This window comes from Anser brachyrhynchus (genome assembly GCF_964034855.1).
Source record: "Anser brachyrhynchus genome assembly, chromosome: 1".
Taxonomy (NCBI): domain Eukaryota; kingdom Metazoa; phylum Chordata; class Aves; order Anseriformes; family Anatidae; genus Anser; species Anser brachyrhynchus.
In genome coordinates this window covers 45,831,956-46,120,313 of record NC_137694.1, presented here as the reverse complement: position 1 = coordinate 46,120,313, position 288,358 = coordinate 45,831,956, and the positions used below count along the sequence as shown (strand labels likewise).

At 38.3% G+C, this 288,358-nt stretch overlaps 7 protein-coding genes across 20 annotated transcripts in view; 5 read left to right on the top strand and 2 right to left on the bottom strand.

Moving 5' to 3' along the window:
* Positions 1-46,712, bottom strand: part of ANKS1B (ankyrin repeat and sterile alpha motif domain containing 1B) — a 441,985-nt gene extending 395,273 nt beyond the window's left edge. For all 5 annotated transcript variants that reach the window (XM_080595951.1, XM_080595956.1, XM_080595957.1 and 2 more), the window contains exon 1: positions 46,256-46,712. In XM_080595951.1, the coding sequence (XP_080452077.1) occupies positions 46,256-46,389 (134 nt within the window). In that variant the 5' untranslated portion in view covers positions 46,390-46,712. The remainder of the gene's footprint in view (positions 1-46,255) is intronic.
* Positions 46,713-61,774: 15,062 nt separating this feature from the next.
* BLTP3B (bridge-like lipid transfer protein family member 3B) lies at positions 61,775-118,734 on the bottom strand. 4 transcript variants are annotated; one of them, XM_080595883.1, is made up of 21 exons: positions 118,402-118,649; positions 101,235-101,397; positions 100,149-100,187; positions 97,006-97,097; positions 95,317-95,506; positions 92,983-93,123; positions 92,281-92,451; positions 90,793-90,973; positions 89,341-89,424; positions 83,831-84,013; positions 83,613-83,731; positions 81,650-81,791; positions 80,336-80,529; positions 77,847-79,336; positions 77,239-77,414; positions 75,684-75,820; positions 74,058-74,208; positions 70,600-70,856; positions 68,352-68,460; positions 65,640-65,809; positions 61,775-63,840 (listed from the first exon to the last, which is right to left on the bottom strand). In XM_080595883.1, exons 1-21 carry the CDS (start codon positions 118,443-118,445, stop codon positions 63,715-63,717), a joined length of 4,359 nt encoding a protein of 1,452 aa, XP_080452009.1. In that variant the 5' UTR covers positions 118,446-118,649; the 3' UTR covers positions 61,775-63,714. The 4 variants fall into 4 exon arrangements, 3 of the variants coding, with proteins under 3 accessions (XP_080452009.1, XP_080452010.1, XP_080452011.1); XM_080595884.1 differs by lacking the exon at positions 118,402-118,649 and adding an exon at positions 111,014-111,146; XM_080595885.1 differs by lacking the exon at positions 118,402-118,649 and adding an exon at positions 108,891-110,961.
* Positions 118,735-123,557: 4,823 nt separating this feature from the next.
* Positions 123,558-134,365, top strand: ACTR6 (actin related protein 6). The gene is made up of 11 exons (XM_080595920.1): positions 123,558-123,805; positions 124,112-124,229; positions 127,006-127,074; positions 128,464-128,587; positions 129,333-129,468; positions 129,556-129,612; positions 130,335-130,433; positions 130,617-130,695; positions 132,038-132,209; positions 133,116-133,254; positions 134,072-134,365. The coding sequence occupies exons 1-11, from the start codon at positions 123,738-123,740 to the stop codon at positions 134,199-134,201; spliced, it is 1,191 nt and encodes a 396-aa protein (XP_080452046.1). The 5' UTR covers positions 123,558-123,737; the 3' UTR covers positions 134,202-134,365.
* A 1,642-nt stretch (positions 134,366-136,007) lies between these two features.
* On the top strand, positions 136,008-174,878 carry SCYL2 (SCY1 like pseudokinase 2). Its single transcript, XM_080595907.1, has 18 exons — positions 136,008-136,308; positions 141,053-141,250; positions 150,282-150,439; positions 152,748-152,892; positions 153,453-153,602; positions 154,246-154,467; positions 155,328-155,444; positions 157,030-157,155; positions 158,535-158,711; positions 161,383-161,505; positions 162,622-162,735; positions 163,210-163,342; positions 165,164-165,282; positions 165,960-166,060; positions 166,741-166,807; positions 166,935-167,024; positions 168,208-168,327; positions 168,955-174,878. Exons 2-18 carry the CDS (start codon positions 141,074-141,076, stop codon positions 169,606-169,608), a joined length of 2,793 nt encoding a protein of 930 aa, XP_080452033.1. The 5' UTR covers positions 136,008-136,308; positions 141,053-141,073; the 3' UTR covers positions 169,609-174,878.
* An 8,633-nt stretch (positions 174,879-183,511) lies between these two features.
* Positions 183,512-212,291, top strand: SLC17A8 (solute carrier family 17 member 8). The gene is made up of 12 exons (XM_080565347.1): positions 183,512-184,200; positions 190,836-191,088; positions 193,429-193,547; positions 199,765-199,879; positions 200,342-200,429; positions 203,087-203,173; positions 203,939-204,078; positions 205,703-205,852; positions 206,669-206,801; positions 208,145-208,255; positions 209,634-209,761; positions 210,413-212,291. Exons 1-12 carry the CDS (start codon positions 184,100-184,102, stop codon positions 210,749-210,751), a joined length of 1,764 nt encoding a protein of 587 aa, XP_080421473.1. The 5' UTR covers positions 183,512-184,099; the 3' UTR covers positions 210,752-212,291.
* Positions 212,292-223,961: 11,670 nt separating this feature from the next.
* Positions 223,962-268,455, top strand: NR1H4 (nuclear receptor subfamily 1 group H member 4). Of its 5 annotated transcripts, none has more exons than XM_080593817.1 (10): positions 223,962-224,046; positions 235,178-235,314; positions 244,698-245,060; positions 250,498-250,650; positions 254,018-254,151; positions 254,663-254,761; positions 255,810-255,909; positions 257,427-257,573; positions 265,946-266,059; positions 267,498-268,455. In XM_080593817.1, exons 2-10 carry the CDS (start codon positions 235,230-235,232, stop codon positions 267,734-267,736), a joined length of 1,434 nt encoding a protein of 477 aa, XP_080449943.1. In that variant the 5' UTR covers positions 223,962-224,046; positions 235,178-235,229; the 3' UTR covers positions 267,737-268,455. The 5 variants fall into 5 exon arrangements, with proteins under 5 accessions (XP_080449943.1, XP_080449942.1, XP_080449941.1 ...); XM_080593816.1 differs by lacking the exon at positions 223,962-224,046 and adding an exon at positions 227,269-227,854; XM_080593815.1 differs by lacking the exon at positions 223,962-224,046 and adding an exon at positions 228,459-228,688.
* Positions 268,456-268,715: 260 nt separating this feature from the next.
* On the top strand, positions 268,716-287,808 carry GAS2L3 (growth arrest specific 2 like 3). 3 transcript variants are annotated; one of them, XM_080590190.1, is made up of 9 exons: positions 268,716-268,772; positions 273,322-273,369; positions 274,359-274,527; positions 275,183-275,301; positions 276,745-276,886; positions 280,563-280,626; positions 281,353-281,491; positions 282,447-282,554; positions 283,265-287,808. In XM_080590190.1, exons 2-9 carry the CDS (start codon positions 273,340-273,342, stop codon positions 284,678-284,680), a joined length of 2,187 nt encoding a protein of 728 aa, XP_080446316.1. In that variant the 5' UTR covers positions 268,716-268,772; positions 273,322-273,339; the 3' UTR covers positions 284,681-287,808. The 3 variants fall into 3 exon arrangements, with proteins under 3 accessions (XP_080446316.1, XP_080446317.1, XP_080446315.1); XM_080590191.1 differs by lacking the exon at positions 268,716-268,772 and adding an exon at positions 268,791-269,366; XM_080590189.1 differs by lacking the exon at positions 268,716-268,772 and adding an exon at positions 268,792-272,038.
* The last annotated feature ends 550 nt before the right edge of the window (positions 287,809-288,358 follow it).

Here is a 288,358-nt window from a genome sequence, read left to right as displayed (position 1 = left end):
GTCAGTTCTAGTGACGGGAAATACTAAGCTTCACCCTGTTCCCATTGATATCAGTGGTAAACACCAAGCAGCTCATGTAAGTCCAGATTCCTTATTTTTCATGTGTTCCATAGAATAAACATGGAATTATATATATGCGTATATATATAGGTATTTGTGTTACTCTGAGTCAAAATCTTCCAAAATTTGCATGTCTATTGTTGCATAATCTGACATAAATACATTGCCAAAAGATATACATTGCCAAAAGAGCATATAGCCAGGTTCCTGTACTAATTATTGCTCTGCCTACATTCAGATATATTTTCAGTCATGTAAACTGAGCTTATTCAATATATATGGACAATTTAAAGAGCAATTCTGAAAATGCAAATTTTTTACACAATATTATATATATCATCAGTTATTCAGACATAATTGCATTTTTACTTGCTATGAATCACAGCAAAATACTTCCCATTCTCTACTGTATGCACAAATAAATCAAATTGACAACCATGTTGCTCTAACCTCTTTAAAGTAATAATGTTATTTATCAAACACAGAAGTGCTTCTTTTTAGTAAATGTAATATTTTTTTCTTCCCACAGATTCTTCTTTGATGGGATCCAGTGTAATATAAGGTATATTAGCCTGTATAAAGAATATGTGTTCTTTTCTTGTATGGTTTTAACTATTGTTTACACTGCTTTGCTGTCTTTGAAGTACACTTTCAAATTACTTTGGCTTTCAAATTACCAATTGGCTTTAGTGACACTGAGCAAAACCCCTTTTAGAAATTCACACTTTAAAGCATAATAAATACAATAAGGTAGTCAGAAGCAGAGCCAAAACCAACCTCCCAAATGCATTCTAGGATTATTTATGGGCAAGCACAATTATTGGTGTAAACTGACAACAATAGATGATATCTTGAACATCTTAGATATTTTCAGTATTGAAAACTGCTTTTGCATGTATGAACTGAGAGTTAAAAAGATCAAAATGAAAATAATCAAAATGAGAAAATAAAAAAATAGTTTGAAAATAACTTTTACTTATTTCTACTTATTTAAAATTAATATTATTAACTAAATAAAAAGAGACTGGGTGAACCATTCTTTGAAACACTAATTTAACTTTTATAAGAAATTGTTCAAAATTTACTTTTGAAATGTAAACTGAAGTAGTTCTTAATTTATGGCTTTCATTTTAAAAAAAATCATTATAGAAATGAAATTCTGCCATAAGTAGAACAATTATTTTGGAAAAAAAAAAAAAAGTCATACTCGTGATAAGAAACCCAAAATAAAGCTGAAAGCCTGGCAAAGTAGTAATCTCTATTCCTTCAGTACAGAGAATTTTTCTTTTAGGCATATTGTAGTACATGAGAAGTCAGTACAATTGAGTAGCTACAATTTCTGTGAAAGTGTCAAATCAAATTTGTTGGAACACAATTAAAATACACATGGAGAGGTAATGTTTCTTGCATATAGAGGAAGGATAACTGTGAAAGTCAGGATGAAAGGGAGCTATATTCCTAATAACGTAACAAGGAATAGTGTGATTTCTTCCTGGGTAGGGATTAAGAGTAACCACACTTCAGACCAGGTCAGAATTTACTTATTGCTTGGTATATTAGAAGGAAACCTCCAACAACTGTATTTCATAAACCCTCTGAATCTCTCTCTCTTAATATTTCAGAATGGAAAGGGCAGAGAGACTATCCACTCAATTAACTTTTTTCTTTTTTTCTTTTTTTTTTTTAAGTTTATTATATATAATTCTGATTGTTTCACTGTGAAATGCATCTCAAACACATTTCATTTTTGAATGTGTGCATGTGCTTATCTTGTTTTGATTACTGATGTCTAGTTGTGTCAGTGTAAAAAATAAAGCAAAAATTTGTGGTCAAATAATTTATGGGATCAAGTATGTTATTCAAGTTGAGGCTCTGAAACAAATTATTGCATTTGTTTTCTTTAACTTTGATCTATTTACAGTTTGGGCCATAAATAGTTTAAGCCTGGAAAAACATGGAACTTCACTGAACCATGTTATTTCCATACTGATTCTGTTCAATTGATGTGATTTCTATTTAGTACCATAGAATCATTTAAGTTGACAAAGACCTTCAAGTCCAACTGTCAACCTGACCTAATGAGTCCCGCCACTAAACCATGTCCCTTAGTGCCACATCCACGTGTCTCTTAAATATTTCCACTAATGGGGACTCCATCACCACTCCCCTGGGCAGCCTGTTCCAATGTTTGAACACCCTCTGTGTGAATAAATTCTTCCTAATATCCAATCTAAAGCTCCCCTGGTGCCACTTAAGACCATTTCCTTGAGTCCTATCACTCGTCACCTAAGAAAAGAGACCAACACCCTCCTCTCTACAACCACCTTTCAAGTAGTTGTAGACAGTGATGAGGTCTCCCCTCAGACTCCTTTACTCCAAACTAAACAACCCTAGTTCCCTCAGTTGCTCCTCACATCTTTCTCAGTCCCTCCAACAGCTTCATTCTTTTCAGCACATCTACCTGTTTCTAACTATGATGAGTTCTATTACATTTTGTAACACATTTACATATTAGTATGATATTAAATATCATAGAGGTTGGATATCCTATTTCTATTGACTATCATAAGTAATTAGATGGGTTAAGAATCATACCTGGAGTGGCTCCTGTACAAGCAGGTCTCAATCCACCACAGTGGTGTGATAATGAGGTAAAGTTATGTCCAATAAATGACTTCCTCCTTCAATAGCTTACGTGAAAATCTATCTACCCATTTAGAAACTGTGAATCCATACACCTAGGCACCTCTACCTTGAAGTGTTCTAAATAGATGGATATCGTGCCTGAATTTTACTGCAAGCGTATATTGACTGTGATCAAGACAGAAAGGATGACAAAGAAACTCTAGGTTGTCCTTCCTCTTTATAGGTATATGGCCAAGTTAATCCAACAAACCTTATTTCAGTGAAAGGCCAGGCGTCTTACAAGATGTTTACCTGTACAAGATATACAGGTATGGCCTACATTCCATAAATTTCATAGTAATATTAAATTATGATTGGAATGGCATGCAGACAGTAATTTAAGGCAAATCCAGCCTCCACCTTTCTTTGGCAATGATTTCCAGAAGTAAAGGAAATTCCACCATGCAGCAAATGGGTAAGATACAAAGATTCTGTTCAAGTATCTCCACTCCTTTCCTACCAAGGAGTTATACACTTCAAGATGGAAACCTGAAGAGCAAGTAGAGATAAGCTAAGAAGGGAGCATTTAGAAAGCCATTTGATTTCTCATTATGGAGATATACAGACATTCACAAAAAATAATGCTGGGATGCTTCAGTAGCGTCTATTTGTGACTCTATGTCTCTCTGAATGGCAGAGAAGGGTTTCTTCCATCTGTTGTAGAAGCCTCCAGTGTATATACAACTCCTTTTGGATGTTAACTGGGAGCTGACAAGTAAAGATAAATTAGAGTCATTCTACCCTATCTAAGGCACGCACCAATAACAACCTAATACTGTTCATCTTTACAGAGCATTCCTGCTATATACACTGTGCTTGAGTTCAGAATTTGGTTTTGAAAGTCTGTCAAAAGAATTATATGTACAGTAGTAGTTCCACAAAGATGATTATCAAGCAGTACAAAAAGAGGGAAAAAAATTATGAATTTAGCACTACTGACATATTTATCTTCCATGGATCATGCTTCTTTCCTCCATGGAGAGCTATAACAACAGTTGGTTAGATGATGATCTTTTTCAAAACCTGAAAAAAGCAAGATCAGCAGTTAAAGTAATAACATATGCATGAAAGAAAAAAGAGTAATTAAAACAAATCATATAGAACAAAAGCATCATATCCAGCAATCTAAGACTCAAGAAATAGTACCTTATTTGTAATTATTGTTTTTCAAGTTTTGCCAAATACCACTGCTAAATGAACACTGACAAACTTAACAGGCCACATATACCCAGACTAAAATTTGGAGTAAGGTGGCAGTATTTAGAAATATACAAATAACCTGAATTTCAAATAGAAAACCTAGTATACTTGCCCATTACCATTCTTGCTATTGCCAACTATATTTCTGATTGGTACAAGGCTAGTACAGTCAGGAATCCCATTGGCCATCCACACTTTCTCCCATGGAATGAGCTGAGAGAAGGCCAATTATAAATGACAAAAGTGTGTGTGCCTGAGGAGAGGCAGAATCCCAGACACATACAAAGAGACACAAAAGTCCTCAACATCCAAAATACCCTTAGCCATGAGTCTTGGACAGTCAGTGTGACACTGCCGTGCCTTATCATTTGAATAATCTTAGGGCAACAGAAGAATTACAATTGAGGGAAGTAGATATGGTCTTATAAAAGCATATTTTGACACAGTTAGGACCTAACGAGCAACTGTAAAGGATCTTCTTAGGCAAGACATTGTAGAACCTGCATATGAGGACATACAGATTGGCCAAAGAAGAGGCCAGCACAGTACTGTGATAGATGACAGTAATTATACAAAGTATCATACATGTGAGTGTTAATGATAAAAAGCTCATCTGCACATCCGCAAAGGAACACAGAGACTGTGTCAGGTGAGGGAGGCCAAATAATACCCCACTCCACCTACTCCCAAGCTCATCACAGGAGAGCCATCAGGCCATGACTTTGCTGACTGAGCCAGCAAAGCACAGAGGCACAATGGCAGGTGAGAACCCAAATTATGGACTCAGAGTAAGTGATAGCCTGTTGGGGCCTCTCCCAGGGCTGTCCTGCAAGAGTCTACCCCCATTGTCCAGGGGTGATAGCCATCAAGATAAGGCCATGCTGGAGCACCTTTCAGACTAAGGGCAGTTACTGCCCAGGAGTAGGGACACATTATGGGATTGCACAATATGTCCTATGGGATTGTTTGGGGAGGAACCAAAGGCATGGAAATGGATGGATTTAGGTGATTTGGGGAGGAACAAGTGTAGGAAAATAGAGTGATAAGGGAACAAAAAGGGCCAGTCACACGTAGATAGTTGTCTGGTCAGTACAATTGTCTGGCCATGTCCTGCACCCAACCTTATTAAATTCCATTCCTGTTTTCCTGGATGAGGGACTCTATTCTGTGCCTGTGTGTGTATGAAAGTCCAGCTGCCAGCAACTGGGTCAGACACAGTTGCATGGTTGAAGGACCCACGTGTCTGGGAGTCAGCAAGTTGAATGGGACCATAGGTCTGAAGGCCCATGCGTCCACAGAGCTTGCAACTGTAGGGAGTTCATGTGTGCAGGATTGTGTGATTGCTAGCAAAGGTCAAACTACTTAGCCAAAAAGTAGGTGCATAGCAGACTTCGGCCACTAGGAAATGCGTTCTGGGAGTCTGCAGATCAGGCAGCCTGTGTGTGTGTGTACATACATGCATATTGACACACACTTTGTTTGGTAAAGAGTCTAGCTGGAAGAAAAATAAAAAATGTTGACGAGTACTCAGTCTTCCACTAGAGTAGTTCATGCAGTACTAAACCCAAACAAAATTCACACAGCCTAGCTTCACTGAACTGGAATTCAGTTTACTTGAATTGGTAATCAGTTTCATTTAAAGGTATGTTATGTTATTTTGATAGAGTTAATAGTTGTATCAGTGTAACCGTTATCTTTTTGCATATTATCTGATTTTTTATAAAGGAGAAACACTTTGTCTTTTTGATGATGTCATGCAAAGGAACAGTTGATAAATTAGTCATTCTTTATTAAAGGAATCTGTCATATATGAGGTTGCTTTGCATTTGACCTTTTTCTAACCAGCAAGGCTTCATCATTCTTTATGGAATATTCATCTCGAAGTACACTGCCTGGATATACTGCATAATACTGTGGCTATATTCAGAGAGCAATATGTTCCTGACTAATGTTCGTAAGCTTTGCCTTATCCTAACAGTCAAGACCAATTTGCCTTGAGTTGTTAAAAGGGAGAAAGCTTTCATCAGTTATGACAGCAGGGTTCCTCTGTATTCCAGTTGTCTACAGGGACAAACTGGGGTTTTGCTTAGTTCATAGCGAACCTTGGTATCTCCAGCTTGGCAATGATGAGTCAGACAGATCCTTGGATCCATTCCAGAGTTCTGTCCTTAAGAATCCACTCATCCAGATAGGAAAAAATGTTAACTCTCATTCTGCATCATCCTGCACAAGAACACTGTGGGAACAGCTATTAACTAAATTATGAAAATACCTACTCCAAAGCTAGATCAGCAGGCAATACCTTTAATAAGTGGAATCATTGATGTTTAAGCAATCTGAGCCATGTTTTTAAATTGTTGTTGATGATATCTGCAGGTATGCTCTTATGCGATCTGAGCAATCTGCAGGGATGCCATACAGCTAATGCTGAAGATCAGTGCATCAGATTAGCTGCTCCCATGGAGAGAAACTCCACATGCTATGTTTCATGGATTTGGGCTCCCTACATATACAAGTTAGAAGAGTTCTACATGTTTGTTATGAATCAGACCTATAGGCTTTGTGTAAGATCTCTACATTTGTCAAGATCAACAAGGGCTCCGCTGTATCAGGTAATATTAGCCTATACAATAGAGAGAGAAAAGCAATAAGACATACTTGACTGTATATTTTTCAGTATATATTTACACATATATTGAACTCCAATTAGAAGTAAAAACTCTTCCCAGACAACTGCTCCTTAGTGAAATTATATAAACAATTATTTTCTTTCTGTAACCACAGCAATGGAAATGGATCTTCTGAAAGGTTTTAAAAGCCCCTGCATATCTCATGATTGTAAGATATACTTACATGAATACATCTATGAACACTGAAATGTAGTACATACTACCAGTATTTTCTTTGGAAAAACTGAATGTGTTCTGAGACAGACCACTCCAAATTTTTTCTTTTGTGAAAAGGAATTGAGATCTAAAATACCCACATCAGCATAATATTTCTCAAAGCAGAAACGAACTGAAACAAAGTCACATTTCTCTTTCTCTCAAGAACACAGATATGATGACATATTTTGTTAGAAGATATATTCCTTTAACTGTTCTTTTTTCTTCATTCAAATGTCTGTGAGCTTTCAGGAAGAAGAGCTATAGAGAGCTTTTCCAGAATACATTTTTGGATGCCCAACATAGTATTCACATTCATCATAGATTCATGGAGTTTGCAACTTTAAACTTATTCTTATCATGGACAGGCAAAGTCAATATTTGCTATAAAAGCAGATTTTTAAAAATCTAAATGATTAATTATGCTTCTTGGAACAGTTACTGCCACTTGGTCATATGTAATAAAAATTCCTGAATTTTTGACACTTGAAGGAGCATCGGGAAATCTAACTATATATTTCAACATTTTTTGAGTTATGGATGCTGTTAGAATCATGACCTCATTCCAGAATTAAGCGTTGTTCATCCTAGAAGCCAACCTGGGATTAGATTCTTTTTTCTGGCTCTAGGACACACAGAACAGAACTCTCTATCTGGTATGCCTTTAGTATGTTGCCTTTCCAATCTGTTTTTCCTCAAACATAGAGTAATTCCACCAAACAACAGGAAAAAAAAATAAGATTCCTTTTCCCCCTAGATTCTAAAAGGCCATTCTATACCTCATTTTCAGTTTACGCTGAGATTTGCAAAAGAGATTCACAAATCACCCTATATATAGCAGAGTCTTAATCTCTGCATCAGTGAAATCCATCAATAGCTATTGTGACATATAAGGATGTAACATGCCTAATCATCTCACGTTTTTCTGTTTATATCCACGTGGTATTAGCTCAACTCTCCAGGCAGTTTGCCATTTTCTCAGTTCAAAGCTTTCATATCTTCATGCCATAACAGCAGCAACAATATCCAACTCTTTCCGACAACCTAACAAAAAATTAAGCTAAACTCAGAACAGTAAAAGAGTGCAGCTTCAGCAACTAAATTCCAAAATACAAACACTGTGATATTAAGGCTGTTAAATTCTATCAAGAGTCTATAACATACAGACAACATATAGATAACACTTGTGCTTTCTGGTAGTGTACTTCCTCAATTACTCAAGACTCTTTAGCCCTAAACAGACAGTGAGCAAGATGGAGACTATCTGATGCCTACAACAGTATGTCTTTGCAAGATATAAAGTAATTGAAAGGAACCTCAGTAAAAAGGAATTCAAAATAGTCATAAAAACCCTTCTTATCCATAACATAAAATATTAAACAATTCAAGTCTCTTCTCTAGAGTAGCATAGTTTCAAAACAGAGGTGCACTTAATGTCTTCTCTAGAATGTTAACACAGTTTATCTGTATGTTACCTAGCCTCATTAAAGTGCTAACACTCTCTCTTTCCATCAGTGTAATATCAATTTTGTTATCAAAAACAAAAACTAGGAAAGACATCTGAAAAATAAATATGAAAAAAAAAATAAGTTAGAAACGATAGATTGCGCAAATGAGAAATGATGTTATGCAGAGCAAAAAAACTAGCACCTGTTTAGATTACATCAATCTAATATTCATTTTCTTTATTTCTTTTAAGTGGATTAACATATTAAATAAGGTTGATTAGTGTGAAATTAGCTATTGCAATATGTACAACCGAGCAAAGCCAATCCGCTGATCATGTTTTATAAGAGGCTTAAACATTCTATTCCAGAATGGTTGTTGCATAACCTAAAATGGAGTCTTTGTGACATCCGATCTTTAACACATAGGGCTATTATAATGTGACATTGTCAAATGTCATTGGCATAATATAGAAAATACAGATAAGAAAGACACTGGGATATGTTTTCTGGGACAAAAATAAAATACTAAAACAGAAAATTTTATTCATTTGGAACAATTTGGGCATAAATCCTCTACCCTATGCTCAATCTAATCAGAATGGTTGGAGGAAAAAAGAAAGAAAAAAGAAAAAGAAAACAAAGGAGCTTTCCAATAAGAAAAACATAGAATTAATCATGTCTGAAATAAACAGTATCAAAACAAATGTGTGTTACAGAGCACGCATTTCATTTGCTCTGCTTTGCCAACAGAGGTCAGAATTACCTCAGGAGCATCCAAAGCATTACTATGATCATGATTAGAATTACTTTATCAGCACAAAATTACTACTTTCATAAAGACAAATAACATACTTTAACTAAAAAGGCTAAAGTTTCACAACTTTACATATTTTAAAGAACTTCCAAAGCTTTTGGGTATCTAACAAGAATGTCACCACTTTAAAATGTCATGAACACTGTTACTGAAATAATCAAAGGTCAATATCCATCATGTCACCAATAAAATATTTTATAGGATGTACTAATAATCACTTGGATTAGTCAGAAAAAATAAATTCAGCCTACATAATGTCTTTTATTGAACAAAATCATTTATGATACATAGCTTAGAAGGCAAAATATAATTACTGAAAAAATATTCAGTAAATCTAAGTCTATTTATATTAGAATTCCCTATTCAAATCCATTCAATGTTATTATATCTATTATTTCTATGAAAATATAAAAAATATAAAAACATTGTTTCTATTGTTTCTGTAAAAAACCTTATTGAATGCAGAAATTAAATCCAAGTCTAAGAGGTTTAAATGACTCAGAAGCTTCTACTATAAAGGAAGACCTCACTGATGTAGAGCATCAAATAACCTAAAAGAGAAAAAAAAAATCTCAACGTATCTAAAGTGAACACTAGGCTTTTGAGTTCTACAAAAACAATGAAATACTAACAAATAAGCTAAACGTTCTTTGTACCTCAAATAGTTCTACTGAAGCATGCTTTCCAGAAAACAAAACAGCTACCTACACTAAGTATTCTAAGTGCTCTGTTCAGTTGCAACTTCAGATCATAAACTTATCAGCAATCCTAAAATGCAAATGCGAAATTTGGGGAAAACTACTTAGAGAATGTTAACCAAATAACTTTCTTCTCCTTAAAATAGAACTGATAGGATACTCCAAAAAATCTCTTTTGGCAGATACCTTCATGTAAAAAGCGTTACAGAAATAAATTAATGCTCTTTCTGAACTTACTCATTTGTGAGAGATATTTGGAGAACCCAAATTTGCATGCAAATATTTCTCCCAGTACAACAGGTTTGGAGAAACATTGGAGAAGAGAACCCAGTTCCACAGTGAAAGACTATGCAAAATAATTCATCTGAACTCTCCCTATACACTACTATTAGCAACATGGTACATGCAGGACTCATGAAAAAAATACTATCAATTGTTCAGTTGTATTTAATACCAATAGTGTTCCTAGCTCTTTATAATAATACAACAAAAAATGAACAATCCATGACTAAAGAGGTACTTAAGTAACCATTACATATAAGAATAGATTGGCATACAATATAAAAAGGGGAAGTGATACACACAAAAAAATATGGATTTCAGAGATGGCAGATTTTGTCTTTTTTTTCTTTATTATATGTATAAATCATAGTTATTTTTTTGTTTTATGTTAAAGTTCATTAAACATAAATCATTTGCTCAGAGAAAGGGTTCCTTGTTTTTGTAATCACTAGAAAGGTTTAAATTTTTAGAGAATGATGGAAGGCCCATGACAGATGTATGGGCCAGACTCTCTGGAAGCTACTTAATAGTAACTTTTGAGAGAATCCAGATCCAAAATCCCCTGAAAAGAAAAAAAAAAAAAAAAAAAAAAAAAAAAAGAAGTCCCTGTTGAATTTACATTAAGTTTTTATTATCTTTAATCTGGGGAACAAAAAGATCCTGTCTACATCTCATTTTAAGAGCTCTTTCAACAGGCAGATTTGACTGCAAGTTCAATCTTGACAGCATAATTATTCTTTTAAAACAAGAAATAATTGTTTCACCAGAGGGCACACAATCTGATTTGGGGTAGTAGTAAGAGGGAGGTTTTTTCTATATTTGGAGTCATATCAGAAAAAATTATTTATTTATTTATTTATTTATTCTAGCAGAAAGCAATTTATAACCTGGTGGAGGCTCCACCCAGAAGAGGCTATTAAATTGAATCTGGACTTTTTTTAGATCAGCTTTCCTGAGTAGCCGGATACCCAGCACCCAAGAAGAACTATAGAAAAAGAGATTCAATCCTTGAACTGTGTATGCTCGTGTAAGGTGTGACTGGTTCTTGGCTGGTCTTTGTTGGCCCCACTATCCAGGCAGAGAACCTCATACAGGTGTGTCTGACAGAGCTCGAGCTACAAACAACTCTATTCTAGTGTGGGGTGCTGTAGCAAGTAAAAAGTAAATGTTTAATCACCTACTGATTAGCTGGTTCATCTCTTTTGTATTTTCAAGAAGTCAACTGAAAAGAACACAAAGTGATTTGAAGGTGTTTGGCACCTCAAAAGGCACAACAGCTCATCCCAGATTTATATGAAATACCTGCACTGATAAAAAGATTGTCCCATAGTGATACAACGTTAATGTTTATAACTGAGACACTGAATTAACTGGGGATACTTTACTAGCAAAAAGAATTACCAGCCATGATCAGAATAATTCCACAGTTTTTGATCATGCCAGTTCCTGGCTCTGTATGGACAGACAATCTGTAAAAAGTTTTAAGTAAGAGAGTAGTCAAAGTTGAAACATTGCTTTCTCCTTGAAAACAAAAACATAACAGGATGCAGTCCTGAGCAGTTTAAGATTGTAGAAATTTTAAATCTGCACCAAACAAAAACAGAAACAAAACTTCTTACCTTTCTGAAAAACAGAAAATATTAGCAGTTCAATAGCCAGTGTAGCAATAGATTCTCATTAAAGTGAAATATGAATTTTAACCTAGTACACCATATAGTTCTGCCACCTAGGAGACAAAAAATTAGTAACAAATTTGGGACATGAAATCATTTGAGAATGTCTTTGGAGGCTTATTTTAAATGTCAAGATGAAATTTACAGCTTCAGTTTTGATAACACCCTGGTTATAAAACCTTTGCCTAAAGTTAAAAAGATACTAGACTGTCTCTTTAAGTTTGCAAACAGAAACTACTTCTCTGATAGGTTTTCATGTACTTCCCAGTCACTCTGAGCCATCTGAAATTTAACAAATTTTCTGGACAATCGTGTTGAGGTAGTGGAGTTTTGTTTACTTGTCCTCCATGTAAAATAAGCAGAACTGGTGTAGTTCTCATTGAGTATTTTGATTTATAAAATGGCAGTGGGCAATTTGAGATCTAGAATGCTTATGTACTGTTGAGTTTGAAGTACAATCTGCATCATCAAAACCATCTGCATCTGCTTAGCTTCCAGAAGTTACACCATGGGTTATATACAGGTTAGGACCCTCCATTCTGCCATACTGTGAAGGCTATGTCAGTTCCCTTGCCACTTCCAGTCTGAACCATCTAGGAACTCAGTAAATTAAACCTGTTTGGGATCATTCACTGGCATTGAGATTATATTGGCATAGAATGCTCCACACCTATATTATTCAAACCTTCCAAACAAGATAGCTGCATCCAAACTGTCTATCAGGCACATACTAATTCGTAGCTGTGTCTGGTAACTCACTCTTTGGGAGAAGGCCACATGGCACATGCCAGTACCCAGAAATGTTCCTTGGCAGGTTTAAGTTGTTGCCTCACATTCCTGTCATAAATTTGTCAGAAACCAGTCTCCTAACAACAGCACTTCTCAGCTTAGAGGATAGAACAGCAATATCGTCTGGGTTTGGGTCCAGATAGGCTGGATGAACATCGCTCTGCTGTTCATGTTTCTGCTTTATGTGCTTGAGCCTCCAGCAGATGGCACAGAAAGGGACAAATGGTAAACCTACTCCACCCTCTTTTTCAGCCCTTTGCCATACTCTGGGATAAAGGGTAAGAGTGAGGAAAGTTTTTGTGTATGTGAATATCCCGAAGTAACTTCTTTTTGTCCTTCTTCACATGCATACTCATATTGATCAAAACTCAAGCAGTACGTCCACAATTGAACAGTTTATCTGCAAAGTGGTCTAGCAGACTAGTTCTCTGGTCTCAAGCTAAGAAAGGAATCCACAATGGACTCAGAGAGTGGTCTTATTCCAATAAAAGATTAATAGCTATAGCATCATGTGTCTCCTCAGCCTCTTAGTAGAAAGAATATTTAAAATAATTTAAAAAAAAAAAAAAGTTTTTAAAAAAATGGTTCTGAAATGACAAGCTGGGCACAGACCTGAAAAATTCCCACGCGAAAAACACACAAATGTAGTTTCTATAGAGGAACAGGAGCTCTTGGAAAAAACTCACAACCAAATAGTATGGAAGGAACCTAGAAGTGACTGGGTGGGAGAAGAGAATTCCTCCCACCAGGAGGTAAAGAGTTGAAATGAAGGCCAGCCAAAGCCTTTACTAAATTGACAGATTTCTCACTTCTTCACAAATCAAAGAGAAAGAAGCCTTCTTAGGTGAGAGAGACCTAGTTGTGTGTTGGAAATTTGGCCTACTTATCAGGAATAGTATTTCATATAACTAATTAAATGGTCTCTCCAGAAAGAAGAACACGTCTGCGCCTTGTGAGAACATGTCTAGGATGAAAGTGAGAGTTGGACACCTACACCTATGATGAAGGACGTCCTGGAACTAGGTATTTCCATAGTACCAGACTGTCATACTTCCTTTTAGAATCTCTAAAAAAAAAAAAAAAAAAAAAGGGAAATGAAAGGAGGGTATACACCAGGAAATTTAATCAGAGGACAGAGGACGGACAAATAAAAGAGATTCCAGGGCATGACTACACTTGAAACAGGACAGGGGATGCCTTCTATTATCTCTGAGACAAAAAGATAAGATTCTGAAAGGATCAGATCATAAAATTAAATTTTAGTAAGTTGTCTTAAACCACCCACTTATATTTCACAAGCCTAAAATAGGTCAAATTGTTGGATAGTGTATACAGAGCTTTTTGGAATTCATATGGCAAATCTTACATTAAATGCACCAGTCTGAAAGATTAACCAGTTCCTAATACAGAAGAAAGAATTTCCTATCTTTGTTTACATATCTCATTGTGGCTGTGCCACATGTAATCTCTGGTATCTTTTGATTTGGTAAAGAAATATATGACATTTACTTTGAATGGCATATTTTCACTGAGAGGAGTGTACCATGAAGGCCAGTGATTCTTTGCACCAAGGCTTACCGGTATCTCCAGGGGAGGAAAAAGGCATATGCAAGAAGTTGGAATAAAAGAGCATCCTTTTAGAACCACTGAATGGGATGGTCCATTATTATGGAAAATTTTAAATTTGCAGGCAAAATTACAGTCTAAATAGTCTTAAAGTGCTTTTCTGTTCAATAAGCAACCAAGAATCAAGTTTATAATGTTAGTGGATTCCGTGAGGAAAGGTCATTAAAGTAAATGACACCAGGTGGTCCCACACAACCTGACAGATGTTTGAAGAGCTGTTGGAAGTGATATTTCTGCATAGAAACTCTTGTCCAACAAAGTAGAGGAGATGAAAATGAAAACTTAATACCTGTTCAAGAAAGCTACTTTTCTATACCAAAATATGGTGAGGATAAAAAGGCATTCTAGTCTACCAAATAATGGAAACTGTCCTGAGGACACTTGGAGCCATGGAAAATCCAAACTGCAGGATCCTATATTGGAAGTGATAGTGACCAGCTGTAAATAGAAGATAATTCCCAGACAGATAAATAACACTATGGAAAGAAGACTTTTACAAACCAAGAGATACAACTCCTGATGATATAAACATAAAATAGCATTGTATTTTGTCATTTGAATTCTTCTCTAAGTTCAAAGTAGATCTCTGCTTCCCTTCGAACTCGAAAGTAGCTGGTATCCTATTAAAAAAAAAAAAAAAAAAGGAATTGATTTCTTGGCCACTTTTGTTCAAAGCTATAAGAAAATTGGAATGGTTCTGTGCAATAATGGGGTTGGAAGGAGAGAAGTAAGTGGATGTTTTAGCTAGTGCCAGTGATGTCCAGTATGACACACATGTATATGCAACAAAAGTAGAGGCACCTTATTCTAAACATAACTTCAACGAATTAAAAGTGAATTATATTATTATTTCTCCCTGTTTCTAGAAAAAAAAAAAAGTGTAGCACTCTCATAGTGTATTAGACATATAGCAGTATTTTGTGCTTCAAATGTTGTTAGCAGTTTGTCTGCGCAGAACAACATGGAAATCATATTCTCCAGTGTGCTTCTTCAAGTAGCCAAGTCTGTAGCACAGAACAGTACAGAACAATATTTTCCTGAGGAGGTGACACAGAATCCTGACCACATGCACTAAAAAGCAATGCTACAGAGATCTGAGATCTGCTTGATATGGCATTTTCCTTGTGCTGATAGTCTTTAGGTGGTAGACTTTGTAATTAATGAGGCAAGTCATCGTTCATGGTACATTTAACCTAGGGGATTGGATATTTAATCTTATAATTCCATGAAAAACTTCAATGTTAAATTTTCTGGCATCAATAACTAGAAAATGGAAGTACCTCTTTTTTGGGCACAGCTGTGACAACACTATCAGCCTTGGCACTAAGACTATTTTAAGTCCAGGATTCTTAACACATTTCTCCAGTATCCTCTGCATGCTGGAACAACTCGAAGTATCTGATAAAAGATGAAATCACTGTCCTGACCACAATGCACATTGGAAATGCATTCCTAAAGACTCTTGATTTCTTCAGGAGCTGTCTTGGGCAGAATGACCACGAAATGGTAGAGTTCTCTATTCTTGGCGAAGTCAGGAAGGGGATCAGTAAAACTGCTGTCTTGGACTTCCGGAGGGCTGACTTTGAGCTGTTCAGGACACTGGTTGGCAGAGTCCCTTGGGAGGTGGTTCTGAAGGGCAGAGGAGTCCAGGAAGGCTGGGCACTCTTCAAGAAGGAAATCTTAATGGCTCAGGAGCGGTCTGTCCCCACATGCCCAAAGATGAGCCGGCGCGGAAGAAGACTGGCCTGGCTGAACAGAGAATTATGGCTTGAGCTTAGGAGAAAAAAGAGGGTTTATAATCTTTGGAAAAGAGGGCAGGCCACTCAGGAGGACTATAAGGGTGTTGCAAGGCTGTGCAGGGACAAAATTAGAAAGGCCAAAACTCATCTGGAGCTCAATCTGGCTACTGCTGTTAAAGATAACAAAAAATGTTTTTATAAATACATCAACACAAAAAGGAGGACTAAGGAGAATCTCCATCCTTTACTGGATGTGGGGGGAAACTTAGTTACAAGAGATGAGGAAAAGGCTGGGGTGCTTAATGCCTTCTTTGCCTCAGTCTTTAGCGGCAAAACCAGGGTACCCAGTACCCTAAGCTGGTGGAAGGGGATGGGGAGCAGGATGTGGCCCTCATAATCCACGAGGAAATGGTTGGCAACCTGCTACAGCACTTGGATGTACACATGTTGATGGGACCAGATGGGATCCACCCGAGGGTACTGAGAGAACTAGCGTAGGAGCTGGCCAAGCCGCTTTCCATCATTTATCGGCAGTCCTGGCTATCAGGGGAGGTCCCAGTCGACTGGCGGCTAGCAAACGTGACGCCCATCTACAAGAAGGGCCGCAGGGTAGACCCGGGGAACTATAGGCCTGTTAGTTTGACCTCAGTGCCAGGGAAGCTCATGGAGCAGATTATCTTGAGTGTCATCACACGGCACTTAGAGGGCAACCAGGCGATCAGGCCCAGTCAGCATGGGTTTATGAAAGGCAGGTCCTGCTTGATGAACCTGAACTCCTTCTATGACAAAGTGACACGCTTAGTGGATGAGGGAAAGGCTGTGAATGTGGTCTACCTTGATTTCAGTAAGGCTTTTGACACCGTTTCCCACAGCATTCTCCTCAAGAAACTGGCTGCTCATGGCTTGGACTGGCGTACGCTTCATTGGGTTGAAAACTGGCTGGATGGCCGGGCCCAAAGAGTTGTGGTGAATGGAGTCAAATCCAGTTGGAGGCTGGTCACTAGTGGTGTCCCCCAGGGCTCAGTACTGTGGTCAGTCCTCTTTAATATCTTTACCGATGATCTGGATGAGGGGATCGAGTGCACCCTCAGTAAGTTTGCAGACGACACCAAGTTAGGTGCATGTGTCAATCTGCTCGAGGGTAGGAAGGCTCTGCAGGAGGATCTGGATAGGCTGGACCGATGGGCTGAGGCCAACTGTATGAAGTACAACAAGGCCAAGTGCCGGGTCCTGCACCTGGGGCACAACAACCCCAAGCAGAGCTACAGGCTGGGAGATGAATGGTTGGAAAGCTGCCTGGCAGAGAAGGACCTGGGAGTATTGGTTGATAGTCAGCTGAATATGACCCAGCAGTGTGCTCAGGTGGCCAAGAAGGCCAACAGCATCCTGGCTTGTATAAGCAGCAGTGTGGCCAGCAGGTCTAGGGAAGTGATTGCCCCCGTACTCGGCTCTGGTGAGGCCGCACCTTGAGTACTGTGTTCAATTTTGGGCCCCTCGCTACAAGAAGGACATGGAGGTGTTCGAGAGGGTCCACAGAAGGGCAACGAAGCTGGTGAGGGGTCTGGAGAACAAGTCTTATGAGGAGCGGCTGAGGGAGCTGGGACTGTTCAGCCTGCAGAAGAGGAGGCTCAGGGGCAACCTTATCTCTCTCTACAGGTACTTTAAAGGAGGCTGTAGAGAGGTGGGGGTTGGTCTATTCTCCCATGTGCCTGGTGACAGGACGAGGGGGAATGGGCTAAAGTTGCGCCATGGGAGGTTTAGATTAGATATTAGGAAAAAATTCTTTACTGAAAGGGTCGTTAGGCATTGGAATGGACTGCGCAGGGAGGTGGTTGAGTCACCATCCCTGGAGGTCTTTAAAAGATGTTTAGATGTTGAGCTTAGTGATATGGTTTAGTGGAGGACTTGTTAGTGTTAGGTCAGAGGTTGGACTAGGTGATCTTGGAGGTCTCTTCCAACCTAGACGATTCTGTGATTCTTCCCTGGCTGTGAAGATTTCACAGAAGTGTCACTACTTGGTTCCAAAGAAAGTGATCTAGTAGACAGAAAGGGCTGAAGCTTTTACAGTTCTCCCTTCTCTTCTGATGACTTGAAGCCCTAATAAGTACATAATGGTCATAAGCTAAAATACCTATAAAAAGATATCTGCAATGTATTGTGTATTAAAAATCAACTAGAAAATAAATGTCAAACATTGTTTTGCTTGACAAAACAACAAAAAGAAATAAGTAAATCAGAAATTTAAAGTATGTGAATTGAGCTCCTATGAGTTCAATCTTGTAATTACTGGCATGAAAAGGACCTGAAGATTTGTTAATTGGCTGTACCATCTTCTTTATGCATGTACATAGTGGCTGTTGTGAATTACAGACACAGCTGGTTGAAGAGTTCTGGTTTCAGCTGCACAAACTTATGTGTGCAGAAGTCAAGCATGGAGCAACATTTAGGAACAATAAAATTTTCAAGTGCTTGAGGAATGAGAAAACAATATACGTCAAGCCCTTCTAGATTGGCTTGGGTGTTGTTTGTGTAATGAGAAAAGAAGAAGAAAAAGGATGATAATGAGAAGAATATTGATACAGAAGAAGGGAAGGGAAAGAAGAGAAAAAAATTGTAGTGGTCCTACTCAATTGCGCAGAGTATCTGTCAATCACAAGATTACAGATAATAATAACTAAAGTTAGTTATAATACAGAAGTCATATTCTTTTGTTAATCTTTGTTTACACTTTATAGTGATGTGGTTCACTGTGAAATAAAAGAAATATATAATCCTAAACTTAGACTCCAACTCACGGACCTCAATTAAAATATAAATGAACAATAATCCATACGCATACAATCCACAGTTAGAAACTACTACTATCTCCTCACACACTGCATAACATAACCTTATTTTAAATTTAAAATATTTTAGAGATAGTTATTGCTATAAGCAAAGACACACATCTACAAACACAGGATAATTTTCTAAATGCTACGTGCTGTGGAAGATTTTGTAAGTAGGAGATATATGTATATAGTATGATTATTCACTTCTTCCTAAGGCAAATATCCTTTTTTGGAAATCATTTCCATACCTAGATACTGAGAAATATCAAGTATAATTCATATTTTTAATATTTCTGAGGGAAAAAGTTTCATATTCTCCAAAAGAAAATTTGTGGATTTTATCTGCATAAAAGCACCCACTTAAAGTCTCACTACACTGAACTCAACATAAGCTTTAAATGAATAAAAACTATAAAAAAGACAACAAAGTTACTATAGAAATTGTCATCAATATTTCAGCATTGTAAAGACAGCAATACAAAATTACTTTTTACTACAACATCTGGTACTATCCTATTATATATAAATTATACATAAAATATTTTGAAGTTGAATGAGCGAAGTTGCTTTGTCAATAATTCAGGCAATACAAGAACAACAATTCCCCATACAACAGTCCTTCTAACAATATTTCTTTCTACTTTTATAGGTTCTGTTATGGGTTTTTTTGTTGTTGTTTTCTTTTTGTACTTGATGAAAATATAAAATGAGGATAAGCTATAGCTGTTTAGTACTTACATAAAATAATGTTTTCCTGATAATTCTTTCTATGTGAAGGGAAAAAAAATCTTTAAATAAAGCTACATTTTCAGGATAAGAGAAATTAAAACAACAAGATTTTACAAATCCTAGTCCAAATCATCAGCATAGTTACTTACAATTACTACTGAGATAAACATATTATTTGTTTGACTTCCAAAACTAAGAGACTGAAGCATCTTTCCTAAGAGTAGAGACTGAGAGAGCTGGGATCATTTAGACTGGAGAAAGCTTAGGGAGGATCTTGCCAAGAAATATCGGGGGGGAGGGGAGCTGTAAAGAAGACAGGCTCTCAGTGGTACCCCATGACAAGACAAGAGGCAATGGGCACAGACTGAAAAACATAAAATTTCACCTGATAGAATAAATATACTCAGTCATTTGAAACCAGGGAGTTGGTGTGTTTGTTTTTTTTTTTTCCCCTTTATAAAATGTGTAAGGAATCTCACCAAAGGAAAATTAGACCATCTCAGTTTTGCCTATAGTAGCCGTCAGAAGATTTTCTGAAACGCACTATATCTTCATGACTAACCCATTTCTTGTATTTACGAGTGGTAGATTACAACATATCAAAAAGGATAAAATAAATGTTGTCCTTAACTCCATAGGATCTAAAATTGTTCAAGACCCAAAAACTAACTAATTCCAGGTTCTCTTACTGCTGGTCATCCTTGCAGGAAAGTCAAAAGGATGAGCATTTCTCAGGACCATCTCAGAAGGTAAGAGAGTATAACAGCCAAAGAATCCAGAATACTTCATCATTAAGGAGGTCTACTACATACCAAGTGAGTAGAAAAAATTGAATGAAGGTGAACTTTCTTTTTCTGTGTAGATTTCTTCCAAGAAGAGCAATTAGAGAAGCAGTAAGCATCTCTCAGAAGGAAAGAAGCTTAAGAGAAGAACAAGACTGTGCTGTCTTATACATATGACCTATGTCTTATAGCATGTGAGAGGAAGCTGGGAAAAGGTATGGGAGCTGTGTTAATTTAGAGTTCTAAGGACAAAGACACTTGTCTTGGGGATTAAAGGGTTAAAGCAACAGATACTCTCATTGCTGTCAGCCTGGTCTGTCAGAGTTCAAATTTACCAATTATCCTGAAGCCAGCTGTCCATACAATTCCGTTCTAAATTTAATAGCCTTGGGAAAATGTTTTCTTTCTAAATTAAAATGATTTGCCAAAGACAGGGTAAACCACTGCCAAGTAAGATACTCACTTAGCCACACACACATACACACACTTTCACTCTCACTGAACACACCCTTCCTGATTTTATTGTCTCACACTGGTTCCTGAAAAACATCTACAATTTCAAGGAAGATACTTGAGTGTTTTTATCCTTTTTACCTTTATTCTCTTCCTCCCACTTTATTTCTCCCCATGATAATTCATTTTTGATAGAAGCTTCCATTTTCCAGAACTTTGAGTTCTATGAACTTGGATGCCTACAGAAATCTGAAATTTGTTCAGATTTAAATTCTTGCTTTCCTAGTTTATCTTGAATTCTGCAATTGACAATCAACTAATACATTTTTAATGTATGCTCAAATTAATGGATAGTAAGTCTTACATTTTCTTCTTGATGACTGACTAATATTGAAGTTCAATTGAAAACTGCCATTAAAAGCATGTTGTTAGAGTAAAAGATCAAGATAAATAGAGAATAACTTGATAATAAGACTTGGTATAATATTGTATTAATAACAAACTAGAAGACAAACATTAACAATAATTACTATCCTTATAGGAACTACTCAGAACTTATTAGGACTCATTTCTAAACAAAAAAAAAATATATATATATATTTATATATATATATAAAGTTTATCTATTTATAAGTCAGAAATTAATGACAATTTCAAACTGTCTTCTGACTTTTTTCAATGTTAAGCCTGACAAACAATGAGAGCTATGTTTTATTTTGAGGACAGCTATCACAAAATCACTTTAGAAGGCAAACTATGTGTGTGGAAGACTTTGGGAGATGGATGATGCTAGATCTGTTTAAATTAAGCCTTAATGGATTTGATTAATCTGGTATCAGTCAACTGCATGATGTTTCACTGACATTGCTCCTTGTCATTTCCAATTCACCGTCTATTACGCTTTCCATGAATTTTCAGTCATGCACTTCACTAAACATGTTCATGAACACCTTCATAGGAAATAATCTAATGCAACTGAAATAGAATAATGTAACAAAAAACTCATACATAATGGGCCTGTTTCAACTGTTTAAATGCAGTACTCTTCTCAGAATGTCAGTGCAACTATCTGAATATGTGTTTAGAATCCTGTTGGCTTCAGTTGCCTTGGTGATCTACTGAAAGTGAAACTGATACCTCTTGAGGTTCATAGAACCTTTTCAGTTCTCAGATTCAGCCTCAAACACCTCCAGCTGAAGGTGGGTTTGTAACTTCACTGCGAACCACATCTTGAGTGGTGAAGGACAGAGAGGACAATCACCACAGATCCAGTAAAAATTTAAGGATCTATTTTCAAAATATAGGCACTTAGACGTCAAGCTTAAATTATAAGTAAACATTTTAGGTACTGCCTATAGTAGCAGTGAAATTCACTTTACCATTAGGTTTGATATAGCTTCTGAAAACAAAATGGCAAACCTATAGATGCAACATGTCAGTTTATCAAGTTACACTAGCACAGATTTTATCAGCAGGCAAGAGAAAACTTTCAGAAATCTGAGGATCTGCTTTTACCTCAAATCATTTAAGAAATTATTGAAAAGAAATCACAACTCATTCATAGTGATAATATGCTAGCCTTAATACACCACTTGAGTCAAAAATGTTAATTGTTTGAGATGTCAAGAACAGATCTCGATATTTTCGTATAGACCAAATTTCAGCTCCATAGCTAAATAACAGCTTTTGCCCCATCTCCCTGCAGGTAGTGCCACATATGAATTCCTCTGAGTGTTTCATCAAAAAATGAGCCAGGCACCAGAATGTCTCCCAGGCACCAACACTATTTTTATTAGAGACATCAAAAAGGAGGAAAACAAATACCAAGATGCAACAACTGCTACAAAAGAGCTGGAAAAAGAAGAAGAAAAAATAATAAGACAAAGTAAACGAGATAAAGTTGAAAGGAACTGAATACCAAAATGCAGACATCTGAGGATCTCTACACAGACTGTGAAACAACAAGAACCAGTCACCCATACAAAATAATGTGAAAAGAAATCCCAGCTGTGGCACTCCCTTTTTTGGAAAAAAAAAAATGAGATGAAGTGTTACTTCTTTCTATGACTTTTGTTTGCTTTGTCATTGTATTGTAAACTATTTGGGATTAGGAATATTACTGTATGTTGCCAGAAAATTTAGGTGCACTGAGCTTACTTGAGATCTCTGTTCTTTTGGTAGTGTGAACAAAAGTATCTGTATAGAATGGCTATTTAAAGTACCTGATATCAAATTCTGCATACTCAGTATTCTTTCTATATTCTGTTATTATCAATTTATTTATATTCTTATAAATATTATTTAATTATCACAGTATTTTATTGGTTTCAACCCATTTCTGTAGATTATCAAGGTTTTAGTTGATAGTCCAATCCTGTCCTATAAGGTATTTTGTAGTCTTTTCAAATTTTTGAGCATCTGCCAATTTAAGTAATTTAACTTTGGTTTCTTCCTCCAAAATGAATATACTGAGCAGAATCAAACTTTGGCATTTCCTCAAGTGACAACTCATCTCAAGACACTGCTCAAAGCAAACAAATAGGTTGAAGGAACATGACACCCTTCATACCAGACTTTCTTGAGGTTAGCTTGGAAGTAAGCCACATTTAAATGCACCTTCCTTTTTGTTTTTCAGTTAGAGTAACCTTCTAGTTACTAAGTTTAGAATCTTTATTATTATTATTATTATTATATCTTTTTTATTTTTATTCTGTTTTTATCACCAATTTTGTAGTCTGTTATCTAGCAAAACTTTAATCCATTAAATCATTTATATTCAAGCAAATGTTTTTTTCTCCATAATTATGGTTTTAAAAATCAGTGTCATTTGGTTTACTTAAATGTAATTATGTATTTAAAATAAAAATGTTGCATATTCTGTATTCCCTTCATTATCCAATTTTATAATTGTATTTTAAATGGAAGTGAGTTTTTCATAAATTGTGATTCATGAATAATTAATGTTTTCTGTCCAGGTTCTAGATAATTAACAATTTTTTTTCTTATTATTCAGAGTAAACTTACAGGAAAATATGATATTAAATTTATGGGAAATAATCTTTGGTATAATATTTTTCCTTTCAAAAACTATCAACAATATTGTCAGATGATTTCAGTTCTTCACAGCTTTCTTTAACACAAAGTCCCAAACATGTATTAGATTTTTCTTCAAATAAAATAGATAATGTCTTCAATAAAATAAACCACCCATGCAATATAACAAAAAAGTACTTAAGTATCAAATACTCAAAAATTTGAGTATTTTATTGAAGAAATTTTGCAAGGTCTTCCCCCATTATATATCAGCTAAATACTTTGAAAATGTACTGTTCTCAGTCAAGACTGATTTATAAAGGTTAAGTACTCATTGTACAATATATTGGAGCTACTTCTCCACTTGGAACATCTCATATATACAGTGGTAATAGTGTAACACTGAGTACCTTTAACATGCATATATGGTGGATTCCAGAAAAATATGCTTAATGCCACAAAGGATTCTCACATTTGCTTTCCAGAGTAACTACACAAATCAATAAAATTAACTTCATTTACTGAGAGATGTTTCTTTTGTATATATATACATGTGTGTATAAACACACACATAAATATCTCATGGAATAGGATTAGACTGCATGTGTGCATGTATTCCCTTTCCTACCCTTTGAACACATTTCATGGCATCTTTCTAGTCCTGTTTGCCATGAAAATCATGTTTAACATTTTTTTGCTGCTCCTAACTCTTCTCTGTAAATCTCATGGAACTGAATATTTTTCTGTACATTTAATATTCCTTTTTTTTCTTAAAAAAGTAGGTTTTTAATCTGCAGATTTTCATGCACTCTTATGGATGATTTTTTGAAAACTTTCATAAATTATATTATTTTATGATTTCTCAAACTATTTCTACAGTACTTGATTACAGTATTCCCTTCATTTTACTAAAAACATCAGATTGTTTTTCATAAACACTAAAGTTCACGCACTAATGCATTCTGTGAATCTGTTCATCCTACCACGCAGAATTAAATAAATCATGGTCTTCTGTACTAACTACACTAAAATGTTACTGCCAATTAAAAAAAAAACAAAAGATCCGTGGATGTTCTTTCTCTGGCTAACTTTCTTCTTTATGGATGGTAAATTTAGAAGGTGCCCTAGCAACACTGCCTATTATTAATGATTACCTCCAATCCCCAGTGTAAAATCACATTTTATTTTGCTTATGACTACAACTGCTTCATTTGGGTTGGGATTTCATATGTCAAATATCTACCCCAGACTGAAGACTTCTAAGAAAGGAGATCGAGAGTCTAAGGAGAAAATATGGGACTTCTGAGGACAGGGAATGTGAATGAGCAGATGAATGGAAATTCGCAAGAAATTAAAATAAAATTAAATGGGAAGATAGAAAAAGAGGAGTCAACTGGTACAGGCAAGACCAGAAATTTGGTTAGGAGGAGTTGAAGGAATGGAAATAATTGAGTGAAAAGACTGGATGTGTCAGCCTCCAGGGTAAGGCCAAGACTTGTGAAAGGACACAAAGACTGTAACAAGAAGAGTGAGATGTTTGGAATAAAGGCTAAGTCTAAGACGACAGCTGGACAGATTACAAGCACTGAACTTCCACAGAGTGAGCAGAAACATTTGTAAGACACTCTCCCAGAACACATTTTCCTAAAGTGAGTCCCATAATAACTGAGAAAATGTCAGCAACCCTTCTGGCAAAATAATAATGTATATGACCACTGTCTGCTCCGACCAAGCATTCAACTAAGGTACACAGAATTCTCTGCAGCATATCTTAAAATGCCATCTCTGCTGTTGAGCTATATCAGGTCCATTTTGTTAGTGGCTTGCAAGCTTGATCTGGCCTGAAAGATGACTTTGGCCACATGTGCTCATGTTCTTTTATAAGCTGTTACTAGGCAGCCAGCCAGCTGTGATGCAAAAATTGTGCAGGCCTAATGTACATGAGTACACCACAACATTTTAATTTCTAATCTATCGGTTGGTTTGTTTGTTTGTTTTCAAAAAAAGAAAAAAAAAAGAAATTACATAGATACAATTACTTCAAAAGAACATAAGTCACACGCTGAAAAGTTACTAGCACAAATAGGACTTTATAATACTTATTCAACTCCTCCTTATGAATGCATAATATTTGATACCATGATCTACTAATTGTACGGTGGTTTTTTGTTTTTTTTTTTTGTTTTTTTTTTTTTTTTGGGGGGGGGGGGGTTGGGGGTTGGGGGAATGGTGGGATGTTGACAGTAGGAAAGTCTCCTAAATCTCATTTAGAAAAAATGGTCATTAAGCATGTGACTTTCAGGGTACCCAACTTCATATCCTGAGATATGACTGTAAAAGCACTGACTATTTGCAGTTGCTCTGGCAGTTAGGGCTGTGCTTTGCACTTTTAAATGGTATGTAAAACAAATATTCTGCAAAATCAGAAATAATGTTTTAGATGCTTTGAACTACACATCTAAAATTATCCAGTAACATAGAACTTAATGTCTCAAAGCTTCGCATATCCATTTGTAAAATGGAGTAATAATACCCTGTCATCAAACAGAGTTGTTTTGAAAATAAATGCAGTATGTTTGCAAAACTCTACTGAGAAGCATGTGAGGAAAATAATTCTCTTTACAGAAATACCTGCATAATGTGCACTAAAGGCATAAGACCACATTAACAGTGAGGAAATGAAATACTAAATAGCAACTTACTAAGTGAACATCATCCATCTTGTGCCCTGAAAGAGGAGAAAATTTTATCTGAAAAATACCATGCAATAATGTCCAACATTCAGTGGTACATACAACATACGCTCAGCATACAGTCCACATGCCACATTTCATGGGCAGACTCTCTGGAGACAAACATGAGGACAGAGGCATAGTATCTGCCTTCATAAAGGTAGTTTGGATCTGTCCATGCTCCTTAGCCAGCCACCTGCACTTATAATGCTTCCAAAGCCAGCTAAGGTCTGGAAGAACTGTAGCCACATTGTCATGCCACTGAATCTGAGCTGTTAAGTCCTGCTAGACCCAAGCTTGCACTGGGTAGATTTAAGCTGAGTGTCATCCCTCCATGTATGTGAATCTAACCAGAGCAATTTATAGATTATTATCTGGCTGTAAGCACTTCCTAGTGCTTTTGGGTTTAAGAGACTTTAAATGTGCTCTATTGCCTTCAATGGATCCATGCCTAAACTTAAGATCTTTCTGAAACAAGACAGGCTTAGAAAGCGGAGTAGAGACATTTCTGAACATGATACCCATCCAACACAATCTAGTAATATCACCAAAGTCAATCAAATGCTTTTGAATCCAAAATTTTTTCCTCTTTAGTGCCAGTAATCCCTAGTTACATTCTATTTTTCTTTTTGCTTATAGCTGTCATCTACATTACCTCTGAAAATATATCAGACATTCTGATCTAAAGCTCTTTTCTTAGATGTCTGAAGTACTTCATGTTCCTATCAGATATTTCTCTACAGGCTTTTATTCCCTTATGAACTTAAGTATAATCAATTAAATATTCCAGCAACTCTTTAGGATGTTTGCTATTAGTATAACAGCCTCAGTCCCAAGTAAAGAGCATACAACACAAGCATATTTCCATAGTCTAAGTAAGCATGTCTTTTCCTCTATTATTTCATTCTTTTTCTTTTCAATGTTAGATGGGATTACGGGTGACTTTGGCCTATTTTAGTCTGATCATACTTGTCATTAGCTCATCCTCAGGGAGGAATACCTTTTTTTTTTTTTTCCTAAACAAATACATTAACTTCTCTTTTCAAAAGAGACTACTACTATTTGTAACTACATCATTACATCTAACTATTTCCAGCTCAACAAACAAAGTTTCCTGATTTGTTTTCTTGTATTATATTGTTTCAGGTGATTCTCTTTGTGATGTTAACTGGTAGAAAGAGAGAAAAATAGAGGCTGAGAGAGATGGATGGGGAGAGAGAGGAAGAGAGATGCATTGTGGAGGGAGAGCTGGAGAGTGAGACATTGGTAGGGTGTTGGATGGATGGATAGATAGATGGAAAGAGAGAGAAATTAATGGAGGGAGACACACACCAGGAGGGAGGGTATAAGGAGATAGTGTGAGAGACTGGGGGAGAGAGAGAGAAAGAGAGAGAGAATGTGTGGGGGAAAGGGAGAGAAAGAATATAAAGACACTTGAGAGACCTCTCTGCTCTAAATCATCATATTTCAATAATTCTATACTTCAGTAAACATATTTTCATCCCCAAACAGTTCAGCTAGAAACCATATATGAACAGGGATTATTTCAGCTGATGAAAGTAACTACAGAAGTACAAAACTTTACCATGGACAAGAATGGACTGGCAATATACATGTGGAAAGAGAATAGTTTTAAATTTTGTTCAGTGTTTAAACAAATAAAACCTATGACTGATACAGGTATAATTGTGAAGTTCTTGCTAAGTCTATAAAAATACAGACAGTCTACTTTGAGAAGTTCAGTTCTGTATTCTGTACTTCTTTGAAGTCCAAGCAACAACGAAAAGAAAACTACAAGTCCATTTCAAACACTGCTAACATTTCTGAAACTACCACGAATGCTCTGACACATTTCTTAGTCATTCAAAAAAGTTTTCACTAAAAAATAATGCAGTTTAGAAGTGTTGTTGGAAGAGGATTCAATGCAGTACAAACAGAACACTCCCTTACTTTGTGACATATTGCCTTTACAGTTCAGTTTGACTTCCCCTTCTTGATTTTTTGATAATTCCACTTTTTTATGTGGTTTTTTAGTTTTTTATCACTACAAGTTCCATAAAAGCTAGTGCAGTTCAGTGCAAAAAGCTGGTATTTCTCCACTAAACTAGCTTATTTAAAAAAAAAAAAAAGTTATCCATTTTAATTTTACTACCCGTTTCAGTAGGATTAGCTGCCCTTCATGGCTATGTCATACATTCATGCACACCTGTATGTGACAGTCAGACCAACACTTCTACTGTCTTGAAAATAGATGGGGAGGGGGTATGGAAGAGGTCACAGCTTCAGTGTCATTGTATCATTTGAGGAATGCATGCCACTAAGGAAAAAAGCTTCCTCTTTTCACTGAAGTTTAAATCTACAAAAAGGACATATGGCTACCTGTGACTGCACTCACTTCCAGAATTTATTTCCTTGATAGGCAGGACACTACTCAGAATAACTTACTAAATTTCTTCAGCATGCTTTCTCTTGCTTGTATTATTTTCTGTAGGATGGAAATACCAAGTCCTGTCTCATTAGCATTTAAGTAACATCCATAAACAGAAAAGTGTGTGAAGATAAACTGAGCAATGCAATTATTTACAGAAGATATTTAAGCTGTAGTGGAAAATCCTGATCTGATTGAGAAATTGATAGGCTAGCTCAGTACTGATTAACAGTGAAACACACAAAAGCAACCTGATACCATTTCAAATGGAAAAGAGAATCTAAGAATTTGATATGTGTAATATTTAGCACAAATGTGAGCAGCAACACTCAGTTACACAGTATCATTAATATGCTCAGTGTCTAGTTACTGAATACAATTCTGTTAGCCAAACTGCATTTTGTTAACTTGAAACAAAAACCTATTACTTTTAAGAGAAATTGGATTTAGTATGTGGTCCTAAAAAATTAAAAAAAAAATAAATCACCCAACAACAACAACAACAAAGCAGAAAGTAAATACAACTGAAATGCGATTTAATGTTTATGTGTGCAAGTCTTCAACATTAAATGAAAGAAACAAATATTTTAATCATTCATATCACTGTCAAGTTCTGTATGCTTAGATGCACAAGAATGAGCCTTAATAGTGTTGTAAAGGGAAAGAGATCTGTCATCAAAACTATAGCGCATCTGTCTGCAATGATCTGAATGTTAGGGTGCGTGACTAAAGTTGCATTTGATTAGAGGAATGCACTGAGCAGTGCTAACAGGGACAGGACAGCCCCCTTTGCTGCTCTGATAAATCTGCACTCATTTAAATGGTTCCTGACAACTCCCTATGTGAGTGTCAATCCAGCTGCTTTGAAAGGTAGCATTTGATTTTTAGTTACAGTAAAAATTAAGCAATCCTTTGCAGAGTGCTTTATGCTTTATATGCTTTATGCTTTATAGAAGCCTCATCTGATGCCCAACAAGTGTGGCAGTGCAATTAGCTGGTTCTCTGGAAGGAATCTAAAGGAATATATAGATTGCTTTCTATAGAACTGGGAAAGGAAATACCTAAAGACCCAAATATAACTCGATTCTTTTCAGGAATGTAATGAATTGCCATTTTTACCAAAAAGTTCATTCCACTCAGGAAGATCTCAGCTGTATTCCAGACTTTTCTAAGAATCCCAGAAGACAGCAGCACTGCATGGTGATTGCTGATACTACTGAAAATGCCACAGCATCTCACAGGTCAGGGAAAACTTGGAGAGAGACGTCTACCATGAGCTGACCTTCTGGATAATTGTTCTTAATTCCTCTTTAGAGTATATTGGGAACTTACCCAGAAATGATGACATCTTGTGGCATTTAAGAAAGTCCTATTTTCAAAGGAGATTTGGGTAATGAGGTACTATGAATTGAAGACTAGCCAAGATATTATACTTCCGTCCAAAGAGGTCTAGACACTCTGGCTCCAACCTTTAAAGAGTAATCCTGAGGCCTGCTGTCTCATTCTCTCTTGAGTTTTTGTTGTTGTTGTTTTACCAAGAATACATTTAAACAGAAACACCACAAAAGGATTCAGTTCCTTTCCTCTGCCTTTTTTCAGAGCTGGTGGTTTTTGGTTTTGGCATTTGCCCAAGTAGCTAGGCAGATTCATTCACATATGCTATAAGTCTGCTGGGCAAAGACAAGACAACATCCAACCACTTGTGTCTTTTCTTGTCACTTTAAATACATTTATTTGACATTTCATAGTGTTCATCAGTCTTTGAGGAAGGTGCTGCTGAAAGTGGATCTCTACCTCTCACTCCAACAAGTTACTGTGCCCCATATCCCAAAACAATCCTATCTCCCTGTTCCTCTTACTCTCACCCAGTTTTCTATCTGTCCTTTCAGGCTTCCCAATGAATGTTGTTGTTTTTATGTGCCTTTCTCAAATGTAGTTCCTTCTACATTCTCCAAAAGTATGAACTTAAATCTTCAATTTTTCTTACAGGTCTCCCTGACCTTGGGGTGGGTATCAGCAGCAAAGTCCTCTTTTTCAAGATTGGCATAAGGAACTTCAGGATTCTTAACTTCCTAATTTTGTCCCCTCCCGTTGTTCAAGCCATGTGTCATAGTAAGAAAAAGGAATGGGAGACAAATAGTGGGGAAAGAAGGAATGAGGAGAAAAAATACTATGAAAACAACACTTTGTTGCTGAGGGAAGGGAAAGAAAGCTCTGCTTGTCTCTAACAACTATGGTAGTTAGCTGATTTGTTCCCTGGAGGTTACCTACTGAGGTAGGCAGCCTCTCAGAAAAGATGTTCCCTCATCTGTTTAGCAAAGAGACATTTCTTAGCAACCTCGCTTGTTTTTTTCAAAATTTATTTCCTGATTCTGTGCCCTATTACAGCCAGGTGAGCTTTAAAGCAAGAAGAGGAGAAGCAAATGCTGCAGTGGTTCATTCAGTGGCAAAACAAAAAACAAACAAACAAAAACCACATTTATGCATTGGAAACAAAAAAAATTGGAAAGATTTATGCTGCTGTTCCTTCTTTTCTGACATTTATACGCGTACAACTCTTACACAGTTCTGTAGCACTTAAATGATTCCTGTGGTAAGGATACATTGTCTTAACTGCTACTGGGTCTATGTCTCTGAGTTTTTTTTATACCCTCAGGTTTGATCAAAAGAGTGACAAGACCGTATGATTAAAGTCAACTCCAAGTATGTCTTGGAAACTACCAACAAATACTACACAACGTTCACAGAGAGAAAAGACTTAGTGTCTATCATTACCAATATAGTCACACTGTATTTTAAAATTGGTTCAATTTTGTTTAGGCATGAGACAAGTATCTAGTATCGTGTGAAACAGTATTAAAAAGTACAATAACAACCAAAAAAAAAAAAAAAGCAACCACCTGGAATTTATTCCTAAACACGTCCTAAACACAAACTCAAACTTAAGAAGTCACACTGGTCTAGTTTGAGCAATACTAGCCAAAGAGTCTTCTGAGGGTATCAGGCACATTCAACAAGGGAAAATACAAGATAAAAAGAAAGTGTTCCCATTTCAGCATAGTTGAGTCTTTTTTTTTTTTTCACAAGTTAATGCCTTAGAAGTATTTTGGAAATCTAACAATCGTCTGTGTGTTTTTGCTTTTGTTTTCCTGACAGCCCTTTAGTTATATAAATTCCCAGATCTTTTATTTCAGCAAAAATTTAATTGTTTTAAACTATTATCTTATACTACATTAGACTTAATAGGAAATATCTATAAAAATATACAAAAATGCATTCCCATTGTTTTAAATGTCAGCATAAATCATATTGTTCATATATTAATAGCTTGAAATATCAAATGGTCATTTAGCAGGATTTTTTTTATTTATTTATTTCAATGAAAGGTAAAGTTATGGAATATGCAGAGTTAACTGGCTTTCTTGAGATGACTGCCCCATTTTAACAATAGTAGTATATTTAAAAAATCAAAAAACAAAAGACTGCAGTGTCTTCATATCTAGTGCAATGTATTTCCATCTCAATATGAAGATTTTGGCACCCCCAAAATAAACTAACATTCTTTAGCAGGTGTAAAAGCAGGTTTAAAATATACATACAGGTCACTTGACTAAACATCCAGAACTTTAACCCTTTGAAACATTTGCCATTTGTACTTAATCCTTGAAGTGAAGAAAGCGTTTAGACAGGTGCCCTTTAAGTACATACTTGTACCTCTTCAAGGTAAATTTCTCTTTCTAGCGGTGTTTCTTGTTTGTTTGTTTTAAATGATAGATGTGATCTAGATCATAATGAGTGTTGAGTAAAGGAACCTTAGCCTGTAAGGCTCCAGATCTCACTGCATTCCTCATCATCCCATCTCTGCCTCAGCAGACCACCTTTAAATCCTCCTGATATCCAAACCTGAACCTGCTCCCCCAAATCAGTTTCTTAGGATTTAGAAAAGGTCAAATCATAGCATCACACTGAGGCTCTCATTGTTTTCCAGATTTTCTGCAAAATCTGCATCTGGATCTAAATCCTCTTTCTTGATTGCATTTCTGATAATCTTCATAAGACCAGTGTCACAATAACATCATAATCAAGTATTAAGGTTTTCAGACTGCTCTAGGCAGTTCCAAATCTATCACATACATTCTTCAGATAACACTGGATGGGTATGCCCTCAAATACTGGTATTATCTCAGAATCCTTGGACCTGTAAATGTATAAACTTCTCATTTTACCTTTCTTTCACTTATTCCTGCCTGAATAAAAAAATAAAAAATAAAAAAAAAAAGAGAGAGAGAGAGAGAGACTGAAAGTTGAAGTTTTTCTCATTTTGGTTAAGCAGTGCCAACATGGCAAGTACTGGTGACCAGAACTAACTTCATCTATTGTAAAGCTGATACTCTTAAAGTAATTCATTAACTCTGATTAGCCAGCATAAATGGAGAAATGATACACATCCCACTTATGCCTCAAACTATCTGTCTAGGGCACAATATATAGGAGGAAATATTTCATCACTGATGAATGACCTTGCTGTTTCCTCAATAATTGTTTCCCTCTCAAGAAGAGAGGACAGACCACCCTTTTCCTGTATGCCAATTTTCATTACCATCTTCACAAATTACTTTCAGTAATTAAAGCTTGATTTTCCTCACCTCACCTTTGCTGTTTCAGGCAATATGAAAAAATAAATAAATAAAAAAAAAATCTTCAGGGCCCTGAATCCCACATTACTCTTCATAAGGACATGAAATACACATCAGCAGTTATACTCTTTGTGAATTAATGGAGGCATCCTCCAAATCCTCTGTTCACCACCACAAAGATAGTCTACACCTACATTGTCAACAGATACGTACATTAGACTGCAATGTGTATTTAAAAAATAAAAATAAAATATTGAGGTTGTAAAGGCAAGGATGAAAGTACTGCTGCTAAGTCATCCCACTTATGCATATGTATTAGCCTTAAAAATTACATTATTCCAGATTATTTTTCCCTGTGCAATGAAAACTGGTCTTGGGATGATTTGAGGCTGTATAATAGATGATATAAGAACTGTTTTATTTTTGTAAATCAAAGGTATTAAAAGGTGTGCTGGAATTTACTAAATCAATAAAACAAGCAAAGAAAAGGAACAGCAGTTTAATTCTGCACAGAAATGGATTCTATCCGTGTCTGTACTCCAGGAACAAACCACTGAACATCTGAACATATCTTTATACATTTGAACACATAAAATGCTACATAATTTATAGGGAATGTTCTTCACATAATACTTCATTAAGATGTGAAACCCTTGCTGTGGGATAGTATGAATGCTAAAAATTTGCATTTTTTCAAAGACCATTTGAACAAATGCATGGAAGAAAAATCCACTGGAGCTATTAAATACAAAGACAATACGTCTGTCTTGGAAAGCTGCTGTAAATTGCTGGAAGCTGTAGGACTACATTCAAGAATATATTACTTACTATATGTTTGCTTTGATGTTTAATCTTACCAAGACCAGCTTTTAGCCTTTAACTTCCAGACCCTGCTGGAGAAGAATACTGGGCTAGAGGGACATTCATTCTGGCCCAGAAGAGGTGTTCCTATTTTTTCAGATGAACTATATAAATACAGTGAGAAATGAACTCCTTACAGTCTCCTGTTGGAAACACCAATTCAGTGGACACTTCTCACCATAACCTAACTGTGCTTCAGTTAGCATTTGTGAACCGATATTAACACCCTTCCTCAGTTACAGAAGTCCTGTGAAAATATACTCATTAACGTTGTGAAGCAGTCAAATACTATAGTGACAAACAGCACTGAAAAGCCCAGGAGAAAAATGAATCATTCTTTTTCTAGAGAAGTGTTTGAATAGCGTGCAGTAAATAAGACTCATAGCTAAACATTGAATAGTAAGGATAAAAAACATTGAATTAACTATTCATTCAATGAGCATTGTCTATCCTGGGCTGCAACTGAGGTAAGGACCTTGTGGAAGAAAAGAGTACATGGCTGTCATTAAATGTATGTAATGCCCCCATTCAGAGGGACAAATAAAAACTGCACAGACAACCTTATTTTTACAATTAACAACATCAGAATGATTGATTTTCTACATGCTTTTAGGCACGTAGAATTTTCTTGACTCTAAAAAAGCAGACTAAAACTCCTGAAATTCCACCATGTGGTGTCACCTTGACAAAGCTTTAATAGATGATTTAAGATCTCTATATCCAACAATTTCTTCCACTTAAACTAAGGGAGTGACTGATGGCAGTTTGTTAGCTTCTACTTATTTTAACGTTAAAAGAGAATGAGACAGTTTGCAAATACATTTCACAATTATTTGTAATAGCAGGGAAATATGGAAGTATCAGGCTTTGAGTGAAAACTATATTTCACTGGATATACATTGTCTCTTTATCCTGCTGAATATAACTCCTCTTTGCTCTGTTCCTTGTATCTTGACTCCTAAATTTGCCTCTTTCACTTCTCACCAGTGCTAATCTCCACAGTCAACCAGTCTCAATTCTTATACCCATTTCTTTTATGAAACATATCTAGCATTTGAACCCCCCCCTTTATTTTTTTTTTTTTTTTAAATACAACCTACTTGCCCAAACACTCCAAATCAAGTCTGTCTTTCTCCCTGCCTATCTGCTAGGCACATCTCCACCCAGAACACATGCCTATTCCATGCTTTTGCAGGCTCCATTTTCTACTTACGTCATGACTATTAGGCTTTCCAAATCAAGACTTACATAGTCTACATGAAAATAAAAACAGAAGGAATAGATTTCACCACTGTGACAGCCAAACAACAGATTTGTAACATACACATATACTATAAAACACATGCTTTATTTCTGTATTCGACATATTTGGTCCTGCGAAAATGTACTTGTGCACATTACGTGAGAAGAGCCCTAACAGATCATTAGACCACTTGGTTATGCAAGATACTGCTCTGCAATAAATGTGCACAAAACAGGAAGAAGAGTGATTGCAAATTACTTATGAGCATAATCTGACAAATTAGCTATACAGATGACAAGGAGGATATGGAAGTGGATAAATAATTACTTGAGAAAATTGAAAACTAAAAATAAGTGTAAATTATGTGTGTTTTTTTTTAGGAAACCTTACCAACGACTTAATTGAGATTCTGGGGTCAAACTGCTAATACTAATATGCTGGGGTTTTTAATCTGCAAAAATAACCTAGATACACAGATTCACTACTTGTATCTAGTGGCATCTAAAAATGACCTGGATAAGTCAGTAAGTAAACATGGAAGACCTTAAACTCACAGTTAAGTCTCAGAACTGTCAGTAACAAACACACTGGAAAGTTACTTCACAAAGGTTTGAAATTCAGGCAACATGTAGATGGAAAATAGCTATTCAAGCAGATATTCCCAATTCTCATTTATAAGATTTATTTTTATTATTATTTTACCTTCTCTAAAAGGCATGTCTTTACAGGATATTTATACTGGGACACTATAAACACTGTACAACTTAAAACTGTTTCAGCATTTCTCTAAGATACGAAGGGTTCGGAAAGAAACAATCTCACACCAATCACACCATTCTTACAAGAGAAAAAAAAGTTATTAACGAGCAAACTCAAAGACTAAATACAATACAGATGTTTTTTGTAGTGACTAATGTCATGGGAGAAAAAAAATTAAAAAAAATGTCCAGCTCAAGCATAAGAGAGTAAGTAGAAAAGGAATAATTTAGACAAAGCAAAATTGGGCCCACACTAGGAAAGAGATTCTAAATGATCCCCTAGTGAACTCAAAATCCTTCCACCAAATCACTGAATGCAGCCAGTGAGGAAATTCATTCTTCCTAATACACCACCTTTCTAACTCCAGTCTCCTTTCTCTCAACAGTGTAGGAAGAATACAGAAGACAATTCTTAAAAGAATTAAAGATGCAGTGGGATGGTGTTGTAAATTTCACTGCCATCGAGTATTCAGACTCCAAAAGTAAAGAAAAGGGCTTACAGCAACAGGGTGCAAGGGTAATTTAAGGTCAACAAATCATGATACTTTGGAGCTGGTATGTTACACAGGCTGTGATATGATACGACAGAAAAAGTAAGGCTCGCAAGGACCATTCACTCTCTCAAAGTAAGGCCAACGAGGTAAGGCTGCCCCAGAACTTCTTGAGCTTAGATTTCTCCAGGGACAGAGATTCCACAAAAGTCTATGAACAACCTTCCCCAGGATTTGACCACCCACTTATTTAAAAAATTAGTCCTACTGTCTAACTAGAATTTCGTATGTGGCAGCTGCTGTCTGTTGCTTCTTGTCCTGCCACTACACACATCCAAGAATTCCAGCCCATCTTCTCACCCTTCTACTTGGTAGGTGAAGGCAGCACTAAGATCAACCACTAGCCTTCCCATCTTCACACAGGACAACTGGAATTCTCTCAGCCTCTCATTGTGCATCATGTGCACCAGCCCACAGTAATGTTGCCAGTCTTCTGCTGTTTATCTTTCTCATCTGGAGAATCCACATACTCCACCACCTATGGGACTATACCTGAATATGGGGGATAATAACTTCCTTCATCTCGCCACCTACACCCTTCCTAGCACAGCCTATATGTGTTTGGCTGACCTTGGCTGTGAAGGCTCACTGCTGACTCATGTTCAACTTCTTGTTCACTATCACCTACAGATCCTTTCCTGTAATGTTGTTTTCTGTCCACTTGGTCCCTGGCCTATAGGGGAGCAAGATGTTATTCACTTCTAGCTGCAGGACTTCACACTGGCTTTAGCTGAACTTCATGAGGCTCCAATCAGCCCATTTCTCTAACCTGACCAAGTCCCTCAGTAGCAGGTCATCTCATGATGCCCCCAAGTTTGGTAGTATCTACAAAACTGGTGTACCTCCATTGTAATCAATTTCTGGCCCTTAAATCCTGAGGAAAATCTGTAGTAGACACCAGCAGTGAGAGTTTGCACTGTTGATCACAACCCTGCAAGCCATGAAGTCCAGCCAACTTTCCAACCATCTTATTATCCTCTTATTCAATCCATAGCTCACCATTTGGTCTGAAAGAGACTGCTCTAAAGTCAAGTTAAACAACATTCATGGTGTTTCCCTCATCTACAAAGGCAGTCAGCTCATTGTAGAGAGCAATTAAGGTTGATCAGGCACAATCTGAGTTTGGTAAATCCATGCTGGCTGTTTCCAATCACCTTGTCCTTCACGTGCCTGGAAATGGTTTCCATGATGTTAGTTATGCTCTATAATTTTCTGTAGAAGAGAGATTAGGCTGATGTGCCCAGAGTCTCTTTCTTGCCCTTTTTGAAGAAGGCCATGACATTTTCCTTTTCCAGTTTTCAGAAATTTCATATGTTTGACCTTTCAGTAGCCTCACAGCAACATTGGTTAACACCCTCGGACATAACACATCTGGGACAACACATTCCATTGAATTTAAGTGTTATTCTGGCCTTCCTCTTCCATGTTTCTTTGCCATACAAATTTTGCTGCTAAGCTCAAGAACTTGGAAAGTTAAACTTTACCACCAAAAAACATGGCAGAAAAGGGAGTGAGTGCTTTGCCTTTTCTTTGTCCTTTGTCATTATGTCTCCTGCCCTACTGAGCAGTTGGTCCACTTTTCTTTTGCTGCCAGTGTATTTGATTTTGCCCTTCCCATCCCTCACTAGTTTCAACTCTTGCTAAGCTTTTTCTAGTTCCATCCCTACACACATGGTGCATCTGTAACAAACCTTTTTAAGTATCTTTCATGTATGTCTAACTTCAACCATCTAGCACTTGATTCTGACCCTAGATCACATAATCTTTTGATTTTCTCTACATTACTTAATGCCTACTACTATGTACAAATTTAACAAAATCAGCTATAAAATATGGAGAGAAATTCTGTGTTGTTTGTTTTAAAACTTAGCTATTTAAGTGGTCATTTATACATACATTCCACATAAACCTTCTAATAGAATTGCCCTTTTTCTGTTCTTCACTGAAATATTTTACCCACGAAAAATATTTAAATCAGGGATGCGGCCCAGTTTGAAATAAAATCACTCTATGTCTACTTCAGGGTGAAGTAAATCATTCTGCTCCCTAACTATATTGACTAGATCTCCATTAGCTGTAACTGGAACTTGGACACCTACCACAGACATCAGCACCTATAGAAACATATCTACCACTGGGTGTTTTAAACAGGAATTATATTGCACTCAAGATGTCATTTCTTCTTTCCTTAGAAAATGTACGTGCACTAGATCGGAAACTGTAAAATTATTTTAATAAAAGCACAACCTCATGGAATTAAATCTCTCAGAACCTCTTATATTAGATAGATATACATTATTAGAAATTCAAAGATGTTAAATTAGGTACAGAAGAGTTGTTATATCACTTCTTAAATGCAAAATGAACATATTGAAAATACTGTCATCAGGAAAAAGTAATTAAAAAGTAATAAAAGTCTTCACATAAAGGCTATGAAGTTCAAACAAAATGTATTCCCTACTTCCCAAAAGGATCTATGTACATGAAAATGTCATATCAGTAGGCAGGAATTAACACCACTCATTATGTCTTACGCATTTAACATAAGAAGCTGTCAAAATATTTTATCTTGAAGTAATAAAAATGATTAGGATGTGTACTCTGATTGGAAGTGGCCAACAGAAAAATCCCATAGCAGAAGGGAATTCTGCAGCTGTGGAACTTGTGTATATGCCATTTCCCCAGCCAAGCAGGCTAAGCTTGCTGGAGGAAAGGGAGTGAAATTGTACTCTGAACAATATTGTCTCTTAAGGATTATATACCAGTAGCGTGAATTAAAGCAGTTTATAGGATGCTTCAACTAGTGCTATTGTCAGGGCAATAAAAATGGCCTATAGAGCTATAAGAAGAGAATTTAGCTGTAGAATTTTAAAAACATGGATATGTTCTTCTCGGTCACCAGTGCAGTTACTGTAAAAATGATTGTCCTAAAAGCATCTGCATTTGCTCATCATAACATTTCCAACCTTGACAAGTCACAAGATAGCAGACCTTTCAGATTACATCATTCTTCATTGTTCTATTTCATTTATTTCCCCTCTTAGTTCTCGTAACACACCACCACTTAAAATTAGTAAAGTCATTTAAAAATGTATAATGCAGCATTAATTCTATTGAATCACCAAACTACTAACATCATCGATGTCAGACAAAAGGGAAAACAAGATGGTGGGCAAAATACATTTTTATGGTCCACTGAAGATTTAGACATTCACCACCTCCTAAAGAATTGTTTTAGTAGTATTCTTTTTAGATACTTCAGCTTTTCTTCCTCCTTCCCACTCCCCACTTTCTCCTTAAACTGTTTGTAAATTTTTTCTTATTAGTCTTCCCTGACCCCATCATAATCTCCATCGGTCCTCCCAGCACTACTACATCCCATATCATTCTCTCTATGGGCAGATATGACCACAGTAGATTTTACAGTGGATCTGCAGTTCTCATTTATTTATTTATTTATGTATTTATTTTACATTTGGTCCAACGTTTTTTAGAAAATTAGTAGAATGCAAAATTTAACAGCACTCAGAAAATAAGATGTGAAATGAAAAGTGAGAAATTTATGGACAGAGATTGACTACAGAGCTGTGAATGCAGGGTCATGTTGAGCTCTTAGTGAAAATTCATTACACAAACTTTGTGAATTGACTTGCCCTTAACAATAAGATTTCTACCAGATGTCCTGAAAACTGTCCATATTGCTATCTTTACTTATTGTAAATATTTCAAACTTATGAAGAAATTTAAGGAACTTTATAGATAAAGTCTAGTCTAAACATTGATTGAAAACATTTATCAGATATAAGAATAAAAATAAGTCTAAGAAAGATAGAAAATAACAAAATTAAGGTTACATTGTAGCAGAAGCCCATACATTTGAAAGGGCATACATGCAGAATCAAGGCAGCAATCAACTATCATTGAACACCGTATACTGAACACCATAAATTAAGCGCTGTAGTGGTTATTAATTTGCATTTCATACTGAAAGACAAAAGGAAGAAAAAATGAAATCTGTTACAAAGAAGGTAATTTGGGAATCTGGAAATGCTGGTTTGTGCTTGGGACACCACTACAAAAACTAGTATGTATTAATTAAAAAAAGTGTAACTAAAATTAGAAATAAGCATAGACTAAATGAATGCCCCATTGACCTATATGTAACAAATACTTGCCAGTTTGCTATCAGCACTGATTATCTGGAATAAATACCTTTTAACTTAGAAGCAAGACTAAAACTGAACTCAGAAGTATGTGAGCCCAGGAACCTGCTGCAGCAAGCCTCATATAATAGAATCTCTATAAAAATCAACCAAAGAATTTTTTTTCTCTTCCTTCAAACAATGTTATTTGCAATGAAGAACAGAACTAGTGCCTCTATTTTTGTTGATAAGGGATCCTTTTGTTATTTAAATTAAAATGTGAAAAAAGGCTGTTAATCTTTTAACCAAAGCTTTGTAAAATATTTTAATTTTAACATACTTTTTGCTCTACAAGCTGTTCTTAAGTGTGATCTGATTTGTCACAGGAAGTTGAGTGAATCGCAGGGCTCTGCATAAGGATAGAAGTAGATTTGTGTGGTTCTCAGCATGCACCAGGGCCATCAGGCTAAACTGTGGCTTTGCTGCGAGCAAGACACTGCTCTGAGAAACAGATGAGGAAACAGATTGTGACTCGCAGACTGACAATCTGCTTGCTGGGTTTCTTATACTTTAGAGAAGAAATATCTTGGGCCAGGCATATATGTGGCGTATTTGCACTAAGTAAGGATGAGCAAAGAATGGAGCCATTCCCCACCACCTCCTGCCAAGTGGAGAAGGGGAAAAAACAGCTCCATGCAGGCTGCTCCGCCCGCCCATGCTGTGTAATGGCAGGAGCCAACAAAGAGCAAAAATGGGCCAACTCACCCTTCCCTACTGCTCCATGCCAGTTCACATAGTAATTCATAATCTACCCCTTAGTCCTGCAAAAAATCCAAAGCTCCTTTAAAATGCAGAGTTTAAAAAGACTACGGATTAGTATTTAATCAAGAACTAACCATTTTATTTAGGCTATAACATACTAGTTGGGCAAAAAGGGTTGTACGTGACTGCATATGGCAAAATGATATAAGGTCTCTGAGATCTATGAAAACTTTAAAGTTGTTTTTTTGTTTGTTTGTTTGTTTTTTACTAAAACACTTTGAAAGAAACTAAGCCTGTCTCTACCTAGTAATGAAAAACCTGTTGGTCAATAAAACAATGTTATGTGTACGTGTATAATCAAACAAAGATATGGAAAAAAATACTAGTTTATTTAGAAACACTTTAATACTTTTACTTAATGTGTTAAGTCAATTAATGTACATTTAAGGGCTTGGGATACTGAATGATAGATTGTTAGAGGGACAGCAGGATTTCATTCAAATTTTTAGGTTTATACTGGAGTAACATTAAAGACAATGAAATAATTTTTAAAAAAAGTGAAAATTCCTCCTATTTATTTCCAATCAAATCCCTAAAAAACTTTTTTGAAGAAGAAGAATTTTGAAACATAGTTAATACATTAATGCATGACAATTCCAGGAAGTGGAATCTCAGAGGAAAGAGAGAAAAGAAAATTACCTTACTTTTTGGCCTTCTAAACTCTGAACAGTTTTTGAGGTGTCTCAAAATATTCTTGTTTCATAGGTAAAGAACAGATCCCAGCCCTGCACTATTGAGCTGGGTTGGAAACTGTAGCCCACACAGAGGTGTGCAATTCAGCCTCAGATGTCCTAGAGTCTAGCTGCATCTCCAAAGGGCACGAGTCTTCGTTAAGTCCATCAGTCCTTGCAGATGACTCAGAAACCCACGCGTATCTAAAGTACAACTAAATAGGTAGGTTTAAGCAACTAAATTATTCTCTGTCATCTGTTCCCTGAGGATTATACTTGAAGTAGTATGTTACCATGCCTTATGTGAGGAATTCACCCTCACTGTGCAATCTTTACATTCCAGAGCAAAGAACGAAGATTGAGGTAAGGGGCCACAAACTGACCTGGGGCCTTGCAGCACATCTCCTGAAGTGCTATACCGTCCACACAGTCAAACACAACAGGTTTGTTGTCATTCCTTCAGATAAACCAATTAGGGCATGAAGTCTTACACAGCAGCCATTATAGATATCTGGGTGCCTATGACCTCTTAATTAAGCATATACCGTTTTTATGCACTTTGCACATACTGTGATTTAAGCATGTGTTAAGTCCTCACAGGAACTCATTCTTATATCTGTTTGTGTGCTTAACTAGCCTTGCTGAACTGTGTTGTTTCCTGAACTGCCATAATTTAGTATAATGATTTTTAAGTTAGAAGCCTGCCCTTTAAACAACAGATAATTTACTACACAATTAGCATCAATGAATATGTTCAACTAGAAAATAACCATGCAGAGGCTTGCCCTGTTTTTTCCCTCAAGTGCCATAAAAGGTGCTGAGTCAGAAAAAAAGTTATAAAAATGTAAATAGAAGATCAGAGTTCAGGTAGTTTGTTCCTCGTTTCAGATAACAATCAATGTGCATCTGTCAATTCATGAATATTAAATTTCATTCACAAGGTACATAATTCCTGCAAAGCAAATTTCCACAAAGAAACGCACCAGGCCGTGGAAGGTTCAGCCACATCAACTGAGTTTTGTTCTTAGAAGAAAGGGAAGATGAACTGCTACTTAGACCAATACATCAGGCACAGTATTAGTCCACCTGCATGCTGAAAGATTTGAACTCTCCCAGTCTAATGCTAGGAACAGCATTGCCAGAAGGAGAAACAAACAACTTGTGCCTTTCTGGGGTACCATTTCAGGAACTCAATGACAACTATAGTGAAACGCTAGAAGACACTATCAAACACAATATCTCCTAAAGAGCGTACAAAAAGAAGAAAAATATGTCCCCATATTTTTTTCTTATCACTTTCTCTTCATCATAACTTTCAAAAGCACTTCTGGAAAACCAATTTTCAGTCTAATAAACTGTATGCAAAAAACACAAGCATAGCTATTTGTAAAGCTACTGCAATCATTTTTCTATTAAGAAATCTTCAGATTCCCCCCCGTCCTCAAGTTCAAACTTTTATATTATGCTCCTCTAAAACTTGTTATTTTCAGTGAGTGTTGTTCTCCTAAAGAGGGTCTAGATGTTAGTACGACTCCCTTTCAATACCTCCTATTGTTTCCATGTGTCCTGTACCAAGACACAATCCTACCTCTTTGACTTAATCTTGCATGTCATTATGGACCTAACCTATGGTTACTGGCATCTGCTCAGTCACATAACTTCTCCAATAAAGGTAAACTAAAATACCTAGCACATATACCTCTTTCTGGAAAGCATGTTCTATAGCTACATAGTAGCTGCTTCTTTGAGCATTTCTGGTGAAGTCAATGAAATTGTTAAGATTCCCTCTAAACAGCATTATGTTCAATAGCATGTTACATTGTGAAATGTTTACACATCTAACCACTACTGACTTCTTTTTAAATGTATTGAATCAACTTCTTTAAAATAGGAAACATTTTAGCAACTGTGTGCTAAATATTTGCTTTTGATTTTTGAAGCTACGTTTACAGAAGCCATAAAAATCCTTTATACCACTAGAAAGAAACAGCATAAATAAAACAATGTGAGTTTTACTTTACTTCGTTTTAAGTTGAGTGCCCTTCCAGAAGAAAAAAAAAAAAAAAAAAAAAACAGTTGAGTTTACAATGTGAAATACTTCGATTCTGAGTGGCCAACAATTACTACCACCACACATCTGTATATACAAAACATGTGGTTAATGGGTTCTGTATACACAAAGTATAACACTTGTTTAATAAAAAAGAGAAAAACACAAGCAAAGACATTCCCTCTGGATATACAGAACTTGTGATATACAACATGAAAGTAATAGTGCAAGAACATAGCACAGGTGCTAGCCCTGAAGAAACTCACTACACAAATCACGCGGTAGAACCAGATTATAAATGGCTAATCACTGTACTAAAGTGAACTTCACTCTATTACCAAAAATGGTCATCACTTTTTTAAAAAGCCTTATATTTTAAATTAAACCAATTATCTGGCATATCCCCTGCTAAGCAACACATGCAAGTGCAGCACAAAAAGCAATTGCACGCTGTGTTTTGATTTTGGTCAATGGGCTAGTAATTAAACAATAGTTCAATAAGTAATTGAATTGGAGCACCACAGAAGTTTGGTAAACTATGCATATGTGGACTGATGTTGTTTACAGCACTAAAAACATCCTCAAAATAAAAAGACTTTATAATAGAATTTACACAACTAAAATTTGGACAGTTACATGAAATATCCTCTGATAGGGAATACTGAAATAATATAAATATAGTGACTAGGATGTACTGGCAATAGAATCAAAAATACATTTTCATTTAAGCGGTTTCCATTTCTCCAGGCCTTTTCCTTCTTTCACAAATAAATAAATAAATAGACTTAACAATCGATTCAAGTTCTAGGTCAACAGTGTGTCTGTTCATTTTGTCATCTCCTGCTACGGCTAGTGTAGTATTCACCACTAGCACTTGGCTGCGTGCTGCAGACCTTCTCTCTGAACACTGCCAAATGTCATAAATGCCTGAGATCATGCTCTTGGGAGTATGATGAAACTTCACACCAGAGCCGTGCTGTAGATTGTCTGAGACATGACATGGTTCAAGTTAAGTCCTTCCACCAGCACGGCCAGTAACCCAGTTTCACTCCGCTAAATCCAGGTACCTTGAAAGTAATCCTGCTATTACCTAACCTGCTCCCTAAGTTTTACGCCTCTGCCTGGCTCGATGATCTCTCAGAGGAAAGATTCCCCGTCTTTGTTGTGTAGGCTCATTACTATGGCATGCCTAATTTCTTCTGCAAGTGAGGGTAGCAACTATGGGTGAGGGGGGAAGCTACGGCTTTCCACACCAAATTCTCCACATGCAACGCCTTTTCTGTGATTAACCCGTGATTAAAAGTAGTAATTTGGAGATGAGATACCAAAGGTGAGCGGTTAATATATCGTGCATGTTAGCCCGGCCATAGACATACAAGTTCTGCACCGCCGCTAGTAACAGAATGAACAAGTACCTCACTGACGCATTGAAGGCAAGAAATTCAGAACCGCCGTGTTAATAAAATGCCTGCCTGCGACTTTAAACACAGACACTCTCGTACTCGGCTAGAGAGTGAACCATTTATTGTCACTACCAGGATACAGGGGTGGGAATGGAGATGAGAGGGGCGATGGTGATGGTGAGGAAGAGGAGGTGAATACACCAGCGCCTGACGGGGAATGGTGCCCCTACCTCAGCAAGCTGGATAAGGGAATAGCTCCAGATCCACTGCCCAGGATCCCTCCTTTCCTCCCAGACAGGAGTTTCTCCACCAGAGCCACATTCCCCGTGCGAGCAGCCTCCAGCAGCTCCTGGTCCTTGCCCATGGCCAGGGACCGGGGGCGGCCCCCGCTCTCCACAGCGCGGCTCCGCTCGCCCCACAGCCCTGCCTCGGCGCGGCGCGGAGATTCCTGCAGTCCCCTCCACACCAGCGGGAGCAGCGGCGGGAGGGAGGGAGGGAAGGAGAAGGAGAAGGAGGAGGAGAATCACCTCCTCCTGCTTTCACTGGATCGCTCCTGGGTGGAGTGCGGGAGGGAAGGAGGGAGGAGGGCGGCTCTTCATCGGCCTCGCTCCCTCCCCGGGCACCCCGGCCTGCAGGGACAGCCTCGGCCCCCCGCGCCTGAGGCGGGCCGGGGTGCGGTGGGGCGGGTGGGGGGGGCAGCGCCCTTACGGGGGGCGGCGGGGCGGGCCGGGGGGGCGGTTGCTGGGGAGACGCGGCCGGCGCGCTCCCGGTGGCTGCTCCCTCCCGTCCCTCCCTCCGCCCGCCCCGCCCAACGGCAGGCTCCGGCCGTTGGCGGCCGTTAGGGCTGCGCCGCCATCGGGCCCGTGAGGGGAGGGAGGGAGCGGGGAAAGGACCGGGGTCTGTCAGCCGCAGGGGTGCCCCCGGGGAGCTCCGGGGAGGTGGCGCCGCCTGGCGCTGCGCAAGGGGAAAGGGAGGGCGGGCGGGGCGGGCCGCCGCCAGGGCGGGGGGCGAGGCGGCGCTGAGGGGACGTGAGGGGAGGCGGCCGGCATCGCGGGGCTAACCCGGAGCGGCTTCGTTCCGTAGGGTGAGCAGAAAGGCAGAGCCGGGCCCCGTCGGGGTGAGGTGTCGGCTCGGCGAGCGGGGCAGGCGGGGCTGCCGACGGGGGTCAGTCAGGTGCGGGACCGCAGCGCTGTGGTGGTGCGAGGGGTGAGCCCCGCACCACCCGGTGTCCCGGTATCCGAGGTGTCCTGTCAGCCTGCCCCTCGTTCTGGGACGGGTTTCAGACCCGCAGCCTCGTCAATTGCATGGCTTTCTGGCAACAAAATGAATCACACTCACAGCTTTCGGTTGTTACAAGCTAAGCTGGCCAACCCATAAGCACATCCTTGTTTATGCACAGCTTGATGCTGTGCGTACACAAAAAGTCCCATTACAGCCCCATGGCCCTGTTTAAGTTTAGCACTTTGTGTAGGTAGCACCAGAGGTACAACAGGCAAAGAAGTTAAGACCCCATGCCGTTCCCCCACTGATTTCAATAGCATTCTCCCATTAACTGTACTCGCAAGATGTAAAACACAGCAATGGCAAAATAGCATTGTGGCAGGCAGGATTTTAATGTTATGTTTTCAGAGTGAGTGTTAATTACTTCAGTTCTATAGTACCTTCAAGTCAATAGAAAGATCCATGTTGATTTCACAAATAATTGGTTTTAGTCCTTGTCAGCAAAAGTTGAACAGATGTTTTCATGCTTTTTACCTAATGAAACTATTTTAATCTTTCAAATAGAAAAAAATATATATATACATATATATATCATCACAGAGACCTATCTTTCCAATATAGTTGTCCACAGCAACAAAACAACATAAAATATCTTTTACCTAGTTTGGCGTTTTCAGAATGTGAAACTGTCTTCTGCAATGTTGTCAACAGGACACGTAATTGAGCACTGACATAAAATTATTAGGTACAGAGACTCTATAACTATGGCCTTTCTGATTGAAACAGTCTGATATAAATAGCAATTGTAAGGTCTGATTCTGTGATCACAAGTGTTTCATTAAAGTTTGTTTTTGAATAAATAAATGCATAATCACATGAGTTTGGATTTACGGCTTAAGTCCTTAGTCACAGCAGAGTCCCAGTGGAAAACCAATGTAAAGCTGAAATAAAAAGTTCTGTATCTTGTTATCAGCCACTTGAGTTCATTAGTTAGCTCCAAAAAGGCTGGCCATAAACTAAGAATACTCCAGCTTTCTGTTCTGAAGGTTCGCGATGTCTTGTTGGAGTAGCCATAATTTCCCTTTATTTCTGCCTTGCATTTGATTTTGTATACAGTCTCATTCATCACCTGATAAATACCTTCTCACGTGTTTCTTCTGTATATGTGGCTTGGATAAGCTTCTTGATGTTTGCTGAGAGCCTGAAGAGGTGCCAGTATTCTGTGAAGAGCTAACTGTAAGGCAGGGGTATGTGTGTAAACCTGCACATTAGTGAACAATTAGATTAGAAGCAGATACTAGGGAAAACTCAGTTTTTAAAGAATTTGGATTGTTTATGTGGTTGGATCAGCAGATGGCAAATATGACTCAGTATAAACGTTACATAATTCTTCTTGGGAAAATAAAATCTCAAGACTGTGCTCTAATTGAAAAGATCATCCAGAAAGCTGTGGAAGAACAGTATGGAGAATCAGGATAGAAATATCAATGGAGCAGATGCATGCAGTAGCCAGCAAATTCAGGACGGTTTTATGAATGTAGCAAGGCTCAAAACATACCCCAGTAAACCCATCAGCCCAACAAAATGGCAAATTCCAAACAGAAGGTTTGGTTTAATTAGCAAGTGGAGCAGAAAACATTTATTCTACTAATCTGAAAAAATAAAAAGGAATTTAGGCAGCACTATTTAATGGAAGGGTTAAGCATGGATAAATTCTGAAGGCTACTGAAGCCAAGAATTCAGAACATGGGTTGGTCTGTATCCAGAGATGAAATCAGTAGTGGACTGTAGTAAGAAAAAAAAAAGAGGTACTGAGACTGAGTTGAATGTAAATGGTCGAACCTGTTAGGTGGACTCCTTTGTGTTTTTACATGTCCTACATTCGTTGTTCCTGGTAATACCAGAATGACACCATGGACAGTATTCACCATCACACACACCCCAAATATGATAAATAGGCATGGAATGATGAAACATCTTTATGACTTGCAGTAGTTAGAAATGAGAAAGATAATTTGTAAAACAGCCAAAAGATCTTTCAAAAGCATTATATGGCTTCCGAGCAGTGCTGTTCTATACCACAGCAGAATTTTGATTTTATGATTTTAGTATTTGCAAAGACATTTCAAGTTATGACCACTGCAGCTGTCAGTGCTTAAGTGGCATCACACCTTCAATCTTAAAAATTCGCTTAACACAACATATGCCTTACCTTCTGTTTTCTTCCATTTTCTAAAATACCACAGAAAGCAGTTAGCCTACCTAGAAATTCCTTAATGGGTTTGTTATTTGAAAGGGCTGGGATTGACTATAATAAGCAGAGACTTTCCTTAATGTTTTTACAATGCAACTACCACATGGCTTTGTTCTCATTTCAGGGTGACAACTTCTTGATTTCCTCCTCCTGCAGCCTCCCATTCGTACAGCAAATTAAATAGGTGTTTTCTAAAATTCTCTGTCTTTCTCCTCTATTTTCAAGCAGGAGCATGGAAGAGATATGAAAAACTGAGTTGCAAATATTGGAAAAAAAAACAAAACAAAACAAAAAAACGACTGTGGTATTAAAAATAGCTGTGCAGAATTGCAAATGCTAACATCATATTTCAGGACTGCCTGTTGTTAATTCTCTCGTGTAAGGATGAGAAAGTCTTAGAACCCTATACAAATTGTGATGGATGTTTTGAGAGAGCTCAAAATGCTGGAATAAGACATCAGATCAATTTGGCAATAAAAACCAAATAGGTATTAAATAAGCCCAATTATTTTTATCATTATTATATGCCCACAGTAGACTGGGGACAAGAGCTGCAAAAGTACCCTAGAGAAAGAGGTATTTCTCATACACTGCCTACGTGGCGAGGCTCTTTTAGGCTTGATAGTGTCTGTTGGTCTTTCCTGTACATACATTGTGTTAAAATCGTGAATGTCAATCAACCACAACTACCTTTCTGTGTGCGTTGCTCATCTAGCAGATATCTAAACATCAGGCTTGGCTAAGTCCAAAGCTGGGGTCCTGGGAGAAGGTCTGAGCTCTTGGGGCCAGGTGCAGATGCGTGTCGTGTCCCTGTTCCCTGCCAGGGTGGAACCAAGATAGGCTGCCCAGGGAAGTGGTTCAGTCACCATCCCTGGAGATCTTTAAAAGACATTTAGATTTAGAGCTTAGTGATACGGTTTAGTGGAGGACTTGTTAGTGTTAGGTCAGAGGTTGGACTGGGTGATCTTGGAGGTCTCTTCCAACCTATATGATTCTGTGATTCTGTGAGATGCACATCTGCCTTCTTCTGATGGCCCCGCTCAGCAATCGGCTTTAGTTTAGACATCCAGGCCACAATATTTATATGCAGCTTGGTTCGGGTTGCTCCACTGAAAGGTTAGAAGGACTTACATCCTCTTCCCCTGGAAAAGAAAACAGAAACAGAGGGTACTAAACATGACTTACAAGGAATATAAAAACTCGAAGGTGCTGTGGTTCCAAAAGGGAGCACGATCACTTGGACTCATCAGATCAAGTAGCAGCTGAAGTAACACGTAAGTCATTGTTGAAGACTTGGCCCCAACAGTCAGCTGACTATACAATTCTGACTAGATCATACTTTCTGTAAGCAATTATTTGCTTTGAGGCACATTGTCGTGGTGTAAATTTGTAATGGAAAAGATCGTGCAAGGAGACGGTCCCTTTCTTAGTGACTGTGCACAGCTGCAAGATGCTGTCTGAGCACTTGCACTGACTGATCCCACTGCGTCGCTCTCTTGGGGTTGGGAACACACTGGAGAAGAGCAAGAAATTAAACCATCATTCTGTCACCCAGGCACTGACCTGCGGAATCATCTGAACGTAGCATGGGAAGCGTGCCGCTTTCCCCAGCGGGCTGTGATATCCCACTGCCTGAAAGTCGAAGGTGCGCGCAGGCTGCGGGTTGTGTCTGCCCCGGAGAGCCGAGCCTCCAGGAAGCAGCGCTGGGATAGCTCTGACAGTAAGTCAATGCCTGCCGTGCCCTCGCCAGTGCAACTGCGATTTTGCTGGGATGATAACTGCTAAGATTAACTAGCATATCTATACATTTCTTTACATGTATTTGTTGTGTGACAGCAGGTGGGATTAGCAGTATAATTATTCATCCAATCCTTCTGCTCTGATGTAGGTTTCCATCAGTTTGCTATCAAAATATGCCTAAGACTTCTTCATGCATTAGAGAGAAACGCAGAATGAAATGTGAATACAAGTAGGTAAGAGCAGCATGCTGATTAGATGCCCCAAACCAGCGTATGCTGACAGTTACAATACAGTACTAAAGCTCTGCCTGTAAAGCTTGCTGAAATAAAAATAGCTCGTTTCTACCTTTGATACACTGCAACCTCTTTCAGACTTGAAAATATTTCTCCCTTCTTGTCTTTTAAGATATGTATAGCATTGCCAACACATCAGATTTTGACTTCTTGAAAGATTATAAATCTCTGATGAAGCATGCTAGCAATGAGAGACAGAGACTGGAAGCACAGGCAGATGTTAAAAGTGTGTGCAAATATTATCCCTGGCCCTTGAACAGGAGTATACAGGGGGGCTGGTGCACTCTAAGGCAATAGCATAGCTAGAGGTATTCTGACAATGATTTCCATTCTATTTGTGGCTCTACTAATAGTAATTAGTATATAGGAATACATAGTAAATCACTCAAGAGTAACAGAAATGACCAGGGAAGTTGTAGATGCCCCATCCCTGGAAGTGTTCAAGGCCAGGCTGGATGGGGCTCTGGGCAGCCTGGTGTGGTGGGAGGTGTCCCTGCCCATGGCAGGGGGCTGGAACTGAGTGATCCTTAAGGTTCCTTCCAACCCAAACCATTCTGTGATTCTGTAGATGGCTGAGCAAACACTAGTTCATCATACATCCTTCAGGCATGGTTATGCTCGGGGGTACACATTTTGATGACCAATAAGGCAGAATGTATTTGAACTTCCAGCTGTGCTTCTCCACAATACGCAGCTTCTGACCTCACTGGTCCAAAAGTGGAAATGAATCATGCATATAGAAGAAAACAGAATAAATTTAGTTAATGATTTGGGAAGACTTGGACCTGTCTATAGGTATTTAAAACGTATAAATGTCAGACTGAGAGCTGGGAAGTAATAGGTTGGTACAACTAAGAATAACAGTTGTATACCTAATGATAAACATTTGAAAGGAGAAATACAAAGTTAGACAAGTTATTGTTAATGTTGTAGTGGAAATTAACATGGAATCAAATTAGCACAATGCTTTTTTTTTTTTCCCTCAAAAATCAAATGGATATAGGACTGTCAAATACACAAGAACAATCTTCCACTAATTCTCTTACTAGCTGTAATTTACCAAATCATTGCAGTTTCTAATTTTGATAGTTATCCTTAACAGAAATGATGCAGCAAGCTAACTTTGTACTGGGCTCTTGGGTCTGGCTAGTTGTTTTTTTGTTTGTTTTGTTTTTGTTTGTTTGTTTTTAAATGAACATAACTATTTGCAATGAAAGAAGTTTTTGTCATTTTAACTTCTTCTGGCCCTTCTTCACAGGCCAGATCCAAGGGATCAACTGGCATTACAGTGCCATAAGAAGAGGGTTTTTTTAAACATATCAATAAATAAAAACAGCTTGCCTGGACCAGATTCATTTCCCAAAGAGTCTGGTGGAACCTCAAATCTAAAACTCATGCAATGAAAAACTGCGAGGTGCAAACTTTTGTATAAATTGGCCTCGGTGTTAGAAGAGAGGAAGGTAGTGAATGTCATACTAATAACTTTCTAAGAGCTTGAAGAGGGGTTTGGAGAACCAGGGTCTGATCTCTGTGCCTGGCAAACGGATAACATCTGGTTACATACTGTGATGAAGATCCAGTACAGCTTTTCGAAAAGCTAGTCATGTCTCACTCATCTGTCGGAGTTCTTTGAAGGAGTCAAAGAGCATACAGAAAATGGCAATTCAATCAATAGATTGTATTTGGATTTCTAAAAAGCCAGTTTTCACAGTGGTGAGAGGTTGTCGGGACAGCTCTGCAGAGGTCTCCCCTAGGACTTGCACTGTCCAACAAACTCATAGTCTCAGAAGAGAGTATAAAGCAAGTACCAAAGTTTGCTAGTGAAACAACAAATTGCAGAATAAAATTGCTTTCATAAAACTGAGTACGAAAGGCAACGTCATGTCATTGTTCTAGTAGAAAGCAAACAGGAATTGGAATTCAACACTGACAAAAGAAAGTAATAATTTCTCTGTTGTGATGTAAGAGGGAGATTTTGGATTCCCTTTTTTAGAGTTCCAAAACTGCTATTGCATCTCCAGAATTTCATATTGATGTGGGACGCCAGTTGAAAATGCCAGTTTAATGCTACATGGTAATTAAAACGGCAAATAAAATTGTTGGGAATTATTAGGAAAGGAATTAAGCATCATTATGGCAACCTATAAAACCATTGTGTTAGATCTGTCTCAAAAAGATTTTATCAGAAGCAGGACACACTAAAGGATAAGAGGTGCAACCAGATGTACAGTACAGCCTTTGTGTAGCCTAAATAGATGAGGCCACCTTAGCTTTAAAAAGGTTGATCAAGGAGAGGTATAATAGCAGCATATAAAATCTCAAGTGGTACGGAAAGGGAAAAAATACAAAACCAGTACCCATTATTTTTTCCTAAACAAGAACTAGGGAAACAGTGAAAAATTCAGGGGACAGGCTTAAAACACATTAATGTATTCCTTTCATTCAAACATTTCAATTTAGAATAGGCTTAGGTTTGCTTTGCATTATGCTCGACTGCATACACTTTTACTCTGATAAATCACCTTTTAGCACAGAGACTGATGCATGCACACCGGTGCTAACACAGCACAAGCAATAGCTGTGTAAGCTTTGCTCATCATCTTGCTGACAGATCTGTCATGACTGAGGATACTGCCCTGCGTAAGAATGAGGCTTAATGTCTTATGGAAATTTAAATACACAGCGTATTGCTTACTATATTTTCGTACAGTATATGTATACAACCGCAAAGTCAGTCTGATGTTAAGGCTGCTTCTCCTATCTGCCCAGAAGAACAGTTAATACCAAGTTTGACAGAGATGATGATTTTGGGAAGCTGATACTTCACTCGAGCACAAAATTAGGGCCCCTAATGTTTTATTCAGTTAGCCCAACAGTGAAAAGGCTCTTCATTCTTAATTACTTCTCCAAGTCCCACAAAACAACATTCTAGAGTGTTTATTGAAATTTGAAAGCTAGTCCTGTACTGCCTAAGGAAGAAAGTTATTGTTTTTTGCATGAGAGGACATGGTTATGCAGTGAATTTCTAAATCTCATTTATCTCTTGTGTAACTGGATTAGGGAGGAAAATATTAGCATGAGTAATTTGTTTGCTAATGTGACAACTCTCTCATTCTCAGCCTTCAGACAATACAATAGATTTTGGTCAAAAATAATAATTGGTAAAGTTTCTGGCTAAAACAGCCAATTCATTTGATTTATGCCTTATTTATCTGAACTGAAGGTGACTATTGACCCCAAGCAAAAAAAGCACTACTAATTTTAATTCAGCAGCTGAGTTAAAGCTAAGAGCTCAGGGGCAGAAACATACACAAAAAATATTAAATGTAAGATAAATGTTTAAAGAACACAAAGGCATATTTACCTAGACCTAGTAGCAAAGTTAGTGGAGAGGATTACAGGAATACCAGCGTATCCACAACACTCTTCTTAGTGGAGCTGATGCAGCAAAATGCATTTAGGATTTAATCTGTGGATCCTTTTCCATAGGAAGAAAAGGGGCACGGCTATACATGATAGATGTTTTACTTCCATATTCTGTCAAGAGGATAGAGAGTACAGCGACACACTCTGCTGTGGATATGAAAACAGGCTGACATCGTTGTAGAAAAACATGCAATAATTAATGCAATGTAATCTTTAATCAAATAATTAGGTGTAAGACAAATCAAAGCAATTTAATATAACACAAATATTTTTAGATCCTCACCTCCCCCCCCCCCCCCCCCCAAAAAAAAAAGGTTCAGCATAAGGAGTGTGTATGAATGTATTTAAAAGCAGGGTGAATAATTAAAGTAGGAAAATTCTTCAGTCACATAAATCTGATAACTGCTGTGATGGTTTAGTGGAGGACTTGTTAGTGTTAGGTCAGAGGTTGGACTCGGTGATCTTGAAGGTCTCTTCCAAACTAGATGATTCTGTGAAGTCTTTTACTTTTTTTTTCTCCATTCACATCTGAACCTGTCAAGCACTATATCATTTCTTGAAAATAAGTTTTGCTACGTCAAATTTGTGAGCTTGTGGCACTACTATTTCATCACATAATTCCTTTTTACGGTGAAGAAGCCACCATAAAACAATTGTAAAATTGAAACAGCAAAATACGGAACTGCCCGGTTTTATTTTGATGCTAGCATTTCATCAAACTATTGCTTCTGTGAGCAATACCCCAGTGAAGACTGACCCTGCATTAGCCTAAGACCTTTCTATGGTCTAGTTTGTTTCCCCTCACCTTCTCCCTCTCCCTTATTTTAGCAAGGAAACGATTCAGCTTTAATGTATAAGCTGAGTCAGCTTCTTTTGTTTCATGTAGGACTGCTTTTACATCATATCATCTATCCCACTCATTTTGAATCTTTTGGTACTTTTATAACACTCATACCACCTGTTTTAGTAATCAGCATGTCTTCATTTCTTGCCTATTTCTTTCTTGCTACAATCAAGGTTTAAACTCCCTTCATAAAAATTGTCTGTTTTCTACTTTCTTATCTTCTATAGTATCACTCCATATTTCTCACAGGGAAGATTACTCTGTTAGGATGGCTGTAGCGTACATCATGCTTAGGATACATTCGAGTTACAGCTCTGCCTCATCCTTTTTAAGTATGTGCTGCTTCAGTTACCTTTGTCCAGTAAGAACACTTCGCCTCCACTGCTTCTGAGTCTCAGATCCTTCTGGCTGGCCCATTTCCCGTGGATCTAAGGAACTGTGCTGTAGGTGAGCTCTTGGAAACACTACCTGATACAGTGGAGTCTCCTTTTATCCTAAGTCTCACTTTAGGTAGTTTATACCAATTAGCATAAGTTTCCAAGTGTCCGCAAAGCGAAGGGACATCAGCGAAGTGGGAAACTATGGCAGTGATACTCTAATGGCAGCATTTAGCAGTTAGTAGCCAGCTAGTATGTACATTACGGTGTTGCTCCACATAAAAGTTTCTATCACCACATGGAAAAAACGAACAAACAAAAACCATTACTGCTTATAAATCACTAACACTGCTAGGTACAGCCCTTGCTTTTGACTGCAGCACCCTGGACATAAAGGCAATCACAATGACCTTAAGGATGACAACAATTCAGCTGGATAGTAACAAGTTTTCTTATAAAAGTTACTCAGAATTTGCTCTAATGTATTGTTTTCTCTGCACTTATTTCAAACACTCTTTTCCTCCCCTCTTCTGACAGCAGTGACTTACAGGAGCTGAACAGAGTGCACGTCTTGCATAATGGCAAAGAAAAAGAGAAACTGCATTGTCTGTTTCCACTGCAATATTTTCTTGAGCCCCATTTCACAGGGTCTTTTAAAATCTTCTTAATGTTATGACTGAAGGAATACTTTCCTGTGGTATAAGCTGAAGATACTTCTGATAATTGCAAAGGAAGATTTACGGGCCTCAGCATTCAGGTCATGAACTCTCTCAGATATCCCTTCAGATGAATATGAGTTGGGAACTTTTAACTTGCAATTTTTCTTGAGAGTTACTTGTTGCCAGCTGTTAGTGATTTAGGAGGACTTAGGATGCAGTTAAAGCAAACAGCTCTGATGCTGCTTTAAAGAATTTATCAATGACTGTTTGCAACTGACCATATTTCTTGCATTACTCCTGGATAAGTAACGAAATGCTGGGGATTTTATTATAATTTTTTAAGAAAGCTACTGTACTCAAGAAGTATGTAAATAGATTTTTTTTGGTGACTGTTTTCTAGCACAGATATTGAATCTTGTTTTAGATGTAAATGATTTTTCAGGAATTTTCCTGTTAAGTTTGAGCAGAGGTGCCTCATTTCTACACCAAATTCAGTTCAGATTAAGTGGCTGTGATTATGTTGTTTTCCAGTATATTGACAAATTTTGCAACATGTTCTACCATGTGGCATTGCAGCATGACACCTTAAAAACAAACAAACAACAACAACAAAAAAACACAACTCTCCATCATACCTATCTTGAACTGCAGTCTCTTACTTAAAATTAAAAAAAAAAAAAAAATAAATTAAAAAAAAGAAAAAGAAAAAAAAAAGAAAAAAAAAGTGGAAGGAACAAACCACATTAAGATTCCAGTGGAATGAAAAGACATCTGCTTGCTATGTTATTTTTTCCAACTATCTGACAAAAATAAAGCAGCCCCATTCCTACAGTAAATTTTATATAGATTGCTTTTCTCTCTGCTTAGTCATTCTGCCTGCATGTTTTTTGGAAAGCTGAACAGGATATAAAAAGACATGACTCCAGATCACACACTACAGTGTTAATATAAACTATCTTGTTAGATTACCATCTGGTGAAGGCATTTGTAAGGGATTATATATGGTTATTCCCCCAAAACACAGAAAAACTTTTCTATGTGCTCCATTTACTAAAAATGAATAAATAAAATCAGAGGTTTTCTACTTAGCAAGATAATTGAATAAACTGAAAATGTCAAGGTAGAGTTGTTCATCTGCACAATCCTAGGAAAAATAGAAAAAAAATCCAAACTTTCTATTTTAACAAAAAATGTTGAAGCACTATAAACACAATAAATATTTTAATATGAAAGGCAAAAAATGTACAAGATTATGTTTTTATAATTTAAATCTAAAAAGAAGAAATAAAATCTTTAAGCGTTCAGGCAGTTCATATGGCTTATTTAAAGAAGAAAACATGAATATGCCATAAAGAAGTCAGTAGAAACAAAGAATATCTAAATTAAAAGTGAAAAAAGCCTGACTTAAAAATCATGCTATGAAATTAATCATCAAAAGTTTATAATATCTCCAAATGTGTATCCTGACATTTTCTAGTTTAATGAGATTGTTCATGAGCCGAGAAACAAAGCAGATTGGTTCCCAGAAGGAAATGAAGCTACAAGTGACTTCTTGGACTGCCATCTAGCGGTAGCTGGGTGAGGGCAGACCTGCTCACCATGTTTTGTTCGTGTTTATAAGGAGAATGAATGAATAATTCGGAATTCTGAGAGCTGTTAAGCACTATTTTTCCTTATTAGTAAAACAATAGTTACTAGTGCAATGTAATTACACTGTAAAATTTATGACAGTTGTACTTTCCATGGTAATGGCTTACTGAGGTTTGGAGACAATGTGAAGACATCCAGGCTTGTTCCAGAGTCTCACTCATTATTCAGCCCTCAGCAGCTCGCACTACCACTTCTGAAGTACTCATCTGTGCATACGTCTACCTGATGTTTGAGATGCTTACCAACCATCCAGCTTGAGTCAAGTCATGGTGGTTTCAAACCTACCCTAGCCTAGAAGAACTGCATTAACCAGTTCATGCATCCCCATGCTACCTGCTTACTATCACAGAAGACACAGCATTAGTCCTTATCCCACACACTATGCAAGGCAGTCAGCATTTTCAGAAGCTCCTTGCCTAGTTGTGGTGCAACTTATTTTTATGTCCAAACTTACGCCCTCAGAAATTCTTAAACGAAGCAAGATTTAGCACAGGAATTACAGGGGAAAAGCTTTAGGAAATGCAGGTACTCCACTTCTGCTGATGTTAAACAGAGTGACAGCAACAGAAAAGGAGGTGATAGCAAAGAAACAACAAAATAGAGATGCTTTCATGTAACTGGTTAGGCGTGGTTTGGGCAGTGATGCATAAAAACCAAAATGACCTTTTAACAAAGTTAATAATGTTTACCTATTTAAGTAGCTGGCAATGTGATAGAGTTCTCTCTTTGGAGTGCAGAAGCTTCCCCTTCCTTTGGGTAGGAACACAGGCTATTAGGAGAGTTCAGTTGGTTTTTGAAGATTCACTCACTCCTGCAGTTTGTTTCAGCTAGCAAAGTCATGTGGCATGCTTGAAAGATGTTCTATAGTATTTGAGAAGCTGCAAGTTGCAAAAAAGTCTTTTGTAAATCTTCAGAGTGTTCCAAAAATACCTCTTTCATAATTTTGATTTTTCATATCCAAAATCCACACTAGCCAATAAGCAAAGATTTTAGTTAGTAGCCAGACAATGTAAAGATAAAATGCCAAATCCTTCCTTACACTCATGCAGAAGTTTAAACTGCTTGAAGCTTGTGAAGTGGCAACAGGTTTGGTCCTGTACTTACACTGAGGAGACAATCAAATTTTAAAAAATCACTTAAAATTCAAAAGAAAAAAGAAAAAATAATTTTAGAATTATGAGATTTTAAAATTTAAGTTCTTCCATAAGAATGGTAAAAAATACATAGTAACAACTGTGACCAAACAACTCCTATTTATTATTAACTTTAAGATTGATGCTTTCTATTAATTGCATTGAGAAATAGTTCTGTTCCTCCAGCAAAAGATCATGTTGGCAACCTTTCCCTATACATTCTTCGCATCACCTACTACTGATTCACCTGATCTTTGTGCTGCTCATCCTGTCACGTTCCACATGGTTAATAAGTAACAGAAAATCAGGAGGTACATTGCCACAAAACTAAAAAGCGTGCACCTTAGTGCAAATTGTCTGCACCGTTAGAAGCCGTGTGTTTGCCTCCACACATTGCACAGCTGAAGCACATCTCCAAAGCCTGCTAGGAGGTTCACAAAGTTAGGTATCTTAACTGAGGCAATGGGGCTGCTGTTCAAAAGCTGTCAGCTGAAGTGAAATGGTACAGGTTGGAAGAGAAAAAGATAAGATTGTATCACAGTGCTGCTGAAAAGCCCATTTCCCTACTGGGAAGGATGAATTAGTGGATTTCTCAGCAAGTACCCACTCTGTTGCTACTTGACATATTAGCAAAGTCATTTTCAGTTCCTACAACAGATAAAGAGACATTGGTTTAAATCAATACCTGAATCAGAATCCAAAGTACTCTCCAAAGTTCACAGATATCAACAGTGAGCTTAAAATCTACTTCAAGCATTTTGTGATCAATGCTTTTAGAACTTGACCAATAAAAGAACATTTTTATACAGAAACTGCTTTCTCCATCTTTACTTACCCCAAATCTGGTCACTTGGAGCTGTTTACTTCTGCAATACATTGGCATGTTTTGTACTCTTGGAATTGTAGATGCTTGATAGAAGTTTTTACCTTGATCATCACGTTCCTCTTACATTTATTGTGACTAAGGGTAACCATCACCACATCAGGCTTAGGAAATGTTCTGCAGCTAGCAATTATCCTTTAGAGATCAATTATGATTCCCACTTAAGCCTCTAAATCAGTTCCTAGGGGAGACAGCTTATGGATAAACAGACATAGCTAATGGGACCAGGGAAAATGGATGCAGGCATGGAAAAAAAATTCAGTTCCCTCCCAGCCAGTGCCATGGTTCTTTCTAACAATGGCCACAGTGGGCTTAATCCAAGGACAAGAAAAGCTACTGGCGTGAAGCAGGAACAGGGACGTCAGAGAACAGCTGGGATCTACACACCACTGCCTCTCCAACAGGTATTTTATAAGTAATTCTGTAAGGCATATAACTTAATTTAAAATTGGTGCTTATCAGTATGTTAAGAGTTAATGTAAGAACTAGGACAATGCTTGCCAAATGATTCGATGACTTTTCTTGAGAAAGTGCACAGCCTTTTCAAGGTGAGCTAGCTTGACACACTATTAGACTTTAGAACAGTGTTTCTAAATAAGTTGAATGAGTGTTAGGCTAACATGTAGACCAGTTTAAATTTCCACAGAAAATGTAAAATAAAACTTGGTAACAGTTTGGCTGTAAACCTTCTGGAGTCAGTTTTCTGCACACATTGAAGTTCTCCAAAGTGTTCCCTACCGTTCTTTGCAGAATAAAAGGCCACGATTCATTTAAGAGGCTCTACCAATGGTACAAATCTCACATGTATGAGTTAAGGAGGTTACAAACACTAGCAGAGCTCCGACAATGAATTAAATCTTTTTATTTAGTCCAAGGACTTCTAATCACTATTTTTTGGGATAACCTACTAAGGCTTAGTTTAAAATCATTCTTTTGGACATGAATAAACTCTCTCTCCCTTTGTACTTTTTCAACAGCAAAACTCATTTCAGAGTGACACAGTAGTGCACAGTGACATTCTCAGTAGTGCCAAATCCACAAGCAAACATACACCTCTATATGAGGATATATAGAGCATAATATGAGCATATTATGCTCATTGCTACAAAACTGCCCTGAAGAGAAATGTATTCAATTGTAATGAAGTGCAAGAAGGTGACGCCCAGAATTTCTGCATCTGTACTGGAAAGAGCTGTTTTGGGATTCTTTTTTTGTTGTTGTTGTTGCTAACAGAAACAGGTACTAGCTTGTGCAGTAAGAAGGAAGAGGTGTTTAATATTGCTGTTTATTTCTTTTTAAAAATAAAACAAGTCTCAACATATTATTCCAGCCACATGCTACTAACCACTCTATACATTCCTTTCTTTAGAATAATTCTAACTAGAGCTTGGCAGGGGTAAACTGAGTTAGAATTACCGACTTTAACAGTACCAATCAGAATTCAACCAGCTGAGAACTCCTCCCCTGAATCTGACATGACATTCATGTTAAATTGCACTACCTATATTTAATACTGTGTTGTCTTAAATACCTTTTTGAAATGCACATATTAAGTTTCTCTCTTAGAAACAGCCTTGTTCTTTTTTTTTTTTTTTTTTAAATCTTATTCAGAATAAGATAAAAGTTCCCATGGGTAATAAAGGGAGTTTCAACTATGGTTTTGGGAGGCAGGCTTTTAAATAGTGCCTGAACCAGTTCTTCCATAGAGTCCCTGATTAAAATTACATACTTTCAATAACTACTTACAGCAGTGAAAATTTCGTGCCCTCCAAAAAGTTTTGATGAAAATCATTTAGGCTATCAAACTTTTTAATTAAACATGCAAAGTCAAACCGTAGGATACTAAGTATTTTTGAGTCTTATCTGCATATCTACAAATAAAACTTCCCTCAAACATCCCATGGAGCAGAAACAACTGTGGTGGTAATTAAAATATTGTTAGTTGTCAGATTCAAGGTCACTAGTTAAAATATTCAATCATTTTTATTTCTAGTGAAAACAATCTCTTATGGGCATGTATGTTTTTTGTATGTTGTTTCCAAAATTGTTTAGAAGCACACTCTGATATTCTCTTTTAGTGTTGTGCTTTTTTATTTATCCATCTGTACCAGTTTTTAGCTGAAAATTATTAATTTATACAAATCAGCCATGGTTTAAATTGTATAGTTACATCTCATGTAATCTCACCATTTCATAGGGTAATTGATTCTCTAAAGCTTTTTTTTTTTAAATATATATGTATATATATAATCAAAAAAGCAATATACAATTAATGAATCCCTGTAGGAATTTCCACCCCCACCCCCCAACAAGCATTGACATTACATATTTAAATACACTGGACCAAATCCTTGGTCATGTCTGATGAAGTGCACAGAATCAGACATGGAAGCAAAATGGCTCAAATCTCACCTTTCACGAACTGCTGGATCCTACGGCAGGGCTATCTCCTCATCACAGAGAGAGAAAAACAAATGTGTGAATGTCTAAATTAGACTAGCTGTACAGATGTAGCGGACTTTCATGCAGGAGGAAAGCCCAGTAGTATGCCCTCTTACTTAATTTCTCCAACATTTACTGTGGTATTTTAGGAGTGCACGTGGAAAGGGTGTATGGAACAATATAGCACCAGAGGACTATTCTTAAAATCCTCTCTGGGCAAATTATACTGAATTTCGGGACTAGTTTAGGGCTACTATTTTGATTTTCAATAGCTATACTATTCTAGAGGATCTAACCCATATTATCATAGTGCAAATGCAACCTCCTATACAGACATCTGGTAATAATAGAACATAATCTTAACAAACAGAGGTACAGTTTGTTAATGAGGCATGGTACATTTTACTCAGTTACGCAGCTAGGCACCTTCTTTCATTGCTGAGCCATCTGGTTTTCAAAAAACATTTTAAAAATAACATCTCCTTTGATAATATTAAAAGTAGATGATATGATTTTTTTCTTCAGTAAATTAATAAAGTACAGTATAAACTGATTTCTCCAAAGTCATCTCGGTTTAAAACAGGCTGAAAAAAGTTACAATGTTTAATGATAATTTCAGAATAGTAGCTTTTCACAAACATTTTGTTTGTGATGAGAGAACTTTGTGACAAAAAAATAACCATGTCTTCCAGCAATTCACAAACAGTACTTCAGATGCTGTGATCACCCAAAATTCTGTTGATGCCTCACACCAACAGAACATTGTCCTACTGATGATCAACATTCATCTTCTTTATACGATGAAGGAGGGCATCATTTTCCATTTGGACCTCAGCAAGAGCCATTTTAGCTTTGGCTAGTTCCTGTTTGAGACATTCATTTTCTTCAAGAAGCTGAAATGATCAGGTTAGAAACACGTTATTAATATTCCTGCATACTGCCGACTTTTTCCATTACAGCACATTTTAAAATAATATAAACCAATGGTTACATTCATTGCTTGGTTTAGGTTTGTTGGGGCCAGCTGACTGATACCCAGGTAATGACAGTGGAACATGGAGAGAATTGATGAAGATAGATCAAAAGGCAAGGTACCCTGGGCTTCATGTTTTAGTTACGCCATTTCCATTCGGGAGAGGAGTGGAAATGACACTGGGTTCTGAGCTCCAGGATTAGATTGGTATCCAGTGGGGGAAAAAAAGCTAAAGTGATGTGTGAATTTTTTCACCATCAATTCAAAGTTCATGTATGACTGACAGGTTAGGTTACTAAGGACCTGACTCAACCATCTAATCCTTCACCTGTGGCAGTTGTGCTGTGCAGGGATCAGGGAGATGTTCAGAAGAAAGGAGAGAGGGTTATTACAGAGTTTGTGAATCGCTTCTTCATAAAACTCCATCTGACGTAAAGGGGAAGAATTAGTCTGCAGTGTATTACCACCCTATTTAGAAAGTAGTATTACATTTATTTTGCATGCCTATATACTGAACTATATTATCTGTATTTCATAGTTTCCAGCTCAGATCTCTAAACAGAAGTAACCCTCCCCCAGCCTACTCCTGGATAACCAAACAACTGTGATGATCAATTGTAGTGGATTTACATGGCAAGGTTTTGGTAGCAGGGGGCCATAGGGGTGGCTTCTGTGAGAGGGATCTAGAAGCTGCCCCATGTTTGGTAGGGGCCCCACTGCTGACCAGAGCTGAGCCAATAAGCGATGTTGTTTCGCACCTCTGTGAGAGCATATTTAAGACAGGGAAAAAAAACTCTGCGCCACACAGCAGCTGGGAGAGTGAGAGGAGTGAGGAACAGCCTTGCAGGCGCCAAGGTCAGTGAAGAAGGAGGGGGAGAGGTACTCCAGGCGCCAGAGCAGAAGTCCCCTGCAGCCTGTGGTGAGGACCATGGTGAAGCAGGCTGTCCCCCTGCAGCCCATGGAGTACCACGGTGGAGCAGGGTTCTACCCTGCAGCCCATGGAGGAGACCACGGTGGAGCAGGTGGACCTGCACCGATGGAGACTGCGGCCTGTGGAAGACCCCTGCCGGAGCAGATTCCGGGCCGGACCTGTAGCCCGTGGAGAGGAGACCACGCAGGAGCAGGTGACCTGTCAGGAGCTGCTGCCCATGGGGGATCCAGGTTGGAGAAGTTTGCTCCTGAGGGATGGACCCTGTGGTACAGAACCATACCTGGAGCAGTTCTTGAAGAGCTGCTGCCTGTGGGCAGCCCACGTCAGATCAGTTCAGCAAGGACTGCATCCTGTGGGAGGGACCCCACAGCACAGGGGACGAGAGTGACTGCGAAGGAGCGGCGGAGAAGAAGTGCTATAGACTGACCATAACCCCCATTCCCCTGTTCCCCTGCGCCGCTCGGGGGGAGGAGGTGGAAGAGGGTGGTTGGGGGGGAAGGTGCTTTTGGTTTCTTTCCTTCGTTTCTCACTTCTCTAGCTTGTTAGTAGTAGGTAATAAATCCTACTATCTCCCTATGCTGAGTCTGTTTTGCCCATCACAATGATTACTGTGCGATCTCCTCGTCCTTATCTCAACCCTTGAGCCCTTTTCATCGTATTTTCTCCCCGTTCCTCTTTGAGGAGGGGGAGTGAGAGAGTGGTTGTGGTAGAGCTCAGCTGCCCACCCGAGTAAAACCACCACATCAATGATTATTGCAACTTTATGGGAGTGAAGGAATTCTCAATACCTCATTTTTGAGGAAGTCAGCTGAATCACTGCTTGATTTAAAAGGTCTGGGAATTTCACAAGTAGTCTGTGTGGCTTGGTCCTGTGTTTTAAATCCAGCAGGTCTAGTTGCTTGTTGCAATGCATTACTTGAATTCTTCATCTTTGACACATCATTTACTCTTTGATTGTCTGTAACACAGAAAGATACTTGAGAGTAGCATTTAGGTTTTTGTATTTTTTTTTTTTATAAAGTTTAATTGCCATCAGCACTAAATTAAAAGCACCTTAGCAAACACATTTTTGATATTAGGCATGTCTATATTTACCTTACAAAATCAAATACAAAATTTAAAATAAAATTAAATAAACATTGTATACCCTTTTGGAGGAAGAGAGAAAGGAAAGAAGGCATAAGAAGAAACTATATGTGCATCTTCCAGCTCAAAGAAAATTACCACATTTTTATACTGACTGCTATTATCACCACATGATACGTATCCTGAGTAATTAGCTATACAACAGAGACAACAGAGCTTGCAATTCAGAAAGTGTATCTAAAGAACTATATATTTCAGATCTTCATTATCCAATGCCTGAAACATGCACTGAAACAGGGGGGAGGGAGCACAAGTTTGGTAACTATTAATATTGCTACTGCAGTAATGTCTGCAAGTCCAAATTAGATCTGATGACTGCATTTATATTTGAAGACAGTGAGATAAACTTGCAGAATCAAGTTTTTAAATTAGAAAACAACTTTAAAGATTTACCATTAAGGAAACTTTCTAGCATTTATAACCGAAGTGCACTATAACTTCTATTAAAATATACTGCTGTACACCAAGGGTAAAATGAGGGCGCCATTCTTAATAGTCTAAAATTCCTTTTTCTTAAAGAATTTCTTCTAAATTTTCTTGTTAAATTAATATTTCCTCCAATGTCTAGTATCTAAAGATGACCAAAATGCGTTTTTCAAGCATTTAAAGATATTCAGTCTATTAGATAACGTGGAGAAATTAAAATACAAACACATCATGCCACCATGCATCTCTGAGTAGTCTGGTCCATCTTTTCCATAACCTCCCATTAGGTACGTGAAGGCAGTATTAAGATCACGCTGCAACCTTCTCTTCCTCAAGTGATACAATACATCATATATTGTCAGATTAATTTATTAAGGGCCTGGATGAAGGGGTGGGTGCATCCTCTACAAGTGTATAAACAATACCAAACTGAAGGGTAAGTGACTGACAAGATGAGCAAGGCTGTTCTTCAGAGGGACCTGAACATGCTGTAGAAATAGGCTGACTGGAGTCTCAGGAAATTCAGCTCACGTGTGAAGTCCTGCAGGTGGGAGTAAATAACTTCTTACGCCACTGTAGGACAGGGATCAAATCAACAGAAAGCAACATTACAGGAAAGGATCTGTAGACCTTGGTGAGCAAGAAGTTGAACGTAAGTCAGCAGTGAGCCCTCACCAGCCAAGACCAACCACATACAGGCTGCACTACCAAGGGTGTAGATGACCAAACAAAGAAATTATCATCCCTCCCTATACTCAGCAGCAGTAAGACCACATCTGGAGTACTGGATCTAGTTCTGGATTCCCCAGTGTAAGAAAGATACTGACAGCAGAGGACTACCAAGATGATCATGGCTAGGAGTACATGATGTACAAATACGGGGATTAAGAGAAATGCATTTGTCAACCTGAAGATGGGAAGGTTATGGGGTGATCTGTAAGCTACCTTTGCCTGCCAAGTGAAAGGGTATTGAGAAGATGGACCAGACTTTCCCAGAAGTGTTTGGGAAGTCCTCAAGCACCTCTGGCAAGACAGGCGGCAAGAGACATGAGCTGCAACAAAGGAAATTCTAAGTAGGCATTACTAAATGAAATTAACCATAAGGGTGGCCAAGGATTAGGACAGGTTGCTTAGGACACATTGTGAAATCACCTATTTGATGCTCAGAACTTGACTGGACAGGGTGTTGAGCAACCTGATCTAAATTGCTCCTGCTTTGCACAGGGAGAAGGACCAGATGACCTTCTGTGGTTTCTTCCAACCTAGATTACTCCGTGATGCTTTGACATATCTGTGTAAGACAACAGTGCAGCTCTACCTCTAAACGTATTGCTTTGTTAACAGTATTTAGTATTTGCCTATACATGTAGAAAGAGAAAAGGATATACATAGTTCATGAAAGGTATAAAGTTAAATCCCTATTCGAAATACAGTTGCAGTGCCATCATAGCCATAACCTGCCAAGACGCTACCATAATATACAAAATTGAAAAGTTACTTGGACTTTTCAGGTAAATTTTTGTTTTACAATATGCTCTACCTACTACCTGTAAGACAAAAACACAAAGACAACACAGAACTCTCTTGGCTAATTGTAAAGAAATGCAACTTTTTGTTTGATTTGTAGTTGATCTTGAAAGAATCTGAGACTTATTATGATGAAGCACTGAGGAAACATACCCTCAGGAAGTTATATGCATATTTCTATTTCTCACAGATTGATTCAGCTGTAGGTTATCACAGACAATACATTACTCAAAAAGGTAACTTTCTTCTAACTACACTTAGAATTAAGGTTTAGTGCAACACTACTTACACAAATTATCAGCAATTATTTTTTCATTATTAGACACGTCTACACAAAAAAAACAGTGTTAATAATAATTAGATTACAATGTTGAGATATCCAGTGGCACGAAGATACAAACCTCTAATGAAAAAAGAGCCATCGTCATTTCTTTCTATCCAGAGTATGTCAATATGTAGTTTTATAGGTACTAGCTCAGACACCTTGAGATTTTCACGTGGACTGTCATCCTAAAAAAATATGAATATTCAAAGATGAGTTTACTAGGAAATCAAAATAGCTAAGATGTTAAATTAAACATAAGTTCATTTAACGAACCTTGAAAGGGAACATTTCAGAGCAGAAATTTCTAACAGGACCTCCACTACTCCATTTTTTTTTCCTGTGGATCATATTAAAGGCCTATATTTATCTCTTGAGTAAGTTCACTGAACTCTGTATATACAATCTGACTGAAATACTTCAAAGTATTTTTACAGTCATCTCAATAAGATTAAATCCCAACTCAAGACATCCTTTAGCTCAGGAGCTCTCAGAGTCAGAGATAAGAACCCCACACTATATCTGATTTTCTTTTGAATGATTTAAAGATTCTAAGGGACATGTATCATTCTTAAGGGGACTTTGTCATTTTAGAATTTAGTTTGGGATGACACCAGCTGTAGTTCAGTTACATTATTATACTCATCAGAAGGGAAACGACACAAATTACTTCCTTTGAGGTCCCCGCAGGACATTTTTTAAGTTCATTATCCCTGTCAAGCAAAGTAATGCAGTATAATCATAAACTATACATATCAGCATTAAGCACATAAAAAGAAAGCTGTTGAGGTGTAACTGATAAAGTTTCTTGAAACATCACTGAGATTGCAGTAGAAAGTGCAAAAATAAATCAAGAGTTTAAGGAAGGTTATTTTCTTTTTTCTCCAGGAAACACACTGCATCAAGTCCCATTCAGAAAAAAAAATAACAATAATATACAGTATTGAATAGTCAGTGCAGCATAAAGTTGAACCATATCTTCTTACTCTTTACTACCCAACAATGCTCTGGAAAGGAATAATCTGTGTCTCATATCTGCCATCCGTCAGCCACCATGAGCAGCTTCCCTGTGACATGTGCACAGCTGAGTGAGCACTTTAGTGCTAATGCTACCAGGCAGACCCTTATTGCCCGTTTATTAATGCACAGCTGTTTTCTTGAGCAGTTTGCTTAAGTCTGCTTTCTTTCCAATAAATCAGCACAATCCTGTTTTTAAAATTTAGGTGATTGTATATTGAAACCTTTCTTTCTGCACTTGAACATTCACATTTGTGATGCACCTAAATCTGGGGAACAGATTCACAGCTCTTACAGAACGTCCTTGCACTACTGCTGGTATAGAAATAGCCCTAAAGGAGTGTTTAAGAATCCTCAGGGGATGGAAAAGCTGCACCAAGTAGAGAGGGAATACTGGTGGATTTTGATATTCAAGTCTGAGTAGAATATTGTACAGGTAACATTTGACCTTCCAGTCCAGAAGGTTAACAGGTTCAAGGCCTTAGCCTACGATGCAGAATTGGAGCTGCTACTCCAGTCCTTGCTATATTCCACATTTACATAGGTGATTATTAATTTCCAATGCAATGTTATAATGATTTTTTTCCAAGTGTAATCATCCTTGAATCCAATGGTTGTGCAGCACAGACACTCCTTTTAAGTGTCCAAAAGGATATCACCTGGAAGACTGGAGTAGCACTGTCCTCTTAGTGTTACTATTTTAAGCTAGAGTGGTGAGAAAAGCTTGCACTGTTTAGTAACTGTTTCTAGGTAGAGCAGAACAGAAAAATCTGGGTTCTAAGAAGCAGTATTCAAGTGGTTTGAACTGGAGTTCTTGTAATCTATTCCTTCTTTTGTACTGCACTTTCATTACATAACCTGTTCTTTAAGTAGGAAAGACAATTACCCTCAAAAATCTGTTTTGTAATTAAAATATCATCACCATGCTAAGCAAAAAAGCCCAGCCAACAAAAAAACAAACAAAACCAAAACAAAACAAAAAAGCACACTGTGCCTGTAGGAATTTGGTATACATTACCTGTAATACTCCTAGATCTTGTCACTCTATAAAACTGACTAGGAAAGGATGGAAAAAAGTACAAAGTATTAATTCACGTAACTAGCTTGGTCATGCAGAGAATTCCTCTCTAGGCATACCACAGAGTTAACCAAATCTATGGATTTTTAAATTGTTTTACTGTTATCTAAAGACTTTACAGAGTATGATAGCAGTTTCTTTGAAGTTAACTGTATCCAGATTAGAAGGTTATCATCAAAGAAATAAGAACACAATTTCTTTAAAGCAGCCAAATAGCTTATCGTTAACATACTTTTAAATTAATCTTCGCATTAGAAACTTTTATCTTCATAGGCATCACTTCTGCAACAGTTTCATCTTCTAGAAAATGCTGAATGTTTGTGAGGGAAGAAGTTAGGAATTCAGCACTGAAGTTCTCTACATGACACTGGAGAAAACCATTTTTTACAGCCAGCATAGAATGTATGATAGCACTGGGCCCACTTTCCCATCTCAAACTAATCTCAGGTGATGAACTAACTGGTCCGGCCACAGATTTACAATCAGAACCTGTTACAAAAGAAAAATAAGTTTGCATTAAAATTTTGCAATGTACAAAAAGCAATTATGATGCAATTAATTATGCTTCTATTGTCCAAATAATTTCCCAGAAGTACTTTGGAAGTATATTCCAGGAATTACAACACTGTGTATATATAATAAATTCAGACAAATTTTGTACGTATATCACTTAAAAGTACTATAGAAAAATAATCCGTATATAGTACTTGTACATCACTGTGACAACAGAAAAGGGTGATACAGAAGTATAGTTGTGCATAAAGGATTTGTGTTTTCTCAATGTCTTGAGAACTGAAAAACAATTATTTTACATATTTTTCCACTAAATCCTTCAGTCTTAATTCAGAAAAACATTTAAGTCAGCTCACACTCTCAGGAGAGGAGGTATTCTCTTGGAAAGGCATAATTTCCTGATTCAGGAACTTACTTGCTAACACACAGGAACGTAAACAGCAATTTAGTAAGATAGAGAACATGAGCATGTGTTGCTTCTATTATTTGGGTGGCAGTAGATTTGAACCTTAAAGGGAACTAGCATTTTCTTGTTAGTTTCAGTGTTTTTAACCAGTAAGGACAACTGTAACATTCAACTGAACGGTTCTAAAAACAAAATAAAAAAACCTAAGGTAACAAGATACTGAAAAACTAAGCCCAGTATCCACGTGTAGTTCAGAAAAAAAGGGTTCACCACCAGAAACAGCTACCCCAAGGGATTTGTTAAAGGTCTTATCTGTCACTATGATGTCTGACTTAGAGAACTGACTTATACAACAAAAAGCATATAATGTTCACAACAATCATGTTAAGAAACAAACACTGAAATTTGAAAGATATTTTAAAAAGTAACTCAATTAAAACTAATTGAATTATGTCCGTTTATATTAGTAGAGCATCTACCTGTTAAATGAATTTGAGGACAGAATTAATAAAAAAAAAAATCATACAGATGCTTCTTGGTTTAACCTCAGCAAAGTCCAATGCTTACAAGCTTAGAAGTCGGAAAAAAGGTAGGCCCTAGGTATTGTGGGACCAGGAAAGAGCACCTGCAACATTGCTCAAAGATTCCAAAGTGTAGAAAACTAAAAGACCATGCATTAAGTCTCAGCCATGAAGCCAACGTCAGTTATCTTGTAGCTACCTGAAACTGCCATAATTGAGAAAGAATGGGAGAGAAATAGGGTTAAGCAATTCAGAAGTTTCTACAAACTTCCACATGCACGACAAGGTCTCAGTGAAAAGCATTCTCTCCTATGCAGAGTACCTCTGCCCCACTTCTTTTGTTATTGCTGCCAGACACACGATCTGATGAAAGTCATCGTCCTGTAGCCAGCTCTGCTGGGACGTGCACAGCTGCCACACTGCCCTCAAATTTACTCCTGCAATAGCACACTTTTCCCTTCCTACATTTACTGTGCTAACATTATAGCAAGCTGTAACTGGTTACAACTGTTAATTCAACATTTGAGTAAGTTTTGTTAAAGGTCTAGGGGGAAAGTTGCTGTTTTTTGGATACTTTTCTTATGCTTTTGCTCATTCGTTCTTTTAGTTACCTTTTCTTACTGTTAACTCAAATTCTTTCTTTCAACCCAATTCTCAAGCTTAATCCTAACCTTGATCCTCTAGAATTTGTTTTATTTTTAAATTGCTTCCCTCCTTAGTTCTTATATTAGGATATACGTAGCAGATATGGAGCAGCACTGGCTGCAGAAGATTCCTGACTTGGTACAGAAAGCAGAGCTCTGTGGAGAAGAGAAAAGATGTATGTTGTAGAGTGAGAGTGACCAATGTAGAAAGAAGTGTTGATATGCCACCTATCCAGAAAGCCACCAGAAACAGAAAGGAAGAGATACATAACATCAGTATTTGTAGATCCCAGTCACATTGTAACCGATTGTCCATAAAGGAATCCGTGCACAAGCCTCTCATACGCAGCTGAGCTGGAGGCATGTTCTAGTTTCAGATCCAAGTGAGAGCAGGAAGGTGCCATGTTCTTACTGTTTACTTCCTCTTGCTTTTACGAGGACATGACAGATAACCAGAACTGGCTGCCTGTTGTCTGAAGGTCATCAATGAGACTTCCCTGCTGGACCTCCCTCACGCCTTCAGATGCAAGAACACAATTGCAACATCACGCAACAGCTGCTCAAGCAGCAGCTGCTGGCAACAGCTCAGCTTACCAGAAAGTGACTTTTTTTTTTTTTTTTTTTAGCTAGGACATTGGAGGCTGCTTCACCAAGCAGAACCTCCTGAAGAAAATCCGTACTGCTGCAAGGCTGGAAATAAATGGCAGCCAACTGCTGCTATAATTGTTTCCTGGGAAAGGAGATGAACCAGAAGCAGGAGGCAGGTGCATCGGGGATCTGCACCCCCCCAAACCCTGCAGTGCAGCAGAGCTGGCATCTAGCAATCCGTGTGGACGGCTGGCAAAGGGGAGCAAAACAAACTGTGACAGACTGGCATGCCAATACAGCATGCCAAGAAGAAAACCTCACAGTATGTGAACTAGGTTTCCTGGCAGATAATGTACATGTATCCATGCCCAAGAACAGCTCAGACTTAATATACTGGTTGATCTAGTTGTGCCAATATCTGGCACGAAACTACCCTCTGTATGCTTATCAAGTGTATTTAAAAAAGAAAAGAAAGAATAAAGGCTGTCATGGCAGCTTGTTTTTCCTGACACAAAGGCAATTTTAACTTTTTTTAAAGCACAGATTATAAATCGGTTTAAACTGTGGGTTTTAATTTATTGTACAGAAAAGTATCTTTAAGAAATGAAGAAGCTGTCTTCAGAAACAGCCCTTCAAACCAGGGTACAAATAAGTATCATTAGAGCAGTAAGAGTTCCATATTGATGAAACAATAGCAAAATGTAATTTATTTTTTTTTTAACTCAAGTTGTATTAATGAGAAGTCAATGCAATTAATGCATTTTTTTTTAACCCTCCCATCAGAAATGTTTCCTTTTTTTTTTTTTTTTTTCTTCTTATTTTTGCCTCCTATTCAATGTATGGCAATTAGGAAAGAAACCAGAGTAGATATTCTAAACCAGCATAAAAAGGATGTTACCATACTAGCAGAAGCATAAAACTGTTTTTGCGCTTTAAGGGTAATACAGTGTTTTCATTTATTTACAACAAATGTTTCCAACTCCAATTTCACAATAGAAATCTCGTTATTAGTTCTTACCCACAGTTCTGTTGCAAAGATAGTGTCGAACGCTGATATTTCCCAGTTGATTTGGTATCACTTGGTTGACCTGAAGGCATATTTCTGTATCTTCGCCTCTGATGTCGATTTCGCCATTAACACCAAATATTTGGAAAACCACAACAGACATCTGTCAACAATATTAAGATTAAAAAATGAGATTTAAAATTGAATTTATATTGGTTATTGTTTATGAAGTTACCTAAACCTTTCTCTCTTCCCTCAAAAGGAAAAGAATCTTTGTACCCATAACCCTTGCTCACAGAAAGTTTTCTCATTTCTTCTTTTCTTTTTGTACCCATCGGCTTGACAATGGGTTGGCTCAACTGTCTGCCCAGACAGACCCTTGTGTTCATAACCCACCCGTAACAATTCAGAACTCGCCAGAAAAGTCATGAAAGTGAGATAGCCCTTCCCCACTCTTGTTAAAGAAGCATGTGTGATACCTGACATTTTTTGAGGCTGCACCCAGCTTCATGTGTATTATAAATGCAACCAAGCATTTCCAGTGCTGAACCAGACCACGGTGAAGAACCAGGACAGAATACTAAACTTCGGCAATTTGCACAGCAGTCAGCCCTTTTTCTCTACTTATTGAATTGCAGTGTCTTTTGAAAAAAGTAGCAGCCAGTTTCAAAAGTCAGCTTTGTTATTGGAATGTTTTATATGTCCATCACCATTACTACTACTTTGGGCTTTTTTCTATTTTTTTGTTTGTTTTAGTTATATTCTGCAAATAGAAAAAAATGCCAGCATATATTTGTGTAACAAGCTGCATGAATTTTATTTTCTTCATATTATTTATATGTGTAAGTAACAAAGTTTATTTGGAAGGAACCAATAATTCAGGTGAGCTTTTTTTTTTTTTTTTTAAATGAAGGTGAAATTCATTGTATTTTGTTTGACCCATACTCTCTTAGGTTTCCAGTTCTCAACCTTAACTGATACAAGAACATAATTTGAGAAGTGTTGATTAGTACAAAGAACAGCAAGAAGTAGATAGGCAAATAAAGAAAGTTGGTGCCCGCATGGTGTCTCAGGAAGAGAATCTTTCTCCACAACTCCTGTCTTTATAGTCTTCTCTAAATACTGGCCATTGTCCTGACATCATCCTGGACAAGAAGCATTTCTCATCTGACCTGGCTGGACAGTTGTTAAGGTCCTATTTGCAAATACTACAGAATGCTACCAGTGCTGATGAAATATCTCCATGTAATAGATGTCAGAGTTATGCTTAATATACTCTTGATATGAAAAAACTCTTTTTAAATATCATACTCAATATGTAGGAGCATAAAAGAACATGCTATTATGAAACATCACTATGTATTAAAGCGGAAATATTTCTTGACACTTTAAAGTGGCTACTGTCATTTATCAATAGTGGCTACACAGAGGAGATAAGAACAGAGAATGCTCAGCATAACTTGAATTATAATCTTCATTTGTATTTATTACAATGGCACTAGATCCATAGGCCTACATAGCGCACTAACAAAAACTCCCAAAAATAGTAGAAAATCCCCTCAAAAAGCATTAATTTTATCTTTATTTTAAAGTTCAATTTACTGAACCATGTATTCTAATGCAATTCAATAGTATTACCATTTCTTCACTAGTCTCATGGGCATTCTCTGAAGCAGCACTCATGGCATCTGGAGATGACCCATCACAATTTTCAATCACTGTGCCTCCTTCATGGGCATTTTCTGATGGGCTTTGATAGTTTGTGGCTGTAATACCTTCCATACATGCATCAGAAAAAACGCAAAGTTAGCAGAGCATAACCTGAATCGGTCCTGCATTAAGAATAAACTCAGTGTCCGGTACTGCATAAATACGTTAACTCATTTTTAAAAATGAGTTGAACAGCATATTAAACAAATATTTATGACTGAACTGCCAAATCCATTCCTCATTCAGAGTTTGAAGTTTTAGATGCTATGAAAGTAAGGCAGGATATACTGACAAAAATGAAACGACACTCTGCATGCATTGCATGAAAAACTGTGAAGGGCCTTAGTCTTCCAAATCAAATCTGATTCAGCAGAAAAAAAGGTTAAGGATTCCAAGGTGTGTATCTAAAACACTACACAGCACCTCTAAAGGAAATGCTTGCAGGTTTATGTTTAGAGAAAGTATGTATGTTTTTTCATTAGAGTCATCATGACAGTTAGTGTTTCCTTGACAACTGGGAAGCATGCAGACTTAACTTGCAGTTAAATATTGTTTAAGTTAAAAAGACACATAAAGGTTATTAAAAATGGAAAAAATATTTTATGGCATACTCCTACATATGCATATGCAGAAATGCTCCTACAATCCAAATTTATAACAGGTCTGCAAGTGAAACATTCTTCTCATTACTGCTCTAGGCCAAAAAGAAAATCTACAGAAAAAGAATGTTGTTATTCCTCATTCAAAAATAGAATTTATCAGAAAAGAGGTACCAATAAAATCTTATTATTGTATTTCCTGACATTAGAAAATTATTTAATCAGTTCTACCAGAGAGTTAAATCATTATATTTGCACAACGCTACAGACTATATAGAGACAATTACTGTACAGCTGAATTCATCCCTCAGATCAGGAGCAAAGGCACATGCACAGATGAGCAAAAACTGGACAAGTATTTGTTGTTACACAGTCAATAGGAAGAAACTGCTTCATATGGAACAAGCTGCAAGGAGACTACCAAATTATCTGTCTGATGATTTTCACGACAAGCATTAGTGAATTTTTTTTTTTCCCCCCATCTACTCTTAAAATTGAAGATTCTTTACCACTTCAAGTGTAACACTGATTCAAGATGCCAGCCTGTAAGCACTTACAGCCAAAAATGGGTGCTTAAAAGCAAAGCAGGGAATAATTCTGCTTAACTCAGGGTTCCCACACAGCACTGCAATGCTTTTACTCTCCTCAAGAGATGTAAACTGACTAGTGCTTAATTAAGCAGCACTACTTAAGTAGCACACCCAGCTGTTTTCCCTTGAAATGATGTGCTGTGAACATACTCGGTATTACTCACTAGTGAAGCTAACAGCAATAGTGTTGTAAGATACTCAGGGTTTGCTGTACCACAATCCTTTTGGGTATTATTTTAGTAACAAACAACATTTTCATAGATTGCTTAAAAATATTTTGTTAAATCTATTTACCTTTCTCCAGAAAGCTTTGGCTATCACTTCCGTCACTCTCCACCAAATGCTCCTCTAGCATCATACTATCAATAGAGATGGTATCCAGAGAGACTTGCGATGGACTTCTTTTCATATTCTTGTAAGAAACAGAGAACGCAGGAAGGCTGGACGGGCAGCGTTCCTTAGGCTTTGCACTTTGAAATAGAAAGACATAGGATATTACTACTTTACGTGAAGGGAATTTCCTAGAAGTTACTTTTAAAAATCCTCTAAACCAGATAAGATATAAAAGAAAAAAAATCTGATTATTCTATAATCCTTTGGCAAGAAAGAGTTAAGCAGAGAAACAACATGCATTCCTGTACATATTTGTATCAATTATTTTCTCAATATATATTTTGTAACATTTAAACTGAAAGTTAAGTAAATTGTTTAACACTATTAGCTAACAGTTTATTTTAGCTTTTACTGAATGTTACCACATATCTTCAGAATTTAAATACTTTTAAAATTTTCATCTACTAGATGTTCACTTTCACTGACCATTACTAGAAGTACATGGACAAAAAGATTGATAAATATTTTCAAATTGCAGTAAAACTGATTTAGTATTAGATCTTCTATACCTTGATGAAGGCTGGGATGTAAACATTCTAACTGAGGTCACTTTCTCTTTGTTGATTTCAAGCTCTTCAGATTCTAAGGTAGTTTCTGTTTCCAAGTCAGTGACTTGGTTAAGAAAGCCTTCAGTTGTACCTTCCTGTTCATTTAACTTATTTGAGAACATATTTTTGTCATCCTCTTTATCAATGAAAAATTCAGTAGAATCTTCTCTCTTATTTAAAATGGACACTGAGTCTCTATGATGCAAGCTACTTTTGTCACTTAGAGGTCCACAGACCTCCTCTGAATCACTTCTACTAAAAAGTCCACTGCTTCCTCCTTCACTGGTATCTCCCAAACCTTTATCTGATGCATCATCTGAAAATGACATTCCTTTCTGAAAATCCGTATTACTCTCTGACTTAAACAAAAGAGGATCCGTTAAAATGCCTTTGTTAGCTTCAGCATTCATAGGCTTGCAGTCAGATACATAACCAAGTATTATCTTATTACCAACTAATTTATTCTCTGAAGTAAGAGCTACTCCATTTCCTGAAGGAGAGAGCTCTGATGCCACAGGGCTTTCTTTTTCCACAACTGGAGACTTACAAGGGTTTCCCTGAGTCACTGGGTGGAGTAGTAAGGCTAGTTCTGCGCTTTTCAGCAGGATCCCAATGCAGATATCTGTTTGCTTTGCAGGTTTTCCTGTCACTGCTTCTACATCATTCCTTAAGTTTTCTAGGAGCAATACAAGGGATTCATGGAGAAACAGCAAAAAAAGATACTGATAATGATTGATCTGCATGCTTACATGTTTTTGAACATGGACTAGAACATGTACATCTGCATCAGAGGAAGAGCTTTCAGAAAGCACTCCTGAAGTGTCTGAGAAATGAGACACTTGAATGCCATTGCTCAAGGGCTCTGACTCACTCCTGTAATACTCTTTTAAAAGTTTTTTACGTTGCAACCTATTAGCAAGATCACTAGATTCACTTTTTGGAATGTTAAAAGTTGTCTGATTATGCAATAAAAGCTCCTTTTGCGACTTTGCAAATCTTAATGGCTGGCAAATCCAAAGAGAAAGAGGGAATGAGTCCACGAAGCTTATTGGTCGGCCCTTCCCACTTTTTGTTCCTTCGTAATCTATCCAAAACTGGGAAAAATGCAAGGCCCAAACATCAGTAGCTGCAGATGTCTTTAATGCATACTTATTCAACTTGGGGATGATATAACCTTTATAAACATCATGCATTTTAGTATCTTGTTCATGAGCATGTCTCTGGAAGATAGGATGCAAAAGATTAAAATTCTTCTGGGACTTAGGAAACGTTGTGAAAGTTCTACTGAAAAATTCACAGTCTTTGAAGTTCTGAAACAAAGCTTCCAGATCAGAGTGCCTGCAGTTTGGCGAGTATCTTGTATTTGTAGCAATCATCTCTGAACTCTGAATGGAAATTGCACGAGGTTGATCTTTATGAATTTCAGGTTTATTTTCAGATGGGATGATGAACTGCAAGAGAAATACATTTCATTTAGTTATAAAGATATAGATTAAGAAAATGTATAATTTAAAAAAATAGCAGCCACAAGAGCTAAAATACAGCAACATAATTATATATTAATTTTATATTATTAATTATATATATATAACTCAAGTATACTAATACAGAAGAGGGGTAAGTCAGGCTCGCAGATTAACATTTATTTCTTCTAATTTTTAAGAGGGATACTGTGGCATCTAAAACTCAGTGTTTGTACAAAAACATAAGGGACTCAGGTTTTTCTTCTCTGAAAGACTTAGATTTAAGACAGCTATGTTAGACTGATGTGTCTTATTTCTTAGTTCAGCTAAAAAAAAAAAAAGAAAAAACCCTCCTCGACAAACCTTCTCCTCCAAAGATGATGACAAGGAAGGCAAAAATCTGATGTTCAGCTGCATTAACTAATGTCATTCCTCTGGAATAAACATGTAGAGAACAAACTTCTCTACCTGAACTACAGCAAAGGGCCAATATGAAACAAGAAATGTAAGGAATTGGTTTTAGAGAAGGACGTATGCCTTCAGATGGACTAGTTTCTTTACTCCAGGCATTCCCTAAGAAGACCAAAGAGCTTTGATGTACTACAATCAGAGGAGCAAGGAAAGTCGCTTGCATTAATATGCAGAGTGCACATACGTTTGCTAGTTATTTTAAATGCAGTTCTAAAGTTTTTCTTTTTGCTATGTCAGCTTCACTGAACACATTGAAATAACGTGTGTTAATACTCCCAATTCAGATCTTCTGTTAAAAACACAAAAACACAAAAGAACACTAGGATATGAATTAGCATCTAAGACAAGTCTGTGTCCAAACCATCATATTTGCATAGTTTTCTAGAGCAATGCTGCTTACTGCATGGGTTGTTTGTTCACTTATTCCTTAAGGTGCTCGGCTAATGGCTTTTCAGAGTAAGAGAATAAGCATTTTCTTCCAAAGAACCTCAAAACCCCTAATCAGTGACAGTATACCTTTAACATTAGTCCATCAACTCTGACATCAACATGTTCATCTGATTTTGAGTTATCATTTAACTTGTACATGGCCATGAACTGAATAAGACTCTGTTTCAAATCCAACACAAACTGGTTTAGCCAAAGAATACTTCTCTCATCCAGGGTGAACTGTAAAGCATTCAGCTGGCCATACAAATTTGGACATGGAACTAAAAGAGAAGACAAAATAAAATCATTAGAGTAAATTTATTTATTTATTTATTTAAAGTGAGTACAGACTTCCATTTCCGTCCGTATTTTACGTCAGAATAATGGAAACCCACTCTTTTGGTCCAAAGGAAGACTATGTTGTCAGGGGATGCCTAAAGCAATACTCCTTTCTCTTCAAGCAACTGAATTTTTTGTAAAATATTAAAATATAATGGAGTCAGAGAAAAGGAGGAGGCTGTCCTCCTTACAGAGGAAGGGCAGAACCAAGGAGATTTGCTGTCCTCACATCCTATCCCCAAGAAATCTACTGACATTTCTGTAATATAAAACAGCCCTAGTCCCATAACACATTAATTAAATTAACTCCAGCAGATCTTTCGTAGCATCTTAGATACTACTGCATTAGTTTGAGTTTTTATGTAGCCAGGCAGTGTAACTACATAAACAGTATGTATTGGAGAATGAGAAATTTCTCAGTAAAAATCACAGAATCACAAAATGGCTCAGGTTGGAAAGGACCTCAAAGACCTTTTCTAGTTCTAACCCCCCTGCCATGGGCAGTGATGCCACCCACTAGATCAGGTTGCCCAACCTGACCTTGAGCACCTCCAGGGATGGGGCATCCACCACCTCTCTGGGCAACCTGTTCCAGTGCCTCACCAGCCTCGGAGTGAAGGATTTCCTCTTAACATCTAATCTAAACCTCCCTTCTTTTAGTTTAAAACTGTTCCCCCTTGTCCTATCATTATCTGCCCGAGCAAAAAGTTGTTCTCCATATTTTTTTTGTAAGCCCCCTTTAAATATTGAAAAGCTGCAGTGAGGTCACTCCGAAGCCTTCTCTTCTTCAGAAACTGAACATCCCCAGCTCTCTCAGCCTTTCTTCATAGAATAATAAAAACGTTGTGCTTATTTTCAGACTTAAAAAACAGTATTTATAAAAGTCAATATTTATAGGGATTTGCCAGATGCAAGCACTGAGGAAATGAAGCAGTATTATGTACTTTCAAATTTAGAAAACCACTGACCATTTTGAACTGTCAACCTGGAGTCAATATTAAGTTTCATAAAGGGGAAGATTACATAAAAAAATTATCTATCAGTACAAAAAAATCATCTTACTAGGAAAGTCCTTTCCATCTGGGTAGTAATATTCTGTGAATTCAAAATGAATAGCTGGCATTTCTGGTGGAAGATAAAGTGACTTTTTATTGCAGGAGACCAATGTTTTAGGGGAAGAACGGCACTGGTCTGCTGTTGAGACCTGTAAAAGACAGAAGATAACTTCATTAATACATTATATTTTCATCAATCATTAAGCATTTATAATTGCAAAGGACTGCCCCTGGTAGGGTAACATTCCACTGCTCTCAGATGTAGATCCCCGTCTACACAAAGCGCAAACAGTACAAAACACCTGGTTAACTTTTAGTAGGAGTCTTCACAGAACAGTTGCACAAGAAAACTGTATGGTATTAATGGTACCAGATCCCGTTCACTCGTGAGGCAGGATGCAGTAGGTCACTTTCAAAAGCATTCAGTAGAAGCCTAGAGTGGTCTGACATCTTTATTGCAAACACTACAGTTCCTATATAAGCAATTATGCTAGGACATGGCATATTTGCATACCAGTTGTCCAAAAAGGATCCCGTATCTAGATGATAAGGGATCAATAAGCTAGGTAAGTTTATTATGCAAACGTCATGAAGTCCTTGTACTGTCAAAAGGACAGATTCCAGTACATGGGCCAACTCTGAATTGTATGTTGCTAGGCAAGGTATTCAGCACGCAACTAGCAGGGATATGTATATTTGGCTGTGCCCAAAGGTCTACTTTACAGAAGAATCAAGACACCACAGAAGAATAATCTACTACTTCTGTTTCTTTACAATATAAATTGTGAACCAAGGAGGAGATTGCCTTTTGGTATATATTGGACTCTAAATTTCATGGAATGTACCTTAGTTTAAAACATGACTTGTCAAAACAAAGCTCTTTCATCCAACACTTTGTAGGTCTGACTGCTAATTTGAAGTTGCCAACTTTTAAATACTCAATATATGATGATATATATAATAGTTTCACTGGAAAAGATGAATAGATAACCTTTATAAGCCTGCTTCACCTATATAGCTGTTTTCAGGTTACAAACATCTCTGTATTAACACAAATTTAAAGAAATGACAGATATATCTAGAAAAATTTTATTGTAATGTCATTATTTCTATATTATTTTTTAAAAACTGAAAATTAGCTGTGTAGGAAGGACAGGGAGACAAGCGTCAGAAGAGTAGAAGACAAATGAAAACACTGACGGTACAAAAACACTTGAAACCCAGATGAAGGCTCCTGGAAGCAAGCTCCAACCTCCCACTCTACCAGAAGCGATATGGAAAAAAAGCCCTGGAAATCTGAACAAGAACAAATATAAGTCACAATGACTAGGGGAACACACCAGGCGTTTTTGTTTGGACCTGAAATTTGGACTTGGTCCTCCAGTATCACTACCATTCTGCCTTAGAATTATACTCCTCTAATCCAGTTGCCTCCTATCCACCCCAGAGTTAATCTGGACCACGACCAGCAGTTAAAACAACTAACTGAAACAAACAAAAAAAATGGTTAAATTCTACTCAAAATATCACTGGGGGAACAGACTAGAGAAGAATAAAAACCATCATTTAACATTTCTTAAAAGCAAACAAAAAAAAGACAACAAAAACCATGTACTTTGAAAAAGATATCAATAAGAGAAACATGAAGTACAAAATCACATTAAAATACTGGGTACCTAACAAAGTATAGTGAAGGATGAAATTCTAAATGTCAGGATTTGTGGGATGATAGAACCTGGATCCAAAACATAATTGTGGTATTGTGGTAGGGTACCATGCAATATAAGGTCAGTAAGGAAATATTCACCAGTTTTAATAAAGTAGAAGCAGGCCCATAAAAGTCTAATACAACAATGAATGGAAAGACTTCTGTTAAATTTCAACAGCTTTAGAATTGCCCCTTAAAAAACATGGTTACATACCAGTCAAGGGCAAAGCAGCCCCAGTTTTACTAACTCAAAGAAATTTACCTGATATATATTGAAATCTGCAAGTCTAACCACAATAGGACTAGACATCAGTTTGCCCTTTGGTTGTTGGGAAGATACAGAGGAAGCCCTAGATGTTCCTTTCGGTATCTGTTCCTTGCCTGTAGGAAAGAACAATGATGGAATCATTGAAAACAGTTGTCTTTACGATAGTTTCAATATTGAATGGAATTAGAGCATTAGCAATGTAAGCAAAGTACCTGTCTGTAGCTTTTGAGGAGATACAGCAGGTGGTGATGTGGCAGGAGAACCTATAAACTGATCCTTCACAGCCTGCTTAAGCAATTCAACATTGCTTTTGAATTCATTTAATAATTCTGTGGCCCATCCACTTCTGGCTTTAGTGGCATCACTATAATGCATCCAGTGATTGCAGCTATCTCCTGCAAATATGAAGGATGGGAGAAAATATTAACTCATTTTATTTGAAAGTTTGCTTCTAACTGGATAACAGATTTTCACTACTTCACTGTTTTCTTCAAAATAAAATTCCATTGCATGCTGCAATTACAGAACTTAATGTTACAACAAAAGTTACATATTGCATAAAAACAAGTTGCACTGCTTCATAAATTCACTCATAAAATAATATAATATTGCTACCTGCCTTTTAACACCATTAACTAATGCTCAAAACATCACTGGGTATTTCCAGTTCCGAGAAATTTGATGATGCTAATTTCATATGCTAGAAGATGTCAAATATATACATGCAGATGTACATATATATCTATACATATATATGTGTATATGTGTGTGTGTTTGCATCCGTATATATGTTTCACTTAAAAAAAAAAAAAAGAGAATTTTCCCATGCTCACTCTTTCTAATCTTATCTTCCCCACCAAACTGTGTCCTAAGTTGTTTCTGGTCTCTTTTCAGAAATGTACTCTTTTCTCTTTTTGTCTTGGTTCTTTAGCACCTTCATGCTGAACGACCAAGAAGAAAGCAATCAGTATTCTAGCACAGCACACAGCCTTAAAAATCAATACCAGTGGAAATTCTTTTATTTATAGCAAGTTTCTGTTTGTAAAGCATTTAAACCTGTGAAAGAAATTGGGATATCTTCTAAGAGTCTCTGTAAAGACAGTCTACTAACCTGTTCAACCATAAGTATGCAATACAAGTAACTTTTACCAAGCAGTACATTACTCTTTAAGTATCAGTATGTGAAAACTTACTTCATTTGGGACTTAATGAAGACGTGGAAACTAACACTGGAGTTGTGTAAATACAGTTGACATTAAAATAGGAAAATGCCTTGGAAAAAAATTCTGATTTCAAGTCTAAAAGCAAAGATTTCAGCATGGAAGACACAGTAACAGAGAAAAGTACCACAGGAGATGGCATTTTCCCCATCCTCCTACCTCGTAGTGTTTTGATGGCTATTTGCATCTTTCTAGCTAAGGAAGAAGAGAAGGGAAAAGGGAAGAAAACAGAAAGAGTGCAAGAGGGCAGAGGTAGAATCATAGATTAAATTCAAGTCCAGGAGGATGTTTTTTTCCAAAACAGGGATAAAGTGGGGTCACCCCAGGCATATGTATATAAACTACAGGACAGCAGCATTACAGGGAAAGGTCTCTTACCCTTCCTGGGAAGTCAGTATGGGTGGGTGCCTCTCTGAAGTAACTTTACACCAATGCATGCAGCATGAGGAACAAGTGGAAGCAGGAGTAATTAGAGATCTGCATGCAGTTGCAGGGCTATGATCTTATCGGGATCACAGAGACACACACAACTGAAACACCACTAAGGATGGATACAGGCTCTTTGGGAAGGCAAGGAGGGGGAGTGTCCCTTACTGTGAGAGCGGTGCCTTGCGATGCATGATCAACCAGCCGAGAGCTTACAGATCAGGTCATCTCATCTCGAAGACCATGAGGCGCTCCTCAGACAACTGGAAGAAGTATCACATTCACATGCTCTGCCGGACCCGATTCTTACCGAAAAGGAAGTACTGGCCAGGGATGTGAAGGTCAGGGGCAGCCTTGGCTCCAGTTACCGTGAGATGGTGGAGTTCAGAATCCTGAGGTAAAGCAACAAGGCAAAAAGCAGAATGACAACCCAGGACTTCAGGAGAACAGACTGGAGTACTTGAAAGAATTTCAAGGTATATAACCCTGGATAGAGGAGGGGTACAGGAAAACTGGTTGATTTTCAAGAATCAATTCCAAGCTCAAGAAAGATCCACACTGAAAAGCAGGAAATCAAGCAGAAGAGGCGGGAGACCTCTGTGGATGAACCAGATGTTCCTGACTAATTTCAAATATAAAAAGGAAGGGTACAAGATGTGGAAGCAGCAGCAGGTGACCCAGAAAGAATACAGAAGATGGGGCTAGGAATGCCGAAGCTGACCTCACAAGCTGACATGACATCTGGTAAGACGTGTGAAGGGCAACAAGAAACCCTTCTACAGGTGTATCAGCAGCAAAAGGAAAACTAGGGAAAATTTGGACTTGCTGCTCTTGAGCAGGAGATAAAGGACATGCAGAAGGCAGAGATCCTCTTTGCCTTCTTTGCCACAATATTCACTGGTAAGACTTGCCTTCAAAAGTCCTAGGTCCCTGAGACCATGTGAGAGTTTGGAGCAAGAAGACCTTCCCCTCAGCAGAGGAGTGTTAACTTAGGAAACACTTTAACAGATTAGACATGCCCAAGTCCACCGGATCCTGAAAGGGATGCACATGAGGGTTGAGAGAGCTGTCTAATGCCACAGGAAGGCCATTCCAAATTATCTTTGAAATGTTATTAGTGAATGGTGATCAAGAGAAGTTCCTAAGGACTGAAAGGAAGCAAGTGTCATTCCTATCTTCAAGAAGGACAAAAGGAACAACAGCTTCATCTCAATTCCCAAGAAGGCAGCAGAGAAGTCAGAATCCTGAAAACCATTTCAAAACACATTAAGGACAGGAAGGTGACAGACTAGTCAGCATGAATTTATGGAAGGGAAGTCATGCCTCTTGAACTTCATAGCCTTCTACTGTAAGATGACTGGCTTGGTGATGAGGGAAGAATAGTGGATGTTGTTTACCTTGAATATTATAGCAAGGCTTTCAACACTGTCCCAAGACACGTTCTGTGACAAAATGACGACGTACAGACTAGATAAGTACGTGGTGAGGTAGACAGAAAACTGGTTTAACTGTTGGTTTCAAAGGGCTGGGATAAGCAGTATGAAGTCCACTGGAGGCAGTCAATAATGGTGGTGTATCCCAAAGGTCAATACTGGGGACAATATAACTTCATTAATGACCTGGATGATAGAACAGGCTTTAACTTTGCAGATGGGAGAAATAATTGATAAACCAGGTAGTTGTGCTGCCATTCACAGAGACCTTAAAAGGCTAGAAAAGTGACCCACTAGGAAGGTCAAAGAAACATCTAAGTCCCAGACAGGAATAACCCCATGCAACTGTACAGGCTAGGGGCTGACCAGCTGAGAAGCAGCTTTGCAGAACAACCTGGGAATCCTGGTAGACAAGATCAGCTGCACAGGTAAGGGATCTGGTATAAGCTTCTGTGAGAGCAGGTCTGGGAAGACCAGTAAAGAAATGGATTGCTGTACAGACAGGTTTACAACATCCAGCAACAGTCTGTCTTATGTTAGGATTATCACAGTCAATGGACCCACATCCTGCTTCACTTTTCTTAAGTACTATGAAAGGCTGTTGTTGGAAGGATTGATGCTCAACGGATTAGAAGTGTATCTTACAGCACCCACGCTCCCATTAGTCTTGCTGTGGTATGGAACAAAACAAAACCAAAAACCCACAATAGCTCCATCTGCAAATATTATTATTAATTATTGAGGACTTTTTCCTGAAGAGTTCATTGCAATTCCCAGAAAGACTATACCAAAAGGAGCATTTCTAAATATTCCATGGGCCAGAGAAGTACAAAACTGGAAAACAGCCTGGTAACAGTCTCAGAGATACATAGTTGTTTCTTCCTTGCCCACTGTTAGGAAGTATTAATATGCTGTTTTCTTTAAGGACACAGTATTGCAGCATCTCATCTCAGCAAAGTGCTCTGCATATCAGATGACAGTACCAGACTCAGCAGTATATATAAGCATGACACCTACATGGGTAGAGAACTCCCTTTGAACTTACAAAATTAAAAAGTGCTCCTTTTCCCTGGAGTAAAGGGGCTCTCCCACCTCTTACAATTGCTTGCCCATAGAATTGCCACATTATTCTAATATAGTGAGAAGATGACAACTTCTTAAATTGGAAAGAAAAAGTTCTGGCATGGGCCCTTCCCCTCCACAGACTGGACCAAAGAGGAGCACCCTCCTACATGTTTTTGTGGTTGCCTGCTGTTAGAGAGACTTTGATTTCTGCTACTTAAACGTACTGTATGGAACACTGTTTAAGACTGCAGGAGAACACTATCTTTGCCCTACAGATGACTGTTTCCATCTCTGTTTTCATGCTGTGGGAGTCATGCCCCAAGTATTCATTTCTTTTAAAGCATTCTCAGTCGGCTTCTAACATGCCCATTCAAGAGCCTACTGCTTCAACCTGGCTAAAAATTCTTCCAAAAGAAAATAAAAATCTAATTATTAGTCTACTTCTTCCATTTCTACCTCCTTTCAAGAGCAGACCTCACAGGAAGTGTAAACAGTGAGACCAGATGTTCCCCTAGACTTCGTAGGAAGTAGCAATGAAAAACAGTATATGAACAGCTGAGTCACAAGACAGGCATGTTAAACACCTGTGACTTGACTTCCCACTTTCACAGGAAAGAAAACTAACATTACACAACTCAACTGATATTGGGCCAATCTATAGAAATGAATATGCTTGTCTAACCCACGCTAAATTACTATAAATTTTATAAGGTGCTAAAACTATGCTTGCTATTTAGAAATGAAGTAGATTGGCATTAAATGATTCCATCTGCATCCATGAGTGACAAGAATGACTACAGCAAGCTACTGCTAATTCCTGTCTTTAATGCGCATGGATATCACTCCAAAGAGACTGGTTTGTGTTTGTAAAAAGCAAAACAAAAGCACAATGCCCCCAGTCCGCCAAGCAGAAGTCCCTCTCACACTGAAATAGATTGCATTTGATCACAAATTCAAGAGCAAACCTCTTTTGTCTCTTTTATTTTGATAATTGGATAATTGCTGCTGGAATTTTATTTTAAGACTTCTGAAGAACAGATTTACTAGGAATGCTTTATAAGAAATTCTTGGTTGGAAACTGCTAACAGATGTTTCCATAAAAATTCCCCAAAAATATAACAAAATGCTGCCCAACTGACTCCCTACACACTAGCGTTCTTGTTTAGAAAAAAAAAAAGCAGTTTGTAAATGCCCATAAAATGATAAAACTTCTATATGGAAAGAAATCTGCCATATTAGAAGGTTGCATCTGACTCCTGTAGGTATCCAATTAGTGAATTCTCAGTCTGTCTTCTCCTGTCAAAACACATTTTTTTTCACGTCAGAAAAGTGCAAACACCATTTTGTTGGCCAAACGTAACAGTGAACAGGAAAACTGTTTGGCCTAGAATAGTTCATTTACAGGAATTTAATTGGTTCCAGATTGTTTTTGTTGTTTCATTTTACATACAGAAAGTGTACATTTCAAGTGTTTGTAAAACTATTATTATTCAAGCCATATACACATATTTATTTATTTTTTAATTTTAGCTATGCAGTTCCATTTACAGGTAGTTCAAAAAATGCTCACTTTCATACCTGCTTTGTGAAATGGATAATAGTCCACTGTTAAATAGCTGAAAGAAAGCTGCATGGCCCCTCCTGTGACACGTCTATTTGAATCTGTAAAATAAAGCAATGCTCAGCTCTGCAGGTCTTGGATTTAGAACGGTAGTTCTAATGTTCCCTGAAACACCTAACAGCTATTCTTTCTTCCCCCTCTACTATCTCTCTCCCCCCCTACAATCTCATCAACTTCCCTCAAAATTTTCACTCAGGTCGTCTTCACTGTTTTCTAAATATCAGCTTGTAGAAAGAAATCTATGTTCTGTGCTCAGTCACTACTAACAAACTGCATATTATTTTAAATGTTACTGAAAAATAAAGGTAACTAACTCTTGGTACACATAATCCTGCAGTTTTTCCTGAAACAAAACTTTTCATACTGAAGATTATGATCAAAGACAGATGTACGAGAATACTGTAAATATAATCTGTTTTCTTATCTGACAGATATTCCTGCAGTGAAGAGGGATGCTGAGAATCTCTCTGTCCTGATTTTCCACTAAATTTAAAATTTCATTAAAAAAAGGAAAAAAAAGATTGAAAAAAAGAGATCTCTCTGAGAACAATAAATCTCAACTTCAGTAGACACATTTCCTTGCATGTAATTTATCTCTAGCCAGTGAGCTGTATGCTCTGCTGCTGTACAAGTATCTTTCCCAGTCAGGGAAATACATTCACTAAGTCTTAAGTTTTTCACTCTCTTTTATAGCAGACCTTGTATCCCTCTGTACATTTTTCAGTGACTAGCCAGCTCCTTGAATATACACTGATTCGTCATTCTCTTCTGACCACTTTCAAAGGCATGAAATGGGTCATTTGTCTTTTTTCCTCTAATTATAAACATGGTACACTGCAGTAGCCTTGGATTAAAATAGTACTACAGACAAAAACTATACGGCCACAGAACACTTGTTTTGTTCCTCCAATTCGCTGCAGAACATCCTAAATTTTCAAAATTAGTAACATAGAGAAGATTGCTTGTTTATTAGTGTAAACTATCTGTATTTTATAAGGAATATTTACACAAACAGATTGCACAGTGACCCTTTCAAGCAACAGTACTATTGCCACTGCAGTGCTGATAATACAGTTAGCTAGCAATATAAAGGAAAAATCAGCAGAAACCATCAGTCTGGACAAAATCAGTTTCTAGAAGACAAAAAAGCACTGAAGATTCTAGTACTATTAGCAGTTTTTGTTACATTTATTTTAAAGTAATTGCATTTAACAATGTAATATTCTCCTGGTAGAGGCATCTAGCCAATTTTATGTGTGTCTAGAGACACAGAAAGACAATTCCTCTAAAATAAAAGCTGTTGATTAACATTAGAAGACATTTTGAAGAATCCAGTAAAGACAATTACAGTTTATATGCATGTTACTCAAAAAAAAAAAAAAAAGGGAAAGCAAAACCTGAACAGTTACCTTTTTCTTTAGAGTGGATATCATCACATATATGTAGGTCCAAATGGGAAATTACTAAGTGATGAGAAGTTTCCTTAACATCGAAATCATTAAACAATTTCACTATCGCATCATTTTGATCAGGTGCTGCTGTAGTCTGGTGCGCTTTCACCTGCTGAGAGCTGGGTGCAGGAGCAGAGCTCTGAAAATATTTAGTCACATCAATTGGTAGAAATTTATCCTTCCCTTCAAGCTTAAAACCACCACAACTCTTCACTTACTATAAATAGACCTTTCAAATAAGGAAAAATATGCATCATATACATTATGTTCACTTTGGATCGTGAATGAGATTTAAGAGTGTTATTTTAGAATACAGATAGGTTGATCTAATGGCTAGGTGTCACAAAGAGACAATGTCAATTCATGCCCTGTTTTTCCCTTTCCCCACATCTTTATACCCTGTTCTTGCAGCACTGGTATTTCTCTAATTTTTGTTGCAAGCCAGACTAGCAGAAAATTTTTTTTTGCTGGCATCATTTCTGCTAGTTTAGCTCCCCAAACTGTATCACTATAGGCTCAAACACAAGCCAGCGCCAGGATCAGGGAATCGGCAAGATGCAAGTACAGGGAATTGAAGAATCAGAACCTCCCTGCTCAGTGACAGCTAGCCATTTGATTGCTGTATCTGAACCATCAAATCACTTTGCAAATCATCAGGACCACCACAAGAACTGAACTCTGCATTACAGTACAATAGTTTTATTGTATGAGATTCGACACAAGTGAATTTATTCAATCAGTCCTAGTAATAAACTGTCGTTTACAGTCCCATCTTTTATCAGGGTATTTGTGCTGCTGCTTCACAGACAAAAAGAGATCCTCCCCACAACACTCACTAGAAAGACCAGTTGGTCTAGCATGCTATATGTGCTGAAAGATGACAAAAATGTTTATGTAAGACTATTTTACATACAGCATAAACATAACATCTATGCCAGCAGATATGTTAAAAGTAGAATTATTTTTTCACCATGTATTCCAACAAGAGAGCTGCATTAAGGAAAGCTCTGATTAAAACCTAGCATTTCAGGACCATGAAAACAAACTGGACCAGCACCTTAAACCATTACAGTAAGTGTATCTATTCATCCATTAATGTTACTTGAGTGTCTCAATTTTATTTATTTATAATTCTTCATCAGAAGCTATTTTAAGACCAGATTTACTAAATAATTTATCAATTTTTAAGTAAACGCAGAAGTCAAAATACTCTGTACATGAATATAGAAACATTTTTTTCTTTCCTGTAATTGACATTAATACACAAAATCTTGTAAAATGAAGTCTTTTATACTACTGTGATCATTCATGATGTAATTCAAGATAGACAGTTGAATGAAAATGAGTAACTTGCATCCTCAAAAAAAAAATCAATTAATGCAACTAACCACATATTATATTTTTAAAAACTTGATACTCATAAAGTGAGACAAGCAGTTATCGTACCTGAGCTGTTTCGGAAGCCAAGCTTTTTCTCTGCTCTGTTGATTTCTCTATGGCTTCACTAAGAGATTTGGCATACTGCACCATGGCTTTCAACTGGGAATCAGTCAAAACCCACAGCAAGTCATCCAGAATCAGAACCAGTTTTGATGCCACCACGTTACAATCCTTTAGCTATAGAATGAAAATTTTAAAAAGTGTCTTATATAAAATGTATGAAAAAGACTGAACAGAACCTCACACTTCTTTAAAAGGAAGTTTCTCCCATATTGAATAAGATTTTAAATGAAAGATACTCTTATTATTTATCTTACAAACTAAAAAGTGCCTATGATATACCACAGCATCTTTATTATTGCCTAACTTATTATGTGCGTAGCATGCATTGAATTCTGAACTGCTTATGTAACCATAAGTAATGTAAATATCGTCTGAATCTAGAGAGATAAGACAAGATGCATCATCATAAATAAAGCTCTGGAGGTCAAATAATTTAATTAGTAGGACCTGTGGAAGTTCTTCATTTTTAAATTCTGTCTGCAGTTATTTAAATTCTGACCACTCTTTCAGTCTTACTGATTACATGTTATAAAAAATTAAACTGGATTAAATTAAAAATCTTTACAATGTGCATATATGCATGGAGAGCCTAAGTTAATTATGAATTCATAAAATAATAGAAGATTTCAAAGTTTTCAAGTTTACCCTTCTTTTAAGTGTGACCCTGATTTTTGATTGGTTCGTAATGAGTCGAACTGGAGCACTCATGATTTCATGCTTAGAACTCTGGATTGCATCCGCTTCTATTCTGATCATCTGCCAGTTGATTTCTTTAAAAGTCAAAACCTTTAAACAGAGAAAAAGAGAAACACACCTTCATGAAATATGACAGTTTACTTCCAACAAAGTATGTGCAGAAGCACATGTGGGTGTACGCATATATCTATACGCACACGCACATCCTTCATGCAGAGCTATATGAACAAGTACATTTTACTCATTTATTCCACTTAGAGGAGTCAAGAATAAAAGCCCTTATCCTGCTCTTTACCTCCAGAATATCGCAGAAATGTCAAGTGAGTTCAAAGCAGGCAGAGCGAAGAACCAGCATTTAAAATATCCAGAAAAAAAACACAACAATGAAGGCATATTTCATACTAGGTTGCTTTTAGTAGACAGCAAAAAAGATTGTCTAGTGTGGTCTCAGAACGCTAAATCCTAGTATGTAGGAACAGAGTCAGGAAGGAAGCAAAGCTACAAAAGAGTAGGGGGGTTTATTTTTTTGTTTCAATTAAAGAAAGTTAAACATTAAATATATTTTAAGCTACATAGACTCCACAAACTTTCAAACCAGGAGATAGATTTCTAGAAGACAGTAGGCAAATGTGAAAATAACAACACAAGAACATCAAGTAGAGCTGGATATTGAAAGTCAAATATAGGAAAATGAGTGATTATCCAGTAGCAACATGGAAAATCATCAAATAAACTGGGGCATCAAGAGGAAAAAAAGTTAATTCTAGTTTCCTTAAAACTCATTCCTACATTACTCTTTGAAGAAAAAAGTTCCGCCACAGGGAGAAGCGGAAGAGGGAAGAGTTTGTTAGGTATGTGTCTTATTTTGCAGTTGCCATTCTCTTGTCATCCAGAAAACTGTACAGCCTATGTCCTGCAAATATAAGCAGAGACTTAAGTAAAACATACCCAGTTTGTTTGAGGAGGTACACACAAGGAAGTAGAAAAGATGGAAAGGCATAGTGAAAAGCAGCCTGAAAAATACTGTTTGCAGAAAAGGAAAGTATCTACCCTGTTTGTCCAGAAGCAGCGTAAATAGAACCTCCTAAAAATTCTAAGGAGATTCCTCATTATACTACGTGTAGGTAGAACACGATCTAGAAGAACTTACTTCCTTAAAATGTTTTTAGCATAAATTACCTTTTAGCATAAATTACCTTTATAGTACAGTGTCGGTTTCATTCTCTCACCATTTATTTTAATGCAATTTATCGCTAACAAATCACTTGCTACAGTTCCTACAAGTCTGTGTTTCCAGAACTCATTGAACCTAATGAAACACTCCTCAAGGAAAGCACTGTTGTATAGGGGGAGGCTATTCCGAACCAAATTCTTCTTAAAAAGCATAAAATCAAAAAATATAGCATACAAAATTCCATCTATTCAAACTTGAATTCTTCCTATTTAGACTTCATTAACACACAGATAAACTGCAGAAGGGACATGATGCAAACTGTAATAATTAATAATCAGTAATAATTAGCTCTAAGTTTCACCTTTTTTTTTTTTTTAAACGCCTATATATTCAAGGTCTGCTGCATGTCAAAAGTAACTAGTTGTCAATAGAAAACACAACATTCAGCATCAGCCTTGCACTTAGTATACATTTTACTTCAGTTACATGGGAGAAAGCAAAAGAATGATGTACACCAATGCAGGACTTGCATGTTACTTTTCCCAGAGAGTAGCAAAGTATGTACTTTAGTGCTACTACTTTTTTGTACATGTATGATTTAATTATCCCCAGAAAAATGTTCAACTCTTGCATAGAATCTTTATTAGAACTCAGTTAAAATTGTTTAAAGAAAAAAATCTTTTTTAGGAAAGCTCTCACAAGCAAATAAATGACCAGCTAAAGCTTTAAAAATTAAAAAAAAAAAAAAAAACAAAAAACACCACTTAGTTAATATTGACTTTTTTTTCCTTCCTGTATTCTTCACATCTGCTGTAGTTTGCATTTTAAAATGGTCAGGGTCTTGGAGAATGTAACAGTGGAACTCTACATATGCTTGCCTTGGTATTCAGTCTTCCCTGAACATCCCCTTTGGGCACTGCTACAGACATATCGTTTGATCTGATTCTCACCTACCATTTTTATGTCCTTGGGTTCTTAGGGAACAGCTGAAATTACTGAGTGCAGTTTCTCCATTCCTGGTAACAGCATGTTTCCTAGTGTGCATTTCAACTACCTCCTCTTCTACCACAAAAATAATATAAAAAAAGTTAGCAAAAGATAATATTCACCTCTCCACGTTGACCTTCTTGTATCCTGGTAAATCTCAGGTCAGCATGTTCCCAATTTGCATTTACACTATATATTCTTAGCTGGGAAAGTTCAAATGAAGCATTAAAGGCTTTTGCACCAATCCTTATTACAATGGAGTTCACAGAAACCGAAATTCCTTCTACCACTTTTTCAGCAAAGCCATATTCACTAGAAGGTGAAATGACAATGTATTAATTACAAGCCAAAGGAAATGTCACAAATTATACTTATTAAACAACTGAAATACAACATAACACAGACCATAATATAAGTTCATAATTTATTCTTTATCAGTTACAATTTTTTGTTAAATATTTGACCCAATTTACACTAACTTCTTCTCTACCCTCTGATCCTAATCTCAAAACAATCATTCTGTGAATAAAGAACATATTTTGGACAATGATCAAACTCCATGAACTATAACAATTAACACAACTTTCCATGGTAAAATATGAATAGAGTGGTATACTTATAAAAATAGATAAAAATTGCTGTGTTTGTATTAAAACAATCTACACTACTATGTAGATACACTACTCTTCTTCATGTATACAAGAGTAATTAGTGTTGAACTATCTGACAGTTCCAATCTGGCTGGTATTTCTTTCTGTGAGCTAAGTTATACTAAGTTATACTAAGTTATGCTGCCCATCAAGACAACTACCTTTTTATATGCAAAATAGCATAAACAGTTCGCTTTGTTTCATCCTACAAAAGAAAGGCATCCTAAATAGTCAAATTTACAGACCAGATCAACAGGTATCCCAGTACTGAGATAAAGCAGCTGCAATTAAATTTTTAGTAAAAATCTTAACCACTCTGAAAGTTCTAGATTAGTGAATGGAAAATACTGTTTAATATATTCTTTTAACATCTAAATTTATTTGGCTTTGGTTTTTTTCCTGCTTGTTTTAAAAGTACAGTTTAAGTGGTTCGTCATTCCTTTGCCTTTTTATAACTTTCATCCTACACAGAATCTCTATGGCAATGATTTTCAAGCTGTACTCTGTACAAGGAGACAGAGAACCATGGACTACTTCTAAGTATTATACATAAATTACAATAAGAAAACGAATTGTATCATAAAATTCATTTCTCTATACATGGGTCCCTATGCTCACTGAAAAACATTTTGGGTCCATAAAAGAAAAAGATTGGGAAAAAAAAAAAAACACTGCTGTAGCAATATGTCATCTTCACAGATTACCAGATATATAGCAAGCATGAAATCTTTCAATAAGATTTCAAAAAGAAGCTAGAACATTAAAATACCACACTAACAAATCTTAATAACATTCATTATACAAAACACACACTCCCACACCATTATATATATTTTCCAAATAAGTTGAAAGGCAAGATATTTAAAATTTTGAAAATTAAAGACAAATCAAATGAGTATATTTTTAACGCAGTAGTTATACTTAAATGAAACATTTCTAGCAAGTTCCATATACGGTTTAGATGTTTTTTCCAGACACAGGTCTGAAATTAAACAGCTCTATCAGTATACATATGTAACTCCGTCCAGAAGTAATAATATTTTAGAGCTGCAACACTATATACTACAGGAAATACGCAGTGAATCTAAGTGTTCTACACTAATTCAAAAAGAGAAAATTAAACTTTTTTTAAATCAAGTACAAGTAAGGATCATTGCTGACCTCTGTCCTGACGCAGTTGCTATAGGAGAGGGTCCATTAGGGGCTCGTGGTTCTTCACATGTGCTCATTTCCATTACAACTTTATCCAAGGACTTGAAAAACAACAGAAAAAAAGTTGGAGACATAAGAGGTAACAAAGTAAAAGGCTGATATATGAAGAAAGAAAGAAAGAAAGAAAGAAAATCACTGAATTTTTTTTTTTCTAAATATACATAAGACATTCCAGACCATGGCATTTTCCCATAAACTTTTGTAAAGTACCAGAATTACTTTTATTTTTTAAATTTGTTTATAAAGGTTTTCATATTTTGAGAATTCTAACACACTGCCCCAGTTAAATATTGGATTGTAGAATTCTTGATTCTTTGTCATTATTTACCCATCATATATATTTTGAAAAATAGCATTTTGAAAAGGGCATTTAAAAAAAATAGGCATTTTGATTTAATGCATACTCATCTGGGTTTTCTTCCTACATGGTTGTTCTTTCAAAGAAATATTTAACACAGTTCAAAAACATGTTAATGGAAAATATTTGAACCTAGTCCACTAAAATTCATAATAATAGTAGAAGTTTAGCGCTGAATCTTTAAAACAGAATCTGTACATAAAAATTCATTATATGACTCTTGGCTAATCTAGCAGAAGTATTTTATAGAAAGATGCATTTTAGTATAATTTGCAACACAGCATATTCTAGTATAATTGTATGCTGTTATTGTATTTTTGGTACTTGAAGTGGGATCCTTAAAAAAGAAGCTGGGAATTAAGGGAATGAGACCCAAATCCTATTTTAATTGAAGGCTTTATTAAAATAGCAGAGCTATAACACAAATTACACATAATGCATAATAACAGGGATGAAGAATAAGATGTGAATATACCAAAAGCAAAACTTTATTTCTAGCAACTGAATAAATCCATTAATCTCCTAGCTTATTCACAATGCAATGTTTGTGACCTAAATTTTGATATAAACTGGGAAGGCTCTTGATTTAAGGCTTATAGTTCTGCAATCTTGTCCCATTTCATGCTCATTAGAAACTCAACAGCTAATATTATGTCCCTGTCTAGCTCTGAGTTTATACCACCTCTTCTGAATTCCTCCATTTACTCCCTTCGCCAGTCAGACAAAACACACCAAAAAGCTTTGTCCTCAAATTAGATTTTTTCACAGGTCAACCTGCCCTACCTACTGTACTTTATTATCATGATGATCACCACAATTCACTTGATCCACAAACTATGCTACTCTTGTCCATGCAGTGATAAGATCATAGATCTTATCCATGATCCCTGGCTACTACCTAGAAACTCATTAGCTTCCTACTCCGTATTTTCTTATACTTCACCATACTGTGAATACTGCTGTCTCAGTTAATGACTTGCTTTGCAAAACATGGGGGGGGGGGGGGGGGGAATCTAATCCCTTAGTCTGGGGAGGGACAGGGGAAGCAAAGGTTTATTCTAGTTATCCTACCATTTTGGAATTTTTGACCGTTCTTTTGAGGTTAAATTAAGACCTTCGGAACATTCTCCTTTGTTACACGATTCATGCAAAGAACAGTAGGGCACTGAATACAGAATTCTCTGTAATATAAACAAGAGTTAATTACGAACACCTGGATGTAGACATCTGTCTGTTGTTTCCTCACTGGAATCTATTTGTACTTTGTTAGAGGAAAAACTGCTGCATAGCATCCACAGGTCTACAAAGCAATCTTCAAAATTTTACTGCTCATCACATAGAAACAGGAGGAGAGATTGATGAAGAGCACAGGAAATTTAATATTTGCCACTATGTTAACAGATGGAGTTTTACAAAGGATGACTCAGTTCCAAGAAAGTACTTTTGGCTAGACAACTGGGTTCTAGCTACCTCCTAAGCTATTCAAAAAAGGATGCCAACTAGGGAATGTTAATTAAAATGTAATCAAAGTTTCAGTGATAAAGATATCCCAACCAAAATAGTGGAAATTCAGATGTAATAAAGGGCTGAAGTTGGACACTTAGGCCTTTACATTTGTCTTCCTTGAGAAGTCAGAAAGACTGTTGTACAATCTACCATTGAACAGTTATCTTTTGATGTCAGTTTTCATTTAACACATTTGTTCAAGAAAAAATTTATATGACAAAGTTGACCTTGAAAATCACCTTAACCTCAAAGATTACTAAAGTAAGTAAAGTAAGCAAGCAAAGCAAACTGGCCTTGTTACTGTAGGTCAAAGTACGTAATCCTTAAGAATACCATGGCTTAAACTGCTTTCCTAATTTGGCAATTGCATCTTACAGGCAAGAGGTTGAACCATCCCACTTCAGCATTACCATCCTTTAATCTTTGTGTGTCAGGGAAAAGCGGCACAGGCATTAGTACATTACAACTAGGTCACTAGCAAATCCATCAAGTATTTAAAACAACATCTTTTTTTCCAAGTCTGATTCAGAGCTAAGGAATCAGAAGCACATTCAAAAAGTCACCGTGTGTCTGGGAAACACAACAGTTAAAGGCCTGTTCATTCCTAGGCAAGCCCAATTAAGAAAGTTTAACCACCATCAAGCAAATTACTTCTGGTGTTACCACAATTCTCAGTAAACTCGTTAAAGAGAAAAATAAAAGAAGTGCAAGACATAGCATCCATTCTAATTGGTTTTGAGTCTCATGTACATCTTTTACATCCTATTTATATCCAAGCTGTATCCTAGGGTGTTATAGAAATCCTGTGAATGTTGTCTGTATCAAACCTGCTGTAACTGGGACCACTGGATAGACTGCAGATACAGAACAGAAAAGTCCTCAGAAAAAGATAGCTCTAAAAGATAGGTAGGAACTTGTAAAAGTACTACTTGGACAAATAACTACCCTTCAGATGAACTTGAGTTAATACGTAATGCCTGAGGATCTTGACAGAAATCAGCTAACAGCCAAACATTATGACAATGCCCAAAGAAAAAAAGATTAAATAATTACAACAGTAAACTAACAAAAACATTACGGTATCTTGATCTGCTGCTACCCAGAGGACACTTCCTAACTGTCCCTTAATGTTTCAGCTATTTCTAGAACCAATTTGAGAGAACAATATAAATATTTGAGATAAATTCTGCTACAGAGTCTATATTTAGGAGTTGATCTCAGGACTCACCAAAGAGATGGGATGTGTTTTCAATTTTGTCCATGGTATCTGCAATGGAAAACATTACTCTAAGACAAAGTAAATATTAAAGATACAGCAAAATAAAGCACTTGCTTAGGATGTGGTTTAGATATACAAATTATAACTCCTGGACTCAAAAGAACATCACTTTCAAGTTACAAAGTTTATCTGAAAGTACTGTATAAGAAACTTATGCACACATCTCTTTCAGGTGTTAAGAAATAAACTTCAAAATCTACTGAGCTCTGAAAGGAAAACACAGAGGAGCAAAACAGAACCTGTCTCTTTAACACTGAGTTGTCAAACATCCGCAAAGGCAACACTGCCTTCCACATTCTTACCTTTAAAAGGAAATAAAAATCCACATTTGCTCGCTTGGCCTATAAATAATTGCTTGTCTGTAACAAAGTATTAAGAACTAAAGTATTAAGTAAAGAAAGAAGAGACTGAGAAACTGCTAAAATTTGACCAGATAACTTCTGTCAAAACAACCCATAGCTTCATTTCTTACTCTAAATACAAGGATAATCTAGGAGAGGAGATACATTGCTTCAATTCTTCACAGCCACCAGGATCAAAAAAGTGAAGTTGGCTAGATTTAGAGCGTTTTCACATCTCCCACAGAGACAGAATCCCTCCAAAAGATATTTTTGGAGATTGGAAAGGAACAAGAGGGAAAACAGTAAAAAAAAAAACAACAGAGGGTGAAATAGAAGAAATAAAACATAAAAAAGAACATAGTGAATCATTAAAAGATACCATTTATATCATGGGCAAATATAAGCTTATACCTCTACTTCTATTTCTGAATATGCAAGAATACATTCCATACAAAGAAAAAAAAATTAAAATCACTGTTTATTTTCACCATTTCTTTATGTATTTCATGCCATCATAAGAGAAAAAAATAGTGAGAAATTATTGCTGGTAACAGCTTCGTCTTTCTCTAAAATTTTATCAGGTATTCACCCCAATTTTCTGTTAATACAATGTTGCTCAAAAGTTTGCAGAGACAGAAAGGGGGAAAAAAAAAAGATACGGTTAATTGCCACTTCAGCATAATAAAACACTCACCCTAATGGATGCCTTATTGCAAAAGACTTTGTTTATAGCAAGCCATGTTGGAAGATCCAGCATGTTCTGAAGCACCTCTTGATCCAACTCTAAATTGGTCAGCTGACCTTCCCCCTTTAACGTGCTCAGGTTGATCTTGTCAGGCGACAGATTTTTGGTGAACCTAAGAACAAACATGCAACTTAAGTAAATGCACGTACAGCAAATCAGAGCTGTCCTGCATGCAGCAGACAATTTAACTTAAAGGAATGGTCTGGCACAGCAGGCAGGGGAGATGGAAATTATCTTAGGTACAATTTCACCCTGAAAAGAATTAGTACCACGAAATTTCATGTTTGCTTTGTCTCACTAAATACGTAGACAATTAAATACACTATGAGGTATTTCCCTACTTGTTCATCACCCAGAATAACAGATATTTAATTCAAAATACTTAACTACTTATTTCAAACTATATAAAGTAGAATTGAACCCATCTCACTCTATTTTTTCAAAAGAAAAAAAAAATCAAAACCTCTGTGACATATACCATAATTCCTGGAGCATGCAGAAATGGCTGATAATTTAACTCAGGACAGGTAACAAAAAGGTACTTTTAAACAGTACCTATATTTATATATATATATATATATATATATAGGTACTGTATGTATATATATATATACACACTGTATGTGTGTATATATATATGTACACACACACTATATCTTGAAAAGTTTCATTTATAATATTGTTTTAGTCAGAATTTAACAAAGAAATTATACATTTATATAAACAGGCACACGGCAGTATGGTGAATATAATATACTGGCTGGAAGCTTGAAAAAATAGTCTGATATGCAAAGGCTAAAAAACTGTAGCTACTTAATAGAGAAGACATGCAATATATGTCACTATACTTAAAAGGTGCTATGATTTGCTTATACAATAGAGCAGTCGATGTAACTGTGTCAAATGGTCGACATCCTTGTGAGAGAACACGACAAAATCATGAGTGCTCTGCCCTCAAGTCAACAACCATAGCATTATACCTACCACAAGCTAAAGACTGGCTGTATTTAACCGCACCCACATACAGCCATGGAAATCTGTTTCTGCTCATGAGTGGGTCTAATTTTACAAGATTAGATAGAAGAAAATACTGCTGCTTGCATTACACTTTGAGACATTTCCCACTGAAATCCGCCCATGCTGGTATTTTCCAGGCAGAGCGCAAAAGGGTTGCTCTGTCCAAAATGGCAGCTCTGGTGCGACCCAGAAGTTCCCTTTCCATTCAGACTGGTTTCTGTACAAAGTCCCTATTGAGTAAGACACTCAGGGGGAGATGGTAGAAGAAGGTGAAGAAGGCTGGCAACCTTTTCCTCCTAACAGTTTCCAACTGTGGCTTGAAAACTGGCTACCATTTTCTTAGCCCAACTGTTTCATTGCTTTCTTATCGTGGTAAGCTTTGGAAATGCATTTACCTAGCCTGACAAAACCAAAATGCCCATATTTACCACTTCTACAGACATTCAGACAGACATCACAAACCTACAGAATTTCATCTCCCTGTCAGTTTAAGCATAAAGAAGGACTCTCAAAGACCAAAACATCTGAGGGTGGAGGGAGCACAGAAGCTTGTTCAGAACTTAAGGTTCAATTATTTTTATTTTTTAAATTATACCAAGTCTGAAGTTATCCAGGGTGTATTTGCAAAAAAATACTAGACGTGCTGCTTATGAGAGAATAGCTGCAGTTGTTTCTGTTGGCTTAAAAAAAAAAAATAACCAGAGGAAATGAGCTTTGACTCAAGAATAATATATTTTAATAATTACAGTATTAAAAAATATATTAAGATCAGACTACTGACAAATATATTTTCCTTGACAACTAGTACTTCTAAATGCTCCATTTAGAAACATGAAAATTATTTAAGCCCTCTATTCCTCACATCGTTTTCCAGTTACCCTTCTTTGTTCCTTTTAACAAGAAAGAATAAAGTGAAGAGCTGAATATCCTGCCTCAGTAAACCACCCCGTCAATAACTGCAAAATATAAGGTCTCGTATATCAGAAATCATACTGACAAGTCTCATCCAACTTCTTAATTGAAATTCCTAAAATAAACAGCCATTGAACATTTTCGGTCATAACACAGTATCTCTCTCTACTTACTAGATGATAATCACCTTTAAATAACACCAGCTTGTGACTTTTAAGTCACATTTATACAGCAAACGCAAAATATTCTGCCATTACATACACACATGGCTTACTGAGACTCTGATGCTCTTTGTAGCAACTCCCCTCTGGGTCCCCAATAGCTATGGCACACAAGAAACAGCACTCAACTCAAAGGCAGACAGATGTAACCACCAGCTTTGTCTTTGTACTGCAGACAAATCACAGTAAAACCCAGAGGATCTACAGGAACATGTTTCCAAATTTCACAGTGAGAAAGACACCAAAATACCATTAAGGATGAGAATAGAGACAGTAAAGCTAATCTTAAGTTACTTCCAACACCCTTGGACAAAATAAGAGCTGTATCCTACCAACAGGGAGCAGAAGGACAGGGAAGGCAATATCAGCAAGCAGTGTCATTTTTCCTCCCTTTCAGCATAGCTTTTTTTTTTTTTTTTTTTTTAAATAATTCTTCTGAGCGCTGCTTTCAACTTTTCACCTTTCCTTGCAACCAGTGAAAGGGAGAAAGCTCTGTGTGCTGCTTCATCTAGCACCAACCAACACAAGAGGATATCCACCTGGAAGTCTACACCTTTCATTTCAAAGGTCAGAGAAAGGAACTTTAGCAGGAAGGTTGCGAGAAGGTATTTCAGGTTTAGACACCTCTAACAGCTGATTTCTTCATTCCACTCCCCCAGCTGGAATGTCACTGATGAGCGGATGCTGGCGAGACAGTGGCACCTCCCCAAAATCCATAGTAACTTCATAACATATGACAACCACATCTGCTCTGCCCAGAGCCAGTTTTCCACAGAGGATGCCAACACTTTACGTTTCTCTAATAATTCCCTGCTCCTTCTAAAGTTAATTGTTCCACAGAATATACTTCTGATTGTTTAGCACTGTAGCACTATTTCATACACTACTTCAAATAACAGGAAAGTTTAGTTTCATATGGTAGTTTCTGATTTATAAATAAATAATTCAAAATTACAAGCTGGCATATTTGAGCAGCTAACCCTGCAAAACACAACGTGATCATACCAGTTCAAATTTAGAAGAATTTGAAACTTCATGGATAAAAATAAAAAAGGGCCAAACAACAAAAAGAACAGCATTTTGTATTTAAAAACAAAACAAAATCAACAACAACAACAACAACACCCTCTTAGGGTAACTACAACTCTCCAAATGGCTTTGTTCTAGGATCCCACCGTGTATCAAACCAGGACATGCCCAGAAGCTGAGCCATGGACACGTTGACGCATTTCTAGTACAGGTTCCAGTGAACTTGCTATGAGTGGGCAAAACCCATCACTGACAATATTGTTAAATAAAATAGATAAAATCAGATAAAATCTGAAACTATGTTTTAATACTATTAAATTTTAATTTTATTATTCAATTTAATGTTAATAATATTTTTAAAACTCTGGTGTTAACAATGCCTCGGGGACGTTTTCAAATATTTACTGTCAAGGTTTAAGAACACCACAGCATGGATTTTTAGGCTGGCAAATTACCTCTACATCTAAATAATGACTCTCTCTCTTAGCACTACAACCTGGAATGCTGAAATTGCTTAAACTTTGAGAACTTATTAGGCTATCATATTTATTATTATTTATTATACTTTTTTTTTTATATAAAATCGAGAAGTACGTACCAGAAAGTTAGAACAGAATCTTGTTATTCTGAATAAGCAGCCATCAGAAATATTTGATAGTGTTTGACATTGTGAACATGTTAGACAGAAAAACATTTTAAAATTCTCTGAGCTTTTCATGTAATTTCCTGGAACTAGCAGCGTCACCAACTTCACGACATGCACACACCCTTCTCTCTGACTCAGTCCATGCAAACAGCTCCCCCCATCCTGTCTTTTGTTTTTCACCCTGGCGTACATTCCTTAGAACAGCTTAGTTACTCCTTAAAAACTGGCTCAAACTGGGAGCAGAAGCCTTAACAACTGGGCCAAGTCTCTGCATAACATCCCATGAGCTTCCTTTCTGAGGGAACAGTGTTGGTGACCACTGCTTGGTGCAAGAAATGAATCAAGGAGAACAGAGGAAAGCAAAAGGAAAGGGCAAGAGGAACAGAAATATAATAATGTACATGGCTGCGTTCAACAAGGTTTTTTATCTCATTGTTTTGCTGAGTTAGTAAGACATCATTGTTAATGAGACAATACTTAGTTGGCTTGTTAATACCACGAGCTATTCTTAGCAAAAATGTTTTCATTGATTTAGTTTCAATTTAACAAACTACCCTTCCCTTCTCAGAACATGCAGTCTGAAGTTTGAATTACTACATCTAATAGCATGAATTTCAAACCAGTTTAATATTCAATTCTATAAGGTGATAGATTAATGCCATAAAATATCTGACACTTTAAATGCAAGAATCCTGAAATACAATTAATACCACAAGCAACTTGACACAACTCCCCTGAGCTGTGTCACACACACAATTAATATAATTGTGCTGTTAGACAGACGGTTCAATCTTCTTTTTACAGACTATTGATTAGGAGTTCAATGAAAAGCATAAAAGGTCACAGAATAACAGCACGGTACTAAATAAACGTATGTACAGTAGTCAGGAGCACAATGAATAGTAATCTAGAGGTCTCAGTAAAAGAACTAAAAACCCATACAGAGATGATTTTTTCCTTGCCCAAAATATTTATATTCTGAAGTTTTGCTTGGACAAGAAAGGCTTGGAGTTCTGAATGGGATCTCCACGTTGCAAACAGGAAAGATGGCCAAAAAATGAAACTAGGAAAAAATACAGTGGAGTGGACAGGGGAAGAAGCTATTCTGAAAGGATTAGCTCATATTTTGTAGAATCGAGCCCACAGATTACGTGAAGTTCAGAGCAGTGCTCCACAAAGGTTTGGAGAGATGCCTTGTCACGTTCAATGAACAGAAACTCCGACCTCTAGATTTAATAGAGAAATTATGGAAGTCTGAATCTCATTTGGACATGGGACACTCAGATGTTTTGCTCATCTACTGAATAGATAATCTGTTCCACCTGGCTCTACCATATGTCCCCCCTGCCTTCTAAATAAAATTCCTCCAGTGATTTGATCCTACGTATATGCCCTGATCGTGACAGACTATTAAATGTTAATATGAGCCACATGTCTTGCTGATGGCCTTACTATGAACCAGAAATCCTTTAGAAGATACATGGTTCAAAACAACAGGCTCGGAAAGAGGGCAGAATGTCCTAACAAGAACTGGCAACTGTATCAATAATAGAACAGTAGGAACTCACCAGAAAGATTACTTTCTTCCTGTTCCACCTGGCCGAACCAAGTTATTAGATCACTAAGAAATTCAATGTAATTTCTGAAGAAACACAGTCTTGTTTTTTTTTAAATTGTAGTTCAGTGGAAGATAAAGGTTTCCATGACTCTTGGTAGAAAGGAGGTCTACCATTATTCTGCTCACTGTACCACTTTAAATTTTAAGACTTAGCATTTAAATTGAAAAGAACTAACTCTGTAAAATCTGTAAAAAAAAAAAAAAAAAAAAAGATCACCACAGCATCCACAGCATTTACTGTTATGAATGACTTCCTTGCATATTTGCATGTGTATCTCATTTGTAATACTGCAGATCAAAGTTGATTTTCATTAACTGCTCTGATCTGAAAAACCTTTACAGCCCTCCCACCTTTCACTAAGCCACAAAAAAAAAAAAAAAAAAGTGTCCCAGAAAACAGAAAATAACCTGCTGCAGGCGACATAATAAGTTTCTCTCGTATTTATCTACTGTAACCAGAAGCAATAAATACCAAAGTCTCTCAGGAACAAAACATCACCTGCAGACACTAAGTTCAGGAGCATTGCAATACTTCTCCTCATGACAGCGTATCATTAGTTAAGTCCAAAGTACCAGGATGCTTAGATTTACATGGGAGCAAGTCCTAGATGAGAAAAGACAGACTCCCTAGATTAAAAAAAAAACAACTCTACATACCAATAATATTAAGCACAATGACCTTCAGAAGAGTTCTTAGTAACTGTCCCTTCCTGACCCATGTATGACAAGAAGGAGAAAGGATAAGAGACTGAAAACAGTTATACAGCATTAAAAAGATTTAGCTGCCATTGAGGCAAAAGTGTCATCTAAAGACAACAAACTTCACGGATGTAAAGTGCTTGACCTGTACTGAATACAAACACCACGCTTCTGTGGAAGCTGTCCATGCAACAAGATTAGAATCAAGCAACTTCATCTTTAGTTTGTACTTTAAAAAAAAAAAAAAAAAGAAAAAGAAAAAAACTGCAATCAAGATGTCACAAAAGCTGGTACAGAAATTAAGTATACATTAAGCGGCTTAAGGTTAGTAGGAATTGGTCAGGAGACTACAAGAGCACCATGTAATAAGCCCAAAGGATAAGCAGAAATATAAAGGCAGTGGAAAAGGTAGTAGATTGTGAGTAACAGAAACCTTTGAGTGAATTCTGGCTGTCCTAGCGATGTTCTATTTTTAATGCAGTGCATCACAGCAGTATTTCACCCAGAATGAAATCATTAACTATGGTTTATGTAAGATTTAGAGTAAATGAATTTTAGCTCCAGAGAATGAGTTAAAATGTGTGATAGCTGACAGGTAACATTAAAGTCACATTCATCAAGTCCTCAGAAAATTGACCTTCTGAAGAACTCAATAGATCAACAAACGGCTTTGCAACAACAGCTGACTCATTGATGATGCAAGATACTAGATGTTTGAAGATAAAACCCAGTAATTTCCATTAATTGTAAATGAAAGGGTTTTTTGTTTATTTGTTTTTGTTTTGTTTTAAGAAAATAAAATTGGAAGATAAGAGAAAATGATGAAAAATTGCCTGACATATAAGGCTCAAGTACTACTATATAAAAAGTATGAATAGGAAGTAGCACTAAATTTCACCATAAAATATGATGGCATGCCCTCATTTTGGATAAAACATTCATTTCTGAAAACATTAAAGCCAATTTAAAAACAGATAGGATAAACAGAAAAAATAATGATGAAGTAATGAAAACTGCACAGAAAGTTAATTGGGTACTCATTTATCAATATAAGAACAAAAAAGACATACCAAGCCAAAAGAGAATGCCTTTAAAACCAATAAAGGGAAACACTCATTATGAAACATTTTAATGACCATGGACCACCAGGATAGAACACAGTACCAAAATCAAAAGCTTAGTAGAATTAAAAAATAATAATAATAATAATGATCAGGCATTCATGGTAAGATTTGTAGGGAGGGGTAATACCTTTTATGCCATCACCACAGTACAATTGACCTGACACACTTGCACAAACACTTCAAGTTCTTTACTGAAGAATGTTCGCAGTACATTAGGCTGAAAATAAAAACTTGTGAGGATAAATTTTAATATTTCTGGACTAAAACCCTACCAAAAACAATGACACTCTCCCAATCTGCACCACAAAAAGAATTGCCATAACACCGTAAAAAACTCACCACCGCTATTAGCAGGTAATTAGCCTACAATGGGCATAACTTTGGTGGTCTCAGAGGCTATCCTCCAGCCTTTGTCCAGAAGTCATCTGTATCGGCAAGGTTGTGTCTTGTGTGGATTCTCAAATACCATGCGCTTTTCTGCCGAGAAGCCCCTATCAGTAAATACACTGCAAGGGCTGCCATTCCCTGTATTCTCATAGAGCTAATCACAGGAGACTCGTAAATGGCAATACCGACTGCAGCAGCTGCACCAACCTGCAAATTTCTCAAGAACACCTACCATTGTCTGTCTATAGTACCAGACTGGCACTTCTTTCCACCCACTGACAACAATTTCTACACGAGTCTAACAACTTAACCCTAATGCCCTTTTCGAGGGCATTCCCGTTTGCACACCCTGCCTGGACCTACTGCACTCAACTGTAAAAAACAAAACAAAACAAAACACCAGATGTGACCATAACACCACCACCTGTGACCCTACAGCTTCAGGCAGGAGTTTTCAGGCTAAGAAACACGACCTGGAACACCTGAACGGCTCTTATCAGGCCTTTTGACTTGTCATAGTCTAAAGACAGATCTCCTTTCCCCACCCCTGACCAGGCAGATCACTAACTGGAATCCTGACTCAGCACCCAGCCCATGCTTCCACAACCTGTCGCGCCATCCCCCTTCTCTCCTCTCCCATCCTAGGGGGCGGGTGCCTCAATATTACATTTAGTTTTCTGATGCCTTCCAAATAACCGCTTCTATTTCATCACTACACAGGCAGGCTTCAGCGTGGACTTCTGCCTTCCTAAAGACAACTTAATACACTCAAGGGCGCTCTAAGTCCCATTTCTAAGTCGACGCTTTCTCAAATACAGACATTCCCACCAACTCTCTTAACAGTATATAAATCTCCCCCTAATTAGTTCTGTAGTAATACATACAGGAAATTATTTTCCTTCTATTTGTAAAGGAAGGTCTTGGTTGTTCTTTGGGTACTGATAGAACCGAAACAGCTGCTGTCATCAATAGCTATTATCTAATTACATGTCATGCAGCAAATCTGCTCAGAAATAGCCAAGCATTGCACAGAGATGAGGAGCTTTCATTGCATGAATGCTAATCACCTTGTAAGTAAAATATTGCTCAATCGTTCATTTATGATAAAACCTCAAACAGACCAATATCAGCTTGTCTATTCCACGAGCTTTTTCATGCATCGTTAATCATGCGTACAAATGGCCAATACCATCAAATCCCAAAAAAATTGTTTAAAACTTGACAATCTTATATACGACAGACCTTAATGTGTATGTTGAGTACAAGAAAACAAAATCCTTAATATGCTAAGACACATCTGGGAAGGTACATGCTATTTCCATATTGCAGGCAGCAAAAGTAACACATCACACTGCGAATCTGTTGATACTTGGTAACTGTTCCATTCCAGTCAAAATACGACATTCTGTAACTAATGCACAGAAAAGGCACTTGACACAAAATAATTTTATAAATTTAAACCAAGAAACAAGAGTGAGGCATAAAAGCAGGACACCATCTGCCTTCTGGAAACTGCACCATTTATTTATGTAACATTAGCAGATATCTTATTAATGCTAAGCAATCAGATTTTACAACAAAAAAAAGATTTTTCAGTACGACATAAACTACAAAGCCTATTTTAATTTTTAAAAAAATCAGCTATTCTCTTACATAAACCAGGATAAAAGCTGACTGATCCTCCAAATATCTATCGATAGAGAGAAAAAAAAAAAAAAAAGATTAAGTTACACAAAGGAATTAAGTAGGTGAAAGCAATAAACAGCAAATGTCAAGTAGCCTATAGATATGGAGATACGTCTAAAAGATTACATTCAGAAATTATACATAAATATATGTTTATAACGGGATTGCTGGTGTACTTCCCAAGTCAGTTTTGTAAATTTAGTTTAGGACTTTCTTGTTTTCAAACATACCTGCATAGCAAGCAATTACTTTTTGCAGAATCGTAAGTTCCAAAAACAAAAGAGAGAAAACCCAATTGACATTTTATAGAATTCATTTCAGTCCCAAATCTGTACAAATACATACCACCTCTTACATTTAATCTACAAAGGTGGGAGAGGGGAAGTTACCTGAGGGCAAGGTATTCAGACAAAAGGCCCCTACTCCTGGTGAAAGCAAGTGGTCAGTTGCCACGGTTTCTGAGAAGCGCCTGGTGCTCATTTTGGTAGTAAGGATATTCACAGCAAACCAATCTCCACCAGAGCCAGCAGGGATCGCTGCAGGGAACGGGACACAGGGGACACACAAGGGAGCAAGTTCAAAGGGGAAAAAGGAGTGATACAATAATGTAAGAGATTTTTAGCTAAAGAGAACCGCAGTCACAACAGTTTGCTATACATTAAGACATTCTATAGCTGAAAAGGAAATAGAGCTGTACAAAGTGCTACATTCCCATGAGAATATCCCTTACTGTCTCATACTAAGACACTGCAGCTGTGTTTAAATGAACAGCTTATGTAGAAAAAAAATCAATCCAAGGATCCATATAATACAGCCAAGCGGTTTCAGAGACACTCAGTAAGTATATTTGGAATGTGAGAAGGCAGCTATCCTGGAGCTGCAGCACACAAGAGGCTGTTAGTATATTTTGAAATGGGAGACAACTTTTCAGTTTTGTTTTGCCTGAGATTTCTCAGCCCACGTTATTTGTTCCCATTCAGCATCTCCACTACACCTGTTTAAAAGTCACCCTACAGAAACATGACTCTACAGAGATAAGGGAGCAGGACTTGCTGGGTTTCATTCTGTACTTGTGGCAGTGCGACGAGGACCAGCATTTTCTAATTTCACAGGGTTTGAAACTGTAGCACATTAAGCCTCTCAAAAATTAAAAAAAAAAAAAAAAAATAGAATATTTAACTTAGCAAGTCAAATGGCAATGGAAGAAAAGAAATTCTTTGTTAACTGTCTTCACTTTGAAAAGATGCCTCAGACTAAATATAACTAATACTTACACTCTATTATTGCAGGGACAGTACAATCCTAGTCCTTCATAGGCTATTTGTTAGGATATCTGAATGATGTTTATGAGATTTATTACAGAACTGAATTACAGATATGTAGTTAGTAGTAGTAGTTATGAATGAGAATTTTTCTACAGTCTCCAGATCCCCAAGCAATGGGAGCGACTATAACATGAAAATCGTGGGTCCCAAGATTGCTTCCTCAGGAGTCAGATGAAGAAGCCAGTCGGAGAAAACAAGAGCTCTGGTGTTCTCAAGCTGTATGGTAGTTGCATGGCAGAGCTGCCACAAGATTTGCGCTGGGGTCCTGCCTCACACATCTAGGAGCAAGGCTCCTAGATCCATGCTAGGAAGCCTGGAAGGATGGAAAGCCATAGCCTGAGCTGGAGCTCTTGTACTTGGTACATTCCTCTCCTGATTCTTCTAATGAAAAGCTGATGGAATGAAGAGATCCAAACTTTGGTTAGCGTCAGCTCCTCAGAGGTGTACAGAAGAACTGTAGGACCTACTGTTTAAGAAACCTTGGTTCCCCAGCAACCTGCCAAAAATTAGGTAGGTATTTGTCACATAATTAGTTGTTAGCAATTATTCTCTTGATTTGAAACAAAAAAATCATGAAACAAATTACTTTGTGTGAGCCTTCCTAATTCTGTTAGTTTTTCATCAGAAATCACCTGATATCCTTTGCCCAGTCTGTTTGTACAAGAAAACTGGAATTAAAACCAAATACCCTTTAACAAGCGCCTTCTACTCAAAGTTTTGTACATAGTTTTATACCTCTTTAATACAAAAAACACTAAGGCTTCAGGAGAAATACCAAATTTCAAAAAAAAAAAAAATCACTATGTGTTCTGTTTTGATTCTTCCCCACTGCATACTTGTTTAACCATAACAATTTTATTCCCCACAGACATTATTTAAATACCCTCCTCCCTAAGAATGCTTTGCACTCGTGTATCAGCTGCTTGTACATGAAGTAATCTTCTACATCATTTTAATTCTGGAAACTTATTTCCCTGTCAACCTATTGTGAGAATTGCTTCAAAGGAAATGATCACATACTATGCAACTAAAATGCTACTGATTAATTCATGGCGATTCTGTAAATGCATTAATTTTTAATATGTATACACAAGACTTGTCTGACAAACAAAACTTCAGCAGAACTTTAATGGTACAAAAGTCTGCAAAATCAGCATCCAGATTTATAATACCTTTGCAAAAATGATATAAAACAAACTGAAAGTTAGAAATAAAATTCAGTTGAGTTTATTTCATTAACCCAAATGCTCCTGAAGTCTCAAGAGATTTTTATGAATGGGGACAAACAAGATTTAATAATTTATATCTTAATATTAACAAATGTACTGATTAAGAACTCTACCAGCAAATAGATTATTGCCGGTTTATCTCCAAAATAAACTTTTTAAATTCAAACAAAGCACCACAGCAATTTCAGTTTGGCTTTTTAGATGACATTCTGCTACAAAAGCTTAAAATGCAATACAATTGTGAAGCTACTAATAAAAATAGAAGTGAAAAGGGTTTTTTTTTTGATTGAAAAAAAACACATTCATTGATTCTTTTATGCTTATCAGAATACTACCAACACATTCACACAGGCAAAATCGTTGGCATGAAGTCTCCACTTAGAATCATAAAAAATACAGCACAATGTAAAATTTCATTCAGTTCCTTTATGTTTGAAATTCAATGCTTTTTGTATCTTTCTCTGTTTTCTTCTGCCACCCCAAGCAGTTTTGCTTAACTGCCTGTTCCATTTTTTTTCAGACTCAATTCTTTCACTAGGTTCAGCAGCATGATGTTTGTAATAAACAGATAACACTTTCTGTACGCATTCAGATTAAATATAGACTTATTCAGAACAATGTAGATTGTTCCACCCACTTACATTGTGCTTTGAAGTCCTTCCATATACCACATAAGCCAATAAAGTCAGTCATGTAGAAAACATCCTGTAAATACTTCAGTGTAAGCAGAGAAAGAACCTGTTTTACGCTTATTCTAGGGAAAGTACACGCTTTGTGTTCTTTGGCTGGCTAAAAAATGGGGTAACTTTCACAAAACTGCAGTAATACAGAAGTAGGATATTCAGTAGGGTGAAAAGAAGCAAATGCCCCTTGCTTCTTATGCTACTACTCGAAGTTGGAAGTTTCAAAGGTCATCCAAACAACTACAGGTAATTACAAGAAGAAAATTGTCCGTTCTGGCCAAGTATGTAACCCTGCTACACTAGCAGGTTCGAAGAGAAATAACCCCAATCTCTTGGGGTGGCAACGTGCCCCGCCAAAGAGGTGTATCTCACAGGTACCGAGCAGAGTGACGCACTGGTCAAATATTAGCCGGGACTGATATCGGTGACGCCGTACCAGGTGATGTGATACCGCTGCTCACAGCAGGATCAACCGACCCCTTGGATCCGTGCAATCCTTACGTTACTCTTTGTAGAATTAATCTTCCTAGGCATTTTAGGATGATTTTCCAACTACGTGATGGATAATGTTATCGTGAAACATACTGCGATTTTCTTCTACTGAAATCTTAGTGTTTTTGCATCTACTGCTGCAGGTGAGCAAAAGCAAGTTCACCCAGAACCACAGAAACTGGCATGAACAGGAAGTGACCTGGATTTCTGCCACACCAAACGTTTTTAAGCCACTTAAGATTTTTCAGTGTGTGCACATGTGTAAAAATAGCAAATACGTAAGACTAAAACAAAAAATGTGATTTTCTTTTTCAAGTTGAAGTATGCGCTATCATTGGTAAACTTCAGGGTTAATATGCAATTAAGATGAGGAATATCACAGTCAGTGGGGATGAATTAATGCAGAGGCAAGTTTGGAAGCTTTCCTTCATGCTTCTCAGACTTATACTTAAATAAAACTTTTTTTATAAAAAGGCATGGATCTTGAAGACACATAGAGGGCTCCCTGTTAGACCACAGGTTAGCTAGAAAGGAAATTTTAGTCAATTATATTAAAAGACAAAAAAAAAAAAAAGTCTTATACAAGCCTGTGTCAGCAACTCCTGATCCCTGATAGTATTTTGGATCTGAACAACTCAAGAGTCAAACCCTGATAGTGATGATGACATCTTTCTAACTACAGGTAGTACAACAGGCACACTATTGGGATCATGCATAGTGAAATCTAGAGTCCTGCTGGCAATCTTTAAAACCACTGCTTTAAACACTCGTCCACAAAGTCTAACAAAGGAAAAAGATGCAGAACTGGAAGGTATCTGCTTATCAAAGCAAAGCAGTCCACAGAAAATCTTGCAAGAAAAGCTGCTCTTCAGCAAGAAGTCTCTCGCCCATGAAAAGACATAATGGCACACGTTAAGATTCAATGTGTGTTTCAGTTCATTTCATTCAGAGAAAAAGCCTGACAAGACGAGTAAGCGATACCAAACTCCTAGCCACCATGTTTCATTTCCACCTTTGTGAAGGGTATCGCCATTATTCAGATATACTTGATTCATTGTAGGGCAGATAATGTTATGAAACAAAGGTACTCCACCATGCATGTTCGCCAGAAAAAATGATCCTACTACAATAAGCAGCTGACAAAAATTCAAGGTATCTAGCTTTCAAACAACAAACTCATCTCTTCAGCTTAGTAAACCATGCTTAGTTTCAAATGCTGTATCAAGCACCATATAATCCAAATAACAGAAAAATGTAACTGTGTTCCCTCTTCCTTCCTTCTCCACATTTTCTTCTGCAGCCTTGGAGAAAAGCAATGCGCATTGAAGGGAGTGGACTGAGCTAATACTTCAAGAAATTTCTAAAAGACTGTAAGAAAACTGAAAACCCACCAGCAGACCCTGAAAGAAGGTTCAGATTTGTTACAAAGCTGCAGATTTGTTTCTAAGCTGCAATACAGTATTAAAAAAATATATTTTACAATCTAAAAAGCCATTTAGATATCAAAACGTTTTCAGAATCCAGTTTGGATCTCCCTCTTCTCCTTCTTTTCAGACCTTAAAGATCCGTATCTACAAGAGTTTCCCCTAGATAACAAATATAGCGTAAGGCTGCTTCACACCCCCAGTGTCCATCAGTCCATCTAAAAGCACCATAAAACTGAATTAATGGAAGCTACAATAACTGAATGACACAAATTACGCTTTTAATTTTGCATACGCAATATCCAGATGGCTGTAAGAAAGCTGAAATTTGCTAATGGATGTGGTGACAGATATTGCAGCAATCTCTATAGAAAATATTGCTAAATCAATATCCGGGGGGGTGGGATTCGGGGAGGAAGGCCTGGACAATATGCCAGCCAGAGGGCCCTGGCAACCTCAACCATTCTGTGATTTGTGACCAAAAAAGAAAAAAGGAAAGCACAGAGAACTGTAACTGAAGGTAAAAGATTATGTCTTCTATTTGTTCTGTGAAGTACAAATCACATTTGGCTTTGTTCAAAGAGAAATCTAATCACCAAAAATGGAATACAAAGAGAGGAAACAAAGATGAAAATAAATCAAGATAACTGGATAATTCCTTCAACTTTTCCTTTATTATACGTGGACTTTTTCCAGACAGTAATACTTCCCTTGGTGAAGATGACAAAAAGGCATCAGTTTTGAGGAACTATGAGAATTGCAGAACAGGAACCAATATAGTAATAGAATCTGAAGTGAAAGTGTCTTTTGGCACCCTCTCTATTACAGGAACTTCCTTATGCCTTTGGCTCCAGACTGACACAAAACAATGTGTGAAGCCTACGTTAACCCCAGTCTAATAAAATCTAATAAGAAAGGAAAACCTGAAATAAAGAACAATGTTGTGACTTTTGTTGGGGGGAAAAAAAAATCCTTGAAATTCAAAGAGCTACCTGAATTTGTTCTCTGGTGTAACCAAGTTCTGCAATCACTGAAGTACCAGTTCTGCAGGGAGAAAAGATTATCTGATCATGTGCTTAAGAACACCCATAATAAGGGCCTTAATAATAAGGTCTGTATTTCACTATATTAATGTTGGTGTGGCCTCAATGATCGTGAGCCTCAGCTTTAAACTGCAAACCTCAGATCGTTAGACATATCCCATAAGCTTTTCAAAAATGCCAAAACTTGCACCAATCAATTAAGGTAGTCTTGTTGAATAAGCGTCATCACATCCCACAAGAAAACACACAGATTTATCAACATCAAAAAGTACTTAACGCTGCTTTTCGAAAGCTATTTATTTCACAAACCAGACAAGAGCCAGCTCACGTTACTCGTGCTCAGTTACTAGACACGTGTTTTACTTTAACCTGTAGCATCGAGACCAGTTCACTTCCCTTCTGATACAGCTTGCTAAATGGTGCTATAGGAAGTGAACCGTATCAGTGAATTAAGCTCAGTGATTTCCTGCACACTGCTGACGAGCAGGCTCGCTCAAGGCAGATGACATCTTCGTCCAGCATTCCCATTCTCGCAGTGCTCAGTTACCGTCTTGCGAAAACAAGACTTCTGCATCAGCATTCCCAGCTACAAAAGCTCACAGACAGGGCGGAGGAGAAAAATTACTTCACTGTTGTTTGATACATCATCTTTAAGGGACGGACAGCGACGGGTTGGGAATGGGAATTGTGCCTTCCCTGTGCACCGTTGGCACAATTGTCAAACGGCAATCTGGCATTTTATTTGGTTTTCTCTGTTAATTAACAGTAAGATAAACACCTTTGAAAATCCATAAAAAAAAACAAAATGAAATGTTAAAGAAAAAAAAGCAAAGTAGTATGGGGCCAACTTTTCAAGCAATACCGAATTTATAAAAGTAAATCCTGAAGAACAACAGTGCTGCAGTATCGTGACAGATGAGGTACCTACTAGGCTTTTGCCTTTCTTTACAAACGGAAGAAATTTAGCCGTGGCTTTTGGGAATTGTTGTGCAGTTTGTGTGTTTGCATAGTTTCCACGACTTTCCCGCACAGGACCCTGACAGCCCCCAAAACGTTCCAGTGTGGCAATTTTTCCTCCTGCTGCCCACGCCGGGTGCAGTTAAGTTCCCCACAAGCCGCCCAAGTTGGCTCATCCCTCCGGCAGCGCCGCCGCCAGCCGCCTTGGCCACCCGGCCCCACCTGGCGCTCCCACAGCTCGGGGGCGGCCGCAGGATCCGCAGGGACCCCGCACCCGTGCACCCCCCGGCTCCTCCCCGCTCCCCGGGCGCCCCCCGCGGCCGCCGCGGGTCGTCCCTCAGCGCCCCCCCGGGCACGGCGCGGCGGGCGGGGACTCGCTCGGTGTCCCCCCTCCGCCGCCGGGCGAGGGGCCAGTGGCCGTGCCCACGGCTGTCACGGCGGGACGAGCCCTGGCGAGCCGCCTCGCCCCCCTCCAAGCCCCCGGGAGGCGGCTCCGGGTCTCCCCTCCGCCGGCCAAACGATGCCCGGCTCCTCTTCGCCCCACGCCTGACCGGGCCTCGGGGCCTCTCGCCCGCCGCCGATCCCCCCCGCACGCCTCAGCCCACCCCGGGCAAGGGCGCTGACCTGGAGAGATGCTTCAGGATCTGCTTCTTGATGATGCCCGCCATGGCGTCCGCCTGCCCGCGCCCCTCACGACGACCGGCCGGCACCGGGGCCGCGCCTCATCCCTCCGCCCGCCCCAGCCCGAGCTGCTCGGGCAGACCGCGGGGCGCGCAGCCGCTGCCGCCGCTCCCCCTCACTCGGCGCCCGCCGCCATCTTGGCTGCACCATCGCCTAGTGACGGGGGGCGGTGGCACCGCCGCCCGGCACGGGGAGAGGCGGGCCCGAGGCGGGGCGGGAGGGGGGCACCGCCTCCCCCCGGTGCCTGACGACCCCCTCGGGAGGCCGACCGGTGCTTCTGGTGTCCCCCCTCTCCGTCCCGGTGTCTGGTCTTCGCTCTCCCTCCGTGCCCTCGGCTGCCCCGCGGAGCTTGCCTCCCGCCTCCCCCCCGTGCCCCCAGCCCCAAGCCACCGACACTGGTCGGTATCTGGGTGAGAAATCTGTCGTGAAGGGCGGCTGAAAGGTGTAATGTGTACCACAAATGGTTCTAATATGCGGCAGCAGAGATTCCTCCAGATGAAATGCTCATTTGCCTATGTGCGCTAATAGCTGGCGTAATACCTGCACATCGCGTGCTCCCCAAGTGTCGGAGCTGTGACAGATCCATCCACGAGGTCGTTCACGGAAGCAAAATCTGGAGTTCCTCTTAGTTTTCCAGATAAATTCCATTAGTCTAGCTCCTTTGTTCAGTTTCATGAGCCAAGTGAGACATTTATCCTTTTTATACCTCTCTTTACAAGCAATGCTCATTTACAGCTACAAAAAACATTCCTAAAATTTGTTCCATCCGGAATCCCCAAAATCGGTCCAAAATGCTGTGCCAAGCAAATCAACAACCCCGGCAGCAATAAATTTGACGCTGTCAACTCTTCTTCCATAGGAAGTTGTCCAGGAACAGCCCCTGCTCCTGGGCCTCTTCCCAGCCCAGCCATGATCCAGGATGGCTACTGCTGCTCCGCGCTGCCCAAAAGGGACAACGCAAGAAACGCTCACTGACATAAAATGCTACGGGAATGAATTCATGTGCATGTGCACGTCGTATTTCCCCTAAACTCGGTTTCTTGGCACTTACTCAAACCCCTAGACTTTTAAAATCAGGTTCTTCTCCAGGTGCTTGTATTTCTCAGGGTAATCATGGCACGTATAAAGCCTTATGATAATTTTATGAGGATAGCGTCTCATGCTGTGGCAAAATTTCTAAGCAAGTTAAAAATTAAATGACCGGTAATAGTTTTGTTCCAGTAACCATCTTCTCTGGGGCTCCCTCATTTTAGAAAATGTAACTTGAGAATTTCAGTGGTGGGTAACCAGGTGCTCTAAATAATATTTTTAATCAGAAATAAAATAAAATAAAATAAAATAAAATAAAATAAAATAAAATAAAATAAAATAAATAGCTAAAACGGGCATGTTTTTCAGGTGTAACCTCTTTCTGAAGGCCATTTGCTGGCTCTAGAATATAATCTAGAGCTGGAGAGGAAAGACATCAGACACTACTTTCTTTGCTTCTCATATACATAACAGATTAATAATTTACACGCAATGAACCAAAACCCCAAGGACCTTCAAGTCAGATACATGAAGCAGTAACAGATGAAAAAATAGGTCAGGAAATTAACATTTTCAATTGATTTTTCCAGGCATTTAAAAATCAGTCAGTGTGTAATACTGACCTCATTATATTCTTTAAAGAGATTTATAAAGTGGAAATGAGCTGCTAACGCCTTTATTTATGTTTTAAGTTCTATTTTCTTCAGCTAGAAAAAAAATACCCAACATCTTGGAATTCTTGGAGAAATGTTGTTTATCGTGATAGATTAGTTTCCCACCAAGGAAGAAAATATAGGGGACAAGGTAAGCAGGACCCATGCTGTGTGTTCTCTTTCAAGTGTTCTGCTCACATAGGTCTGGTAGAAAAGGGTAAGTCCAGAGGACAGGCTGATGGAAACTGAAAACAGAAATATTCCTACCTGGCAGGGCTGATCTGAGTCATGACTTCACTTTCTCCCCAGTTTCCTGGAGCACATCGAATGGAGGAAAATGCATAGATCAACCCCTCTTGCTTGGAACAGAATATCTGGTACTTTTTAGATCCTGACACAAATTACTATCAGGATATCCCCAGACTATGTTAATTAGACTGTGGTCTGATTCTTCAAATCACAGTCCCATGTTTTCAAGCAGATGAATTTCTGGTAAAATGCTCGTGCTAATTAGACCACCGCTATGTGAAGATGATGCTTAAAACAACATCCCAAAGATCTGCTCTGAATGGAGGAAAGCAATCATTTATGAAGAACCTTGTGAGAGTCTCATCAGCTACCACCTTAATACAACCACAAGCAGGAAAGAGTGGTTTAGCCTTCCTGACTACTTTGCCCTTAACATTGCTGTGTAGGATTTCTTCATATAGCAAGCAAGGCTCTTTGCTCTTGATTTATCATGTTGAACCCCCATACAACAAGAAACAACAGTCACAGGACAAGAAAAGAAGGGGAGGCTGTAGTGGCAGATCTGTGCATGTATTGCTATGGGTCCTGCTGATCTGGAACCTGACCCATTGATTTTCCTTCTTGACCTTAGATCTGCCTGGTCACAACGGACCTGCCTGATGAACCTTGGGCTGTGTCTGTCCCTGGCTGACCCCACCAGATCTGCTCCTGAGAACTGACCTGAGAATTGACTTCTGTGCTTGGCCTCAGGCCTGCTTCATCACCAGAAACCTGCCTGATGACCTGGGCTCTGGGCTGACCCCCACAGCCCTGCCCTGCCTGCCCTGCTCCCTGGCTAGGGGTGGTGGGACAGGCCTGGGCTGGGAAGGCCCTGCCCTCGTGGCTGCAGAATCTGCCTCAGCTCCTGGCTTTCCTCCTTCAAAGAGCAGTTGGCCCTCATGACACCAACAAAGAACCCCACTAATGGGTGTGTCCGGGATAGTAAAATGATCTCAAAGAAGATCTTTGGCTCATATTTACCACAGATAGTTTCTACAGCCTATCTGTGAATTCCCTCCCTTCAATAGAAGACCCTAGAACCCAAGGTCGTACAGCATTTCCCATCAGGCTGCTCATCTTTCACCATCAGCTAGGCAAAGAAAGGCGCACTGTGTTCAGTTTATGGATGCCAAGTCCAGGATGCACTTCTGGCGTCAGGATCAAAGAATGCAATAACGCATTCCTCAGGGATGACTTCTGGATGCTTTAAACAACCTGCAAAATCACAGTTGGCACTGTTTGACCGTTCTGAGGCCGTGTATTCCCACAGAGCACAGCAAATCAGCATTTCTGTGCTTTGCAGGGGGTGTGCAGATGGAGTCCAACTTTTCATGTGGTCGTGTGGATTCCTTCACTGTGTAAACTGGAATGGAATACAGACAGGGAAAAAATACATAACTAGAATCAAAGTAACTTCAGAAACATGAAGAAAACAGAAGAATTAACAAAAATATTATTATTTTTTCCATTAAATGAGGCAGTAGAGGATGTGGAAAAAGAACAAATAAAGTGTGACCTAAGAAGTTCTGATTTGCTTTCAGTGTGTACTTTGTTTTATACTTGCTGCATGAGAAATTCAGCATGGCTTTGTAGGGATAATGGAAAAAAAAAAAAAAACAATTCCAGACATGCAAAGCTTGAGTAGTCTGATGGACCATTGCTCTAAGTTGAAAACCATCACAAAATATGAATTCTAAACTATTGTAATATACAATATACAAATATCAATGTACAAAGTTTGCTGCTGTGTAAAAGTGACTTTGAAGGTCATATTTTTGTATCCTTGCTATGGCACTGACTTTGTTAGGTACTCCATTAACAACAAAGAAGTTTTATCAGAAGTGCCATGCAAATATCTGGGTGAGTGTGTAAGCAAACACAATAAATACGTATGCAACCTGTCCCCTGTTAGCAACGATAGTAAAAAAAAATAATAATAATCTTTAGTTCCTAGTGATTTAAAATACTTATATACATAAACGTAAGTGAACTGTTAAGGGTCTGGTATTTATTTTATGAGATCTAAAACAGAAGAAAAAAAAAAAAACAGCTAACTGAATTCAATACAAGTTATTACATGATAACGAATGATAATCTAATAGAGCTGGAGCTGGTATCTAGAAGAGGAAAAGGAATTAATTAAATTCTGGCTTTCTCATTTAATTTCATAAGACAAAAGTTAGCAACAGCTATAATGAATTTGTCTCTTACTCTGAGAACTTTATATCGTTAATAAAGGGTGAAGTAACGTTTACATGATTTTACGAATAATGTTGTGTGCTTCATTGTAAATCTGAAAATACCTAAAGCATTGTGTTTTGTGTGTTTTGGGCTTGGAGTTTTAATTACAAAACCAAAATTTACTGTTATGGTACCTGTCAACGGACAAGAAGGAAAACAACACTTCACAGTGTCCTCTAACAGAATCCTGGAACTCCTGACCTGGAGAAACAGACCTCTGGTAATTCCTGTGACCTCACCTCAAGAGCCAAAGAACGGATCTGCTAGTGCAGGGATTAATGATGCTGTCCTTAAGATCTGACAAGCAGAGATTGGTCTAAAAACTGGTGTGTTCCGCTGCACATGGTGGCTCATGGAAAGACGTCTGATATTTGTTAGGATGAACAAGAATCACACGGAGTAGCAGTTATCCTTACGGTTTATGTTTCTGGGGGAGTTACGTGGAGATACAAAGTGCTGCGCTACCTATTTTATTGAATGACAGCAGGCGCTGTGATGGTATGTAAAGGATAAAGCAAAATTATGGAATCATTAAGGTTGGAAAAGACCTCCAAGATCATCTGGTCCGGCCACCCCCTTCCCACCAATGTCACCCACTAAACCATGTCCCTAAGCACCAGGCCCAACCTTTCCTTGAACCCCTCCAGGGACGGTGACCCCACCACCTCCCTGGGAAACCCGTCCCAACGCCTGACCGCTCGTCCTGAGAAGAAATGTCTCCTCGTTTCCAGCCTGACCCTCCCCTAGAGCAACTTGACGGCGTTCCCTCCAGCGCTACCTCTGGCTATCCGCGAGAAGAGGCCGCCCCCAGCTCCCCACACCCTCCAGTCCTCCCCGCTAGGGGGCGGTGCCGTGACGCAGCCGCACCGGGCCCCACACCCGTCACTTCCCCCGGCGACAGCTTCCGGCGCCGGAGGCGGGCTCTCGGCGTGGGGCGGTCCCGGCGGCACGGCTGCGTCCCGACAGGCAACGCGCGCGCGCTGCCCCTCCGCTCTATGGTAACCACAGAGACCCACGGCGGTGGCGGATCAATACTGGGACGGCGGCGGCCGTGGCGCCGTGGGGAGCATGGCCACGCTGGTGCTGGATAACGGCGCCTACACCGCCAAGATCGGCTACAGCCACGCGCACGTCAGGTGAGGGGCGGGGCGGGGCGGGCCGCGCCGAACTGGGCCCCTCCCTCCCCCGCCCACCGCCGGTACTGCGCCTGCGCACTCGCCGCCGCGAGGCCCCGCCCCCGCGGGCGGTGAGGGGAGGCCCCGCCCCTCTCCTTCAGCGCTGGGTTGGGGGGGGGGGAGCTGAGGGATGAGGGGGGTCAGGGCCGAGCTCGGCCCCCGGTAGCCCCCGGCTCCGAGTGGGCTCCAGGCGACCCGCGGCCCGGGGACGTGACGGGACGAGGCCGGTTGCGACGTGTGTCATGGAGCTGTGCCCGTCTCTCGCAGCGTTATCCCCAACTGCCAGTTCAGGTCGAAGACGGCGCGCTTGAAAACCTTCACGGCGAATCAGCTGGATGAGATCAAGGACCCCTCGGGCCTCTTCTACATCCTCCCCTTTCAGAAGGTAACGGGGCAGAGCCTGAGCGGAGCCGCGCTGCCGGGCAGCAGCAGGTGCTTCCTGGCATACTTCTTGTGCCGTGTGCGCCCACGGCAGGTTTTGGTGTCGTGACGTACAAGAGGCACGCTGGGCAGCGGGCAGTGTCACAGCGCTGCTGCCAAACGCAGTAAGTGTGTGCAGGGAACGAGTTACCTTGCTCTTCTTCTTGCACAGCTTCTGGCAGCCTTATCTGTGTGTCACACCTCAAGTTCCTTAGCTGGAATTCAAAATCTGCGTGTAGTCTTGTTTCCACCTGGTGCTGCCCCCATACGCTGCATCTGTCAAGTATATAACATAAATGTATAATATATATAACTATTTGGAACCTGTACGTATGTGATTTAAATTTATATGCTAGTTGGACAGTTGTTACTATGGAGAATCTCTTTGTCAAATGTTAGACTGCCTTTTTTATGTCTGCATACTGTTAAAAACTGATAAACACGTGAATATGGTTTTTATATAAGAGTATGCTGTATATATGAATGTATAGAGTATGTAGTGGTATGAATGAAGTAGGATGATTTAATGATTGATCAATGTCAAATCATGTATGTCCTCCTCTAAAGACAGTACCTGTCGACACAGCTTCCCCATCCCTGGAGGTCTTCAAGGCCAGGCTGGATGGGGCTTTGGGCAATGTGGTTTGGTGGGAGGTGTCCCTGCCCGTAGTAGGGGGTTGGACTAGATGGGCTTTAAGGTCCCTTCCAGCCCAAACCATTCTGTGATTCTTTGATTTAGGTGGAGGATATTTGTAACATTGTTTATTTCTTGTTACCTTTACTCTTGGCATAGAATTATGGAGAACTAAAGAATACATAGGGCCGCTCCTTGATAGGGAAGGTCTCCTCACAGACAATGACATAGGCAAAGCAGAGACGCTTAACGCCTTCTTTGCCTCTGTCTTCAATGCTGATGATGGGCTTCGGGACCCAGGGTGCCCTGAGCTGGAGGACCGGGATGGTGGGGATGACAAACTCCCAACCGACCCTGAACGTGTGCGGGATTTGCTACTCCACCTGGATCCCTACAAGTCCATGGGTCCGGATGGGATTCATCCCCGGGTGCTGAAAGAGCTGGCGGACGTCATCGCGGAACCTCTCTCAATTATTTTTCAACGATCCTGGGAATTTGGAGAGGTCCCGGTAGACTGGAAGCTGGCAAATGTTGTGCCGATTTACAAGAAGGGTCAGAAAGAAGACCCTAGCAATTACAGGCCTGTCAGTCTCACGTCAGTGCCTGGTAAAATCATGGAGAAGATGGTTCTCGAACTTATTGAGGCGCACCTGGGGGACAAAGCAGTCATTGGTCCCAGCCAGCATGGGTTTGTGAAGGGTAGGTCCTGCCTAACTAACCTGATATCCTTTTATGATAAGATCACCCGTATGATGGACCAAGGGAAACCAGCTGATGTGATTTTTTTGGACTTCAGCAAGGCTTTTGACACGGTTTCCCATAGGATCCTACTGGACAAAATGTCCACCATACAGCTAAATAAAAACATCATACGATGGGTGAGCAATTGGCTAACGGGCAGGGCCCAAAGGGTTATGGTAAATGGGGCTGCATCAGGCTGGCGGGCGGTCACCAGTGGGGTCCCTCAAGGCTCCATTTTAGGGCCGGTACTTTTCAATATTTTTATAAACGATCTGGATGTAGGAATAGAAGGTATTTTGAGCAAGTTTGCTGATGACACCAAACTTGGAGGAGTTGTGGACTCGAATGAGGGTGGTAAGGCCTTGCAGAGGGATCTGGATAGGTTGGAGAGCTGGGCGATCACCAACCGCATGAAGTTCAATAAGAGCAAGTGCCGGGTCCTGCACCTGGGACGGGGAAACCCTGGCTGCATGTACAGACTGGGCGATGAGACGCTGGAGAGCAGCCTAGAAGAGAGGGATCTGGGGGTCGTGGTAGACAGCAAGTTGAATATGAGCCAGCAGTGTGCCCTGGCGGCCAGGAGGGCCAACCGTGTCCTGGGGTGCATCAAGCACGGCATCGCTAGTAGGTCAAGGGAGGTGATTGTCCCGCTCTACTCTGCGCTGGTGCGGCCTCACCTCGAGTACTGTGTGCAGTTCTGGGCACCACAGTATAAAAAGGACATGAAACTGTTGGAGAGTGTCCAGAGGAGGGCTACGAAGATGGTGAAAGGCCTGGAGGGGAAGACGTACGAGGAACGGCTGAGGTCACTGGGCCTGTTCAGCCTGGAGAAGAGGAGGCTGAGGGGAGACCTCATCACAGTCTACAACTTCCTCGTAAGGGGGTGTCGAGAGGCAGGAGACCTTTTCTCCATTAACACCAGTGACAGGACCCGCGGGAACGGGGTTAAGCTGAGGCAGGGGAAATTTAGGCTCGACATCAGGAGGGGGTTCTTCACAGAGAGGGTGGTTGCACACTGGAACAGGCTCCCCAGGGAAGTGGTCACTGCACCGAGCCTGTCTGAATTTAAGAAGAGATTGGACTGTGCACTTAGTCACATGGTCTGAACTTTTGGGTAGACCTGTGCGGTATCAAGAGTTGGACTTGATGATCCTTAAGGGTCCCTTCCAACTCAGGATATTCTATGATTCTATGATTCTATGATAGAATTGTGACAATTTAGACACTTTTACTCTCGGATTTCTTTATACTGTCAGATCATCAATTTTGACATTTTTCGATCTCTAGTAATTGTTTAAAAAGTGAAATATATTTTTATTTTCTAAATAGTAGTGTTTTTTGTTTTTTTTTTTCAAAATTCCCACAGGGTTACCTGGTTAATTGGGATGTCCAGAGACAAGTTTGGGATTATCTTTTTGGAAAAGAAATGTATCAAGTAAGAGCCTCTTTCTTTCTTTCTTTTTTTTTTTTTAAAAATAATCAATTTGTGTAGGTTAAGCCTTGACGAGTGGATTTAACATAAGTACATCAAATATTAAATAAAACTGCTGAGCTTACTATTCTCTTTGTAAGTGACTTCCATTAGAAATCACAAGGATTTATTGTAAACTGATGAAAATTATGACTTTGAGCTCTGGTATAGGAATTTCAAAAGCATTTAACTTTCCAGTTTTGTGTGTATCCATACTGAGGTCAATTTACATATGTCAATCTTAAATTCACATCAATATAATTAAGAGTTCAAGTTTGTAAAATAAAAAAACAAAAACATCATTATAGACAGATACAATGTGGTTTAGAGATTAAGAAACTCTTCATTTAAGATAGTGATAAACTAGGTCAGTAGGCCAAAAGACAGGCATTAAGTAGCTGTATTTTTGGCTAACCATTTATTGCCAATGAATAAACTGAATTTATAAAATATAAATATATGAAATGCAATTTTCTTGTTTGTCACACCAACTGGATGTAGCCCAAGATGTATAATAAGGCTTCTCTTGTATTTTTTTTTTAAATATGGTGTATTGTTACTTACTCTGAAAGTTTTTGTTTTGTTTTGTTAATATGTAGGATACAGAATGAAAGAGTACCTTAAATATCTTAATCTTCATACTTAAAAATACACAGTTCTGGCTTTTGGTATTTAGCTTTCATTTACATTTTGGAACTAGATTCCATTCCTTGACAGTTTTTGTTTGTTTGTTTGTTTTTTCATGAGTAAAACCTACAGAGGGAGATACAGCTGGTAATATGTTTGGGGCTGTATCTAGTTATGGTGAAAATAACTGTGAAGTTTTCTCTAATGGAATTCGAGGCATTAGCAAACACAGAAAGTCCAGGATCTTTCGCTGGCCTTGTAAGAGGTCACTGGGAGTTTTGTTGTTTCTGCTTTGTGCTGGACTTTGTCTTTGGTTAATAGATACATGATTTCTTGATGCAAATGCTGAGCTGTTGAAAAGAAATCTTGCTGTAGTTGATACAATTGGTGTAAAGTATCTTTTATGAGTATTGTAGTGTTCTTTATGGGTATCTCTTTAAAATGTTACATTACAATATCTAAGGATGGTAACAGGAGCAGAGTATATAAGGAGGTGCTCCCTTTTATTATGTTTTAAACCATGAATACATTTAATTGTATCACTGCTCATAAAGTCTTCACAAAGGAAAAAAAAAAAGTAAAAGTTTATAAGCCTAGCTTCTGCTAACAGATATGGCAAGTGATAAACATGTCTTCAAATTTACACAGTCTTCAATTGCTGCAAAATGTCATAGTGGATTATTTTTTAATTTTTGTTTAAGGACAATCTTTGTGTATTTTTCATAGGTGGATTTTGTAGATACCAACATTATTATCACTGAACCTTATTTTAACTTCAGTTCAATACAAGAATCCATGAATGAAATCCTATTTGAAGAATATCAGTTTCAAGCAGTTCTTAGAGTAAATGGTGAGTATATCCCCTTCTATTTCACATATTATTATTTTCAAGGTTAAAATTCCAACTATGTTTAAATGCATACACATACAAATCACTTAATTTCTTTCCTGGTTCTTGAATAATACACTAATACGTGTACTCAGACTCGATTCAAAATTTTTATGGAAATTGAACCTTTACTTTTATACTACTTTTTTAAGAGTGTCTTGCATATAATTAAAGTAAATCTGGGAGGAGAAAAAGATGGCAGAGATAATGAATATATTTTGAAATAAGATATCATTTGAGGAAGTCTACCAAAGATTTGTGTGGAGACTTTGACAGCATTCCTCTTTTGGGGGTGGTGGTGATTTTTAATTTTGCTTTGTATTTCAAATAAAATGCAGCATTGTGGTCGAGAAATGCATTACCTTACAGGGATCACAGGAAATGGTAAAATAACATCTCAACCCCTTTGAAAAATAGATATCCCTTTAGATTGTTTTGATAAATTGTGGTGTGATCAATCTGTTTAGGCCACAGGAGAGGGAACAGAACGTGCACTGGAATCCATGAAAAAGAATAAAGGGGGAGAGGATATACAATACTTAATTTTATCCACTGTCAAAATTAGTTCACTTGTTGGCTATCGTGTTCTGTATTGAGTTCTTAGAAGTCTGAAAAAGGCGTTTAAAATTTAAAGCACTTTCATATCAATGCGAATTCTAAAAGTGTATATTCATGTAAAGTTTGAATGAAATTTTCTGTTTTTCAGCTGGAGCTCTTAGTGCGCACAGGTATTTCCGGGATAATCCATCTGAGCTATGTTGTATCATTGTGGATAGTGGATACTCTTTTACACATATTGTACCATATTGCAGAAGTAAAAAGAAGAAAGAGGCAATTATCAGGTAAACGCTATTATTAATTTTTTAGAATTGTTTGTTATGCCTGAAGTTAATAATTACAGAATTCCTTGTGTTACTTTTTTTATGTAGGATTAATGTTGGAGGAAAACTCTTAACCAACCATCTGAAGGAGATAATATCTTACAGGTAAAGTAAGGGATTAATTACTGACCATCATCTTGAGACTTGATATAAAATGTGCGGGAAGTTTGTGGGGATATTCTTTCTGGTTATGTGAATTTTAGATTAAATGCTGTTTAAAGGGGATTTTTGTCTATTATAATCTGCTAACTGTCATCTTGAGCTTAGACCATCAAAAAAATAATTAAAAACCAACAGCCTAATTCATCCCAGTGCCAGGGCTTTTGAAGTTGCTGAGGGTGTGTGCGTGTTCACAGTTATACAGGTTCTTATATGTTTTCTCAGATGTTTCAGTAGTTCATAAGTCAGCTGTCAAATAAGTGCTACATTTTGATTCTATCTACACCACAAATAAAATTCAATAGAGTTGACATTTTATTAAGTTATTTCAGCTTAAGACTTTACCTAGGTAAAGAGATAGCAAAGGTGTAATACCTTTGCTATTAAAACTAATTGCAGAGTTACGGCTATTCTTCTTAAGACAGGGCAAACGCAGGTAGATATTTGTGTTTACTAAGTTGCAATGTAATAAAATACTAAGTTCTGGTATATCAGGTATGCTTTTGTAAATTGAATGCAAGCTTTAGATACTAGTACATTTCTGTGATTTGAAATTATGGTAACCTATCTCCAATGCAAAACTTGAACAGGTAATACTAAGAATTATAATTATTCTCAAACTTCTTTGTTTTTTTTTGTTTGTTTGTTTGTTTGTTTGTTTTGCACAGGCAACTGCATGTTATGGATGAAACGCATGTAATTAACCAAGTAAAAGAAGATGTGTGTTATGTGTCTCAAGACTTTTACAAGGACATGGAGATTGCCAAGTATGGATACAATGCTATTAAATGTAAAAGTTGGTACTTCTGAATAATCTATTTGTACAGACAAAAATATATCCTATAAATTAGAAATTCTTCCAGTTAAGGCAAGAGAAGTCCAGTCAGTAAAAAATCGTTGGGATGTAGAACTTGTTCTTTATTCTGTTGTTTTGCATTCTTCTCTTTTAGATTGAAAGGAGAGGAAAATACTGTAATGGTAGATTATGTTTTGCCAGACTTCAGCACAATCAAAAAAGGATTTTGTAAGGTAATATTTTAAGTATTTTTTGGACTGTTTTCCCCTGCACAAATACACTCCTGATGGTCAAAAAGACTTTTTTTTCTAGTGCTGCATTGTAACTTCTTTCTGTGCTATGCATTAACTGGCTAAATTTTCAAAATGCCCTGGTATCACAAGTTGTATTAATTTTCTGTGGCAAATCCGTGAAGTAGCTCAGATGCTTTTAGAAATATTGTGTATTGTTTGAATAATGAATGATGGCATAGGCTCCGTCTCTTCCTTCCATATTCTGGTAGAAAAATGACAAAATCCGTCATCTATTTTTGTTGACTTTGTCAAATGTTATATTGTTGTTTCGTAGGATGATTCCACACACTCTAACTGCTCAGAATGAAGCATTTATTTAGCTTTCGTTCTTCCTGAAGCTTGTTTGTATATAGCAATTCACACATACAATGATACTAACTTGTAGTATACATCTAAATGTAATCACAAAGCCAAATGCACTTGACTATCCTCAGATTTCAGATTGCTGTCAGTGCAAACCTAATAACACATGTATTTAGTCACTGCATTTGTGTTAATTTGGTTGCAACCACTGTAGCTAAGAAGTAATTCCACGTGCTGACTTGTATTTTTGCTACCTCCTTCTTCTGGAAGTAGGTTTTACCTTCCTTCTGAGAATCCTGTGAGCTTTGTGGAAAAAATGGATTCTGAGCAGTTACCTAAAGTTTTCCTCTAATTTGCATCTCAGATGAGAGGGAAAGTAGACAGCGGATCACTCATTTCCTTAGGAAGTTGGCATGAAAATGAAATGCTACATCTCTGGCATAGGACTTTATGTTCTATTATTTAAAACTTGCAGCTTTCTATAGTTGTGCTGTCAAACACCCTACTTTCAATTATCATGTAACGTTATTGTATTGTGCCTTTTTTTTTTTTATTATTTGTTGAAGGAAGTTTGCTTTGCTTTGTTTTAGTAAGTCTCTGAATTTCATCCAAATGCCCTAGTATGTAGAAAGTTCAGAGCTGTTTAGTAGAACAGCCTGGAAAATCTTCATAGGAGTGAAAATTTAGCAGTGTTACTGTGTTTACTGAGTTGGCCAGAGTTTCAAAAGCAGTCCCTGTATCTTAAGTGTCACTCCTGCGTATATACACTGTATTTTGCATTGGTAAAACTGCAGCTGATAAGTTGATAGACTCAAATTTAATACCACAGTTTGTATTATTCTTAAAAGACTTCGTAGGTAGTATAACTTAATGTAGAATATTTGGCCTTCCACTGCAGTATATGAAAAAGATTAGCTAAACACTCCAGGATATAATTTCTTTTCCTAAACTGTGGTTACTATCCTTATCTTTAATTTAGCCAAGGGAGGAGATGGTGTTAAGTGGAAAATACAAGACTGGTGAACAAATACTTCGTCTAACAAATGAAAGATTTGCAGTTCCAGAAATACTCTTCCATCCTTCAGATATTGGTATTCAAGAGATGGGAATTCCTGAAGCTATTGTTGATTCTATTCAGAATTTACCTGAAGGTATAACTTCAAGTGTTCTGAAATTTGTTGTCGTCGGTTTTTTGTTTCTTTGTTTGTTTTTTGTTTCTTTGTTTGTTTTCTGTTTGTTTTAGCTTCTTAGGACTCTTTGGATGCTAATACTCTCAATATGCCAATTATTAAGATGTGAACTGTTCTGTCTTCTGGTATGTGTCATATGCCCTAGGACTGATTATTGTCTACAAGATGCCATGTTATGCAAACAGAGCTTTGTGGTGGTACATAGATTGGCTTCTATTTCTGTTTCAGTTAATCACTGTATACAGAACTCTTCCCAACATCATTTACTAATGTGACTTACATGTCTTCAGTGATAGAATATACCTGAAATTAGTTTTGTGTTTTAGAATATTTCTTCATTGAAAGAAAACTCAAACTGGCCAAAGCCAGTCCAGTCATTCAAGCATCAAAGTCTAAAACCTTTCTGCCTACTGTGTTTGTCAGGAGTAGTATTAATGCTTTCATGTTACAGATTATATACACTAATGTAGTAGTAACATTAATGTTACTACAAAGAAGACTTCCGTAGGTTTTGTGATAACACATAAGTACGGAGGTGTTGAGGCTATGAAATGATATATGTATATATTTTTTTTAGGTACAAAATAAAATCCCTTTTGAAAGGGAAATGTGTTGGTAGGCATGCAATCTAACAGACAATTAAAATGTGATTTTTTAGACTTTGGCTTTGATAATTAATGAACAGACTGTGATCACTTTCCTGTTTTGCATTAAAACTATTTTACTGATTTGATCACTATATGATCACTACTTTGAGTATTTCTTACTCCATTTTGAATTCATAACAAATTTGGGAATAAACTTCAATTTCTAAATAAATCTTTAGTCTCTAATTACAGATATTATTATTTCTTTTTAATTTTAAAGAAATGCAACCTCATTTCTTCAAGAATATAGTTCTGACTGGAGGAAACACCCTTTTTCCGGGCTTCAGAGATCGGGTCTATTCTGAAGTTCGATGCCTCACTCCAACTGACTATGATGTTTCTGTTGTTCTTCCTGAAAAGTAAGTCCTAAACTGTACAGAATAAGCATTTTCTTATAGCAGAAAAAAATATAAAGTAGGATTTCTTTTGCTGATAAAAGGATAATTAATATTTAAATTCATCCCCTTAATTTAAGTGAACCAACATTGTACAAGAAGGATGTTTTAATCTGGTGTGTTTTCTGACAAACAATGTATTACAGACCACCTGCTTGTCTGTTACTTTGCCTAATAAAGTTAAGCACACAAGTAGGTGTTTCCAGGAACAGTCCTATTACAAATCGATCAGTAAGACTATAGTTTCATCAAGAGAATTGGATACATAAGTATGCACAATTAGAGTTTAGTCCTTTACTTGAAAGAATTTTCAGCACAGGAATGCTGGCATGTCATTAGTATTGTAGCCACTTCAGGGATTTGGAAGGGATAACGTCTTTGCACCAAGTGAATTTACATTTGAGCCAAAACAAGTAGTCTTTGATAGTACAAAAAAATTTTACCTTTTAAAGTATTATTAAAGAGTATTTTTAAATATTAAGGAATTGTTACCTGTACAAAGTAAATACAAAGACACCTCTACTTCCTTTCTCACAAAAGGTACTTAATATTTTATAAAAAGGGAAGCCACTTAGCAGTGGTAAAATTTGAAACTGTCTCAAAATTTGTCTGGTGCTGGATGGTTTCATTTAGCAATCAAAAAAATTATCTTGAAACAGTCTCTTCTGATTTTAGATATTTTTTGTTAGGTATCGCTAAATAATTACTGGAAATCATCACTGCATACTTATATTTTAAATGAACTTGGATAAAATTAACAATAGTTTTATTCATTTTTCAGCCCTATTACTTATTCTTGGGAAGGTGGGAAGCTCATTTCTGAAAACGATGACTTTGAAGACATGGTAGTAACTAGAGAAGATTATGAAGAGCATGGGCACAATATCTGTGAAGAGAAATTTGATATATAAGTAGTATAGTTGCTTATATTGTTATTCCAGTGTTTTACTCAGAACTGTGAACTGTGGCTTGTTCTCTGTCAGTTAGGATTGTGTTTTAGCTTTCCTGTACTTAACTGGATTGGGGAAAATTCATTTTCAGAGTTTAAAAATAAAGTTTTACAAACCTAATACTATGAAATGTGTGTGTTGCATTTCATTACGTTCTCATCTTTTACTGATAGCTTCATTATTATTCTTACTGCAAAAAACTGATAGCATGAGGCGATAAAAATAGTGAATGCTCTTACTGGTATAACACGTGTTAAGAAGAAATTAAGATACATTAATGGGAGGGGGGGAATTTTTATGAAACTGACTGGACATTAAACACTTCTTAAAAGGTCACTCAAAATTGCCCAAGAGTAATCTGAACACTTCCTTCTTAAAAAGGGGTTTTGGTGTTTTGGGTTAGTGGGTTCTTGTTTTGGAGAGCAAACAAACCTTTTCCCCTTCCTCTCACCTTTTGGAATTTCTACCAGGCTTATATAGTCTGAGGTGAACCAAGTTTGCAGCTGTGGCTTGGTTAATTCTATCTGTGTCCTAGACCTGCATTCCACACAAACAGAAATGCCCCAGCCTGTAGTTACTAGTTCTGTCTACAATGCAACCGTGGCATCAGAAGAAGCTCCTTTACTTTGCCATCAGTGCACGTGGGGCAGGAAAGAGCAACATTGACAAGCAATAGCTGTGAGAGCTGTGCTGGTGTGTGTTGCTACACCTGGCTGCCTTGGGTGTCAGGACAGTTAGGCACTCACTCAGGGTGGATAATGGGTGGGCAGGTGCTGACACTGATCTTGACTCATGACTGTAGGTGAATTCTTTAGTTGGGCTGGTGATACTCAAATGGGCTCAGGAATGGCCTATTCCCAGCTGCAGGGCCATATTCCATCTCTTGTCTGCCTTATGATAAAGCACTATTTACCTAGCTTGGAATGAAGGTGGCTGGCTTAGCCAGTTGATGACATGAGTTAAGGAGAAGTTTCAGTGGATTACATGCCCTTCAGAGGACTTAAACAAGTCTCCTTCCAGTGAGGGGGACTGAAGCAAAACTAGATGCTATTATTTTCTGAAAATTGTTTTTCATGATCTATATGACCTTATCGATCTAGTTGAACAGTCAGAGTTGACTAAATGAACAGGGGAAACAAAGGTGCATACTGCCAGCCCCCGGGATCACTCAGAGCATTAAGATACATACATATCCTCATTGCTGGCTTGTGCTTCTTTTCTTCTTCAGATGAGCATGCGGTGTTACAGCCATCTCGCTCCCAATTTGGTAAGCTCCTGTTACTACCCAGAGGTCTCAGAATAAGAGCAATACAGATGAGAACTAAACCCAGCACTCCAGGGAATGAGAAATCTGGATAACAAGCTGTCCCAATTAAACAGTTTACTGAGATGATCCTTCTTCACAAATACAGTTTTTTATACTTTGGACTAGCAACTCCTGGTGGCTTTCCTCTAAGTGGAAGAGGTATCCTCCTGCTTCTGTTTATTAGCCATAGAGGGGACAACTAAGATGTTTGTGCACAACAATAACTTCTACAAACTCTTGAATATAACTTGTATTATTCTGTGTAAGAAAATATGGGACACCACTCCAAGGAGCATAGTATGCTGTTACTTTGAAATCTTCATATAGAGGTTGCTCACATACGGATTCATGCTGGGAACGGGTTTGATGACACAGAACCTACAAGCAGAGGTGGGGGTGCGGCCAGAATCCCCACCCCCCAGGTGATTTTGGGTGGAACCGTCAGAAACGAGGGGCGGGAGGGGAGCCCCGCGCCCTGCCCCGTCCTTAGCGGCGGGGCCGGGGGTCGGCGGTTGGGCAGGCGGGCGGGCAGGGGCCGTCGCTGCCGCCCCCCGGTGCAGGCAGAGCGGCCCGGCGGAAGCCGGCAGCACCTCACTTCCCGCCGCCCCCCTCGGCCGCCGCCCCGCCGGGGCGGAAGTGAGGCACTGCCGCCGTCGCTATGGAGTAACCGGAGCGGGACGGGGCCGAGGCGGAGGCAGCGGGACGGGCGGCCCGCCGGGCCCGGCAGCAGGGCCCCGCGCCAGCGGCTTCCCCCGCGCTGAGGTGGGTGAGGGGCCCGCCCGGCCCCGCGGCACGGCGGCTGCCCGCGGCCTAGCGCCGCTGGCTCCGCCGGGGCTGCGGAGCGGAGGGGAAGGGGCCCGGCCTGGAGCCGCGGTCGCTGCCGGCCGGGAGCGGCCCTGGGGCGGCTGGGGGCGGGCGGGGACCCGCCGCGTGCCGCTGGCGGCTCCGGGCTCGCCGTGGGTAAGGAGCGGGGCGCGCTGCGTGCGGGGGGCCGGCCGCGGGAGGCAGCCCCGCGGGTTGCGCAGCGCAGGGATCGCCCCCTGGCAGCGGGTGACAGGCGGGGAGAGCCCCGCTCAGAGCCCCGTGGGGCCCGCTCCGCGGGTCTTCAAGGTTTCGGTTGCGGCTCAGTCCCCAAATGCTGGAAAAAAAGTCATGAAGGTGACTTGCTCGGAGGCAGCGGCACCGTGCACATTACATCATCGTGTTGGGTCCTCGCGTCATTGTTAAAACAAGTGCCAGAACTCGGTTAAGCCCGATTTTCCTTTTCCTTTATTTTCCTTTTCCTTTTTTTTTGCATTTATTTCTTTTTTTTTCTCTGAGAGTCAGTTGTTCAAGCACCTGTTTTTTTTTTTTTTTTTTTCCTGTGAATACATCATTGCACAAGTCCAGCTGGCGGGCTGGTAGTTTGGGTTGCGTGGCCTGAAGTAGCCGTGCACCTGCCTTGTTTCGCAATGGGGAATCCCAGCTTCTTGTGGGATCAGAGGTCTGGCACTGCGTGCGCTGCTGGGAGTGCAGAGTGCACCCCTGTAGTACAGCAGGTGAAGCTGTGAATTACTTCAGGGATAAATTAATAGCTTTAAGTCATGCAGTTAATTTAAATGAGAATTAAAGTGATGGGGAACATTTATTTAGGATTCACTTTTACTTCAGCATTTTCAGTGTTTTGTCTCAGTTCTTACTTTTAGGCGGTTGTTGCTGATTACCCTTGCCGAGTGGTTAGATTGGTGCTGTGCTGATGTATTCTTGCTGATGTATACCAGCAGAGACACCACTGTCAGTTGTGAGGGGACTTCATACCGTATACCAGATGTCTTCTTAGGATTGTTTCTAGATTTCATACACTTTGTATTGGGATCAGGTTCTTGCTTTCACAGGCTTGATATCAGTAACGTTAAGAATACCCTTCAAATTGAAACAGGAGGAAGGCAAAGTTCTTAAATGTTATTGCCTGTCCTGGGTTGCTTGTCTGGACACGAATACGCATAAGATCTTGTATTTTTATCATTTATTACCTTTTAACTTTAATTTCAAGTTCCATTCTGGGTAACTGACTTGCTTTATTGTCCTGTGGTTGTTAATTTTTCTATAAATAGTAGTTAAGTCTTAAAAGAACTGAACAATCAAACGGCTTCCTACAATTGAGATCTAAAATGGCATGTTTCAGATATAGTTAGGATCATCATGTTTTCTGATATTTTAGTTATTACCCCAAATAGTTTAGTTTTTAAACTGTTTTTGTATGGATTTTCTAGGTACGCTGTTCCTGTTGATGTACGTTTCAGTTTTTACTGAAATTGGTAACAACAATCATTTTTTTATAGAGCCAAAGAAAAACTCTTTTGTAGAACACAGTCCAAATGTTGACATGAGGATTTCTACAAATGTATAGATGGTGTTAGATGGACATAAACTTAAAACTCAGACTGCTTATTGAGAAGTAAGTTTCTCAGTACGAGTTTTCCCTTAGCTGAATTAATCAGTAGTTTGCATACCGTCAAGCCTGTTGGACAGGGCCTGCCAGGATTGCTTTTTAAACCCTAACCCTTCAGACACTGGAATGCTGTTAGCATTCTCACCTCGCGGCTTTTCCAGGCTTCTCACTGCAGTTAGTCTGTCACCCGCAGCACAAGGCGGTTCTCATACAATTAGTACTACATTTTTCCACTGTCTGTATATATAGAGAAGTTGTTGTTTGAGTTTATCCAACTAATTTGAGCATGCACACACATACATTTTCTTCATCCCATCACTGCAACTATTTTTATGAAGTCTTTCTCTGGATTTGAGAATTCCAACATAAGATTACGTTGTGTTGATACTACAGATTTGTTGGCTGGGAGTGAACAAAACTGAACACAAATAGCACAAAACTTAAAAACAAATTAGATTAGTGATTATCTTAAACTCATTAGGATTGTTTTTGTAGTCCTTTAGTATATAGAGTTTTTTCCTGCAGAATAAAACCTAGAGATACCTACTGCTCCTAATTAGAATACTCCATGATCCTTGTTTCTAACAACTTAGCAGGTTAAAGAGAAGTTCCTTTATAGAGGGATCTTGGACAGTGTCCAAAGCTGTTTGGTCTTGGGCTGCACGCTTAAGAATTGCACGTGTTTTTCCATAGCAGAATTGATAAGGTAAAATTGATATATTGTAATAAAGTATCGCAAATAATACAATTATTTACTAAAGGAATTCTGTGATTCCATAGTTTATTTTCAGCAGTGTTCTCAACAAGGGAGTTAGTAAATACCAAGCAAGCACATAATTACTCTAAAGATTATCTCACTGTATTCAGTCTCAGCTCCTCATCCCCATAATTAAGACCTACTTCATCCCGAAGTGCTTCATAATCTGATTCTGCTCCTGAGTGGTCCTGATGAAGCCATAACTTTTTCCAATTTTAAAGCTGATACTTTTATTTTTTATAATATGTTTTCTTAAATCTCCTAGTCTGGCTCTCCCTTTAGAGGCACAAAGTAGTGTTACTCAGCTGACGTGGACGTTGGAGAAGTGTCTCTGGAGTCACAACGGTAGTGTAATTGCGTGTTTCGCTGTGGAAGGTTACTGAGGGTGGGATATAACTGCTGTGGTAGTCAGGACACGGCAACATCCTGTGTTGCTTCCAGCACAGGGCTAGCATTTGCGTAGAACTAGGTTAGCACCGTGCCATACATCTACGCTGAGTGAATTCTTCAGTTACTCAGAAAATTCTTTTAAGAAAAATTGCTTAGTGTTTTTATTACCTCTTTTAGGAAACAAGTCTGTCCAATTTAGTACTAGCCAGATTATTTGCCTTGAATTTGTATGGAATCAGCTCTGCAGTACCAGGGGGAGAAGGTGTGTATGTCTGAATAACTTTAGTGCAGTCATTTCAGTCAAGTTTGACTGACATACGCAGTTGCCAAAGATAAATAGCTACGGGTTTTGTGAGAGTAAGGAACCGTGGAGAGGAAACAAACTCCCATCTATGTCATGAATGTGGAAAATGCTGGCTGATCAGACACCAGATAATCTGTGTAGACCAGAACAATGCCTTATAATACCTGAGCAGAGGGGTAAGGGTTTAATTCACTGCAGATAGGCACTTCACATCAGATCTGATGGGCATTGGGGCTGATTAGTCTCACCGCTCCCTGGATTGCTTGTTAGTGCCTTCTGCTTCTCTTGTCCTCGTTAGTATGACTTGGAGAACTTCTTTGTCACAACTGAATCTAGTCTCTTCCATTTGAACAGTAGTGACCTCTGCTATTTTTCAAGGTAGTTTTGCACAAATTATGTACCAATTGTACCAATTAACTGAGTATATGAAAAATGAAGCTGTAAGTGAAAATAGTATTTCTACAGATCTCAACATATTTGCTGATGTACTGTTTTAGGTTTATTCTCCTATAGGCTGAAGGCATTAGTATTCTTATTTGAAAAGTTGGATGAAGAAATATCCTTAGATGTTGCATTTGAATATACCACATAATACTGATTCCAGGAAATCATTTCTTTGCCTTCTCTATTCATCTTTGCACACCGATAAAGAAGATGAATGTCTGTGTCTCTCTTTCACTATTTCTTTCATGTCTCCATTCTTTCTTGTGTATCTGCTATCAGAGAGACAGTTGTATAAATGGGATATATTCTTCAAACTTTTGTCTCATGGAATAGACAAATCAGATTTTTGGAATTAATTATGACAACTAAGGAAACCATGAAAGTGCACAGTAGAGGGGAAGGTGAACTAAACGATAAGCAGCCACAGTTAGCTCTTAAATTTGCAAGGTGATATAAATAAACTTGCACGTACAATTTTGCTGCATAAAAAGGCAGTTTGTTGTTCCCTACTCCATCAGGAGCTGATCAGCTCATGAATACTCAGGTCAGACAAATAATGTCAGCAATTCTGATGAGTAAAATTCTAAATCTTGAGTTTGCATTTTGGCAGGCTCAATGTAGGAAAGAACATATTTTATAATTGTCTTTTGTATAGTAGAAATCTTTTCACTTGCTGATCTGGGATTTTAAGCAGTCTTTCCTTGCAGAAAATGTGTAGTTCCATAAGCGCTGGAATTGATGGAGCTTGGTTTCATTCGGACTTGGTTTTCCTGCTTGATTGATGTTGATGCACAAGGTGTGAACATTTCCTTTCATGGGAGCAGTTTGTAGGTTCTCTGCTTTATTCAGTCATTCGTTTTCAAGAAATGGTTGTGTGTTTCAGTCCTCAATTGCTTTGATAGATCTAACGAAGAATGGTCAACAGATTCAAAAGTTTTTGAGGAGGGGGAACAAAGACGTACAGTCCTCATGTGTGTGCTCACAAATATGTTTGCGCAGTATGAATATGTCTGACTGCAGAGCCCTGGAAATTCTATTTCAGTATTCTTTTTTGGGGGGGTTACTCCTATATCCTATTGGATCCTTGGTTAGATGTCCTTTAATATTATAATTTTCAACATTTCTTTTATATTAATAGAATGTCTGAGAGACTGATGCCTTTTTTTTCCTGTCCTTTTAGGATACTACCTTGGTAGAGACCATGGAGTCCATGCTGAATAAACTGAAGAGTACCGTTACGAAGGTAACGGCAGATGTCACCAGCGCTGTCATGGGAAATCCTGTGACCAGGGAGTTTGATGTTGGCCGACATATTGCCAGTGGTGGTAACGGTCTTGCTTGGAAGATATTTAATGGAACTAAAAAATCAACAAAACAGGTGGGTAGTCAAGTAAAGACCTGTGTTTATAAGCATTAGATAACAGGCTGGTAGGTAGCAGCTCTTAAGTGGTATTTAAAACAAAACCCAACTGGGCAGACGAGTTCTAAGGGTGTAAAATGAATTGAAGACACCAAAACTATTTAAATATAATGTTCTCATCTACATAGGTTATAGATACATTCAGCTTTCGCTGCCAGAGAAGGAAGTGGTTCTGTATTCATAGCGTAAAACTTGACACGAAGATCAAGAATTAACTTGAGTTAAAACTGACCTGACAAGAAGGAAGAAGCTTGTTTGTTTTAACATGGATCAGTTCTCCAGTTTAGTTTACCTTGCAGTTCTGGGGGAAATAATACTAACTCTTTACAGTATTAAAAGATCGTGAACTGTGCCATTATTTGATCTCAGAAAAATAAGCTGTATTTTTTTGCTCAGCTGCAACACAGAAATTGAAAGGTTAGAGATATTATTAAGTCAGGAGATAGAGTGACAGAAGGGTGTGGGGTAGAGGAGGAGGGTGTGGTGGAAGTGAGGTTTGCCTTTCTTGTGCAACTTTCAGCCAGGTATATTTGCCTTCTAAAGTAACTCTGATTAAAGTGTTAGTATGTAGAGCATTAGTATATAAACTTTTGCCTCATGTGAAGCCACGTGTAGGTAAAAGTGGAACTGCGGCTATCCTGGTTTTGGCTGAGATAGAGTTAATTTTCTGCGTAGTAGCTGGCATGCTGCTGTGTTTTGGATTTAGGAGAGCAATAATGGTGATTACACACCGATGTTTTAGTGGTTGCAGAGCAGTTCTTATACTGAGTCAAGGACTTTTCAGCTTTTCATGCTGCTGTGCTACCGAGGAGGCTGGGAGGGGACAGAGCCAGGACAGCTGGCCCAGACTGGTCAAAGGGATGTCCCGTACCGTGTGGTGTCATGCTGATCAGTAGAACTGGAGGGAGTTGGACAGGGCAGCGGACGGCTGCTGCTCAGGGACTGGCTGGGCATCAGTTGGCAGGTGGTGAGCAATTGCATTGTGTATTGCTTGTTTTATATATAGTATTATTTTTCCCTTCCTTTTCTGTCCTATTATGCTTTCTTGTCCCATGAGTTTTACCTTTTTCCGCAGTTCTCTCCCCCATCCCACCTGGGGGAAGTGAGCAAACAGCTATGTGGTGCTGAGCTGCTGGCTGGGTTGAACTACAACAGTGACTTTGGAAGAAGGCTTGTCAGAAATAGAGTTGTAAGAGCTGTTATTATAGAGCGTGATTTTGTTGTATGGGAGAAATGTGAAATATCTCTTTCAAACTTGGAGAGGAAATAGAATTTTCAGTGAGTAAATATAAGAGTTAATAAAATACAGCCTTCCGTTAAACTTGATGCTGAAGTGATATGAAGTCACTTAGAGAATGAATCAATGCTACAGATGTGCCAAAAAGAACAGGATACAAGGGAATAACTTTGGAAAACATGGGTATAATATGTTAGATGGTAGGAAAATAAACTGTAGCAAATGGAAAAGAAACATAACATGCAGAGTGAATAATATGTGGGGAATGTGTGATCTGATTGTGTCAGAATCTGCATAATGTTAAGCATATATTGTGCTCGTATGATTCTCCTGCATCTGTCTAGTTGTTCCAGGACTCAATACATCCATTGTTTACTGAATTTACCAAATGTAATGATTTTTTTTGTCTTATTCAAAGCAGTGATAACACTGAAAATATAATTTTGATAGAGCTGATACAATCTCAGTGTTCAGTAAGTAATTGACCTGTACCAGGCATAGCTTTGAGGGTATAGAGGGTTACTGAAACTTCCTTTCAGTCTGCCCAGTTGACAGTATATGGAACTTGTTTCCAGTCTGTCATGTTTTTTCAGCTTTGGATGAGCGTTCTGATGGCTGACTTTACAGAAGGTTAGTTCAAGTATTACTGTATTTGAATCTGTATTGTCTCCGTAAACACCTGTGCGTTTGTATGCCATCCTCGGTCATTAAAAATACAGAGGCAGTTGTATTGCAGAGAATTTTAGCTGGCTGGTGATTTGACATGTAATTACCATTCATTATTAATATTGCCAGTTAGGTAACATCATGTCAGCGTAGTTTGATATTGCAGAACGAAGCTGCCCATCAAGACCAACACTGTATGCTCAATTGCATTGCACTATATCTGTTGTTTAACGTTACATTTTTTTTTCTTTTGCACGTACCTTTAGAGTATTGCTTGGGCAATATGGAAGTGGCTGGCTGTCTTTTTTAAAAGTGGTAACAGTCATTTCTGTGAAGTCATGCATGGAGCTACAAGCGCTTAGCTTCTATTTAATTACTTATTTATATATTTTTACAGCAAATGTATATTGTGATCTGACAAGCTGGATGTAAGCTTAATCACCCTTCTTGTTACTTTGTAACAACACAAGTAATAAGTCATTGTAGCCATATAAAAACAGCTATGTTTGGATCACTAGTTTTGCAACAGTAGCTTGTCTGAAATGTTTGTTCCCAGAACAAGTGGAAGTCATCTGTCTTACAGAAGTTGATCAGCTGAAGTTAAGATTTCAAATGTGTATTAATTCGGTTTCTATTTTAAGTCTGTGACAGTTACAAATTTCCCTATCTTGTGACAGTAGCTACGTATGATACGACAGTAGATACATTCTTTTCAGACTTCTACCTGGTTCCTCCCTTGCAGTTTTTCCTGGTTTTCCAAATGCTTACTTTTTTTTAATACATCATGCCTTTTCTTGCTTACTTTCTTGGTGACTGAATGGTAACCTAACAGAAAGTGAGGAAAATACTTACCTGTGTGCACGTATTTGTCTCGTGCTATTTGATAGCTGATTTACCGCTTGTTTAAAAGATTTTTCTAGTCTTTCTAGTTAACACCCTTTCTAGTTATACAACATTACATCTTTATATGCTTAGGTTTTTCTGGCATAATGTGGTACTTGTCCTTTTTTCTGTGTAGAAAGAGCAATCAAAGAAAAAGATAGGGTAAGATTGCTTCAGAATGTTCTTGCCAGTTTAATCATAAAAACTAGCAGAATTAAAGAGATAATGGTTTGTACTTCAGGACTGCTACAGTCATGTTTAGCTTTTATTGTGATAGTACTAAATATATTAATGGTAGGTAAATCAGCTGTTTGGTTTTGGCTAATGTACGTGCAGTATCTTTAAAATTAAAACTTTTTGTTATTCAAACTATAAAGGTTAATTAATTTCAAAACTGAAATAGTTGTGTTGTATACCTTATGTCTGAAACAAATTGATGGGAAAGCAAGGTAAAAAAAAGGCAAACTTTTTTTTAAACGTATGAGTGCATATAAGTAAAAAGGAGAACATGTGAAAGGCAAAACAAAGTTCCTAAAATCAAGCACTCTACCTTAGAATTCCCTTTGTTTCTATGTTTACAACTTAGCCTTTAACAACATGATCACATTAATTTCCACAAATACATCATTCAGTTCACAGGATAGATGGTGAACTGCAGTTATTCAGTATTGTCTTTTTTCTTTCCTTATTGTTTTGTGCTTAATCTCTGCCATTATTCCTGTACACTATTCTGTATGTCCTTGGAAGTAGAGTGATGGAGTACTGTAGTACTTGGATGTGTTTTGTATCGTTAACGTCCTTTCTCAAGGTGCAATGAAATGGATAGGCAGAAGTGTTGCTATTACATTATCATTGTATTTCCACAGCTTTTAGAATCTTTACGTAGAAGTTCTTAGTAGTTGTGTTTGCTTCTTTATCGACACACAAACCCGGTGTGTTTCTGCAGTCTTTGGGTGGCTTGTCTTTCTCTTGGGGGCAAAAGAGGAAAGTATGACATGGCTGACTGGTTGCCTTTTCCTGGTTGGGGGTAGAGGACACCAAGAGCTAGAATTGAAGTGATGGGGCACAAGTTACTAAGAAGCACCAAAAGTTCTTAGTAGGTGCACTGTTTATATTTGTTTCCTTTGGTCATGGCATTTGTTGATGGACATCGGTAATACTTCTTTCTCTTTGCATGAGAACAGGGTAGGACTTGCTTTTAGTTTTGACTCTTCGTTACCTGGTTTCTTAAGATCCAGGAATTACTTTTTTTTCCTTTTTTTTTTTAGCAGTTGTATTGGCTGAGATGGGAGCTGGATTTTTGTTTTCTGTTTGGCTTATAAGGTGTTTAGTTGAGTAAATGTGGATGCATATTTCAAACTGACAATGTTAGCAAGTCTCCAGAGCTGGTGTGCCTTTAATAAGGAATGCAGATCCCACATGAAGCAGGACTGGAAGTGGACTTTGAGGATGTGTTGGGAGACCTCAGATAGCACCCACACAGTTGCTCACTCAGTGTCCTCAGCAGGACAGGGGTGAAAAATAGGAAGAACAGAAGTGAGAAGAGTTGCAGGTTTCGTAGCTTAATAAGTGTAGAAAAAGGGGAGGGAGCACAAACCAACAGGCAGAGCAAAAGCAATTGTTCACCACTTCCCACAGGCAGACTAATACTCAGCCAGTCCCTGAACAATGGCCACCTTGGAAGACAAACCTCCCCCTACCCCTTGTTCTTCCTCTACATTGTTAATATTGCAGAATATGACATTATGTGGCATGGAATATCCCTTTTGTCAGTTTGGATCTGCTGTCCCAGCTGTGTCTCCTCCCAGTCTCTTGCCTACCCCCAGCCCACATGCTGACAGGGCAGAGTGGGAAAAAGAGGAAACCTTGAACCCTGTACAAGCTCTGTTCAGCCACAGCCAAAAGGTAGATGTGCTATCAGCACCGTTTCAGCCACAAGTCTGAAACACAGCACCATGTGGGCTGCTATATAGAGAAAATGAACTCCATCTCATCCACACCCAGCACAAATAAAAACCGCCCAAAGAAGCCAGAAAAAGGGGGAAAAAAAAAAAAAAAAAAAGGAAATTGGAGCATTTAGTGATTCGTACTACAAGGATACAAAACCTTTACAAATGCAAGTATTGGTGAAAAACAGGTCTTTGGGACAATGGTCAACAGGATTCCCCTGAAATAGGTGAGCACAATCCAAGAACACTGATTTACCCTTTTCTGTTTAGGGTCTAAAAGTGTTACTGGTGAGCTAATGTGATTATAGCCCAATTAAAATATGTCCTGTGTCTTGCATGTTGTGGGCAATGCTTACTCCTGTTTGCACAGTTAACACCATTTTTACAAGTTGTATGCAAAATACTTAGAGTGACATTTAATTCCTTGGCAAAGGTATTGTAGAACTGTTTTTTTTTTTCAGTGATTCATGATAAAAATTCTAACAACAGATGATTTCTTTAAGATCTTTATCTCGGCAAGTATTTGCATGGTGCACATCATAGCATACAACTGTGTTAACATCATCACTGAGCGTTACCTTTCTAATACTGCTTTGAAGTGAAGCCCTTTAAGCATGTAGGAGGTGAGAAAGAAAGTGCGGGCTGGCTCGTGTTTGTGAGCAGAATTGTGATCTAAACGGAGATCTCTTGAGTGGCTATCTACAGCTCTATGTACTTGTCTGTTCTTCCTGGCTCAGGTGGTGGAGCTATCAGTACACTGCTGAGACAAGAGCATGCTGAACAAGGTGTGTTTACTTTCTGTCACGTAATGAATGGAAGTTTTTGTAATTAAAGATAAAGGCTGTTTTGCCCCTAATTTCATAGAATATCCTGAGTTGGAAGGGACCCTCAAGGATCATCGAGTCCAATTCCTGGCACCATACAGGTCTACCCAAAAATTCAGACCATATGACTAAAAGCATAGTACAAATGTTTCTTAAATTATTTTTTTCACTTTTTTTAAAGCAGTTGTATTTTTGAATATATTTTATTCTCTTTTATGCTGAATTTATTTTCATATCATAAAGTTGGAATTACGATGCAACTGAAGAACTAAATAACAAGTCGTCATTTGCAGAAGGAAGTTTCTCTTCTTTTCAGCCTATGAAGTAAAAAATACAATTGGAAGTTTTCCTAGGTCTTTCTGTGGAAAGAATTACTAACTTTACATAAACCTTTGCAGTTTCAAGTTTCCATGAAAGGAGTTATATCACCAGCAAATGGAACCTCTATCAGCTACAGTCAGTAGCCCTCCTTCCTTTTTAGGGTTGAATATCAGGTGTTGTAAAATAGAAAAGGAAGAACAAAAATGATGTGTTCATAGTCAAAATCTGACAGGGTTATTTGTCTTATGCAGTGCAAAATTCTGAATGCTTTTAAGTGTTTCCAGGTATATTATATCATTTCAGTAATTTTTGTAACTTGAGTATGTTCCGCGGTCTCTCTGGTCTCTCTATAGACTCAGCTCTTCTGTCATTTTTCTGCACGATACTTGGTGACTTATGGGTGTTGAGATACTGTGTTGTTGATGCTTGCATATGAAATTGGTGTAGGTTATAGAATTGAATATCTCCCATTTCGGAATGCTGTATTTTGAATTATTAATACCAGAACACATTGAACATTTTAGGGGACATGGGTAGTCCATGGGCAGCATGGTGATTTTCTTCTGGTATCAGATGTGTTACATGAAAAGGAAGGTATTGAAAGAATGTTGCCACACAGCTCAAATTGTTTTGATTCTTGAAACTTCATAATGATGTTTAAAAAAAAAAAAAAGGCATTTGTACCTACAAAGTCAACGTGACAGCAACTAGAATACCGGAATTTCATATGCATATAAGTATTTGAGCTAATTTTGAACATGTAAATATTCTGTCAAACTTCAAATCATGCAGGATTGCAGCAAGCACCAACAGGACTTATAGCCATCATAAAATATTCAAAATATGGCTGATGTCCCATGCTTTCTGATTTAAATATTCACTATCTGATATTGTTGACTTGTTGAAAACAGAAATGTTTTCAGAATTGCGATATTAGTTGGAGATTTTGTTATTGGTCACTTTACTGCTCAAACCATTAATATGCTGTACTGGAACACCTGTTTCTTTTGAATTGTGAGTAAAAAGTATGTCTGCCATCCCCTGTGATTGGTTCTTCCCTGTGTTATGTCAATGTTACTGTTCGACTCATCCCACTTGGGGCTGGAACAGGGAGAGGAGATGGACAGAATCAGGAAACGCGTGCTTAGTTGAGTTAGTTATAGGCATTCACCTGCTAGCAGTTTAATGAAACAGGCACCAGATAAAAAATATAAACTTATTTTTGTGTATTGGACTGATTTATTTATTTATGTTAGTCTATTGCTAGAGGTCATCTTTTTTTAATGAATAATGTAACTGTTCCTGAAGATTTTAGTTAAAATAATGGATATAAAATGTGCAATACTAGAGCATATGTTTCCTCTTGGAACTAAAACTGTGTTTTCATATTATTTTCTACTGTTTTTTATTATTCATCATGACACTGTTGTAGGATATAAAAAGGCTTCAGTTTTGTTTCATGATAAAATTTTTTAATTCCTTTTTTCTTCAATTGATTTATTTCTGTTTAATGGCCTCCATAGTGGAGATGTAGTCTCCACTAAAAAATTTTTTTTATTTCACATCCAATTATGTAATTTTGAAGTTTCATATAAATTCCTTAATTTTCTCCTTTTCCATTTGCAGAGGTTGGTTGGAAGAACTCTTTCCTCTATTTTAAAATCTATTGCATTTCTGGCGTTTCATTTTACATGTGAAATGTAAAAAAAATTCCAAATGTGTTATCTTGTGAATGGTCAGGTTAAGTGATTACTCAGATATTCTGTCACCATAAATTCGCTCTCATGAAAATCTAATTTAATATAAAACATATTGGTTTGGAACATAACACTGAGACAGGGTGTAGTTTAATAAAGTACCACTTGATATATTTACACAGATTCACAGATTTCTCTAGGTTGGAAGAGACCTCAAGATCATCGAGTCCAACCTCCGACCTACACTAAGTGCTCCACTAAACCATATCCCTAAGCTCTACATCTAAACGTCTTTTAAAGACCTCCAGGGATGGTGACTCCACCACCTCCCTGGGCAGCCCGTTCCAATGCTTAATAACCCTTTCGGTAAAGAAGTACTTCCTAACATCCAACCTAAAACTCCCCTGTCGCAACTTTCGCCCATTCCCCCTCGTCCTGTCACCAGGCACGTAGGAGAACAGACCAACCCCCACCTCTCTACAGCCTCCTTTAAGGTAACTGTAGAGAGCGATAAGGTCGCCCCTGAGCCTCCTCTTCTCCAGGCTGAACAAGCCCAGCTCCCTCAGCCGCTCCTCGTAAGACTTGTTCTCCAGACCCCTCACCAGCTTGGTCGCCCTTCTCTGGACTCGCTCGAGCACGTCCATGTCCTTCCTGTAGCGAGGGGCCCAAAACTGAACACAGTACTCGAGGTGCGGCCTCACCAGAGCCGAGTACAGGGGCACAATCACTTCCCTCGACCTGCTGGCCACACTGCTTCTTATACAGGCCAGGATGCCGTTGGCCTTCTTGGCTACCTGAGCACACTGCTGGCTCATATTCAGCTGACTGTCCACCAATACTCCCAGGTCCTTCTCGGCCAGGCAGCTTTCCAGCCACTCATCTCCCAGCCTGTAGCTCTGCTTGGGGTTGTTGCAGCCCAGGTGCAGGACCCGGCACTTGGCCTTGTTGAACTTCATGCAGTTGACCTCAGCCCATCGCTCCAGCCTATCCATCAGATCAGATCAATTTAATTTAATGCCGAATGAATGCATATCCTCAGAATATTTTATTTGTTCATAGTTAATGTAAATGCTTCCGTCTACTTAAAATCAAGCAATTGTCTGTCTTGTGTATCCATTGCTTGGTCATTCTATACGTAGACGTTATAGTTTATGCATTACTGTTTGTAAGGTTGGGAGCAGTAGCACAATAATCTTAAAATATATATTCCAGAGGTTATATGCAAACACAATGATTATGACTAGGATAGAGTAAGTAGATAAACATTGATATATACGTAGATACACATTGAAATACTTCTTGCATTGGTAGCATTGAACTGTTGATTTAAAAAATGTGTGCACATGTAATTGTGTATAGGCTTTGTTTTTTGGATGTGTTATATACTGAAAGATTTTTGTTGCTTATTTCTAGGAAGTGGCTGTTTTTGTATTTGATAAGAAGCTAATAGACAAGTACCAAAAATTTGAAAAGGATCAGATTATTGATTCTTTAAAACGAGGTGTTCAGCAGCTAACCAGACTTCGACACCCTCGACTGCTTACTGTTCAACATCCATTGGAAGAATCCAGGTAACCTGTAGTAAAGTTTAGAACAGACTTTCTTAGTTATTGTTTTATTGAATAAAAAAATACCTGGAGCATTCAGCATGTACATCTGATGTATATATTTATATACATCTGAATATATTTACTCATGTGAGAATGGTATTCTGCCCACCCTCAGATCTTTTTTCACCAAGTCGTAGGATGCATCCCTGTTGTAAATCTAATTGATAATCTATTGTGTGATCTTAGGTGTAACTACACATGACCCTTACAGCAAGAATATGTGGTAGTTCAATTAATTTCACTTTTAAAGAAGTCTCTTATATTCGTTTTCCTTCAAAAGGTTGTTCATTCACTTGTTCCATTTATGAGATACTTCATGCATGGGAGATTGGAGACTTTGGGTGAACTGTATCCATTGTGGCCGCATGTGTTTATAAGATCCTCATTTGGCGTTTGAGGGAGACAAAATTTGGTGCATTTTTGTAGTGCTTATTGGATTTATGTGTGATTGGTCGCTAGGCACAGTAATGGGTTAGTCTTACACATTTATTATTCAACTGTAGTGATAACAGCACACTAAAATCTGACAAATAAAATGAAGGTTTTGTGTTAAAATAGAAAGCTGATCCTACTGGGGAAGGTCATGAGGGTTTTCAACTTTTTATTGTCACTCTGAATGTCATCTTGATGTTATTCAGGGAACAGTTAAAGAAGCTGCACTGTACAGCAGACATCAGCCCTTGCAGTGTTCAGTTCCTTTAATTAGATTTGCCCATCCTTCCGTTACTCTGTCTTGGGTCCTTATTTAATTAACTCCTAAAGTTTTAAAAAAAAATAAATAAACAAAAGCCTTTTATTATGCCCTCAAAACAACAGCAACCAGAGTTTGTATGTTGTGAAAAACACAGAATAACCATTTCCTAGGTATTTTTTATCATCTATGCCTTAACTATAACTAAATGTATAAGTTCCATGGTAAAGCTGAAATTGAATTAAAAATGAAGAACTTTGTCTTTCTGTGCTCTGATTCTTCCTTGTGATTACTCCCGAATGAGTTTGTAGCCCTAGTTGTGTTAATAGAAGTGGAGGGGATGCTCTCAACAGAATGGTGATGAGGGTTCAGTCAGGGTAGCTGAGGCTTATGAATCAGGGAATTTTAATTTTCATTTTTTTCCCTTCAGAAAGGCAGCAGGAAAGACTTAAGTCACTAAATCTGGATGAGTAGTAAGAGTCTTGCATGTTTCATCAGTCTTATTTTACAAAGAGCAAGCATGTTAATCTGTTGAGATACAGAAAAGCTTTGTTGTAGATTCATGCTGAGACATTGTGTCTTCTGTGTTATTTTTAAGGAATAAACAAAAAGTTAGGTTAGTCTTCTTGCCTATAATTTTATTATTCAGAAATATATCTTCATTAGTGGTACTCAGCCTCGTTTTCTATGTTGATACTGATGCAATGTTTTAGTGTTCTCATGAAATATTCCTTCTTAGACCGACAATGTGCACTACCATCTACAATGTGCTTTCTCCAATAAAAAAAAATCAGGACTTCAACATTTGAAATTTGGAAGCAAAGTGTTACAACTAGTCTACTTTATGTGTGGAAACTTGCTTCATCTATGCTTTTTAGATACTGCTAATACAAAGATCCATAAACAAGACCTTCAGTTGTTCACGAAGAAAGCAGTAGAACAAATAATTAGGAAAGCAGTCACTTTGCAGGCAAAGTGCAGGTCATATAACAAGCATATTTGTGTGTACTTGTTTTATATTACTTTGCAAAGTAAAAGAATATTCAGATGCTACCTTACATGTTGTTACTTTTGCTTCTGATTACAGTTTGACTACATTAAGCATTGCTTCAGTTGGGGGCATGACAGTTTTAGGCACAGCTAACAGCCTGATTTTACAAGGTTTAACAATAGCAAGAATTATTCATTTGATTTTTCTTGAGTCAGGACAAGAAAAGTACCTATTTAAAAAAAAAAAAAAAAACTTTTTATGAAGCTCTGTGTGCATCATCGGTGATGTTAACAGAATAACCTCATCGGAGTGTTATCAGAATAGAATAACTTAAGCTGATTTATATATTTTCATAAGATTATTTTTTTAAATTTTAAGTTTTTATATATGTGTAAATATATATAAAACTTCTAATATAAATGCTTACAGTGATTCAAAACCTGAAATAAAACATGTTTTTAGGTTAATACCAAGTCTGATAACGCGTGATATGATGTCTGTATTGTTCTTTGTTTGCAGTCAAGAGTTCTATTACATTTATTTACAAGAAACTTTTTTTTGTTGTTTTTCTGTTGTTTTCTCTATAGAGACTGCTTGGCATTTTGTACAGAACCAGTGTGTGCAAGTTTAGCTAATGTTCTTGGCAGCTGGGACAATCTACCTTCTCCTTTACCATCTGACATTAAAGAATACAAACTTTATGATGTGGAGACCAAATATGGCTTGCTTCAGGTATGGCAATTTTGCATTTAAAAATTTCTTATGCATTTAGTATTAATCATCATTTTACAAAGTTTACGTTGTCTGTCTATAGTAAATCAAATAATTGCGAAGTGAGAGATGATAGTGGCCTGATCACTATAAGTTTAAGAGAGGATGAATACTAGATGCTCTATAAGTTGCTGCTATTTTTGCTTATTCTGACATGGAAAATAAGAAACGGAATGAATCTTTTATATTCTATATAAATGTTTGTACTAGAGGTGTCATTCGTGAATCTTTACTTTCTGTGGAGGGACAATAGCTTTCAGGTTTTATTTGGTGAAAATTTTGTTCAACATTGATAGTTCATCAATGTTAGTAATTTCATCTGCTGCTTACCTATCTGTATTTAATTTCCTTCGTACATAATTTTTAAAACATAGTCTAAAGTCAGTGGTAAAAAATTCCTTTGTTAACATCAATATAACCATGACCACAAGAAATAAGGTTGTAGACATGACAGAAATTTTATAAATGTTGTACAGCATATCTAGGGAAATATTTAACCTGAAATAATCTTTTATTAACAGGTTTCTGAAGGCTTGTCCTTTTTGCATAGCAGTGTTAAAATGGTCCATGGAAATGTTACTCCTGAAAATATAATTTTGAATAAGAGTGGAGCATGGAAAATTACAGGCTTCGATTTTTGTATCCAATCAACAAATCCATCTGAACAGGAGGTAATAGATCTTCAGATAGATTTTCATTATTAAATTTCAAATTCAGATTTCTATCTGAAACCAGGTTCTTGAGCTTGCATTTTAATACAGAATCATTTATTTAATGTTCACCTCTATTTTGTTGGCAGAAAGTTTGAACATACGGTACAGGCTTGAACATATGGTACAGGTCTGGACTGATGCCTTTGGTCATCAGAGAGAAAGAGGCCAACTTGGCTCAGTAGACTCAGAACAGGCTAGTGATGGTCTCAGACCAGCTGAAAGTGCCTGTGGCACTTCTGCTCACCTGCAGAATGTACAGGAGAATGCTCACCTGTAGGCATGTGCCCAAATAGTTTAGTCTATAACATCCATTCTGTGCTTGCTATCTCCTGAAATGAATTCCTATCATAGTTTGTTTCCCTCTTTACAGCAGTGCTATCACATTCACATTACTGTTACTAATTCTAATGTTCAGACTTAACCGCGAGCTGATCACTTGAAGTTACAGACATAGATTCTTAATAGTTTTGCCTTACTCCATTTCTGTTTCATGCATAATTGAATTTGAGTGGATTAGTTTTTCTTTTTTTGCTGCTCGAGTTTCCTATTTAAATTCTATAAAAATCCGTAATAAATGTACTTTTTTTTATTTCTCTTGTAGCCAAAGTTCCCTTGTAAGGAATGGGATCCAAACTTGCCATCCTTGTGTCTTCCAAATCCTGAATATCTGGCACCAGAATACATTCTTTCTGTGAGCTGTGAGACAGCCAGTGATATGTACTCCCTAGGAGCTGTTATGTATGCAGTGTTTAATAAAGGGAAACCAATTTTTGAGGTCAACAAGCAGGATATTTATAAAAGTTTTAGTAGACAACTCGATCAGGTATTCTATTTATAAATATTATACATTGATTTTCATATTTGAAAAGTGACTGTTTTACAGCAGATTTAAATATCTTAGACGCGATACCAGTGCTCCACCACAACCAATCCAGTAATGTTATCTTACTTTGCATGCTGTCTTTACAATAAGGAAAAAAAATCCTGGTAAAATATGGAAAATTAAAATATGTGTAGAGGAAGTTACGTGTACCAACTTTATGAACTACAAAGTTTGTTTTTCAGCTGTTTGCTCTGTAACCATGTTGAATGCTGGTCTTGTAGGATAAATGCTTTACCTGTCAGGGTGAACAGTGTTTTAACAGAAAGCAATGAATGACCAGTGTAGGACTGGTGAAGATTGCCGAGTTCAGAGTGACTTGATCAATTGGTGTCCATTTAATTACCAGCTATTTTACATTCTCTGTGGGCTATGAACATTAACAGAAGACAGTCAATTGGAACAGCTGGCATAATGTACATTCATGTGCAAATTTCCTTTGTATCTTCTTTGGGTGCCCGTTGTTTTAATATTATGTAATGTATTTTAATATGTCTAAACAAGACTTCAGATAATAATGTGTACCTCTTTAAAAATACTGCTTTTGTGTTTTCTAATAACCTGAACACAATTAGAAGTTGGGAACAGGGGGATGTGACCTGACACAGGTAGGCTATTGGGAAATGGAAAGAAAACCGAGGTATCAGAAGCAAATGGGTTGTGAAAGGGGAGGAGGGAGGGATATCAAAGGTGTGGGTAGAGAAACCACCAAGAGGATAAAGTATAGTCCTAATGTATATTGGAAATAGTCATATGCAGGATTTCCTGACTTCATGGTGCATGTGCTTTAATTACTTGTGCAGCTGAGCCGTTTAAGCTCCAGTAATCTTCAGAATATACCAGAGGAGGTGCGTGAACATGTAAAGCTACTCTTAAATGTAGCTCCAGCAGTCAGACCAGATGCAGATCAAATGACTAAGGTCAGTTCGTGGAAACTACAGTGGCTATAGGAAAGAGGGAAAATAGTGTTTGACTTGTAGAAACAATAAAGCTATTTTAAAGTTTTTCTTCTTGTTAATCTTTTGGTTGAAATGTTAAATGTTTTTGAATTACTTGGGAAATAGTAGTGTTAGCTGGTGCCTAAAGTTGTCCTTACTCTAACCTTTGTTAGTATGAAAGAAGTGTATGCTGAAACAGAATTTAAAATAATCATTCAGTGCAACAGTATTTTGTTACTTTCCAATACAGTATTTTCTATGATACATTTTATTAAATTCAGTCTTTCAAAATGTACTGGAAGGATTTTAAAGCCATGAAGTGACAAAGAGCACTGAATTTCAGGATTAACTTTTGGCTTATGATTTTTGTGTATTATCATGTAGTTCCAACCCCCCAGCCATGAGCAGGGACACATTCCACTAGATCAGGTTGCTCAAAGCCCCCCATCCGACCTGGCCTTGAACACTTCCAGGTATGGGGCATCCACAGCTTCTCTGGGCAACCTGTGCCAGTGCCTCACCACCCTCTGAGTGAAGAATTTCTTCCTATTATCTAATCTAAATCTACCTTTTTCAGTTTAAAGCCGTTACCCGTGGGCCTATCACTACATGCCCTTGCAAAAAGTCCCTCTCCATCTTTCTTGTAGGCCCCCTTTAGGTACTGGAAGGCTGCTTTAAGGTCTTCCTAAAGCTAATGTGGAGCTTTACATGGGCCTTGCTATTTTAAATGAGGTTAAGGTAACCTATGCACAGTGCCACGATCCTGTACTTAAGACTCCTTTTGGTATGTGATTTAGAATATAGAATTTAAGTCTACGCTTCAGACTAGCTTGAATTCTATGCAGATTTATTTTTTTCTTTATTGCCCTACTCCTATGAGCTTCTCTTTCTGCCTGATGGCAGAAATTCTTTATATGATTTTATATCCTTTCAATTGGCATAAATTTTTCAAGTGAAAACAGTTGTCTAAATGGTCTGAGAGACACTCTCTAAGCATGACAAGACCATGAAGTTTGATATATCCCTCCCTGAAACAGAACGAGCAGAAAGGAGGACTCTTAACCATACAAGTTTTCAAATGCAGAACATGCCATTCCAGTCTGTGTAGGTCTGGGATAGACACCCTTCTATTCTTTTCATTCAACTGCCAACCAAAAGCTGAATATTCAGGGATGGATTTTAGATTTAACAAAAATAAATAAATCCTGTCCTCATTATGCATTTGCGTCAGTCTTTCATGAATGATGTTCTGTTAGTATTAAAGTTTTTTTCCTTTTTTGTAGACAAATTATTATTTCATATACAAAGTTAATTTATGTAAACATGATGTGCGTTATTGTGTACTTTAAAATGCTAGGAAAATTGTCTCAATCAACCTTTATCTGTGAATGTTACAGTACTTAGTATGTAAAAATTTACTTTTCTAATCGTTAATTGCAGCTACTTCGTTGTAAAGGTTGTTTACTGTGATGCATTGAGAAGGTAAAAATATGATTGTGTATGGAATCTTTGTAGTATTATCAATATTGTATCCCTCCAGATCATAAACTTTTTCTCTTATTTTTAGATACCATTCTTTGATGACGTAGGAGCAGTGACACTTCAGTATTTTGATTCATTATTTCAAAGGGATAACCTTCAGAAATCACAGTTTTTTAAAGGGCTACCAAAGGTTCTGCCAAAGCTGCCTAAGGTATGTCTGTATGATTTCTTGAAATAGTTTAAAAATACGTAGTAGTGTACCATAATGGACTGCCGTGAGGTTGTCAGAATAGAGCAGTAGGAAAAAAGAGGAGATGGGAAAATAATTTGTGGAAATTTTTTTCAACTATCAATAAATTTGGGAACAGGAAATGGCAAATTGTGCTATATAGCATGTGTAAGGAATCGTTGGTTGCATGTCCTGTTGTAGTTCATCCCACTTTGAAAGGACATTATCTTCTCCCCTGTTATAAGGCTTTCCCTTTGTTTCCAGGTGCTGTCATAGCTATTTGAAGTTATCTTGCCGTGTTTTCTCCCAATTTGTATGTAGGATTGCTTCAGCGTCTTTATGGCACTTTAATGTTGAAGGATGTAAAGCTTCCTTCCCTCAACAGACTAAATGCTTTGCTGTACTAGCAGTACCCAGAACTCTCAAAGGGTCTGTCATTCCACTTCTCTCCTCTGTAGTGCTAGACACTGTCTAGACTGACTCCTTTTCTTTTTGTGGTATTCTCAAATTTATGTAAGACATAATGCATAAATGATGGAAAAGTAGTTTAATACATAATAGAATAGCTGAACTTCTCAACCATCGTGTTACATTTCTTTATTTTTAATTGAATTCAATTTTGAACTACACAGTGCAAAATTCAGACTTCATATTTAATGCTATCTTCTTTTTAATTTAGCTTTTCCCTTTGATCAAAAATTGTTGACATTTTGAATTTGGGCATAGATAGGGCGTAGATAAGATAACCACATTGTCTTTAGTGCATTCACTTTTTTTCTGTCTTAAAAACAAATTATGGAGAGGGACTGTGCCCTTGAGCTGCGTATTTCTCTTTATTGATTTTAAAAGCATTTAAGCTTGCCTAACTCTGCAGTAGACCTCCACATTGTAATTGTCTGTATTTTGTCAGCTGAATCCTGCTTGTAGTGGGAATGTACTTGGAGTCTATGGGGCAGTATAGTAGCTTCGTATGTTCAGAAAAAAGTGAGTGATGGGGTAGTGAAAAACTGATATATAAATCTTCTGGTGGTAAAAGTTTTTATTTTTTTTCTAAACCAAGTATGTAGAATGAGTTTTCATAATTCATATAAGTGATTTAAAGTCCTGTTTTCTGTACGTTTAATAGCTTTTTATTGTCCTTCATAGGTTGTAGTCTCCAATTGTGTCTTGAGTGCAAACAGAAAAGTAATGAAAGTAGCACAGTTTAAATTAGCTTAACTATACTGTGAAAATATTTTCAAAATTGAAAATTGTCTTTTTGGGAGTTGGGGGGGGATTAATATCAGGTTAATACAAAAGCTGTTGAAATGGCACAATAGCAGCATGTTATAACTTGATGTATGATTGTTTTTATCTCTCAGCGTGTTATAATTCAGCGAATTTTGCCTTGCTTAACCTCTGAGTTTGTGAATCCTGATATGGTACCCTTTGTTTTGCCCAATGTTCTACTAATTGCTGAGGAATGCACCAAAGAGGAATATATCAGGCTCATTCTGCCTGATCTTGGTCCTGTTTTTAAGCAGCAAGAACCAATCCAGGTATGTTACAGTTGTTTCGATTACGGTTCAGATTACAGATTTTCTCTTCAGTGCTTCTTCTCTGAAAAATGACTGTTCTAGTTCTCTTCTCTTACCTTCACACAGGTTGCCCAACCTGCTCTGTAATTGTCCAGACAGTCAGCCTTGATTCATACAAAACAGATTTTTTCAGAAAATTTACCTTTGCTCCTGCCTTTTTATTTGGGTTTTCTGAAGGTATATTTGCATTTATACATGAGATTAGATTAGTATAAAGGAAACATTCAGTTTTCTACTCAACTCTTACCTTCAGTTGGTTGTAGAAGGTATATTTTAAATCATTATATCACTATTATGGCTGATCTCCACCATGTTGTACAGTACAATATTTGCACATATTCTGCTGGTAACTGAACCTATGTTTTTTTTGCTCGTGTCTGGATCTTTAACACTGGAATCTTGGGGTGGAAAAGTTCAAACTTTGACGCTCTCTTAAACTCTCTTAAAACTGCTGTTTACTTATGATAATAAATCATTTATTTGGGGGCTGTGCACAGATTTGCAAACTTTTTCCATCTTACTCGACAAATGTACTGCGACAGTGCAAGTAAAATATATTTTTTAATTATTGTTTATATGCATAAAAGTAGTAAGTTATAATTACTGTAAAGGAGCAGAAGATTTGCATCCTTTTTTCAACTCTATGTATGACGATTTTTGAGAATTTTGTTGCTATATTAGGCATCACACCTCAACAGATAAGAGGTAGCTATGCATTCCTTCTAGCTCACCTTGCTTTAATGCTGGCTGCTGTTATTTCTCTGCAAAGCACTAAAAGGCTTTAAACATAGGAATGAACAAGTAGATGTTTTATTTCTGTGAAAACCACATTGGAGAACTCCCATTATTCTGGGGAGGGGAGAAAGGGTACAGCTGTATTACCTCAGAATAGCTCAGAAAATTAGAATTTCTTAGTGTCCTTTTTCTTTGGTACATTGTGTTTTTTTGTTTTGTCTTGAAAAAACTAAATGTCTAATTGACAGGAAGCTAATAAATGTTTCATTTCTACTGTTTCATCCTAAAAGATTACATTGTGTTTTTCTACCTTTAACGTCAGATATGTGAGGCATCCTCTCTGCAAAAAGTTTGTCTCAAGGTTATATCTGGAGCACAATGGGTTTTATTTTTATACATTGATATTTTTAATGTGCACTGTGTACTAGATGACTCATTTCACTTTTATTTCTATGGACTTTAAAGTTTGAGAAAGTTTTTCTAAGACGACTACGACAGGTTTTCAAAGTCAATATACCATGAATTTGGGGCAAAAAAAAAGTTTGTGGTCCCAGAGAACAGAATTCCAGGTCTGATTGGCAACATCGTGTCTGTGCAAGGCACAAACTTAGAGTTCCTGTGTTGTTGTTTTTTGTTTTTTTTTTTTTTAAACTAATGGGGAGGGTCTGTAAGTGTTTCTTCCAAACACCCTCTCAGGATGTTTTAGATCTGTTTGAAGCTTGTTGCTTGGCTTTTGCAGAACACTTGAGTTTGAAGCAAATGTATCTTGGGAGGCTACTGCATTTCAGTATGAAATTGTTATCCAGTGTTCACAGTGTCTTCATATGATGCAATTTATAGTATTACCATTGAATAATTAATTAAACTGTTTGTTCATATCACGCTCTTGGAGTTAGTGTGGAATAACTGGAGTGCTATAAATTAACATCCTAGTACACTTGTATTTTTACTTTCTGATGCTTCTGTTTATTTGACCTTCAAGCACTGATAGCTACATATTTTTAGACTTAAAAAATTGAAATCACTTTCTCCTGTGAAATACCTGGCTTTTTATTATGAACATGATATCACTTACCACAATTTATCCATGCACTACAACCCACTTTCTATAAGGAGCCTAGATATCAATGGGAAGCCAGTCAGCAGTAGGAGGTTGTCTCACCTATTTCAGATGGTTACCTTGAAATGAGTTGCAAAGCTCTCTGTATTGGAGACCAAGTCTGGATGAATAAGACTAGCAGCTAACTTTTGGATGGCTAAGCCTAAGCAAGATGAATCCCACTTTGTGAACGTGCCATTCTAGTTTTGCTTTTTAGTCAAACTAGATGTGAGTTTTTTCAGCTTTTTTTTTTTTCCATTTTATGATATACAATACCAACATGAAATGGAATAAAGCTATTTTATGTCCATGTGGTAGCTGTAATAATTCGTTTCACCTGTTCCCAGTTTTGATTTCAGATTCGCATGGAATGTGGTTTTTACAGGTGGAGTTGTGATTAGATGCGTTGAAGACAGCATTTGATCCATGTTTTTGGGGGTCTTTAGATTTTTCAGTAGTGATGTGTGTGAAGAATTTCTGTGGGTTGATTTTAACAAAAGACCATGTTGTAAATAGAAACAAGAACGCCCTCCTCAGTCATTATGGCTACTTATTTCAGAAATATAAGTCTAGAAGACACTTTGTTTGATTTGTATTTGCTGTTCATAAAATGCAATAATATGTCAAAGTGTTTTTTGTTTTCCATGCCTTCAGGCAAGCAACATGGTAAGTGATACCATTTACTGAGTTACAAGAAAACTTCTGAACTTTTAATAATAGATGCAATATACTTTAAATTGTAAGTATACGTTTCTGGAGTTAAAACTTTTGGCTTCTGAACTGTCCTTCTTTTCATAGATCTTACTGATCTTCCTGCAAAAAATGGACTTGCTTCTAACCAAAACTCCACCCGACGAAATAAAGAACAGTGTTCTACCAATGGTTTATAGAGCCTTGGAAGCACCTTCAATTCAGATCCAGGTATAGCAATTGCCACCTTTATTTAAAACTGCCTGATTTCACATGGAGTAACCACTTAACTGTTGTTCTAATGCTCTTATCCTGGATTCTAACTAGGTACCATAGCAAAAAGTAGGATGTACCTTTTATGACACATTACCTGTGCTGCAGAAACTGTGCATGCATGCATGCTCTTACCAGTTAGTGATAGGTGCCTTACTCTGCGGTCCCACTGATATGAACATCTGTGTTGACAGTTAACGTGGAAGATCTGCTTTGCTGTAAAATCATGTTAGTACAACTAACTTCTGGTGACATTTTTACACATCTGCATTTTAATCTTTCTCTTTATGCTTTCTATACACTTCTAAGGTGTTTTTGTTGTTTTTGAAAATGGAATTTTCCACTAGAAGTGGATTAACTTCCACTGGAATTAACTTCCATTTAGCCAAAGGTATTCAGGAGTGGGAGGGGGGAGATAAACACAATATTAATTAAAGAAGGACTTGGATAAACAGATGTGACTCTTACCCTTGCAAAGCCTTTGCAGTATTACGGAGAGAAGTTTTTGTTTCTACATACTTGGCTTGAGATTTATCTGCAGTAGCAGTTCAGTTATTCAGGTATTTACTTGCAACCTATACCTAATATTGCTGTCTCTCTTATTTTTTGAGATTGGGCTGAAATTGGGTAATTTTTTTCTTTGTTTCTTAAGTATGTTAAATATGCTCTTTTATAATTCAATCTGCTATCATATTGCTGCAGAGCATTATTGATAGCGCTCAAATTTGCTTGACATTTGTAGAAAAACGTTACATTTTGATGACCCTCGTAATATAAGTTGTGGTTCTTGTAAAGGTGCTTTGTGTAATGCAAGATATTCTTGTTATCTATGTATTTTATTACAAATTTATGAATGCTCTTTCAAATACATTTTTCCAAGTTCTATCTGTGTCATTGTTTTATCATTCTAGATATTTTTAAGTGAGTCTGCATAGCTGAACATGATGAATATTTCCTTAAGAGGAAAGCTTGAGATGACATTTTAAACTAATTTTGACCTTGAGTAATATTAGTACTAATTTTATAATAAACAGGCATCTTTCTCTTTAAACTTATGTGAAATATTTTTTATAGGAGCTTTGCCTAAACATAATTCCCACGTTTGCCAATTTAATAGATTACCCATCAATGAAAAATTCATTAATTCCAAGAATTAAAAATGCATGTTTGCAAACTTCTTCTCTTGCTGTAAGTATTCTAATAATTTTACCTATTTCTCAGTCCTCAGAAAATGTCATTAGTGTTAATTACATTGTTTCTTTCTGCTGTTGTGTTTTCAAATGAAAGCTCATCAATGTGCCCAAATTTCTTCTTTGATTTTTTTACTTTTTTTCAAAATAGTTTACTTTTTTGTTTACTTTAACAATTTTTAAAGTGTTGTTGGCAACTGCCAACTGTTGTTAACAATACTGTAACTATTGGTAAAGTGTGTTCCAGAGTATTATATGTTAACAGTGTTTCTCTTGTAGAAAAGCTAAATTTTTTGTGAGCAATATGCAATTGTATATTTTCCTTTCATAACACAAAAGTTTGCTTTAAATTGTCTTGAAATTTCAGATCTGAAGGTTGTAGTTTCAGAAATGCCTTTCTTCTGAGTTTTGTGTGTTCTTAGGCAAAATACAGTTAAGATTTTGTTTAAAATTTTGTTACCGTACTTCGTAGGTCCGGGTAAACTCACTAGTCTGCCTAGGGAAGATTTTGGAGTACTTAGATAAATGGTTTGTGCTTGATGATATTCTACCTTTTCTACAACAAATTCCATCCAAGGAACCTGCAGTGCTAATGGGAATTCTAGGTAATTAATATTTTCAACTTTCTCTTTTATTCTTTTGATGTTGTGAATTTCAGAGATTCTTTGTAATCATTGATGATCTTTACATAGCGTGTTGCTAAAAACATCTATTAAAAACTTTGTTTCTGTTTCTTAAGTATGTCTCAATTCAGTTACTTTATGTATTGTTGGTACTTCTAGTATATCACTAGAGTATCACTAGTATATATATTTGTAGACTTCAAGGCCCAACGTAGTTCTGAGTGTTCTTTGCAGTTCTTAAGCTGTGACACTTTCATGGCCAACAGAGCTTCTTTTCTTGAGAAGAGTAGATAATCTTTCCTTCTTCAGATGCTGAGCACCTTGCTGGAGCTTTTAAGGTGTAATTATTGGGTTTTCTTACCACTCTCGTGTGTCAGGTGCTATAAATCATTGTCTGTACAGATATATTGCTCTTCACTGCTGGTTTTGTTAGACTTATTTTGTTGGAGTTTTAAGCAAACGTACAGTGCCTTTGCACTGAAATGGAATGTAGTCTGGGTGAGGTTTCACAAAACAGCTAACAAAACCTGGCATGGCTTATTACTTCTAGAGGGGGAGACCTCACTCCCAGTTGTGCTTTTCTGGTACCGCTCTGGTGCTTGGCTAACTTAGGTTGTATGATTTTAACAGCCTGAATGGGCTTGCAGAGACCAGTTGACCAGAGTCACTGCCAAGAAAGAGGTGACTGTGTGGCCAGGTGTGGAGGACAGTGACCATTTATCTTACTGTTAGCAAAGTGGTAGACAGAAGACCATTTGCAACAGTTGAATCATACAGACAGCAATCCTCGCTAAGCTGTAACATCACAGTAACAAATATGTGACGGCAAAACTATTTTAACATGCTCAAAATCAGCAAGAGGGCATCTATCTGTAGTAATTTTAGCTGCCCTCTCTTCCTTAATCCCTGATTCTTTGGCTTGCATTTGCTATCTAAGAATGAGGGAAAGTGTATCTTTTACCTCAGTTGTATTCTGGAATTCTACTTGGATACAGTGGATAAGCGAAACGCCGTTTGGAAATGATGGGTTGAAATCAATTCATTATACTAGGGTTCCCCTTTTTTTGGAATAATAATACTTTGCATCTTGTGTGTGGTATCCTCTTTAGCCAGCTAACCACTATGTTCTAATACAAACCATAGCAGATGAAGCACTTTCTGTGCCAGTACGTTCAGTGTTTGCCACCAGAAATGAACTATTTAAGCACACAGGAATCCTCTCAGAAGCTGTATAGAACCGGTACGCTTAACGCTGTATCCCTTGTGCCTGTCACTGTTTCTTTTTCAGTGATTACACAACAAATAAAACATGTCCCATGATTTCTGATCCTATGTATAACACAGACCCAAACTTCTAGGTAAGAAGAGTCTTTGTAAAATGCAGTCACTGTTAGTTACAGCAGCATAATAATTACTCCTAGTCACTTGTCCTGCTAGGCAAGAACACTTCCTTAGTTAATGCAGGTTAGTTTCTTTTGGCAATTTGTCAGTTAGTGGTAACTCATTTGCTCATGGTGATCTCTTCAAAGGTAGATATTCTTAGATAATTGACCTGAACAATACATTGACTAGTAATACCAGGTTTCATAGCTGCCAAGTATTACTTTGGGTCTTCTCTTGTTCTGAATGTTAGCAAAACATCTTACTGTAATGTGTTTATATTGTGGATGAGTACTTGTTTCTTATTTTCAAAGAAACAATATGTACTCACTCGGGTGATCAATATACGGAGAGTGCAACTTGGAGTTTGTTCACTTTATTTTCTAAACTTAACAATTTTGCTATTTTGATATTGTATGTCAGGTATTTACAAATGCACATTTACTCATAAGAAATTGGGAATTACCAAAGAACAACTTGCAGGAAAAGTATTGCCGCATCTGATTCCTCTTAGTATTGAGAACAATCTTAATCTCAATCAGGTAGGAACAAAAATGTTCTGCATCCTTTTACTTGATAAATTTGCAGAGAATATATTTAAACTGTTGTCACAGGGAAAAAAACCATATTGCTGTTTGTCTCTTTTTTTTAAAGTAATACAAATGCTTCCAATATTACTGTATTTGCATGCTTAACTTTGTTATTTTCTCAGTGGAGATAACTGATCTAGTATAAAACTTCAAAGTGAATACTGTCACCTTCCAAATATCCTGAAAAAGCAGTTAACAACTAGCATAATTATAATTCAGATTAAAAGTTAAAGTGCAATCTTAATGTTTCTTCATTTAGTTTTGTATGTAAATGTTGCAGATAATATAAAAGTTTAGCAGTGTTCCTATGAAATAACTAAGAAATGGAATACCTAATAGGATTTTTCTGGGGGAGGGGAAACGTATCTGGTAGCATTCAACTGTGCTTTTTGTCTGAGTTATCTCACTTCTGTTTTTTTCAGTAGTATATTGTTTTCACTGTTTCAGTATACACTCCACTTGTAGTTGAGTATCTAACACAAGGTATTGAAACTGGGTTATAAATAATTTAAAAGCCTGTAGTTTATCTCACATCATATACTGTAAGTTTTATGAGATACTGCCTTTTAAGTTACACGTCTGAATTCTGTCACTGCAAAATCCAAACTTCTTGTATGTTTCTTTTACAGTTCAATTCTTTTATTTGTGTTATAAGAGATATGCTTAATAGATTGGAAGCAGAGCATAAAACAAAACTTGAGCAACTTCATGTCATGCAAGAGCAACAGAAGTAAGTGCATGTGTATTAAGTGCATGTGTATTAGAGATGAACTAAGTAAGCAGAAATTTCTTTTTTAGCAAATATGAGAAAACTAGCCATACCAATAAAAATCTAGGTAATTCTTAGTTCAGTGGTTGAGAATTACCTCAAATAAGCGCAATTGTTAGCAAAGATGTATTAGTCCTAGAATGATAGTGTTATTTTGATATAAGTGGTTTTATAAAGTAAAATCCTTTACCCTTATGTTGTTCAGTCACAGTTTATTATAGTTCATACTCAGCTCCACTAGTACAGTTCTGCCTTACATGTATATGCCAAGGATAGTTGCTTTTCTGTAGTTGTTGAGAACACAAGCCACACTGGAGAAACATAAACATAGTGGCAGTGGTAGAAGGCAGCAGTATTTGAATATTTTGAACTATTGAAGTTTCTGAGTCAAATTAACTTGAGCTACCCAAAGTCTGTGTCACCTCATTCAAAGGGAGGAACTAAAAACCACGTGAAACGATTGTTAGGAAACCTTTACAAATTAGAATATTATAATTTTCCAGTCTCTTGTAAGCATTCTAAATATGGCAGTGCTGTTGTAGCACTTTTTATATGTTATTTAAATGCAGAAGAATTTTCTATGCTGCTGATTTAGTGTTGTGGATGTGACTGTAAAGCTATCTTTTTATGATATTGTATAGATCTTTGGATATAGCTAATCAAATGAATGTGTCCGAAGAGGCAAGATCTAGTAGTACAAGTAATCAGGTAAGAGTCAGTATTTCATTGCATTACTTAGATATAGAAATTTAAAATTTAAAATAAGTCAATATTTACATTATCTTAAATTGTAGCATTTCACATAACTTAATTTTGTTTGTTTGATCTTAAATAGATTGACAAGGTATTCAATAATACTGGAACGGACCTTCTAACTAGTGGACCTGACAGTAAAGACAATGAGTTATCATCAAAACAGAAAAAGGTATGTTTTTTTTTTGTTGTTGTTCTGGAATTCTCTTATATGTGTCTGTCTACTACAAGTTTGGTATGGTTGCATAAAATGAGTATGTGTAAATATTTACCATATTTAAAGCTTTAAAAGAAAAACTGTTCCTGTATTATACAGTGCAATGCCTACTCACATGTGAAAGTGTACTGAAAAATGTTCAAATCACATCCTTGAATTTCTGTGGAAGTCTTGCCTTAAAAATAGCTCTGCACAAAGTAGGCAAATTAAGATTATAAATTTTTCATCACTTTCTTCCTCCTTACAGATATTAGTAAAACTAAAGCTTCAGTAGATCAGGCAACTTTTTTTATAAAATCACGAATGGAGATGAGGATCAAAAATAGATTTTCATGTAGTAACCAACACTAATTTCTAGTGCACAAATTCAAAGTTATGTGAAAAAGAACAGTCAATATGTTAAGGATTGTTAATGTTATGTTTAGGATATGTGAAATTATGGTTCAGTACAGGAAACAAAGAAAAAGCATGACATGACATAGCTTATGCTTGCAGTTAATACTCAATTATAAAATTATTTTCATGGCTATTAATTATTTAAATGCCTTCCTAGATTATGTTTTATCGTTTCTATTTCTAATTACCTGAAGCCTTTCCCTAATTTTAGGTGGAGGGGGAGTGTCCCTGTTTGAGCGGGGAGGTTGGACCAGATGACCTCTAAAGGTCCTTTCCAACCTCAACCATTCTGCGATTGTGTGATTTTTATGATTTTATCCCTCATTAAGAAGAGTTAAAATCCTGAAAGGTTTCCTAAGCAATCTTAAAATAAAATTCCCTTTCAATTCCACTGTTGGTTGTAGTTCTGTATCGAGTACCAGCAGATACTTACATGAACTCAAAAACTGGGAAGACTTTATCTTATGCCCAATATTAAGAAGTCAAAGCTAAAATGATTTTGTTGTGATACCTTTTTATTTCAGATCTGCCCAGAATTTCTCGTTATGGTGCTTTTAATATTGTATTTAAGTACTTTTTAGCAATCTATAGTAAGAGATTTTGTGCTTATCCACTTTGTTTTATATAAGTAATATTTTCTGTTCTACCACATATTGTTGAATTGACAGTGCTATTTATAAAATAAAAATAACAATAAATAACCATACTGTCCAACTTAGTGTTAGTAATTTCCCTTTTCAAGGCATCACTTACACTTGAAGAGAAGCAAAAGTTAGCTAAAGAACAAGAACAGGCACAGAAACTGAAAAGCCAACCACCTCTTAAGCCACAAGCAACTGCAATAACACCTTCAGTGAAGCAGGTGAGATACAGCAAAGTATTGTACTGTTTCCATTGGAGCCGTGATGCTTTTTTCTTTCAACTACTGTATGTATTTAGCATTTTTGTCCTGTGAATCATCTTTGTTCCAACTGGTACTACAATGGTACAGTTGAGAAAAACTAAATTTTGACCTCCCTTCCATTTGTATCGTTAGCAATATTTCCCACTTCTAAAATTGTAGCAGTTTCTAAAGGCATTGAAGACCGTTGTTTAGATATGGGAAAAGCATATAGGGGAAAGAAAAAAAAAAGAAAAAAATTGCTCTGAAGGCTTTTTATTATCTAAATACACAAAGGTCTTGGAGTTAGGAATGGGGGGCTTGCAAGCAGATTGTGCTTGGTATATACCAAGTAGTACTTGATGTAAAGTCCTCGTTGTCAAAGAAAAACTGCAAAACAATTAGTTCCAAGTAGCAAAGAATGAAAATAACCTAATTCCACTTATATATAATTACATCTGATGCCCAATTCCATGCAATAAATTAGAGTTTCTGAAAAATGAATGCCACTTCCGCGGGAGCAGTGATAACTACTGTTACTAGTGTGCATATACAGGAAAAGCATTTAACTACATTTTATATATTAACTACATTTTATATATTTTGCAGACAAAAGACTTGACAGATACACTGATAGATAATATGTCATCTCTGACTAGCCATTCCATCAACAAAGCTATAGTGGCATCTTCAAACAGCTTCTCGTCTGTCCCTTCTATGGGTGTTGGAATGGGATTTTCATCACCTGTTGACAGCACAAAGAGAAATGTAACAACAAATGGACTGAATACTACTATGGGTTTTCAGACTGCTGGATTCAGTATGGGAAGTGGTCCCACTACTCAGAATTTCTTCAGTGGTCCAAGTGCAACAGGAACAACCAAGATGAACATTGTACCAACTGCCAATATGCCAAATTACAGTCCTATGAGTGCTGCATCTGCAATCTCTCCACTGACACAACAAAACAGACCCCCAGATATGTCTGCTTTAGATAATCTTTTTGGTCCTCAAAAACCCAAAGTTAGCATGAAACAGTTGGCTCAACAGAAGTCAAACCAGTGGGTTAATCAGTTTGTACCCCCACAAGGGTCCCCAAGTGTGAGCAGTTCAGTCATGGGACCTCAGATGAACATGATAGGACAGCCTGGCTTTGGTATACAGGGTAATCCTTTCTTTGCTCCTCAGAACTTTGCACAACCAGCAAACACGATGACAAACAGCAGCTCAGCTAGCAATGACTTAAAAGATCTTTTTGGGTAAAATGTTTTGTTTTCTTCTTTCAAAGATTGATAAAATTTGAATCATGGGTAAGCTGATTAACATCTTTTTTTGATTAGTAAAAGCATGGCTTGGGGAAACTTTCCACCCACCAAAGTAGAATTCTGCACTGGAAAAAAGACTAATTCTTGCATTCACCTGGTAATGCAGTGGAATTGCGTAAGTGCACAGCCATCTTATGTACTAAAGATTCCCATCTCTTTACCCAACTTCAGAGCACTGAAGGTAGGATGCATGTATTGAATTGAAAAAGAAGGAGCTAAAATTTCAAATATATTTAGAAGTGTATTCAATCAACTCCTGGATTTATACAAAACTGTGTTTCTTAAACAGAAATGCTTAGGGGGTAATAACACTAGCAAATACAACTTAGTGCTATCCTGTCCTGTGGATCATTTTTTTTTTGGTGTCTGCTAAATTCAACTTTTTTTTGATAAGTTGTCACCTGAATTTCACACTAGCTGTCATTATGCGCTATTATGACAGTTTGCAGAAAGTACATTCTTATGTTACCTCAGAATGCTTTGTTAGCCATGCTATATAGTAATATCTCTAACTGATAACTGTGAAAGAGGCTAAGAAAGAATATTTTGCCTTTCTTCTCTGGTGAGATGATTGATGAGGTAGTAAACTGCAAGATTGAGTGGTTATAAAATTTTGTCCAAGTTTGGAATAGAGGAAGAACTTCGCTCCAATTGACAACCTGTTTTACAATGTCAGATCCTTGTTACCAAACCCATAGCAAAAGCCACATACCACTTAAGTGGGATTTTAAAATGCGTGTGGTGACTTGGTCGTGTTTACTATACATTTCAGTGTTTTGGTTACCTTGATACTGCTTCTAACTGGTGTGAAGAAGAAGAATATGACTTATTATGGAACCTCCCAGAAAAAGAAGTCTGTAAAATTCAAGTGTTGACTGCCCCAGCTTCTTACAGTTGGTTTGGTTACACAGAAATATCTTGGATTAGTTGTTTTGGGCTCTGTTGGGAAGACGAGAAAGGGCTGCCTGGTAGAAGTTTCACATGGTTTTGTGAAAAAGCAGACTGCCATAAATTGCCTTGCCTAGAATAAACTATTATATTTTAATTTTGTTTTAATTTAAGTCCTTATGAAGGATAGATGACTATGAAGTGAGTTCTCAAATACAGATTTGTAAGCTCTAGAATATACGGTAAATACACAGGTATTTCAGATCCCTTTTATTGTATTATTCCAAATTTAATAAAGTTCTCCAGAAAATGAAGCAGTAGTTTCTTCTACTTCCCAGAAGGCTGATGTTCAGCTTGCCCATGATAGAATCTCTGCTCTGTCAGATACTACTGTTGGGTTTTAATTTCTTCTTTCCTAGGAATTTCAGGAACTTTCTTATGTAATATTTCGGAGACCCTAGCTGGCTATTTTGAGAAGGAAAGAACTAGTTACCTTTTTTTATGGAAAGCCTACATGCTTTATTTTTCAAAGCCTTTCACTGAAGAAATCGTTCTTTCATTTGCTGCTTAAGAAACCAAAGGGCCTTATGCTGTAAATGTGACTTGTATTTTGGTATATTTCCACAGTTCTAAGCGGTAATAGCATTAAGCATATTTCTTAAAGAATTGTTTATGTATTATAGCTGCTGCCTTAGTCCTATTATTTTAAAATACCTGGGACCAGTGAAATTGTGGTTTAGAAAACAATGCCTAACACATTGTGATGCTTATGTGCTGTTAATATTCATGGTAAACATCTAGGTTATGTTAAAATATCTGTGTAAACTTAACTACGATACTAGAACTGTTAAACTATTTAAGTTCATTTACAGTCACTAGTACTCTATACTCTCAATCACACTAATGTCTTCTTTTATGTCAACTTTAGAAAGCTACATTTTCATAGGGTATCTTAAGGCAACACTTTGAAGAATTACTTGAATCTGTATTCCTCTAAATTATTGAGAAAATAAGGTTATATCAAAAATAACATCTCTCTGGACTCTACAATATATTACATTAACATATCTATGGTAAAGGCAGTCTTACACATCAGTGTCATGACTTGGGTTTTCAGTACCTGATCCTTCTTTTGTGAGAAGCTTTCAGAACTGGATTTAGGTTTAAGTTATGGAGGGAAAGCAGCTATGGAGGGAAAGTTAACTGAAAAAATTTGATCAGATTGTGATAAAATTTTGTATACTAGACTCCTAAACTCCGGGGTTTGGGGCATGTACTTTTGGCATGGGCTGCTGGAGAATATATTTTGTAAAAAAGCCAAAAAAATGTACAAGTTAAAAGTAAGAGAAATTCTTCCATGCAGTGCTAATGTGTTGGAATAATATTTTTATCTTGCTCAAGTAATATGAAATGTTTTTGTATTTCAGAACATAGTTTTGATTTCTGTCACAATTTTCAGAATGATCAGAGTAGAAGAATAGCTACAAAAAAAACTGAAAAGGGAGCTTATGAAAACAATAGCAGTTTTTCTTTTCAGTTATTTAAAAATACAAAAGGAAAAGTAATTTCAGTTAAAATCAGAGGGTTGCATCCCTCTTCCATGCAGGTACTTCCTATTTAGTGTGTCAGGAAGCTATATATTTGTGAACTTCTCCAATTATTTCTGCTTAACTTAGAGAGAAGAGCAGTTGCAAGAAGTAAGTCACCAAGGCCGTATGCCACTTAGTGCCTGCTACAATAGCTTTTCTCTAGGAAGCCTTGTCCAGATCATCTTTCCCCTTGCATGTCATCATTCTGTGGCTCTGAAGCTGAAAGTCTCATGTTGTGGCCAAAGTGAACACCTCTGTCTGAAAGCAACAGCCGTACTTCAGATCCAGTTCATTGTTTGGGTAAGAGTAGGAGGAAGGGACTATGTTATAAATTGTGGGCCTTCCGGGGGCCTTCTATTTCTGGACTTGGATGGAAAGCAGTTACATCTAGTTTGGCCTGAAGTAGAGGGGACTATCTAACCTTATTTTTTTAAAAAGAAGTTTGAAATGGTATATGATGAAGAAATTGCAAATTGTGTTACAGAAATAGTAAGCTGATATAAAATGCATATTTATTATAATGCTTTGACAAATTTAAGTTACATAAAATTTCAGCACTGTATATTCAACCTAATTTAAAGGAATAATAATATATGGAAACGTGGCAGGTTATATCATCATACTACAGCCCTTCACCCTGCACATCCACTGTGCATGCCCAGCTCACCTGGTTCACTTTCTGCTCATTTGTAAAAGAGGAGCAAAGAGGAGAGGGGAGTAAGTTCCTGTTCTTTAATTGATTTATCTATTTACTACAAAAGGAGAAATGCAAAGAGAAGAAGTGGAAATATCTGCACATTTTAAGCATAAGCATTAATGGTGCTTTGGCTGTTCTGTTGTATGCTAAATGAATACTCTTGTACCAAGCAAGACAGTCTTTTCCGTATTAGAATTGTTAGCTCACTGTTTTTGTATTTTTTTTTTAAGTTTAAAAGTCTCTGAAGCATTCTATGAAAACCCAGTCTTAGAAAACTAATCCTGTAGATGCAAGGATTGTACTAAAGAGGCTTCAAAAACCTGTTCTGCTGGGGCTGTTGGAGAGGAACCTTGAAACTATTGACTTAACTGAGTAGCTTAAAAGCCTGTAGGCCTGCCTTTCTCAAGAGGAGAGAAATGGGAGTGAAATGCTATGAGTGTCATTTCAAGGATGGAGGAAGGAGCAGGTTTTCTGTTTCTTTTCGTACAAATGGTATGGATCAGGCAGAAAACAGCCTGTGGAACCTGCATATGTAAAGAGGACAGCAGTACCAGTCTTTTGAAAGGTAATGGAGTCCACCAACTATCTGGGAGACGAAGAGAAATTTTACTGGGAACATGGGTAGAGTGTCCTAGTTTGTTTTAATGAAGATTGTATGTCTGCTTCTCTCAGTAGTGATGTGAATTAGAAATGGCTTAGGGAAGTTGTGTCCTTAGAGGTCTACCCAGATGTTGAGTACTCCCAAGTAGAATGCTGAATTTTTGAATGCATGGGTGCGCAATGTTTCGAGCCTTATTATTTAAAACATTTCTTTCCTGTAAAGCTTTGTTAGCAATATCTCTTTCAGATTGATTTGGAACTTCCAGAAATATCCCAGTGGCCTCCTAAAGTTAGAAAAAATTCTTTTTTTACTGTAATCCCTGTTGTGTATATGTCTGTAGGTAGGTAGGTGTGTATTTGGACTGCAGGATTACAGATTTTGAAGCTCTATTGCACCGTGAGAGCAAAGATTAAATGAGAAGTTAGATTTAAATCAAATCCCACAAGACTTCCATACAGGCAAGCAATTATATGATACTTCTGTTAAGTATTATAAATTCATATTGTTTAGTCCACTTACATCTACATGACTTGAGCAAAAGAGTATGGTTTTTAAAAGGTAAGTTTATGAAAACTGGGTCTCTCATTATAGACAGAATTTTTGGACTCTGCAGTGGTTTTTGTTTTTTGATGAGTTTTTTATGGGGGGGAGTGATATCACTGATTTGTGCCATTTCCAATTAAAGAAATGTAGGGAAGGGGAATACAGAAATATCCTGTTGTATATGTGACCCTTTTTTGTTCTTTGTTAAGAGAAATGCTGCATTTTATATACTCATTGTGAACTTTTATTCTGAAATAGCTGTGAGGAAAACTATCTGGAGAATTTCAGATGATTTAGCTGATTTTCAAGTGAGGTCCTGCTTCGTACCTATCTTTCCACTAGGTTTTGACTGCTGTACAAGGAAAGTACACAGGGCAGTAAAACCTGGGATTCATACACCAAATCCTCTTGCCTTCCAGGCCTCACACCTGTATCAACTGAACATATAAGCAAGCCCCTGAAGTTGTATTGTCTTTAAGTTCTCTGAAACAGTTCTAACTGCTGTACAGATTTCTGAGATGAAGTTGTAAATCAAAATGTGTTATAGTGAACTCAGGCCTTGTGCAAAATATTTAATATTTGTTTTTGTCTAATTGTACAGTCTCTGTACTAGTGGCAATTCTATGTTTTGATTGTAAAACATGAAAATTCTCATGTATAAAGTGGTGTTACTGTAGTGTCAGCTGTGATTCATAATTAGAACTGTCATAGCATGGCATTAGTGTATCTCCAACTTAATGGACAGCTCTTCAGAAACAAATTTATTCTTGTATCAACTTTTAAATCAGTTACTTAAAAAAAATGTAAAAGGTACAGTGACAGTTTTGAGAAATTCATATCACTTTGTACTGTGAATGAGGTTGCCTATAGAAATAAAAGAACTTTTCATATTTTGGTGTTGGATGATTATTTTCAATTTCTATAAAATAATAACTTGTGTGGAAAACTTTCACTTTATATTTTGTTTGAAACATAGTTTATACAATGTAATTTTGAGTTTATTTCTTATCGTGGTTGCTGTCCACAAGTGGTTGCCTTGAAATGTGATCATATATTTCCTGTACAAAAGAATGAAAGTTGTTAGGAAAAACTGACAGGCTAGATATCTCTAAAGTTAGCCTTTACTTCTGAAAATACACTAAGCCCATGCCCAAATCCGGGGTTTTGATGCTACATAGTGATCTCAATTTGTGTTTTCATCACTTATTTCCCAGAAACCAGCCCTTGCTCTGAACCTGGCTTTCAGGATATGCTGCTTTGTCAGGCTCACAAGTTTGCCAGTGCTTTGAAGGAAGCCAGTGTTCAGTTCTGTGTATGGCATAAATTGATCAAGTATGAGACATCTAAGATCAGATGCTTAGAAGCATCATCCTTGGCTGGAGCTGATACGAGAGAGAAGAGTAAAGGAAGAAAGGTGTGGATCAGGTAGAAGTTGAAAGGTAGCAAGTAGCTCCAATTCCCTCTTCGTGTTTTTTTGCTGTGGATGACAGCATCCCCATTCCTACCCTGTCTGTATCTCTTAAGGGAGGACAGCCTTCCCATATGCCAGCTTTCGGTCCATGGTAGTAGATGAGAGAGTAAGGTTTCAGTACAGTAGTGATGTACTTGATGGTACCCTGCAATGAAAACCATGGTCCTGATCTCAAACTTGAGAGTCCTTGACATGCTAACGTTCTCTTTGTCCACTCTGTTTCTGGGTCTGGGCATTGGTGGGGTTCATAACTATTGCCTTTTTCTTGAACAGGAAAGTCTTAAGTGCTGAAATCCAGTTTTATCTGGGTTGGTTTGCAGTGGCTTAGAATTCATAATTTCATACTTTCATGAATGCACTGATGACTTCAAACAGGAAAAGATGGAAAACTTTGCAGTTTATTGCTCCTCGTGTCAAATACTTTGATACTGGGAGCTAATTATGTCTCCATCCCTTTATTTGATATCTCTAGTTCCTCCTTTGGTGTATGTGGTACACCAGAGCTTTAAGATTATAAACACTGATTTAAAATTGATTAGAGCTGTGTTTCTCTGTCAAGTTTGCAGTCATGAGGAGTGCAGCTCCGTAGGTGTAGGAAATGAGCTGTTTGTCAGGAGTTATGCAAAAAGACATGGTTCACTTGGTGTTCTTTTGCTATTGCTAGTGGAAATGTACGCTTCTGATCTGGATCTCTGAAGCTCACTGTGCTCACATCACCAGCTGGAGACCACTGCAGTTGCTTGGTAGATTGGAAGGCTGGCTCTTGGTGTGACAAGGGGGATTCCAGTCTGTTTTGTAAAAACATTCCCCCCAAAGCAATACAGTTTGCAATTCAGAATTAAAATCCTACCTGTGCACAAACCCAAGAGCAGCTAAGTAAATACTAGTTATTTGATAGTTTTCAAATAATTTACAGTGTACTTTAAACATCAATTTAAGATTTAACAGTAGAGGTCTTTAAAAGAAAAAAAAACACTTTTATTTCCTCCTGCATATGACATGTGCCTTTGAGCTATGTTGTTATGGTTCTAATACAGTTTTTTACCGCAAAGTAAGCCAGTTGTGGATGTGGAGCAACTTGAAAATTAGAAATGGTAGAGATTTATGTCCTGCCTGTATCTACTTACCAATTCTTGAAGGTTTTTGTTCTGGCCTTTTTACTTGTGCATTAATCATTGTTTTGCCTTTTGAGTGGAATTTCTCACAGTGCATCTTTTGCAGAACATTCAAAAGACTTTTTTACACTGTTCTGCAATAATTAAGGATAATCAAAGGAGAAACTCCATTCAAAACTCCTCACAGCATCAATAAAAGCATTATCGTTGGCCTGAACACAGTGCTTTGGAGATGGAAGCTGCTTGTGTCAGTTACTACACAAGCTGGGGTTGTTGTATATGTTTGCTTCATGCTAGTGTAAGTCTCTATAAGAGTAAACCAGGTAAAACTTTGGAGAGTTTGCTTTCCATCGGGTGTCTTAAGAACTCAAAAAATACAAATAAATAAAAATAGAAAATAAACTTCTGCATCTGTCATGCTGATAAAATAGATGCTTACCTACATCACCAAAGCTGTAAGTGCTTCGCTGAAGTCACAGAAATAACCTCAAGTTCAAATAGTTTCTACAGCATTTTTGGCTATCAGATACGTCTATAATTAGAGCAGCAAACTTTTGTCTAAACAATCTGTCCTAGCACACCATCAGATAAATTTGGGGGAGATTTGCTAAAAAATAGTTTTGTCTTAGAACAATTATATATTACTAAATCAGGTCAAGAAGATCAGGAAAAATAAAATGACTATGTATTTTGATTACCTGTGTGTTCCAGACTGCTGAAATTGCTGGGTCCAAGAAAATAACTGATGTATTTATAAAATACTCTTTGTTAAATGTCCTTTTTTAAATTCTTCACTTTAATATAATTCTTCTTTAGATCATTATTTCAAGCTAATATAGCATTTAAATTGATGTGATGAGTTTCTGATTTTGATCAACTGTGTTTCTTTATAATTAGTATCTGGTTTGGGTATTTTTGTATTCGACAGGTTTGGTTTTCAACAACATTTAAAGGGGGAGAATGTTTTCATTAGCTTCTCTCATGCTGTTTTCTTTTAAAGAGTTCAGCTTTGGGATTAGAGGAACACAATGAACTACATGACAATTTGGTGAATCAGCTCAGTAACAGCCTGTATTTGCCATAGGTAATGTTTAATAGAGCGTATGCATGTGCTGACTGGCATAGATAACCTGTTGAACATGGTGAGAAGACAATTCCAAAGACTATGCATCTCTAGAAAGCTATTTCCTCAGTGAGAGTGAAAGGAAAACCAGACGTTTTTGAGGTTTTCAGTAATTTATAGGTAAATGCTTTCTAAAAACATCAAAGCAGTTCCTCGCTGATAATGACAGGCTTTAACAAGCTGTAGATCTTAACTTTCCAATCGTTCTGTAAAATATAATAAAACTGCCATAAGGTGTCACTATAACCTAAGTAACTTTCAAATAAATTGCAGCATCACACACACATTCTGATCCAGCTACAAGTTATTTTTGCTTTATGAAAGTAAAAAAAAAAAAGCCTTTTTTATAGTAGTTTATTTTTATGTATGCACAGAAATAGAATAGTTGTTGTGGTTGTTTTATCTTGTCACCCTTTCTTAACATTTAGACCTGTTCACTTTTGGGAGAGCAGTAAAGACTTTGCAAAGTTAGCCACATTTAGCTGACTACATTTTGCATAGTGGTAACTGGCTCTATGTCTGTAACGTTTAATTTATTTTTTAGCCTTAGGGAGGGCTTCTATTGAAGTTCATGCTAAACATATTTACTTGTATGAAAGTGAAAATTAAAAAAAGGTTTTCTAGCATTAAGTATATCTGCAGAAATGAGTTCAAATTTTGTGCCTTTTAAAATTATATAGAAGCTCTGTCCTTTACCTGATACCTTCCACACAGAAATGCTTTAAACTCACCCCTCTCCCCCCCCCACCTACTGTGTAAGGTGTAAGAAATTACTGCTCATTTAGCAGTTTCCAGTAAGGGAAACTATAAATAAGACTTTCTGTTTGTTATTATTTGCTGCTAGCATGCCAGCAGTCTCTTTTTATTTCTCAGCTAACTGTGATAAAACGTTTTTGGTATCAGCTACCTGATCAGGAAGCAAAAACAAGAAACTGAAGATGACTTTTTAACCCTTTGAAATTAATGCAATTTTTTCCCATAGACATCAGGGAAATAAACACGTCATCTGAACATCTGATTTGGGCTGACTCAACACAAAGCATTTTGACATGGCAGGAAAGAACTTGTAGATGGTTAAATAAAAATCAGAATCCTGAAGTCTTTAAATCCATCTTCATTTATGGAGAAAAAGTACAGTCATAGTAAAGCCATAGGTTTCAAAACAGGAAGGACCATTTCAATCATTTATACCAAATCCTTGTATAAGGTGGGATTGCAGGTCACCCCATTTATCTTTGATATCAGATGCTGTAGACCACGAAGGCTGAACTCCTACAGTGCCCTTCTTTTGTGCAATGTTACAGTGACTCTTAGGGATGCCAACAGAAATAGGGTCTCCAGTTCACCAGGCAATGTGGAGAAATACACAGGGACATATGGTTTCACCCAAGAGTTTCAAGTTTGAGAAGAAGTTCTTGTCCTTTGAGTGGAGTTTTGCATGTGCAAAGTGCTGGAAGAAACTCTGCTGAGAAGGTAATAGGATCATGGAAACACACCTGCGAACCCTGATCTTAACCTCTGAATCCCAAGCTCATACCCTGATGTGTCCTGATAATCTTATGGTTCCAGGGAGCATGGAGCTGCCGCAGGCTCCAGAAATTAGATGCTGTGACAACGTTTGTGATTTGAAGTGTTATCACTTAGGTTAGCTTTCAGACTCTGAGGGGTTGAGACTTGGCCACGTGATGAAAGAAATGATCTTCGCTCACACTTACCTATTACACAGCCACTGTATAATACATGACAACATGTCTAAATGTGTTCTCTTTTTTGGTTTTATTTACTGTGCCTATAGTTGTGATTTGCGTTGGAAATACGGCTGAAAGAGACTCTCACATAAAATTCAGTCGGTGGTTTTTTTGAGAATAATGGGCTTCAGGAGAAAGCTCAGGCTGCTGCAGTTTCCTCCGCTGAAGAAGCTGACCATCAGCAAGAGTCACAAGAGCATTTTTGTTCCTTGTGGTTGGTGCCCTGGTCTCTGGAGAAGTGCGAAATTGCAACTCCTGTCTCTCAGCACGAGATTGTTATTTATCTTGTTTAATGCTCTGCCTCCTGAGGTGAATTGACAATTTCAGCTTTGAATGCCTTTAATTCTCCCTGAAACTTCAGAAGGGAGGAATACAAAATAAATTCATTTAGAGAAGAGCTCTCATGCTTTCTAAACTTCATCTTGTGATTTCTTGGGGCCCCGACTGTGATTTTTAGCTTTGTGTCCTACCAATACATAGCACACTTGATCATTCTGTCTCATTCTCCATGTCTCCTCATAACTTTTGAACCAATTTCAACGCTTTTTACAGGAGTAGAAATTTTCAAGATCCTAAGTTGCTACACTTTATAAAAAGTAAGCATCAGGATTGCACACACTTGAAAAAATACCAAAAAATCTGAGAGACAGATTTTACAAAGTTGACCATGCCCTGTGAAGTGTGGGTGTTGTATGCTAATTTAGCAGAGACACCAAAAGGTTGAATCGACTTTCCTAGGGTCTTATGGTCATGGCAAGAGTGACTATGATGATTAAATATTTGTAAAGAGCTCAAGTTTTTCTGTTTTACAAGCACTAGTAGAAGTGGCTGCCTGCAAGGTTATGTCAGGGGCCATAGCAAACAGAATCATGCTGTTTAAAAGGTGCCTGCATGTGAAACATGTACGCTATTCAACCTGCATTGAAACCAGTAACAAAATTCTCCCCTTAAATATGGCAGGCTTTGCCCCAAACATTTTGAGGACTTAACAGCAGGAGTAGCATAACAATGGCTTTTCTAGGCTTTTCAACTAAAGAAATAACTAACAAAGTAGATAGCCTCCAGGTGTACATTTCCTTACACATGTACAGATTATTCTTACAGCTGAGAGTTATCTTTATTGCTAGCTCAGATGCTTTCATGCCTTGCATTCTTGAGGGGATGCTGCCATCCTGAATATTCCACATGTCTTCAGTTATAGCTAGAACAGCGCATCTCCTGTGTGTGTATTTGATCAGTGTCCAAGTTTTCTTACAACTCATTTTATTCTTGAGCATCCAACGTAATGATAGCATGTGAGCCCTCAGCGGCAGCTGTCTGCATGCTGGTTTTATGTCCATATTGGCTTGAAAATACAGTATTAATACAGCCTTACTAGAGGCCTTTGGGAATATGAGTCTCTAGTTTCAGCTATAACTACAAGTTCTGGGAGCCAGGAGTAGTTTTAATTTTGCAAAATATTTCTCTGCAAGTGCAAAAGAAAATTAAGGTATAGGGTTAAATCAGGAAAAAAAAAATTAGTTGTAATGACAGCTAGGGCCAGCAGGGCTATCACATTAGGTGTTGTAAAGGAAGACAAGAGAGTTCCTCAGCTGACACTCCGAAACACACACAGGGGTTAGTCTCGAGGGGTTGCCATCACCTCATCCAGCAGCAGCTGCTTGGGGTCAGGGCGTTCTGCCACCTGGTGAGCCTGGGGAGGGGGAAGTGGAGAAGCAGCACTGCTCCTGTCTAGCAGCTTCCCTGCAGAAAAGCAGGAGTTAGCAACACCCTTTCTTTAAGTCTTGGGAGAAAGGTCAGGAAATTTCAAAAGGGGCCACTGCTGTGGCACAGCAGAACTGCAGGTAGTGGAAGGATTTCAAGGTGTAAAGAGGGGGCAGAGGTGAAAATCGCTGTGAGAAATGGACAGTTGTGCTAGCGGTGAGGTGAGTGACATCGCCAATGAGAGCATCAACAGCACTGAGGGGAACGTACCAAGCCAGGTACCACCTAGGACGTATCCCCAGGGGAGATGCTTGATGGGTTCCCAACTACATGAAGGATGGACTTAAACTTTCACACTAAGGGCAACTACTGTATGCGTAGGAAAGTGAACAAAGCATTAAGTTTTGAGCACAGAGCCTTTAGGGTGTATGCTCTGCGCTCCTTTCATTTGAAGCAGAACCAGAAGACACAGGAGAGCAAATTAAAAGCTTCCACTCTACAGCTGCTGGGAGAGATGGATTTTGAACCCCATTTTCCAGGCTGAGCCCCCAGTCTTTCAAGGCAAATTCCTTGCACTTGAATTTGCACCCTTTCCAGTCTGGAGCTGGGTTCCTACATGGCTGTGGGTGTCCAGCTGCCCCATGCTGTCCCAAATGTCAGCAAATAGACATTTGCTGAAATGCAAGACAATTTCATTGCAGGCTTCTGCATGTGTATATCCCTACAAATATTCGTACCTCGGCTGTTTGGCGATTACCCTGCCAGTATTGTTTTCTGGGTGCCTTTTGAAAACTGGAGACCCAGTTTTGCTGTGTGTGGGGGGTTGTGTTGGGCCTCTGCTCCCTCCCACAGTGGTGACCTTGCTGCTCTGTCATTGTGTCCTGATGGGCCGGGGTGTGCTGTGGCCAGGGTCTGGAGTGAGAAAACAGGAGGAATTCGGCTGTGGCGATGGCCAGGCTCAAGCCTGAACAGTGTGAAGAGGAGGAGGAGGTGCAGCTGCTGAGCATGGGTTGTTGTGCTGCCATGCTGCAGGGGGGCTCCAAGGCACACGGGTGGGCAGTGCTGGGAGATCGCCTTGTGGCCCTCACCTCTGCTGTGGGTGGGCTGCCTGCAAGGTCCAGTGTGGGTCACCTGTGCTGAACCTGAGCTTTCCAATGTTGCTGTACAGCACATGAATTATTCAAAAGGGAGAAAGAAACCATAACCAGTTCTGCAGCAAAAAGGTCTCCTCCTCTTATTCATACTTGGAATAAAGGATTTCAGTGCATGCCTTGCTCTTTTCTTTGCTCTCCCAACCATGAGGAAGTGTTTTTCCTGATATTTCCTTACAGTGGAGCTGGGATGATCCAGACATTTGGTATTTGTACTAAATACCAACGTCTTTGTAATTTATATATAGTATTTGTAATAAATACTAAATGTACAGTGACATCTAAAACCCAGAGGCTGGTGGCCCATGCTGGGTGCCAGGGGACAAGTGGAGAGGAGGACAGTCCTCACCAAGCTTTGGCCCAGATGCACATCCCTCTCAGTCCTACTGACACAGTTCAGACACCCAAACTCGGAGCCTGGAAGTGCCCCAAGGCAGATGAAAACAGCCAAAACCCGGACTGTTTTCTGGAGGAGCTTGTTTCTCTTCTTCTTCTTCCTTCTCTCTCCCCAGACTGCATGGGGAGGGAGGAGAGCCCAGGCCAGTGGCAGAGCAGGAGTGAAGCTCCTCGGGAGTGGGGGCTGCTGTCCCACCTCTTCCCTCCCCGCTGGTGGCCTGGCAGGCTCCAAATTTAACTCTCCTTGGGGGAAGGTGGAGAATATAAAGCATTCCATTTTTCTGACAGTCAGGACAGTTTCTGCCTTCCCCTCCAGCCAGGGAAGCTGGAATTGCTGACAGGAGCCCAAAGCTAATCTGAAATGGGAGATCTCTCTTTTCTTTTTTTGCTTCCAGAACCCAAACCCGATAAGTGAGGTCTTGACTCATTTGACTCCAGACAACACGCAGGCTTGATGAGGCTGCGTTTCCACAGGAGTTTCCATTAAATGCTTCTACACAGCAGGAAAGGTGTGCTGTCATCACAAATTCGTGTCGAGTTGGAATAGTTTGCCTCTTTCAGCCACTTCGTGTTTTGAAAACACAATGCCTTTCATTTACAGGCACTTTCACTGCTTTTTCAAACAGCATCACACTAACACACCTCTGTACCTGTCTGCCCGCGGGCCCAGCAGCACCAGTAATAAATGCCCGGGCTGGGAAGGGGGTGGTGGGCCCACATGAGCAGGTGCAGGGGGGCCCATCCAGATGGGGGTAAATAGTGAACGGGAGCTGCAGCCTGTGTTCCCCTTCCTGCCGAAAGGACTCGTGAATGTTTAATAAACTTCTTGCCCTTGCCATAGGTGAGGTCCTGCTAATGAACTGGCGCGGCCTGAGGACAGGTATTGTGTCCGTTACTATAGCACCACCTTGCACACATCTCGGTGTGAAGGAGGAGGGGAGGGAGGGAGGCAGGCACGGAGGATGAGTCCTGGCAAGGCGGTGTGAGGTCCGCCCGTGGTGCAGCAGCAGCAGCAGCATCCTGCCCAGGGACAGCAGCCCTCAGCGGTGCCTCCTGCTCGCCTGCTGCAGCCGCTGGACCAGCTGCCTGCGTACAGGTGCCCGACCCTGCACGGATGCACGGCAGCGCTGCTGCAAGCGTGCTGCTGAGTCCCTGAGCACGTCCCGGGGGTTTCGCACCAGGGCTCTTCCCGACAGACTTGCTGGCTTGGGAAGAAGATCTGTGTCCTTTCTTTTTTTTTCTTTTCATTTTTTCTTTTCCATGCTCCTTTCTTGAGCAACTGGTTGTTATAGGTAGAGGTCACGAAGGGGACCGGCACAGACTCCTGGGTCTGGAATCAGGAAATATGACAGCAGAAGCGAACGCTTGTTAACATAAGGGATTTACTGAAGAAGGAAGACAAAATGCCTTTCAAAGGGTTCAGTTCACTGAAGGAAAGATTTTTTAACCCAGGAAAGGAAGAGGTGAAGAACACCATTAGTGACTCGCTGGGGAATCTGCGAAGGTAAAATCCTATAGAAAACTCCCAGAGGGATCCCCTGGTTACATTTATTAAAGATAAATGAAATATAGAAAAATATCTAAATATAAAACAGGGTTGCAAAATTAATCTCTGAGTCCAGATGGTGAGAGATACCTCGCTGCAAGACAGATTAAAAGGAGCAGTGTTACAAGAGCATGTGGCTATAGATGATAGAATATTTATATTAAATCAAAGAAGAGGTGAAAATAAGTTATAAAATATTGTTTTAATATTACAAGAAACATGAAAAGAGTGTTTTAATTAAAAAAAAAAAGTTTTAAATAATTAAATGTGAATTCTTCTTTTTTAGCTTGCATGAAAAAACCTGATGATTTAATGGGAATTAACATTCCAAAATGACGCTGCTCCTGGAATTAGAGTAAAGTCCCTAAATTACAGGGACATTTTAGAAAATCTTGTTCTGAATCAGTAAGAGAAATTATATGAAGCAGATCTGTATATGTGTGTATTTATTGAGACTAACACATTAGAAAGAAAAAAAGCAGTCGTTTGCAAAAAGAAGATTAAAGACACTTATCTTAATCTGACACTTTATGAAAAAACAAACAAATACATATTTTTCGATGAATGAAGGTATGATGTAACAAATGACAAGTTTCATAAAGGGATAGAGATTGTTCATTTAAATGGAAGATTATTTCAATTAGTAATGGCCACTGACAACATTTACTTGTGTAACGGATAGCTGACAGCCGGAGAGTTCAGTGCCATTTCTTGCCTGCTTCGTGTTAAGTGCTTTAAAACTTTGCAAGGAGCAGGACAATATTTTAATTATACATCTTTTCAGTGTTTGAATTGCATTTGCTTTTGTATGTATCCTGTTATTTCCTTTTGGGAATGTTATTTTGAGTCAAGATACAGTTCCTGGCACATCTGAACACGCATTTGATCACAAGAAAATGTACAATAATTTGCATGTACTGCATTAAAGCGTGCATGTGCAAGTAAATAAGAATGTACACTTTTATGGAAGTTATTAATATGCACCATTACCTTGCCAGTTACACTGTTCCTATGCCATGTGAACAAAGTATCTGTGTTCCACAGAGCTTCAACTTAACTTTTTTTCATTTACAGTCTTATAGATGAAGTCTGACATTTTGCTTTTTTGACTTTTAAGATATTCTACGGTGATTCAGGGAATGTTTTTCTTTCACAACATCAAACTAAGTCATTTATTCAATCATAAATTCTTATTGCTGTGGGCTCTGTTGTTCAATCTGACCAAATACATGCAGGCTTTCTATTTAGTGATTATATAATGTGGCAGTACAAAGGGTTTGCTATGTGGATATGGCATTCATGCTTTGGATTATCTGGATTATTTTCCTCTTGCAGCTGGGTATCAAGGATATCATGCTGGCTCCTATATAGATGATAGTGCTGGTACTCAACTTCATCAATGTTGCTGCTGAATCAAAACAAAAAATCTGAGCTGAGATACAATAAAGTTTGCTGGACTTCATTATTTTCTGTTTTAAATATCTGAATGTCAGTGCCTTTCCTAGGTGTACTATTTTGTGGGTGCTGCAAAACAAGAGTCTGCCCACAGGTTACCTCAGGGTAGCTGGCACCTGGTGACGAGGCAAAGGGGACGGAGCTGGAGAGACCTGAGAGGCATCCTTTCTCTGGGCTGTTGCCAGCAGTTTCATTTGCAAGATCTCAGAAGAAGATCCGTTTGTTGCTAGAGTATCACCAGCTGCAGTAAATACACCAGATGTTTCAGAAAATAGATAGAAACATACCAAATTATATTTTATGCAACATAGGGCTTGCTCTTAATTAGTTAATTACAGTAGGGTATAAAACAAACCAACCAACCAACCAACCAAACAAACAAACAAAAAAACAATTTAGAGGAATCAAGGCTTGGTTGAATAATATCAGTCAGAGCTGGGGCTCTGCAAACCATATAAGTTTCCCAGAAAAGAAACTTCCTTTTCCTGCAGCGCTTCTTGACAGGTACGAACACTTTGGGCCTTCTTTGTACTTAGTGTATGCAAAGAAAAAATCATGAATTCAAATAAAATCTTAGTCTCTGCCTCTCCTGAGGATTTCAAGAGTCCCTGACCAGCCAACGGCAACTTGGGGCTTACCAATGAATTGGGAATTGACTGTGTGTGTTTACTTCCCAATAATATCACTGTTAATATGAAAAGTAATATGGGCTATGCCCACAGCATAGCTGTACGTAGTCTGGGTTCTACTAGGTGTAGCTCTGACTCCTGCAGACCTTCCTTAATGAATTAAACTGCCCAACCTGCTAAAAACTGCAACCTGAAGCTGGGTGAATTACCCCTGAGTTGGACAGGGCTCCTCTGCCTGCGCTGTATCATAGTCTTGGTCCTCTCAAAGTTTTCCTTTGCACAGAAGTACAGAAAGTTTAATGCACCACAGAGCAAGCAACACCATGAATACCGTCTGGGGTGCCCTGACTCAGTTGTGTGAGGCCCCTTGTACAAAGGCATTAGTGCAAGGGCACACTACGCATGTGCAGTGCTGCAGCACCCATGGGGCATGAGCCCATTGCATTGACGCTGTGCTGGGAAGGCGCTGGGATTCTGCCCTACAGAGTGAGATTGCAATGCCTGAGAGATGTAGTAGTCCCATCATGTGTAAAAGCTTGAAACATGCTTGAGTTTCATGCAAATATAACACAGAAGCCAGCTTCACAGGTCCCGTGCACCAAGTGACTTAAGAGGGTTTGCCAATCTGCCCTGGGATATTGTATGAATACAACAGGATTTGCTATAGAAAATTATCACCTGGGCAATCCCCAGAGAGTAGATGAGATCTCAGAAGATTGTATTTGCTTTTGGATAAATAATATTTTTTCAATAGTCAGTGTATAGGCTTCTACATCAGGATCATCAATAATTGTTGCACGTGGTGACTGTTGTTGGTTATGCAGGTGTGAAGTTTGAACACCTACAGGTGCTGTAAAAGCCTGTACTATCTGGTAAAAGTCATTTGGGAATGCATTCTAACACATGGCAGGTATTAACATTTGCCTGTTTTTGTAGAATCTATGTCGTTTTAATCAAATGAAGCGGAACAATGTAGTTCTATTCCACTTACACAGTTTGAAGAAATGACTAATTCCTACGCTAAACTGAATAAATACCAACTGGTAAATGTCTACGTGTTCTAGTTTTTTATTATTATTATTTTTATTACTGATTTGAATTTTAAAAATTTCTTTCATACTTCCAAAACTCTGTATATGCCAGAGTAAAGCCATTCAGAAAAGAAAAGAAACAATGTCAGCTGGAGAAATTTCAAATACCATAGTTATGACATTTGGGCATGGGACATGGATGCAGGTATCTTCAAATTACCAAGCTTTTCTTACTTGCTGAGTGTTGCATGTTTGCTGAAAAGAGCAGAGTGATGTAAAGACTAAACATATTCCCATGCAGCAAAATATTCTCCAGTGTTAGTCAGATAACTAAAGCAGCTTTCTTCTAAATTATTGGTGTATAACAAGTGAAAATTTCAGTGGCACTACCAAAATATAAGTATCAGTCTTTTTGTGGATTTGACATACCTTCATTTTATGTCTACAGTGTTTAATAAAATAAGACCAAAAAGCAAGGTCAAACACTGGCTCTATGATTGCTTGTACTGCTAATGTTTCACGCCAGTTCCATTTTTGGATTGCTATTGCAAAATCATTTTCTCTGATAGAAATCTTCCACAGGGGGTTAATGTTGAGCTTTGAGGGCATGAAATATTCTGTGAATATTTGGGGTCATGAATCAGTCCTCAACCTGCTTTTATTAAGGAGTAGTTGAATACAATAGCAAAACAATTAATTTCACTGCAGAAACAATGTTGGACCACAGTGCTAGTCCTCCTGGCTCATCACTTCTAACAGTGAATTTGGAGTAGAAGGATGTTTTCATGCCTATGTGAAGTGACAGCCAGCTGAAAATGTCCAGATAGGAACAGATGTTTTGGCTTCACATGATGTGTCTAATCTTTGCCAGCTGTCCAAAATAATGCACAAATTAACGTTTAATCTCTCTCATATAAATGGTGTGGTAAAGGTATGAAAAATTGAGGAATTGTGCTTTGATTTAATTCATTCAGTATCTTAGATTATGCTAGAGTAAGACAATAAAATTACTTCTTTTGGTTGTTAATAACTCGTTTAAGATAACAACAGCACTAAAAAAATAATTATTCAATTGTCTTTTCACTTCCTGAGGTCTTTATTTTTGAAATTCTATTCAGTGTACACCTACTGATATAAGCACACTGAGCAAGAAATATATGGTGTCTTTTTTTTTTTTTTTTAAGTGCCTGGCTACATTACTCTCTGTACTCTCATTTCACTAACAATGCTGTCTCCCTGCCAATGAATCATAAGATCTCAATCACCTTCAATAACACCATAGTCATATCACATTTCCTGTGTTACCTTGCTTTAATGCAAACTCCAGCTTACAAAGAACTGATTTAACTTAGAAGTTAGCACTGCTTTGAGCAAGGGGTCAAATCAAATAACCCCCGGAGATCCCTTCTGGCCAAAACACCCTGATTCTGGTGCTTGTTACACATGCAAACTGATGGACTGTAGCATGCTTTTTCTTGTTGCTAAGAGTAAGGCTACAGTAGCAGTTTTATGGTTCAAATTAAAAACGATTAATATAGTGAATGATGCATACCTTAGCATGTAGCTATAAAGCCTAGAAATACTGATGATACAAGGGAAAATTCATATTGGAAAGATAAGTTTAAATTCACAGGAAGCACCCCAAGAAACCATATATACGATCTATATTTGTAAAACCCTTAATATAGAATACTATCCACTAAGTCATGGGCAGTACAATAGACTTACAGCAATTGGAGTGATTAATCAAAAGCTGTGATTAAACCAAAATTGGTCTCCTGAAAGAGCCAACCAACTACTGTGTAGATCAGCCAGGTGCAGCCCATCCATATATGCTTTGGCAACATTCTTTCATAGCTGATTATTATATGGAAAACTGAAGTCCATTGGATTTCAAATACATTTTAGGCCAGGTGTGTAAAGAAAGGAAATAAGTTACTCCTTATCAGAAAGGAGTGAATTAAATCATTTCATCATCTTATACAGCAAGATGGGCTTCTTTTATATTAAGTATCTGTTCATATTTCCCTAGTAGCATGAGCAACTCCATGGCATACACAAAAGGAGCTGGATCATGTGCTCATTGCTTCACAGCAAAGCCAAAGCTGAAAGGCTTCCTAACGTAACTGCCCATCAAGGTTTGGGGCTACACTTTAGTGAACACTTAACCTTAAGCTCGTGGGCAGTGTTCAGTGGGCTTTTCGTGTATTCAGAGCTAACCATGTGCTTGAGTATTTCAGCATGTTAGAAAGCCTATATTCTGCATTTAAAACAAAAGCATGAGAAGTTAATGTTAGGAAAGGAAGTATTTATCTCCAGTCTAACAGTGTGTCTTCAGTTCCTTCTGATCTCATCTTTCTTACCAGAGACATTCCCTGTTCATATAGCACAGGATGTTAGTATCTCCAATCAGATTGGGAGATCAAATTAATTTTTAATTGCACTACCACAGGAAAAACTTCCATAAGTGCAGGAAACAGTGATGGGCAACAGCTGTACTGATGAGACCATTTGCCTCTTAAGCCGCTGCTCCTGCTTTGGCTGATGGCAGCAGCTGTTTGCCCCCCATGGGGTCCTCCATTTCACTGCTGGTGGTGCAGGGCTATAGGGAGAACATTTGCTCCTATTCCCAAGCAAATGGGAGGGCCCCTGTGCCTGGCTGTTTCCTCCCTATTCCCCCCAGTCTCACTGCAGTGCCCACACTAAATTTGCTCCCAGGTAAAGCTCATTCAGCCTCTTCTGCTGAGGGGTGGTGAATCAACAGACCAGAAAGTCACTTAATCTTCAGATCTTGTTGCGTATTAAGTACTTTAAAGAAAAGGTTGAGTTTTGCAAGGAGCTAAAGCCTCGTGGTGATAGGATGTTTCAGAGCAGAGGGAACACTTGGCGTCAAATCACTCCAGGCAGAGAAAGCCTGGGCCTGGCTCTTCCACGCCTTCAGTAGGTACCCTGGGGCCTGAGCCTCTGCCCCTCTGCAGCTTAGCCCTGATGTTTGTCTCACAGGTCAAAACAAACTCACAGCAAGTTTGGGGCTGAGAAAAATAAACAAATACATAACACCACGCTTTGTGCTGTATTTGCCCTTTCCTTGAAACCTACTGACAGCTCTGCTTAGTGGATCTAATTAGAAGTTACAATCTTTTTTTTTTTTTTTTTTATATGTATATATTCCTAACAACCAGCAGGATTTATCACAACAGAGCTCAATACACCTCTCATAATCATTCTCATGAACATCCTGCAAGCATTTTTGTAGCTAGCTGTCCAGCCAAGTGTTTAGAGCTTAGAAACTTCAGTGTTTGTTGGTGAAAAAAATATGCAGGCTGTGCCGACCTTTCGAAGTCTGACCAGCTTTAACTCATCACAGTACCAAGAAGCAAACACCTCAGACAGAGGTGATTTAGCAGCTGACTGGAGCACCTACCATCTATATTTTACTGTGTTTACATTTTCATTTTCTCTTGCTTCTTTCATTTAGGAAAATTGACGGCACCAACGTAGAGGAGGATCACATTGAGCTGACAGAAGAGGGGCGGCCTGTGCAGGCCAGCGCCCGCAGGCCGGCCCTGTGCAACTGCTACTGCTGCGGACTGCCCAAGCGCTACATCATTGCCATCATGAGCGGCCTGGGCTTTTGCATTTCCTTTGGGATTAGGTGCAACCTGGGTGTTGCCATCGTGGAAATGGTGAACAATAGCACTGTTTATGTCAATGGCAAACCAGTGCTGCAGGTGAGAAACGATCCTCCTTTCCCTGTTGTGACCCGGCCCCATTGCAGAATCATTGAAGTGCCACATATCAAAGCACTGTATATGTGTAGGTTAACAACTTAGGCAGGCACACATGTGAGTCTGGATTCCCGTATATGTGCACATGCTTAACCCTTATTTAGGTCTCTAAATCACACTAAAAGTCTGTAAGGTCTGAGCATTTGCAATGTCATACAGAGTGTAAGTAACAGAAATGAGAGCTGAGTTGGCTTGTATGTTTATCATGTCCCCAATCTTTTTGTCATAGACAAATTTTGTTGTGGTGGCAGAAGCTTTTACTGTTCACTGTCTCTCGGGGAAATGCACCCTGATGCCAGTACAGAAGGAATGATCAACTGCTGTACATAACGCTGGGCACACTCTATTCAGATTAGTGGATGACTTTCAAGACCTTTAAGTAGTCATTTGGCAATCTGGCAACAGGTTTTATGGGCTATTGACAGTGTGGATTGTTGTCTAGAAGTATTTGGAATTAGGTGGCAAGCTATTTCAAATCTGCAGTAGATTACATGGTTCATAGCAGATGCCTACAAACTTTTAAAAATGCACCCAAGGAAATGCAGATTCAAAGCATATCTTTGTTTCTCCACTCCTGCCTTGGTTCAGGGTTGTGATATCATAAATCTCTTTCTGGACTTTATAAACATGAATGTATAAAATTGACTTATTTTTGGATCCTTTTATAATATATTATTCACAGGAATATTGACTCTTACCTGACATTTCCGCATATTTCCCTTGAGATATCACAAATATCTGCTCTGTTTTGGGCATGATATGTGAACCCTCCTGATATGGGAACTTTCTCCATGTCACATGGTGTCTTTGCCTTCAGAAATTAACACTACTTAGAAACTAACCTGGAAAACACTAGCAGAAAACTAGGTATTTAAAAAAAGAAATTCAGGTCAGCACAGGAAAGCAGATCTCTTGACAGAGTTTACATTGGTGGGGAGGGAAATCCTTTAGCCCCTGTAAAACGTGCCTGGCTAATTAATGCCATCTTTCTCCCAGCAAGTCAAATGAGGAGCTGTTTTGTAGTTTGCTTGTTTGGAAAAAAAATCAACCTACTGAGGGAAGCTGGTTCTTGCTTTTACACACACGAAGTAATATAGAAAAAAAGAGATGTTAAGATCTGTCACTTTAGTTTTCATATTTATGTAGTGTTTTAGTGACAGTTTTAGTTCAGAATCTAAAAGACAATCTGTGTCGTTTTCTCTTAAGACGATTAAACACCTTTCCCTGCCATGTAGTTACCAAGAAAATAAGCATGAAGCAAAACATCATGCTTTCTCTTTGCTCCAGAACAGCCCTTCTGAACTGAGGGTTCAAGGAGAAAATGTCGACGCTAACCTTATGTTAGTGTGATTATAAAGAGTCAGGTGCTGTTCTGACCTCCCAGAATGAAGGGCAGGAGGGGCACCCTGGGTCACCTTTTCTTCACTGCCCCTATGTTTTTTTCTGGGCTTTGGCCATTGCTCTTCCAAGCAAAGTACATCAAAACGGGCTCATCACAGAACAGGAATGACCTTATTCAGGATGAGTTTCAAGAAGACTGAAACTGCTTGGTAGCCAAGGCTGAGGTGCATTACAAAAGCGTTTGCCTTGGCTGTAGACATTTTTGACTCTGAAGCACCTCTGACCAGCCTGGGGGTGGCCTTTGGTATCCAAATCCAGCTCAAAGACTGGCATCACTTTTAATAAAAGATACACTAGTCAGCTAGCTAATGTCACCTATCTTTATTTCTATATTGTCTTCAGGTGTTACACCCTCCTCTCCTTCTCCCATACACATTTTCTGCTCCCATACTACTACTTAATGTAGATGCTGGATGGTCAGAGCTTGACCCTGATGAGAGAAAACATGGATAATACAGAACCAGCATGACCAGATCAATTCAAAGAGGATGAGCAACCTTGATAACTGTGTAAATGGATGTGTTCATTGAAAGGTAGCTGGTCCTTGTTATAACACTAAGCAGGCCTGAAAACAAAGGTTTCAGCCCAAAGGGAAGCAGTGGCAAGAAGCAAAGATGAAGGTCCATCACCAGCTGCCCTTTGGCTGAAACTTTTTCCTCTCATTCACCCTGATTATAAGCTAAGAGCAGAAGCAGTAATCTCACAAAGCAATTTGACGTCTTTTTGCTTGAACTGGGAGAGGGTGCAAGCTCAGCAACACCAGTGCAAGGAGGCTGTCTTGATTTGCAGGATGGGGTGACTTCCATTTGACTTTCAAATAGCGTTTACCTCATAATCAGTATGCTTCATTTTACAGCATTTTTTTGTTTGTTTCCTTTGCAGAAAGCCCAATTCAATTGGGATCCAGAGACAGTGGGACTCATACATGGCTCTTTTTTCTGGGGTTACATTGTGACACAAATTCCAGGAGGGTTCATCTCAAACAAATTGGCTGCTAACAGGTAAGAAAACAATAATTGAAAGAGTTAAGACCTACAGCTTTACAGATGACTGTTTAAATGATGATTACAAAGTAGTGAATAAAAGTGTTTCAGGAATCTGAAGCTGAACTTGCAATATGTCTATAACCAAAAAAAAAAACTAACCCTAGATTTCTATTATTGATCTGATTTCTGATAGTCCCAATTTAACTCATTCATCTCAAATATGTACACATTTCTTGTTTTCTAAACAATAATGCTTCCTGGAGACTGTTAGGAAAATCATACCTGGTATTTCAAACAATGCTTGTAACATTTGTCTTTCAGAAGTTGCCTTAGTGCTTCATAGCTCATCTTACCAGCAAATGAGTTTTTTTCCAATGAAATTTGACTTTTCTCCTTTAAAATTTCCCAGTGAATTGAAATGTCTTCCAGAATTTTTGAAGCTGGGCACGTAGGAATTACATGTTCTAAAGGCACAAACCCATCCTCATGCACACGGACATCTTGTCTGTGGCTGGATACAATACTTATGTCTGTAATTAGGATTGCCTAGAACTTTTCTAATAGAGCCTAATGATTTCTCTTTGGCAAACAATGAGCATCTATATGGATTTCTTCCATGCTCATTGTGTTTGTGGGCTGGCATTTTTTTTTAATTCAACTGTTTCTGAAAATGATAAAAAAGTAGCTAATTTTGCCAAAGATAACTTTAGTGTTAGGCTTTACTTCAGAAAATCTTCAGAATTTGGACTACGATCACATCTGAAACAGGGAGGTTGTCTGAAGACAGCTGGTTGTAAATGAGCTCATGAGATGTGCATGTGAAGGAAGTTTGGGATCTACAGATGAAAGAGGATTGGCACTCATACCATTCTCTGCAAATAAGATATAACTTATCTACAAAGGCTTTCATAATAGGAAAAAAATCTTTAAGACCAGATCTACATGGTTTTGCCCGAATTCAAAGTACTTTGCTCTCTGTATTCTACAGAGAGTTATAGGGGTTACAAGACTGGGCATTCTTCCCACCCATATCCTTTATGAAATGACTTCAGGATAGAGTCATCCCATAGAATTCTCCAGAAGTTCAGCCCCAACTCACCTCTGTCCATAACCCAAAGTTCCTCTGCATTCAGTTTGTACTCCTTCTTCAACACTACTAGCAATCTGTTTTTCATTTCTCTATCACATAAAGTGCCTAAACAGGGTACTTTTCACTCTGTTGAATAAGCCAAACAAATTAGCTAAGCTTAATAATTTCCCCAGTGTTTCCACTCTTGCCACCAGATTTTGCAGCAGAAGGGCCCAAAACCACAGATGTGCACACTGTTGGCTGAATAATTCAGCATATTATTAATTTGGCTTTCGTTCCCTTTATTTTCTTACAACCAGTAAAATCAGCTAAGTTTACCCTCTAGCTCAATTTATTCTGTCAGATGACTGCTTTCTTAGGTACATATTATGCATATGCACAGAAAGCTATACTTCTGTCCCCAGGATACTTTCAGACTCTTTCAGAAATTTCAGACAATACAACACCACATTATTGATTTGATTAACATAACTGCATTTAGGAGTAGAATTTGCTCAAGGAACAACACCCCAAAGGATGATCTCAAAGAGAATTCCTGTTTGTAATAATAGGGATCACAAATCTGGCTGACTCCACATTTTTCCTTTATTTGTTGTTTGCCCAACCAATTTCAGCTTGGGTAGTTTCAGCAGTGGTATTGAGTTTCTGTTTCAGGGGGGTAACATCTGCTTGCTAAGACCACAGGGCAGGAAACAGAGCTGGGGATTGTCTGTGAACCCACCTCCCCTAGAAAGACAAATGCTTTCTATTTCCCAACTGCACACTGGTAATGATATGTATTATTCTGTCCTGTTATTGACATTATAGATTTAGGTATAGACTCTTTTGTCACCTGTTTAAATCCCGCTCAGCACTGTGGAACCTTGAACGCACATGGACCCTTCCACACCTCAGGCATTTCTCTAATGCAAATAGTTATCTATAATAACGTGGGATTAAGATGGATCTCAGCTGAAAATAATGAGTGATATACGGTTTTGCACCAAAGTCATCTGAAACTGCATAAATTGCTTTATACATGTCCAAATTTGTATGGATCTGCATTCCCCCCAAAAGTTCATGAACCATTTAGTGACTATGTCCCTTTATCTTTCTGCTTATCCTCAAACATGCATAATAGCAAAATTTCATCATTGTTTGGTGGTGACAAGGAGACATGAAACATAAGGCACTCCATTATATCAGTTTTCAGTAACAGCACCCTGCTGACCAGAGGAGTCTTTTGCTGGAGAATTCTGTTTCGATCCAAAAGTAGCAGCTGGCCAAGGATCATGGTGGTGAGGAGAAAAGAATATGTCAATGAACTGAAAAGAACTGGGATATTCTTGGTCACGGTGGAGACCAGTTTCTTTGGGATTAAAGGCAGTGAACTGCTGGAAAGATGCTGGCTATTTGTGAAAACAATACTTAGCTTCTTGAACAGTAACACAAGAGTGTCTGCTTCTAACAGTATAAATCATACATTTACAGTAGGTGTATTATGGTTGGCATTAAATGAAGTAGCAAAGACTGGAAAATCAATACACAGAGCTAACTGTTTGGATAAGAAAACACGTTCTCTTTCTTATGGCTTATTCTTCCACTTGCTCATTAACTTACATTTTAACATAATTTGCTGTAGTTCCCTGAGATGGTTAACCGTGTTATGATAACACGTGATATCAGTATTAGTGGCAAGGAAGAGGCAAAGTGCAAAACTTTTTTCTTCTCTGATTATAACAGAGAGCTAAGTAATACTTTTTTCTCAGCTAGATGCTTACTTGGCTTTGAAAACAGTCTCCTAAATGTCAAGATACGATCAGAGGCTTTGTGTGCCATTTCAGATTTTCAGACCGCTTTCTATATAAATTCATTCCTTTGTTACTTCCCTCTGTCAGCCTGCCCAGCCTCTTTGCTTTTGTGTTCATTTGCTAAGTGCTTTCTTGTCATTCAGATTATGAGCTGTCTAGGCATTGGCTGTTGTTTTCCTCAATAGGTGTACAGAATTTAGAGAAAATAGCGTTGATCTCTGACTGTAGATTCTTTGCGCTATAATGCTACCATTAATACTGCTATCAATAATAAGCCCAGATTCAAAATATGAGGTGATGAATATTTCCTGTGAATGTTTCCAAAAAGAAATATAAACAATCAAAATCCTTATAACAGAAAGAAAGAGAGAGAGAGAGAGAGAGAGAGAAAGAAAAAAAGAAAGAAAAAAAGAGGAAGAAAGGAAGAAAGGAAGAAAGGAAGGAAGAAAGGAAGAAAGGAAGAAAGAAAGAAAAAGAAAGAAAGAAAGAAAGAAAGAAAGAAAGAAAGAAAGAAAGAAAGAAAGAAAGAAAGAAAGAAAGAAAGAAAGAAAGAAAAAGAAAAAAGAGAAAAAGAATCTGACAACAAAAAGTTGTGACACAACAACCCCATGCAATGCTAAAACCTTGGGGCAGAGTGGCTGGAAAACTGTGAAGAAGAGAAGGATCTCGTGCTTGAACATGAGCTGTCAGTATGCCCAGGTGGCCAAGAAGGCCAACGGCATCCTGGCTTGTATCAGGAATAGTGCAGCCAGCAGGACCAGGGAGGTGATCATCCCCCGTACTCTGCTCTGGTGAGGCCGCACCTCGAGTGCTGTGTTCAGCTTTGGGACCCTCAGTACAAGAAGGACATTGAGGCCCTGGAACGCGTCTGGAGAAGGGCTACAAAGCTGGTGAAGGGCCTGGAACACAAGTCCTATGAGGAGTGGCTGAGGGAACTGGGATTGGTTAGTCTGGAGAAGAGGAAGCTCAGGGGAGACCTTATTGCCCTCTGCAACTACCTGAAAGGAAGGTGTGGGGAGCTGAGAGTCAGCTGCTTCTCACACATAACTAGTGATAGGACTAGAGGGAATGGCCTCACGTTGTGCCAGGGGAGGTTTAGGTTGGAAATAGGAGATATTTCTTTCCAGAAAGAGCAGTCAGGCATTGGAACGGGTTGCCCAGGGAGGCGGTGGTGTCACCGTCCCTGGGGGTGTTCAAGGCAAGGTTGGACGTGGTGCTTAGGGACATGGTTGACATTGGTGGTAGGGGGATGGTTGGATCAGATGATCTTGGAGATCTTTTGCAGCCTTAATGATTCTATGATTCTATGAAAGTTCATAAATATTTTGAAGTGGAAGATGATAAATAGCTATGCATAGTAAGATCTGTGTATGTATTTAGTAGAAAAATGAAAAAGGAGAAAATATTTCTACTATCCAGATCTCATGATTTCAGATCAAATATCTGTCTAATACCATTCATACATCAGAATGAAGCTTAATGTGTCATTTTTGAAATGCCACTGGCATAGCAAGCCAATTCAGAACTTGTTCAACATCACTGAATTTGAACAGTTTGAAGAAGGAATGTGAATTATGGTCCTCAAACAGCAGCGTGGTGCCAGCTAGCATCAGTGTAGCTGGGAACTGGGGCCCTTTGCCACAAGGGAGTTCTTGACTCTCAAGGTGTCACCTTGAGTCTTGGAGCAAGACAGGGCAGCTCTGAGCTGAACTCCCATCTCCTAACCTGCTGTGGTCCCCAGGGCTATCAACATCTGCAACTTTCTATCTACAGAATGAATGATATCCCACACAGAGGCAGTCCACAGGGAACCAGGCATGGTTGCTTTGGGTTGCAGACAACATAAAGATGACAATAAACTTTTGAGGATTAACAGGAATCCATTCAATTTAAACAGTGCTCAGCAGTTGTGGAGAACCCTTTCTGCTGGTTCTGATAGTTTTCAGTTCTGTAACAGGATCTAAGAGGGGATCCTCCTGTATATCAGCTTCCACAGATGCTAGAGTCATGAACTCTTGATATTCAGAGTGTGTGACACAGCTTTTGAAGACCATTTGTGGTACAGAAAGGAAACCAAGCCTTCAGTCAGCCAGGTGTGAATATATATGAAATCCTTATGGGTCCCTTCCAACTTGGGATATTCTATGATTCTATGATTCTAATAAATCAAATATAGCTCAAAATTCCTAATGGTATTAATTTAAATGGTTGTTCCAAAAGGTTGTTCTCAGTCTCTTTCTTGGTTTCCAGTGGTGTTTTCCATGGTGCAACAGCCCCAGCTCTCCAGATGTCCTTTTATGAACTATATAAGGGAACATGTGGGCACCCAGGGATGCTTTTTCCTTGCGCTTCAGCATCGGTGCCTGGCAAGCCTGCAGCCCATCTCATACTGCAATGACTTCCCTGTGTCCCAGCTGTCCATCATGTCTATTGTCACTATGGTTTATTATTGACACAATGCAGTAAGTGTGCACCACTCTTTGGCTAAACTTAGGAAACCCCAAGTCCGTGCGGGGAGAGCTCCCACAGACTGTGGTAAACGAGGCAGACCCAGCTCTGAGTGTCATCCCAGGGCCTCTGACTGTCCTGGAGTTTCAGTGATGCTGCTCAGATCTATAACTACCACACAGAGGTTTCTGCTGCCTGTTTCTCTAATGGGTGGTAATACCTGGAAAACTGCAAATGATTTCCCAAAAGCTATAGGCTTCAGGGGCATTTAGACTTGTACCCAGCTCTAGAAAGTGCTCTTCCTAAGCAGGATAACAAAATATTTATATCATGGTTTTCGTAGAAACCCTCTTGTAGAAACATCTCTTCTATGCCATAGTTACAAAGGACACTTGCTGCTATTATTTAGAGAACTAATGTTGGAAAGGAGTTAATCTTAAACTGTTCTGTTCTGTTTTAGCAGCAGGAAGTGAAAATAATCAGCACACTCACATATTTCTGAAAGGTACTTACATTAGGCTTTACTTGATTTAAGTTAAACCCTACTGATATAACTGAATTCAAGTACTTTCAAGGATAGATGTGCTTCTCACAGTTCAGGTCTCATATAAACAGCTTAGCTACCAGCTCTTGGCATAAAAACACCCATGCCTAGTTCTCTGATATAAAGAAAAAGCAAACAAACAAACTCAGAATCTTTGTTTCTGTGTACATTAAACTCCTCTTTCATTCAGGGAAAAAATGCATTGACATTATGGGGACTTACCCCCTTTTAATAATAAAACGGCTTATGACTTGGTGGGCAGCGGTGAGATTGTCTTTGAGACTGAACCTAAGTACAGTCTGAAAAGTAGATAATAACTATATTCTCTTCTATTGCTACCTTTTTTTTTTTTTCCCAAAGGGTATTTGGAGCAGCTATTTTTCTAACATCTACACTGAACATGTTCATCCCTTCTGCAGCAAGAGTACATTATGGCTGTGTGATGTTTGTAAGAATTCTGCAAGGTCTGGTGGAGGTAGGAACACTCACCACTTTTGGGAGATTTGGTTCTAAAACATTATAAAAATTTTGGTCAGGTTTTCTGATCTCTCTGCAGTTTTACTTGGTACTCATTTTTTCCATTGGTATTTTTAGGATGATATTTTAAAATCATGCTAATTTATATTTTTAAGTTTATCTTAAAAAGAGATAAAGAGTTTAGGTTTATAGTGCTGGAATTTTATCTAGCTTAGAATATTTGTGCCATCCATGGCACATGTTAAACAGCATTTTTACCCCAGCACACCTTACCATTTGACTTATTATTCAAGTAAGTTTACCATCTTCATACTGCAAAAATGAAGGTCTTCCAGACTTACTTAACCATTTCTACATAGTTCCGTGGTGACAAACAGTTAGACAGGTTGACAGTGTCAGCAACTGCTTGAAGTAGAAATGCAGTGAAAGCAAATCATATGATGTGTGAAATGTCTAACAGGGTGTCACCTACCCAGCCTGCCATGGGATGTGGAGTAAGTGGGCTCCTCCACTGGAGAGAAGCAGGTTGGCAACCACATCATTCTGTGGTAAGTTGATAGGTTTGCAAGTATATAGACGTATATTTTAGTCATTTTATGATTTACAAGAGAAATGCGAACCCTCTGCCTTTTGCTGCATCTGCCCATGGCCACATTAGCTTGCACTCTGAGCTCAGGAACGAGTCTTTTCTTTCTTTTTTTTTTAATGTACCCCCTTTATTATTTAAAACCAATCCTCAAAATGACTCCAATAGTAAAGTAAAACAAGTCTAGAGATGTCAGATGAGAGAAATTACTTCAGGGATTGTATTTGTTATATGTATTGGATTGACTCTTCTAATCAAGTATGCACTTAATGATTATTTTAAAGGACTTGAGGACTTGGTCAGGCTTGTACTTTGCTCTGCTTACTGGGTTCCTTTCTAATGTTGACAGCCAACTTTCTAAAAGATGGTTGGTGGGAAGTTTGAGAAGACTCTGGGGAGAGGAACCCAGTGGAAAGATGGGAGAAATCAAATTCTTTCATTCCTTTTGGAATCTTTCTAGCCTCTGGCAAGAACCATAAACCTTGTTATGGAACAGGGAGCAGGAAAAATACTGAGGTTTACACCTTGTTCTTCAAGGATACTCTCTTTTTGGTCACAGCCACGCTACAAAAAGTAATTTTTTTTTCTTCTTTTAATTCCATTCCCTGGGTAGCAATTTTTGAAAAGAGACGCTGCAGGTCACTCTGCACCACCACATTGTCTTGCTAGAAAAAATGACTGTGACTCTCACACCTTACTGGCCCTTTCATTTCTTCTTTTGGTGAGCCTGTCTGGCTGCTAATTCCAGAGAAAACTGTGAATGCTAGTATCTCTTCATTGACTCCAGGCTAGATTTGTGTAGATGGCTACATGGGAGGAAGATAAAGCATAAACAAAATGTACTCCTTCAACTCTCACCCTAAAAGGTCCAGACATGTGGAGTACAGAGCTGAAATGTTTCTCCTGCAATTTCAGATGAGCTGTGTTGGGAGTGATGGAAAAGGCACTACTCATTAATTCAGTCTGTCATTTCTCATCCTCTAAGACACACTCATCATCTGTATTTGGTGTCCTTTCCCATTTGTAAAAGTGAAATTGGACAGGTGAGCCAGTGTCTAATAATACTGAACAAAAAACAGAAACAGTGATATTTTGAAGAGTGAGCAGGTCAGAATGGAGGAGTAGAAAACAATAAAAACAAATGTAGGTGGTAGGATAAAGCCACCTGCAGATAAATGGCTGTTAGAGATGATATTCAATAGAAAATGTAAGAGTCACAGGAAAAAACAGTCTGTCCATTAGCAGGGGAACTGGAAGTCTTGGGAAAATACAGCACTAAAATACATGTGGAAAGGTAAAAAGAAGAGTAAAATGTGAAAAAAAGCCTTCTTTAATACTGTGGGAATTTTATTTTTCTACAAATGACTCCGGGATATAGCGATTATTTACGGGTTTCAAATTACTGCATAAGAACAGACCAAAGAAAACCCTCCACCCTCAATGCTGAATTCCTAGCACTGGGTAGAGGAAGATCTACCTTGTAGCTCAGCACCCATTTCAGTTTCTACAGAGCAACAATTCTTACACTTGAAAGGTGAAGAGGAACAATGAAAAAATTAGGAAACACATTCCCTGATTCTCTATTTTCTTGCCTGGGGCTTTGCTACTGCTGCAAGAACACTGACTTACACAGAGACAAAGGAGAAGGGTCACTTCTGATTGCAGAGAAGTATTTGCTGAAGAACAGACTGAGGTGTTCCTCTGCATTTGCCAGCAGTTTTAGGTTAAAGGTGTTCATTAACAAAGCACGTAATAATGTCAAAAACTATCTGATTCTCTGGAATAATTCAAAGCAATACGTCTCATATGTGAAGCCACTGGCATTGTTTTGAACTGAAATCAAATGTCCAGATTACATAAATTCACCTTTGGATCTTCATGGAAATTCCTTGCCAAACATTTAAATACTCAGCACTTTCTGCAAGTCACTCAGCAATATGTTTCACCAATTTTACATATTTCCCAATCTGAAAACCTTGGCACAGCCCACTTTTTTATCTTTTTTTTTTTTTTTTTTTCTTTTTCCTGACAATATTTGGCTATATATTCCAGCTGTTTGTCCATGCTGCTGACATGAACTAAACATGGTTAAACAGACTCATGGTTGGTCTGAACACTCCCGCCACTCATGGTGCTTGTTAGGTGGTGGGACTAGAGCCACAATACAAGCTTCTCGGCATATCTGCAGCCATTGGGATTTCTGGACACCAAGAAGGCTTTTGAAACTTGGGCCACTGGCTCCTCTGGACTTTACCTTCTGTGCCACAGGGTTAGGAGGGACTCTCCTCTTGAGCTTATAAAACATGCCTGAATGGTTGTACGCCAACACTGTCAGCTTTGTGAATCCCATTTACCCATTTTACAGACACAGCCCTTCTAGCTGCAAAATGAGCTGGGTGATCCCATCCCACTGAGGGCGAGTCCTTTTCACCATCCCAAGCAAAATTTCACAGTTCTATCACATATCCTATCATGTATGTTCAAAAGAAAACAAGGTGCTGCTCAAACAGAAGCATCCCTCCAGTTCTGCCCCTGTGTGCACCTGCCTATACTGGCTATAGTGAAGACTGGGCTCATCTATCTTTGCTGACATGTCTTCTTCACCCTTTTTCTCCTCAGGGTCTTATGCAGGTGCAGTGGTCGCCATGCCATTGGCAGGTGTGCTAGTACAGTATATAGGATGGTCATCAGTCTTTTATATTTATGGTGAGTTGCTTAACAAAGGATCTCTTCTCCTAGACTGGTACTGCCAGCAGTTTTATTAAGTCTATGTATAGGGTATGAATCAAAATCATTCTGGGGAGTGAAGTGGTTACAAATGGATCTTCCACTTTATTCTCTACTTATTGCAGCTTCTAAGACTTTTGTTTTGTAGTATATTGTAGCATGTTTTAAAATTCTAAAGGCCAGACTACAGCCCATGGTCACCCAGTGACAGAACTGGATGCAGTTGTGCAGGTTGCTCCATAGCACAAACACTCAAGTGTTTCGTGTCCCAGAGCACATGCTACAGCGTGTGGGGCAGCATGTGCTGCCAGCGGGGAGCCTAATGCCTCTGAAACCTTCTGCTCTGAGAAATCTGCCCCATGTGGCTGAGGTGGGTTTTCTCTGTCTTCTCTGGAGACACAGAATGCACCATAAGATTTGCCATTGAAATCTGATTGTGAAGTCTTTGTATGCAGAGTGTGACAATGTTAAGATGAATCTGTTTAGTTCCTACTCCTGGTCCCACATGAAACTTTGCTTCTGCCTTTTCTCTGTCCCATATGTACCACGTCACATGAGTGACAGAATACTCAAATGACATACAATATACACAGAGTTGGGAATCATTTTTTCTTCCTTCCTTTAGCATATTTTCTATGCAGACTTGGTTTATTTGGCTCTTGAAACAAACTTCAAGGCCTGTAGATATTGAAGTATGACTTTATTAGCTTTTAAAACCAAGCTTTGCTTTTCCTGCCTCTCCAGGAATGTTTGGGATAGTTTGGTACTTGTTCTGGCTGCTTCACGCCTATGAGAGCCCTGCTGCACATCCAACAATAACCAGTGAAGAAAGAATATATATAGAAACAAGTATTGGAGAAGGAGCTAACCTAGCTAGTGCAAACGTAAGTAAAAAAAGCTTTTTAGTGGCTGATTATAATTTATGAGCACTTTGCACAATGCTAGCGTATAATGGGATGGATACTGTTAGCTTCATAAGAACAGCAAAGCTATTTGTGTTGATATTTAGGGGCTTTTCATCTTATGAAATCTGCAGGATCAAGCTCATGCAGCTGGAGAAGTTCAGCAACAGGCAAAACATGTAGTGCTGTTTCATCTCTTGACTTATAGAGCACACCCGATCTAGGGAGGGGAAAGGAGTGGGGAGAGCAGGGAACAACGCACTCTGATCTCCTGATCTTGAGTAATCACCAGGTTAGTTAAAAATAAAAATAAAAAAATTACCAGGTTTGTTTAAAAAAAACAAAGCTTATGGAAATACCTAAATAAGAAGCTGAATCCAGTTGTTAAATTATCCATCTGCCTTTTGGGCTCCTGCCAAGGATGATTGAAATTCCGAGAGCTCAGACCAGGATTTCTGCCCTGCTCTCTCTCACAGTACCTCAGTGCATTATTTTAAGACTTCTCTCTCCAAGAGGATCTGGAAGATCCTGCCAACTTAAAAGCAAAATCCTATTTTCCTATCACAATTCTCTCCGTTCCTTTAGGTTACACTTTTTTGCTAGATGTTAAAACCAATGATATTTCTTGATATACATTCCCTTCTTGGCTTTTAGTCTTGAACATTATGAAAAAAAATAACTCCAAACTCTTTCCTCTACATGTTTTGGATAACAGTCTTGGTGAAAGTATGAAGTATCAGACTCCTTTTGGGCATGCTCCTGAAAATTGGCTGAAGTTACTCAGGTTTTGTTTGGAGACACACACGTGTTCCTGGTCATGCTTTTGCTCTTGCTGTACAGTGGTTTTACTGCAGAGGACACTAGTAGCACCATCATGTGTTCATACATGTCTGCAGGCAGACGGTTGCTTGTAGAACACAACTACAATTTTAATGAAAGATGAATACTAATGTGTATTGCCATAGTTACTTGGTTTACCTTCTGGTTTCAATTCTATTTCAAGTGAAATCTGAAGTGTTTTTTTTTTGTTTGTTTATTTGTTTGTTTTCATTTTTGTTTTTTTCCTGCTGTATGGAATACTGAAGCATAAATAGAAACTGGAAACGCCAAAAAGAAGTTATATAAATTAAATGCTCTGCCACAGACTTTTTTTGCTGAATTAAATGAAATAGGTTGAAGCTGCCTGCTGCTGTGCTAGCAGGTGTTTTTTAGCTTGGAAAATACTTTTTTCATAATCTGTTTGCTGGAATGTCTCAAACCTCATTATATCAAAGAGTTGGGAACAGCACAATATTTTATCTAGTTTTCTTTGACTCTGATTGATCCTGTTATCCCAGCTATGGGATTTCAGAAGACCATTTGTAATTTCAGTAAACAGAGCAATAATAGTACAGTAGTAATCCTAAAAATCTTATCTATTCCAAGAAAGTTTCTCTGCCTCTCTTTAACCACTAATTCAGGACATATCTTTTCATCCATTTTTTGTTGTAAATTGGATGCAATATACTGAATAGTCCTGATAATAAAAGATACTCATCTCTTCATTCTGCCTTATGCCTACTCAAAAATGCCTTTTGTTTTGTTGTTGTTTTTTTGTTTTTCCTAGAAATTTAGTACTCCCTGGAAAAGATTTTTCACTTCAATGCCAGTTTATGCAATCATTGTGGCGAACTTTTGCAGAAGCTGGACCTTTTATTTGCTCCTTATAAGTCAGCCTGCTTACTTTGAAGAGGTCTTTGGATTTGCAATAAGCAAGGTAAACATCTGAGACGAAGCAGTGACCTTCAGACCCCACCACAGGAGATCCAGAGTGCTTGAGGATCTCCAGATCCCTCTTGAGCCATTTCAGTAGATTATTCCCAGTAGCTGGGATGGCATGCTTTTACTGATCTGATAGATATGAAAGCTTGCTAATATCAAATTGTTAACAAAAAGAAAGAACAGGAAAGTTACTTTCATTGATAAAAAAGAAACACATAATCAAAAACAACAGGTAAGTAAAGAGAAATGCACATTTTGTTTAGTGTTACCTGCCAGATTTTCACTTCTGCTCTGGCTTCTCCTCCTGGGCCAAGAGGAGGTATTCACATCACCCTGCTTTGGGCATCTACTCTAACTAGCTAAATTAAAGCAGACTTGTGCTCCTTTGCTGGTCGTTGGAAAGAGGAAAAACTCCTTTGGAGCACCAGCTCCAGACTTTTTAGACAGCGTTCTCTTCTTTCTTTTTATTATAGCTTGGGTCCTTTTCCTGTGTCCGTTGCATAGGCACAAGGACTCAGAGCTGGGAAATACCTGGGAGAAAAGCTGGTACTACCTGGATGGGAGCATGCTGGAGTCTCTCAAGCTCCTAGAAATCCTTAAAGCTGGGATAAAGGTAGCCTAAGGTCACCCAGATTTTGTTTGCAGGTCCTCTTGGAGGAAGGGTCCATAATCCACACAAAGATTCATGCTAAAAATGTGTCTGAGAGGGGAAGAAAAAAAAAGGTGAAGAAAAGAGATACAGTTCTTGATCTTTTCCCCCTAAATCCTGAGGAAGTATATCAGCAGTAAGCACTCGTTTGTCTAATTGCAGGTTGGCCTTTTGTCTGCAGTTCCCCACATGGTCATGACAATCATCGTACCCATTGGAGGGCAGCTAGCTGACTTCTTACGGAGCAGGAAGATTTTAACCACTACCACTGTAAGGAAGGTCATGAATTGTGGAGGTACTACTGGATTCTGAAAATACAATATTACAGTTGTGTGCTGCACCTGATGCAGATATCATAGTTTGGTCCACATTTTATTGTAATAAGAGAAAAAATTCTAGTTTACTTTTGCAGTTGATTAATCTGAAACATTTAATGGAGAGCAGATGTTAGATGTCCTCATGCTGTAAATCCTTACCCATCAGGCACATCCTTTTACAAAGGGAGGAGGCAAGATGCATTGTTAATAATTAGAAAGGCAATAAGGACTCGCTCAGATGAGATTGTGATAAAACAGGTCTCATTCTGAAAATTTGTATTGACTAAGCTACCCATGTCCTGTGGTGCTGGAGAGACCCCTTCCCAGTGGATACAGCTTTGCATTAACTAGCTGTGTTCCTGTGTGCTACTTCCAGCGGAGCCCACTGACAAATTTAGGCTGGAGATGTCATGTAAAAGAAAAGTGGGGGATGGACTGACTCATTTTTACTCAGCACAAAATAATTTATTTCTAGTTTAGTCACTAGAACTGAAAAATCAATGACATCTGCATGTAACTGGGATATACTAAATTAGAGCAAAAATTTGAAGCCAGATAGCCTGTGGAGTCATGCTCCTGTGCCAGATCCTGGCTTGCATTATTTATGGATGGCACAGGCTCCCTGAAATAGAGATGCCTGCAGTCAGAGATGCCACACAGTTTGGCTATACATCTTCACAAAGAATTCTCATCTTCTATTTATTCATTGTATTTTCAGGGAGTACTTTCAGTGTCACTCAAAAAAAATAAACAGAAGGACCATAATGTTACATGTTAGAAAATGATAGTTTCCAGTAATGCCAGAGACTAGAAGTTGCCTGTGACACCCAGGCATGTCCTATTGTCTTGATGAAACACTTATCTGAAAAATACTCTTTTGTTCCATCTGCCAAGAACTTGTCACATCACTACAGCCATAAGAAATTGAAGGCAAAATGTATTTTTCTCCTTACCCTGTCATGTATTTTGTTCTGTGAATTTTACATTGCTTTTCACAGAATCACTTTTTCATTGTTTCTCTTTACTGCTCGATGAATTAACTTCCCCTGTTCCTTGGGTCATTTATACAACAACAGGGAGTAAAAAGTATATTCTGAACAAAAAGAAAAAAAAATTAAAATATTCCTGCAAGTATATTCTCAACAATAAATATTTAAATGTTCCTGTGAATCCACAAGGCTGCCAAGTATATTCAAGAATAGCTTTAAGATATGACAGAACTTTGAGTCATATTAAGCTACTATTTTGGCTAGACCTTAATGGTATCTCTGTGACTAACAGCAATTAGAATGTAATTTATTCCCATGTGTTTAATTTGAAGGCTTTGGAATGGAAGCAACCTTGCTTTTGGTGGTTGGCTATTCTCATACAAAAGGTGTGGCTATTTCCTTTCTGGTTTTAGCAGTAGGTTTCAGTGGCTTTGCAATTTCAGGTAAGAATAATCTTACTATTGATTTTATTATTAATAATAAAAGTGATGTTACTGTTGTCACTATCATAATTTCTATTATTGTGTTTCTTCTTAGCATGGCTGTTTATGGGGTATTCCCTACTACTTCCTAGATCAGGAATAATTTATTTCTATATCTATGAAACATGTTGCATGTAGAATATGAATCTTTGAAAGAACCTGCTCTATATTGTTTCCATTTTACAACAGCTTTGTGCTGTTTGGTTTCTAATGCCTATTTATGGTGTTGGACACCTCTTATCCTTCCATAAAGGGTATCTCTTAAAAGAGGGAGAAAGAATTACTCTGGAATTAATAGTTACTCAAAGGGTACTGGTTGCAACCCCATGGCCAACTGTAGCTGCCAGTTTGCTCTTTCTAGGCCAGTTCCACCTCTGTTGTGTCCTATAACCACCCCTTCTCCAGAACAGCTGTTTCTGCCAGTTGCATGGGGCTTGCCAGTCTCAGACTGACTTTGTAGCTCCAACACTACCTCTGCTATAAAAAATAACATAACTCTTATGAAAATGGAAGCCCACCAGCTGGAAAATGCCAAGGAGATGAACAAAACTGACCAGCAAAATAACTGCTGGTCTTCAGTCTTCTCAGGATTACACAGATGGGAAATAGTTGTGCTACTCAGTTATGAGGTTTTTGCTTGGCAGGCCATTTCTATCAATCAATTTTTATTGTAGAATTTTCCCAGCACTCAGCTTTTTACTGTACGAATCCTACGAATTTGGAATTCATCACCCTTTCCTGTGATCATCCATGGTTCATACGACTAATTTTCATTACTTAACGCACGATTATTATCTGAGCTGATTTTTACTCTTTGTTTTTATTTCTTAATGAAATATTTACCCAGAAGATATGCTATAGTCAGGGTAATTAATTTTCTTACTGTTTTATATCCTGATTTTGTTGTTGGCTTTTTGTTTGTTTGTTTCAGTATGTTGTTAAAATATTCTTTAAGGAATTGGAAAATGTATTTAAAAAACACTACTACATAAATAAAAAGAAAACTTTTTTAAAAACATCAGACAAACAAACATCAGACCTTCACTTCCTAATTAAAAATGTTTGCTGAGTGCATTGTTTCAGTATAAGATGGGACTTCCCACTACCAAGAAGCAAGAATAAACTATATTTTCCATACAACATGGTCCCCATAGGTGGGGAAAAAAGGGTGTTTGAAAAAGAGAAAAGAGTTACAATGTATCTTCCATCTTTATCACTAAAAAAATACTACCCTTATATGTGTTTTCCTACCTGTTTCCGCCTTGTTCAGCCAGAATGGCTGGAGAAAACCCTGTTGGCTTGGTAGCACAAAGTTGACTATTTCTCTTATGTGTTGTAGGATTCAACGTGAATCACTTGGACATAGCCCCGCGTTACGCCAGCATTCTGATGGGGATCTCCAATGGCGTGGGGACGCTGTCAGGCATGGTGTGCCCACTCATTGTTGGTGCAATGACAAAACATAAGGTAACAATTCTCCATGTCTTCTAGGAAAAGGATTACATTATGCAGCAAAAGACATTTCAAAGCTTTCTGGGAACCCCATTTCATCATCAATCTCTGCAACTTCTTTCTGTTGTTGTTTGTTTATTTTAAAAGTCCACTTCTACAACAGTGCAGGGGCCAGATTCTCAGCTATTAAAAACTGATTATCTGTGTAGGGAGATATTATTTTATACCACCTCAGGCTGAGTCTCTGCAATATATCTATTCTACTAGGAAATGATTAAGGGGCCGACTTGGGAAACTCCTCTGCAATGCAACTCTGGTAGGGTTCCTAAGCAATCACTGATTTACGATTAAGATTAACTCAGTTTTTAGTGAGAGCTCAGCTTTTCCAACTCCATGAATATTTCACATTGCAGAGAGAAACTTCACTGTGCTAAAATATAAGCAAACAAAAACCAAAATAACAAAACCCAACATTTTTCTATTGTATTAGCCATTATTATGAAATAAAAAATCTTCACAATACATCTCATATATTTTTCTATCTGTAACATCAGGAATCAAACAATGATCACAGTCATTGTTCAGTATGTGCTAATTCATGGTCCAATTCACACATTAATATTTCTTTTTACTGCAAACTTAATGAGACCTGCACTGTTCTTTCAGACCCGTGAAGAATGGCAAAACGTCTTTCTGATTGCAGCCTTGGTGCATTACAGTGGAGTGATATTCTATGCTATCTTTGCTTCTGGGGAGAAGCAGGAATGGGCTGACCCTGAAAATCTCAATGAAGAGAAATGTGGCATAATTGATCAAGATGAACTGGCTGAAGAAACTGAGATGAACAATGAAACTTTTGTAAGTCCAAAGAAAATGTATGGTGCTACCAGTCAAAACAGTGAAGTACAGAGAAGGGAATGGAGAAAACAAAAGCAAATAACTCAAGACATGGAAGAACAGACTTCTTACCATTATGAAAATGGAAATTTTCAAGATTTGTCATAGTACTTGAAATTGTAAGGTTTGTATAGCAGCTAGTCCCATCTCCCCTTCTGCCTAGCTGCCCCAAATCATCTGGTATCCATATTTATTTTCTTATTCAATTGTGTAAAATTGGCCTTGTGCCCAGACACAAGGAGTGGTAATTCCCTTCTAGCAGTGTAGAAGATATTTAACAGTGGCACTGAGAGAAGTGACACTAGGTCTTCACTCTGCCACTGGATCCCTTTGGGAGAAGCTCCTGTGCCTGGTAGGAGATGAACAGCCCTGGTAAAGATCCTGCCTGGTGGAAGCCTATGACTGTGGGAGCAATGAGTGCCCTCACCTTCTCATCTGAACAGAGAAAGGACAATGTCATATCAAATGGTGGATCCACAGTGATATATGTGGTTACTGGGGCTCTAGCAGTGTGAGAGTTTGCCCTGAGGGACCCTGTTTTGCCTTTTTAGGATTCTTGTAGGTTGGCATTTGAGCTGCTTAACCCATGTCAAACTGCAAGCTCATGCCAAAAGATCAAAGTGGAGGGAAAAAAAGATTTATGACATGAGGCTCTAATTAATTACTAATAGTCACTCAACAACAGGAAGAGGAACATATAGCAAAGATGGCACAGTATTGCTTCAACAGTTCCTTTAAATTGATCATCAGTCTGCTTTATATGGATAGTCCACAGGGTCTGGATAAGGAGATAAAATGGATACTTGTGAGATTTGTCCCCCTCCAAAGATTTTGTGCCGGCATGAAATAATTTTGAATACAAAATCATCATTAGTGATGTAATATTATTAATCCTTATGAAAGGAAATCATCATCCTGCTGGGATTAGGTTTCTCACTCAATTCATTATTGTGAAGTCATTTAAATATATTTTTCTAGTATTATAATGATAGAGTTCCTGTGTCAACCCCAACAATCTTTATTTAGGCAAATGAGCTTACACAAGTAAAGTCTTTAGTTCTGGATCTATAACTTTTTTTTCATCTATGCCACAGTCTCACTGTTGCTACAAATGAAGCACTGTACCATCTAAGAGTTAACAGAATATCTGTGTCTAAAAGTAATTTTATTTTGCTATAGGTATATGGTTTACAATATAAAGTGGCTTTAGCATTTTCCTACACGTTTTAGAATCAACCAGTGGAGCATGCTGTGTCATCACAAACAGTTAGCTGCAACTCAGAGACCCACTGTGGCATTACTATTCATTTCAGAATGGAGAATTTCAGTAAGATATGATTTAAATTGTCTTACATTATTATTGTTGCCTCATTAAATCAAGTGAAAGCGATTCTGTCTAGTCTATGATGTGCTTTGTGATATTTCATTATTATTGTTCTCATGTACCGTATATAGCCACTGTGATGCACACAAGATGAGAATATTTCTAATATTCATTTTGCTGTTTTGTTGAAGCACAATTGAATACTATGAGTGGAATTACACTTGTACATTCATTTGAATCTGTGGATGATTTATATTCCCTACAAATGTAACTAAACACGGAGATTGGGAAGTTAGTGAATTCTCTTTATGTATCACTCCTTCATTTCCTACCCAGCAAAATCCAATCTACAACAGTATATATGGATGAGAAGTAAAGTGAGGTGAAGGCATGTCTAATGTCATTTCGATGAGGATTTTTAATTGGTATTATCAGTTAATTTAATTATATGAGCATTGTTATGGTACAGTGCAATCCTACCTCGACACAATGCGGTTTATTAATAAGCCTCTTCAAATATATATATAGATATTTATTCAAAATTTTACACTTCAGTTTAGACTAGAGTTGTTTATTTCACTATTGACTTTTAGAACAGATACAGGAAAATATAATCTTTCTTGCAGGTGATAGTCAACATTTGGGGATTTAAGTGGCAGGAGGCGGACAAATGCTCTCACCAGTATATCAAAAAAGCTGGACCAGCTGATGTCAAACTAGGTTGCAACATCCATCACATCTTGTGATAAAAAGAAGGCCACTTCTTTGCATATGCACAAAACAGACAGCTTCTCCTTCCATCTTCAATCATGTTATACGTAGTTACTACAGGAACTCTTTATCTGGAAAACAGCATTATGAAAGGATTTAATATAAGAATTTAACTATAATCTGGCAGAGAGGAAAGAGGAAGAGAATCAACTAGCTTTAGTAAGAGAAGACCACACAATGATTTTTCAAGTAATAAAGAGGGCTAACACTACTGTTTCACTAGGAGGAACACAAAGTGAGTGAATGTTTTTATTATGACAAAGAATTACAAACATCCTGAAAATTTCAGATATAGCCAAACATGAGAGCTCGGTTGCCTCTGTGGTCAGTGTAGCTGCTATTTCTTGCTGACATAGATATGCATCACAGCTGTCAGAAGTGACACTTGGTACAGCGTGGAAGAATCATTTCATATCCACAAACAGACCACACTGATTTAGTTCAGAAAATGTTTGACTTCATTGAATAGTTGAGCATTACTTAAAACCTTGAAAGAAATGGTTCAAAAAATTTTGAACAAGCTTTTGCATATAAGCACTTTATTTTCTAAACGTAACTTCCACTGGCACAGTATTATGTCTGAGAAGCTGAAGTTATTTATGTACTGCAAAGCTACGGCTTTCCGGAAATCACATTCAGATATTTGGGCCTTCTCCCTTTCCTTTTCATCTGCTTTAAAATTTTCTGTTGTATTGCATAAACTGTAAACACCAGCACTGGTTGAAGTTACTTTTCTTTCCTGGAAATCTTTGTTACTTAATCAACTGTTTGATCTACTTTGTGGCTTCCACATTACTGTATGACCAAGAATGAAGCCAATTTATTGAGATTAAATAGGCTTCACAACTCCAGGATTACTGGATCTCTTTATCTGCAATCTGCTTCAAGAGTCTTCTCTTGTGCGATCTGAGAGAACACAGTCACTGAGGGTGTTTCTGCTAAAACTGTCTTCTTAAAATATGTTAGAATTTGAAACATTTAAAGAACCAAGAAAACAACTGACATAACCCTAAGCTGACTCCTAAAAAGTTGCAGCTCTAATGTTAAAGGATGCAAATAACCCAAATGATATTTTCTAAGAAATATTATTTTGATTAAAATTCAGTTATTGCATTATTTGCAGATTTTTCTTTCCCCATGTCAAAAATTGCTTCTTCACATTTTCAAATATAAAACAGCACTAGTAAACTCAGTGTTTGATTTGAAAATAGTTTTCTGATTGTAGAAGGAAGAAAGATTTGGTTTATATCAGAAAAGAGATCTGAATCAAGCTAGAGGAAGATACATCCCTCCTCAATGTCAAACGGCAAAATAGACAGGCCACAAAATAATAATTTGAGTAGAGGAAAAGTAGCACAGTAAGTCCTGGGTGTAAATTGTTCACTGGTCTTTCTTAACAAAGCTGCAGCTATTACTTCCTTGACACCTGTTTTTTTTTCCAGGTACCACAACAGAAGCTTAATGGTAGTTAATACTCCTCTTACATTTATGTAAGCATTAAATGAAATTTTCCTTGTAGTAAGAAGGGACAAATTAATGACAGAAACGATGAAAGTTCACCCGAGTAGAAACTTACCCAGGGAAATAATCACTTGGTCCAAAAAAGCATACAGACTTCTGGGTAAAATACATAACAAGCACATCCAGATGTTAGCAAAGTGCCAGGAGGAGTCTCATGTGTGTAACATAATTAATTTGAAAGTAGCAAGGCAAAAATTAATTCAAGGTCATGCAAAATGTGTCATGGCTTTAAATGAATATTTCCAATTGACTCCTGATGTCAGTTAGTTGCAGAGAACTTTAAGTTTAGTTGTATCTTTAAGGATTTTTTAAAAGGAAAATTCTGTTAAAAAAAGATTCTTACTTCCCGTTCTCCTTTGAAGACCTTAATTTGAAAGCGCTATTTAACTATTTGTATTTTAAGAGAGAGGAATGAGCATTCTGTGTGATGAAAAAGCAGAAAGCAAAAAAGAGAAAAAGCGAACGCAAGTTGTAGTTGAGAGACACTGCAGACAGAGGGCTGGTGAAGGGCTTGAATTCAGCATCAAAATTCCAGAAACAGAACTTCGTGTTTTGCAGATTTTTGAGTTCAAAACCTACAAGATGGGTCAAAACCTGATATTCTGCATGGCACAAAAGTTCAGGGAGATCCACTCAGGTCTGATTTCAAAGTTTAACTGTCATGAAATCAGGAATAAATAAACGGAGAGATTCAAAACCCCTCATTCTTACGCCATATGAATGCTTATGTTGTGTAGATAACACAACTCGCACTACATAGCTCCATGTGTATATGCAGAAGAAAGTCTGGTAGGCTTCTTTCTAAAAATGCTTTTAATTACTCACATACTGATATCAGTTATTTTTTAACATCCAGTTGATAAGAGTGTTTAGATGTGACAGCAAAAATTGTCCCCTTTTTATCTCAAACTTTTTGTGATTTAGTGCTTATAATGCCTAGCATTTTTACAGCTCTTCTATATGCAGAATTGCACGAGGAAAATGAGGAATATATGTAAAAAATGCAGTAAGATTTGGTTTCTTCATGCTGAGCTATCTTTGAAATAACACAATGAGAGCCAACAATTTCTTCCCTGAGAGCAAACCATTTGGATATTTTAAGTCTCCCTCATAATAAAAGCTTGAATCATTTAGCCTCTCATTTAATTAGTGTATTAGATATCTGCAGCAGCCAACAGACTATGGTTGTTTATCTATAACTGGGTTTATCTGCTCAATAAAGCCAGAGCTCGGAATCTTGTTGTAGAAAATTGGCATCTACTTTGCTCCTTGTTTTAGGCTCAGTTCTAGCACACCACAAATTTAGAGCTCCTTCGAGCAGGTCATGGCAGCTCAGTTAAATATGTGTTAGGCAAACTAGAACTCATGAAAAATAAATCTTCATTAGGTCAGAGTTATGGTTGCCCAGAGGTTTGTCATGAATCTTTGGAGCACCACCTTCAGTAAGAGAACAACTTTTGTAAACCAGGAAATATTTAAGGTAGCCAATAAAGATAGCTGTACTCTCAGGAATTGGCAGTCATAGCCAGCACTGTGCCAGGTGTTTTCTCTCTGCTGGGCATAGCTGTAATGAACAGTGGGGGAATTAGTCAGAGAAACTTGCTGATGCCATCTTTAAGATAAGGGGAATTGGGCTTTCTCTTGTTTTAGGGAGAGGACTTTGATCCCATCTGCTTGTTCCCTGCTGCCTCTCCATGTGTGTAATCAAAAGAAAGATGTCCTCGGAGACTCAATTTATATCCTGACAGCGACCAGTTCTGTAGTTTGTGCTGGTAGAAATTTGCAGGGGTTATAAGCAGCTTATGGATCCCTGCTGATTCACAATGGGAAGGGAAAATCATAGTACTAAAGGGTAATCTGAATTTAGAAGAAGACATTACCTTTAATGAGAAAAACAAGTGAAGGACAATCAACATGAATGGGCATATTGTTACTCCTGTGGAATAATCCAGTCATATGGGGCAGGCAGAGTCAGCTTGGAGAACCCTAGAAAGTAGGTTTTCCCTTAGCAAGGGAATGCAATATCCTCTGTCCTGCACTGTTCACTTCCCATTTCCCATTGCTCTATACTGGCTGCAAATTAAGTGTTTACAGGGCTTTGGGCATGGAGCAGAAAATAGCTACAATTGCAGTGGACCTTATCTTTATTGTGTATGTTCTTGTTTTTACCAGTGGCTTCTCCTGACCCTTGCCACCTCGTGAAACAGTACATGAGACAAGTTTGGGTTTTTTAGTAACTTCTGTGGTTTTTTTGTTTTCTTTTTTTTTTCTTTTTCATTTTTTATTTTTTTCCAAAAGGAGGGTCATTTTGGTCTGACGCTCTTGTTTGCAGCAGCAGTGCAGCCGCAGCAGTAGCTGAAGTGTTACCCTGGCTGGCCAAAGGTCAAGGCTGCACTGGCCTGCCCTGCGCTGTCTGCTCTGCCAGTGCACAAAGGGAACGCCACCCTTGGACAGAGCTGAGGGGCAAAGTCACTGACAAAACTGGGAGGGAAACTGCAGTCAGGATCTCTGTGCCCTACCCTTGTTGGCTGAACTGGTTACAGGAACTGTAAGAGCATGAGAAACAGCTGGTGTTTCCAAGTCCATTTCTGCATAGTTCATGAACATTTGTCCTAGTTCCAATCTCTGTCCCAGCTTTACTAAAAGCTGTGAACAGCTTAAAGCTACCTCTTGCTGATCAGTACCCACTGCTGCTAGATTTACTTCTGGCAAGGTGCAGCCCGCTGATAGTTCCTTCTCTTCTAACCTGTATCCAAAGCTAAGCCTCCTTTTTTTTTCCCCAGGGCTCCTGGTCCAGCTCAATGCTCTTGAGTTGCGCCTGTGGCCCTTGTGCACCTCTGCATGCAGTGCATCCATATGTGCAGTGGGAGGGCATATCCGTAGCCCCACCATGCAGGAGCTTGAATAACTTCAGCCTGCACTGGTGGCTCTGCTCTTCCTTAACATTGTGGAGTCCCCTCAAATTGTGGCATGCACAAGACGGGTAAGGTCAGGCTCAAAGCCCACTAGGCTGCTGACTATCACATGCCATGGCTCAGGCAGCAGGATTATCTAGCAGTTGTTCTTGGGCAATTTTATATCTTTCAGAGATGAAATGGTGTTGACTTGAGCCAATTATTGAGAAAGACTTCCCCAAAGTTTTAGAAAAGAATTTGCCTCTTCAAAAAGGCACGTAGGAGAAGTTTGCTAACAGGCTGTTCTCTGGCTTGTGTCAATGGTTGAGTTTACTCTTGAAAGACACAGGCACTTGTTACGCTCAAGAATCAATGGTTGTTTCCTTGAGCCATCAAATAGTTTTAACAGCTGAAGTTCAGCAAGCCCTCCAACCCAACGTAACAAACATGTAGATTTCCTCATCAGGAATGTTTTGTTTGAAACATTTTAGGGAGCATAGTTTTTTCCTTCAGCAATATTTTTCAATAGTCCTTCCCCAAAGAAATTATGAAATAACTAAAGATGATTAAAGCTGTCAAATTTGTGTGGAATTTGAGTTTCAGCACATGGTGTGCCTCCCAAAGTGTAAGTAGGCTTAGCATTTTATTTTGTGATGCTACATTTTCTTCAGGAAGCTGCATTTCTGTAGCTAGGGACTTATTGAAAGGGACCTTAATTAGTTTGCTTACTCCAAAATACATAATTTATTACAGCACCACAGAACAATTGAGGTTGGAAGGGACCTCCAGAGCTCATCTATTCCAAACCCCCTGCTAAAGTAGGGTAAGCCAGAACAAGCTGCCCAGGACTGTGTCCAGTAGGGTTTTGAGTATCTCCAAAAATGGAGACACCACAGCCTCTCTGCACAATCTGCTCCAGTGTTTAACCATTCTCACAATGAAATATATTTTTTTGCTTATGTTTAAATGTTTTTTCCTGTATTTCAATTGATGCCTCTTTCTTCTTGTCCTGGCTGGGACAGAGTTAATTTTCTTCCTGGTAGCTGGTATGTTGCTGTGTTTTGAATTTAGGAAGAAAATAACGTTGATAACACCCTGACATTTTAGTTGTTGCTGAGCAATGCTTACACTAAATGAAGGACTTTTGAGCTTCTCCTGCTGCCCTGCTATGCTAGGTTCAGCATAGCAGGTTGGACGTTGGTTGGCTGGCGGGGAGCAATTGTGCTGTGCATCCCTTTTTTTTTTCCTTTTTTTTTTCCCCCCTCTATATTTTGTATTAAACTGGCATTATCTCCACCCATAAGTTCTTGCAATTTTATTTTATTTTTTCAATTCTCTCTCATCTCACTGGGTTGGGGGAGCATTGAGCAAATGGCTGTGTGATACTTAGCTGCCTGCTGTATTAAACAACAACATCTTGTCACTGAATATTACTGAGAAGAGTCTGTCTCCGTCTTCTTTACTTCCCACCTTCAGGTATTCATACACACTGATGAGATCCCACTTGAGCCTTCTCTTGTACAGACTGAGCAGACACAGCTCTCTCAGCCTTTCATTGTATATCAAATGTCTCAACACCTTAAACATCTTCATGGCTCTTCACTGGACTTGCTTCTGCAAGTCTGTGTCCTATTTGTACTGGGGAGCCTAGAACTAGACCCAGCACTCCAGATGGGTCTGACTGGGGCTAATGGGAGGTTTCACCACCTTTGACCTGCTGGCCTTTTTTGCCATGAGGGCATATTGCTGGCTCATCTTCAATTTGTTGCCCACCAGGACACCCAGGGCCTTCTCTGCTAAGCTGTTTCCCAGCCGGTTAGTCCCCAATATTTACTGATGCACAGGTCACTCCTTCCCAAGTGCAGAATTGGGATTTCCTTATGTTGAACTTCATGAAATTCCTTTCAGGCCATTTCTCCAACCTGCCAAAGCCCCTCTGAATGGCAACACACTCAGCCAGTGTATCAACACCTCCTCTCAATTTTGCATCTTCTTCAAAGCTGTTGAGGGTGCACTCTGTCCCATCATTCAAGCCATTAAGGAAGATATTATTGCCCCAACGCTGACCTTTGGGGTACATCACTAATGACTGCCTCCAGATGGACTTCATGCTGCTGATCACAACTCCTTGAGACCAACAGTTTCTCCAGTTTCCTATCTACCTCACTGTGTGCTGATCCAGTTTGTACTTCATCATTTTGTCAATTAGGATGCTATGGGAGACAGTGCTGAAAGCCCTGCTAAAGTGAAGTTTAAAGCTCTCCCCTTGTTCACCAAGAGAGACCTGTCATTGTACAAGCCTGATAGTCTTTCAGCACCGTCTCCCATAGCACCCTACTCCATTCTAAGGCAGACCTCCAAGCATTCCTCCTGCTCTTGCATGCAGGGCAATTCCACTTTCTCACTGCCTTGCTCTGCCCTTCTTAAAGAACCTGTATTCATCCAAGGCAGCACTCCAGTACTGTGAACTATCCCACCATGTCTCTAGTATCCCAATGAAATCAGAGCCCAGCAGTTGCACACAGACCTGTAATTACCCTTGGTTTTCCCCCATGTTGCATTAGGGAACAGCTAATTTTTCAGCAAGAACTGAGTGAGTATCCACCTTATAAGGAAAAAAATAAATAAAAAAAAATAAAAAATGGAGGCACTATAAATTTTTAATTCACTTCTAAAAATCCGGACTAGGAAGTAGATTGCTAAAATACTGTTACACTGTGATACTAAGTGGAGGGATGAAGGGTGGCTACAGGAAAATAGTGCTTTTTCACACCTCAGTTATTGCCTTGAAGTAATCCAAGGTCAGGTGTAAAGGCAGTGAAGGTCTCATTTCATTTCAGCACTTGCTGGCTGACATTCCTATTACAGAAATCATCATGTCTCTGCCCACTTTTGCTGGCAACCTCAGAAAAGAATACAGTTATTTGGGCCATTATAGATCAAGCTTTTCCACTTGAAGAAATAAGGGAGAGCATTATTTACGGAACAAAGATTTATAACATTCAAGAAGCTTAAAGTATCTAGTTACATACAGTTAAATTCCTGGAATATATTGACAATATTCCAAATAAGACTTTATCAGCTTCTTTGCAATACAGTCCGTTTTACTGGCATGCTGTTCAAAGGTTTCTGTTGCAACTCATATTTAGGAGGGTTACGTAAAACGATGTAGGAATGAGTGACAAAGGTTTTATTTATTTCATTTTATTATCTGTTGACTTTTAAAGACCTAAGTAACAAGACAGGTTAAGCAATGAGTTAATGATTAAACTGATAAAATAAGTATCAACTATGATAGTTTCAAAAGCTCTTTAGAAAGTATAAAGTATATAAAATATACTTCTCTGAGTTGTAAGTTGAAATGATTTGCAGCTTCAGTGATGGTTTGTCTTTTTTTGTGCTACCACTTAATTACAGTCTCCAATATTCATTCATTATCATATTTCTTGGGCAAATTATTTTTGTATAAATTTTAATGCCAGAGGAGAGGCACGTGTTTGGTATATCTAATTTTTAATCCAGCTTTACAGTACAACATGGTTATGCTTTGCTATATTTTCCTAAAAGATTTAAGAATTGATGATTTTTCAAGCAAACATCTGAATATAGAGGGTATTGTGCTACAGCAGTGACACTAATATCTGGCATAGTTCAAGGCGCTCATTACCTACTTGGATAGTGGTTCTCTCACTGGGACAAAAGCAGTTCCCTAACGTTTTCTAATTTTGAGTTATCTTTCTTGGACTAAATTGAAAATGGTAAGAGTTAGGTATGCCCTTCTTTGGCCCTCCCTGGAATGAGTTGGATGTGCAGCAAACACAATGCTGTTTCAGGGTTTATGTATACTTCCATGTTGATACCACATACTCAGGAGAAAAATACTTTCTGTTCTTAAAAATTGATGTTGCTACAATGATTGTTTCCCCTTCTATCAATCTTCTATTTGGCAGGATGTGTATTTATTGGCTACACATTAATGAAACATCCAATCTGAAATAGTCATCTGTGTAATTTCCATGCATAAAGGAAGGAATCCCTTTTGTTATGTTTACATGAACAAGTGTTACATGTGGGAAGTCATCATTTTAATAGCTTTAGAACAGCATCTTTAGAACAGCATTAATTGTATCTAATAATCATACTGTTGTTCTAGTTATAGGTGCCTTTGATGCTTTCATCAGCTTCTACTTCTGTTTTTTATCATTAGCAGATATTACAGGGAAAAGTACTGGAAAAAAAAAAGGGCACAATATTTGCCCCTCAGGTGTCAGTGACATTAATTTCTTTGTTAATCACAGGTGCAGATTCTGTTTCCTTTGAGTAGAAATAGCAACACCTGCACATATGCACACACATATGCTTCAGCCAAACAACTTTCATATATAAGTTGTCTGCAGCTAAGACTCAGCTGTAGTCCACGTGATAACCAGAACAGCAGCTCCCTAGTTCTTGATCATTTGCTCTGTCTCGTTTTAACTTTTCACTCAAATTTAATTCATGACTTTGAGTTTGTCTGTTTTTATAAATAGGTGTGTAGGACTGAGATAATTTATGTGAAAAAGTGGGAAAAAGCAGTTCAAAGCATGGCATTGTTCTTTTCTCTGTACAGTCTCCTCACAAATATGGAGCCAAACCAGATCAGAAAGCAAGACTTAATTTTCCGTGCTACATAGAGGCTGTTTCATGTGGCCTGGAGAATTTTTCACTGAGCAGTTCTGTACATCAAAGTGGCTCGTAAGAGGGTTCCTGATTGCTGCTGGAGCCCACTTCTCCACTAGGTCTTGCTAGACAAAAGTGTTAACACCAATACCAGCTGCTTGGTTCAGCCTTTGTTCAAAAGAACTTCCTAGCCACTATTTCTGTGAAAGAAACACCTCTCCTTTCCCCTTTCCCATTGTGGTAATTGGTTTATTTGCTCAAGAAATACAAGTACGTCTAAAATAAGATGTTGGAACATTGTGACTAATCACAAAGGCTCTCGAGGACTTAATCTGCCATGGATTAGCTACTGAGGCTGAGAGCAGCCTCCTGTATGAGCAGGGTTCATCCTCCTGGCAGGACACTCCATTGCTCAGGGGAAACACCAGTTCTGGGGAACAACTTGTCAGTGAAGAGAGGGAGACCACATTCCCTCCCTAGCTTGAGGCAATTTTGTGGAAACCTGGAGGGAAATGATAGGAACTTCTAATTTGGCTCCAAATTTGTGAGGAGCCCATGCAGAGGGAGGAACAGTGTCATGCTTTGAACCAATTTTTCCACTTTTTCACATAAATTATCTCAGTCCTAAACAACTATTTATAGAAATAGGCAAACCCCAAAAGTAAAAAATTTGTAAGACTCTCTTCCTTGTCAAGGTTTGGCAGGAGGCATCATCAAAGACAGAAAGAGAACTATACAATTTTCTCATGCATATAATCTACTCTAGATAACATGTTTTTGTTATACTATTTCTGTTGTTGGGTGAGATGGGAACATGAAATATATCTGCCAAGTGAGATTTGAAATAAATGAGGGATCTGCCAATGCAAATGTTCATGTTTTGGGATATAACCCAATTTTGGACAAAAGGGGTATTCAGATTAGGTTTCGATAAATAAAGCTTTTCTTTATAGTGAGCCCATGTTAATACTGCTATGAGATAAGTAACAGCTGCATTTCCTGGTTTGTGTTGTTTAAATCTAATAAAATTACTATTGCATTTAATTTCTTTCTTCCATAAAGGGAAGTAATATATTTTTTTTTTTCAGAATGGCAAGATGTAAATTGAAGATAAGAAAAGAAAGGAAAATAAACTGAATCCCTCAATTCTCCCAAGATCTACTGTTTGACATTCCCTTCTTCAACTTTCACACTTTTATTCATCCTTCAGATTTCCTTCTCTCCTCAGTACCAGCTGTTTTCGAGGTGGCTGCCAAGAGGATGGTATCAGTTACCTGGGCCCTAGTGCATGGAGTAAGGATCCTCTGCCCAGCTGTCTGTGTTCACCCTTACTGTCCTCCATTTCACCTGTGTTTCTTAGTCCCCAGTACACAGGCATTGCCTACTCACTTGCTCTTTACTGCACCCCACATAACCATGCATAGCCAATGTTACTCCAGATTAATGAGCATTTCATGTGTGTCACAGCAGGGCACTATTGCTGTACCTCATGCTTTGTTTGTACATCTGTGGGCCCCTGTGGCTAAGGATACCATTGTTCTGGGAAAGCCATGGCCTCTTTGCTGGAATGTATCTATGAGCTGTGCAGTTTCAGTCAGTCATCTCACCAAAATTCCCTACACTGGGGTGGGAAGGGCTCTACAAACACATTTGTGGATGCCTCTGTTGGAATTAAGATGGGGATAATCAAAAGATAAAGGTTATATACTTTCTCACTTCTCCGAATTTGACAAATTTCATCTATGTCCAGGATCCAAAATTATCTAATTTTCAGCCCCTTTTGTTTTTTCTTAGGTGAGTGGAGTCACAAATATTCTTCAGCTGAACTTGTGACATGGACTTTTCATCTTAGTCTTTCCAGCACAAGTTGGACATTAGGGGTCTAATCCTGTTCCAGATGTCTGAAACTGTGTTCACCAGTTGTCCTACTTCTGACAGGAAAAAAGAAACAAGCTGCTCTTAAAATCAGTGAAGGCTTTGAGAGCAACTGTACATCAGGAACCAAAGGACATTAATAGGTCTTGATGGCCCTGACTGTCCTCTGCTGGGGCCTCCCATACACAGAGCCAATTGGGTCAGGGTACTATTTAAGCTCAAGCCAGGGCCTTCATTCCTGGCCTGAGCAAAGCATGGGGTGTGCTTGGTTTCTTCTCCTGTGCTGGCTTAATGTAGGTGGTTGACTGTGGGTATGAGCTTCATCTCTAGTCCTGGGAGACATCAGGCTGACACTGCAGGTAATGTATCTCTAGTTCTATACCTGGCCTTCACTGATCTCTGGATGGGCTGTGGGGCCTGATTTGCTACCCTGCTTTTCCTGGGCCTGTTGCTATCAGAACCTGGGCCCTGCTCAGCCATTGTGGGACTATCTTTGGTTCTTGACTCCTTCTCCTCATGAAGCAGCCCTGCTCATCCCTGACCCACAAATGTCTTCCTTGCATAAGGAAGAATGCAGTTTCTTCCAAACTGAATCCTGCATGACTTCTCACAGCCAAATCTGATGTTTCCCTTCCCTCTGGATGTGTAGGCAGATATAATGAGCTTTCTATCAACTACCAAATGTAGGATAGCCCCCTGTGCCCTGGGTGGTCATGGAGTTATTGGGGTAGGATGGGGCAGTTCTCCTGAGCTCTGGGCCCCCATCTAGGGTGCAGCAATGCAATGAGAACAGTTGTTTATGTGCCATGCTTCAGAGCATGGTAATTCCTCTTCTAGAACAAAAAGTACAGAACAGAGGAATAGACAACTTAAAAGGCCAGTAGTGACTCTGACTTGCTAAATTGCATTAGTGGACACTCCTCCTACACCTCCAAAGGTCTATCGCTTACACAGTCCATTCATGATATGCAGACTGTACTTCCTCCCCTATCCTAAAATAAATGGCTTCTTGTTAGCAATTGAACTACTGTTAAACATCTTTCTTTTCCCTGGATGCAAAACACATTGTTAAAAACAAGTTGAAGTTTAAATGTTTGTAGAAGGAATTTCCTTCATATGTTTCAGACAACAATTTAAAAGCCCAGTTAAAAATATCCCGATATCTATTTATTAATGATACTTCACTCATCACCTTTGACATTTAGTTTAAAAGAACTGCTTTTTAATGAAAGGGTAGTACATTCATTTACTGGAATAGATCAGCATTTCATATTTTTCTTTCTCTCTCCAAATATTTACATAAATGAAGGCTAACCCTTATTGAACTCAATCACTGTCTTACTGTATAACATCAAAATATCAAGAGGAAAAAGCTTTACTTTGAAGCCTCTAGCAGGACTTCTTATCAGCTAATACTGTATGAACATATTTAACTGAGTTTCCTCTAGTAACTTAGCTGTGATTCCTTTAGTAACTTTTAAACTTGTAACCCCTAGCAGGAAGTAGAACAATATATGCATGTAGTATCAGTGCCTTAATTAAAATTTAAAATAAATGAGAGAGAATCTGATGTTATGGAATAACTGGAACCTATTTATAGCAAAATATATTCTGAATTTCAGTTGCAGTCAGCTACAGGGAGGTAGACCATGTTCCACATACTGAAGTGCATACTGAAGTGCATCTGACTCTGTTGCTGATTCCATGTATATTCAGCTCTTCCCTTGCACCGTCAGCTGTAAGACGGTATCTTGTTAATAACATATATCCTCTTGCCAGAGCATGCTAGCTAACTATTAACTGCCTGCCATCAGAGAGGAATTACCCCCTTAGGACTGATTGTTCCATGGTCATCTTACAGTTTCATGACTAAAAATGTGAGTGATAAAGACAAAATACTGCATTACATCAGTGCAAAACATACAATTGTTGAACAAATTCATCCCTATTTAGATACTACATAATCAGAGAGCAACTTATAACTAAAAGGTTCAGGTCTGTGAAAGGCTTATTCAATAATCAAAGCTAATCTTAAAAGTGGAGTTAATTCTCCACTTTTGAAATACAGGAAGGGGAAAAAAAGATGAACAACTGCTAGGGTTAATTCACTGAAACTTTGCTTCCCATTTCTTTCCTATTTTTTTAACCAGTACAGAAGCACCCTTATCTATTAAGATTACTTAATTATCTTTGTATGATAAAATTTATTGTAAGCTGCTGATAATTTTGGCTATCCTTCAAGAAATAAAATCCTTCCTTTTCATTACATTGATGAACAGTGATATTTCTGAGAGTGCCTAAGAGTAAGGAATGGCCAGCCCAAGTAGACAGACACCAAAAGTGATTTAAATGACTTGTGTTCTCTGTGCAGCAACAATAAAAACAGAATGCTGAAGGGATGCAAGAAAAGGTGTGGGTGACTCTATTGTACAGTGGCCAGGCCACTGTTTATAACCAAGTCAGAAACTTTCCCAGCTAAAGGCAATGGCTTGTTCTGGGGCACAGCATGGTCTGAGTGGGCCATTTAGAAAAGATATTCTATATATAGGTAGCTGGATTTGGATAATTTTCCTCCCACTTCTCTCCCTTAATGCTGTTTAGATAGTCTCATTACACTACAGAAGACATTTGTTTTGCTCTAACTGCTTTTTATTAAATTTTCATTTGCACATCAGGCACAATAAAATATGAACACCTGGCTTTAACTAGTAATGCCACATGTCATTGCTACATGCAACATCTTTTTTGATTGTGTGGATTCTTTCTTTGCTTTTTCCAATAATGTGTTGAAAGTATTGATTAGTGGACAAAGCATCACTTTGCCACTTGCCTTTTTATTATTGTAGGGGAAAGGAAAAACATTTTAATGCAACAAATTAATTGGTGAATGGAGATATTAAATTTTGATTCATTTTATTTTATTTTATTTTTTGTGAGCTCTTCTCTGTCTGTAAAACAGCATCCACACAGTGAGTGAAAAATGGTTTTTGTGGAAGTCTTAACAGAAGGTTGGTCTCTAAGGGCTTCTAAATAGCAAATGTGCTATGGCACTAAATATCTAGGACCAGTCTTGCTGGAAACTGAAAGCTGAAAAAGGATTTAAGGTCTTCAGGACTCGTCAAGAGATGAGACATAATATGATGACATATGACATAACATTTGTTGGACATCTTCATGCAGCTTCTGCTGCTTCACCTGCTAAAGGGCAAATCCCATTACTGGCCTCAAGATGACTGAAGAAAGCATTTTTTTTTTATTTTTTATTTTTTGCATGTGTTTCCTAGACACTACTGTAGTGGACATTTACTGAAAAGTGTCAAATAGGATGTTGGCATGGTCTGAGTTGTGGAGATCACCTGCCTCCTGTGGGCCAGGCCATTTTGGAAGAATTCTTAGCAAGCACTGTCAATTTTGCTAAACATGAATTTGTAAAACAGAAATCTCATCATTTAGAGTGGTGACGACATTCAGAGAGTCAGCCATGAGGACTGAGATAACGTTGGTCTTAAATGTCCTTAGTAGTGCCTGGTAGAATGAATTGCAGGCAAAAGCCCCTGAAAACAGTGGTGTCCAGTCTTATGGCTTTAATCTCTTCAGAAACCTGACAGACCCATGTTTGGCTATCAGGTGATTCTGCAAGGGAAAGAATATGAGAAAGACATAATTACATTTTAAAGAGAAAGATAGACAGTTCCAGTTTCCATGAGGATTGAGGATGAATACACCTTTTATAATGTTTTTTTCTTTTTCTTTTTCTTTTTTTTTTTTTTTTCTATTTCCTCTTAAATGGAAAGGAATGTTACTGTTGATAACTTCAGGGCCAGTAACTCTCACCTTTCTCCCAGAAAGGAATGTGTTTGTTGCCCAATGCCTCTCTCTTGGAGTAGGAGGCACAGCTTTTGTGTATGCACTCTTGATCAGGCAGTGCAAATATGAAGAGGAGAAGGAGGGAGAACATATACTGTGGGGCAGACATGAACTCATTAACCATGAGTGATGCTGCCAGCTGTCCTTCTGGCTGAAGTTTGTCTCAATTCCATTGCCAAATCAACTGATTCCCAGAGGATATGTTGTCAATACAGAACAGAGAATTATTACTCTTGCTGTGTAGGTGTGATGTTGTAACAGAACAGCCTGCATTCATCCTTTATTTTATTCCTCTACTGGGTAAGTGAGGACATTTTGTTCAAGGCTACATTTTTGTCAGTAGTAAGAGATCAGCATTTTCAGGTGCAGTGCAACCATGATTTGATTCACCTTCTACAGGTACCAATTTCTTCCCTTTTTGCACAAATGGTGCATGAGTCTGCTAGGCTTAAAGTAAAGGGTCTCAGTTTCATTCCTAAAGCTTTATGGGATGAGCCCAAATCAAAATGATGTGGTTTGTTAGAGAGTGTGGGAGATCTGGGAACTGAACTTTAGTGTCCCCAAATCCCTGAAATGCTGTAAATGATTCTCCTTCTTCAGTACTTGGTGTAATACTCTGAAATGCTCAATTGCCCTCATAAGCGTAAAATATAACAGAAATACTTAAAAGTCAAGTATCTGTTTTGGAATGCCTTTTGGATTCCTTGGCTGGAAAAGAAAAAGATGCTGAGAGTGTCGTAAAAATGTATGTGCGCATGAAAAGTGCACAACACTTTTCAACAACATGGTGCTATTACCCCACCTTTTGAGCCAACCGCCCCCCTGCACCCAGCCAGAGTATTAATGAGAATTTCAAGTCTCTGTCTTGATGGACAAGCTGGGATTCACAACATTTTAATACAGCCTGCATTTAGGAAGTTTCGCAAAGAAAGAATTGTTAATGAGTAATCCTTGTCCATTAGGGCACTGAGCCAATGAGCCCAAGCTTTGATTCATTGTGTTATCACTACAGGCTTCTGCTAAACCTAAAAACAAAACAAAACATAAATGTTCCTGTGTGAGAATCACTAGGATACTGAACTGAGTGCAGAACTGTTTTACATCCTGCCATCCACAATCTTGCAGAAAAGGACAGTAAGTAATAATTCCTTAAATCAATATATTTTGCTGTGAAGTTGTGTAGTATGAAAAATTTTCTCCTCTGAATTAGTTAGAGTATGTTAATGGATTCTTGGCCAGAAAAGAGGGAATTTTAAAACTAATAATTTATGGAAGAATAATATATGGAGAAGTGATTTAATCTGTAAAACTGGTGCAAAAGCAGAAACTCCGCTTGGGAAACATATTAAGGTTATGGAAAAAAATGACAGTGTCGGAATTTGTCATTAGAAAGCTGAGATCAGTGTCTGTGTGTCAGTAAAAAAGAAAGCTTAACTTTGACATAAGTTTTTCCTTCAGTAACGCAATCTAGTTAATTATGTGCCTCAGCTTTATGATTGTACTGGTTTGCTCTTTTTTTTTCATTTTTAGAAAAGAAAAAAAAATAAAAGTGGTTAATGGGAAAATGGAATGATCTGGGAGGGGATAGTTACACTTGTTTTATGTAATTTCTTTAACTGTCTTGTGTACAGATTCCAGGTGCATCTTCCGAAGTCCGGGACTTTAGTACTTATTTCACAAAACTAGTACAAGTGAAAGGGGGTTTCACATTTCAAGTGGCTACTGTTTAAATCTCTTGCTGTTTTTTTAAGAAATTGATAGTTTATTTTGAATGCTCCCGCTAGCCATTTATCTTCAGAATAGTCCAAGAGTGGCACAGATTTGACTTAAATTTATATTTACTTCTATTGCTCATGTTACAGATAGTTTAGACTTGTACTAGATGGAGGTCCTGCTAGGCTAGAAGGGAGTTCAAATACAGGTTAAGATAGAAAGTTTGCAGTCTTATGAGGTGAGCCAGGAAAAAGATGCTAGAGAAGGAAAGGTGCAGAGAAACGGTATTTAGTGCATCCCAGGGACAGTCAAAAGCTACCCCACTCTTTGAAGTTACATGCCTAGGTTCAGAAATGGCATCAACTCTTTTGGCAGAGTTTTCAGTTCTACTTGTGCCTGATATGAAGATTCACATTTTCCCTCAACACAAGCTGTGTGAATATCCCACACTTCATCTGTGTTTTTTATTGTTTTGTTCCTTTGATTTTAAAGATCATATTTAAACAAAACAAACAAACACACAGTAAATTTCAACCAACCACAGTAACAGTCCTGCCCTTGGTTCTCAAGCTTGCTGGTATTTTTGCTTGTATTCTGCATCGGTTGCTGCGTAGCTGCCAATGGTGCCATGCATGCCAAAGCGCTCTGGCAGCAAAAGGCTAGAAACGAGGAGTGCAAATCTTCCTAACGCTTTCATGTCTTTGATACAGTTTACAACAAACAAGAAGGCAAATAAAAAAGCCTTTCATATATGTGAGGCACCACATTAAATATTCTACAAAAAGGCTATGAGGCCAGATCAAAAGCTTGTGAACTAGATGGGAATATTCCCATTAATATTAACAGTGTGTGGATCAGGCCATAGATTAATGTTGTTACAGAAATTTCTCTTTGAGAATTGGCAGCCAGATGTGTAAAGAATAGGACAAAATTACAGGGCAGAAGGAAGGAAATGTATCTCACTATTTGTAATCTTTTTTTGCCAGTGCTTTGATACATCTGTCTTTACTGAGAACTTGAAATATTCAATCATTTTTTTCTGAAGGTAAAATTCAATTTGATTTTTATGGAGCCTTTCTGATGATTACACATATTTATTTTACCTGAAAGGATGGGTCTATAATGCTTTTGTCTTTCAGTGAGCCCAGTTGATTTTGACTTTAATTACTTCATTAAGAGGCTTGGTTTTGCTTACACAGAAGCCAGGAGAAGCTTTGGTATTGACTGTAGAAGGGTCAGAGGCAGTCCACTGATAAGATTCCACAATAAAACTGAAACCTACACTCACATGCAAGTGCATTTGTGTATACATATATATAGGAATACACCCAGGAACATATAACCCATAAGAAAGCTGAATAAACACGCATGTACATATATACTGTATTATGTGACTTATTTCACCATATGTATCTCAATTTTGATGTTAAACATCAGATATATAGACATGCATTGACTGACTGTTTTGAAATATGCTAAAGAGTGTGTGTAATAAAATTGTGTAATTCGAAGCTCTTAACATGTAATTGGTGAAAATAATCTCAAGTAAATGGGCATAGATTTTACTTTATATATTCTGATCTTTTTCTTTAGTGCATAATTTAACCCTATGAAATAATCTCAAAAGGTGGAGTAAATAGTTTTTTGAATAAACTTAGCTAAAGTAATTCTTCAAAATACTGCTTTGTTACTTACATCATGACTCTTAATTTCTCTTGAGAGGTATTTATTTTGAAGAGCACTATTGATTTCCTGTGCACCTATTGACTTTATTTCAGCTTTTCTCCTGATATGATGAGTATTTTTTTTAGTTATGCATCAGGATGGAACACAGACTCACAGAATGGTTTGGGTTGGAAGGGAACTTAAGGATCACCTGTTTCCACTTCCCCTGCCATGGGCAGGGACACCTCCCACCAGACCAGGCTGCCCAAGGCCCCATCCAGCCTGGCCTTGAACACTTCCAGGGATGGGGCATCCACAGCTTCTCTGGGCAACCTGTGCCAGGGCCTCACCACTTTCTGAGTGAAGAATTTCCTCCTAGTATCTAATCTAAACCTACCCTCTTTCAGTTCAAAGCTATTACTCTTGTCTTGTCACTCCGCTCCCTGACACCAAGTCCCTCCCCAGCTTTCCTGTAGGCCCCCTTTAGGTACTGGAAGACCACTGTAAGGTCTCCCCGGGGCCTTCTCTTCTCCAGGCTGAACAACCCCAACTCCCGCAGCCTGTCTTTAGAGGAGAGGTGCTCCAGCCCCCAGTCATCCCTGTGGCCCTCCTCTTGACTTGTTCTAATACATACGTGTCCTCCTTGTGCTGGGAGTCCCAGAGCTGAATGCATTAAATATCAGTCAGGTATGCTAAGTTAATTGAGTTTAATCTAGATAGAAGTAGATAAAAATACACTTCATGTAAGGAAACTAACAGGAGGTATAAATAACTATGAAAGTTTAGTCATACCAAAGGTGAGAATATCAAGAACCACTTCACAATTTTGTGAGTTTTGGGATAAAGAAACCTGAATTAAGAGAGTAGTTGCTGATCGCACTTCATATAAATGAACTGATTCTGGAAACTGAGATGACATAGTTTTGTCATCAAACCAAAAAGCCTTCTATCTTTGGAAAAAATATTTCTGCAGAGAGGTTCTGTGCATAGGTACTGTGCTGCAGATGGCACTGTACGTCACCTGGCTGTGTCACCAGCAAGTTGGGTACTGGGTACCTCTGTATGTCTGCTGGGTGGGACTACCCTGCCAGCCAGAGCAGTGCTCCTGGAGTTGTGCCATGGGAGCTCCAGCAAACTGGGATCCCAGCTGTTTAACTGCAGCAACGGCCTGGGAGGATTAGGCTGAGAAGTGGCTAATAACAGGACGTAAGTCATGGAACCAGCTCTTTGAAAGAAGAGGAGTCTACCTCTGGGTCTATGATGGCTTGCAACACTGACTTCTGGTGGCCTATACTATTTTCTAGAACTGAATGTGTGAAAGAACTGACGTTTAAATGCTCTGTATTTTGTATGTGGTGTAGGTCTGAGAGCTGGAAATCAGTTGCTGCTGTTTTTAAATTACTAATGAAATTAATTGTATAAATCTAACAGGATAGATGCTTCACAGTAGGTTGGATTCATGAGCATATCAAAGCAAAATATCAATCAATATTTAATGAAGAGTTTGGTGTTCAGGAAAACTTACAATAGCAAAGCTACCTGTAATGGAAGGTATATTTCTAGCATTTTAATGGTGATCCTCTCCTATGCATTGCAGAAATCCTCAGAAAATAGGATTAATTTCTCTCATGAAATCCAGTAAATGGCCTACATCAGCTGAATATATTAAGGGAAATGAAGTATATCTATCTATCTTTTTATCTATTAAAAAAAAATAAAAAATAAAATAAAAAAAGGAACTCTCTAAAATCATCATGAATATTTGACTGGAACTGAGTTCATCCAGTTCAAAATTAATGTGGTAGGAGAGGTGGAGTTATAAAATTCATAATATCCTAGCATACTAAGAAGTTGTACTAAATACATCCCCAAATTTATTACCATGAACAAGGCACTGTTAATGACGTGTGTGTATGTATAAAGAATAACAGATTCTAAGAAGTCTACCTTGAGGTTAAAGAGTGATGTTAATTACTGGTGTTAAAACAAAACAAAACAAAAAATGTGATAGCGTGAAAGGAACAAAAATGTTTATATACAGCTCAGAGGCTGTAAAAATACAAACAAAATATTAGGGCTGAAAATGCAGCTTGCTTTCTTTTCCCTATTTGCAGCACAGACTAGAGAGATGTAGGTTATATCCCTGATAATCTAAGAAACTGCTCATTAAATATCTAACTGTATACCAAAATACTTTGCAATTGATGTCTTTTTGGGACTCTGTTTAAAATTTCTTGATATAATGCCCAAAATTCCCTAAGAAGATAAGTTCTAGGTTTTGTATGAACATATAGAAATTCACAATCCCAACATCACCGTTTCAGACATAGCAATGTTAGCTCCTCTTATAAAATCTGATAAAGAAACACGAGAAGTAACAGTAGTGATGGAACTTCATCTTCAAGTTTGGCTGCAGGGAGAGAGAATCCTGCAAGGAACTGACAGAGTTGCACTCCTCTGGGCTGTAAGAAATCTGTTAATGGGCTTGCACTTGACGACAGGGTGGGGATGGCCTCTCTCATATCTTCAGCATGAAAATCCAGAGAAAACTTCAGAAGCCCTCTGAAGATGTCTGATTTTGATTTTTCTCTTTATAATTTCCCATTATAAAAGTCCTGACTGTGCTGCTGTCTTGTCCATTGTAGGACCCTTAGAAAGGAGCTGTAAGAGAACCCCCATTCCCTTTTCTTGAGGTGTTTTGGTAGTGGATACCTTCCCCAGCAAATATGATGGAGATGGTGACATGGCTGGAAGTAGATGTGGGCCTGCTGGGATGGCTGGGCCAGTTGTTAAATCCCATCCCAAGATATGTGGAGTTTTTTGCTGATGCAAAACTGTTTCTGTGCTAGATTTGAGACTGTGTGTTTACATGTTATTTGCTGCAGGACCCGTATCTGGTCTGTGACACAAGCAGCTTTTGACATTTCTGAGTAAACTGTTTAAATTATCTATGGGCAGATATTTAAGATGCATCTGTCTAATTAGAGGGCCTTTGTTTATGTTAAGAAAGAACTTAATGAATCCTTGTGGACAAATCTGAATATAATTACACAGTGTGCTTGCTGGTCTTGCAAACTACTTCCCAGTCTGCTCAGCTCTGGGGCCTCCTGCTGCATTCACATTTTTGTCAGATGACTTCACTTTTGCTAGAGAAACACGCTGAGCCCTCACTGGGAAGCAGACCAGGCTCTATCTCTCAAACGACTACTGTGAGTGGAAACATAGTCCTAGGGACAATCCCATGGGAATGAAAACAAAGAAAGAATTGCTTTTTTTTAAAAAAAAAAAAAAAAGTTTTTTATCAACTTTATTCAGAATCTTCTTGGTGCCTGTGTGAGCCCCTGTGACACCTCCTTCCTGGAGCTCTGTTCTTCTGCTGCCCCAAATGTAACCTTGAGCTGTCCCAGCTCACCCACATGAGCGCAGCCTCTTTTCCTCCACCCAAACTGGCCAGACCTGGGTATGGGAGCCTCTTGGTATCAGTAGGAGGCCATGGCAGGGTCCAACCCCTAGTGGTTGGAGCGGGAAGGAGACGACCCCGTTGTGTTTTCTGGGTTCGGTGCCAATGTCAACCTTGGGAGATAGCAGCTGCTCTTACCCGTTAGGAAAGTATGCCAGTGACCAGGCACAAACATCTCCCAACTTCCTGATGTGAGAGAGTTGTATGGCTGCTTGAGACCATAAAGGGAGGAGGTGGGTAAGCCTGGTTATTAGAGCAAGGCTTTGCTTTCTGGTTTCTGCCACCGTTTCTCTTCTTCAGCCAGCAATTACCCAAGGCACGATAAAGAGCCAGTCACTGGAAATTAAACTCAAGTTTCCTGACTCGGAGTCTTCTGATCTAACCATAAGCTCGCTCTTTTTCAGTAAGTGAAACCAAAGAAATGATGAAAGAGCGATGAAAAAATAATGCAAACAATTAGTATTTCCTGGGAAAGGGGCTGGGCAGCATGTCCTCAGCAGGTCAGCCCAGTGTTTCAGTCTGTGAATATTTGAGTAAGGTTAAGCATAAACTGCCATTGGTTTTAATTGAACAGCAGAAGGATGGCAAATAAGATACATCACAGCAAGGAAAAAACAAACAAACTATATGCAGCATTTTATTTGAAGACTTAATTAAATATTGTAACTTCAAGCCAAGTTTTGTTACAGTAAATATTGAAACAATCTCCTCAATCCTGCCTTACAAAAGGTACACAGAAATGAAATATGTTGTTTTAAATATCCTTTTTGTTTTCTATCTTCCAGGATCTCATTTTGATTTTTTTCTTAATTATATTCCTCCTGAACTGAAGAATAAATGGGATCTGAAATGAATTTAATAGGACATCCCCAGCTAGCTACTGCAGATGGATTTTCTCTTGTTGAAGGTCCTCATTTATTTGGTAAGTTACCAAATTAGGGATAGTTTGCTCTTTTAGCTTTACTTGAAAACCTAGAAGAAAATGCATCGAAATCATGTCAAAGTCAATGATGTGTAGTTGAGACATGCCAACCTTCTTGAATCATCAGTTCCTATGGAAAGAAAGATAAATAACGAATCTGTGTATATAATATAATCTTTCACACTATTGCTCTCATCAATGCTGATAGTAGGTTATTATTATAACACTCTAATACCTAACGGACAGAAAAAAAGACACTTAATGTACAGGCTGGATGTTATCTTCACATGCGTCATTTAAACCAAGCTAAGCAAATGTATTTTCAGTTAATTACTAATAAAAATATACTGCAATATATTTGCATTGCTATACTATGCATATTTATGAAAGTCATTTCACCTAAATTAAAACTGTGGGATTACTATTAAAAACTTACACTATTAATATCAATACAAGAAAATGTGTAATGTGGGCTGCAAAATCTCTCCTTTTCCCAGTTCCACTAATTTTTTAAAGGCTAAACATGGGCTTGTTAATGAATGAAGAATTCTTGGTCAATATTTTGTGACCAAGGGGAAGCTGTCTTCTACTCAGAGAAAAAAAAAAAAAAAAAAAAAAGAATAACACATTTTTTTAGCCTTTCTTTTGGCAGCATAGGAAGACCTTTGTTAAGTGACATGATATATTGAGAGCCTCACACATAATACAGACCCCCCACAGAAAGTGCTGTAGGCACATCAGAAATTTCCACGCCAAATAAGACCAGAATTCTGTCTTTTTGAATGATGGAAAAAGCTGCAAACATTTAAATTTCATCTATCTGAAACAAGAATAGCATCTTGGGTTCTGAGAGACTCTGAAATGTAGAGCCACTCTTGCTGCAGAGCACCTAGAAGTTTGGAGTGTTTCTCTGAAGAGGACCACCTCCATGCAACTAACCTAAAGTAGTATTATTAAAGATAACCAAAAACATTGCATTACTGTATGTTATTGTATTTTTTTCTCTAAATGTGTTTTTTTTTTGTTTTGTTTTGTTTTGTTTTGTTTGTTTTTGTCTGTGTGAGAAATACTTTTTAGCAGAGGAAATGTTTTGCCAATAGTTAAAACAAAAACATAAACAAAAAAAACCTACATATAAATAGCTGAAACATTGCTATCTGTTAACTCCAATGTCAGGTCATAACACCCAAAGAAGAGGATGATATCCAAATTTAAGGTGCCAAATTTTATATTCAATCATCCCTTTAAAAGTCCTGATGAATTGAGCTAATTCAGATCTTTAGGTTTTTCCTCTGCTAGTGAATTATTTTGAAAGAGAATCAGGCAGCTTCAAAACACAAGGGAATATGTTAATGTAAAAGACTTTTCCTCCACATTGATGTCTCATTCAGAAACTTTCAGGTCTTCAGAAGAGGGATTGCCTCCCCCATTATAGATATTCAGAGCTTACCACAATGGAGATTAAATTCAAACTGACATTTCTGTAACAGAAAGAAATAACGTATTAAGGGGTTGAATTAGGGGTTCTGTTAGGAAGGAGACTTAGCCTTCTTGCTGTTTCACTTAAGCTGACTTCCAACTGGTTTTTATGGTCACTTGGTCCTGTTTTGTGGGTTGTCACTCAGCTAAGTCTCAAAACTGAATTCTTTATAAATTTGGTGTCTTTTGCTTTTAGAGATGGAAAAGAAAAAAAAAAAAAAAGAAAGAAATAACATGTAACTGATTCCTTAGAACAAATTACTCATTGTGAAGTGATTCATGATTCCATCAAGATTCTTGTAGGAACTGGCGTTGCCTATCAATTTTATATTTGTAAACTACTTGCATTTTTTTGACATTGACATTCAGTTTTGTCAGGTAGAGACTTGTACACCCAAGGAAACAGGAAATAATTTTTCTCTTAAATGACCCTTAGATTATACATTTCTCACAGAAATTCTCACACATTACAGCTCTGATGTAATACAAATTAGAAATTGCTGACTTACAAACATCAGCCTTTATTAAAAAAGTGTCCTTTTCAAAGATATATACTCACTTTCTGGGAAAAAAAAAAAAAATCCCAGAGGAAAGAAATTGCAGAGGAGTGTGGGCCTCCATGAGACCTGTCCTATTAAGGTGCTTCTCTTCCTCAGTCAAATCCTGTTCTTATTTCACAGGCCCCTTTGAATCAAATAGGGGCAGCTTTGTGAAGACTGGTCCAATTTGCTAACCTGAATTTTTGAACCCCTGTAACTTAGGACCATAATCCTGGTCTCATTTAAAACCTTTAGGAGCTTTGTAGCGCACTTTAGAGCCATTAGTTTGTTCTGTGAATGCTCCCACAATGGTATCCATGGACTGAATTGAGCTCCTCTGCTTTGCTCCAAATTGGCTGGAGGTAAGCTCTGACCCAGATGATGCTGAAGGACATCAGCAGAGCACTGTGCTGACACTAACAAGCCTAGCTCCAAGGTTTAAAAATTCAGCTGGGGTAGCACTGTCCTAGAAAGACTGTTGCAAAATGATATTTGATTACATCTTCCAATTACCTTAGAAAGTTCTCTATTTTAGGGCCAATACATACATTAAATACCCATATATCCAGTATCTCCTCTCTTTCAGTGGTTATCACTTGCCATTTTTTACAAGGGACTGAGGCAACTTTCAGACACCAAAAATATCTCCTTCATATTTTAAATGTGGGGTGTAAGCTTACATATTTGTATGGCATTTGAAATATATACATTTCACTCAAACCATAGGTGGCAGGCCTTTAATGGAATAGCCCTGTTCTATTTTCTGTTAAAGCACCTTATATAGGAATTATTAATATGCAAGATATCAAGTGTGAAACTTCAATTAAGACAGAAGGATTTTTTGAAAAGAAGCTGGAGAAATAAGTCAATGCTATTGCATGTTTAATTTGATTAGAGATATATTTTAAGTATTTTTGGTGGTCTGACAATGTTTTCTTATAATGTAATGTCAAAACAATGTGACAAGAAATGCTATCCTCATTGTACATGTCCCTATTTGAGAAAAGTATTTTGCAGTGAAAAAGTACTCTTAAAATCTGTATTGATGTGGACAATGGAGAATAAACAAAACAAACAAACAAAAAAGAAATGTAACAAAGGGCAAAAGAAAGCAACACATCTAAACTTGTCTTAAATATTTGACAATGTAAGAACAACAACTGCCACTGAAAATTGTAGGCATAGAACTGCACCTAGATGAACTAAAGAGACTTACTCCTTTCAGATAAATTTATATTTGTTCTGGTTATGCCTTTAAAAAAAAATATATATATATATATTTTTTTTCAATAGTAGCAGGAACAAGTGTCCAAACTGATTAAACACCTTCCAAATCATAAGATATGTTAAATAACTATTTGTCTTCAACACCACCTGGCAGGTGATGAAACATCTGTCTTCATCCTTGCACAGAAGATAATTAGGCCTTTAACAAACCCCCAAATCAAAAAGAAACAAAGCAAGACAAATTAAAATAGAAAATTATGTGTATATAATAATTATTGTGAAGAGACCCAAAGCAAACAGTGTGGAATCTGAGGAAAAAAATATCAAGAAAAATAATGCAAATGAATAGGACTCTGAGAATGAAGGTTGCACCACAGAGAAAGGCAAAATCAAAATGCGTGTGATGCTTCCTTTTGTGTGTATGTGCGAGTTCTATGGATCTTAGCCTGGAAAGCAAGACGTTTTGTGAAATTACACAGTAATTTTACACTCTGGGGCTTAATTCTCTGGCTATTTACTTCCAGGTGTGGTCCTCAGAGGTACTTCTGGCCACAAATCTGATGTTGGGTCTCAGGGAGCATATTCACATTTCTAAATAAAAGAGGCTGAAGAATGAAAGGGGCACAGCACCTCTGACGGTCCATCTTGACACTACTCAATTCTTAGCTTGCTCTAGGGCTCTGTTTTGGATTGTTGTAGTAGGTGTCTTTAAGACATGGCCTAACTCCAGGAACTGTACCCAAAAAGGCAGCTTGGACAAGACTGCAGTACGTTTGTATGCCTTTGCCCTACGTTGTCCTCTAACACTGTCTCAGTGGGTTCAGATCTTAGCTGCCATCAAACCAAGGCATGCAACACACTCTCATAGCTTCATGCCACTGTGGTGGCATCCAACAGAACCCTCACATTATTACAGATGCTTTGAGCTGAAATGACACATATTAAACACAAGTATCTGAGAGCCACAGGGAGGCTATGTGGGCCCAGAAGAGTAAGGTCAGCAGCAATGCCTTCAAAGTGCAGATGCGTCCTGTCCACTCTAAAGAGAGATAGCTTTACCCCTAAGTGACATAGAGGAGAACTGATCCTTGGCACATGGCCTTGAGTTAGGGAGGTCTCCCTGGCACTCTTCTATGTCATCTGATGTGTCCAGTAAGGCCTAAGCACTCTGGCCTGTTTAGGAGAATACAAGCATTTCTGTTCTTAAAATGCATCTGTTAATCCAGTCAGCTAAAAACATGCTTTTTGTGACATTGAAGTGGTTAATCTATTGCACAGAACTGCCTGATGTTGTTATACATTTATTGAGGAATATTTTGTTTTAAGTAAACTCAAATAGTTACAAAAAAATGTCTCAGCTATGTGGAGGCACCCCCTTGAATGGCAACCAAATTTTATGCAGGTAAATTCACTGTGGGAGCAGGTGTTGCTATTGTTTCAGGCATTTACAAACAAGTTTCTCTGTAATGAAGTTAATCAGTAAACTATATAACCTCTGGCCTGTGTCACTCCTTTGCTAGTCTTAAGGAAAGTTCTCACTGTAAAGAAGTCAGCAAGATATAGCCAAAGCAGAACAAAGAAGTTTTGTTTCTAAATAGTCTTTAGGGAAAAGGAGAGAAAGAGAGAAAGGACTGAGTACCTTAAAGACAGCATTTTTCTTCAAGAAATGGTCTGACTGAAGGCTACCTAAGGTAGGATAATTCTGTGATCTCATTTAGGTGTGTGTGTTAGCTGATCTTATGTTCTTCATTGAAACTGAAGGTTGCTACAAAGTTGTGTTGCTAAAATTCAAGTGGTTTTTCAAGATCTGAAAATAATTTGTTTGAAATTAAATCAGGATTTCATTAATGGTTGTTCTATGGTTTCCAAATAACTTAATCATGAATCTTGTGCCTATTTCCTTAAGTTCCTTCAGGTATATCCCACATTGTGCCAGGGGCTCATATTTCAAACCTGCTCAGAATTTTTTTCCTTTATTAGCTTTATTTTAGTGGAACAATAACTTTTACATTAAAATGTGATATCGTCGTACTTTCTGTAATATTCCGAATAAAACTGTATTATTCTTGAATCTGCACATAACCTCAGTATAATTGAAAACACTTTCCTTAGGTTCTACATGGAAAATTTCTTTTCATTTCTACAAGCGCTTAAGCCTACATCAAATATTTTTAAAGTTGTATGTAAAACAATCTGTGCAAAATTTAAAGAAACAAAAACAAAACTCTGATGTGTTTCGGTTGCAAATAGAAAGTAGATGAAAAGTAGAAAAATATTTATAAAATTGTGACCACATCCATGTAAATGTTTCACTTTGATATCGGTGAATGTTTCAGACTTTTGTAAAACGTTTTAATTGAAAAACATTCTTTTATAAAATATAACCTAAAAGATCAAGTATAAGTAATATACATTTGTGTATGTTTAAATAGTCTTTAAAATTTTAGGAAGTAGGCTTCCGAAATGAAAAACAGATACATGTTTCAAAATAGCTAAGACTATGCAAATATAAAATAATACCATATTCTAGTGAGTTCATTTCTGACTTCACTTTCACTCCTTTTTTACTACTGCACCTCCAGCGATTTCAGTGGGCTGTCTCATGCTTTACAGTGGCACGAGACCAGCCCATCTCAGACTACTTCTGATGTCTTGATAAAAGCATATGTGCATTCTGGTTAACAAGATAAGATTAATATTCTTTTGTGATAAGAAACTATTTGTTCTAGACTTACATATACTTTGCAAAGCATAATTGTAAAATTTGGTGTGGATTTAAAATGTCATGCAAGACAGTGCAGTACGCTGTATGCTTCTGAAAGCAGAATCCCTCCAGCCTTTGTTAGAAGCCCTGTGCACACAGCTGTCTGGGGAACTCTGCTCAGACCACATGTTTTGGATTGGGTCATAGAAATTCTTTGCTCCGGTAATTTCAAAGCAGTTAGTTCCTACTTCAACCTCACCATTTGTTTCATTTCTAAAGAAAATATCTCAGAAAAAAGGACATTTCAACCAAAAAATGAGACAGTTTCATATTTATAGTGTCTTTATGGAACACCTCTACATTTCAAAATATTTTTAGGAAAGATTTAAATCACTAATGCTTTGAAGCAGACCATTTCTTGTAATGTTTAATTCTAGCCTTACTGATAATTTTGTGGGAAAATCATCATTTGACAATTGTTGTTGATCTGCTCTGGGTAAAAGGCATCTCACTTAACCAAGAGAAAGGCATCTCGCTTAGCCAAGTCAGCTAAGTTCTAAGGATGAAATAAAAGTATCCACCACGCTCTTCAAAGAAGACTAATCAAGTCAACATAAAACAAAAAAAAAACAGCCTTAAGCTGTAGTGGAAAAACCTATACAGTTACAACATAAATATCCTTAAAAATCACTCTGGTCTCCATGAAAGTACAATCTATACTCTTTCCAAAGTTTTAGCTGTAACTTGTTTTACATGAAACAAGACTGTGTTCTCTCAGTCTCTCTCTCAACCCTGCCTATTCTCCCTTTTCCCTTCTGTTGTTCTGAGCATGGAGAGAATTCAGCTGAATTTTTACCTCTCTTTCTTTTGTATTTTACTTTATAGATTGATTCAGATGATTTTTATTTTTCCCCAGACGCAGAAAAAAATTAATGATTATGGAGATTTTTGTAAACATCTGTAATGCAATTGGTCTGCACTAGTTTAAATAAATACCCAATATCGTCTCAGTATATGCTGCAGTTCTTTAACAATCCTGACTTTCTAATAAGTCCTGAGATAGTTTTCTGCTGTGGAACGAATGTTGCCTTCTCTTGTTCTTTCAAAGGCCCAAGTAGTTCAAGAGACTGATATAGAGCTTTTGTGAATTTTCCGGAGGATGGCATAGAGATAAAAATCAACAGTTTCTTTGTTTTCATTTTGGAATATTCCCACTTTCCATTAAGAAACTCAATCAACTAAGTAATTACAAACTAGCAAATGACAGCTTAGGTTTCCATGGTGAACAGATTCCTTTCCAAAGAGACTGGATGATTTGTGTAATGATTGAACGTCTTGCAATTAAAATAACACTGTTTTTTGTACCTAAAGTACTTTGAAAGGTCTCAAAGAACAGCAGTACCAACAAACTGGAAATAAAATTAAAGAAAGACCACATTTTAAAATCAAAGAAAGACCACCATTAAACCTATAGTTTGCAAGGCCTTTCTTTGCATTAGAATTTCGTACCGAACAGCAAAGGTCAGCATCAAATCATTGCTGCCTTCACCCTTCACACGTTTTGTCACCGCTGCAGCTGACAGTTATCAGTGACAGTTTAGTTTTGACGCACAAAGCTCTGACTTCACCTCCAGACTCTTCTATGAAGTCCTCAAATGCCTGTGTTTTGTCTGAGGTCTCCATATTACTTATATAAAGGACATAAGCTTTGGCTTGGGGAATGCCTTCTGCTATACATTAGTGTAGTAACCGGGGCCTTGGCATCTTCTGGAGCAACTAAATGCAACCATAACTGAAATAATTGTTAATAATAAATGGCACCATTACTTTTATTTGGGATTATATCCCATTTTTCAAGACTTGCATCTTGCTGCTTATTCTTGAACCAGAATCTCCGCATTTGCTATTGGCAAAAATGTGCTGTGGACAATACAGTGCTCAGGCAAACCCAAACCACCTGTATCACTTCTGCAGCACAGTCAAATAGGAAGGACAGAAAGTTGCAGAGCAAGAGCACAGGACCTTGAAAGTGAAAAAGTATTTGAAAAGCAAAGGTTAGTTTCTGTCACTAACTGAAGTGAGACAAAGGAGAGGGAAGAATCTCCTCCTATAGATTTTTATTCTTGGCTGACATGTTCCTCCTTAACTGTTAGCATTTCTTCATTGTTTCTGATTCCTCAGAAGTGAAGGAGCCTTTCCAGGAAACCAATTTTATGTCAACAAAAACATTTTTGAGTGCTTTAGAAGCACTGCTAAGTAATGGTCACCAACAAACATTTATCTATGATTTCCTTAGAAATTCTGCTGTTGAGAGTGGGACTTGGCATCTTCCTGGAAATATGCACTATTTTTCTCAGACTGTCTTCTTGGAACAAATAAAGAAACTGTCAGAAAATATGAAGTAGTTTGCAAATAACTTTTAATTAGTTTTCCATCTGGTTGACATGGGCTTGCTTTTAATTATATCATCTAGCATCTGTTAGATGTCATTGTAATTGTGTTATTGAAAAAACGAGATATAAGTTGTTTGTGTTTTGAACACGACAGACAGAATGTGATGGACAGAGTTAAAGTAGCCTCCAGATACTTCTTTGATACTGACTTTACAAGCTACTTTTACAGAAAAAGGATGCAATTCCTCGTCACAGCTCATTCACCATTGTCAAGTTTGTTGCTGGCTCAGAGGTGAATAGTGCCAGCTTATGGAGGTGTTTCACACGAGAAGTGCACCAATGCTCTAAGTCTCACAGGCTTGTAGGGGCTGGGGACCAGGCTGCAGAAGATGGCTTACAGGGAGGTCCCATTTCATCACGTATGTTAAGAATATCTTCCCCACTCCTTCATGGAACCCTTTTCAGGCTCTTCTTGAAGGTTTATTTCATCTGCTTAGTCTTACAATTAAGCCTCAGCCTTGCTTTCTTGCCCCAGTCCAGTTTTCCCCTGTCAACAGTGTATTCATTTGAAATTGTATACAAATTAACAAAATGCTTCTGTCTTGATCTAACTTTCATAAATACTATAGTTTGTTTCATTTTTTTATTTTTTTACTTTTGTTTGGGTTTCTTTTATTCTGCTGTGAGACCTAATTCAGGTTGCTAGCTTCTCTGTGGAGTGGATTGTTCTTTCTTGTAAACAAAACATTACTACTTGCTGCATGGTATCTTCAATGTTTTTGTGTGTGAGTGGCAGTGCAGGACATTCCAACAATAATGAAGGGGTGGCTGAGAATGGGTGGTTACTCTGAAAACATCTTGCAGTGAATATGTATAGGACTAGGACCACATCAAATCTAAGCTCAGAAAGTATGGTCTTCATGATTATGCCTTATTGTTTTTGAGATAGATGTCTTAGGAAGTGGAAACTTCTCTGACAATTGTGGTTTCATAGTTGTATTTTTTATTATTATTATTATTTTTGGCGTTATTATTTTCCAGGTGTCCTTTCAGAGCCAATGAGTTCTCCAGTGCAAGAGGCAGATGTTTCACCTTACACACAGTACAACAGTGTGCCATTTCCCCAAGTTCAGCCTCAGATTTCATCGCCACCTTATTACTCCAACCTGGGCTTCTACCCTCCGCAGCATGAGGAATGGTATTCCCCTGGGATGTACGAGCTCCGAAGAATTCCCTCAGAGACATTTTACACAAGAGAGACAGAGATAATGGATATCCCTGCAGCCAAAAAGCCTAGACTGGGTCACTCCACAGGAAGAGTGAAAGGAGAAGAGCTCTGCGTGGTCTGTGGTGACAAAGCCTCTGGGTACCACTACAATGCTCTTACTTGTGAAGGATGCAAAGGTAGGATGAAATCAATTATAGAATACTATCCAGGTATTAAGCACAGCACTATCAGATTTTCTTATTCTTATTTTTTAATTTCTTGATATTTTTTATCCTAGTCATTAAGTATTGTAGAGATTTCCATTTGGATATGTTGTGCGTTATTCTGTATTTTCCCCATGACAAACTGTCTGCATCCTCCACCGTTGTCCTGTGAATACAGAGCACAGTTAGCAAACCTACGGCTCTCAAGCCATCATTAGTTCTCTGTAAGCTTAAGAGTGACTTCCATGCAGAGGGCTCTGATGTCTTGGTGGCTGTTGATCCTGCTCTGTGCCTGCGGAAGGAGCCAAACCCACGGAGGCCCCTTGGGATCTATCTCAGTGCTAGATTGCCCTGAAAATCAACTGCTACCCCAGCCCAAGTGCCTCTTGTAGTGTGTATTGAAGTGAAAGCTGTCAGCTCCCATCTGCAAAATGTTCCCAGAGAACCTCTTTCCCTCTGCTCCCAATGCATATGGAGTGGATCCTCAGGTTTGTGAAACGAAAGGGCTTTTCTAATTCTAGACTTATTTCTAGGGACAGCCACTATTCCTAGGGAGGGAACTTCAGGTTGTATTCATAGCATAAAAATCTTCCTTCCTAGGAGAACAGTATTCACAAATTGGTGTCAGGATAAAACAGGATACAGAAAATGATTGGCATTATTGGAAACATTATTGCCAGATATTTTATCAGAAGGGAACAAAAAAGATATGCTGATGGAATAACTACTATACCTAATTATGGGGCTGATGTACACTATAGGAAGAAAAATAATGCCCCAGTTTTTCATTCTATTCTGTGAATAAATATTTCACTATAGTTTCCGTTCTACAGATAAGGGCTAAAAGCTCAGACATTGCAGAAGCACTGAAATACACGGCTGCTAATCTTAATGTGGAGCTCATTGTCATGGACGGTGGACTGAACTAATTTTGGGCTTTGCTTTACCTATTGTGGATTCATTTCTGAGCACAAAACAGACCAAAATGGTCAAACACTCTAAACATAAGTACAATCAAGGGTCATAATGCTTATCTCAATAATACCAGTAAATACGAGATTTCTTTCTTTCTGCTGCCTGTGTGAATTTTCTCAAAGTCAAAAAATATGAATTAATTTGTACTAATTCTGTCATTATAAACCCAATTAAACTCAGTTTTAATGTAAAGGTTCCAATTCATGATACATTAATTCTGTTAGTAAGCTACTCCTACTGTTTATTAACTTGATTATGAAATGACTTAATAATTTTTTCAAAGACTAACAATTACAAAATGTGGAATGTTTAAAAAATGTCTGTAGGAGTGAGGTTAAGATCACTGGGTAAATACACAGACTAAAAGCTATGGCAGAAGGAAATGTGTCCACCTCTCTACCAATTCAGTTTGAATCACTCTGCATAACCATAATTTTACTGCTTTATTGGGATAATTTATTTTATGTTTTCACTCCATTTCATGACTGCAACATCAATTAGAAGGAATAGTACCCTTGATCAAACACAGTAAAAGTTCAATTATTTAAAGATAATGCATTCAATTTCTACAATAAACTTCAGAGGTGGTTAAAGTAACAGCTGATTCAGTAAAAAGATGTGCTGAGGACAGTGATTCTGTTTGACAAGGTGAAGACAATACTGTCTTTTCTAGACCTCTGATCATTCTTGTGTATCTGTGGAATTTTTCACATTGCTATATACTACCTCAAGACACAGTGCACAAATGGGGCTCAGTAAGCCAGTTGAGCTCTTATCAGGCATCCAAGTATGAGATTAACTCCTTTTCAGCAACAAGACTGTTAATTCATGTTCTATGTGATTCAGAATAATACACAGATCCCTTTCTGCAGGACTGGTGCCTAACCTGCAGTATTCCTGCTCCATTGATGCTGTGGACACTAATTCAAAGGGGGAGACTTAGCATGCATGGAATTCAGTCCTCTGTGATGAATATATTTTATTTTGTTTTTCTTATTTCTTTCTTGGATAATGCATTCAGCATCACCCTCCATTCTTCCTTCTTGGGCAGAGCAATATTAAGATCTTATTTATCTTCCCTCATGAGAACAGCAGTCTAAAGGCATGGACAGAAATATACACACACATACATGTATATATATAAAAATACATTATCATCCATTAAATAAATATGAACTATTTCATTAATATTTTACAATTTAAGCAGAACATTTGCTCTCAGAGGACAGTTGCCTGTGGTACTAATTAAAAAAAAAAAAGGAAAATAGAAAGAAAAATAAGAGGTTATCCCGAGGTTCCTCTCACCTCTAATACATCACTTTAGTAAATGCTGCCTTGATCTAAAATAATAGCATCACAGTCGTTGTCCATAAAGGATCATTCATGGGCAATATTACAGTATAAGGACCATCATATTATGCTTTAAAGCCTGCTGCTGTAGAGGTCATTTCTGAGACAGTCTTTGCAGATAGACATTGAAGACTTTTTTGTATAGCCTTAGTCTGTATAGTGGCACTGGGTTTTAAGGGCCATTTTGAGATGCTACAGAACAAGTGATATAGAATTGCCCTTGTTCAGTAGAGACACTGAATATGTTCTGCTGAGAGAACTGGTTGTGAATTCCCTCTACAGAGAGCAGAGGTAAGAGTTCTGGCAGTCTTCAAACCACTGCTGATAATGCTTGATGTCTCTTACACCAGAACAAGCATACTTTCTGTGAAGAGTGGTGCTACATTAATCTTCTCTTCGTGTTGGCACCCATCACGTGAGGATAGGTGGAAGGAATGCTATCGTACACCCTGATAGTCTGACAGTGTGGAGCAGGTGCTTTGTTAGCAACAGTGAACTTCAAAAACTTTTTAATTGAGATCCCCAAAGCAGTTAGACACCAGGATGGCAAACTGAGATATTTACAAAGCTTTCATCTACATTTTTAACAGCTGTCTTCCTTCAATGTTCATAATTTCCATAAGAAAATCAGCATCAGTAATATTGGAGCAACTCTAGGCATAATTAATCATATTCATGACTAGCTAAGAGAACAAAGAAAAATCAACATTTCCAGCCAAATGGTTTTTGTAATTTGGTAAGATCAGATAAAAGTTAGATGGTGCCAGAAAAACCTTCACCTTTTGGGGCTGCCCCTTCATTATCCTAACAGATGCCATTTCTGATTCATCTCCAATTTTATTTTTTTTTAAACTTCCCCTGGTATAGATGGTCACTCATAAAATATTTCAAACAATTTAAGTTAATTTGTAATTTTTAGTAAAGAACATTTATTACATTTTTTTACTCACACCTAAAAGCTAATTTAAAAATTAATTATGAAGTCTGTTCAAGAAGACCATGATTCAAGAGTCACTTCATGATAAAACTGAAGTGAGAGTAGGGTTAAAACTACTTTTTTTTGTGTGTGTGAAAAAAATATACATTTCATTTCTCATTTCACTTTTCCAAAAACCTTGTTTTAAAGAGCAAATATTTGACCACTTGAATCCTATTGGCTCCTATCATGTTGCATCCCTATTTTTGCATTCTTTCACATTCTTTTGTGTTTTTTAAACATTCATTTACTAAAGCTCTTTTTCTTTGTTCCCCCCTGAAAAAGCAAACACACACCTTGTAGAGAGGGTGAGTGATAAATTCGACTAAGAATGTCAAAAATATTTGAGTAGAGCTTTTTAATATTTACTACTATTTAATATTTGTCACAAATTACAGGTTTTAATTTAACAAATAATTGCCTTTAACTGACACTGAGAACCTACAGCTTAAATCCAGGCCTTTATCTCCCTTCCCTGAGCAGTAAATGGTAATGTATTAAACACCACGTGAATGATGGATAAAAATAATGCCTAGGGCTGCAGAAGGTTCTAAGCAATCTGCATTTCAAAGGAGACTGGTGCCAGTCAAGTATATTTATCTGAAAAGAAGCCAATAAAACAGTATGAAAGAGATTTCAAGCAGGAAATAAAGCAGATTCAGAGAAATGCCAGATTTTTTTTGTGACCAGATAGTGGAATTGTTTTAGTGGTAGCCACACACTGGTGCTTGAAAGAGATAATACAATTATAATAACTTGGGCCAAAGTTGGGAAATTGTCATCTGACAATGGCAAAATCATCACGTCTTCTACCACGTTATCTTGCCCAGATTCAACAGGATGTTTTCCCAGGTCAACACATTCTGAAAACAAGCAGACAAGTCCTTCAATGGACAAAAATTCAGATTCACATCTGAGTGTGGGAGACTGTGTGTTATCTGGTGCCTCTCCTACTGCATGAAAGTGCCAGGTTGGAAAACAATTGCGTTTTTATTGCGCCAGACAGTGGCGAGGAGAAAGCAAAAGTTTTGTGAATAGTTTTGGTTAATGTAAATTTACACAGAGCTCTACTTTGAATTGCACTATCAATAAGTGATCTGCCAGCAAAAGCTCCCAGGAGTCTATCTCAAAAGCCTGCCCTCGGGTGAGAAGGAGAACAGAGCTTCCCCCCTGTGCCATAGAGAGTTAATTCCATCTGCTGCTGATGCTAAATAGTATCTGCCGTATGAAGGATAACATAAAAGATAGTGATGGTACAGCGAGTACCACTAAAAATTCAGGAAACGTTCATTCAAGTCATGATTGGCAGCAATGACTCTGTTTTGTGATGACTTTCATTGTATTAAATTTTGTATCTGGAACATTGCATGTTTTGCCCATGGTTCTTCTCTCCGAGATGTGCTAGGCAGCAGCCAAATAGTAGATTTCTACAGAGTGAGTCAACGTCCTGTAGACTTCTGGGATCAATTGTGGTTTGCAGTTATCACTGTGCAACTTTGCTGTGAATCCAGTAACGATACCAGTTCAGCTGCTTGTGTAGTTGAAGTTATGTGACTGCTTAGCTCATCAGGTGGACAATATTTAGTGAAAGAGGCTGGAGTATCTTGTACACAGAGTAGGAGGCCACGTGTACACTAAACCTGGGGGTAGGCAAGCAGACCAGTACTTGGGATTTCCTGCTTCCAGGGGCTGAGGGAAGTGTACCTAGTTACACAGCTCTCTTCCAGTGCGTTCTGTATCTCAAGAGACTTATCAGGCTCATATTTTTTTCACTAACTATTTGTACGGCATCATCCCTACAGCTCTAGTGCTGTAGGCATATTTCAGATTTAGGTCTGAATTTTCCTAAGGCCGACAGTTCCAGGACCTTATTCCTAATGTATGTGCATGCAATCTTCAACACCCCACCCCACCCCCCAATTAAATTATACAACTTTGATACTATTCTCAAAGCAAACAGCAAGAATGTAGTCACCTCGGCAGTGAAAGAAACTAGCAGTGCAGCAGAGCTTTTGTCATTCAGAAAACCCAGATGGAGGTGCTCATCAATTTGATTACTCTGCCGTTTTGGGTGTTTTCTTTTATCTATGTCACTGTTGTGTTGTGCAGGGTTCTTCAGAAGAAGCATCACAAAAAATGCAGTATACAAGTGTAAAAATGGAGGCAACTGCGAGATGGACATGTATATGAGGAGAAAATGCCAGGAGTGCCGTCTAAGGAAATGCAAGCAAATGGGAATGTTGGCTGAATGTATGTATACAGGTATTTGCATCATATAGTGAGAGTGTGCAGAGAACACATCAAATACTGTATTTGTTTAATCAATATGGTCTTAATAATAAATCTATAAAAGATACACTCTAGCCGGTAGAAGGTGCATTAAAGATGATGCTGAAACTATGCATCAAATCCTATCGGAATAGGCAAACACATTTGCTTCACTACTCCTTCTGGGCCTCTCCCTGTCAAGTTCTTGCTAGTCCAAATGCTGGTATTCAAACAACATTGTTTTTCAGAAAAGAGGAAGACTGCCATTAACACGAAGTTTCTGTGGGCTTGCCAAGTGTATGTTCCCAGACCTCACCCAGCAATCACGCAAAGCCTTCTGAGGGCTAGCCCTTTTTTATAGTCTCATTAGCTTTTTGTGTGGTGCTATGGATTTTCCTGCCTTGAATATAGACACATAGGTAGAACTGGGTCCAGAAATGAGGCTGATGGACTTTAATAATGTTTCATATTAAAGCGAATACTCTATTCAGGCTGACAGCTTATAAACTTCACTGAGCAACTTAGAACAACAGGGATATTGGAGTGCAACTTTAAACATGTTTAAAACATTTAGAGTAAAATGTTTTTGCAGGCTGGCTCCTGAAAAAGGTCTGTAAACATCTGCTCTTCTGCTTTTCATGAACAAACAGGGCTACAATTTATTTTTCTTGACGGATCCAATTATTTTAGCATGCACGTATGTGTGAAACCAATTTGGGTTCATACAGGAAATTAATCTACTTGGAATTTTTAATATACTTCTATCCCTCAATCTGATCAGAAGATGCTATATTAACTGTTGGTTTTGTGAGAAACAATAAGCTCCATCAATATTTGGAACACACTGCCAGCATAATGTAATTAATCTTTCATTCTGCAAATTGAACAGGCTACAAAGATCCTGAGATATGACATATTCTCGTGCAGTATGTAAATATATGAACAGACACCGTCACTGAGATGACAGCACTTAGTGGGTCCCTGAGTGTCAGAGGAGAATGAGTCCCCTTCAGTGCCGATCCCAGATCCATTGTTCCAATATTTGGAGGGTTCAAAATAGCCTGAGTGACTTAGTACGACAAAAAGCAAGTGATCACTGAAAAAAATAGGTCAGCGTAAATAATACTGACTAGGCAGACATGAAACTTTTAAACTGGCTGATCATTTTCACAAATTGGCACACGTGAAATAAAAGCCAATGAGTGCCACTGCTATTTGACTCTCTCTGCAATGGAAACTCTGGGTATCTTGTGTCGCTCATGACTTAAACATAAGCGTGCTCTAATGTACTGCAATGAGGATGTTCTGCAAGGTACTATTTAATGGCTTTTAAGAAGGAGTGTGTTGTATAATTGCTTTTAGTTCAAGGCAATCCAGGACAGTAAAACACAAAGCTTCTAGGAGTATAGAGCATTTATTTGAAAAAAAGTGACTAGGAAATAAAAGGCTACCTTGAACTTTGTTTCACTTACTCATTTTGTAGGATTGTAATTACAAGCACTGTGGATTCTTTTTTTTCTCTGAACAAGGAGGTAAAGTCTTATAAACATTTATGGTATGTCTACTCAATAATCCTACTCCTGCCCTTTATACACAAAAGATCAAAATTGCTAACCATCAGGTTTGGTTGTTTGCTGTGGTTTTGTTATAAACTGTAACTTTCTTGTGTGAAATGTCTACCTAGGGAAGACACAGGTTATGCCACTCTTCCTGGAACTTGATAGCCAGTTAATACTCATGGAAGTCCAGCTAGGTCTGAAGTAAAAAGTAAAGTCCTGTTTCACATGAGTTTTGCAGTTAACCTAAATGGAGTCAGAATAAGAAGTCAATGTACAATTCAGTAGCAGAAAGCATAAAAAAGTCTAGTCTTACTGATTAAGGCAAAAGTAAACAACATTTTCCCTAGGAAGGATAGTATCCTAAGTTGGTGGAAAATGGTACAAACCCATTAACACCGCCAAGTATCCATCAAATAATATTTAGAAAACGAAATCTATGATGCTGGGCAGCAGCACAAATTACATGGCTCAATACCAATTATTATCTCCACCATTCCTATTCCCCCCTTTCAAGGTATTATTTGAAGGTCTTATTTGAATCATGGAAATTTCCTCTTTTCTCAGCAGTTCAGGTAGGTTATTTTATATAGTGCTTAAACAGGAAATTAAAAACATTCACAACGAAATTCACTGTTTTCATGGTATCTTCCTCTACCATCATATACTCACTGAATGAGCCTCTTTTCCTGCTCTGCATTTTCAGAGGTGAAGAATGGGAAGGATACTTGAAAGCAGCTCTTTTTTTAAAGAAAAAAAAAAAAGCCCTGTGCTGATAGGTTTATTTTTAGATGAATACTTAGCTGTTCACTTTTTCATTTGTGCTTTCTGGCTGTCTTCCACAGGTTGTTTAGGGTACGTATTGTCCCTTTCTTTTGTTAGCACAAGCAAATTGCTAGTTTTTTGGTTTTTTTTTTTTTTTTTTACATCCACATAAGGATGCTTCTTGGTTCAAGGGACTGAAATGTAGCCTAGAACAAAAAAAAAAAAAATACAGCAATGCAAATATCTTTTCAGTAGGGCAAATTAAATTTTAGAGTAAAACCATGGCTTTATTCAGTCCTCTAAGACAAAGGGATGCAAAATATCAAGGCATTTTAAACATTAAACATTAACATTTTAAATTAATACATTTTTTCAGGTACATTTGCCAGTCTGAGTTACTTATGAGCCAAAATTTTCAGCTGTTGGTCTATTCATATAATGACACTCCAACAGTTAAAGCCTGTGAGTCCTCTTCTAAGAGGACTTTGCAAAGAATCTGCACTATAGCCATAGTAATGCTTAAAGATTATTGAAAATATCCACTGCCCTTTGTGTGAGAACAGCAGCACCTCAACTACTCCTTTGGATCAGATCACAAGCACGCCTTTAACTACAGTCTTCTAGTTGTCCCTGTTTACTGTGCATTGGTTCTAGTCTTGGAGCACAAGAAAGGGCTTAATTTTGGATGAAATGAAACCAAAAACATACTCCATCGCACTCCCATCACACTCTGTCTGTAACACCATATTAGAGCTGGTCCAAAAACAAGCCCCCTGACATGCACACTGTGTGAATGCTGAGTCACTAGCACCAACTGTTTTGCTCTGTAGATGGGCTCCTATTGGGCTAGACTACTCATTAGTGTATAGTTGTATATCTCATTAGGCTCACATCCAAAGATAATGACATGTTCAGGAAATGTTCTGTACAGGTAAGTAGATTTGTTAGTGTAAAGGGCATTCATGGGCATGTTTATATAGTTAGTCAGTGCCTAAAGCATATATAAATCCAAAAAATACCTATTGTATTGTGTGTTCTAGGTCTGTTAACAGAAATACAATGCAAGTCAAAAAGGCTACGGAAAAATGTGAAACAGCCCCCAGATCAAACGGTCAATGAAGATAACGAAGGACATGACATGAAACAAGTGACATCTACAACTAAAATGTATAGGGTAATAAAATTCTTGTAATAGTAGTGGCGATGTTTGAGGTAAATGTGGCTTGTACAGTGAATAAGTACTCATAAACTCTATGGAGCTATCCACATTAATTAAAAATCCATCTCCCACCCATGTCAAGGAAATACCTTGCATATAGAAGTAGTTTTGATATTTTTAGTCAAAACTCTGTAAAGCATCCATAAAATATTTTTTTCTGTGATGTATCTCAGGTATATATCATATATAGTGAGGAGTGATAGTGAAGTTTGAGCATACTTAGTTATTTGATAATTGTTTCCTAATTTCTAAGAATAAACCACATAAACTCATGCTATTTAAAACCCTTAAATGCTTCCCTGTGGACTTCTATAGAAATCTGAAGTCTTGTGGTGGCAAGCAAATCTCACCTGCTTTAACTCCAAGTGTAAGAAATAGGTGTATATCTTTTGCCTAATGCACAAGATGCTAGATCATTTCTATTTAACTGCATTTCATGATGGGCTTTTTTTTTTTGCCAGTATAGGAGAAAGTAGAATTTACCCCAGAACAGCAGAACCTTCTTGATTACATCATGGATTCATACAGTAAACAACAAATACCTCAGGAGGTGTCAAAAAAGCTAGTAAGTACATTGATTGATTGATTATTGAGATGTGGATGAAAAAACTGAAGATTAGGTAGACTATGGGTATAAGTTTACAGCTTAAACATGCTGCAAGGGGACATAAACTCTGCTGTTTAGTCATTAGTTAGACCACATCATTGTTTACTAAATTTAAATGCTAAGAAAAAGCTTTCTACTCTTTGAAAACACACTTTTATACTCAAATGTAACTTTTGCTGATTGGAACTTTGTTTTCCTTTTATCAGTATAGGCAGTGATTTGAGTTAGACTTCCAAGCTTCCTTTCTTTAAAGCTACCAGCCTGGAAGCTTGAAAGTCTTTCAGTTTATTGGACCCAAATTCCCAACATCTTCCAGGTTTTTGTTTAATTCAGTTTTCTTTCCTTTTCCTCTATACCTTCTAGAAATTCTGTTTTCCCTTTAAAAATTCAATTTTTCATGCTAAGATGGCAAAATGTTGGGAAATAGGCAGAAGAGACAAAAAAGGATTTAAACAAGATTTTTACCGTTTTCTTTTCACAAAACTGTCATGTTAATTCTTTAAAAACAAACAAACAAACAAACAAAACCAAGCAAAACAAATGAACAAGATTATTTTCTAAGTTCTCAACTTTGAAAAATAAAAGGAAGACACTTGCAGGGGGATGGCTGTATAACCTGTAATTAACTTGTGCAACTTATTTCCATGGGAGACTGAGGAGGTTAAAAATAAAGACAATTCAAAAAAGAAAGTAGACAAATTCATGGATAACAAGGCTTTTGGTTAAATATTATGGTTCACATATAACTTCTAGCTCAAGAAGTGTCTAAATCATTGACTTTTGGACATAGCATTGAAAATGTGACATGCTTCAGGGAAAGGACACTGTCTACTTCTATTTCTCACATTGCCTTCCAAAATACTTGTTTTTGTCAACCAGTGAAGACAAACTGCAGGATTAGATAGACCTCTTACATGATCCACTCTAATAATTTTTGTATTTTATATTTTTAAATGTGAAGTGATGATGAATATTAACAGATTTTGTTTGGTCTGATTTTTAACAGTTACATGAGGAATTCAGTGCTGAAGGGAATTTTCTGATTTTAACAGAAATGGCTACCAGTCACGTTCAGGTTCTTGTGGAATTCACTAAAAAACTACCAGGTATATCCAGTCTGCTGGGGCAAATTTTGTTATTGCGAGACTTAGATACCTTCAGTTGCCATTTGATTATTGTATTTTGAATGCTATATGAAAACACCACCTCCTCTGACACATGCATTCTTCAGACACTGTCTAAAGAAAAGGAGATTTGTGCTCTGCAGTGAACATTTTGAATAATTCAAATTCTGGCACTCTGGGATGTGGCACTTTTTATCTATTGACAAACAAAATATTCAGAGAAGAGGTTAGGTCTCTGGAGACTTTTTGTGTATCAGTGCAATGCCAAATAGTTTGCCTGTAAGTTACCACTAACATCCACCAGACTTGTGCTTTGCTGCCTTTCTAGAAAAGCCTTTAAGCCATGACATCCACTGAATTACGAGTCTAAACAAGAACTTTCTCTTGTTGGAGGCACCAGTACTTATAGACCTTGCATGGTGTGTTATGGACAAATACTGAAGACCTGAGTTGTTTATTTTTGTTATTGTTATTGTTGTTATTAAACCCCCAAGTGGATGTTACCTCAAGAGTGAATGCTGGGTACAGTACAGGTTCCTTGTGAGACAACTCCCACCCCTCCTTCTCTGCCTGGAAGCTGTGTTTACAGGTGTTTTCTCACCAGCTTCAAGCCTTTGCCCACCCTCTGAAGCCAGTCTCCTGCTACTGCAGCACTTGCAGCCGTGCTTCCAGCTCCTTTCTCTGCACTCAGCCTTGGAGCCACAGACCAAGCCACCCCTGAGAAGATTCTTCAGGCACTTTTTTTTTTTTTTTTTAAGGAAGGTGCACCGGAATGCCTAACTGTAGCAAAATATTATTTTCCTGGCATTCCCATGATATTGACCCTTTATTTGTGTGTTATAAGCTTGCTTCAAAGGCTAGTACTGCAGCTGTAACTTTAATTTTATGCTAACTGGAATACCAGCTCTCAGGACACTAACAGAGTACAAATTAAGCAAAAGGGTACAGCAGTGTCAGCTGACAGATGCTAACACAGCTCCTTAACGGAATAAAAGAATTCAGCGTGCTATGTGCTGCTCTGGTTGAATGCAATCACTGGTCAAGTTCAGCATTATGTGTGCACATAACACACCTGAGAGTGAACAGAGCTATGAGCTAGAAATTTGATAGTGGTTTGGTAATAAGGAAAAAACCCTACCAGATTTCTGCAATCCAAATGACTTTATGCTGCAGAAAAGGCAAAGGCTTGTGGTCTTAAAGTCTCCACAAATGCTGCCTGCCTGGCTTCTGGAGCTTGATTTTCAAAATCAATTGCCAGTAGTGATAGGGAAGGCCCCCACTGAGTCTAATTCACCTAAACTTCAGTGGGGACCGAGTCTGTGTTATTTTATGGAATCTAGGTTTCAGTCTCTGCAGCGCTTGTCAAGCCAGCCAACGCCAGCATCAAGGTTACACAAATGTGTAGCACCTCCTGTGGAAGAAGTTCAGGACAAAAAGTACTTTTCTGTTGCTGTGGGAGTTTTCTGTTGCTGCCTTACTTATCTACAATGTCTTCCCAGGCTTCCAAACCCTTGACCATGAAGATCAGATTGCTTTGCTGAAGGGCTCAGCTGTAGAAGCCATGTTCCTCCGTTCAGCTGAGATCTTCAGTAGGAAACTTCCTACAGGACATACTGTTCTTTTAGAAGAAAGAATTCGTAACAGTGGTGAGTATCTTCTTTACAAGGAAAAAACAGAAGACACCATTGCAGTTCTGTGTTGGTATTTTGACCTTGAAAAGTTAGTAAAATTGTTTACTAGCATTGAAACAGGTTTATCTAAATGCTGTTCTTTATATTAACTAGAACAAATCTATTTCAGCCTTGAGTCTAAAGATCATAAGGTAAAGGTTTATTCATAAATACATTGCAAGCATTATGAATAATGCTATATCAAATAAAACCAGTCCAAGTCTCCAATGACAAGCATAAAAGAATGATGAAAAAAATCCATTTCAAATTATTCACATAAAATATTATTATTTATTATTATTGCTTGCAAATACAATTACTGTAAGAAACAAAGAAAGAGAGAGAAGTAATGAGGGAAACAAAGAAACAAGGAAAGAGACAGGGAAGGAAGGAAGGGAGGAGAAAGAAAAAGAAAAAGAAGGAAGGAAGGAAGAATTTTAGGATATTACTGTAGATATACCGTGGAATGTTATCGTAGAAGGGAAACATCTATTCTTAGTATCTATTTAGTAAAACTGACTCAGTGCATAGAAGAATTATAAATATGGAATATTCTCAATATATTTTCTGCTTCTTAAGGTCCTGCTTAAGGTATAAGACCAGAAAATGATGAAAAGCCAAACTGGGCTTGGTATTTGTTCCTTAAAGCAGGCAAAGATGTATTTTGCTTTGTTACATAGTCTTCGCTCTCCGTTGATGCAATACAGAATGTGTTTTGCCTTTTTCTGTCTTGATAAACAAACTTTACCTACCCCTTACCTACTTATCATTAAAAATTCAAAAGCAATAAAAATTATCAATCAAAGAGGCTGTCTATACTCAGGCTGCTTTGATTCTGGCTTCCTTTATAATGATCAGAAGGAAAATATATGGGAGAACATTTAACCTCAATGCTAGTCGTGGAAATGGGCTTGAACTCAGCTCTGAAACTCTTAAAATCCATGACATGAAGGGACTAGCAATGCATGGAAAATGATGCCAATATTTATATATTTGCAACCATTAAAAGGAGTCAGAAAATGTGAGAATAATTTCCTTGCTAAAGTTTTGGTTTTAGTTTGACTTAGCACACTCATTTCTAGGTTTACATTTTGTAGTTTTTAACATTTCTTTTATTTTGATTTATTACAAGAGGCTGTTGTTTGAAGGACTGGAAATGGGTGGTTTTGAGAGTGATATGGATAGCTTGTAGGCCAGGCTCTGCAGTCAGATTTAAAATGAGTATTGGATCAGACCCTGGGTTGAATAGTTTCCAAGAAATGAAGCACTGTAACTTTTTTAGTGTGTGTATATGTACACACTGCATATATACATATATGTATCTTACTGCTCATGAGAAAAAAAAGGCTTTCTGAAGCATCTTTCCTCAAGACAGGATCAAGTTGAGAGCATAAAAAGACATGCTGCTGCTAGAATTTCTCCCTTCCTATATTGCAGGAGGATAAAGCATTACCCAGCTACTTGCTGCTGGCTGCATTTTTTCCTTCCACTAATGACCAGAATACAAGATATAATACTCTTTGCCATGTATTCTATTTCTCCACGCTGTGCAAATTCAAGCCTAGTTAAGAGCATTTTCCTTGACTGCACTTAATGAGCTTGTAAGAGTAAACAAAAGCAGCTTGTAAATCTTTGCAGCTGTAGCTGTGTTAACTTTACTGCTGCTACTGCTGCTACAGATGATGATGTTAACTATAAGATCTACAGCACAGACCCAGAAGTCACTCAGAATTTCCAAGCTTGCAAGAGTCCTTGATTTTGGACAGACATTGGCTCATTGTCATTGCTGCATGCTAGAGCATAGCCGTTCAAACTGGCAATGTCCCTTGCATGAAAAGACTTAAATGTGGGTTTAAAATTCCTCTTTGCCTGCTTGGCAGGCTTTGCTGGCTTGAACAGCAGCCTGTACCAAATTTGATATTAGGGTAGAAACTTTTATAGCCTGTCTCAGCCTTAACCAGTAACGACATGTGCTACTTACAAAAAGCTCTGCAGCTGACCTTTATCATGCTGTAGAGTGGTCCAAGAGAGAAACTGGCCAGAAGAGATTAAACTCAAGTCAAACAAAGAAGAAAGCCCAAAAGAATTATACATAAATATGGAGATATGAACTTCACTTTAAAATACACCTGACTGAGAAACAAGACTAAATACAGCAACCCAAAACCCCACAAAATCAGTTGAGAGCAGCAGAGGAAACACAGTGATAGCTGAATGAGAGTTTAGAAATCAATTTAAAGGTAATGAGTGAAGAAAAAGCATCAGGACTATTCATAGCTTCTAGTGAGGTCCTAAGTACTGTCAGGCCATCAGCCATAGATCGTCATTAGTCAGAACTCCTGTCCACATATTTTAGATGCAGACAGGTGTCAGAATGTCACATAAGTCCTATTGTCAATCCTTGATATCTGTATCCATAAAATTGAGGGTATAGGGAGAGATCCTGCCTAAAAGTCACAAGCTGTTCAGACTTTTGTCACCTGCCACCATGTCAGTTTGGAAGCTGCTCTCGTCTATTAATATTTATGCCTGTATTTTTATTTATTTTTTTTCTGATAAAGAAGCCAGAGATCTGATGGTGATGACCTTTGAGCACGAGCAGTATTCATTTTTATTCTCATGCTGATGAGGTGTATTTTTATTTCTTAACTTGAGCATATTGCCTAAGTCCTGGCACATCTCAGCGACTGCCTTTGTGCCCTTATAGTCTCTCCACAAGGTGTTATGGAAATTCTTTCATTTGCTGCTCCTGAAATTGAAATCCTCTCTTACTCACTCTAATATTGAGACTTAATGAGAAATACAGACGTTTTATGTAATGTTAATGAGAGCTTGTACAACTTACTCATCTTACTTGATGCTTCACTTACACATACACCATGTTGTCACCGATTCACTTATTTTGTGAAAAGTTGACATCTGGGTAATTTAATGCTTAGTTTCTTTCTGTTATTTTGAAAGCAAATTGTCTGCATTGTCTAGCAATAAAATAATTTAAAAAACACTGCTGAAATGCTGAATGTTATCACAGAGAGCATTTATACCTTGTTTTCGTAATGACATCTGCTTTCAGCGATCATTAAGAGCCACAGATATTTATTTAATCATTTTATTCTTCAGAACACTTCTACTAATTTCAGTATCGGGGAATTAGATACTATCTGATATGAATAGAAATGGAAGAATCTGGACCCGAACTTTCAGTTGGCAGCAGGACACCTGTCATTGTGAAATATGCTCTTGTTTTCCTGGATGGCTTACAGGTGCTGAAGTACGATGAAATCCAAGGCAAAAATGAAATAGACAGTATTTCAAAACATTGGAAAGAGGCCACCTTTTGCCCTTGAATGTGGATACAAAGTTCCCATTGATTTGGACGAGACACCCCTGCAACTTAGGGCAAAATTTGGCAGAGGAACAATGGATACCCAATCACTTCCGCTACCTTTGGCTTTCATTGTTTGATTGTTAGTACTGAGTAACCATAGTGCTTCAGAACCCCACTGTGCTGCTGGAGGTTGTGCAGAGAAACAAAATGAAATGATTGCCACTGCTGAGTCCAGATAATGTGAGAGAGTAACCTGGCCTATATCTTGCTCCTTGTTTCCAAACATACCTGCACATGAAGGCTGTCTAGCCCTCCCAGTGGTTGTGTGCATCCACACAGAAGGAGACATTTGCCATCCTGTGACTCAATCCCAACGTGGCACCCTGCCAAAAACATTTAGAAATTAGGGCCACTTTTAATTAGAGTATAGGAAAGAGCTTTTCTGTTCATATACAGTCCTGCATGATCTACCATGCTGACTTAGCCAGTGCCATGAATTACACAGTTTACACAAATGTATAAATCATATCTACAGAGTTAATTTATGCACATGAAAGTAAGAACAGATGTCAGAGGACCCAATCTCTTTTCTTCTGCATAAGTGTGCCTCTCCAGGCCAAAAACGTACTTAGGTAAATAGCCTCGACCTATGAAGACTAGCTCAAGGCAGTGCAGATGCTGCTGCTGTGTGCCAGGCTGCACCTCTCTCCTGACAGCAGGCATGCAGGCTGCTGCCAGAGAATGGGATGTGACATGGTCATTTGCATCCTCCTTGCAGGTTTACTGGGGTTTCTGCTCTTGCAGTAATGGCTCCACGGTGGTCCTACTACTTGATTTTGAGAAGAAGGGATTCTGCTGTCCAACTTGTGAATTCTTTTTGGCACACAGTAACCTCTCATTTAAGTTCCTTACCTGCAGAAGATGAGGACAGAGGAGAGGTCAGATGTCCATGTTCTGGTGTACCTTCTCTGCTGGCTAGACTTTCCCCTTTTCAGCTCTCAGCATCAATAAGGGGAATTCGGTCAGTGTTTGAAGGGTCACTGATACATCTGAATAGATTAGAAGGCAGCGTTTATAACAAAAACATTGCAGCCTGGGAAACAGTTCTGGTAGATGAAGCTCTGTGAAAGATAAGATGTAATTTTGAGAGTAATTAATATATTTCATTTTCATAAAACAGCTACTAATAAACTCTTGGTTTAATACCCACTGGCAGCTCCATGTTTATCACGAAAAAAAGATCTCTTCATCCATATTAATCACAGTGCTAGTTACTATTAATTAGTACTTACTCTCAAGCTTTCCTCTTGCAATAGATCAATCTAATCTGTTTTAATGAATAGCCAGAATGAAAGAGAGAATACTGATCTCAAAAAAATGGCAATAATGACTTGATATCACAGGAAAAAAAAAAAAAGAAAAAAAAAGTATATGCCAGGGCTATGTTAACCAGATGTAATTATTTATGACTGGAAACTGCAAACCTTATGAAAGCAACAGTCCTTTTATTTTCAGCGTAGGGAAATCATAGGAACAAAACTCTAAAACACAAGGCAAAGGCTGAAAAAATACTGCATCCTAGGCTACAGAGATGAATAAAATTGTGTAAGAAGTAAGGGGTGCTGAATGAATAATGCTCACAAATTTGAATCTCCTCTAGTCTAATGCTGAAGGCCATATTCAATAAAGGTAGCATTTCTCGTTAACTGCCCTGGGGTTATGCCACTCAGGCATTAACATAGCGAAATCAAATTCAATTGCAGTGTCTTCAGCAGATGATAGGGTTGGGCTGGTGGTTAGGTAGAAATCTGTGTAATTCAGAATGATGCACCACAAAACCCAAAGGAAGGGCCAGTTCTTACTGCCTTAATGCCACATGATTCGAAGTTTTTGAAACCTTTTCGAAAAAAGTTAAGCAGGAGGCATTATTAACACAGAGCAGGAAGTTCTGCCTATCTGATATAGTATGTACAGTGCTCTCATCTGAACTTAACAAAGAAGGTTAAACAGAGCTAGCTTTTCTGTTCTCACTGAGGCCAGAAACACATTATAACTTTATCTATTTGATTTTTTTTTCCACTTTTGGAGTATGATTGGTAACACTGACTTTTGAAAAGCCATATAATTCATTTCTCCTCCAGCCCTTCTAGTTACAAACAACAAATCACCTTTAATTCTTTTTCTGATAACCTGAGTGGAAGTGACATCTCACACAGTAGATAAGAGGGAAAAAAGCGAGAACTATAAACATCTGTTTCCTGCTTTTTTTTTGCTTTCTGGTGGAGCTTATTAAATCTAAACTGAAGCGCTTTCAATCACATTAGAAAACAGCCCCCTCTTGTGATGGAACAGCAGTTTGTGTAACGTTCATCCAGAATAAGGAAATAACCAGGAAAGGCCAGCACAGACAGGATAGAGGCAAAATTAGTAACCAGGAAAAAATTCCATTAGCCTAGCCTTAAAATAGCCATTTTGCATGGTTTTGTTCATAATTACATTGCGACATATATCTATTTAAATATTTTATAGTTCTGGTGGATTTTGTTTTGTTTTGTTTTTAGTAAATGCAGTAAACTTTAGCAGCATTGCTATAACATCTCTTTTTATTTATCCCTTTCTTATTTATCTATTTTTATCCCTTTTTACTCCCTCTTCTGTTTTGATTTATTTCTCTGGATTGCAGTAGTGTAGAAACATGTTCTGATGCAATTTTATTTGTTTTCACGTCTACACTCCCTCCCTCCCATGCTTTAGTTTCTTAATGTTAAATTATAAGCTTTCTGGTGCAAGGACTGTTTTACTGCATACTTATAGGTGCAAGGAGGACCAGAATTTAGATATTCCACACCTTGTTCTTCACCAGCATCGTTTTCATCCCACTCTTGTTATATTGACATCAGGACTTGAGGAGCTCTGTGGTCAGTAAATCAATGAACAATTTCATCCAGCTGAAAAGTAACCTGACCTCCCCCTCCCCCCCCCCCCAAAAAAAAATGGTAATAATAATAATAATAATAAAGAAAAATCAAATGATGAATGTGAGAAACAAATGAGGAGAGTCTTAGTCACAACCCACTTTTTCCTGTTTCCCGCCCGCTGCCAAGATGATGTGCCCAGCGGCATGACACCTTGCCCGGGGAGTTCTAAAAATATCTGCAGTTGTCTTGGACTTTTCTCATGACACTGTTGAGCTATTCATGAAAGGAATTTGTTTGCTCTGCTTTAGGGCTCAGTTAGACTTTTTTTTTTCATGGTTCTAGATTCACATGCACTTTAAAACACATGTATGTGTTCCTTACGTGTGTCATATTGTAAGGACCTACAATAAAAACTGCCAGAGACATGCGGTTGCCCAAAAGTTAGTAATAACAAGTGTTCAAAATTTTAAATCGTTAAATAGTTTGAATAGTTAACTCTGGTGACTAATGACATAAGTTATGCAGCACACCAGATGCTCTGTATGAAGCTCGAGCTGTGTTACTACCACAGGATGAGCTGACTCTTGTCATACAGATCTGCTTAATGGCCGTAGACTCTTCTCAATATCATTGAACGTGTTGCAAAAGCTGGATCTGTGGTTTGAAATCTGAAGCAAACTTAGCTGCTAATGTCATGTGTTTAAATACCTTTCAGCCACAAAATGTGCCACACTCTGCAAGACTATACTTTCACTCTGCTGGGTCACATAACAATTCCACTGATTGAAATTAGTTGTCACTGTCACAGCAAAATGTGACTTGTTCACAGTTAAGTCAAGTGACTTTACATTTCCTGTCTTTGAGTTGCATCTGCTGAGTTTCATTTTGAATTTCCCCTGTTGGAGGCACTCCAAACCTCACAGCAGCCTCTGACTACCAGTCTTGGATTTCGTGTTGTATAAAATACTCAAAACCACGTTATTTCACAGTTTCCAAACTAAGTTGTAAAGTCTCATTCCAGAACAGCTCCAAACTAAACAGAGTGAAATGATGAGAAATCCTATAGCCCTACCCCATAGCTCTGTGAGAACAGAGGAGGTTTCTGTCCTTTCAGCCAAGAACCATTGGTTTGGATCTCTAGACCTTGTAGGCGCTGCTGCATCAGAGCTGCAAGCATCTGTTTTCAGCAGTCTAGTGACTGCTCTGACTGACTCTGACACACTACTTACAAAAAATAAAAAATAAAATAAGAAAATGGATGTCACAGGACCTACTTCTCTTTTACACCACAGGGCAGAGTGAAGTACATCTGTAATCTAAGGCTACGTCAGAACAGTGTGACCTGATGACAAAGTCCGTAAGAGGAAGCCCAGTCGGCATGCCCCAGCGCAGTAACCCCAGTGGGTTTCACTGATGGATCAAGAGAATCACATGATGCCAGCTTAAACTAGGCTGGGTTTTAATTATTTATGGCTCTGTACTTTATAATACACTAGTTCATGCTGGAAGGTAATAATAGTTGCAAGCAAGTTGATCTCGGCCTACAGGTAATCCTAGCCCTAGCTAAAGTTTCAGGCTACATAAAAGGAGCAATTAAGGCTCTTCATGGAGACAACCAAAGCAGCTGCCCAAGGCAGTTAGCTGTATGGTAGAGTTGGGCTGGAATTAAGCCATACACCCTGAGAGGTTTCCTATATAACTAATGTAAAGGTAGGGAACATGGGACTGTTTCACCAACTGTGAATACTGGAAACAGAAGACATCTAGGGTATCAGCAGACAGCAAGAAGAACACACATGAGACTTGTCCTGAGGAGCAAGATGGACAAACCTGTAGAGAAAATGAACTTACTTGAAAGTCTTTGAAACAAGGTGAAAAGAAATTGCCGGGACTTGCCTATTTCTACCCTGTTCTGGAAAACAAGGGCATGCTGGCACTTTGTAACGAATTGTATTGCATCAGACCTGATTGGTGTAGTAAATTTCTCCCACTAAGACAAACAGTCAAGGTTTCAAATATTAACGAATTGCTCAGTGGCAATAAACCAGACTATTTCAATAATCAAAGAAATAATGCAACTTTTTATTTTTTTTTCTTCCCAGGTATCTCAGATGAATTCATAACTCCCATGTTTAATTTTTATAAAAGTGTTGGAGAGCTGAAGATGACACAGGAAGAATACGCGCTGCTCACAGCAATAGTTATCCTGTCCCCAGGTAACTTCTATTTCAGAATTAAATATTGGTGCATTTGGAAAGAAAGCGTGAGATGTGTGACCTGAGTCTTGTAAAAACTTACTACACGGAGTAAGTGAGAATACATTCTCATTTAGTATATTCAGTTGTTAAAGCAGAAAACAAGCAAATAGAAACACCAAGTGTCCTGCTGCACCAACTGGCTTTGTGTACATGGAAAAAAAAAGTGTCTAAATTGTGCTTGAAGTGCTTGAAAAACATTATTGGTAATTTATCACTGCTCAGCGTGATGGGTTTGCGCCTTCAGAAAATCCCAAATGTGGTTACATGTGTATCACTACAGCCCATTGTGGAATGTCACATTTTTTAAAAGGCAATTGGAAGACCCTCTATGCTAGACCTGAGAATGGCAATGAAGGTCTTCAACCTCTATTGCACAAACAGCAGCTGGCAAAAGCAGGACAGTGGTGAGTTGTTCTTTAGGCTGTAGGGAGTTGAAAACTGACTTTTCAGTAGTATTGTTGTAATAATGTCAGGCTTTGGTGTAAAAACTAATTCTTTAACAACACAGAAGTAACCTGCAAACTATAGAGAAATTGCATAGTGCCTCAGATGAGCTATTGCAGGAAGGGAGGAGAGAAGCCTGGTGGTTTAGGAGAAAAGACAGACACTATGGTTTCCAAGTAAGGCTTCACTCAAAGTGGGAAAGGTGAAGCAATTCCATTGCTCTTGGAGTCAGTGCTGATCAGGATTTTTTTTTTTAACACTAAAAATTTCAGTAACATAAATAACCCAATCTTCCTCCTTCCTCCTTCTCCAAGCATACTTTCATACTTCCACAAAATAAAAAGAGAAGTATTGTCCAACACAAGAGACTTCATCTGAGGGTGAAGGTGTTTGATTTTTTTTTTTCCTGGTGACCTGTAAGCACACTCTTCTACTGGCCAAGTTCCCTGGTTGTACTACATCTCCAAGGATTTCTGCTGTGCTCCTCAGTTTTTGCAGTGCATCACAGGACATCCTCGAGAGCAGAACTTTACTGGGAGATGATGATAAAACCCCAGAGAAACGTTCCTTAGTTAAAAAGCAAACAACAACAACAAACCACCAACAACAACCAACCACGTTAAAAAACAAAGAAACAAACAAAAAACAACAACAACAAAAAAACACACACAGCAATAATAGAAAGCAACCCACCACTCTTTACTTTTGAAAAAGTTTGAAGTTTTCCTTGGATAGAAGTGGGACACATGTATGAGAACCCTGAGCCAAAAAATACAATGTTAAGGCATTTTTATTCCCTCTTAATTTGAAAAGAAGTATTCTTGGTAGGTGTGAAAATCAGTGCCCAATGTAAATATATAAATATCTTGATATTTGTTTATTGAATAAATATTTACATTGTATCAGAGCATATGTTTGCTAATTACTTCTTTTCTTTTGAAACCATAACCAGATCGACAATACATAAAGGACAGAGAGTCCGTGGAAAGGCTTCAAGAACCCCTGCTGGATATTCTGCAAAAGTTCTGCAAACTTCACCACCCAGACAACCCTCAACACTTTGCATGTCTTCTGGGCCGCCTCACAGAATTACGGACATTTAACCATCATCACGCAGAGATGCTGATGTCATGGAGAGTGAACGATCACAAATTCACGCCTCTTCTCTGTGAGATCTGGGATGTGCAGTGATGGATATTGTTTATTTTATTTCAGGGTAAATATATTATTAAAGGACCACAAAGCATTTATTTTCATAGAAAAATACACCACAATACATTAAATTCTCTTTATTGCATTTTTATAGAAACATGCCGTGGATTCATAAAACTCATTTTGTTCATTAGACACAGAATACCATGTAGCTATGAGATTTTCATATAAGTTGTAACTTTCTCTGTATTTATATTCTCTGATCAGGAAGAATTCACCATCTCCTTGGAGGAGCCCCACTAATTCCTTCTGCAATTAGGCTGATTGCAGTTGCAGTTCCTGTTGAAAAATGGGGCAATGCATGTTTCCATTTGTATTTTTTTTTCATTGCAGCATCTTTGCGCTTGGTCTCCATTAAAGAGTAGATGCCAGATACTTACTGCAATAAACCAGCAGACTTGACTAACGCTGTAGCCATTTGCTGTCTAACCGCGGCGCGTGTTCGCGTAAAGATGCACAAGCCCTGATTTCTGCAGGCGGCGAGGAATGGCGGAGAAAAGCCACGCACACGAGAAAAACGTTTTTGTGACACGGATGTGTAACTTCTTTCGCGTTACTATTTCGCAGTAAAAGTTATACACCTGCATGCTTTGTGCGAGCGCGGCACGGGTCGTTTTGCCTTCCACCGCCTTTATAACGGTGCCACCCATAAATGTATTGCGAAGCAGCGGTCCTATAAACACACTTTCCTTTTCCCTTGACGTCTCAGTTGGCTCAATGTTATTCTCAGCACCGCTCGTTTCTTGCCTGGCTACAAACAGGGGGGAAGCTCACCGGGACACCAAGCACAACGACAAAGCCACAAAATGGCGGGGGGGGGCACCCACACCCCCTCCACACACACACCCGGCCCCGCCCCTCACGGCCCCGCCCCGACAAGCCCCGCCCCCGCCCCGTCCAGGCCCCGCCCCTCGGGCGCTGATTGGCTCTTTCGAACCGAGCAGCCGGCGCGGGGCGGGGCGGGGCGGGGCGGGGGAGCGGAGCGCGGTGCTGCGGCGGCTGCCGGCGGGTCCCGGTGAGTCCCGGGGGGTCTCTGGGAGGGGGGGGGGGCGGCCGCCACGCGTGGCCAAGCGCTGCCGGGGGTCGGGGGCAGCTGTGGCCCCGCAGCCTGCAGGGTGGCCTCCCGGGTGCCCGGGGCTGCCGTGTTGCGCTCGTGGGAAGCGAAAGCTGGGTGTATATCAGGGATGCTGCGTGTCACCTTTGGCGCGGTGTCACGTAGAGACATGGGGAGAGTGCGTGGGTGTGTTTAGGAGCTACAAGGCACGGCTGGTCATTTATCACATTTATCGTTTGTAGCGGTAAACGCACGCGTGGGTCTTTGGGAGTGATGCAGGGTTTCCTGTTGAAGCCCCAGGATTTTCCTCCTGATGCCGGCCGGCCAGCAGGCTGCTCGCTGGGCGTCAAGCGATGCTCCCCTCCGTGAGGCTCCTGCGGAAAAGGCAGGGAGGGAGAGCAGTGAGATCGTTTCCATCACCCTGCTCAGCCGACCGGGCTCGCTGCAAGCAGGTGGCGGGGTGAAAGCACACTGGATGCTCTTGGGGTGGAGGAGCCGGCCGCACATCTGCGGAGATGGCAGCTGTTGTGGTGAAACCCTTGTTCCTGAGCTCAGGTGGGTTTCCTGAGCCCCGCGGGCGCTTCCCCCTTTGCAAGAGGAGAGTGGGTGCACGCTGTGCCTGCCCTCGTTGAGGGGTGCGGAAAGGCAGCCCCCGGGGAGCGCCGTCAGCGCGCCTCGATGGAAGGAGAGGGCTGCCACCTCCGAGCCCTTCGTCGCGGACTGACCTGGCTGGTTCCTTCTCCTTCGTGCCTCTGAGGCCTCCCCAGGGAAGCAGAGCTCCTGCTGACTCAGCCATGTGGCAAAAGGGCTCTGTAATTGCTGTAGTGACAGAGTAGCGCTCCGAGGATGTCTCCTGTTGGGCTAACCTCTCTTCTTCTGCATGTTGGGATATGTGCACAAAAAAATTTTTGGATATCCTGGGGATATCTTTCAACAGATCCTGATTTGACAGCTTCTTTCATTTCAGAGCATTTTAAAATGTGGGTTTCAGTAGGTGCTGTCAAGACAAATCCACAGTTTCCAGCTGCTCTGGGTTAGTCTGTTGTGACTACCTTGGGATGTTGATGGAATAGAAGATGATGTGTGATATATCCTAAACAAAGGGTGAAGATGTAAAACTACCTATCCAAGGCTGTGGTTTTTTTTTTATGAGTCTGTGAATCCCTTCAGGTTCCACGTAAGCTAGATCAGTGGCTGCTTCATCTATGTTTTACATAGCTGCAGAGTTGTGGATTTTTTTGTTTCCTTGTAATCTGTGCCATCTAATAAAATGGGATTTGGATGTGGCTCATCTGCTAAAGAGCAGCTTGTAATTAGTGTAGCATGTCTTGCTGGTTGGGCCCCATCTGTAAAACCTGATACGAGTGATACTAAGCAGGCTATCTTGGGTAGTATCTAAGAGCATGTGCTTAGCATCCTGAGGTATTGGCGTGAAGTGCTTTAGTATTAGGCTTTGGTGCTGTTGCTCAGGTTGCCTGGGGGCAAAGTGGTGGGCAGCACTCCAGGGAGCAGAAGCGGGCAGTATGGTCTTGTGAAGCTGTCCAGGGTGTCTGCACCCCGTTTCCTGAGAAATGCCTGTACCTATGCCCTGTGTCCGTGGATATTTCCTCCTTTCTTTGCTAATGTTGGTCCACATCTCCAGTCCTTTACTTGAGGCTTGGCAATCAGGCAGCTGAAGGCGGCTCCTGCCTTCCCCAATATATAATTTGGGGCTGACCAGCCATCTTGCAATAAATCAGTGTTGCAGTATCAGCCCTGCCATCAGGTACTACTAAGCAGTGTTTTTCCTCTCCTCCCATCCCTTGGAGCCTGTTGGCAGCAGAAGGGCCAGAGGAGATGAGGTGTTTTCTGGGAGTGGTGCTGGTGGTCAGGAATTTCTCCATTTGCCAAGCTTGGAGCTGTTGGCCCCTGGACGGGAAGCACTTGCAAGTTTCTCCTGCTTCCCCAGTTTAAAGGGGTGCCTCTAGGCACCACAGGGGTACCAGCTGACCTGGAAATGGGAATGGCATGGCCAGACATGGCCAAATGACATGGTATTTTTTCATTCTGGGACCTTCTCTTTCACAGCTGTGAGACCTGCACGCTAAATGCCTGTTGAATGAAGGTGAGTTGTAAAAAACTGATGTGCATAGAAACTGATACAGTTCTAGCTGGAGCTGTCTGAATTCAGTATCAAATACTTGCCTCATCAGTTGCGTACAACTTTTTGATGCAGGGAACCCTACTGGTTTTAGAAGAAATCAGATTTGATTATGACTACCTATTCCTGCAATGTTTTCCTTGCCATAACATATTCTGCACCTTTGCATGTTGGCTGCTTGAAGATGGGAGATTTCTGGGACTTCTCATGCCATGCCTCTCCCTGTCAGTGCTGAGTCTGTGTTGATCAGCACTCCTTGCAGTCTGAGAACCGGACTGTTTGGGGTTATGAGAATGGATAACACTTAAGCTAAATTAAGCTTTCAGTTCAAAATCCACTCAGGATAGTCTGTCTCATCAAAGTTTTTTTTTTGTTAAAAGCGATTCAGTTGCCCCAATAATAAGCAAAGCCATCTGACTTTCTAAAGAGCCCTGAGGCATACGGGCTTACAAAATAACTTGTTTTAGAAGAACAGGCCCTTGAAGTTCAAGTGCCACAACTTTCCTCAATCTCCATATTTTTTTAAGACTGGATTTTTGTTAGGCATTCTACAAAACTGCAGATGCTGAACATTCTTATGATAGCTGTCGTGTGAATATTTCGCTTTGTTCATGTTTTGAGCACTCCTTGTGAATTAGGCTGCCTTTTGTTCTCCTCTTGGCAGTTAGCATGCTAGAGCTCTTGTTAGCCTATGTGGAGCTCCTTATTTTAATGAGACCAACTTCTCTACTGGCTCTTCTGCTGTTGTTTTATTTATTTTTTTAATCAATGGAGGCTCTTACTGCGACTCTCTTGGGACAATAGCTTTCTTATGCTAAAGGAAAATGTATTCCCCTGGACGGAGCTGTGGGAAGCATAACTTGCTCATTAGTAATGCTTGGTATATACCCCGTCCTTCCCTTGTTCATTCATAGAAGGAAAAATAACATCAAGGGGAGGACGTCTTTCTTTTTTTGTTGTTGTTTTTAATTCCCTAGAAATAAAAGTAAAGGAGAGGGAAAGATACCACTGAGTATCTTTGAGTCCTGATACAAGGAAGTGCCTGTAGTCCAAAGACAAAGCAGTTGCTCAGTTGCCTATCGTAGAGGTAAGTTGTTTGAAATTTCTGATATGCGTGGTCCTATGTGATGCATGAGGCTCAAGGTAGTGCGAGGGGAAAACCAGCAGCACCTCTCTGCTTTCTAGTAAGGAGGAAGGGGGGATTTGTAGGAGCATTAGGTCCTCTGTGTTGGGTCTCATGTCTAACCAAGGCTATGTTGTGAAGCTGATGGAGAAGGTGAGAAGTATGCCATCTATGTATAACACTTAAGTGTTTGAGGCAGTAGCGTTGAGTTAGTAATTTTTAAAGGAAATTACGTGAGTTACAACTGCTGTTGACTGTCTGCAGTCTGTTTTTCAGCCTAAGGTGAAGCTTTACTACAACTCTTAAGTAATGTAGCAAGAAAATTGTTTTTAACTGGCTTAAAGACTTGCGTGGGTATGTTTGTAGGTAATGCTCTCCACAACCACTGTGGAGAATTATGCTGAGGAAATTCCTTCCAGTATGTGCTTATACAGCTAACTTGGTAATGCTGCATATCTGTAAACCTGGAGCCTATATGGAGAGACTTCCTGATCCCCAGCCCAGCACAGAGCTTGTACTGGGTTTTTCTATTATTGAAAATATTGCTGGAAAATACTGTGTTGGTTGCAGGAGAGGAGGTGTTGACCAGGTTGCCTCTAAACCTTTCCTTAAGGATTGCTTTGCAAGGGTATTGTCCTGATAACCATATTGTTGCAGTAACTTGCAACATTCTGTTGAAAACTTAGGTTTATGGTAGCTGCCTGGAAATCTAAGTGAAAATCCATATAGAAACCAATAAAAACATTGATTTCTCTCATGTATCTATGCAAGAAGAAATTTTATTCTTCAAAATGTTTTTCTCCTTTTAAGATTATTCATAATCTTTGAACTATTTAAAGTAAATTCAGGATGCATATGTGTGTCTGAGTGCATGTACAAGATATACTTCTGATAGGTTAGAAGGAGAGAGTAAATGCCTGAACTATTAAGTCAAGAATGGTTTGAGTATTAATATTTCTCTTTGGCAAAGTAAATGCCTTACAGCTCTTTAAAACAATGCAACTCTTTGAGTATTATTTACGCACATGAAGTTCGTTGCTACTTTGTGCTGTAATAATTACTACTTTATTCAAGGGCAGAGAGCTGAAATAGCCTGAACACTGGATCAAAACCTTAACTGCCAAGATACTTCCTTCTTTCCTCCCTCCATTCCTGATTAGACATGCTCTTATTTTGCCTGGTGAGTTTTTATTGGGATCTTTCAGAAAGCAGGAATGACTGTATTAAAAATTCTCTTCTTTCCCCAGGGGGAGAAGCTAATGTAAATGCAGGTGACCATGCAGAATGCCGTTCAGGTAAATGCCTTTTGCAATGTTCAAGTTCTGTATAATACTTGTTTACGCAAACTCTTCTACCCTGAAGCAGATGAAATGCTAGAAATCCCGGAGTAATCTCCGGACTTTAAAAAAAAAAAAAAAAAAAGTATTCCCTTTTTACAAATGGACTAGTGGGGCAAGATGGTTAACCCAGTGTTGTAATCAGGTACGTGATACTTTCTTTTCCTAAGTACTATTGCCTAAGAAGGTTTCTAAGTTAAAGGATGAGATTATTTAAAAACTTTCTTGATAATTAAGAGGTGTTTTTTAAAACCCTACATTTTAGTTAATCACTTAAAAATATTTTGGACACACATACTTCCCAAACTAAAGGAAAGTAGCCAAGAATATGGGAAGGACTCTTCCTCCTTGTGAATTCTATACATGACATTTCTATGCGGTCCTTTTCTTGAAATGAGAAGGTACCTATCAGTCTGAAAATACGCACTCCTTAAGAGAAATGCTAAGGATTTATTCAAGTGTGTGTTCTTACATAGGAATATTTCCTCTTTTAACATCAACAGTTTAATGATTTAAATACAAATGCATCAGAAAAGTTTGATCAGATAAATCAGTAGTTTGCAGTAAGTTTTATGTTAAACTACAGACAGTATTACTAAATATGTGCTGAAGAGGGAAAAAAACAGCACAAATGTTATGCATGTTTTTTTTTATTTCATATGCAGTAAAGTATGTCTTTGTAAAGCCAAAGAATATTTGTTTATAGCCTCATAAAAGTAACTGTGAAGCCAAGAGAATGAATGTAGTGGTGCTTTTAATACAGGAGTTACTAATGAGAGCTGCAGCATTCTTGATTACTGTTGTGTTGGTTTGGTGTGTCTGTCTGAAGGGAAATTAAAACTTACTCTTTGAATAATAACTATTTAGCATAATTCAGAACTGAGATTTCATCATCTGACTGCAAATATTACAACTCACTGTCTTGAGCTTACTGAAATCTCCCACAGGTGTGGTTTGGAGATGACCTTCCCTTAAGTCCCCGAAGTCCTCTGACCCCCAGACATGGCCCAGGCTTGGCAGATGTGTGCCTGTATGACCAGTGGATATCTGTGCGACATGAAGCAACTTTGGTGCCTATGCAAGAAGATCTGTCAATCTGGCTGTCTGGCTTGCTGGGTGAGGTTAAAAATAAATCACTGTCCAATAAATTTCAAAGCACATTCCAATATCCAGCTGAACACTTGACACTTAATATCCATTATGCTATTAAGGCTTGGTGCATTTGAACCTGAATGGTTAGGAGAATTGCATTAAAATGCATGTTCTGGTTTCAGATTTTATTAGCTTCCAACTCCTAAAGGCAAGATGATTAATCCTTCTAATTTATATTTCTGAATCGTGCTAGTCTAATTAAGTGAATATTAGATTTTAGTTTACTTAGATATTTCTACTAGTTTTCAGTCTGTTAAATTACTTTTTTTTTGTATGCCGGGATAGCTGTACCATATAGATGGGCAGGAGTAACAAGTCTTTCTTTAAAAATAACATTTCAGAAATTCCCTTGTAAATGCTTTCATTATTTTATTACTTCAGTGGCAATTTTTTTGTGGTCTGGCCCATATATAGGAAGAACTATTCAAGTTTGTCAACCTGTGTTAAATGAGCCTAAGCAATAATAGTGCTTAGTGGCGATCACCAAACATCTCTTCCTTTATGGACCCTAGTTTAAGGGAAGTTTTTAACACTCAAACACTGTTTGAGTTGCCTGTAAGCTTGTATGAAAATTCTTTATCTTCTGTGGAGTAACTCCAATGTTGGCCTTCTTTTTTAGGAATAGAAGTCACAGCAGAACAACTGCTAGAAGAACTTGATAATGGAGTACTACTCTGCCAATTGGTTGGTGTTCTTCAAAACACAATTAAAAAATGTTGTAGCTCAAATAACTTAAGGGTGAGTTATTTTTTTTTAATTCATATATAAGCTCTTTGATTTAAGAAGTAGTAAAAGGAAAGCAGGTGAGATTTCCCAACATGGTGTTCTGTATGCTATGTATCCAGACACTAACGGCAGCGTGGCTTTATAGATGGTTAAACTGGTTCTATGCAATAAATAAGTCACTTTTTTTAATCGAATCCTAAGGTCCTTACTAGGTTTTTAGTTTGATTTCAGGGGAAGTCTTGCCAGAGGAACATCCAGTCTAAGACTGGACTCTGCTTTCTCCTTTGATAACAGCAGTGTGTGTTGGTAACAAGATACCCATTGACTCTTGGTGGTATGTTTTATTCCAGAAACTCGTGGGTAAATTCTATATAGGTTAGCCATGAAAGTGTCCAAATTGAGATGTGCTTGGAAATGGGCTTCAGTGTTTTTGTTAGGAACCAAGGCTGAGCTGAAATGTGACTCTCAAGCAACTTGCAATATATGATTCTGTGTTTATAAAATGAAAAATAGTGCTCTGTCACTTTGGAGTATAATACCATGTACATGCACAGTGCATGTTCAAGTACAGGTACTCAGTATAGTTACAACATTGCTTGGATTTGTCAAACAGTAGATCACCAGCTAGTGTTCCTTGATAGATAGCATTTCCACTGATGAGGGGGAACCATTTCTCATCCAAACCATTTTTTCGGGTGTGTTTAGATTTTAGTGTTTTATCTGTATGAGGGCATTAGTGCTTATTTTTACAAACTTCAAGTCTTAAACAATAGATATTTACCAGTAAGCAATATGATGACCAATGCTAGAATTATTATTAATGGGGAGGGAACAAGACAACAGTCTTAGGATGCCAAATGGTATTTATACAAGAGCTGTATGAATGCTGTGAATCCTTAGTTGTTTTTTTTTAAGGAGGGCAAGATGCCTAACTTCTGTACCTTTGTCCAATAAAAATAAACTGTCCCTTGCTGATTGATCTGATTTCTTCTGCTTTCTAGACTGGACTTTAAAATGTTGCAACTGGGCAGCCAAATGCTGTCAAGTCTCGTGCTCCAAGTCAGGGAGTTTAGCTGGCTTGGGGTTCTCTCTCTGTGCTCATTCTACTGGTGTGAACAGAGCCTGGGAGGAGGGAATCATTGTCTAGCCCTCTGAAAGCGACAGGAAGACTTATATCTGGGAAATGGGAAAGCCAACTGTATGGGCAGTTTTGGGAGGGGTTGCAGAGCTATGGTTTGTTCATTCAGTTACTGTTATCATAGATAAGGCTGAATGTCTTCTACATTAGAGTACCTTTTTTAACAGAATACATGGTGTCTTTCCTGAACCCCAAATAATTATCAGCCACTGTTTCTGTACTCTGAATTTAGGGCTTATTTTCCTTTGAAAAATATGCTTTGAAATTTGTTGGTAATGTTGATGTGTCCAATGTACTTTGTTTTCTTCCCTTGTCAGAATTTTCCAATGAGAAAAGTTCCATGTAAGAAGGATGCCCCATCAGGATCTTTTTTTGCCAGAGATAATACAGCCAACTTTCTTAACTGGTGTAGGGCCATTGGAGTTGATGAAACTTACCTCTTTGAATCCGAAGGTTTAGGTAAATGTACCTTTTTGTAAGACTTGTTTTGATCTGTATGTGGATAGCTACCTGGTCCAGGAGAACTGTTGCATATAGTCTTGTGAAGTCTATATAGTCTTTGTCATGACTGGGTCTGTCTGGTGTAAGGTATTAATGATTTTATTTATTTTAAGGCAGTATTTATGTAAAAGCCTTGAAAGATCAGTTCAGTAACTGCTTTAACATGAATGATGCTTTTCCAGCCTTCTAAAAGTGCCATGTGGGAGGAAGAGGGGAGTGAGAGCTGGGCAGCAAACTCTCATGTTTTTCTTCAGTAAAAAGGCCAACTGAGAAAAGAGGAGTTGTGGTGTTCCTTCCCTTCCCCTCTCCCTATGCTTTCCCTGTGCTGGAAGATCATAGGGCCATGGAGTCAACTCACAATAAGATCCTTTATTTGGTATTAGAGCTCGTTCTTATTGCAGAAAGTACTCAGAATAATGCATTCATGACTGCTAAATTTGGTAACTACATCGGGGCGTTGGGCCTGAAGTGACAACAGTCTGTTGGTAATTAACATTTACTTCAGGACCTACTTGACATAACTCTAAGCCATTTTTATTTTCCTGTCTAACAAGATAGTTATAAAAATAAATGTTACCAACTGTGTGTATGCCTGCTCGAGCACACAGCCTGTCACTTGTAACAGCTACTAGACAGATACTTACAGATGGAATAAAATTTTTTGACTGCTAATTAAGAGAATGTGCTTCCATTGTATGGCAAATAATAGTTGGTAGAAGAACATTTCATTATGTCAATGAAAAGGAATTAATATAAACTTTTCTTTGGTGAGCCAACTACTTTAAAAAAAAAGGCAAAATATCTTCTCAACCAACAGCAAAAAAACTGCAAAAAGTCTTAATTTTCAGTAATCAAATGAATGTGTTACGATATTTACTAGATTTTCTTGAAGTCTTTGTATCATTTAATGTTATTTGAGTGGGAGGTGCTGCTTTGACTAACTGCTTTTCTTTTAAGTTCTTGCTAGTTGGACTACCTATGTCTTCTCTGCTGCATCACTCATTTTTAAAGCGGTTGAGAAAACATCCTTATTTGCATCTGTCTAATTCTCATTTAACTAGGGAGTGTTTCTTTTTTCAGAGCCATGAAATACAGATGAGTAGGAGAACTGGGGTATAAGAAAATTAGTTCTAGCATTCTGTTTTTTTTTCTTTTAATTTCAGCTTGTATGAATTTCATTGCCTAAACATCTTAGTTCCTTTACTGGATGGGTTACTAAAACCTGTTTAGCCTCCCTGAGATAAGCAGACAGGATTTCCTAATGCTGTGGCTTTTGCTCATAGTCAAGAAGTGTTTTGAAGTCTGATTGTAACTCATGACACAAACTTGCTTTGTGGCATAAATATCGCCTGTGAGCCTTTTTGGCAGTTGAAATGAGCAGACTTGCAGCCTCCTTGATGACACATTCTTTCCATTGATGTTGTCCATCAAACTTTCAAGCCATTCTTTATGAATGAAATAGGGGAAAGACAATTTGATATTTCTCCTTTCCTGCCAGATGCATGTAGCAGCAACTCCTGAAAAGTAGGGATGGCCATGGAGGAAATAAATTGCTCCTGAGATATCAGAGCAAGTAGCCATCATGGGATGCCTTTGACATCAAGTCCAATATCTTGGTTTCTGCTAAGAGTGTTTTTTTGTTGTTGTTTACACCATTTCTTAGAGCTGACAGAACCACTTAAAGAAAAGAAGATGAAATGACTTCCAGTACTTTTTGGATTATTTTTGGGTCAACTTTCTATTGTAGATTTACCCTTCATAATCAGATCTTTTAATAAGTAGACTAACAAATGTAAGCAAGAACATCTGACTTCATTCTCTTGTTACACTTTAGGAAACATTTCAGACTTATTTAAAGTGAAGTAATTTTAAATATCAAATTGAACGTCCAAAAGATACTAATTTCATCTGTAAATAAGGAGCTGGATCATTAAGTTTCTCTTCAGAGTGAATTTTCAGTTTCTACTGAATATTGTTACTGCACAGCATGAAGGAAGTCAGACTTGTTTATATAAATGGTACACTATATAAAATTATATATACAGTTTTTGCTATTTCTTATATTTGATATGGTGGGGAAAAAACAATGCCCATTTGTATTGATGGGAGTTGAATGACCTTTCTCCCAGCCTTTGGTTTCTGAATTATTAGGCAGCGTTCCTAGTTGGCTAAGAAAGTACGGGACTGCCTTGTTTTCTAGAGCATTCAAACAACTTCTTATGGACTACTTAGAAAATGTTGACAGCATCTCAGTTTTGAGGCTTAAGTGGAGGCAGGGGAGGAAGTAATTACTTGTGTGAGATTTAAAACTCTTTTCTTTCTCTGTCCTTTTCTCTTTTTCCTGTTTGTACACCTAAAGATGGAAGGTGCAAGAAACCAAAAACAAATCAGACATTGATTTCCTTCTGCCTTTTCCATTCTGTAGTGTGGTAGTAAAAATAATTGAATCTTTTCATTCCAAAGTTGTCAAGAAAACCCTGACTGGCTACCATGGTCATCTACATACCATTTGGCTATCACTCTACCCTTCCATCTTTCTTCAGCTTCATGATTCATCCAGATTCATGATTCAAAATTCAGGAGCTCATGATTTAGTGGGCCTACACAGTCAAGTGCATGAAACTGTTAGAGCTGTTCTGAAAAGAGGGGTGTGCAGAGCAGCTCGTCTAGGTACAGCCCTGGAAAAGCAAAGCCTAGTGCAAAACTCTGCTAATAAGCGTATCTGAGCTCGTGTTGCTGGTTTGCTGTGATCACTGCCAGTACCTGATATTCAAGTCCGAGTGTTTGCTCTTAAACCAAATTCATCCTCACCCCTTACAAGGGGTTTGGCCCTCTTTCTCAGAGTACAGACTCACCAAGATTCCAAATTCTGAAGAAAACCTTTGAGTGGGTAGAGTGGGGACTGATAAGCAGGGAGGGTGAAAGGAGCGTGTAGTATGAGGTAGAGCTTCCACTGGCAAAGTGGTATCTTCTAGTGCAACTGAGTGAATCTGCAATGTGGACAGATCCTGAATTTTTAAAGCAATAAGAAAAAAAAGATACGTTGCTGAAATGGTGACAATCACCTGGACTATTCTTCACAGTCAGTGATTTAAACCACTAAGGCTGACTGTCTGTGCATAGGCATCCGCTGGTCAGCTAGACCTCTTGTGTTGAGTTCTCCCGTGGCTGTTCACCCATAGAGTGCGTGGCGCGTATCTTTGTATGCACATATATTAACAGACAATATATTTTCTTATTTTTCAGTGTTTTATGCTCTTTATCTATAAGACTGCTATAATGTATTTAAGGATGGGGAAAGAAAAGCTCTTCAGCTCTCTTGCTTTCCAGTTCATGTCTAGAAGGAAGAGCAAAGAAACACCTACAGCACATTTCTCTTAGGAGATAAAGAAGAATGTAATTTCAGGAGTGCCAGGATGAATTTAGACGTTTTATGGACAAGAAAATTACAGTTGAAAAGCATTTTAGTGCTTTATCCATGATACAGTACATGTCAGATTGGCTCAGTGGACTAACATAGCATGCCTCTAGGTGGAATTATGACTGAGTTGTAATAATCTATTCTTTATTTTCTGTACCTCATTGCAGAGGCCTTCCCACAGTAAATTCCCTTTTATTTTTAATTCAATTTTAGTTTTGCACAAGGATCCAAGACAAGTGTATCTCTGTTTGTTGGAAATTGGACGCATTGTATCCAGGTATGTGATCCATACATCCTCTTAACCAGAAACTGAAGAATATATTCTATTAAGTAAAAGTTAAGGCAATTCTTGGTCATTAAGTGCAATGCAGTAGATGTTAATTATGTGCAGAAAGTAATGAGTAGTATTTCTAGGACTACTGTACAATATGAATATTTTTCTCAAATATTTATTTCATTCTTTTCATGAAGAGGTGCTGATCCATTTATTTTTATATGTTTTTTTGTGTAGGTTTATTTTATATAGGTTTTTATAGCTGTTTTTAAATGCTACCATCAGCTGATAGGTATGTGTACATCATGGAAGAATTTTGTGAGCAGTAAATACTCTCTTAAGGTCTTTATTTTTTTAAGCTTTTTGGTAGCTTTATGTAAGCTTTAAATATGAATCAACTCTATTATTCACTAAATTTAGAATGCCAGTTTCTTTTTGGCACAGAGCAGGAAGCTTTAAGATAGTTTGTTTAAATTGGTCGTGACCTAAGTTGTGCAGGTTTTGCGATATTATTATTGCCTTCCCTGGTAGCTCTAGGACCACCTTTGAGAGGACTTCCACCAGAAACTTGGAGCTGCTTCTTTGCTTTTGATTATCAAAACAATTATTCCTCTGAATAGTAGTTCTGCTCCCTCTTAGTCTAGCTACTCAGAATTTTTCTTGCTTGTCATCATCACTTCTTTGTTTTCTTTATATTATTACTTAAACTTTCTACTTAATTGTGTTGAGGTATGGAGTTGAACCTCCTGTGCTAGTAAAACTGGAGAAGGAAATTGAGCTAGAAGAAACATTGCTAATGACCTCTGGACCAGCATCACCTGTTAGCACAGCAAAGTCATGTTGTCACCATGGGGAACTACATGAGGCAGTAAGTACTTATTTATTGTGAAAAGGTCTTTAAGTCAAACTCTTAGCCTAGTACTTGTGTGATCTGGCTCAGTAATCAGACTTAGTTTTTCATCTAATATATGTGAGCCTTAAGTAGAAAACAGAAGCGATGCACCTCTTTTAAACAATTTTGTTGGCTTTTTTGTTGTTGTTTGTTTTTTGTTTCGGAGGTAGTGCCTCGGTGCATATAGCTTACTTTGATTCTCCCTTTCTTTCACTGCTGCTTTGAGTATAGGAATTAGCCTCTCATTCAATTGTTGTTGTGCATCGGTATTCTATGACTGTATATGAACTTCATCAAATGTTAAAGTAGGCTTTGAAATGCTTCAACAAACACTTTAAATAAAACTTTTCCCCTCTCCCTTTTCTCCTTTCCCCACCTCCTCTAACTCTGGACTTTTCTGGGGACTACCTTTCTCCTTTCATCAGTCATTTGCTTCTTGGGTGTTACATAGAAGATTAACTTACCAAATTCTTCGAAAAAGTGAGAGAGAATGCTGAAGTGCCTCTGGGCAAGGTGTAGCAATGGATTTGGTTCTGCTGAACACCAATTTACTCACAGGAGAGATCCAGGCACTGGTATTTCACTTTCTTGAGACCATAACCATGTCTTCAAACGGTTATGGTTGGAATTTGATGCTACTATGAACAAATCTTTAAAAGGAAAATAGAAATATGTTTAAATTAAAGAAATCATGAAAATTGGAGTTGGACAACTCCAAAATATTTGTCTGCATGTACTCTTTATTTCTTTTAATCTTTTGTTCTCCATTTTGAAGCTTGATGTAGCTGAGATTCTCTAGTGAGGGAAGAGAATTCTAGTGTTTTCTTAGATTCTGGGGTGATAATATTTAATACAACAAGAGGTACTGATTATTTCATCTATTAAACCTGCATTTGTCAAAATACTAACAGGTTTCAATTTTAATAACTAGGTTAAACATATAGCAGAAGATCCTCCTTGCAGTTGTTCCCATCGATTTTCAATTGAATACTTATCTGAAGGACGTTATAGACTGGGAGATAAAATACTTTTCATACGAGTAAGTGGTTTCTCAGTACTGCAATTTATATTCTAAATGGGTAAAAAATACTTTTAACTTAAATACGCTTTTTGTTTTTTGGAATTGTTTTAAAATTACAGAATGATTTAGATTGGGATTCCACATGATCCAATCCCCTATTCAAAACAGGTCTAGCTAACTAGATCTTACAACCATTGATTTTGCAGTTACAACCACACTAAACTAAGCAAGTTAATGCTTTTCTGAGTTTCTAAAATTTCAGTAACAATTTGCAGTATAAATAAGGATAATGCAGTAGAATATCCTGAGAAAAGTGCTTGTTTGAAATCCGGACACTTGGATTTATAATTTGCAGCTAGGTGAGCATTCTCTTCTGGAATTAATGGGCTTAAAAAGTTATGAGGACGTTGATAATTTGAACAAAACCTGTATCCAAAACTCTGTGTACTAAACAAAAATGCTGACGGAATGGTTGAAATGCATTCTTGTATATATTTTTTCATTACTTCCTGCAGAGAATCATTATGTGTCAGGAGAAACTAGTAGAAGAATTGGGAAACAAACTTTATTTACTACATAATTTCTTAAAATCTTTCCCTGTAAGAAAAGAGGTCCTATTTTTGGTTGATTTCAATAAATTATAATGTATGAAGAAGACTTAGAGCTGCATAAAACAAGATTTCTCATGTTCTTCTCCTGTTCCCACCCCCCTCTTCCTCCATTCTCAGATGCTACACGGCAAGCATGTGATGGTACGTGTTGGTGGAGGCTGGGACACTCTTCAAGGTTTTCTGCTTAAATACGATCCCTGCCGAGTGCTTCAATTTGCAACTCTGGAGCAGAAAATCCTGGCGTTTCAGAAAGGCGTCACCAGTGACAGTGTTCCCAGCTCATCAGCCAGAATTCAGGAACCTCCTGTCATGAACCCAATGTCAGCTGTCAATATGTTTCAAAAGCAACCATCAAAACCCCCTACTCCTGTTCCAGCAGTAAAGGCTGTTCATGGGGCAACTGTGAAGAAAGCTTTATCTAAACGTCCTCAGTCCCCTGCCCTGGCATCACCAAAAGTGCCAGTGCACCCATCTGCTGCCAAGTTGTTGTCAGCCAGGCCCAAACTACATGGGTCTTCAGCAACGGGCTCACAGTCTCCTTTAAAACCATTAATGGGCACCTCAAAGAAACTGGAGTCTCCTGCATGCAACTCACCAGCTCCTGCTCCTGCACAGCCTGCAAGCAAAAGCTCTTCATCTGCGGGATCAAGAACAGCTCTCGTTCACTCTGAAACGTTACGCAAACGTATTCGGTCCCCTGATGCTCCAAAGGTGAGATTTGCCCTGGCCCAAGGCTCCCCAGCACCAGGAACGCACTCTGTCTCATCCTCTAAAAAACAGTTGTCTCAGTTGCCTGCAACAATTGAAACAATGGCTTCAAAACAGAAGCGTGTCCCCTCTAAATGCAAACCTGTACCTGTCACTAAAACCAAAATTAATTCTGTTGCTCCGAGGTCAGCTCGGCCACCCGTTACAAATCTGCGTGCTGTTGCCAAATTTTCACATTCTCAGCAGCTCCTTGCAAAACCACCTGAAAATACAACTCAGGCTTCAGGAACTGGGTCTCAGAAACCTCAGAAAGCTCCACAAACAGCTTCTGTCCTGGCAAAGAACCTGAAGACTGCTTCAGTACTAAAGCACTCAGCTTCTGCACCTTCCCTGGCAGTTAGTAAAGTGTCAAAGCCCCCACCTACACTTGTATCTACAAGCAAAAATGTACCATCAGCTGTCAATAAGAAGCCAGCCACAGAGTGTCTACAGACCCAAGATATCAGTAAAACCCCTGAGATTGTATCCACTTCATCCAAACCTCCTGAACGCACTCCCCTGTCTGTTGTACGGCTTCCTCAAACTTCGGCCAAAGTGGCAGTGACCAAAAACCCAGCACAGCCTTCCACAAAAAGTCAGCCTTCACCTAGAAACTTGCAAGTGAATGGAAGCTTGGTGCCAGCAGCCAAGAAACCTCTCTCTAAAGCAAAATCAGCAACAGCGTGTAACAAAGGAGCACCTAGTGTATCAAAAGGTCCGCTTCTGAAGAGCAGACAAGATGATCACTATTTTGTTATGACAGGGAGTAAAAAGCCCAGAAAGTAATCTTATTTGTTACCTTTTGGGGAGATCCTAATATTGTTCAAATGGGCCTCTTGTATCTGCTCGCTGAAGGGAAAAACAGGTTAAATAACACTACGTGTGCCATGTCAAATATTAGGCATACTGTAAACTATGCAGCAAAATGTACAGTAAGAACTGTATTTATTTTGCAGTTTAAAAACTTCTACTTAGATATATTTAGAGGTGAGCTTGCTTGCACTGTGGAATAGAGAATATCCCTGTTTGCTGCTAGCCTGACCTGCTGTGGGGAAAGGCAGGAGAGAGGAAGGGAAGCTGGAGCTGCTGCTGCTGCTGCTCACTTTCAAGGGAGTGAAGCCTATTCAAGAAATGTCTACCTAGGGCACAGCCTGAGCAATTCTGCTTTTTCAGGCACATCTGCATCAAGGCCTGTGATAAGCGATAGAGCTGTGCACATGCTATAACATTTCTAATACCTCAAAACTACTGTTTTTTTTAAATTTGTACTGTTTTTTAAGTTCAGCAGTATTCCAGAACACAAATTTGTGTGACCTGCATGTATTAGAGAAAGAAATCTCTAGTCCTGTTCAGTTTGACAGCTGCAGTTTTCACTGTTCATTGTGCCCTATATTCCTTAACGTGGCTTCAGCTTACTTGGATGTGGAGCCTCCTTGGCTTGGGTTAAGTTGGACATGGAAAGTCATGTCCTTAGTCACACTCTTGTTGTGCCTTAGTGATACTGCTTCTAAAAGCTGGGGGAGACAATTTTGCATAGTATATGTTCAGACGTGACTACAGGTAAGCTCAGTTTTCCTAGAAAGCTCTTGCTGTGTGGGCAGAAGTAGTACATGAGTTGCTGCATGGGTGCTTTCCACTGGGATGGACCCCAAAGCAACTCCCGTCATGGCGACACTGGGCCATGAGTCCTGACCTGCACAGGCAGAGCCTCGCTGCTCTGCAGGAGTGGCCTTTATCCGTAAAACTGAATCATTAAATACTTCTCAGTGCTAGAGGCCAATTTTGTGGACAGTCTTAGTCTGCAGTGGCCTTTGTTGTTTTGTTTATGGAGATCTTATTACTGGCTCTCCTGTATTACCTTTTGGGAGGTGAAGAGTAGTTTTCCAAAGAGCTAATGAGGGCCTACATTTGCCTTTTAACATCTGAAAGTGCCAGAAAGCTGAGCACTGTTTATACTCAGCTCCTGAAGGCTCTTAGTGGGTTAAACATCTGTGGTGCTTAATCCTTAACAGAAATGAGTTTCATGGTAGATGAATAAAACTACTGTCTCTGGGAGTAGCATTGTTTGAGATATTTCAGGTTTAATGAACCTATGAATGCCGAGGAACTCTCAGGTTCTGTGAGGAGACACTGCTGACTTCCACAGACTCTTACTTCTCTCCATTCCCAAGATGTTTACTTATGAGGAGGTGCACGGAAATCACAGCTTCTGATGCTTATGTTATCTTTTTTTTTTTTTTTCCTGGAATAAGCAAGAATACAATAAGCAAGCATCATAAACTAATAATGAGTTTTTATATGCAGTGGCAAAGTTATTGAGCTACCTTTCTGAGCACCTTGTTAGCTTTGTTTATTTATGGTTTTATTTATGCATCTCTACTGTACAATACTGCTTACAACCTGCTGGGAGTAAACAGTAAATAACAATATGCAAACTGTAGGAGGAAAAAATCAATTTTAATACTGTGTACACAAGTCCCACAATCTTACATACAAAGTTGTATGTTTGGGGACAGCCTTATCACATTTATTTTATAAATGCACTGGTCAAAGTCACTACTGCAAATGTTAAGGATTGACTGTATTGACTGTAGGGGAGTGTTTTCATGTTTGATAAAATTGACAGTTTCACACTCTGAAAGCATTTTGCAGTAGATGACTTGCATTTGATTTTGGGCTTCCAGATAGTTAGCTATGATGCAATATCTCATGCAGATTAATAGTGAAATTCTTGGGGTTTCTTTCTTTACTGAGTCTGGCTGGGGTGGAGTTCACTGTCTTCACAGCAGTCTATATGTTGCTGTGTTTGGATTTGTGGCTGAAATGATGCTGATGGCACGGCAGGCTTTGGGCAGTTGCTGAGCCCTGCTTGCACAGGGTCAGGGCTTTTTCTTTTCCCCACTCTGTCCCTCTCAGCAAGTGGGCTGGCAGTGGGTGAACGGCTGGGAGGGGAACATGGCTTGGACAGCTAACTTGAACTGACCGAAGGGATGTTCTGTGCCACGTAACATCATGCTCAGTAATAAAAACTGTAGGTAGAGGAAGAGCGTGGCGGGGGGATTGCTTGGAGACTGGCTGGGTATTAGTCTGCCTTTGGGAGGTGGTGAGTGATTGCCATTGCATCTATTGTTTTTTTTTGTTTGTTTCTTTTTGTGTGTGTTGTTTCTCTACCCCTCCCCCCCCCTTCTTTCAATTATTAAACTGTCTTTTTCTCAACCCATGAGTTTTCTTGATTTGCTCTTATTCTCTGCTGTCCCAGAAGGGAGTGATTGAGTGGCTGTGTGGGCGCTTGGCTACTGGCTGGGGTCAACCCTCAACACTTTTTGAACTGTTTACAGGTTTCTTAGTAGTACTTTAAACACTGAGACTTTTGGATCTCAGCATCTAGCTTTTTTAACAATGACTTCAGAGAAAATGAAGTGGATGGCTTCATCTTTGTGATCTGTTAATCTCATGTAATACACCAAATTTTATGGTTCAAAATGAAAAGAGTGAGACGAGACACTGGCTCTGAAAAAGGAAAAAATAATCCTTTTACTTTTGAAACCTTAAACAGCTTAATCTAAGGGTGGTTCACCTGTTACATGTGGGTAGGCTTGGTTTGGTTTTACATTATTAAAAAATAGTATGAGCATGGTCTCACTTGTGCAAATAATTGCAGTCTCCAACTTTGTAGTCATTCCTGTTATAACTAAGGATGACACATGGCATGAAGTGAGCTAATAATCAAAATGTAACAAAATACCTCCTACTGGAATACATACTTTCTGCGATGTTTATATTGCCAAAGGGCAAGTCTAATCTTCAGCTTGTATTACTTTTTGTGTGGGAAAGATAACTTGGAGCAGTGTTAACCATGTGTTACCAGTCTGTCTTTGAGTACTTATTTGAAATAAACATATTGCACCTTTTTACATGCACACGCTTTTTACTGGGGGGGGAGGGAAAACTGCATATTTTTCAGAAGGCTTATGTTTTTGCTCTACCACCACGTAAATCATAGTTTCAATATCAGGGTATTATAAAGACATAAATAGCTGCATCTAGTCTATTGCTTTGTTTGGAGTTCAAGCTCTACAACCCTTGTTTTAGTAAAATACTATTTGAGCAGAAGGAGCCCCTCCTAATCCTTTTCTACCAGGCAATGTGCCTGATTAGTTTCAGGTACACCTCTGGGTTTTATTCTTTGGAGCTCTACTTGAAATAAAAAGCACTTGTGTGCCAGTCTTTTCAGCCTTTACATTTTCTCGACACACTTTAGACCCATCTCTGCTTCTGTGGTCATCAAATCAGAACAACTTCTATGTTGGATTCTAGCTGCTTAACTGAGGTCCCCAGTTTCTATTCCTGTTTGGAGTTCTGAAGCGGGGGAAGCCAAGTTTTTTGTTTGTTTTTTTTACAAATATATATACTGTATAATGTATCCCTAAGAATATGTTCCAAAGTCATACTGAAGATTGCAAA

What these genes read in the sequence shown, in the direction of transcription:
- NR1H4 (XM_080593817.1), top strand. Translation starts at nt 235,230, where the DNA reads ATGGGATCTGAAATGAATTTAATAGGACATCCCCAGCTAGCTACTGCA. An exon ending in GGCTGAATGTATGTATACAG is followed by an intron (nt 250,651 to 254,017) that starts GTATTTGCATCA and finishes TGTGTGTTCTAG; the next exon opens with GTCTGTTAACAGAAATACAA. An exon ending in AGAAAGAATTCGTAACAGTG is followed by an intron (nt 257,574 to 265,945) that starts GTGAGTATCTTC and finishes TTTTCTTCCCAG; the next exon opens with GTATCTCAGATGAATTCATA.
- SCYL2 (XM_080595907.1), top strand. Translation starts at nt 141,074, where the DNA reads ATGGAGTCCATGCTGAATAAACTGAAGAGTACCGTTACGAAGGTAACG. An exon ending in CACCTTCAATTCAGATCCAG is followed by an intron (nt 161,506 to 162,621) that starts GTATAGCAATTG and finishes TATTTTTTATAG; the next exon opens with GAGCTTTGCCTAAACATAAT. An exon ending in ACAATCTTAATCTCAATCAG is followed by an intron (nt 165,283 to 165,959) that starts GTAGGAACAAAA and finishes TTTCTTTTACAG; the next exon opens with TTCAATTCTTTTATTTGTGT.
- ACTR6 (XM_080595920.1), top strand. Translation starts at nt 123,738, where the DNA reads ATGGCCACGCTGGTGCTGGATAACGGCGCCTACACCGCCAAGATCGGC. An exon ending in TACAGCCACGCGCACGTCAG is followed by an intron (nt 123,806 to 124,111) that starts GTGAGGGGCGGG and finishes CGTCTCTCGCAG; the next exon opens with CGTTATCCCCAACTGCCAGT. An exon ending in TCTGTTGTTCTTCCTGAAAA is followed by an intron (nt 133,255 to 134,071) that starts GTAAGTCCTAAA and finishes TTCATTTTTCAG; the next exon opens with CCCTATTACTTATTCTTGGG.
- SLC17A8 (XM_080565347.1), top strand. Translation starts at nt 184,100, where the DNA reads ATGCCTTTCAAAGGGTTCAGTTCACTGAAGGAAAGATTTTTTAACCCA. An exon ending in TCGCTGGGGAATCTGCGAAG is followed by an intron (nt 184,201 to 190,835) that starts GTAAAATCCTAT and finishes TCTTTCATTTAG; the next exon opens with GAAAATTGACGGCACCAACG. An exon ending in TTGGATTTGCAATAAGCAAG is followed by an intron (nt 205,853 to 206,668) that starts GTAAACATCTGA and finishes GTCTAATTGCAG; the next exon opens with GTTGGCCTTTTGTCTGCAGT.
- GAS2L3 (XM_080590190.1), top strand. Translation starts at nt 273,340, where the DNA reads ATGCAGGTGACCATGCAGAATGCCGTTCAG. An exon ending in CCATGCAGAATGCCGTTCAG is followed by an intron (nt 273,370 to 274,358) that starts GTAAATGCCTTT and finishes AATCTCCCACAG; the next exon opens with GTGTGGTTTGGAGATGACCT. An exon ending in ATTGGACGCATTGTATCCAG is followed by an intron (nt 280,627 to 281,352) that starts GTATGTGATCCA and finishes AATTGTGTTGAG; the next exon opens with GTATGGAGTTGAACCTCCTG.
- BLTP3B (XM_080595883.1), bottom strand. Translation starts at nt 118,445, where the DNA reads ATGGCGGGCATCATCAAGAAGCAGATCCTGAAGCATCTCTCCAG. An exon ending in GCAACTGCGTCAGGACAGAG is followed by an intron (nt 95,507 to 97,005) that starts GTCAGCAATGAT and finishes TTCACCTTCTAG; the next exon opens with TGAATATGGCTTTGCTGAAA. An exon ending in ATGAGACTAGTGAAGAAATG is followed by an intron (nt 74,209 to 75,683) that starts GTAATACTATTG and finishes TATTGTTGACAG; the next exon opens with ATGTCTGTTGTGGTTTTCCA.